The 288,358-nt window shown below is 47.0% G+C and overlaps 4 protein-coding genes and 1 non-coding gene across 8 annotated transcripts; 2 read left to right on the top strand and 3 right to left on the bottom strand.

Moving 5' to 3' along the window:
- Window positions 1–29,793: 29,793 nt before the first annotated feature.
- LOC115311272 (G-protein coupled receptor dmsr-1-like) lies at window positions 29,794–30,916 on the top strand. Its single transcript, XM_029969893.4, has one exon. It carries the CDS (start codon window positions 29,899–29,901, stop codon window positions 30,862–30,864), a length of 966 nt encoding a protein of 321 aa, XP_029825753.1. The 5' UTR covers window positions 29,794–29,898; the 3' UTR covers window positions 30,865–30,916.
- A 34,362-nt stretch (window positions 30,917–65,278) lies between these two features.
- LOC8027040 (putative sodium-coupled neutral amino acid transporter 7) lies at window positions 65,279–101,047 on the bottom strand. Of its 2 annotated transcripts, XM_040208360.2 has the most exons (8): window positions 100,347–101,015; window positions 100,171–100,292; window positions 88,787–88,988; window positions 85,841–85,976; window positions 81,416–81,566; window positions 76,538–76,794; window positions 71,238–71,440; window positions 65,279–66,636 (listed from the first exon to the last, which is right to left on the bottom strand). In XM_040208360.2, exons 1-8 carry the CDS (start codon window positions 100,456–100,458, stop codon window positions 66,449–66,451), a joined length of 1,371 nt encoding a protein of 456 aa, XP_040064294.1. In that variant the 5' UTR covers window positions 100,459–101,015; the 3' UTR covers window positions 65,279–66,448. The 2 variants fall into 2 exon arrangements, with proteins under 2 accessions (XP_040064294.1, XP_040064293.1); XM_040208359.2 differs by having other exon boundaries at window positions 100,171–101,047.
- A 5,642-nt stretch (window positions 101,048–106,689) lies between these two features.
- Window positions 106,690–116,898, bottom strand: LOC8023416 (PSME3-interacting protein). Its single transcript, XM_029972106.3, has 5 exons — window positions 116,448–116,898; window positions 116,269–116,367; window positions 113,485–113,606; window positions 108,381–108,567; window positions 106,690–107,183 (listed from the first exon to the last, which is right to left on the bottom strand). The coding sequence occupies exons 1-5, from the start codon at window positions 116,584–116,586 to the stop codon at window positions 106,936–106,938; spliced, it is 795 nt and encodes a 264-aa protein (XP_029827966.1). The 5' UTR covers window positions 116,587–116,898; the 3' UTR covers window positions 106,690–106,935.
- A 5,335-nt stretch (window positions 116,899–122,233) lies between these two features.
- LOC8034244 (epithelial splicing regulatory protein 2) lies at window positions 122,234–261,079 on the bottom strand. Of its 3 annotated transcripts, none has more exons than XM_029972093.3 (13): window positions 259,890–261,079; window positions 199,374–199,517; window positions 195,292–195,508; window positions 171,281–171,370; window positions 165,363–165,417; window positions 160,588–160,695; window positions 152,033–152,208; window positions 147,855–147,949; window positions 146,359–146,601; window positions 138,181–138,417; window positions 137,228–137,420; window positions 134,497–134,759; window positions 122,234–124,103 (listed from the first exon to the last, which is right to left on the bottom strand). In XM_029972093.3, the coding sequence occupies exons 1-13, from the start codon at window positions 260,016–260,018 to the stop codon at window positions 123,945–123,947; spliced, it is 2,109 nt and encodes a 702-aa protein (XP_029827953.1). In that variant the 5' UTR covers window positions 260,019–261,079; the 3' UTR covers window positions 122,234–123,944. The 3 variants fall into 3 exon arrangements, with proteins under 3 accessions (XP_029827953.1, XP_029827960.1, XP_029827950.1); XM_029972100.3 differs by having other exon boundaries at window positions 134,569–134,759; window positions 160,588–160,698; window positions 259,890–260,943; XM_029972090.4 differs by having other exon boundaries at window positions 160,588–160,698; window positions 259,890–260,935.
- Trnar-ucu lies at window positions 167,860–167,932 on the top strand. Its single transcript has one exon. It is a non-coding gene; the product is annotated as a tRNA-Arg (tRNA).
- Window positions 261,080–288,358: the final 27,279 nt, after the last annotated feature.

Genomic DNA, 288,358 nt, shown 5'->3' with positions numbered 1-288,358 from the left:
GGATTGTCCGAGTTAGATTTAGTTGATCTAACGTTCAGGTGAAAAAAGTTTCAAAAGCATACACATAGTTTTACCTGCGTTCTTACAGATATCTTGTGGCAGGAACAAATCGTTTACTACCATATTTGGCTACTAATCTGTTAGTCAAATCAAATCACCCACGTGCAGCCCCTTCCTAGCAGATCTTGAGGAGATCATGGCCGTGTTCAATCGATATATTATGCACGTTTTCATGCTTTACGGGCTAAAATCTTGCCATTCCGTACCCAAAGGAATTTCCAGCCGAAATTGTGTCTCTTGGCGATAGCTTTGTGAAGCAGTTTCTTCAGGGTCGGTCACTGAAGCTCGTTCGCAAAAACAGGCGTGCTATCGGAAAAGCCCCAAGCCTTCATTCGTTCATCCTTTTTGCTCGGGCGCTTGGAAGCAGTGCTACCGACCTTAGGGATTTTTCCCTACATCTAGGGATTTCAGTCATCGTCTAGGGGCAACTAGGGATTGTTCTTTAATGCGTTTCAGAAGGCTTTAGAGACACGTTCCTTCCCTTTTTCTTCCTCGTGCCGGCAGAGTGCAGCGGGAAAAAAAGGCTTCTTTTGTATATTGTCGGGACCAGAGATAATCTCCAGGGGTAAGAAAAGTGATTTTGGGGGTCGACACAAGGCCGAATTAACAAAGCCTAATTATGTAAAAAGGTTGTAACGAAGCTAATTCAACCTTTAAATGCCGGCACAACGACAGGTATCTATTCTTAGGCTACTCCATAACGATAAACTCAATATTGACGCAAATTAACACATTTTCTGAAGATCTAGGGAAATCGAGGGAATGTCTCGATTAAATGCGGGGAAGAAACAACCGCCGTGGTTGGCAACACTGCTTGCAAGTATACCCTGTCACGCTTCTCCCTACGGATGAACTGCACGATGATGCTTTGTTTGCCGCGTTCTGGAGTGCGGACTCGGTGGGAGATTTCAAACATTATATGTATCGATTGGTTCGCCGATGGCCTCCCCCAGTTTACACAATGTTTCGATAAAATTCTCGTTTTCGGTCACCGGATTGATTTAAAGATTGTAGGCGCGAGAGTGTTGTTCACACACTCCCAGAAAAAAAAAAGTGTTTCTTACACCATTTGTCCCATATAATACTCCCCAAAACTTCAGTTCGACGTACCGAGCACTGAGAGGCTTGGTAGCTGTGTGGTACAAATTATTAAAATAGCTGATGTACGTGTTACTGACAAAAAACAAAAAAAAAATTTCTATGTTTTCTTGGCCTTATGGTAAAAGCTCAGTGTTTTCTTTCTGTGGTCTTTGATACGTACTTTAGCTATTTACTAAGTTATATCGCACCGTTATCGGGGCCCTCATAAACTTTGGGGTCGTCTGTTCGACTATAGATCGCTGTACGTCGAATTGGAGTTTTGGGGTGCATTTTGTGGGACAAAAGGGTGTAAAATGACACCCTTCCTTCAGAGTGCAGTGCACGATGCTCGCTTGGTTTGCTGTAATTTCTGTTTCAAGCGCAAGGCACGCGCCTTGTTCCGAGTTCTTCTGTTGTTTTTTTTCTGTAGTTCCTTGTTGACCCTGATTCCGCTTTCAAAGCTTTTCCTTAATATCCTCGCATAGAGTATTGACGAGGTCCATGCTGGACACTATTTCTCGTAGATCGGAGCGAAGCTCACGTATTTCACTATGGAGGTCTCTCTCTAGCGCTTCTCTCATCAATGTTCATTCAATCTTCATTTCATCCCGTAGCTCAGTGAAACGTTTTCGTGAGGTCTTTTGACATCGTGGTAAATCACACCGTATCGAAAAAAAAAAAAAGAGCGAGTTTAGTCGAAAGGCTCCAGTCCTTTCTCTAAGGATAAGAAAGCAACCTTCAAAACTGAGCACAGCACCCGACGGCACCCAACAGACAAGTCGGGTGCCGTCGGGGTTGCTTCCCCTTCCGCTGGTTTCACTCACTTTCAAGAGACTCTATACACAATGACAGACTTCGCCCCTTTCGTGTCATATAATGCAACCCAAAACTTCACTTCGACGTACAGCGTACTACAGTCGAACATACGGCCACACATTTTACGAGGGGCTTGAGAACGGTGCGATATAACTTATTAAATTGCTAAAGTACGTACCAAAGACCACAGAAAGAAAGCACTGAGGTTTTGCAGTAGGGCCAAGAAAACCGCGATCATTATTATTGCATTGCGTAACGCCACAGCACAGACTTCATTATGAGATCTAAACAGATGTTCCGCCTCATCATTCGCTGAGCTGATTTCGTAGATCAGAATGATTGGCTCTTTGAGTGTTTTGCGGGTATGTGGGCGAGCAGGCATTTCTTAAAGTATACATTCGGGTCCCGAGAGAGTACCCGAGATTATTGCACGGTCCCCTTTTAAGATTGCCACTGAGTCCTGACAACGTCATTCGTTGGCATATCTCGCCGCGTGTGCGCCTTCAGCGCTCTTCTTTGTGCGGCGAGTCGCTCTGGATGATTCTGCTCCCGTGCCAGCGGGGACACCCTGAGAACGGGGAGAGGCTTTTTCACCCAAGTGGCGAATACTCTCGAGGCGATGAGAGCAGCGACAGCGCTGCACCGTCAAGCCTCCCGGAGCGCCGGAACGCCCGAGACGTGGCCGCGACGGAGACGCGCGCGCGATGCAGCGACCGCGAGGTGACTCAGCCGAGCTCCGGGCCCCGATACGGTAAAGCAGGCATTCCCGGAATAGACCATACCACGATAGGGACCACCGTCGGCCTTCTTTGCCGCTAACGTCCGGCATGAACGAACTTCCCACGAATCTTCAAACATCGCCACAGGACGAGCCGGCTGCGAGCTAGAACCCCCACCACTACTGAAGCGTTTCTCCACCGCGACTTCACCCGACTGCCACACCGGGGATCCTCGAAAACCCAACTCGAACTCGTCAGCTCCGAGTAATTTCCTCAAACATTTGCGGCTGACTTTAGAACTGTTCATAGTTTAGTATCTCCATTTTTGTTTTCCCTTTTCATCATCATTTATTATTCCTTGAAGGCCCAGGGGGCATTATACAAGGGAGTGAACGCTTCAAATAAATAAAAAAAAAAAAAACAAAAAAAAAACTATTTATCAACAAAAACGCGCTGCAATCTAGTTATAGGTTAGAAAAAATAAGCTAATGGCGGCTGAAAATTTCTTAGTGTCAGATAAGGGAACAATTACGTCAGGCAGTGCGTTCCAGTCGTCAATGGCCAACGGTAAAGAAGCCATTTGGTGAGTGACGGTCGACGATAAAATCGGACGGAGTTTAGACGAATGGTCGAGACGAGGGGAAAATGCGGTAAGGAGCTGATAGCACACTTTGTCCGAGATCACTGTTGTAATCGAAGATCCGATGAAGAAGAAAAAGACGAGACACCCTGCGGTGGTGAGAAAGTGTGTCAAGGTTCGCCGATTGCCGAAATCCTGATATGCTCGCATAAGGGGAACAGGCCTATTGCTATATTACCCAAGCATCAAGGAGAACGCAGGGAGTGGTGTTCCACGCGCCGCACGTGCAGGCCTCAGCAGTAGTAAACTTTCTAAAGCAAACACATAAAACAAATGGCATTTGCAGGCGCGTTCGTCAACGCTTTATTTTGGTTATTTACTTCGAATCTTTTATACGGGGAAGGCGTTTGCGTGTGGCGCGTGGAACACCAATCCCTGCATGCTCCTTGATGCTTGGGTAATATTGCAATAGGTCTATAGTCGGAATAAGTAAAATGAAGGGCTCTGCTTTGAACGGATTCCAGGTTGCTAGTTAGGTTAGTTTAGGTTAGTTTAGTTTAGTTTAGGTTAGGTTAGTTTAGTTTAGGTTAGTTTAGGTTAGTTTAGTTTAGTTTAGGTTAGGTTAGTTTAGTTTAGGTTAGGTTAGGTTAGGTTAGCTTAGGTTAGGTTAGGTTAGGTTAGGTTAGGTTAGGTTAGGTTAGGCCTGCCATGGTGACCGCATGGAAGAAACGAATGAGTATCGAACCGATATATGTCTCGTCCGAATGACGAACGTCGCCACGAACCAGCAGATCTGGCGACGGCACACTGGTCTCGGAGCTTTGAGCGACGACGCCACAGGTCGAATGCTGGCGTGAGACGCCGGTTGCCCTGGAAACCGAGAAACCCGATCCCTTCTCTCCGCACTAATCGTGTCATGGAAGTCCCGCAATTAGAGAGGCCGCCACGGAGCAAGGCCTCGCCCGCTGTGCCCCGTCGGGCAGGCTGCCCTCCATCGATTGTGCACGCCTGCGACGTGCACAGCTTGCCGCCCCTTGTGCGGGCACCCGGGTTTCACAAACCACGGCCAAGAAAAGCCGATACACTTTAGAGGGACGCGAGGAAAACGACCCGAGAGAGAGGCGGGCAAAGCACAAGCAGTCGTCGTATACCGAAATTCAAATTACCCATATGGTCATTACCGGGTCAAGTCCCTTCAAACTTCTTTTTACGAGGAACTACAACCAATACAAATGACAAAGCACAATGCGCTCGAACGAAATGGCGGCATTCAGTTCGAACCTCTGCTGCGTGTCCCCATTCGCTTTCTATAAAACCTGCACCGTCACGCAGTCGGCGCTCAAAGAATGTCGCTACTTGTAGGAAGATTTTATCTGGGGACTTTAATTGGCGGGTGTTGGCACCACAACTCCGAGACTTAAAGGGATGATGAAGGCGATTCAGTTCAGTTAAACGTTTAAAATATACAGGGTGTTTATTTTTTTTTAATTAGAAGATTTGTTTAAAAAAAGCTGCGAAAGCTACACTTACGCGGTTTATTCATGTGAATTATACGGCCCAAGGGGACATACTATATGGGACTAATCGTAACGATCAGTCGGTTAATTAATTAGAATTTGTTAAATAACTTTTTCATTAGTGAAAATAGACACATGGTTTCAATTAGAAACTTGCTCAGCGTCACCGAAAACCACTAAATAAGTCATTTTCAGGAAGAGTTTGAGCGCTTGAGAAGCGTATAGTAGTGCACTAAAGTTACCACTCGTGGAGCAGGTACAAGGCTAGCGGTTGTGGGAAGGCGCCCGCGCGATTTTTCCGTCTCTTATCTAGCCCCAGCCTTGTACCTGCTCCACGAGTGGTAACTTTAGCGCACTACTGCGCTTCTCACGCGCTCAAAGTCTTTCTGAAAATGACTGATTTAGTAGTTTTCAATAACGCTCAACAAGTTTGTATTTGAAACCACGTCTGCTTTCACTAATTAAAATGTTAATTAACAAATTTTAATAAATAAAAATAAACATTTTGAGTATACGCAAAGTGTTTACGCAAATAAGGGGGAGGAAAGGAAAGAGGAATGGGGGGAAACCGAAGGAAAGGGGTGGTGGAGGAGGGCAAAGTGCTGTGTCATGTTGACGTCTAATCCTTGGAAGTTGAGTTCCATGATATTTCCAGCTCTGGCCTAGAAAATTCTATTTCCCGTCTTCGATAATGTTAGAGAAGCCGATGAGACGGTGTTTTTTGCGTTCTGAACGAGTGTCGTTTTCCGTGTACGTATTTTATGTTTTTATTCTTTCGTTTTTAAGTTTTCGGGTAATGTTGATACCAGATACCCTTCACGTGCGGGAAGGTTTACATCGGACAGACTTCACGTGCCTCAACATTCGCCTGCGGGAACACCGTAGTTCTTTAAAGGCCCGTTCACACATGCAGCGGAGCGCTACAAGCATAGCGCTAACCTCGCGCTAAGCGCGTGCTGACGGCAGCGTTCACCAGCTTTGTATCGCACCGTCCAAACTGTTGCTCATGGCAGACGATAAGTAGCTGATGGCACGTGAGGAGCGCTACATCAGCGCTTCGCTGCATGTGAGAACCGGCCTTAACAGGAACAGCAAGCTCCCACTTGGCGCTACACTGCAGGGACTGCACCTGTACACCGTTACTAGACAAGGCCATTGTGTTGTATAAACACAGGGAGCGAGAAGCTCGAGAGATTGTCGAAGCTCATAGAATAAAAAAGGAGGGGCCAGCCTGCATGAGTCAGGCTTCCTTGAATTCGCTGGACAGTGAGCTCGAAATTTTAGATCGGGCATGACGCATATAGAATTGTGTAACCGATAGCACCCAATTTTGTTAGGCGCATGCGCATTTCCATCGTGATTAGAGAGCCGTGTTGTTGTATGTTTTCTTCGTGGTTTCCTGATGATAAACCTTTCAGTTGTTAGTCAGCGCTTGTCCTGTCCAATTCCGTCCTCTGTCCATGTAAAATTCGCGCTGTTCCCTTATGAACAGTAAAGAAGAAAATGTCTTGACCGCGGATTACAATCGTCAAGTGCCGCATAATGAAACATTTCCTCCAAATGCAGCTCGCTTACTGCTGACATTGTTTCCACGCATTTGTTGTCGCCAAGTATAGCCCGCCCCTATATGTTCGCAATCTTTCCAGTTATATTGAGGACACCAAACAACATCGCCTTTATGCCTGCGAATTTCGATAATACCCATGCTTGCAGCTTGGGTCGCAACAGCGCCTTTTGTTGCTGCTTAAATTAACACACACTATAGGCAACCTGCAATGCTGTTTGGTTTGGCGCCATCTAGCGACTGAAGCAAGAAATATTGGGTACCCCTGGGAGTGGCGGCTGCATTGTTCAAACGTGAGCTATCACTCTGGTGGCGCCGCTGAGCCTAGTGTCCGAAGCAAAAAATACTGGGTATCCCAGGAAGCCATGATCGCGTAAGGTGCCAGTAGAACGAAAGTTACGGCCCTGGCGGGCTAATCGGAACATGACTGCGTATCACCGGAGCGCGCCTAAACTCCGAAGAAGTATCAGGCTTTTCGCTGCGTCATGCTCCAATATGTGTGCGTTGCGCTCGTATACGTCGCGCATTTCGAAGCCTTCGGCACGCAATGTGGGGCTTATCGTTCGCCGTTTGCCAAGTTACAACGAGATAGGGTATAACCGTGCGCTCTCACCCTGCTGGCGCCGCCTGGCCGTTGCCGGCTGCCTACAGCGCTCTTCTTGGAAAAGTACGCTGACCCCTTACACATGAAAAAGGAAGGAACAATTCAAACGAACCGCGCTGACTGACAACTCGTTTTTATATACTTTGTCTTCTTCTACGTCTGGCACTGCCGAATTTCCCGAATCACGCTCACCAATCTCCTAGACGCCTAGAATGTTTGTTTTTTTCTTCTTTTTTTCTTTTTTTGGTCAGGGACAGATATATGTACTGATGCAGTTTGCATAATTCCTGATGATGTGTTCAGCTTCAATAATTTCTCTAATTAATTGATTACTGTGCTCATCTAAAATTGTACAGTATGGCAGGTGAACTTCGCACCCACAATCACGGCAGTGTACACTCAGGTGGCCAGAGTTAGCTCTGGTGCTATTGTTTTTGTGTTCACGGCGCCTATCGTTAAGGCATCGTCCACTCTGCCATATGTACATTTTCCAGCGCGAAAGGGGAAATGAGGACACCACTTCCTCTGCGCACTCGACAAAGCTGTTTTGATGTTTCTTGGTACAGCTTACTGCTAGCCATAACGAAATTGGGCATAGCCCATTCAGCTCAAACGCGGCAAAGACAGGCTGGAGTGAAGCTATGGTGGACTTGTGGAACATCTCGATGTACTTCTTTCATCTTCTGTTTCCTGTAGCGCAGGATGGCGCTGCTATATTTTCAGTTATCTGACTGACAAGGGGGGTCTCGTTTCAAGCAAGGGGGTCTTAAGAAGACCACGACCATAAAGGGCACTGTTATTGCTGGCTCGAAAGCGGATGGTCGTGTTCTTGCCGACCGACTAAGACTACATGGTGGCAGCGGATGATCGTGTTCATGCCGACTGGCTAAGACTATAGGGCGGCAGCGGCTGGTTATTGCTGTTCTACCTGAGAGGACCTTAGAACGAGGCCTACTGGTAGGACGACAACGAACTAATGTCAGCAGAAAACGCAAATAGTCAGGAGGGCGAAGTTTCTATCGCCACGATGACCCCGCTCTTCGCGTGCCTACCACCGGAAGAGTTCGACATCTCCAAGTCAGAGTCAGAAGCCAAAATCTCAGTAGCAGCTAGCACCCAGCTCTCCTCATCAGTGGCCCTCAGAGTAACGGTCGCATCTGGTCTGGCGAGGGACTGTCTTTCTGTAGGTCTATAGTCAGTTCGGTCACGCGGCAAGAGCGGTGACGGTAGTCTACTTCACCTTACGATGGACCGCAATAGACAGCACGAGGTCTCCTGCTAATGTTACTTGAACCGCTCAGTTGGGAAACTGCCATTGAGCCTGCTCTGAAAAAGTGGCGCCGATCCTTATCACCCAGCTAATGGCGATCGCAGCGCTGCCATTTCTCCCGCAGCGGCCACTCTGTGAACTGCACAGCTGTACTCACTGGTTCCGTTACAAAATAATGTGATGGCCTAGTTGGTTGAACATAGTACACGCTCTGTCCCGTCTTCTCTTCCTTTCCTGTGTTCGCCCCCTGTCTCGCTAATCGTGTGTACTCACTGGTTCCGTCGAGTCACGGAAGGGCCGGTGGCGCCATCTCGCAGGGTTATCTTGCAGTAGCCATATAAAGCAACTTTCATGTTTCAACTGGTCGCTAAAGGATGGCGCCGTTATCGCATTTAGCTCGGTCTCGGTGGACGCCAGCGGTCCAGGCAGGGGGGTAAATGTGGGTGAGGATGAGTGGCAAATCCCGTGCGCTGACATCCTGGGTCCCGAGTGAACGATCGCGAAAGAGAGCGACAGAACACGAGAGAAAGAAAGCATCGTTGCCAGCTGAAGGACGACAGTCGCAATGGTAAACGCAAAGACTGAAAACTCTCAGCTATATAAACAGTGATAATTTAACGTTGTAAACTAAATTCTGAGCTATTCTAACGCTTATAAAAAGCAATATAGTCATTACGCTGCATTAACTTCCCTTCTGTCTCCGAAATCTGGTGGTTGTGCGATTTCGTATTCCTCAACCGCGCCCCCCCCCCCCCCCCCCCCCCGCGCCCCACCGGCGGAGCCGGGTATCTGGTTCTGTTTAGCGTTGACTCGAGGCCGTACATGTGCGCGCTATGCAAAAAGAAAGCTCTGAAAGGAACGGAATATCTTTCCACCGGTAAGTTCGTGGATTGTTGAAGTTCATGACACTGCTCTGATGATATATTTGTGAAATCGAAGGCAGTTGGTAACCATGTGGGACCCCGAGGGTCTGCCTGCATACTCCGCCGTTTGCGGCAGCCAGAATGCGTGGGAAAATGGCGGACCTTTTCCTCTAGAGTTAGTATATATGATCTCTATGGGTCCAGGTTTCAAGGGCGAGTTTCCCAGCTGAGTTGTTTAGTAACGTTGCCTCCTGCGCTGAAGCTCTGTGCAGACTGTGGCGCCCTCATTTTCTGTAATAAAGGCTCACCTGATTGAGCCTCGCACTACTTATGGCAGTGATTTCCCTACACACCTCTTAGGGGGTTGTACACCTCCCTTTTTTTTCTGAAGGCATCCCTTAATTCGCAACGACACCTCTATTCTCGAAGCATCCCCTACCCCCCCCCCCCTACCCCCCCCCCCCCCCCCCTAAAAATTTAGACACCTCCCCTAATTTTAATTCCTGGGGAAACCCCTGACTTACGGCACGCTAGTTGGGCTTTTTTCTTTCCGTGTGGTGCTGAAGAACAGAAAAAGACCTTTAAAGGAGCTGTGCAACGATATTCAATTGGGATGTTTTTCTCTCTACACGAGCTTACTGGCACACCTGGGACTCAAGGATACTCACACGCAACGCCATTGGCCAAGAAACTCCTTTGTTGCGGTGTAATTTCAAGGACAAAAGCGATCATTTTCATTCAATCTCTCCTTTGCAAAATTTGATGACGTAACTCGGGGATCGCAGAACACCCAAGTGACGATATTTGAATGCGGTTCATAGATTGGACCCGAGCATTGCGTGGGCACTCGACTTGGGCTCGTGACAATTGCTAGCTCGAGAAGCATTCGGGTTGTGACCCGTGTCCAATCGCTGCAACGACGACAACAGCCGAGCCATAACAATGTCTGGAACTCAGCGCGTGTCCTGCGCTTTGCCAACCCCAGCGCGTGGCTATGATCAACACTGGCGGCATATAATCGGCTCCAGATCACGTGGCCGCTTGTTCTGGCTGCGAGTTGAGGGGGTGAACGCTGCTCGTTTTTCTTTAATTTTTTTCTGGGACTTCTATTGCGTGGGGTGAAAAACGAACGCGTGTTTCATAGGTCATTAACGTTAGGGATCCGTTTTAAGCGGTATTTGCGCAGAGTACAAAAATTGTTGCGTAGCTCCTTTAAGCACCCGAAATCGGCTAGATTCAACGCCGCAAGACAATCGAAAGTGCCAAATTCATGCCCCCCCCCCCCCCCCCCCCCGGACCGCTAGGGTGCGCGTCTCTTATATCTGGGATAGAGTGCCTTCATACACACGCGCATGTAGGCAGAACCGCCCGATTCAACGGAACAGCTACAAAATCATCATCGTCTCCATCACCATCATCATCATCGGTGGTGACGTCAGGACATCTGTGTCGCGACGCTTTCTTCTTTTTTTTTTTTTCTTTCTTTTTTTCATTTCTACTATGGAACGCGTGAAACGGTGTGTCTCGGCTTACGTCCTCAGCGTCCTAGCTTTGACCTGTGCTTTTGACGGCGTTCGAATTTTTTGTTGTTTCTTCGTATTTTTCCTTATGATCTCGCGTTCCACGCACCAGAGCAGGCACGCTTCTGCTAGCGTGACAGTTTGAGGAGCTCCAGTTTGTACTATACCCAAAACAAGTCCTAACAAGCCCCTTTTGCAGCGCCCCCTGGGGAACGCACGAGGCCCATCCAGCGCCTTCTGAGTGTCGCGTGACCCTGGGGCACAGCAACGTGCCGCCGTGCGTGTAGTCCCGCTCTCACGCTGCTGCATTGCCTGGGGGGACTCGTAGCGTCCGCAGCGGTGCATCGCAAGGTGAAACAAAGTATGCAGAGACTAAAGTCTTGGGAAATGAGCTTGCTTCTATCCGTAACCCACTTGAATGTAAAACATACAACACAGAAAACAAGCCTCGGAACAAAGACCAGGTAAAAGGCAAACTTACTCGTAAAAATGCAATAAACAAACGCGTTGGAGCAAAGCGCAAGAGAAGAAGAGAAAAGTCAATATCACTTTGTTTTAAGACTGTGTCTAGAGTGCCGTCCAATAACAACACTCTTCTGGAGTGTTGCGAAGTGCCGTCCTACGGCACTTCGCTCGCGCGTCAAGTGCCGTTCCAAAATGTTAAGCACAAGTCACGCTTATTCTGACGTGTTCCACCAGCAGGTCGCCGGGAATTGGTGTTACCCTAAAGCCCGAGTAAAACAAACGCTGCAGAAGCGAGGAGCAGCACGTTTTGTTATGTAAGTTTGTGCCTGCACTGGGCAGGCGCGCGACCTCTTCAAGTTTGACAAAGTTCCACTTTCTCGAAGGTTGCGATTGTGATTTAAAATAAATCTGAGTTCTTCTCGAGTGACGGTAACAACGTTCTCGAGTAGCGACAACACTTCACGAGTTTCCGTTTTTCAAACCAGTCTCAGCTTTCAATCATCATGTATAACTTAACGAAACACTGTGTTGTTTCAATGCCGAAGCAAACCCACATTTCGCACTTCAAAGGAGTGCGATTGAATGAACGCGGAAGGCAGCAGGGTTGGCCGCCTGTTCGACAACGCTCCTCCAACTATAAGAAAACAATACCTGATCATATTTCGGTGGCGCGCGAGTTAAAGAGTTATCAGAGCTCTGCGAGTTATGAGTCGCCCCCGCTCCCAGATCTCAGTCTGTGCACGCGTGCACTCTTCGTGCAATCGAAAAAAAAAAAAATTTATCTTTTTTGTTTTGGTGAAGAAGGAAGAGCAGCGAAGCTGCAGCTTCTGTTCTTCTTCCGAAAGAAAGGTTGCCGCCATCTATGAGCGACGGCGGCAAACAATTGTCTGGTTGCCGCCGTCGCTCATAGATGGCGGTAGCTGTCCTGAGTTCGATGTCATCACTTTTTTGCTGGTGGACACAATCCTAAAGTAGCTAGCCCTTAACTGCTCCGCTCTAAAAACAACAAAACCAAAAGGATGATGAGGAGCCGTGCATGGCGGTTTCTTTTTTTGCCGCTCCCTTCGTTTCTTTTGCTCGGTGCTTGGCAGGGGGGGGAAGGAGGGAAAGGGAACGCGGCGCAAAGCGGAGGCTGCCATATTAAAACCGCTTACGTTGCCAGCATAGGTTTCGCAGCGGAGAAGTTGCTGCCATATACGGCGGACTGAGTTTTACTTTCTTTTTCGTTTTGGAACGAGAATGTATTGATGTGTTACATAAGTCCTCCTGCATACAGACAACGAAGTTTAATTATATTTGTCTTGTTTACTTGGTTTGAAACCCTAAAAAGGGATTTTTGACGACGTATTGCTTCCATCATTTTGGAGTACGCAAGGCAGTTATCTCGCTGTTCTGGTTTCGGTTACGAAAGCAATGCAAAACGCTCGTAGTTCCCGCCCTCAATACGCGTTGGACACCTTCCACAGTTTGCCACCGGATAACTGGATGAACAAGGATTTACATTTACTTCAGAGGTAACTTTCGCCACTTCCTCACCGTCGAGCAGCCGGATCAGCTGGTGGCAAGCCGCGGCCAAATATTTGGGGGTTTTACGTGCCAAACCAACGACGGGCATCTGGCACGCCCCAGCGGAGGACTGAGATTTATTTCGACCACCTGGGGATCTTTTGACGTGCAACCGAAAGCTCGGTTACCCGGCGCCTCCTCCGCAATAAGCATCCGTCGGATTGCGGGCACCTCGGCCGGGATTCGAACACGCCACATGGGGATCCGTAGGCCGACGCTCTCGCCTCGGAGCCACCGAGGCGGCAGGCAAGCCGCGGATGAAAGGCTTGAGCATCAACAGCCTAGAGCCACCTCAACAGCCCAAGTGCACTCAGTGCCGATGCGGGCGACGCGGGCTTCTGTCAACCCAGGGGCCGACCCAAGGGGGGTCCGCCCCCCCTCCAAACAGTCGACACCCTCCTCCCCCCCCCCCCCCCCCTGCCCTTTTCTCGAAGGCCGATTTGACATGGCCCACGAAATAAAACCAACTACCGGCCTGCCAGGTGGTAGGAGGCTCGGTACTCAAGGACGAGGGTTCGAAATAGGGTAGGTCGCACCCTAGCAGGCACACTTGTACTCTGAACTTGGAGAACCACTCCGTCGCTTCAACCGAGACTAAATCCGCGGCGGCGGTTTCAAAGCACGGCTTAGAACCAAAAGTCGGCGCAGCGGCGCACATTTAGCGGCCGTCGGCGCAGTGTGGTTCTGCGGCGATTAAAACAAAAGGCGCAACCCGAGTCTGTTTATCTTGCTTTAGATTTTCCCTCCCCCCCCCCCCCCAACAAACAAACAAACAAAACAAAAAAAAAAAACGGAGTTCTGGATTTTCCCCTGGGTCAACCGGTAGCCCAGCACAATCCGTGAACGCTCCCGCTCTTCGCCATGACACGGCGTTGCAGAAAGCAGGATAAAATACAACTACATGGACCACCGAATCAAATATGCGCTGTAATCGTAAATATTGGCTTGTGATTGCGCCTTTGTAGATCATCTTATTCGTTTTGCTGGAGAGACGCAAACCGACGGGCATAACAAAATCGTTTGCGTATTCCGCATACCTCGCAAAAGCACTTACCGAGTCACCTTGCGAAAAGCGCGAAACAAGGAGTCCGCACCGCCCTGACTTACCAGTCTTTTACCTGCTTTAGAGCAGTTTGTACCTGCTAGTAGTAATGTCTACTGAAACTGCACCTTGAAACTAGGGGCAATGCCAGAAAGAAAAGAGACAAAGTTGGGAAAGCATGCTCGCTGTCTCCAATTTCTGAACTCTCAAGTGATTGTACCATGATAAATTCCCCAACACCTCTTCCCAAAATAAAGAAAAAACGCTATGTTCACTACGTAAAAAATGTTCTCAGTTCATGCATCCGCTGGCAGGTAGGAAACGTTGCCCTAATTTATTCACATCGCATGACCAGCGCAACAAACTCACACGAGATTTACAAGAAAATATCGGTGGTGACTTAAGTTTCCCAAAAATTCTGTACGACCGGTCGTTTGCAGGACCGAATCATCTACTCGGGCGGTGTGCGTCGCTGTGCAAACGCCAACAACACGAAGCATAAAAACGGGAGGTCTAGGAACACAATCCGGAGTCCATTGTTCAATTAAAGCGACGTAATTTTGTTGAAAATGCCCGCAGCGTTTTACTCACGTTATGCGTCGAGAGTCTTGCACATTTTGAAATGGAACGAAGGAAGATTTACTTTTAAAAGCGCTCGCTGCGTCCTCCCGGACCAGCTGGACCGGATCAGCTGACGACGACGAGACTGAACCCGTTGAATTTCAACCCCACAGTAACCGATTTGCGCTTCGTGCTAGTATGGGCTTCTACCTCCAAGCACCGCACCACACACCACGAACGTTTCAACTCTTTGTCGCCATCGCCGTGTTGCACCAAACCTATCTCTATGCACCAAACAGAACGAGATCGCCGAAGTCAACGGAGCGCTGTCGTGAACCTTGGCTTGCGGTTGCGCACTCGTGTACCCTGTGACTCCCTTCACTTTCAAAGCACACCTGACGATTACGAATGATACTTTCCGTCTTCCGGGACCATCACAGGGGCACTTCTCCGGTCACGTCTTCGCTACATGTGCTCGTAAACCGCGTCAAACGGAGTCAAACCGAAGCTGCCGATGCAATCCCGGCGCCATGTTGAACGTGCGTTGTTGCCAGATTTTCTCCGACAAAACAAAAACAACGAAAGCAAACCGGCTCTAGCTTCCAGCGTACATCGGCGTTGCGGCGTGGCCAGATTTTCTCCGTCAGCTCTAACTTAAAGATGACCTACAGATGCAGCAACACTGGTATCAAGTTTTAACATGGCGGCCCTTACGGAGCGCCGTAAATTCTGAGGAGGGTGCATTGGAAGCAGCGGCACCTTCCCCCCCCTGGTGCTTGGTGTCTTGTTTTGCTCTCGTGTAACGCCAGTGAAGCCCGTCGCCTGCCTGCACGTCCAACCCCCTATCCCCTTCCACCTCTGCTCTTTGCTTTGACGCTTGTTATTTGTATTGCATTTTTTTTGTATATAAAGTTGGTAGGGCTCCACGCGGGTTAGCAATTTCCCGATCATTTTATTTCTTAGCAACTGACTCGCTGACTGGCTCAGGGTTTAGCTAACCGTAAACCTTAAGAAAAAAAACTTCAGCTTTTCCACTTTGCTAAAGAAGGAAAACCAGCGGAGCCGTGCAATGGAAAGTAATGGCCGGCCGCAAGTCGGCAAGCCAGTGTGGAAAGGCTGCCGCCATCAATGAGCGATGGCGGCAACCAGATACGTGGCTTGCCGCCGTCGCTCCTAGATGGTGGTAGGCGTCCAGAGTTCGGTGTTTATTGATTTCTTTGCGCCGGACACGATCCTGGGGAAACTAGACCTTAACAGCTCCGCTGTAAAAAAAGAAAAAAAAAACGGCCATTCCATTCCAGGGTTGTGAAAATGCGGAATGATTCCGGGAATCATTCCAACTCCGGAGTGGCAACTCCGCAACACTGCAAAGTTACAGCCACTCGATTTACGACTGCCAAAATGCGTGTCCCGCTTGGCGCACGTGCATGCATCATTTGTTTCACTAAAAATTGCCTGCTTCGAGAAAGCGTATTGTACGCCGCCTAAACCAGAGCACGGTCCTGCCTAGAGAGAACACACAATGACGCCGTTAGCTCGTACGGCTGGTCCTCTACGACTGTTGGGAAAGGAGGAAATGTGCCTATTGATTTATCGGCGCTCTTTAACTCCGGTTCGCTTCGCGCCTGCTTGGCGTGGTCTTTTGTCGCTGGTCGCTGCTTCGTGGTAAAGTGTGACGAGAGAGGGTTCTCCCGCACGCCTCGGCCGCTCTCATGTTGCGAGGCACGGCTATAGACCAACACGCGACCCTGACGTCACGCATATGCGGTGGCGCTGTCGACGGTACTTCGCATGCAGTACAGACGCTTCGCTTCAATCGAATTCGGTTTCTGCGCACGCGCAAGTTACTACACCTGGTGTGTGAAAAAGCGGACTTGTTTGTAAACAGCGTGTCGTTCATTATGTGGGCGTTTTCTTATTTTGTGAAAGAGAGGCGGCTATACGCCGGTATACGCCTGAAGGCAGACGTTTCGAGTGCGCTCGTCTTGGGCTAATTCTGAAGCCAACAGTAAAATGAAAGCCGGCTGGGAACTGTCGCGATTCGCCTGTATGCTTGTTTTTACAAGTTGCAGTGTTGCCAACTTCCGCGGTCGTTTCTTCCCCAATTTGTATCGTAAAATTTCCTAGATTTCCCTAGATCTTCAAAGAAAGTGTTTATTTGCGTTGATATTGCGTTTATCGTTGTGGAATAGCTTAAGAATAGGTTGCTGTAGTTGGGTGGCCATTTAAAGGTGAAACTTGCTTCGTTAGAACGTTTTTACACAATTAAACTTTGTTACTTTGGCCTTGTGTGGCCCCCGAAGTCGCTGTTGTTACCACTGGAGATTATCTCTGGCCCCGACAATAGACAAAGAAGCCTTTTTCCCACTGCACTCGGCTGGAACGAGGAGGAGAAAGGGAAGGAACGTGTCTCTAAATCCCTCTGAAAACCATTAAACAATAATCCCTAGATTTCACCGAATTTTCTTTTTCCCCTAGACGACAATAGAAATCCCTGGATGTAGGGGGAACCCCCTAGGGTCGGCTGGCACGAGGAGGAAAAAGGGGAGGAGCGTGTCTCTTCAGCCCCCTGAAACCCATTGAAAATCAATCCCTATATTTTAACCAATTTCCTTTTGCCCCTAGACGATGACGGAATTCCCTAGTTCTATGTCACATATATCGACAAGTTTGAGCAGAAACACACATTGTCTCAGCAAGAAGAATACCGAAGGCATATGACACCAGTGCTGCCAACCTAAGGGATTGTTCCCTAAGTCTAGGGATTTCCATCATCCTTTAGGGACAAAGAGCAATTGGTTCAAATCTAGGGATGTTTTTAATGGGTTTCAGAGGGCTTCAGAGACACGTTCCTTCCCTTTTTCCTCGTGCTGGCCGAGTGCAGCCGGAAAAGGGCTTCTTTGTATATTGTCGGGGCCAAAAATGTGATAACAACAGCGATTTTGGGGGGCGACAAAATGCCAAAGTAACAAAGTTTATTATTAAAAATGTATTGACGAAGCAAATTTAACCTTTTAATGGCCACCCAACCACAGGAATCTATTCTTCAGCTACACCATAACGATAATCTCTATATATTGACCCAAATTAACACATTTTTTGAAAAATCAAGGGAAATCTAGGGAATTCTCTAATAGATTCGGGGAAGAAACGACACGGAGGTTGGGAACACTGTCTGACACCGATCACAATATTTTATGTCAGGACCATGTAGTAGAACATTTTACGAGGCACACGATCGGTAGATGGGAACCGACCAGTTTTAATTGGCATTTGCGGTGAAGCAAAAAACAAGAGACGCAATAAGAAAAATAATAGATAATTATACGGTACGCACAAAGTTTTTGCGAAAAAAAGACATATCCACCAGGCAGTTGTTTAAGGGGAAATAATTTGTGGGAACGACGATAAATATAGCGACAGGCCGTTCCGAAATGGTTCTACTCGACAACGAATAGCCGAGCAAACCGTCTTAACATTATAGAGAAGTTCGCAATATTCTATGAAGAAACAAAATACACACCCACGATGGTGCTTGTTGGAATAATAATAATAATATTTCACACCTGAAGGAACGGTGATGGAGACGCTCGCTCCATACTTGCACGAAGTAGTTGCAAATGATTGAAGCAAATAGTGCAAACCGTAAAGAATACTACTTCACAAAACTCACGATGATGCGCACTTGTATCCCCAAAAAAGCGCGCAAAAAAAAAAAAAGCGCCAAAAAATCGCGCCAAAGAAGCACAAGTGAGGAGTCGAAGCGAAACAAAGAAAAATAAAAAACAATTCCTTTCCTTGGCTACGTGAGGGCTGGCGCCGCGGAGCGGCGGAAGACGGCAGCGACCGTGAAGGAGTTGGAAAAGCCGCGCAACGCGAGCGCCAGTGCCGCGACTACGGTGAGGGCGGGAATTACATTTGAGTAAATGAGGTCGGTGAATGAGTGCGAGCGCACGAGTGCAATGAGGGGCGTGAGTTTTTGAGTTCAGTGAGTTCGGTGAGGGGCGCGAGTTCGTGGCTTCAGTGAGTTCATGAGCTCAGGAGTGAGGACTTGAAGGTATAGTGCGGCCGTGATGAGGGTAAGTGAGCTTTTAACTTCTTACTTTGAGCTAGCTGTGAGTGAGTTGAACCAAAAATGCCCACCTCTGCTCAACTCTAACCGCACAGGTAATATCACCACGTGCGAGCTAAAAAATCTATTCTACGCTAAACAAACCGTTGGTGACAGAAAATCACATCACCTTCAAAGGGGTATAAAACATATTCAACGCGCAATATAAGGATGCCAACGGTCCCAGGTTTGCCAATTACCGTTGACACCATGCAAAAACACAGTCTGAGAACATTGTATGATATGTGTTCGATTCTTGTTTGATGGACCACCGCTCATGTTCAAATCAGTCATATTTATGTCTCAAAGATGCTTGGAACGTGGTACGCAGTGGTTCAAAGCCCCGCTTCACAGAACCAAGCACACGTGACGTCACTACATACAGTATACTCTCACTTTGTCGGCAAAATCGCTGAATGTTTGAATTCAAGAAAATTGGTTGAAAGAGTAATCGCCACTCAAATGAAAACAAAAAAACAAGTGAAAGCAGCTTACAGCTTCCTGTAACACCGAATTCGAGCGCAGCTCTTGAGGAGGACGAGGGAAGGGTACTGAGAGGAGGGTATACCCCTCCTTCCTCCTCTTCACCTCGTGATCCTGCGTGCTACTCCTTCTCCCCCTCCTTCTTCTTCACCTCCTCCTCCTCTACTCATTCTTCCTCCTCCTCCCTCTCCTCCTCAAGGGGGTCACGTGACCTCGGCGGGGGGGGGGGGGGGCACGTGACCTTGGAGGGTCACGTGACGTCGGGGGAGGGGTCACGTGACCTCGGAGCGGTGTCACGTGACCACACGGTTACGCCGACGCCGACGCCGCTCAAGCCGGAAACGGGCGCCTAAGAGCTGCGCTCTAAAAAAATTAAAGATGTTTACAGCACCCTGTAACGCCGAATTAGAACGCAGCTCTTGGGGAGCAGAGAAGGGTACTGAAAGGAGGGTATACCCCTCCTCCCTCTTCATCATCCTCCCTGCTACTCCTCCTACCCTCCCCTCCTCCTCCCCTCCCCCTCGCCCTCCTCCCCCTCCCCCGGCGCGTTGCATTATGGGACATTTCTCATAATCCACCGCGTGGTTACGCCGACGGTGACGCCGCTCAAGCCGGAAACAGGCGCCTAACAGCTGCGCTCTAAAAAGTTACAACACTTGACAAAGCTGGACGCAGGTGAGAGCACGGTCACAGTCTGAACACGTAGATTATTCACGGTTAGCATAGAACACGATATTCCTATTCTGTGAAGAATGAATGCACACTCTCTCGATAAAATTAAAAAGAACTAACACTCGAGCATTATTTGTTCAAGCTGCCATCCGTACACGCGTCCGAATATCGTATTAGCAAAGTAAGGTTTTCATTTGCATCCAGATCTTGAACGATGTAGTATCTTGTCGCAATTTCTTGTTGAATACTCTACTGTCCCCTATAGCTTCCGACATTTACTTCGTGTAAATCGCACTTACAGTAGTCGGGATTGTGGACATCGCACGCTTAGTTTCGTTTTCGCCACACGTTTAGTTTCGGTTTCGCCTCCGGCGTCTGGCAACTAGAGTCTGCTGAGGTATGCCGCCGGAGGGCGCGGGGGGCGTCTGAGTAAACAGTTTTGGGTTACACTTTCGAAACCGGAGGGACGCTCCCGCGCTGGGGCCAACTCGCTCATGAATTTGCTATACCTCGTGTAGTCAAGTATAATAAATAGTTTTATGTACCGGACATTTCCACTACATGATAAAGACGTACGCATATAAATAAATATGACCAGTACCATACATCATAAATTATATCTCCTCTTTCCTATAAAACAACTTGAATCTCACTGCAGAATAAGAAAGTCAACTGGATTTAAATAACCATGATTTATATTACCAAACCTCGCTTAAATCCATACCTATTTGACATACAAAAAATAAGGTTCTCAATCTCTATGGTAGATGTTAAAATTGCAATAACTTTTCCTGGCTCCAGAGGTTCACGATATACTCTGTAGATGCTTTCTAAGCACCTATAGGTGGTTTTGCCTGTTTCATGCTTACAAGGAAGCACTCACGCATCATAAATAATGGTTGGCCTCCAAACATGCTTTCAAACTGCTCCGAGAAATATTCCTCGAAAGAAGACGCAGGGTCCAACATCCCCGTGGGTTGTATGATCAGGTAAATATTGGCATGAGAGTTCCGTGTTTGCTTTCTATACGCTCTGCAGCAGCTGTGCTTTTATTACATTTACTTCACTTCGTCATGACCCCAGCAGGACAGGTTCGTGCCATTTTAGATCCTACTGTGTCCTCCTCCCCAGCAATGGTCTTTGCTGAACCTCGTCAAGGAGTGCTTCACTGTCTCGGCATCTGTGGAAGACCAGAGAAGAACAGCAATAGCGGCTGGAATCTGGCGCGTGTGCGAAGCGTCTATACATCCACTCTAAGAAAATAAGTAGTAAAAATGTACGAACGGCGCACTTCCCGATGATGATGATGACGGTGGTTGTCATGATGACGATTTTGTGGTAATTCCCTTTGGTGCCGGCAAGTTCCACGAATCTTCATGCCCTAACCAAGAGGTAATAAAAAATATAGACAATATAAACGAATGCACACTATTTCCCAGCGTCACGTGTCTCGCGCCACCTGTGCTCCAGTCTTGACACCATATACCCTTGACTTGGTGTTTCTCACACACTGGACGCACGAAGCATTGTTTGTCCCGTATTGCTGTTGGAGCTTCTGCGTTGGCCATGTTGCTGTTCCTGCTGGAACATGTGCTTGAATCCAGCCCTGGCGTCTGCCTGAACCCCAGAGCGCCCTCAAGCGTCCTAATAGGGTGGAACCGGAAGTGCTTTTTCACAAATTCACAAAAGAGTACGAGGTGGTCTATTGTCTCATTGCCTTTCCCGCGCTCCCGAAAGACTGTGATGGACGCCACCTTCGGGTCGAATTTTTGTCGATATAGTAACGTCGGCTGTCCCTCCCCCGCTCGCGCTTTGAGCAACAAACAGCCAGGTTCCAGCTTCTGAGAGTTTGACACTACGAAGTACCGTCTGAAGGGTGATTCCACGTCAGTTCATGCAATGATGGTCCGGGTCATAATTTAGATATTTTTGTTAAAAATATATATATGAAAGCCATGTTCTTGAGAGGAACATTCAGCTATTTATGAACGCCGTAACATTTTGTTTTCGCTAAGATATAAAATAGAGAAGCTCGAGGCGTGGAAATTAAGAAGATTTCACGGGTGCTACTTTGCATAGTCTTCGTTTCCTCATCGAAGCTTTCACGTGACCATAACTTTTTAATACATTTTACAAAGTATATACAACACATACACAAAAAAAGAAAAATGTCAAGAAAATATATTCATGCAAACAAAACAAAAATCAAACATGGCATGAAAACGCGTTTTAGAGACATTCACTTTTTTTTTTTGCAAATAAGCCATTTTTTATAATACTTCACAAAGCATATCAGAATGCGACTCTTTAAATATTCTTTACGAATATGTAAAAATTATATGTCCACCATTATTTGCCTTTTTGTTATTAACGCGAAAACGCAGCTGATTTCTAAAAATGTGTCAAGATTGGGCGTCGATATTTAAAAAAACTACATTTTTTATTTTTTTCAAATTCCCCTTCGCACTTTGCAGTGACTTGAACTAACCAGTGATGGCAAAGCATTGAGTAACATATGTCCTCTAAATGGGGAAAGCTACGACACACCTTCACTCGGAGCGAGCCGACGTCTTCGTCATAGAGGCTTTGCCGCACAGCACCAGATATTTTGAGCGTTAGTTTTGGCATGTATTTTATATTTATTAAATATTTTTTTTTTTCAAAAGGGGGAGTACAACTGACGCGAAAAGGGGACTTTGAGCGAGAATACCATTAATTAGCTTGCAGTTTAAAAAAACTAAACGGCCCCACTCTGCAAATTCGCTAACTATGCATACATAAGCTTAAAACACTCAGTTGCGCAAGTGACCATGTATACATCCGGCCTCTTGGCATGTGATGACCTCCACAGATGAGATGCTTGAATTCCTCTGACAGGTTCTACGGTGGTCCACTCTGCTTGCTTCACCGCACGGAACTCTCGAACCCGTTCCGCATGACAGCTGGAACATGCAGACATTTGCTACTTTTTCACGTAACACTTCCGCAAAGTCTTTAGCGGTGACAATCGTTTAGTTGAGCGAAGACCTCAAATTGGTGAGCGTTGCGTGGTGTTTAAAAACACCATCTATGCTCCATCACAAGCGCTTTTTTCGTGTCCAGTGACTGAAAAGATTCATCTTGCCGAAGAGGACGCTTCCGAGGCAGTTCGTGCAGTTGGAAGCGATTGTTGAAATGGGGGCCTCAATGGCTAGAAGAGCGTGAACTGTGTCATGTGTCGTGTCATCGCTGACAACGGCAAAGCTTTGCGTGCCTTGCGTGGACCTAACCACACATGTGAATAGAGGCACTTGAGTTTTTTGCAATGAAAACTCTGCACTTCGGTTGGGAAGATTATACTGTCCAATTTTCCGCAAAATCGAAGTGGAACATCACTGCCTTGGGTGGTAAGGCGGTTCTTGTGTCACGTATCAGGCTTTGTTTAAGATCGCGGATGTAAGGATGCCTCATATACTGACATAGTTTTCGCTCCACGACTCCCATTCCCGCAGGATGGCAGAAGGGTCCATAACGTGGAATCATCCTCAAGTTCGAAATTCCGAGGACACCTAAGCACTTCTTACGAGTTGTGAATGCGAGAGCATGAATGTCGAATTCAGTGCCACTGAGTTCTCCCTCGAGCTCAGCGGTGCGAGTCTTTGAGTCTCCGCCATGTCCGTCGGCGCCGAGGGGAGCACCCGCTACCTTTTGCCCCCGCTCGGGGCCTCCGGCGAGCGCGCGCCACCCTGTTCTTTTTGAGCATTGAACATTGATTCAACATTGATTTTATTTTCACTTTGAACAATGGGGGATGCCAAGGAAAAAAAGCTGTTTGCACAGCTTGACCAGCCCTCGGAACGCCTACAAAGCAGAGAGCGAAGGCAACAAGACCGGGGGGGGGGGGGGGGGGGGGGGGGGGGGGGGCACAGCGCCATGGGGTGGCGTTCCCTGAAACTATGACGCGCGCCAGCCTTACCCGTCCATTCGCTGCTAGAGACTACAGGCTTCGCTCCGTCGGACATCTAGGTGTGCCGTTTGGCGCGGCATCGAGAGCTGATAACGCCGCTCCGGTACATGGGACAGTGAATGCGTTCGCATTCAAACGACTGCCGAAACTGTTGTCATAAAGTTCGATTTCAGCCGATATTTTCTCTTTGTTGTCACTGTATATAGCGTCAGAATTGGCTTTCCCTGGGATGCTTTAACCAAGTAGAGGCCAGTAAAAGAGAGGAACTTTCCTCCCTTCTACTGACGCGCCCCCAAGCGGGCACGAGAAGAAGAGAGGAACGAGACGCTTGTCTCCTTCTCCAGGGAGACTGGAGGAAAGTTCCTCCCTCCCTCCTATCTTCTTCCGGTTTCGTTTTTCGGGCAAGGCGTACACGTTTTTCTTTTTTTTAATAATAAACGCCATTGAGCTGACTGAGCGTCAGCGGTACCGAAGGCTGCCTGTAACTCAGACTCCCAGTTCAAACACGCAGAGCAGCGCCAAGGTTGCATTGACGCTTCTACCGCTATTTTTTTTCCAAACGAGCAAACGAAGCCGTTAAGAACAGCCAAGTTCCAGGGCTGTGCCAACAGTGCTACGTACATACACTAGGCTAAAATGGTCGTCTCTGCTACATTACGTCCGAAGTCGGGGCTCGTTCACACTTGCGGAAAAACTCTCTTGCCGCCGACCGAATTTAATGGGTGGAAGAAAGACCGGGCGCCGTTCTCATTTGTGAATATTCCGTCACCGGCGTCAATTTCACGCGGATTCGCCTGTGGAAGTGGGCCATTCCATGCCAAAGAAAACGCGAAGATATTTTTTTTTATATATATATCTGGGGTAATAGGAAAAACAAGAATTTGGATAAAGAAGCCTTTGATGTCCAAGAAAAGCATTTCATAGTAAAAAAATTTATTCAATTTTTGCTGATTTCGTGCTTTACATTTCTGGAATTTGCATAAAACCCATGTAGTGAAGAAATAAAACATTGTGAAAAGAAAAACGAAACGCTTTTGTACGACACAAATTTAGGTAGTCGCCTAATCTTACACGAAAATACAAACACTGAAGGACGTCATTTTGAATCGAAATATGAGCTCCCAAGAAGAAGAGACTTCACGAGATTTCTTAATTTTTGTTTGGCGAATTCCACTGGGCGTTTTGGAGCGCGCCGGGATCAGTTGACCAGATCCGCACTGGAGCACACGATCGGAACGGGATCGCACCGCCTACGGATCCCCAGCGGAACATGACCACTGCTCCGGGATCGGCGGATGCCTTCCTGTCATTCAACTGCCCGGGAATCCCCTTTCCGCGGCCGCCGCGGTCTTTTCGAAGACGTTTTCGCAATCGCGGCGCTAACATGTGTTCGGCGCACGAGAGCGGCAGGAATGGCTCAGGCGCTTCTAGCAAAGATGGCCAGGATGCCCGTAGCGAGGCCCATAACCTTCTCTTCTCCTTCCTGGAAAACGAACCGGCTGTCGAGCCAAGGGGTAAGCAAGCGGCCATTACGAATTCTTCTGATGTCGAGACAATCTAGGAGCCCACGACGTGCTTCTTCTTCTGAGGCGAGATGGGCGAGATGAGGCGAGATGCCCCACGAGAAAGGAAGTCACGTGTGTGCGCCGAGGGCTGGACCGGCTGGCTTCCGGTTGAATCTCCCGAAATCGTCGGAGCGACTTTTCTCGGATCCAGATCGAGATCTGGAGCGGGAGCTAATCCAAAACGACCAGTGAAACACGTCGGTCTCGATCCCGATTTCCCATTGGAATAGGCTCGCTCCAGAAAAGTCGATCCCGGCGCGCTCCAAAACTACCAATGGAATTCACCATTAGTGAACTTGGAGTTGGGTGTTAGATACAATAATGTTTTTGTTTATTGTCTTAAAACTACTCGTTACACTGCTTGATTTAATTTTTCAAAGCCTCGTTTTGTCGCGTTTTAATTAAAGGACAAAATCTCCTGTTTATGCCGAAACGGACATATTGCAAGCCAGAAAAAAAAAAAAAAAAAAAAAAAGCAATATGGGCAGCGGTGCTCGCAGCTTCCGAAATACTCAAAAGCTCAATCCACTTCACATGTTCAACATACAATTATCAGAAAAATACTTTTTGTTGTTGCTGCTGCAGATAATAATAATAATAATAATAATAATAATAATAATAATAATCTTTTTATTCACACAACGCTTTCGGTATATCAAATGACGGGTCCGTCTAAGCCGACAATGGCTTGTAGGACTTTATTATTAATAATAATAATAATAATAATAATAATAATAATAATAATAATAATAATAATAATAATAATAATAATAATCTTTATTTCCATTTCAAGAAAGTGTGAGCCAAAGGGAAGAAGCTTCATCAAGAAGCTTGAGTTGCCCTCAGCCCCCCATTGGCAGACATTCAGCAAACAGGTTTCGTGCAATAAAAAAAACCCCCCAAAAACAATCATATAGAGGAAATTATACATTATCCAACGAAATAACAGAAACAAGACACACAACGCTGAAATATGTAAAAATATGTTACGCAACTCTTTAGAAGATATTGTAAGCACTGAGAGAGTGCAGGCGAGCTGGTAATTAATCGACATCTTGTAAACCCTGAGATTGTTTCTAGATTTCCTTTTTTTTTTCTCCCATGTTGTTCAGAAGCTTTGGAATTATATGCCGGAGCATTTGCTACCCATAGTTTCACCTGCATGTGGGAACCTTCCACTATTCATAATATATATATATATATATATATATATATATATATATAAGCGAAAACAACCCTGTAACCGACTCTGGCAACCAGTCTTGAAGAAGGCCTGTCTCAGGCCGAAACGTCGACTCACTAAATGCTTTAAAACTCCAACAACGTTTCGAAGTGCGACTTTATTACTTTATAGTCTTCGGCATCCTACGCTATATTTTCGTTGTCTATATATATATATATATATATATATATATATATATATATATATATATATATATATATAAAGAGGAGTCTCTCCGGCCTTGCCTCCACCGCCCGCCCCGTAGTTGATGCATGCCGGAGTTCGCCAGGGAAGCGTCAACGGTGTGAGACGCTGCCGCAAGGTCTTCAACGCTCTCCTAAAAACATGTTTCATTCACTCGATGTGGACGTTATCCTGGCTTCCACGTATCCGTATCCTTTTTTTACCTTATGTACTCATACTGCCGTCTTAATTTTCACTCTACTTGTACCCAGGTATAACTGCCAACGAACGCAGGCCTGCATCGTCTGCTTCCCGTGTTTGGGAATGCATACTATCAACACCTCGTAGACAGCTTTGAAGGCCTGCGCGTTACGTCACATGACGTCACGTCCGGGAGGCCGGCACGGGCGCGCTGATTGGATGCGAGCGCCGCGTCAGTGTTCGCGTCGGGCTTGTTTCCTATCACATAGTCCCACCCTAACGCTGACGCGGCAACTCGCATCCAATCAGCGCCCGAGAGGGACCCACCGGACGTGACGTCATGTGACGTAAACGCGCAGGCCTTAAAAACTGTCTAGGAGGTGTAGATACTTGTGCTTCGGCCTGGTCTGTCGTATGTCCAGATATAAAAACAATTCAGATAAGCTCTTCCAAGATGTGAAATGATAACGCTGACGTCGCTTCACCATTGAACTTCAAAGCAATTGGATAGAACTTATCGAAGTTCGTTGGCGAATCGACCAAGGACGCGCTGCCCAGATAGTGATGACGTCACGGAAGCGACACGTGACTCTTCTAAGCGTCATTGTGGGCAGGGCTTCCGGCAATCTTCTTGCGCGCAATATTAGGGAGTTTTAGGGAACCGTTTTTGCACATACGATACGGTACGATGGACCCTCCGGTACGAACTGCGCATGCGCTAGCACAGAAGACGCCCCTAGGCGCAGTTCGCACATGCGCAGAACTGATCGATGAATATCTACAAAATTATGACGTTTTCGCAAATTCTTTAAGTTGGTCCAGCCTCTGATAGTAATTAGCATCAATAATGCAATTCCTGCATGAGCCACGAAACCATTATTTAAAAAAAAATGTACTTAAAAATTTTGTTAGTAAGCCAACTTACCATGAAGATTATTCCCTAATCTAATGTCCGCTGAGCGGGATATTTAGACGGCGAAGACGGCAACTTCGTAACTCTCACATCTTATCTAACACCCCCCCGTAACTCTAACATCTTATCTAACACACGTATCTAACACATTCAGAATGCGAGACCTGTTCCGCTGGCCTCCGGTGTATGCCCGATTCTAAAATACTGCACGGTACGCGGCTAGCCTCAAGGAAGTGAGGCGTCCACTCCAAAGGGTTGAGCTTTTTCCCACCATTACGCTGTTTTTGGTAGCACTACTTACATACTCAATCAAAATACATTAAATTTCAGGGGGGATCAACATGCAGCGTTATCATTTCGCATCGGTGAAGAGCTATCCGCTCTGTATTCTTTTTATATCTGGACATACGGCATGCGAGGCCGACGCCCAGACTTCAGTGTTGCCAACCTCGGCGGTCGTTTATTCCCTAGGTTTTACCTAATACGTCCTTAGATTTGCAGAAAAAGTGTTAATTCGCGTCAATATTGAGATTATCGTTATGGAAAGCTGAAGGAAAGATTCCTGTAGTTTGGTGGCCATTTAAATATTAAATTTGCTTCTTTAAGCCCTTTCTACATGATTAAAGTTTGTTACTTTGACCTTGCGTGCCCCCCTCCCCCCCTCCAAAAAAAAAAAAAAAAAATCGCCCCCAAATCGCGAAACACATTAAAAACAATCAATAGATTTAAACAAATTTCTCTTTCCAACTAAACGATGACAGAAATCCCTAGATCTAGGGGAAAATCCCTAAGGTTGGCAGCGCTGTCTGTGGGTGCCTTCGCGTCTTCTGCGTTCTCTTTCCGAGCATTATAAGACGATATACGTGGTTTTGTACGCGTCGAAAATTGGAAAATATGCCCGGACCGGAAGTGTGCCGAGGCACCCAATAGATGGTGCCATTGAGTTTGTTGCCAGACCAAAAAGGACAAAGAGCGCTGTGCTGAGGTAAGCTGATATCAATGGTCGGCTGTTCCACAGGATGTCTGCGCAAAATGCTTTTGCTAGGAGCTCCAACATGGCGCCACTGTCTTCACGCACGCCTCCAATTGTGTATGTCGAGGGAAGCGCCCGTCATAGCCGCCTGCGATCTTACGTGCCGCCATCTGTCAGCTGTTGCGCCAATCAGACGCCCTTTATTAGAAGATCTACGTCGTAGATAGGGATTTCAGGTTTTTGACATCCAAAGTTTTGCTCGGGTAAGTTTGTTCAGTGCAATGTTCAAGTTATGCCCTTGATGCACGTTGTTCGGCCATCTCCGTACAAAATCTTTTACTGAATATGTCCACAAAGCGTGTTATGCGGTCCCTTCAAACAGCCATCGACCCGTTTGTTTCGCGCAATGAATTTGGTAGCCCCACTTTTTGAAGTGATTTGGTGGCTTTGGAGTGACAGTTGACGGAGTTTTTAGGGCGTCCAAAAAAAGTGTCTTGGCGAAGTGTGTGTCCGAAGGGAGGTTTTCTGCCCAAAGGCATTGGCCATCTTTTCGGTTTATGATCCGCCGGGCATCGGCCACCTTGGCCGACGTCTATGAGCCGCCGGCAGCCTGTTCGGGAAGCTATCCGTGGACGGCAGTGTTGCCAACCGCCGCGGTCGTTTCTTCCCCAATTTTTGTCAGAAGATTCCCTACATTTCCCTAGATTTTCAGGAAAAGTATTAATTTGTATCAATACTGAGATTATCGTTCTGGAATAGCTTAAGAATAGATTCCGGTAGTTGGGTGGCCATTTAAAGGTTAAATTTGCTTCGCTAATACCTTTTTACATAATTAAAGCTTGTTACTTTGGTCTTGTGAGGCCCCCCGAAATTGCTGTTGTTACCATTGGAGATCATCTCTGGCCCCGACAATCTACAAATAAGCGTTTTTTATCGCTGCACTCGGCCGGCACGAGGAGGAAAAAGGGAAGGAACGTGTCTCTAAAGCCCCCTGAAACACATTAAAAACAATCCCTATATTTGAACAAATTTCCCTTTGCCCCTAAATAATGACGTAAATCCCTAGATCAAGGGAAAAATCACTAAGGTTGGCAGCACTGGTGGACATTGTTCGCTGTGTCCGCGCTTTCTCGCTGCGTGGGAGCTGACGTGGTACTCTTGTCCAGGAGCTGCCGCAGCTGCCGACGCCTCCCAGCCCGCGATGGCCCAGAACAGCTCGGCGGTTCTGCTGCTCGAGGACTACCTCCTCACCCTGAGCGTGGACAACAACAGCTCGCTGCCCAACGGTTCCTCGTCGGGGGCCGACGGACTCGACGACGACGACGTCCCGCTGCCGTATCACGGCGCCGAGCTGGGCCGCTTTCACGAGTGGTACACGGGCAACCTGCACGGGTACCTCAGCATGACCGTGTGCATCTTCGGCATCGTGGCCAACGTGCTCAACATCATTGTCCTGACGCGGCGCAACATGGTCTCCCCGACCAACAGCATCCTCACGGGACTCGCCGTGGCCGACATGCTGGTCATCGCCACGTACCTTCCTTACACCGTGCAGACGCACGTCCTGCCTTCGACCAGGAGGCAGTCGTACGCAGTGGCCGTTTTCATCCTCGTCCACGCCCACGTAAGCGTCGTCTTCCACACGGTGTCCACCTGGCTCACGGTGACCCTTGCCGTCTGGCGCTTCTTGGCCGTCTCCTTCCCAGCGTCCAGCAAGGAGTGGTGCAGTATGACTAGGGCCCGATGGGCCGTTGTCAGCGTGTATCTGACGTGCGCAGTGTGCTGCCTGCCGGTGTACCTGTCCTTCACCGTGCACAGGGCCGGCTCGCTTGAGGATCCTTCGTACAAGGTAGACTTCAGCAACATCACACGTGCCAACGGGGCCTTCCTGCAGAACCTCAACTTCTGGACTTACTCCGTGCTCATGAAGCTCGTGCCGTGCGTGGCCCTGACGGGCCTGAGTCTCGGCCTCCTGCGAGTCTTGTACGAGGCCAAGGCCCGCAAGAGACGTCTTCGAAGAGGGGCCAGTGGCAGCTCAGGGAGCAGCGAAGACGCACGCGACCGGACAACGCGCATGCTTCTGGCCGTCCTGCTCCTCTTTCTCGTCACCGAGTTCCCGTCAGGCATCGCGGCCCTTCTGAGCGGCATTCTGGGAGACGACTTCTTTCTCCACGTCTACATGAACTTTGGCGAGGTGATGGACATCCTCGCGCTCGTCAACAGTGCCGTCAACTTTGTGCTCTACTGCTCGATGAGCAGGCAGTTTCGCAAGGCGTTCGCAGCCCTGTTCACGCCTCGCATTGTGGCAAAGTGGTTCCCGCTGACGACCGAACAGGCAAACAGCACGTACGCCACTACGTGTGTTTAGGAGGACGCCACAAAACTTGAGAACCGATGTGTTGAACCAAAGCGCACCTCTGTGAGTGTTCTGCGCGTGGGACACACCAAGCGCACGCAGTCGGCCCTATATATATAGACCAACACGCGGCCCTGACGTCACGCAGCTGCGGTGGCGCTGTCGGCGGCACTGCGCATGCGCAGATGATTCACTTCAAGGGGATTCGGTTTCTGCGCACGCGCGGTGCCCACACCTGGTGTGGGCAAACGAGGGCTTGTTTGTAAACAGCGTGTCGGTGTATAGCGGCGAGTTCCAACGGTCAAGCACAGACAGCCATCTGTGCGTGCTCATAATGTAAGCCCAACGCGCATAACAAGTCTCTGCCCGGAAAAGTCAGCCGGGGTCAGTGCTGCCAAGCTTAGGGACTTCCCTCTATATCTAGGGATCCTCGTTATCGTCCAGGGACAAAGGGAAATTTTTCCAAATCTAAGGATGGTTTTTAATGGGTTTCAGAGAGCTTTAGCCATACGTTTTGTTTCCATTTTTCCTCCTCGTTCTGGCCGTGTGCAGCGGGAAAAAGGCTTCTTATTGTATATTGTCAGGGCCAGGGATAATCTCCAGTGGTGACAACAGTGATTTTGGGGGGGGGGGGGGGGGGGGGGGGGAGGGGGGGGGGGCACTCAAGGCCAAAGTAACAAAGCTCAATTATGTAAAAAGGTTTGACCGAAGCAAATTTAACCTTTCAATGGCCACCTAACAACAGGAATCTATTCTTAAGCTTGTCCATAACGATAATCTATATATTGACGCAAATAAACATATTTTTTTTAAGATACAGGGAAATCTAGGGAGTTTCCCGACAAAAATTGGGGAAGAAACGATTGCGGAATTTGGCTACACTGGCTGAGGTTCGGTACGCTGCTAATTTTTTCGATCACCCTTCATTCAACATGGCATAAAAGATATTTTGATTCAAAATATAGTCTAGAGGAGATCCACATAGAGGGGAAGGTTCTGGTAACTGCCCAGTGGCAGGTGTCAAGCGCCATCCGTCTCATGATTCATAAAGTTAATTTCCAAGCAACCGCGTGCGGTAATGCACGCGCATGTTTCGCGATGGCCCATCCTTCGATATTCGCGGGAAATGTTTTTTATTGAGCATTTCTCACTGGGAATTGGGGGGCAGAGATTTTCCTGTAGTTCTTATGGTGGCAGAAACTGCAGTATTCAGGCTCATTACTCAAGGAACAAAGTAGTGTCGACATTCCAGTGTGATTGGGTATGCCTTCCGCGGGGTGAATGAAGCATTTTGAATGCTAGCTAGCTACCAGCTGCAGGGCACATTTACTGCTGAATCACTGTCGCTTGTCCAAGATATCGCATGAAACCTCTCGCAGACGCCAGTCGGTTTCTTGAGGATCTGGAGAGAATTCTAAGCGAAATTACACTCTAAAAAAAAAGGGCGTCGCCTTACACCGTTTTGTCCCATATATAATGCACCCCAAAACTTCAGTTCGACGTACAGCGCACTGTAGTCGAACAGACGACCCCAAATTTTACAAGGGGCTTGATAACGGTGCGATATAACTTATTAAATTGCTAAAGTACGTACCAAAGATCACAGAAAGAAAACACTGAGGTTCTTTTTAGTAGGGGCAAGAAAACTCAGCTTAATTTTTTTGTAGTCACTAACACGTACATTAGCTATTTTAATAAGTTGTACCACAAGGCGAGCTAGCCTCTCGTGAAAGTTAGGGACGTCAGATCAACGTCAGTGCGCTGTACGTCGAACTCAAGTTTTGGGGTGTCTTATATGGAACAAAGGGTGTAAGAATGCACCTTTTTTTTTTTCTGGGAGTGTAGCACCCCAAAAAGTTTCGCTTCGAAAGCGGTGGCCTTCATACCGACCAAAATTCGACGCCGTGAGTGTGAATCTTTCGGGAAAGTTTCGTAAGTTCAACAGGCGCCAAGCTAAACACCGAAGCTATGCTTGCTGCACGCATCGTAAGTGGCGTCAAAGAAATGTATTCGGGAATCCGGTTTTTACCACGCATTAATGTGTTAGTTGGGCACAAAAGTGCCTTCGTGGAACTATCAGCAAACCAGCCCTTTGGTTGAAAGTAGCAGTGGCGCAAAGGTTGACAACTCCATGGCCTTCTCTGGAACGTGTTTCGGTAATCGAGGGCGCCTCCCAGTTGCACGAGGTTCCCTCTGCAGCCTTCCTTTCACTACTATTTCAAACGTAGTACAGTCTGCAGCAGTGCTGCCAACCTTAGGGATTTTCCCCTAGATCTAAGGATTTCAGTTATCGTTTAGGGCATAGAGAAGTTTGTTCAAACCTAGGGATTGTTCTTAATGGGTTTCAGAGGGCTTTAGAGACGGGTTTCTTCTTTTTGTCCTCCTCTTGCCGGCCTGGTGCATCGGGAGGGACTTTTTCCTATATTTATGAATTTCTGTCATCGTTTAGGGACAAAGGCAAATTTCTTCAAATCTAGGGATCATTTTTAATGGGTTTCAGAGGGCTTTAGAGACACGTTCCTTTCTTTTTTCCATCAGGTGCTGGCCGAGTGCAGCGGGAAAAAGGCTTCGTTGTATATTGTCGGGGCTAGAGAAAATCTCCAATGATAACAACAGCGATCTTTTTTTTTTTTTTTTTTTTTGGGGGGGGGGGGGGGTTGGGGTCAAAGTTTAATTATGTAAAAGAGTTTAAACTACGCACGTTTTACCTTTAAATGGCCACTAAACTATGGGAATCTTTCTTAAACTACTCCATAAAGATAAACTCAATATTGACGCAAATTAACTTTTCCTGAAAAGCTAGGGAAATATAGGGAATTTTTTAATGAAAATAGGGAAGAAACGATTGCGGAGGTTGGCCACACTGAGACGTTTCACCTTTCTGGCTTGGCTACGTAAAATTACTTCCGCCATCTGCGGATGCTACTACAATAAGTCAGGAATTGAGTCCTTGCGAGCTACATCCAGTAGGGCTCCGTGCTCTTGAATTTCCCCGGAGGACCCCATTCATGGCGTCGATTCATGATCGGTGTCCAAGCGTTGGGGAAGCACCATCGGTCAACACGGGCGGAAAGCAGAATCAAGCGGCAGGGCTTTCACCGGCGATTCCTGAGCTAACCACAAATCGCCGCCTTACGAGGTTTTGCAATGACGTGGGCGTAGCATATTTCTCGAGCTAGAGCCTGTTGGACCCGTCGAGATGACCTCCCCCCAACATGCCTTGCGTTCCCATTATGGCTTCTCTTTTGTCCTCAACTTCGTTGAAAGGAGCTTCTTCTCCCTTAATGGCCCTCAGTATTTCCTGCAAGGAATCTTCGAAACCAGATTTCCGACAGGTGAAAGCGGCTCCTATTAGCGCAAGGTTAAAAAACACACACACACACACACATTTTATGAACGACGGTGATCGTGTGCAAAAGTTACCTACAGGCTACAACACGTGACCGGTTAGCTTCCACGACGATGGACCCGGTTTTATTACGGGGTGTCCCAAGTAGCAGCCAGGCTCTTTAAATCGACCGCAAAATTCGGTTTGTTAACCTATCGCGCTACGATTTTGCGTAGCGTTGCCCACAGATGGTGCCTTTTTTTTTTTTTTTTGTAAAATTTGCAAAGAGCGAATTTACCTGAGGAAGAAGTGAACAGCAAAAAAAGGCTTAACTCCTGTGGAAACCCAGCGAAGCCACCGGTCTTCAATCAATAGAGCGCTGTATTGTTTGAACACCGGTGACTTCGCTAAGCTTCCATAGGAGTTAAGCCTTTTTCTTTTTTACTTTTTCTTCAGGTAAGTTCGCTCTTGGCAAATTTTATAGAAAAAAAAAAAGCACCACCTGTGCAACGCTGCACAAAATCGTAGCGCGATAGGTTAACAAACCGAATTTTGCGGTCGATTTAAAGAACCTGCCCGCTGTTTGGGACAGCCGGTAGTACAGCGTGCTAAGATGGCCGATCGAGATCTTCCACCGGCACCATTCACTGAGCGTGGAAAAAAAAAAAAAAAAGGGAATCGTGATCGAGAAAAGCGTCGTCGGTTCTTCCAAACTTTGAGTCTTTTGTTGAGAAAATGTGTGCGCGCATTTTGATCGTATAGCTCGTGTACTGTTGCTGCAACGGAATGTTCCAAAAGTAGCGCATAGCATACCATCTCCTGGAAAGGAAATGGTGAGCCAATCAAGCCTTCTGATTGGCGGTTATCTTCGGCGAACAGCCGAAAAAGCTGTACGCACAGGAGTCGTGATGTTCGCCGGGCTTTCCCGCAAATAAAGACCTTTTTTTCAAAAAAAGCAGCTGCGCATGCGCGAAAACATACGGCCCGTGTTTGGTTGAAATCAAACGGTGTCCCTTCATATGTGGGCAAGAACCCAGCGACAGCTCCTTGAGCAAGACAGTCCACGCGGCTTCTGTTGTTTAACGTACATCGAGTAACCTTTCGATGGAGTGGAAAGTGGAGAACCTAGCCCAATACAATATATAACAAATAAATACATGCATTATAAGATTTAAAGCAAAAGTAAATGGTCGGCTAGAACGACAGGGACAAAACAGAGACAGTGAGAAACAGAGATATACACACCGCTGACTACCAACTATGACTTTATACTTCTTCGTCACTTTAACCCAAACATTCACACCTAAAGTAATGCCAATAAACCACCCTACACTACTAAATTAAAATAAATTATTAAATTATTAAATTTGGTCATTAACACCTCCCTGACCCAACCCACAAACCTCCGCCCGACACACATCCCTCTTATTCCCTTTCACGGGGCCGTGCCACATTGCAAAAACGGCCTTTTTTCTTGCTGACCGTGATGGAGGGCATGCTCACGCAGCCACCAGCGCTTTCCTCAATGGCCAAGATTTAAAGTTCAAGAGAAACTATTACGACTCTTGTTATTAAGACGTAGGGTTCTTTTGGGGCAAAAAACAAGATGCGACTATCATGGGTGTACCAACCGAGGGAGGGGGGGGGGGGGAAAGGGGGGCGCTTGCCCCCCCCCCCCCCCCCCCCCGTTCTCAAAGTGGGGGGGCAAGGCATGTGATTCCCCCCCCCCCCCCCGGAAACAGCCGCTATCGGGCAGGGCAAACACTGTTTGGCGGCGCCCAAGGGATACCAAGGGCACCGCCTTTCGGCCCTGGGGGGTGTTCGGGGTGTGGTTTGCCCCCCCACTCAAAAACAAGTTGGTACGCCGCTGGCGACTATACACGACGAAATACACTCCTTTTGTTGAAAGATATCATCGGGCTGACACTAAAGCCCCTCGATATGTTTTCGTTTGTCTTTGCAAGTAGCGCCAAATGCGCAAGCGCACGTGGCCCAGGTCTCGAGCGGCCCTTGGAAGCAAATGGCGGCGCAGCACTGAAATGAGCGGCCCTTGGAAGCGAATGGCGGCGGAGCACCCGCTCGTGGCACGTGTCTTGCGCATTTCCACAACAATGGTTGGCGGTACTTGTGAAAACACCTTTATCAAGGGGCTTTAGCTGACACTGCTCTACAAGAGAAAGAAACCAAAATAATAGTTGAGTAATCACGTAGACACATGTAACATCGAGCTGCTATATCTAAAGGCCCGTTCACACTCTTGCAACCGAGTACGACCGCGAGAGACGAGACCTGTTGAAACTTCTCAAAATGTCCTATAGGACGAGGGGACACACTGGCGCTCTGCAGCGCCATCTATGCGGTGACGCTGGAACTGCATTTCACAAGAGCGAAGGTTTTGCGGGATTTCCGAGGTCAAATGTGCGTCATACCTATAAGAAAGGCTCGTTTATAACGTTGACAAAAGTTTTTCGAGCCAAGAAAGAAAGGATAATTCGCGAGAGAAATAGAAAATGTGCCGGGCCGCCAAGTTTACACTGCTACCCAGTATAGATGGCGCCAGTGTGTCCTCTCGTTGTTAGAGGCTTTAAGACACCAAGTTTTAAGAGGTCACGAGAGTGTGAACGGGTCTTAACGCTTGCTATCACTTGTTCGGCAAAGGAGCCAATGTGTTAACATTTACAGCACGTGCGGTGCGCAGATAAGTGTGCACGCTGTTTCATCGCAGGCTTTCGTACCAACAAACCTTCGGGCAGCCCAAGACTCTCCTGAGCGCAAAGAAATATCAATTACACGATCAATATTAATGAAGGGCACCTGGAACTTAGCAGTTTTATGAACGAATGATGAATATAACTAACGGCTGTTTCAAATAGTGGCCAGCTCTTTAAATCGACCGCAAAATACGGTTTCTTAACCTATCGCGCTACAATTTTGTGCAGGTGGTTCCTTCTTTCTAAGAAATTTACAAAGAGCAAACTTACCAAAAAAATTAAAAGGCTTATCTCATATGGAAACGCAGCGAAGCCACCAGTGTTCAAACAATAGGGCGCCCTACTGATTGAAGACCGGTGGCTTCGCTGCAGGGGTTTCCATAGGAGTTAAGCATTTTTCTTTTTTACTTTTTCCTCGGGTAAGTTCGCGCTTTGCAAATTTTATAGAAAAAATGCACCACCTGTGGGCAACGCTGCACAAAATCGTAGCACGGTAGGTTAAGAAACCGAATTTTGCGGTTGATTTAAAGAGCCTGGCTGCTATTTGGGACACCCGGTGGTAGGTATACGGCGGTTGCATCAGCTCGCAAGATGTGCTGATGATTTAAGAGCTCATCGACACCAAGTGTAAGGGGCATCGTGTCAGGAGCCTGAGACGCGGAGGTAAAGCGGCAGCACCGGACAACCGAAGTGCACCTGAAATCGTTCCAGGTATCCTTGAGGGGTGTCATCTGTCACGCACAGCCCTCGTGTAGCTAACCTTCTGAAGAAAGCTTCACGTCCACGAATGCGTGCTACACACCCAACTGAGCTTGGAAACAAACAAGCGCGATGTTATCCCCTCTCCCATAACATCGCCCCGCGTCTCGAGAATACCCAAGCAGCACGGAATTTGGCCAAGCATTGGCCAACGGCCAATGCTCGACCGTTGACCTTTGGCCGGCCGTTGGCCATTGGCCAAAGAGTGGCCATTTATCGACCAATGTTTATTATGGACACTAAAGAGTGGCCATTCATCGGCCAATGCTTGGCCGATGGCAGAAGGCCAGTGGCCAATCGCCAATGGCCAGAGAAAGGCCAGTCATCAGCCAATGGCTGGCCACTGTCTTGCCACTGGCCAAAGGACCATTTCCAGCCATTGGCCCATGATTGGCCAAATCTGTGTTGCTTGGGTATCTAGCTCGGTTCCTCGGTTTGATCCGAGCGGCAGGACATGGATCCACCACCCGGTACCGCCGTCAGCGGCGGTTGCGTAGCGGTGCCCTTTTTCCTCACATGTGTGTCCCTGCCAGTGCTGCCAACCTTAGGAATTTTTCTCTAGATCCAGAGATTTCCGTCGTCATTTAGGGGCAAAGGGAACTTCGTTGAAATCTAGGGATTATTTTTTAATGCGTTTCAGAGGGATTTAGAGACACCTTCCCTCCCTTTTTCCTCGTGCCGGCTGAGTGCAGTAGCAAAAAGGCTTCTATATTGTCGGTGCCAGAGACAATCTCCATTGGTAACAACAGCGATTTTTTTTTTGTGTGTGTGTGTGGGGGGGGGGGGGGGGCACACAAGGCCAAAGTAACAAACTTTAATTATGTAAAAAGGTTGCAATGAAGCAAATTTCACCTTTAAATGGGAATCAAACTGCAGGAATCTATTCTTAAGCTATTCCATAACGATGATTTCAATATTGACGCAAATTAACGCTTTATCTGCCAATCTAGGGAAATCTAGGGAAGTTTTTAATAAAAACTGGGAAAGAAACGACCGCAAAGGTTGGGAACACTGGTCCCTCGTTCACACAGCCCCTTACGTTGCGAAAGCTTGATGTCGGCTTAGGCCTAGTGCTTCAAAGTGAGCAAGCTCTGGCATGCGACGTTCGAGACACCAATGTGACGTAACGTAAAAAGAAAACACTGCTGTCTGATTTACACTGCCAGAGATGTCCAAAAAGAGCTGCTGCGCATGCGTCAAACCCCCCCCCCCCCCCCCCCCCCCCCCCATCGACAATGAAGTGCGTGCGGCCGCTCTTAGGCCTATACATTGGCCGGAAACAAAGTCTGCGCTGGATTATTTCTCGCCAACAAACTGTATCGCCCAAGTCTGCCAGAATTAATTTGACGGGAACTTGATAGTTTTGATTTCGGTTGTACAAGCGTGTGTTCTCGCGACAAAAAGAAGCTTGAACAGCTGCCGTTAAGAGAAGCAAGTTGTGCAGCTCACCACGGCAGCCGAAAGAGCGCTACGGGAGCGCATTTTAACACGGGTACTTCGACATCCTAGACTTCTTCTGACAAGATCAAGGAGATCGAACTATAGGGGGCGCTCTGACCCGTTTGTTTTCCCCACGCTCGGTGTTTACTCAACACAAGGCCTGTGCACATGCCGACAGGCCTTATGGGCATGTCCATGTCATCTTCTACAATAGAGCGCGGGGCACTGTTTAATGTAAAAAATATTAACAATCGCCGAAGCGACGTTAAGTGCCGGATCTATCCACAGAGAATGCGAGCTTGACCCACTTCGGCTTTTGTGCTGAGCTGGGACCGTGCATGCTGCATTGTTCATGGAGGCCGTAGTGGAAACAAAAGAGCCCCTCCTCCCCCTCACCGGAGAACACGAACTCCAGCCGAACGCTGACGCCGCGTTCGGTTATGTCGGCCGAGCGCAGAGTCATTGTATCTGTTGTCCCCATCCGTGTAGTTGTAAAGTTAACCGCTTGGGGCGTCACGGTCTATACTCCTCCCCAATTTTTTTTTTTTTTTTTAGCTGTTCAATCCACCTTTTTAAAAATGATGGTATGAAAACACATCTTCGCGCTTCTGGTATGAAAACACATGTTCGCGCTTCATGGATTCAGGAGCGCGACTCTTTCAAGCGGTTCCAGCGCTCGTGGTGTGCGCGCGCGCGTTCCCCCCGCCTCCACCCCCCCCCCTCCCCCCCCCCCCCCCCAAAAAAAAAAAAAAAAAAAACAATTTCGTTCCGGTGGTTTCGTAAAAAGGTGTATAGGCGATGCGCTACAGTCCGCAAATCTAAAACCCTTCAGTGTGTTTGTCTTGCAAATAGCGCCAAAGGCGCCTCTTCAGGAGACGCATGCCTTGGGCGGCCCTTGGAAGCGAATGGCGGCGGAGCCAACGGTTCTCACATGCAGAGAAGCGCTGGTGTAGCGCTGCTCGCGTGTGGTCAGCTAGTTATCGTCTCCCATGAGCAACAGTTTTGACGGTGCGATACAAAGCTGGTGAACGCTCCCGTCGGCATGCGCTTAGCGCGAGGTCAGGGCTATGCTTGTAACGCTTCGCTGCATGTTTGAACAGGCCTTTAAAGGGAGGCTCAACCAAACATTTCAGTGTCCATAATAAGTATCGCACAATCTTTCCACGAGGAAGCAGCCGCCGGTGTGCGCGAGCGCACGCAACGAAAATGACGTCTAGTCCTCCAGTCACACTTAAGTTGACAGTGAAATATGTGGGCTCCGGGAAAAAAAGGAGAACAGGTTTTTCATCACCACAGTGGGGTCTGGTGAAGACGTTCAGCCTTTCCACTCTGCTGAAGACGGAAGACCAGCGGAGCTGTACAATGGAAAGTAGTGGCCGGCCACAAGTCGGCAAGCCAGAGTGGAAAGGATGCCGCCATCTATGAGCGACGGCGGCAACCAGATACGTGGCATGCCGCCGTCGCTCATAGATGGCGGTAGGTGTCTTCATTTCTTTGCGGGGGGACACGACCCTGGGGAAACTATACTCTGTTTCACCTTATGTTGTACCGCAGATAAGGCTAGAAGCGCGAGCTCATAGCGTTGGGAGCTACTCTTAAAGCACGAGAGCCGCCGAGATGTGCCCTAGAGCAAAGAGCTCGCGCTTGTAGCCTTTCCTGCGGTACATCATAAGGTGAAACAGAGGATAGCCCTTAACAGCTCCGCTGTAAAAAGGTAAGCGATTCATCGGTCGAACAAGCACGTAGCTTTCACTTGTGGAGATGAAAAACACTTTTTTATTCTCCTTTGGCCTGAAGCCAAAGGAGAAATGTCCTTTGGCCTGAAGCCAAAGGACATTTCACTGTCATCTTAAGCGCGAATGGAGGACTATGATGTCAAATTTCGTTGCGTGTGCTCGCGCACACCGGCGTTTGCTGGCTCGTGGAAAGATCGTGCGCCACTTATTATGGACACTAAAACGTTTGGCTTACTATCACTTTAAAGGTTAATTCACACATCTCCGTTAGTTGCGTTGGCATGTAACCGAAACGACCGTAACGGCAAAAGTCACCGGTGCAAGTGTTCACCGTACACAGCAGGGCAAGCGATGCAAGCGGGAGCTTCGCGAAGCAATTCAGGAGTCGCTGTTTTTTACGGTGTTTTGGTCGTTTCGGTTGCATGCGAAAGTAACCGTTGCAAAGGCGTGAACCTGAATCAGCTTTAATGACGTATTCACACGACGGAGATTTTTTCCACAGAAAGAAGCCAAGCGTCATCGCGCTTCGTGGTCAAGTAAGTCACATCACGGATGGTTGCTATTGATGACTCCAGCGAAGCCGACGCCTCGTAGCGGCAACGCCGAAAAGCTCAGGGGAGGAGGTCGTTTCTTCTCTGTCGTCTGCTATCGCTGCTTGGTTACCGTAGGCGGTATAGAAACAAATATCGTTGCCAGTTAGTATTTTTATGCATCCGCCGTTTCAATCCTACGCACTGACAAGATGGAGGTTTCTAGCGTCGAAAAATCACTTTGCTCTCCGATGTAACACGGATTTTACGCTGAGGTGAAAGAAATGTATGGTGGTCCGCGTACTGAACAACGAAAACGACCTCCTTTCGTCCGCCATTTTGTCTCAACAGCGCGCCCCCTATAGTTCGCTGGAGTTCACTACAACAAAATTTCGGCGCTCATTTTCTGGTCTATATGTGTTCAAAGGATCAGCATTATATCGAACATACCAATATCTTGTTAAAACAGTCTCGAAAAGGAATTTTAAAACGAATAAAACGATTAGCAAAGAGCACCTGGTGGATGTCGCTAACGCCTCGCTTGTAACGCCCGTCTAGGAACCTTGACAGCTAGTGACGGAGGTTGTCCCGCCTCCGGCCACGACGAGAGAAGAGGGAAAGGAGGAACTCCCCTCTTCCCGATAATGCCTTTTGTGTGTCGCAGAAGTCGCTATTGCCCCCCCTACAAGATTAGAGAAGATTGTCCCGTCACTCAAAAATCGTACAAAAGCAGCCCCTTCGGTGGCTGGAACGACTAGGCCATCCCCTCGACGTCAGCCTCGCCGTAGCTTTGCTCGTCCTGAGACGACCTACGTCACGATTGCGTTGGATGTCACGTGGTCTCCGCTCGGCCTTCTCCGAGCGCTTGCCAGAGTGGGTCGTTTATAACGAAAAATGCAGCCACCAGGCTCAAAATACAAACGTGCGATTGTCATTTACGGATATTGTGGATTATATTCAACCTATTTTTGAACACGACGGGAATATTTCAAATTTCGTTGAAGTATCCCTTTAAAGGTGTTTACCAGGGGTGTCGCGAGCTATTGTCGAACCGGATTTTTAGGTCGAACTTTCCTTCGAACTTTTAACCAAATTCGACCGGTTCGACATTGTGGACAGTGTGGCCGGGCCTTGATACAAGCCTGTCTAGGTTTGGAGATTTTTTTTATGCAAAGGGTTCTTCTAATTTTATGAAGCGTTGAAATTAAAAGAAACTAATTCTAATCACTGAAGAAGTTAATAACTTATTTTTTCTTACTGTATTAACTAAAATAAGCAGTGAGTGTTGCCCTTAATTCATCCCTTAGCCATCACACCATCCAATTCAAAGCCACTGGCTAGCCTGTCGCGCATGCGCATAGGAGTCGAATCTGAGTCGAACCTTTGACGAACTTTTTACAAGAAGTTCGAAAAAGTCGAACGTGGTCGAACTCGATCACGAAGCGCGTGATTGGCTCCGAGTTCTCGCCGAACGGTGACGTCAGCGCTCGTCATCAACACCAGCTGAGCCGAGTTGACGCTGAACGCTGACGTCACCCTCGTGTTCAATACATGCTCAGAGTATGTGAGAAAGCAATGGCGGACAGTCGTTGGCGCGGACGTTTGAAGAGGATCTATGCGAAGCAAGTTCGTCTGCTTCTTTTGCTGTGGTTATTGTGACGTCAGAACGCCGAGGTCTGATTCGCTCTGATTGAAGGATAGGGGGTAGACTTCAAGGCAAGCTGCCATTGAGGTCTACCCACTATCCTTCAATCAGAGCCAGTCACAGCTCGGCGTTCTGACGCCACCACAAACGCTGCAACAAGAAGCAGACGAACTTTGCGCTCCGTATTCCCTGCGCAGTGGGGAAATTCGCAAGGCCGGTGTTGGTGCTCGCGCTCCCCGAGCGGCGTTCCGCGGTGTCCGAGGGCTCCGAGGCTGTCTCGGGCCCGGATGCCCGGAGGGTAGATCGGTGCTGAGGAAATGAAAGCTGGACTCTCCGGACGACAGGAAGTCCGAGCGCACGGAAAGCAAGTCCGATTCTTGTCGGACACTGTCCGGCTCGAGGGCCCCAATTTCCTCTCCGCAGGGAAGGCTTCCGACGCACGCCGCCGCCTGTGCCGGCCGGGGCATCGGTCGGCGGGGCTGCCCGTTATGAGCCTCGAATCGCCTGGCTCACACCAACAATGCACTCTCAGAAAAAAGGGGTGTATTCTTACACCCTTTGTCCCATATAAGACACCCCAAAACGTCAGTTCGACGTACAGCGCACTCACGTCGATCTGAGGGTGCTAACTTTCACGAGAGGCTTGATAGCCGTGTGGTGCAACTTATTAAAATAGCTAATGTACGTGTTACTGAATAGGAAAAAAATAATAATCGGGATTTTCTTGGCCCTACTGCAAAACCTCAGTGTTTTCTTTCTGTGGTCTTTGATACGTACTTTAGCTGTTTAATAAGTTATATCGCACCCTTATCGAGCCCCTAGTAAAATATGGGGCCGTCTGTTCGACTGTAGTGCGCTGTACGTCGAAATGAAGTTTTGGGGTGCATTATATGGGTCAAAAGGGTGTAAAGTGACACCTTTTTTTTAGAGAGAGCGACTCCCTTGTACATTGCTACTCTTTTCGCTTTAATTCATTTAGCCTAGGTGAAAACGCGTAGAGGCCACGATTTTTGTGAACTCGGGGAGCACAGAATGTGCCGCTCGTGCGTTATGCCAGCGGTATGACTTGCTATAGTCTCAAAAAAAAGGGTGTCAACTTACACGCTTTTGTCCCATATAATGCACCCCAAAACTTCAACTCGACGTGCAGCGCACTATATTCGAACGGACGGCCGTATATTTTACAGGATGCTTGATAACGGTGCGTTATAACTAATGAAATAACTAAAGTATGTCTCAAAGACTACAGAAAAAAAAAAAAAACCTGAGGTTTTGCAGTACAGCGAAGAAAACCCCGATTATTTTTTTGTAGTCAGTAACACGTACATTAGCTATTTTAATAAGTTGTACCAAACGGCAATCAAGCCTCTCGTGAAAGTTGGTACAATTAGATCCACGTCAGTATGCTGTACGTCGAACTGAAGTTTTGGGGTGTCTTATATAGGACAAAGGGTGTAAGATTACACCCTTTTTAGAGTGTATGCTTGGTGAAGGAGATTTCTTTTACGTGGTTTCGGATGCGTCACACCCACGACACGCTCGTGTGCTCACTGTGTTTTTAAAAATACTTGAGACAAGTCTACATTTTCGGGAATGGAGCTTCTGTAATGAGCATGATGATTGAGACGTTTCGATGGGTAGCGATGCGACTGCATTTACCTGTCTCTCAATTTTGCGTTCCTTTTGAAGTGCGTTAATTTTCGTTTCTTTTCTTTTAAAATTAAGAAAGGCGATTATGTCTCGTATCGAAGTTCCAAAACAAGAAAAAGTGCGTCCGTAATTATCTCCTTCCATGGCCAGAGTGACATAGGGTTTAGAGCCACCGATGAAACTACAAAAGCTCACAGTGCCGCAGGAAGAAGAAAATAAAGTAAGTAAGGAATATTTATTTTCAGCAATATTTGTGCTGAGGGCACCAGACAAAAAGCTTCCATGAGGTAGCTTGTACGGGTCCCTGCACTTGGGCATGGTAAAAACAACGACTACTATACACTACACTTTGTCCAAATGAAACAAACGCGTACATCCCTTTTTCTTTTGTTAATCAGTGAAATCATTGTGGTCTATAATAAGCTTGTTAAGTAATGTAGGCAGTCTATGCGCAATAGGTTGCAGTGCATAATTTGTACGAAAATGAGGCATAAAAGGGGTGGGAGGCTGATTCTGACAAGAAACGATATGGAAGAAGCAGTCCTTTACAAAGGACACAAGTAAGATTGTCGACTACCACAATTAACACCAGGCAGCAAAACGTTTCTTCAACCCCTCAGCAAAAATAAATGCATGGTACGCTAGCCAGCCACTGACCCTGACGCCCGTTATCCGTATAACTGTTCGAAATTCTTCTTAGAACAAAAAAGGAAACAGGGCTACTTTACACATCTGTGTGTCAAAAAACGGTCCAGCTTTTAGTACAAAGCAGCCAAGACTGCGAGTTTTTTTTTTTTTTTTTTTATAACTTTTTAACAGCGAAGCTGTTAAGGGTTAGTGTCCCCAGTTTCGTGTCCAGTACCAAAATAAAAAAAAATAAAAAAATGTCGACACAACACTACAGAAAACTCTGGACAGCTACCGCCATCTATGAGCGACGGCGGAAACCAGACAACCAGTCTAGTTGCCGCCGTAGCTCATAGATGGCGGCACATTGTACAGCTCCGCTGGTCTTCCTTCTTCACCAGAGTGGAAAGACTGGAAGTATTTTTGTCTTGGGGCAAGGGGGGGGAGGGTGGCCGCGAGCCACATTCGGCCAGCGACTCGCAAGCTGCGGTTTGGCCACTTGTGTAACAGGAGCCTTAGTGCTGCATTTGTGCGTAAGCAAGAAGAGCGCACCGCTCAGCACTGTGTCAGCGCTCAGCTGTGCGTACATGTGAACCGGCCTTTATCGTGACGCATCGTTGCAGCAATGCATTCCTTTATTAGATGAGATGTTACAGTGTGCGCTACGTATACGTCGTCTTCACGTATTGCAAGTACAACTCTGCTGTGATATATTTTTACAGCGGAGCTGTTAAGGGCTAGTTTCTCCAGTATCGTGTACGCCGGATTAGAAATAATGACACTGAACTCTGGACAGCTACCGCCATCTATGAGCGACGGCGGTAACCATACAACTGGTTGCCGCCGTCTCTCATAGATGGCGGCGACCTTCGGAGAAAGAAGAGCGGGAGCGGAACGAGCGGCGATGTGCGCAGCCGCGCGAATATTCCGCAACCGCCGCGAAGCCCCTATCGCCTCAAGTTCCACTGCGTCGAGCGCTTCAGATTCCCTTGCAAAAGAAGAGCAGATCGCTCGCCTGGAAAGCCACCGTCGAGAGCAGAAGCTCTCGACGGTGACTGATGAGGAAGGGAGAGAAGCTCCGCTGCTCTCCCTTCCTCATCAGAGTGGGAAGGCTGAAAGTGTTTCAATGGGAATGGAAAGGAAGCCTGGTTAATAAAATGTAGTAGCTGTGTTTGAGCATTGTGTTTGCTCTTCTTTGCCTTTGTTTCGGGCTTTCATGAGTTCATTAACAACCAGCTCGCCTGCCTAATAAAGCTGTATTCAAGGAATAGAATATTTCATATTCCCATAAAGGCGTAGTGTGCAGGGAACTCCAGACTCTAAGATGGCCAATATTGGAAATCGACATTTGGAAATGAACTGACGGAAGTCTGAAAAGCCACCGGAGTCTCTGCGGACGATGGTTGCCTTAGTTCGTATACTTCTTCTGTTGTTAGATCAACTTAACCGCAAGGGAAAAATGACCTACTTGCAGCAGGACGGAAGCGAGGTAACGTACCACAACAGCACCAAAAAGTGACTTTCGAAAGGCCGACGGTTGGCCAGTGTCCGAACAGCTTGGTCACTGACAAGTTTTTGGCCACCGGAGAGACATGAACACGGGTGGTAAGAATCTGGTTACAAACTATATGGTCTCAGCTCGGCCGCCGAAAACATAAGCACGGCGGGCAAGTGTCTGGCCAGCAGCGCTAATTTTCAGTATCACCGCCGGAGACATAAACATTGCCGGCTAAGTGTCTGGCAAGCAGTGCTAATTTTCAGCTTGGCCTCCGAAATAACACGGCCGGGATGTGTCTTGCCAGAAGTGGTGATCTCCAGCTTGGCCGCTGGGGCAACAGATAATCTAAACGTTTATCGCGTTGACCAAACTTTTTCTAAGACGACGGGCAGCGAGAGGGGCATCATGCCCGCTGAACACGAAGTGGTCTATTAGACGTCTAAATGCGTCACGAGCAAGAGGTCTTGTATATGTGTTGGCAAGACGTGGTACCCTATAGACATCTTGAGTCATTTTGTAGCCGTCCTGTAGACTTCATGACGCTCCCTCTTCTTTGGGCTACAAGACGTCTCGCAAGGCATCTCCTAGACATCTTATGGACGGCTGCGAGACGTCAAAACGCGAGTAGTCTCTTTGAGATGTCTTCTAGACGTCTACGTCAAGATATCTTGAGACGTCTTGTAAAGATGTCTTATAGACGTCTTGCGTAGTCCAAGACGTTTCTAGCTTAGTCGAGCCGTTTCAAGCCGGCTTGTTCAGTGGGATGCGCAGTGGTGCACAGTCGAGTTGCAGTACGTGCTATCGGGCGACACTGTTAGCGCAAGCAAGTGATCAACGATTTCTGATTATTTTCTTTTAGACTCGAAAGGTTATTGTCTGTACTACCACTGTCGTGCAATATGCTCACTTGGAACATTACCAGAAGTGGTAAACTATGGTACCTGCCGTGACCCAAAGCTCCCCGCAAGGAAGCAGAGGAAATCGTAACGCACGCACAATATACGTACGATGCATTGTGTTCTTTCCGAGTCTATCTTTTACAGCGGAGCTGTTAAGGGCTAGTTCCCCCAGGATCGTGTCCCCTGCAAAGAAATGAAGACATCGAACTCTGGACACCTACCGTCATCTATGAGCGACGGCGGCAAGCCATGTATCTGGTTGCCGCCGTCGCTCATATGTGGTGGCAGTCTTTTCACTCTGGCTTGCCGACTTGCGGCCGGCCATTACTTTCCATTGTACAGCTCCGCTGGTCTTCCTTCTTCACCAGAGTGGAAAGGATGAAAGCTTCTCCAGTGGAGCTGTTAAGGGCTGGTTTCCCCAGGATCATGTCCCCCGCAAAAAAAAAAAAAAATGAAGACACCGAACTCTGGACACCTACCGCCATCTATGAGCGACGGCGGCAAGCCGCGCATCTGGTTGCCGCCGTCGCTCATAGATGGCGGCAGTCTTTCCACTCTGGCTTGCCGACTTGATGCCGGCCATTACTTTCCATTGTACAGCTCTGCTGGTCTTCCTTCACCAGAGTGGAAAGGCTGAAAGTTTTTTTATTGCTTCTTTTTCTTTTTTTTAATATCGGCTTTTCCGAGCTTAAATGCATATCCTTTCGGCAAAAAAAACCGGAAGATTCCGAAAGCGACAAAATAATGTATGTTTTCGAGACGTACTAAGGAACTTCACCCGCTCTAACCTAGGTCATAAACGTTCTGCGGCACCGAACAATCCTCCTCGCGCTTGAAACGCATCAAAAATTGACTGCATGTGTCTAGGAAGACGGAAAACCGGCGCCACATTCCTTGCATTGTTCATTGTTAGTGCGAAAGCATGAACTGTCCCATGAAGCGATGCCGGCGTTGTCTGTAACCGTCTGCAGCAGCGAAAGCGACCCATTGGCCAAAAGCACAGAAACGCAGAATGCATCGTCACGGAAGACGGCGCGGGGCGCTCAAGGTCAAAGCGGACGCGCCTCAGAAAAGTAAACACAAAGAAAAGCAGAGCAACGCAGATGCATCGTCACGGAAGCCGTGGAGCCGGCGGGGTTTGGCCGCGACTGCGCAGTGGGGGAGCGCGACGTCACCGCCGGAGCGCCGTGTGAAGAAGGATGACGTGGCGTCATGCTCGCGGCGCAGCAGTCGCCAGCGAGCCAGGGAGGCCTGCTGCGGGGCGCACCGCCGCACTCTCTGCCAGCGCTGTGGTCGCTTCCGATCCTCCCGGCGCCTAGAATGCTTCCGCATTCACAACTCATAAGAAGTGCTTAAAGGACAACTCCGCTCAATTCCAGGAATTTCGGGGTTTTTGGTGATTATACATTAAGGTATACTAATAAACGGCTCGACGTCGTTTGTTTCTTAAAAAAGGAAATATAATTCTCGTCATCCTTCTTTACTCCTGATCACGAACCGAAACCGAAACTGCGCTTGCGCCTGGCAACATTGGTCCCGCGTCGTCATAGTCTGGGACAACCCACGTGGTACGAACGTCACCGCACGACCACGGAGCAAGCGTCGTCGCGCCGTGTCGTCTGCTCCACGGTCTCTGCTATCCAACGGCGTGTGCGCCACCGCGGCAGCAGAGTGTTTTGACGCAGAAGAAGTCAAGTTGTTTTAAATTTATGTTTTGGAACCATTAGTAGTTGAAGTTAAGTAAACCACTCGTAATATGCCAGGCATCGCAGCACAAAACGTTGCTCCGAGATGCAGCAGGTTCGGTCTTCCCGACGACGAGCGCGGAGCGCTCGCTCAGACGGTCATCAGCGCATGCGCGTTTTGGATCACGTGGACATCGGTATGCACGCTGCTGGCGCCGCCTGTAGGCTGCGCCTCAATAAAGTAAAAAACAAGAAAAAAAGCGGTCCCAGACCATGACGTACGGCGCAGTGTTGGCTGCGCCAACACGCGGTATTGACTGCGCTGTTCTCTGCGCCGCACATCGGCCGCTAGAATTAGCAGATTTCGGAGACTTGAGGCGTCTCAAACTTTGTTTACCAGTTTAACAAACTTTTAGGTTTAATTACGTTGTAAAACTTGACGTGTAGTCTTTCTAGGTGATACTAAAGAGAACTGCGTTGTTTTTTCAGCATCGAAAATGAAGCGGAGTTGCCCTTTAAGTGCACTCTGATTTTTTTTATATTCCGGCGTTTTTTTTTTTTTTTTTTTGCCGTTCGACGGCGTGATAGGGAAATTTGAATTAGGATAAGGTGAGCCTACACTCTAAAAAAAGCACATGCGTCTACTTTCCCGCACAACACTAAGAGAGCCAATCAGCGCAACTTACGGAGGCAGCTCAGCGAACGGCGATGCCGAAACATACGTTTAGACCAAAAAACGCGGTCTGAGTTGTGACATTAAGCAATACAAAACGTCACGCTTGCATTGCCTAATGTCACAACTTAGACTTCGTTTTTTGGTCTAAACATATGTTTCGGCATCGTCCTTCGCTGAGCTGCCCCGGTACGTTGCGCTGATTGGCTCTCCCAGTGTTGTGCGGGAAAGTAGACGCACGGATTTTTTTTTTTTTTTTTTTTCATGGGCGGATATAAGGCTTACCCCACGCCCCGTCAATGTAAACTTTTTTAATAAACAAAATTGACATACACCAGGTGTTTATAGAAATAAACATTTCGTTTTTCGTGACAACAAATATTAAGTCAACGAAATAGACCTGTGAAACTTTATGCCCATGATGTCACCTTTCTGTAACCCCCCGTCCCTGTTCTGCCAGTCAAATGCCAACCGGAATTTTGTCAACGATGATCTAAAGCTCCGAAACCCTCAGAATGTGTGCGATAAAGAATGAACTGAACGAAATACAGCCTCCGATTTCGCTCGCGGTTATTCTATAAGCTCGGGAAAAAGGCGGCCCCTTTGTGCCGCTCCTCCGCGTTTCCGCGGGATTCCAGCGATCCGGCCCCATTGAAACTGCGACGAAAGCTTTGGAGGGCGGTGCAGAGTCGTGCCTTCAGAGTGCTTCCGAGGAATTAGCGCCAGACTGATTAGCAGACCGAGTCGCTCACGCAGCGACATTAATTAGGCTCTGAGGGTCCTCGCTGCTGATGAGCGGCGCCCCTTTGACCCTCCTAATCCTCCCCCCAATTCCCTCTCCCCTTCGCGGCAAGGCATGCAACTGGCCGCGTCGTACCCCCCTATACCTTAATAAAACGCTTTCAACAACGACAACCCTTTGAACCACGGCAATGCCAGGTTCCGGCCTCGCCCCTGTTTCAAACGAACATTTTTAACTCACTTTAAAGAACCCTAAAAATAAAAAAATAAAAGCGTGTTCTTTTTCTTTTAGTTTGGTTGCCCACGCGTTTCAAAAGCTTAATTTAGCGCAAAAAGGGATTTTTTTTTTTTTTTTAACGCAATATTGACAGCGCGAGACGAGATTTAGTCGGCAGTCACCTCCTTTTCCACTTGTTTTTCTCTGTCGGCATTTCGGGAGCGTGGAGAGGTGGATCGGCTTCGCCTTCATCAGTGTTGCCAACATCCGCGGTCGTTTCTTCCCCAAAGTTTATCAGACCTTCCCTAGATTTTCAAAGAATGTTTTAGTTTGCGTTAATATTGAGATTATGGACTAGCTTATGAACTAGCTTATGGACTAGCTTATGAATAGATTCCTCTTGTAGTTGGGTGGCCATTTAAAAGTTAAACATGCTTCGTTAAAACCTTTTTACATTAAAAGCCCATAAAAATGAATCCCTGGATTTGGACAAATTTTCCTTTGCCCCAAAACGATAACGAAAATCTCTAGATCTAGGGATAGAGCCCCAAGGTTGGCAGCACTGTCCTTCACGACCGAAAGGATCGTTCTGGAATGATCCGTGACGTTATGGACTTCGCGCACAAAATTTCAAATAAACCTTAAAAAGTAGCGTAAAATTTATTTTTTGACACGCGTGTCCCAAGCAAACTCTCTGAAAGAAAATTATATTTCTTTTTTCTTTTCAAGAGCTTCGGTTTCTTTTTTTTTTTTTTTTCTATCGACCAAGTCATGTTTACAAACAAACCGATGCGCCCCTAGCGGACGCCACCGGCGCCGCGCATGTGCTGGAGTGTGGGCAAGAAGCTCGCCGTCGCCCATAAACAAACCATTGGCATGCTATGTGGTCGCCGTCGGTGTGAGTCCCGTGCAAAAACCAATGAATCGGTAATTTTCAGAAAGACTTTGAACGCGTGAGAAGCGCAGTAGTGCTCTAAAGTTGTTACTCGTGGAGCAGGCACAAGGCTAGCGGTTGCGGTAAGGCGCCCGCGCAATTTTTAAGTCTCTTATGTAGCCCCAGCCTTGTACCTGCTCCACGAGTAGTAACTTTAGCGCACTACTGCGCTTCTCGCGCGCTCAAAGTCTTCCTGAAAATGACTGATTTAGTGGTTTTCGATGACGCTGCGCAAGTTTCTAATAGGAATCATATGTCGATTTTTATTAATTAAAAAGATAAGTAAGTTTTAACCAATCAGCCGACTGATCGTTACGATTAGCCCCCTATACTATGTCCCCCTGGCCGTATAACGCACATGTACAGACCGTATTAACCTAGCTTTCATGTTGGTTTGTTTAATTCTGTTAAGCTTAAAAAGAACACCTTGTATAATCCTCATAGTAGGCCCGTGCAAATCAGAAAGAATCTTGAGAAGGTTCTTCCCGCGAGGGAGTTGTCCGGGCTTGCGCGATTGCTTTGGGGGGGCACGCAGTCCACGTGGTCCCTCCGGCACCCGCTCGACGCTCCCTCGTGAAGCAGCCCCGGGAACAGGTGTTTGTCCAGGGCCGCGCTATCTCTCTTGGAGGGCGTCGTCGAATGCTTGCGCAAACAGTGGTCGATGACACCCTGTTGTCCTGCACACCGACAGCAGGTGTGATTGAGGCCGCCAACTGCGCGCCCAACCCCGGCGGCGCTCGACGCAGTTTCTTTGGTGCGAAGGCGAAGATGCTGCAACGTGGAGGTAGTTACCCGATCGGTAGGGTGAATACTTTCCCTCGTTTATTTATGTTAAACATCGGAGAATGTTTTTCGGCGTTTATTTATTTTCAAAATACCACGGTGAATTTCGGTGAATGGTCTCGCGCAGACGCTTGAAAACGGCTTTTATTGACGGAGAAAATCCCGAATACCGGGTGTCTCAAATAGCGGCCAGGCTCTTTAAATCGACTGCAAAATTCGGTTTCTTAACCTGCCGCGCTACAATTTTGTGCAGCGTTGCCCACAGGTGGTGCATTTTCTTTCTTTTTTTTTTTGTAAAGTTTGCAAAGAGCGAACTTATTTGAGGAAAAAGTAAAAAACGAAAAAGGCTTAAGTCCTATGAAAATGCAGCGAAACCACCGGAGGGCTCCCTATGGTTTGAAGACCGGTGGCTTTGCTGCAGATCCAAAACCGGTGTTTTCCGGTTTTAACCGATTTTTTTTTTTCCTTTTCGACACCGGCGGATGTTTATCGGTCTTTATCGGTTAAAGCCGGAAAGTATACAGCCTACCTGTCGGTAGGCCGTATACTTTCCGGTGTTTATTTATGTCAAAAATCGGCGGATGTTTTTTCGGCGTTTTTTCGGCGGCCGATTTATTTCCGAAATACCGGTGAATTTCGTGGAATTGTCTCGTGCACACGCTTGAAAACGGCTTTTATTGACGGAGAAAATCGCGAGTACCGGGTGTCTCAAATAGCCAGCCGCATCGGCGTACCAACCGGGGGGGGGGGGGGGGGGCAAGAGGGGCACTGGCCCCCCCCCCCACCCCGATTCTCAGTGTGTGGGGGGGGGGGCAAGGCATGTGTTTTGCCCCCCCCCCCCCCGAAACAGCCGCCACTGGGCAGGGCAAACACTGGCCGGCGGCGCCCAAGGGATACAAAGGGATACCAGACCCCCCCCAAAGACCTTTGGAGGGGGGGTCTGGTTTGCCTCCCCCCCCCCACTAAAAACCAAGTTGGTACGCCACTGGCCAGCAGCCAGGCTCTTTAAATCTACCTCAAAATTCGGTGTCTTAACCTATCGCGCAACGATTTTGTGCAGCATTGCCTACAGATGGTGCATTTTCTTTTTTTTTGTAAAATTTGTAATAAGAGCGAAATTATCCGAGAAAAAAGTAAAAAAAAAAATAAGAAAAAGGCTTAACTCCTATGGAAATGTAGCGAAGCCACCGGTGTTCAAACGATAGGGCTCCCTATGGTTTGAAGACCGGTGGCTTCGCTGCATATCCGAAAACCGGTGTTTTCCGGTTGTAACCGATTTTTTTTTTTTTTTTCGTTTCGACACCGGCGGATGTTCATCGGTCTTTTTCGGTTAAAACTGAAAAGTATACAGCCTACAGGCTATCGGCGAGCCCGGTGTGCGAAGGCGGCGCAGGACCCAAAAGGAGACCGGGGCCTGCAGATATACGTCCCGCAAGGGATGTCTCCGCACGACTTTGAAATCGTGCCATCATTCCAGGCGGCTTTTAGTATACAGGACTTGTTTCTTGGCACAGCAGAACGGGCGAAACGTCGCTACCGTGGAACGCGCAACACACAGTGGCGTAGCCACAAATTGTTTAGTAATGCCGCGATGAGTATACATGGGTTGCACCTGACGTCATTCAGAGAGTGCTCTGATGACCACCAGAGACAAGGGGAAGAAGGAGCTCCCCTCTTTTGTGCCTCCCGGATTTGCACAGGCGTCGCTGTTCTCCTCCCAGAAGATTAGAGAAGATAAACCCGTCACTCAAAATTCTTTACAAAAGCAGCTTCCCTCTCCTCCTCTTCTTACATGGTGGTCAAAAGTATGTGATGTGACGTCAGTGGAACCCATGTATCCTGTTGCCACCACCTTGAGGCAAGGCCAGAGCGCTCAAAGGTGTGACGTCCACAACGTCAGAAGGAGGAGGAGGAAATCCTGAAAGTTGGGCGTCTTCTCTTTTTTTTTTTTTTTTTGGGGGGGGGGGGCTTTTTACGTTTCTACATGCATGTACAGTCGTCTATCTAAACGCAGTAGTACTGTATTAAAAATGTTAGGAAATACAGTTTTAAACTCACTCGCTTGTATAACTTACAATTTTACAGCGGTAGCTATTAGTCACGCAGTGCTGCCACCCTTATGATTTTTTCCCCCGATCTAGGGATTTCCATCATCGTTTAGGGGCAAAGGGAAATTTCTTCAAATCTAGGCATTGCTTTTAATAGGTTTCAGAGGGCTTCAGAGACACGCTCCTTCCCCCTTTCCCCCTCGTGCCGGCCGAATGCAGCGGGAAGAAAGACTTCTTTTGTCTATTGTCGGGGCCAGAGATGATCTCCAGTGGTAACAACAGCGATTTCGGGGGACCATACAAGGCCAAAGTAACAAAGCTTAATCATGTAAAAAAAATGTATTAACGAAGCGAATGTAATCTTTAAATGGCTACCCAACTACAGAAATCTATTCTTAAGCTACTCCATAACGATACTCTCGATATTAATGCAAACTAACACATTTTCTGAAACTCTAGGGAAATCTAGAGAACCTCTCAATAGAATTTGGGGAAGACACGGCCGCGGAGGTTGGCAACACTATGTTAGTGCCTCTTCCAGGTAAAAAAAAAAATGCTCGTGTACGAACGCAAAACACTATTGTTTGAGGAAGGAGCATTGCTCTCCCCCTTCCCGTTGTTTCTCACACACGGCAAATGTCCTCACCCCCCCCCCCCCCCTCCTCCCAGACACTCCTCCGGCAGCCGCAGTTGCGAAATAACCAAATAACCACGTGGTCGAACTCTGCGGACACGCTCCCTCACCTCCCACTACCGCCACCCAGGTTCCATTCTTATGCACTCTCCGCGTCTCCACACAAGAGCTCGCATACGTACTTTTGCTTCTTCCACCGCAGGCGCGGTCATGGGTGCATTCTAAAAAAAGAATGTCACGTTACACCCTTTTGTCCCATATAATACACCCTAAAACTTCAGTTCGACGTACAGAGCACTGCAGTCAAACAGACGACCCCATATTTTACGAGGGGCTTGATAACGGTGCGATATAACTTATTAAACCGCTAAAGTATGTATCAAAGACCACAGAAGGAAAACACTGAGGTTTTGCAGTAGGGCCAAGAAAACCCTGATTATTCTTTTTTTTTTTTTTGTAGTCAGTAACACGTATACATTAGCTATTTTAATAAGTTGTACCGCACGACTATCAAGACTCGTGAAAGTTAGTGCCGTCAGATAGACGCCAGTGCAGTGTACGTCGAACTAAAATTTTGGGGTGTATTATATGGGTTGAAGGGTGTAAGAATACACACTTTTTTTGAGAGTGTGCTCCCGTTCTGAAAAGAGCGTTTTAGCAAAAAATAAAAGCACGTCTATGTGTCCTCCGACACAGGCAACACCTCGCACAATTCATCCACCAAAACACACGAACACACAATAGAACCCATGGCATCGTACAGCACACTGGCTGAAGGCCAATCTCCTTCAAGATGTCTTTCCACAATGCAGCCGCTACCGCTGTCAATCGTAGCACACTTTGTGGGTTCGTTTGCTATTCTTAGAATAAAAATATGAAATATATGCATTTCTAAGGTTCCGATTGTAAGTTTGAATAAAATCTCTAGAAGGAAAAAAAAAAAAAAACTATGGCTAAAACACAAAAACAAAATCGTAAAAAAAAATAACTCCCGTCTTTTTATCTAGGATTTATTGGCTGCTGCTGTGTCAGTGGCACGCACCCAAACTCTAAGAAATGCCTGCGCGTCTACTTACCCGCAAAACACCCAAAGAGCTAACCTCTGCTATCTACGAAATCACCTCAGCGAATGATGGGGCAGAACATCCGTTTAGAGCTAAAAAATGAAGTCTGCGCTGTGGCATTACGCAATGCAAAGTGTCATGCTTGCACTGCGCAACGCCACAGCGCAGACTTCCTTTCGAGGTCTAAACAGATGCTCCGCCTCACCATTCGCTGAGCTGATTTCGTAGATCGCAGAAATTGGCTCTTTGAGTGTTTTGCGGTTAAGCAGCAGCGCAGGAATTTCTTAGAGTGGATGTCTACCGGAGTGCCATTTCTCGGATGATGCCAAGCTAACCTTTCCCAAGCTACCCTTTCCCGGCCAGTATACCTTGATCCTACTTGTTGCCATAGCGAAAAAAAGTTGTCCTTTATTCATTTCATGCCCCGACGATCTTTTCGCGTTTTGCGAGAGACTTAGTACCAACGTTATTAAAAAACCCCGAGTTGAAAAACTTACCCTTCAAACATGTGCCGCTGGCGTTCACCGAGACCGATCTAAATCGATAACAGCGCTACCCTTTAGCGACGAGGTGAATCATGAAAGCTGCTTTACAGAGCTACTGCGAGATGGCCCCGCGAGATTGCGCCACGTGCCCTTGCCCAACTCGACGTGCAGCCGTGCAGTTCCCGGAGTGGACGCTGCGGGAGAAATGGCGGCGTTGCGATCGCCATTAACTCGGTTCTCGAGTACGGATTGGAGCCACTTTTTTAAAGCGAGCTCTATGGCAGTTTCCCTACTGAGTGGTTCTAGTAACGTTGCTTAGTACCTTTATGCACTCTTTTGTTCTGAAGTACGTCCCTTAGTTACCCCGCATCTTATCTGGCGACGACGTGGAAAGGACCCCGAGTCAGACGCGCCCAAATGGAGCGTATCATGAAAGCAGTTAACAGAATCTAAGCTGGCCAGCATGCTTGCCGCTACTCATCTCTTCGGGAAGGACATTACGTTGCTGATACCTATTGTGGTGTCGGCGTACTGCACTGTCATACCACAATACAGTCAAACCCGTTTATAAAGAACAGCAGGAAACACTACGACCAGTTTGATATAGCAAAACCCATTTACAACGAACTGCCACGATGCGTTCGTTGTAAGGCGAGAGCCTTCTCTTTCTTTCTCAACTCTTCACTTCCGCCTTGCAACAACGCGCTGTTAAGTTTTTTGGTTTTTTATTGCATGCGCGCGAAGTTTGTTTTTAGCTTTCTCCCCTTCTGAATCACTTCTCTTCACCCCATTTCGTTGGCAAGCTTTTGGAATTTTCTTTTTTTTCCTCCTTTTCTGGGGAAAGGGACAGGCTAGAACACGATTGTTTGCGCGTTTTTGGAGTCCTTCCCGGGGCGCAAAAGTTCGATATAGCCAATATGTTGTTCGTTATAAAAAAGTGAATACTGTTTACAACTCCTTGTAACGCCGGATTAGAGCGCAGCTCTTGAGGAGGAGGATGGAAGGTTACTGAGGGATAGGTGACTCCCTGAGGTCACGTGACCTCAGAGGGGGTCACGTGACCTGAGGGGGGCCACGTGGCCTAAGGGGAAGTCACGTGGCCTCGGGGGAAGTCACGTGGCCTCGGGGGAAGTCATGTGACTCCACGGTTACGCCGACGCCGCTGAAGCCGGAAACAGGCGCCTAAGAGCTGCGCTCTAAAACTACTTTTTACATGCATTTTCTTTAAACATTCCGCGATTTCAATATCGACAATAATTCGCTGTACGTGGGCTTGTTCTAAACGGGTTTCACTATCTGAATGTTCGTGCGCATGCACGCTTGTGTCTTATCGCGTGTGTTCTGTTTAGATAAACCAGTGCACCGTCCCCTGTTTGTCCACTTCGTTCCTGCTCTTGTAACCTGACGATTGACTCTAATGTGTCAATGAACCAGTATAAGCCCTGCATCCCAGGCTGACGTCTGCCGTATTTCGCACCACGTTAAATGTCAAAGAGTTGATGGAGAGAAGTACTACACTTGAACAAAACAATACATCGGCCAATCCTCTTCCCGGTTAGACTACCCGTTCAACAAACAGCCGTATTTCAGCAAACTTAACGACATCAGTGTTGAATATTAGAAGAAGACGAGAGCCCATAAGAGCACGAGCTCGTGGGCCAGCGCACCCGGGGATTCTGTCGTTCTGGGATAAATGGATGCGAGCGGTACGGAGTGGTTCTAGTCCTTTCCTTACAATCAGGGCGATATTACGACGCCGAAAACAGGCTACGGCATCCAATTTTCTGCTTTTAGAGCACAGCTCTTAGGCGCCCGTTTTCGGCTTGAGCGGTGGCGGCGGCGGCGTAACCGCGTGGTGTTTTATCGGACATTTCCCATGATGCAACGCGCGGGGAGGAGGTGGAGGGGGAGTGGAGGAGGAGGGAGAGGGGGAGAAGGGGAATAGAAGGAAAGAGGGGAAGAGGATCGATGAGGAGGAGGAGAGGAGAGAGGGGGAGGAGGGGAGGAGCTTGAAGGATGAGGGAAGGAGGAGGTGAAGCAGGAGGAGAAGGGGAGGGGGAGTAGCAGGGAGGATAAGGAGGTCAGGAGGAGGGAAGAGGGCATACCCTTCCCTTAGTGCCCTTCCTCTCCTCCTGCTCAAGAGCTGGGCTCTAATTCGGTGTTACAGGACATTGTAAACGTCTTTCATTTTTCTTTTGTATGTCTCACACGCAATCGGTAAGTTGTTCCCAACCTGAAATTAAAGTAATTGACTTCTGCTTACAGCATCTTGACATTGTACTAGATCCTACGAATATTGAGCGTTCACATCGGCTGGGGACGCTTTTCGCAAAACAAAAACAGGACCATTATTGTGAAATTACTTCGCTTCGAAAATAAAAGAGAAACTTTCTAGCCTCTGGTTTGAAGCCAAAAGAAAATGCCCAATGCCGTTCGGCAGGACCTCTCCGAATATGTTCGCTTAACTCGTGCCAAACACTTTCAGTGCGCCGAACCTCAAAAAGTGCCCTTCAAATTCGTTTTAACAAATTGTACATGGCCAAAACGTGTTTCGTTTACAATCCTGCAGCTGTTTCAGTTGCGGAAATGCGGTCTTAACTAGGGGTGTCGCGAACTCTTCTCGAACCAGAGTTTTAGTCAAACTTTCGGGGTTCGACGGGGTCGAACCGATTCGACCAACCTTCAAACTTTTAACCAGATTCGACCGGTTCGACTTTGTGGAAAGTGTGCCCAGACCTTGATACAACCCTGTCTAGGTTTGAAGAATATTATTTTACGCAAAAGGGTTATTTTAATTTTATGACCAGTCGCAAATAAAAGAAACCATTTCTAATCACTGAAGAAGTTAATAACCTAATTTTTTGTACTGTATTAACTGAAATAACCAATAAGTGGTGCCCTTAATTCATCCCTTAGCCATCACCATCCAATCCGAAGCCAATTGGCCAGCCTGGCGAGCATGTGCATAGCAGTCGAACCTCAGTCAAACTTTTGTCGAACTGGTCACAGGAAGTTTCGAAAAAGTTGAACCTGGTCGACCTCGAACCTTGACCGGTTCGCGACATCCCTATGCATAAGTGCTCGACGTGGGCTTAGGAATTGCCTGATAAAAAAAGTAAACATTTTTTGTAAGCATTGTGTCTTCTCAATGTCCCCTCATGGAGACTTTTTTCTATCGTACCAATACCATAAATCGATGACAAAGACCACTATTAAAGTTTCACAACCTGCTTTGCCTTGCTAACAGACGACACAATGGAGTGAGGCTTTGCGGGTTTCTTTACTTCAATAAATATCTGCAATGCTATAGCAGAATATCGATTGGGTTGACACCGTATTAAATCGTCTGGCAAAGAAAAAAAATAAAAAATTTGGGGGGATGTCAGCGTCCCTTTACGAAATTTGAGACCCACGAAATTGACCTTTTGTATTCAAGAAAAAAAAAACACTTAGGGCACCAAATTTGTAGAAACGACAGGTGTTGTGATTTGATTATCTATGAATACAATAGCATTTACCGCTGCACACAGAGGAAGGTTCCCCGCTAAATTTAGCAGGGAACCTGAATTCGTAGGTCCCATGATGTCAGGTCATGCGACATAAATTTTTCCACTAAATTTAGCGGGGAACCTGTATTGGTGCATAGGTCACATGAGGTAAGTTTTCCGTTATATTTAGCGAAGAAACTAAATTGGTGCATATGTCACAACGTAAATTTTCCATTAAATTTAGTGGGGAAACTGAATTGGTGCATAGGTCACATGACGTCAATTTTCCTGCCAAATTTAGGAGCAAACCTGAATTGGTGCATATGTCACTTAACGTACATTAAATTAAGCGGAGAAACTAAATTGGTGCAGAGGTCACGCGACGTAAATTTTCCGCTAAAGTTAACGGGGAAGCAAAATTGGTGCACACGTCACGGGACATAAATTTTCCGCTAAATTTAGCCGGGAAACTGAATTGGTGCATAGGTCATGACGTCAATTTTCCTGCCAAGGAGCCAAACTGAATTGGTGAATATGTCACAACGTAAATTTTCAATTAAATTTAGCGGGGAAACCGAATTGGTGCATAGGTCATATGTCAATTTTCCTGCCAAATTTAGGAGCCAAACTGAATTGGTGCATATGTCACAACGTAAATTTTCCATTAAATTTAGTGGGGAAACTGAATTGGTGCATAGGTCATATGATGTCAATTTTCCTGCCAAATTTAGGAGCCAAACTGAATTGGTGCATATGTCACAACGTAAATATTCCATTAAATTTAGTGTGGAAACTGAATTGGTGCATAGGTCATATTACGTCAATTTTCCTGCCAAATATAGGAGCAAACCTGAATTGGTGTATATGTCACATAACAGAAATTTTTCCATTAAATTTAGCGAGGTCATGACGTCAATTTTTCTGCCAAATGTAGGAGCCGAACTGAAGTGGTGCACATGTCACAACGTAAATTTTCCATTAAATTTAGTGGGGAAACTGAATTGGTGCATAGGTCATGACGTCAAGTTTCCTGCCAAATTTAGGAGCAAAACTGAATTGGTGCATGTCACAACGTAAATTTTCCATTACATTTAGCGGGGAAACCGAATTGGCGCATAGGTCATGATGTCCATTTTCCTGCCAAATTTAGGAGCAAAACTGAATTGGTGCATGTCACATAACAAAAATGTTCCATTAAATTTAGTGGGGAAACTGAATCGGTGCATAGGTCATGACGTCAATTTTCCTGCCAAATTTAGGAGCCAAACTGAATTGGTGCATATGTCACAACGTAAATTTTCCATTAAATTTAGCGGGGAAACCGAATTGGTGCATAGGTCATGATGTCAATTTTCCTGCCAAATTTAGGAGCCAAACTGAATTGGTGCACATGTCACAACCTAAATTTTCCATTAAATTTAGTGTGGAAACTGAATTGGTGCATAGGTCATGACGTCAATTTTCCTGCCAAATTTAGGAGCAAACCTGAATTGGTGCATATGTCACACAACAAAAAATTTTCCATTAAATTTAGTGGGGAAACTGAATTGGTGCATAGGTCATACGACGTCGATTTCCTGCCAAATTCAGGAGCAATACTGAATTGGTGCATAGGTCATATGACGTCATTTTCCTTCCAAATTTTGGAGCGAAACTGAATTGGTGCATATGTCACAACGTAAATTTTCCATTAAATTTAGCGGGGAAACGAATTGGTGCATAGGTCATGATGTCAACTTTCCTGCCAAATTTAGGAGCAAACCTGAATTGGTGCGTATGTCACATAACAAATTGTCCATTTAGTGGGGAAACTGAATTGGTGCATAGGTCATGACGTCAATTTTCCTGCCATATTTAGGAGCCAAACGTAATTGGTGCATATGTCACAGCATGAATTTTCCATTAAATTTAGCGGGGAAACTGAATTGGTGCATAGGTCATGATGTCAACTTTCCTGCCAAATTTAGGAGCAAACCTGAATTGGTGCGTATGTCACATAACATAAATTTTCCATTTAGTGGGGAAACTGAATTGGTGCATAGGTCATGACGTCCATTTTCCTGCCATATTTAGGAGCCAAACGTAATTGGTGCATATGTCACAGCATAAATTTTCCATTAAATTTAGCGGGGAAATTGAATTGGTGCATAGGTCATGATGTCAACTTTCCTGCCAAATTTAGGAGCAAACCTGAATTGGTGCGTGTCACATAACATAAATTTTCCATCTGGTGGGGAAACTGAATTGGTGCATAGGTCATGACGTCAATTTTCCTGCCAAATTTAGGAGCAAAACTTAATCGGTGCATATGTCACATAACGTAAATTTTTTGTTAAATTTAGCGGGGAAACTAATTTTGTGCAGAGGTCACGTGACGTAAATTTTCCACTAAAGTTAAGGAAACTGAATCGGTGCACACGTCACGGGACATAAATTCTCCGCTAAATTTAGCGGGGAAACTGAATTGGTGCATAGGTCATGATGTCAATTTTCCTGCCAAATTTAGGAGCAAACCTGAATTGGTGCATATGTCACACAACAAAAAATTTTCCATTAAATTTAGTGGGGAAACTGAATTGGTGCATAGGTCATATGACGTCGATTTCCTGCCAAATTCAGGAGCAATACTGAATTGGTGCATAGGTCATATGACGTCATTTTCCTTCCAAATTTAGGAGCGAAACTGAATTGGTGCATATGTCACAACGTAAATTTTCCATTAAATTTAGCGGGGAAACAAATTGGTGCATAGGTCATGATGTCAACTTTCCTGCCAAATTTAGGAGCAAACCTGAATTGGTGCGTATGTCACATAACAAATTTTCCATTTAGTGGGGAAACTGAATTGGTGCATAGGTCATGACGTCAATTTTCCTGCCATATTTAGGAGCCAAACGTAATTGGTGCATATGTCACAGCATGAATTTTCCATTAAATTTAGCGGGGAAACTGAATTGGTGCATAGGTCATGATGTCAATTTTCCTGCCAAATTTAGGAGCAAACCTGAATTGGTGCATGTCACATAACAAATTTTCCATTAAATTTAGTGGGGAAACTGGATTGGTGCATAGGTCATAAGACATCAATTTTCCTGCCAAATTTAGGAGCAAAACTGAATTGGTGCATATGTCACAACGTAAATTTTTTGTTAAATTTAGCAGGGAAACTTAAATTGGTGCAGAGGTCATGACATCAATTTTCCTGCCAAATTTAGGAGCAATCCTGAATTGGTGCATATGTCACAACATAAATTTTCCATTAAGTTTAGTGGGGAAATTGAATTGGTGCATAGGTCATATGACGTCAATTTTCCTGCCAAATTTAGGAGCAAACCTGAATTGGTGCATATGTCACGTAACATAAATTTTCCATTAAATTTAGCGGGGAAACTGAATTGGTGCATAGGTCATGACGTCAATTTTCCTGCCAAATTTAGAAGCAAGCCTGAATTGGTGCATATGTCACAAAACAAATTTTCCATTAAATTTAGTGGGGAAACTGAATTGGTGCATAGGTCATGACGTCAATTTTCCTGCCATATTTAGGAGCCAAACGTAATTGGTGCATATGTCACAGCATAAATTTTCCATTAAATTTAGCGGGGAAACTGAATTGGTGCATAGGTCATAATGTCAATTTTCCTGCCAAATTTAGGAGCAAACCTGAATTGGTGCATATGTCACACAACATAAATTTTCCATTAAATTTAGTGGGGAAACTGAATTGGTGCATAGGTCATATGACGTCCATTTTCCTGCCAAATTTAGGAGCAAAACTGAATTGGTGCATATGTCACATAACGTAAATTTTTTGTTAAATTTAGTGGGGAAAATAAATTGATGCAGAGGTCACGCGATGTAAATTTTTCACTAAAGTTAACAAGGAAACTGAATTGGTGCACAGGTCACGTGACATAAATTTTCCGCTAAATTTAGCGAAGAAAAGTATTCGAGGCCAGAATATACATGGCTATAAATATGCCATCGCATTAAAACTACTACCGAAAATAAGGACTAAAACTAGCAGTTGGAATATTCACAAAGAGCAGCTGGATCTCGTTCAGTCCGGCCGTCAGTCCAAGGATTCGAGGCAATGGGGTGTGTCGCCATCTTGGTAACGGTGATGTCGTACCCAAGACAAGTGGTGATGGACCACACCATTTTTGGATTCCTCTCGAACCGCTTCCCGGTGTGATTGGACTTTCTATCCGACGACTCCGGGAAGCGGTTTTCTGGGAGATGAAGCAGGGCCCTTGTGCGACCCGGTAGCCCAGTCCTGGGACATTACTTTCACTCTGGTGCTCATTCCCTCTTCTAATAACGACATCAACATCACTTAAGGCCCGTTCGCACTTGCAACTTCTTAAAACCGAGTGCCTTGGAACCTCTTAAAATCTTGTAGGACCAGAGGACACACTGGCACCATCTATTGGGTAGCAGTGTAAACCTGGCGGTCCGGCATATTTTCTATTTCTCTGGCGCATTATCCTTTCTTTCTTGGCTTGAAAAACTTTTGTCAACGTTATAAACAAGCCTTTCTTATAGGTATTACACACATTCGACCTCGGAAATCCCGCAAAACCTTCGCTCTTGTGAAATGCAGTTCCAGGGTCACCGCATAGATGGCGCCGAGTGCCAGTGTGTTTCCTCGTCCTAAGGAATTTCAAGAGGTTGTCACACTGAAATGCAAACATGTGAACCGGCGTCTTTATGACTGTTTACCACGAGACAGTTTGCTACGGCAGGTGCAAGGTTGGTGGAACGAAAAGTGCAGGATAAAAAACATAAAAACTCTCCGGGTACATCCAAGATGGATACGTTTTCAGGACGAAGAAAAAACAAACCCACAACTTCCCAAAAATGGCAGATTTAATAGTTTTCAACAATGCCCAGCAAGTTTCTGACTGGAGCTACGTCCGATTTTATTAATTAAAAAGGTTCCAACTACAAACGTTATTCAAAAACTTCAGCCTTTCCACTCTGGTGAAGAAGGAAGACCAGTGAAGTTGTACTATGTTTGGAATGAAGTAATGGCCGTCCGCAAGTCGGCAAGCCAGAGTGGAAAGGCTGGAGAGCTACCGCCATCTATGAGCGACGGCGGCAAGCACACAACCAGCAAACAACACTCTGGACAGCTACTGCCATCTATGATCGACGGCGGCAACTAGAGTGTTGTGTAAACATTTGTTTGGTACCGGACACGATCCTGGGGAACCTAGCCCTTAACAGCTCCGCTGTAAAAGCTACGAGCCTCAATGAAATGGCAACTCGATATTAACTAAAACGAACCTCATTTCTGTCCGACATAGTTTTGGCGGGAAAACAATGGCGAGTGTATGTTGAATTCCCCTGCACGCGGTCTCGTTCTTCAATGTATCTCGATGAAGGCTAACACACTGGGCTCTCAACTGTTCCAGATGCTGCACACACTTGTACACTGGGAGCCTTCAGCAAGGCTATGAGCTTCCCTCCATCAGCAAGGCTATGAGTTTCTCTTCATTGTAACGCTGTCTTGGGACGATATCTCGATCAGCTAAAAAAAATGTGCACAAGACATCCTAATCAGGACCAGAGTAGAGACTTTAAAGACACCTCTGAGACGTGCTGGGCTTATCCCTCTATCAGCAAGGCTATGAGCTTCCCTCTATTGTAATGCTGTCTCGGGGCGATATCTGGATCAGCTAAAAAATGTCCACAAGACATCTTGATCAGGTCCATAGTAGAGATTTTAGGGACACCTCGTGAATGTGCTGGGCTGAATCCCTCCATCAGCAAGGCAATGATCTTCTCTTCATTGTAAAACTGTCTTGAGGCGATATCTGGATCAGCTACAAAATGTCCACAAGACATCCTGATCAGGTCCAAAGCAGAGATTTTACAGACACCTCGTGGATGTGCTGGGCTGATCTTCCTCGTCGACGTGCTGGGCTGACCTTGAGATGATCACTGGTCTTGAGATGACCAAAACAAGCTCAGGATGTATTCCACAACTAGACGTCCTTGGGACACGCTGGGATACGACTAGACCAGACGCGTGAGCCGGGGCACCCTGCACAGCTGGAGCTCGGTGGCCGGACCAGTGCCCAGGACAGCCTCCAGGAGGGAGGCGGTCAAGACCTGGCCAAACACAAACGTGCCCAAGGCCACGCACGCCACAGCCATGCCGAGCCTGGTCCACGTCTGGCCGGCCGTCCAGACGAGGCAGAGCCCTGCAACGTGGGGTGAGACTCTGGCACCTCGGCATCCTGGCCACGCTCCACACTCTGCCACGACACTCCACTACCTTGGCAAATCTCGACACATTGCAAACGTTGGCGTTTCCCGTTCGAGTTCCGCTGCGTTCCAACGGAATTCCGTGAAATTCTGCACAAGACGGTTTGATAAACAAATCGAAATACAACGGCGAATTTTAGAGCGCAGCTCTTAGGCGCCCATTTCCGACTCGAGCGGCATCGCCGTGACCGCACGGTGCATTATGGGAAATGTCCCATGATGCAACGCGCGGCATGATGTGACCCTCGTGACGTCACGAGTCCCGCGCGTTGCATTATGGGACATTTCCCATAATGCACAGCATGGGGAGGAGGAGGAGCGGAGGGGGGGAGGAGAAGGGGAGGAGGAGTAGCAGAGAGGATGAGGAGGTGAGGAGGGAGGAGGCACATACCCTCCCCTCAGTATTCTTCCCTCCTTCTCCTCAAGAGCTGCGCTCTAATTAGACCTTACAGGGTGTTGTAAACGTTTTTCATTCTTTCAAATTTCTTTCTTTGACAATGCGCTTTCGGGCTTTGATCCATCAGATCCATGCGGTGCTTGTAAGCTCGTGCAACCCTCGTGCCGTGCTTTCTGAAAGCAAAAAAAGCGGCACATTTTCTGCTCGGGATTCCTGAGTGTTCCGTAAAAGTTCACGGGCTCTTGAATAACCGGCGTGCTGTGCTAACGTGGGCTCAACCCACTTTTGGATTGTGTCAAAAGCCGACAACAACATCGCCATCCGCAATGCAGTGTTACTTTATCAAGTCAACAAAAGGGCCTAATGCCGACACTTCGGACAAAGGCATGCGCATACAAGCACGTGCGGAAATGGCATGCAACGGTGGCCCGCTTGCTCCAAGAGGTTGCAGGCCCGAGAAAAAAATACTTGGCACTTTTTAAAATTAAGGAAACATGTAGGCCGAAAAATGTTGATTTTTTTCGAAGAAAAAGTGATTTTGAGTTTTTTAGTGTTCTATTATCTTTGAACCTTCCTCTTTTGCGTATAAAAAAATCAAGACCGGATATCACCGTGAAATTAGTCAAATATGAGTCTGAAGCCTTTCTCGCAATGGAAAACAGGGCAAATCTGAGCCATTTCCAAGCGCATGATTCTTTGGATCGCGGCATCACCCGCCATCGCGTTTATTTTGGCGCATAGGCCTAGCCGTTTTCACTTTGAAACTGTCGTCTATAGTTTCGTATTCTGGTTGTAAATAATAAGAAATAAATGTTTTCCCCGCTGCAAACGCGCATCGCCACGGCCTTTTAAATCCCCTGATGCGATTGTGGCCCCGCCATTGGCCGAGAGAAACGTGCTGCACGGTGAAGCTTGCTTGCTGTTGTAGCGTCACACTGTTCCTAAAACAAGGACTAACGACTTGTTCTATCATTCTGCTTTCTTTGCGATGGACGTCGACCGAAAATGCGACTTTCGAGCTCGGAAGTTTCGAACGACACACAAGTTCAAAGAAAGACTCCAAAAGGGCTAGCGGAAAGCTTCAAAGAAGAAAAGTTAATCCGCGGCAGCTAACCCTAACTTTGGTCGGGGCGACGCGGCGACTCTGATCGCTCGAGTTTCAACGGCAGCGCTGACGAGTTCGTTAGTGCATCGGAAAAGATCAGGATGTTTGAAAATCGAGAGAGAGCAGCAAATGCGTGTAGAAGTACTGCGATCAGAGAGATCGGCGCGATGAAAACTCTTGTCAGTGGCGCGGCATGCTCGACTTGCGAAAAGTGCAAACTCGCCGTCCAGGAATCGATAAATCGGCCGCTATGTGAAAGGGACTGGAATGTTTTCTGGAGCTGTGCTATGCAGTGAGGGAATTCTAGTTTGGTGGTCCAGCCTCTGACATTTGGAACTATATTACCACCAAGTTTCGTGTGGTTTGAGTGGGAACTTAGGTATGTCACATAAAACTAAACTTTCATTTGAGTTTTTCTCAAATTGGTATTTCTGCCTGTTTTCAGAGTTTGTGCACACAATTTTCACCGTTTTCGGTTACTGTATCGCAACCAAATTTTGCACAGGTGTTCCTGGTGATGTATAGAGTGTGCACATCTCACTAGGTATGCAATTGGCACCACTGGAGTTTTATAAGGATTATAAAACTAATAGTGAAACATAAAAAGTGGTGACTCAATAGTTCAAAATGTTTATTTGTTCGAGGCATAGCTATTTTTTTTTCCAAGTGGATTCGCACACTACTGTTCACAAGGAAGCAATCAGGCTATTTAAGGATGCTCTCTTATATTAAATTTGAGGAAAAAAAGTGAGCACAAAAAATGCATTTTATATGCCTTTATATGGTACAGATATTTCACCGAGGCAGATAGATATCAGAAAACCGATTACATGTACGACAAGAGGAGCTCAATATGTACTAACTGTGCAAATTTCAGCCTCCTAGCTTCAAAATTAAAAAAAATATATAAATATATTCTTGAGGAGCATGGTCCCCTTAAGAGAAGGGGATAATAGAACCTTATCAACCCCTTTACCACACCACACTTTGATTTCATTTATTTATTTGAGGGCTTTACCCTTTTCGCAGCTTGGCAGGTTCATAACTTACGAGTAATTCTATAACTTCCGCATATTTTTGTACTGCAGGGCTGAGGACCGGTCGTAATCAATGTTTTCTGGGTCATTCGGATTATATGACTCACGTGTGATATAGGTGATAAGACAGTCAGGACACGTGATAATAGCGCGATACGAGAGACACGCAAGCGCACCATCCGTGCGGTCCTGCTACTAGTTCGGTATCGATAACGTGATGCAGCGACGAACCCACCTTCGGATACAGCACCATGAATTATTGTTTTTTTCGCGGACCGCTGAAAGTTGTATAATTGGTGCTAATTGTGTCCTGGCCCCGTGGGGCAACCAGGAAGAAGCAGATGCGACACGAACGAGTAGCAGAACCAAAACTCGTCTTTAACTCTACGATACGGGCTATGGGGTTGCCGACAGATTTTTCTCACTTTGCAGGGACCGAAAAAACGTCCGAACAACACAGCAGTCTGAAAAATCGGCAGATTAAAAAACTTGCCCACTGCAGAATGGCGAATGAACGAAGCAAAAAGGTAACAATAATGATAATAATGATGCGCACCTAAAAAAAAAAGCCGTAGCATAGCGTCACCTAGCGGTAAAACTTAGCCGTACTGAAGTAGCACTGCCACACCAAGCCAATCCATGTGCAGCCAACGTAGAATCCAAAATGGCGGCTTTTCAGCGGCGTTTCCCCGCCGATCGCCCGCGACGGTTTTGTCCGGAAAATTGAACTTTCGGACTTCGAGCTGTACGAAACCTCTGTCGTAAATTTGCACCATTTCTATCAAATAGGTAACGGTTCCGAGACCTCCGGGTCCGAATTATTGGCGTCCGAAAAATTGGTCGCCGATCGTACACAGATGTTACACACTGTTGCCGACACAACAGTGTTCCACTGTACCCTGCTTAAAAACTCTGGCACACAGTATATGTGTACATGTTTTAGAAATACTAGAGAAAGTACAGAAATACTAGGTAGAGACAGTACATAGTACAATCCACGGGTCTTATAATCCAAATGACCCGGAAAACGACGATTACAACTTCAGTGTAGAACTTAGAACAAAAAAAAGTGCAACTTCTAAACTCACTCTTAAGCTAATAATCTGCTGGGCTATAAAAATAATAGCCCTCAAATAAATAAAAACAAAACCCAAGTTGTGCCGTAAAGGCGGAGGTAACTATTCATTCATTCATTCCTTTTATTTTATAATATTCTATCAAGTATTGGAAACTCAAGAGAAAGCTAAAGAGCTGGGCATCCTGTTTTTTAAAAGCTTTTTTACATATGTAGCAATAACAAATATTGATTTCAGTAATTCCTACGAAACTGCCGTAAATAAAAATAGAGATTTGAGATGTACTGAAAGATACGTCATTCCAAAAATATACACACTGTATGGAAAGAAAAAAAGAAATCATTACATTCCTTCCTTATTTAACGAACTCCCATAGTCCCTTATGAATATAGAATCCACTACGGTACTAAAAAGAAAACTAAGGAATTGGTGTCAAGCATCTGAGCTGTAGATATCGTAGCCTGACCGTTGGAGATATTTCATACATTTATTTCATGGTTACGTGAGAAGACTAGGCTATAAGCACCTATATTTCATGCCCTAAGGTGTTCCTTTTTGTATTTGGTTGTGTTGCTAATTTTGTGTTCCTTTCATTTTTTTTTTGTGTGCTGCGAAGTGTTTTCTTTTTGTTTTCTTTTCTTTTTTTAACAACATTTATTTTATTTGGTTGCCTGGCCCCAAATACTAGCAGAATGCTGCTTTTGTGGGCCAGCTCTTTATTTTGTATGACTTGATTTGAAAAGAAAAATTGAATTGAATTGAACCGATGGACGGACGAAAAGAAAAAATATCGGTGATTTCATCTCAACCCAAGCACGAATTTTGGGTCGAATTTTTAATTTTTGTAAAAGAAATATGTGTTCTCGGGCGATTTCTATGATAGAAAAAAGTCGCAAACAGCGAGTTTGTCGGCAGTCCTCACCCGGGAAGAGAAAGATGAAGAGCGCCGCCAGGGAGCCGATGGTCCGGATGACCGGGCCGATGCTGGGCACCAGGCAGGCCAGGCCCAGCGTCGTGCAGAACCAGGCGGACGAAATGACCAGTCTGCGCCGCAGCTCGCCACCGGCCCTCGACGGCGGCGCCCCCCCGCCCGGGCGGCTGGAGTAGAGGTCGTCCACGGCCGTCCTGCGAAGAGAGGAAGAAACTTTCAGCTTCCGACCCTGCCTTGGTGGCGAGCGGCCATGTGGCCGGTGCACCCCCATGGCCCAAAAGGGACCACCCTTCTGCCCAAGAATCCGTAGGCTGCATCAAAGGCAGCAACCTACTTTTCCAAAAAAAAGTCTACCCCTTTTCCAGGTCAAGATGTAGGAATGCTGATGTAGAGTGTCATGGCCCGAAAGGGACAACCCTATTGCCCATGAATCGGTAGGCTGCATCAAAGGCAGCAAGTCACAAACCCACTTTTCTAGGGAGCCTACGCCCTTTTCGAGCCAAGATGTAGGAATGCTGATGTAGGAGTGCTGGTGTAAAGTGTCATGGCCCGAAAGGGACAACCCTACTGCCCAAGAATCGATCAGCTGCGTCAAAGGCAGGAAGACGCAAACCCACTTTTCTAGGGAGTCCACTGCCTTTTCGAGGAAAAAGGTAGGAATGCCGATGTAGGAATGCTGATGTAGAGTGTCATGGCCCGAAAGGGATACCCTTCTGCCCAAGAATCGGTACACTGCATCAAAGGCAGCAAGTCGCAAGCCCGCTTTTCTAGCGAGTCTACCGCCTCTTCGAGCCCAGATGTAGGAACGCCGATGTAGACATTTCGGTAGGGATGTGAAGGGAAAGAGAAGTGCCAGAGAAAAGGAGGGGACCGACATTTTGACCAAACGGTCTTCTTCAGGTACACTGAAAGGGGAGATGACAGATCAGAATATATAGGGTGTCCCAGATAGCGGCCAGGCTCTTTAAATTGACCGCAAAATTCAATTTCTTAACCTATCGCATTCCCATTTTGTGCCGTGTTGCCCACAGATGGTGCATTTTGTTTGGCAAACTTGCAAAGAGCTAACTTACCTGAGGAAAAAGTAAAAAAATAAAAAGGCTTAACTCCTATGGTGTAATGCAGCGAAGCCACTGGTTTCAAACAATAGGGAGCCCTAGGGACCACCGGCCTTCTGCAGGAGTTTAGATCTTGATTGGGGTAATAGGGCGCTGTGCCGCGAAACGTTAGAAACGCAACCGCCAGCACAGCGCAGATAGCCGAGCGGGTAACCGCGTTTGATAAAGAAGGTGGTCGTCGTCTTAAGCTCGCGACAGAAATCGATATCGTCGCTGCAAATCCTACGGAGGCGGAGAAATCGCCAGAAGGGAATAGAGTTAATTTGGGATTTAGGATGGAAGGTAGCTATGGCCGTCGGCAGGTTCATAATGCACAGAGGTATGGAACTTGTGACCGTCACTAGTAATTTTTAAGCCTAGGAAGTTGACAGAGGACATCGATATCGGCGAGGTAAACTCGAGGGAGCTGTGGGCGTTACACAGAGTGCATCGGTGAAGAGGTCAACTGCGGGAGGGAGGCCAAAACCAAAAATGTTGTCGATATAACAACCGTAAAATTATGGGGGCGGGTGTAAAAAGGAAGGGAGTTGGTTTCGATTAGGAGCTTTACGGTGGTTGTAATTTTATCGGAGCTTTAAGGCCCGTTCACACTCTTGCGACCGAGAGGGATCAGACCGGTTTTCAAGCCTTTTGCAACTTTTTAGGACCGGATGCGCTGCTGCGGAGCTGGTCCTAAGAGATCGCAAGAGGCTTAAAAACCGGTCTGGTCTCTCTCGGTCGTACTTGGTTGTAAATGAGTGAACGATGCTTTACTGTGGTTGTAATTTTATCTTGGAGAGTGGTGGTGGGGTCGGAGGAAAAGGGTTCGTAAAAATCTGAGACGGAGAGCCGTCGGAGAGCTTCCTCAAAGTGGAGATCACTATGCGAGGCTGGCCCGGTTACAAGGCGAGTGCGGTTTCAAAGGGATTTTAGAGCGGTAACTTCTTGCGGGGTTGCGTTGTGGGACGTAGAGATTAGGTCACTACACGAGTTGGCAAGGATGCTACGGCATGCTTCGAATGAATTGTTGGTTTCGGGGTGTTTGGCCGGAGGCGGGGTCCAGACACCAGTTTTCGGGTTAATGGTGTCAGAAATGGAGCGTTTAAAGTCTGACAGTTGCTGGGTGAAGTGGGCGTGTAAGAGTGAGCGAATTTCGGGCGTCTGAGTAACTAATTTCGTTGATAATTTTGCGTGAGTGAGAATGGAAAGGAGAGTCTTTTAGCGACAGTGGACTTTTGGTGTAATTGGGCACAGTGGTCGCATAGGAAAAAAAAAAAAAGTCTCCCCCCACATGCATATGCGAAAAAAAAAAAAAAAAAAAGTATTCGCATGGATATAGGTGCAATCTAAATTCAAGCACGTTTTTGGGGTTGAATTCTTTTCATTTTGACAACAAACAACGTTTTGGGACCAAGCTTCATGCGAAAACGCACAAACGGCAAGCTTGACGAAAGTTTCGTTTTCAAGTTATTGATTGTTGCGGGGGCCGAGGCGGAAACCCACTTGTCAGGGATGAAATGCTTTACCGCTCCCCATTTTTAGGCTTTTCACACTACCGCACAAGGACCCTTCTCGGACATTCAAAACAGACTTCATTATGCCTAATTTAACTTTTCAATAAAAAAAAAAGTAATTTTTTTTTTTAAAGTTAATTTTTTTCTTTTGATGATTTCTGTCAAAGTTTGGCAAGTTCTTACACGTGGCCTATGTAAGATAGCTTAATGACCTTCATATCACCAGAAAGCTGAAAATTTCCTTTTTTTATTGCATCCAAATTCAATATGATACGTACAAAGTAAAATATTTTATATGTTTGAACAAGTGAATCTCTAGAAAACATAGATTAGAAATAAATTTTTTTCTAAAAACCAGATTTTTAATGTGCTTCATATTTTTATTAGTAGCAAGGTACGCCAGTGATATTTTTTTTGTTTATGTGACAAGAAATTAAGCTCGAATCTTGTGAAAGGCTTTTTTTTTTTTTATGACGAGCTTTGTTGCGGAGTTAAAATAATGTTTACTTTGTATCAGGCGCAATTTCAATTTACAGTATAGACCACTTACAATGTAACCGCTTAATGTGCAGGACCGGGTATAACGCGGCTTTTTAAACCAACGGTTTGCCTCCCATAGAACTCCATGTAATTACATACCGCTTAAAATGCAGGCGCACGAAGGGAAATACCGGTTATAGTGCGGCTTCTGGAACAGCCCGCCGACCGCGCCGAACAACCAGCACAGCGAGCACGCTTCCCTGTGCGACACTAGATAACGGCGCAAGCCGCTAGCGGCACTCGCGGGGCAAGGAAATCGCTCGAAGATTCTTCATCTAACATAAAATAAATTCTTTTACAAAGGTAAGTTGTCTCATGGCATGTATTTTGACCTGAAAACTTGCTGTTTTGATTATAACGCGGTACCGCTTATAGTGCGGATTTTCGCGACTCCCGAGACATACGTTATATGCGGTCTACACTGTACTCGAAAGATTTTGCAAAATGGTAGCTGTAGATGGCTGTTCTAACGGTCGACTGAAGACCCGTATTCGTTCGGGCGACGCTAGTTTTCACGTGTGGGTAGCTGTTCGTGTTCTTTGACGACAAAAAGAGGACGTCCGCGGAGGAACCGGATCCCGGAACGGCGGGATCGCTGCCGCTTTCCCTTTGGCATCTCCCCCGCGTCCATCCTTCGGCATGCGGGCCGCTCGCTGCCGGCTGGGCGGTCTCCGTCGGGTGATGGCAGTGGCCGCCACACACGCACTCCCGTTCCGTTGGTGTTCGGTCACTGAACGGAAGCTCAAATACGCTCGCGAGAGCGGCATTCGTCCATGTTGACAGAGTCGGCGCAACGACCCCGCCACCGCGCTGCTATAACCCACCGCGGTAACCACAGTCTCGATCTCCTAAATACTACAGATACCGACTATTCACACTTGACGTCACTCCTACGTGACCTCCGTTTTCGGAGGCCCAGAAACGAGAATGGAGATTGTTCAGTTTCGGTTTCTTTACTTCTTTCGTCGGCACAGAAATACGCGTCAAATGTCTACAAAAACTTGGGCGGCATGCTATGTTCGCAAGAAGCATTAAAACACCATTTAAAAAAAATTAAATAAAATCGTCTTCATTGTCCTTTTAAGGGTTTGGCACGTACAATCGTGCTCTACACTTTGGATGCCCTGCCTCGACCGATTCTGGAAGCGTCCTTGGCTCAAAAGTCAGAACGACACATTTCGTCTTCAGTCTCTTGAGCGTCGCGACAAAAAGAGATAGTTTTGCAGCAACGACTCCTTTCGTAGGTCTCGATGGCCATCTACAATTTCATCTACGGGGGATTAAAGAAGGTCATCTTCAGATATTACGCCTTTAACGGCGTTCGGAGTGCGGTGGGGCGACACAGTAGCCCTGTACTCGGAAACTGGGTTGAATGCCAGCAGGTCTGAGGTTTGCCGAGAGGTTGCGACTTCATCGAGATTTCCAGATGGCAATTTTAAGCTTTAAAATTCTTTTTGATTACAGATTCGAGAGTCTTAGAAACCAGGAAGGGAGATAGCTTTGCGAACAGTTTTTTGGTTTCAGAATGCATCACGAGAAATCGAGGAAACTTCTCCACAGTGGCAAACGTTTTTTGTGTTCGGACCTTTTTCAGGCCACAATCAGGTTTTGTGTTTAGTGTAGGACCCATGGGAAATGGGAAGACTTTGCCACCTGTAGCGCACCGCCCACCACGGAGTCCAACAAGGGGTTAGGTAACATCTCATAACAGGTCTGACTTGTCTGAGTACTATAGATTACTTTACCATAGCTACCAGGATGCTATAACCAAGTGTAGATCAACAGAAAGTTCTGTCACCACCCAAGGTTAGCCCTTGCCACCACAAAGAAGGTGGCAACCCAGGCGAAAATCAGCCCACTTCCAGCTGGAAATGAGGCAGTCCAGCTGGATTCCAGCTCGTTACAGCTGGTTCCAGTAGGAATCCAGCTGGACTGCCTCATTTCCAGCTGGGACCAGTTCCTTAATCCAGCTGGAAATGGACAGACTTTTGCCTGGGAAGGGCACCAAAGGAGGTGGCAAGAGCACATCATTAAGCATCCACAGCCAAAATGCCATTCAACAAAAACGACAAAGTGCGGCATTTTCGCTTTGAGAGTTTGACTGCAAGGACACGCGCCGAAGAGACAGCTTCCCATGCACCTGCCGCAGAAGAGGAGGATGGGGTAGGTCGCCACCACCTTGGCCGCCATGGCCAAGACCGCCACCAGCACGGCCGGCCGGCCGGCATCGTAGAGCTCCAGCACGTCCCCAGCCACCCCCCGGCCGAAGGTCCGGTAGCCGTACACCCCCGTGAGGGTGTACAGCCCGGCCGCCAGGGACACGGCCACCAGCACCACCCTCGGGAATGTGGACCGCTTCGCCAGGCAGCCGTAGATGGGCACCGAACTCACGTGGCACTGCACGGGTGTCATCACCTTCCGTAAGGGCAGTGTTCCCAACCTCAGCAATCGTTTCTTCCCGAATTTTATCAAGAATTCCCTAGATTTTCAGCAAATGTGTTAATTTGCGTCAATAGGTGTCCTCACCTTCTGTAAGGGCAGTGTTGCCAACCTCCGCAATCGTTTCTTCCCCAAATTTTATCCAAAAATTTCCTAGATTTCCCTAGATTTTCAGAAAAAGTGTTAATTTGCATCAATATTAAGATTATCGTTATGGAGTAGCTTAAGAATAGATTCCTGTGGTTCGGTGGCCATTTAAAGGTTAAATTTGAGTCGTCAAAACCTTTTTCCATAATATAACTGTTACTTTGGCCTTGTGTGGCCCCCCACGGTAAGGGCAGACTATGTGCAGTTACACAAACACAGATCCGCTGAAAACCTGGCAACAGTAAAATGCAACTCGGTTCCTTCCGTGATGCCAAGACTGCCGTTGATTCATTGCAAGCATTTGCCAGCCATTTTCAGTTTGTTTGTAAAAGTTTATCTGAGACAGACTTACAGTAATCGCTTACAAATGCACAGTTTACCGTGTTGCCTACTCCACACCTCGCCATAACCACTGGTTGCACTACACTGCACGATGGTAACCGCACAACTGCGCAGCGTCCATTTGCAATCCATGTCTCCGTCCCGTTCTCGCGCATGCGCAGACATCTGCCGAATTTTTGCCGAATCTTTGCCAAACTTACCTTCAAACGTTTGGCATTTGCCGAATCTGAAGTTCGGCAGATTCGATCCATCACTAATTTCTACATTTCTTCAACTGTTCAAGTGCCGTTTTATAACGAGTTGAGAGAAATATTTGATAGAGTTCATATATCCTACACGCCTTATATGCAAAACAGTCAGAGTAAAGCTGCTTAAATATTGTACTAAACATCTTGTATGCATTATTTATGTCAACAAATTGAAACGCTGTGGCCCAATCGGCGGTAATAAATTTCTTTCTAAATGTATCTAGCGTAGTTCGTGCAATGTTTCAAATAAACATGGGCAAGTAATTAGTACTGCTTTCAGATTAAAAACGTTTGACCCGCGTTTTGCGAAACGTGCGTCCATCCAACAGCCATTTCTGTCGTTATCCTATCAAAATAGAAAGTATGGGACATGATAGACAACTTAAGGAATCGAAAACAAGCCCATTCTAGTGCGAAAAAAATCATGATAGATATTGTAAACATACATAATAAGTTGTATAAACTTGGCCTATTCCTATACTTTAGAAAAGCTTTTGATACCGTGCAATGCAATATTCTACTAGAAAAGCTTACAACTTGCGGAGTTCGAGCAGTCCCATTAAAACTAATCAAACCCCATCTTACAAATTGCTATCGATATGCTTATATCAATCAATCATCTAGTAAAACGAAAATACAAAACGGTGTTCCCCGGGGTTCTATCCTGGGGCCTCTATTGTACCTCATATATATTAATGATAGAATTTTGATGTAATAAAACATTTATATGACATGGTTCTCCGAGGTCCTATCGTAGAAGGCTCACATTCATGAACTCAAAACTTTAATGATATCGAGTTACTGGCAGCTTATATAAAATACAAAACTTAGTGCCTACCTTCGTTAATACTATTTCTTATTTTACTCCCAAATTCTAGTTACATTATCTCGGTCTGGGGAACAACAACCAGCGTCAAACTACAATAAAATAATTATATTAAAAAAGAGAATACTACCTACGTATATGTGAACACTATCGAGGAGATAAAAGAAACTTAAAAACACAGCCACTCTGTAAAATATAATATGCTCAAGGCAGACCAGGTTTACTACTTTAAACTTTTACAATGGATACATAAGAACAAATTGTGGCCGACAAACTTTAACTTTTCAAACAATTAAAATTTTAAACAATACAGATATAGACTATAATACGACATTCCATAGTTTCAAAAGTAAATGCAGAACGCTTCCGGCTGGTGCTGCTATTACATTTTGATTGTCAAGTTTTCTTTTTCTTTTCTGGTTTCTGAAATTATCTTATTCGTGATCTTCGTGGGTATGAATTTAGACCATTCTTTTTTCTTGGTCAAAGTTCTATATACTAGTGACCCATCTGAACGTACAGGTTAGTAATGTGATGTGTGACGATTGTTGTTTTTACTATTTCAGCTGATTGCCTGAGTATAATCTAATCTTAACTCTGCTTTGTTGTTATTGACGATGCATTAAGCTCTGGTTCTAAACTTTTTATTCGTGTTGTTTCAGCAAAAACTGACTTTGCAAAAAAAAAAAGAAAAAAAAGGTTCGGAGGGGGATTTTTATTGTCTTGTGGCATTTTAAAGTAACTACCGAGAAAGCTGAACCCAATGAACAAGTCAGATTTTCAGTTCACCCTTCCAATGAACATTTAAAATGGGACACTGTTCCATCATATCGCTGTAAAGTTCATAAAATCCGTCTGCAAGTCCAATGCAATTTAATAACAGCTTGAAACAATTGCTTACTTAGGCTACTCTTGCCTTGTTGGTTAAAACGTCAGTTATGTTATGCACTGTTACACTCCCATCTTAACTATTGCCTAGTAATTTGGGGAACAACAGTAGCAACTAACCTTGACAAGTTACTAGCCCTACAGAAGAAAGCTATCCGGTGCATAGGTCATCTAGATGGTTATGCCCATACTGCTGCTTCTTTTCTGGAGCATATTCTTTCCATGTCCAAGAACATTATTACTTGAGAGTGGCTCTCGAAAATGATAGGATTTAAAAACATTGAGTCTCTGTTTCTAGAAAATTTACCCACAGAAAACTACTACCGTGAAATCCCGAGATGCCCCTCCCCCGAAAGAAAGCCCACCCCTATTTTTGGCTTGATTTGCTATTTTTTTTTTAAACCCCAAAAAGATAGCCTACTTCTAGTAATAGTAATGTTGGGATCAACGATGGCCTCGGCATTAATGCGGCTAAATCACTATGGCGGGATATAAGCAAACATTGCTAACTGGAAAGTAGAGTTATCATTGCATTTTTGCCCCTTGCCACCATAACAAGCTTGGAAGAGACACAACCTAAAAATAGCAATGTTTTAACATTTTCTTGATTGCACACCAAAAGTTAGCAACTCCATATTTTCAGCCGATTTGCTCTTGATGTTAGGTAGGCTATCTCTCGGGATTTTACGGAACCCATAACATGCGTCACGAAAAATGTGTTCAAGAAAAAACTCACAAATTATGGGTCTCAACTTTTGAGTTGCATAATTCCAAAATGTTTAAGTAGATTCCCAGAAACGGTAGACATTATTACTAACTGTCAATCGCCTCGAAATTTCAGAAACAAAATAAGGCTTTGCATGTTAGGTTCTCAGCAATAATATGCCTCCCATCCTGATCCTTCTCCTTCCTTCCTTTTTCTTCTTGTTTTCCCTTTGTTTTGTATGATTTATAGCACATCTATCATCCACTATGTTCAGATATCTATACGTACATTTATGTTTGACATTAAGCCAATGTTACAAGTGCACCATTAGTTGCATGTGTGTAATTATGTCTATTGTTGCTGTGCTGCTGTAGTGCTGCAACAGGGACTGGAGCCATGTCAGGCGGCTTTAGTCGCCTTTCGCTCCAGCATACCCAAACTTCTGGTCTAAATAAAAAACAAAATGTTGAGGAGCATCGCTGGAGTTGTTGGTTGTCTGCCTCTCTTCCTTTGCACCGTTAATTTGGCACACCGTAAGCGCACCGAGATGCCAGAGAGCTGCCACCGCCTTCGGGTTTTCCGGAAAGGGCCAACAGTTGGCATCAGAAACTAGCAAGGTCATTTAAGGCCAAGCCACTTTACCAGTCACTCCTCCTTCGACTGCGACCAATTTGTTTCCCAGCACTGTCTTTCAACTTAGGCGAAAATCGGTCCACCAGCTGGATCCAGCTGGATTCCAACATCATGCTTCTGATGGACTCCAACAGCTGGACACTTGCGCAGGGTAGAGGTGCTTTGTGCCCCACCTTCCCAGGCAAAAATCAGCCCACTTCCATTTCATTTCATTTCATTTATTATACTCTCAGGGCCCGAAGGCATTACAGAGAGGAGTGGAATTATATTCATCAATATAAGGTGAACAATAAAAACAAAACGCAAAAAAAAAACAAAAAAAACACAAGGTACAGAATCGCTATGGAACATTGTTAAGAACATCAGTTATGGTGGTTTTAAAATTAACAGCGTCAGTAAGTGAGACTACGGATGCGGGAAGGCGGTTCCAGTCGACGGCAGTCAGAGGTAGGAAGGAGGCATAAAAGGTGGAAGTGATGCAGTAGGGGATTCCTACTTTTAGTGGATTTTAGTGGACAACAGAAAATATTCTGATACCACATTCAAGATGTTTATGTACTGAAATTTACTGGGGGATCGGGCTATCTACTCTATTTTGTCTTAAGTTGAAGTCCATAATTGAAAAAAAAAAAACTTTTCAAAAATTGACATAGGACAGATATGCATCTCATATTTTGAGGTAATAATTTTGAGGTAATAACTCGTCCTGAAATATTTACAGCTGGATAATGTAACTGGTCCCAGCTGGAAGTGGGCTGATTTTCACATCAGAAATCGGCGTAAATGTACCTGGTACCCGAAGCAGATGACCGGCACGACGCTCAAGACGGTCTCTGCAGACTCCGGAGAGGCCCTGGTCTGCGCAGGAGGGTGGTGTCCGGTGTAGTAGTCGGCCACCACCAAGCCCACCAGGTACAGGCCTGCAAAGACACCCAAGGCACTGGGCCAAGGGCATTCTGTTCAGAGCAGCCTCCACTTCGGCCGCAGGCCCACCCAGCGGCTCACCTACAGGCTGCTAAAACCAAACCCAGAGCGACAATTGTACGACCAACTCAAAGGGGAGACGTTGACCCGAGTTTTGGTTGCATTCTGTGCCACTCATTGAAGATATTAATTAATGTATGCCACCGCAGGGTTGATAGACTGATTGGGGGTTAATGGCACATTAGCATCTAAGGCTATAATGTGCCAACAGTCTGAACTATTGCAGTAGAGGGTTAGAGAGAAGAAAGAGCTATAGTAGCTGGTGATGTGATAAAACTATGAGCACGCATTTGTATAACTGTAAAAGGTATGGTCATGAGTCGGGGTGGAAAATAAAATCCAAGTCGGTGTATAAGGCCGCTATCGGAGTGAAACTTAGATAAGCAATCATGTGAAATGAGTGGTTCATCACCTAGAAGCAGGGCTAGGTGCGGGGCAGTACCCCACCATAGGGACGCAATTTCCAACGACAAACTGGGTGAATGCACACATTTTTGTCCTGTTATTGTGGACTGTAGGTGCAGAGGGTGACAAAAGAAAATAATTAAGGAAGGGCCTTTCGGGCAGGCTACAGAAATCTAATGAAGGCACATTCTCTTCGCCTCCTCTAGAGAAAAAAAAAAAGAAAGAAACTGCGTGGGTTGCAATTTAATTTGGCTCGCGAGTCCTAAAAATCGAAACTACAGTCTAAGCCCTTTATAACAGACCTTGATTCTGACCAAGTTTTCAATCTGTTGTAAAACGAGTATGTTGTATGCAGATCTGAAGTTGAATCAGTGGTATGTAGAGGAAAACCAACCGAACGAGCGCCTCGGGAAATTTTGGTTGAACTAATCTGGGAAAGGGGGGGGGAGACACCTTTTTGAAGGACAAAGATTTCAAGGAGGCTCTCACAGACGGGACGGAAACATTTGAGACCATGTCACACATCTGGCTCAAATGCTGAGGGTTCGAAAGGCCTCTAACTTAGCGAAACTAGCCTGGGAACTATACAGCCCTAGATGAATGTTGCGTTTGGGGATCCTGCTTGAAGATGCCAGTGCACCCCAGAACAACTTTCCCCAGCAGGACGTCTTGCTGCGGCTGATATGAGACTCCAAACATACACGGCATAGGGCTCGTGTCGTAGTTCCCCCTGAATTTGATGCGTCCACAGCATGCAGAGGACGCAGCAAGCTGGGGACTTTGCCGAAAGCCACGAGGGCGGACAAAACGACGCATCTTTAGTGTTAAGAAGGAACACAAGCCTAAATTTCAAATTTTTTTTTTAATTCATTTTTTAGTTTTTTAGATTTGTTTGAAATTAGTTATACACCCTTACACTAAATCTGACAACCATGCGCCAAATACTTAGGTCGATATAAAATATTTTCAATCCATTGTAAGGCAGTAACAAAGTAAAGGAGTTTAATGTTTGAATGCATTTTTCTGAGTTCCACTTTTAGCTGCAAATTTCCTACGAAGGAATCTTTTTTGTTCAAAGGTAAAAATATTCCGATACCACATTCAAGATGTTTATGTACTGAAATTTACTGGGGGATTGGGCTATCTACTCTATTTTGTTTTAAGTTGAAGTCCATAATTGAAAGAAAAAAAAAAAAACACGTTTTCAAAAATTGACATAGGACAGATATGCATCTCATATTTTGAGGTAAAAACTCGTCCTGAAATATTTACATTTGAGTTATGAAAAACTAGACAGCCCGAAGCCCCACATCCCCCATTTTATATTCGAGCAGTCAAAATGATGCTTAATAACTTCATTTGTATATCATAGATTTCTTAACGAAGAGTGACACATCTCCTTATGCAGGCATGTAAAGTTATCCTAGAGAGCAGAAATTTTGCTCAGTACACCTACATCTGACATTAAATATCCCCTGCAAATTTCGTTCAGATCACTTGAGTAGTTCAGAAGTTCACCCTGTAGCCAGTGTCCCCCCTTAAAGTGGAAGCCATCGGTTACTTGGGTTATACAAAGAGAAACTTGCGCATGGGGTTTCTCTCATAAAGGCCGCCTCCACTGCATTTCTGCCAGGAGGCGCCCAAAGCAGAAGACGTCAAGGCCACTAACTCTGGACGTAGCTTCTCCGTTGGAAAGCAGAAGACGTCAAGGTCAAGGCCACTAACTCAGGGCATAGCTTTTTCGTCGGGAAGCAGAAGACGTCAAGGTCAAGGCCACTGTCGGGAAGCAGAAGACGTCAAGGTCAAGGCCACTAACCCTGCACGCAGCTTCTCCGTCAAGGAGCCGCGGTTCGCTTTCTTGTTTTCCCTATTTCCATCGAAACCTACTTCCCAGCCTGTCGACGCAAGAAAAGCTGCCATGGTCCAAAATTTAAGTACCCTTCACACTACTGCTGCCCACTTATTTCTGACTGGCTGTTTCTTGAATTCGAGAATGCGCAGGGCGCTACGTCAATCGACGGTTGAATACGATGCTTAGTTACTTCTAAAAAACAAAGTTTAGGTTTGGAATCAACAGATTTTGCACCGTCCTCGGAATGTGCAAACCCCATCATTGGGAAGTGCAAACCCATCATTGAGGAATCTGTGAGAATCAGAAAACACCACCATCTTCAGCAGGGTCCCTCGAACAATTGGTCTGAAACTGTGCGCCGCATTAAACTGACAAAATTACTTGTAATCAATATTTTACATATTTCATGACTTCCCGTTTAGTACTTAGACCAATAACTAGAAAGGTAATTAAATTACTGAAACTTTTGTTTTCGAAGACGGGAATACTTAGGGTGACCATAATCCTCAGAGTAGAAAGGGGGACATCAGAGGAGGAAGAGGAGGGGGGAGGAACAAGGAAGAAAAAGCTTTGCTACTCTTCAGTTTAACATAAATATGCACATTTTTGTGGTGGGTTCTTTGTTGAGAAATCAAGTGCCCTTTTAAAACTATGCTGCCAATCAAAGCGTAAATAGCCTTTAAACATGCCTATGCAAGAAATGAGTTGGCAGATGTAACCGCAGAAAGAGCTCAAACTTGTACTCATTATAACATTTTCATATTAGTACAATAATTTTTATAAAATTATGTCTGTGAAGTCCAACGTTCTTTTCGTTTTCTTCCGCTCGCTCAGTACTGATTTTGCCACTATGCAGATTCCCGCAAAAACGGAACATTTGGGACAAAAACGGGACAAAATTAAGGGACAGAAGAAACCTTTAAAATGGGACTGTCCCGGCCAAAACCGGACATCTGGACACCCTGAGTACACATAAATTACTGTTGTCTCTACTGGGGTACTTTCTTTCACCACACATATATGAGGGAGACACAAAGTCTTGAGTGAACAAAAAGAATCACATATAGAGCTCGGAGCTACTCACAATCAATAAACACAATCATGCCACCTAAAAAACCCTTTTAAAGCACGAAAACCCCCCCTTAATCCGGGACCGACCCGTCGAAATTCCAAAATCCCTCGGACGAAAATTCCGAGTACACAAAGGCACCCATTCCTTAAACTTATTTATTTATTTATTAATATTTATTTTGAGTGACCCACCAACAGCTTAACGCCTCCTTAGTGGCACACTTATCAATGAGTAAATTAGTAGTAAAATTTTAAACCGGATAAAAACAAAATATTAGGAAAAAAAGTAATAGTCTCAACACACTTTCGAATTTACGCTCTTCATCAAAAATATCAAGACTAACATTGCCCCAAATCTGTTCTAAACGGTTATATGTCACTTGTAGGTGTGTCATGGGTGCAGCAGCATGGTAAAAATCAGTAGGGGGTAAAACAAAGTATAAAGTCTACAAGACCTACGAGGAATGTGCAAGTAGATTTAACTCAGTAGCTCTGGGGAGTCAATTCTAGCATTTACAATCTTACACAAATACATCAGTCCACAAATTTTTCTCCTGTTGTGCAACGAGTCTACCTAACTTCCAGAGTTCACAAACCCTCTCATAACTATAGAAATAATTTGGTTGAAAATAACGACCAAACAAAACACTAATGAATCTACGTTGAACAGTCTCAATTACACCTGAATTCGTCACTCCAATACAATTCCAGACAATCTTCATCAGACCTTCCAGAGCTTCATCCGCTTTTCAATTTGCTCAGATTATTTGCACAGAGCTCGAGTTTTCCAATTGTTTGTGCAGCTGTGCAAGTTCTGACAAAAGACTTTTCCTGCTTGCATGCACAGGCCCCTGTGGGCGCCAGTGGCCAGGGCCACTGGAAGAAGCACAGGTGTGGCTCACCTGGGGTACTTGAGAAAGTCTATGGTGCCGGAGAAGCAGAGGGGCAGGACCAGCACCACTGCCACCAGAACCGTCACAACGTCCCGCCGCATGTACCAATAGAGGCAGTAGTCCGACCCGTACCACGACGCAAACACTGCAATCAACACCACAAAGAGGAGACCTCAGATCACACCACAGATCACACTCCTCCACGAGCAACTCGAGGATTCTGCGCAAACGGGGGGCGACCATGGCCAGAAATTCGCACATGCTCCACTGCACACGCTAACTCGCTTATATCGAACCCGGTTATTTCGAACTATCCCTTGTATATCGAACTCTTTGTGAACAGACCAGTAGCTGCAATAAAAATGCATGGGAAAATTGCGGTCACATATCGAACGAAAATTGCAGAGTCTCCCGATAGATTAAAGGGGCCCTCCGGAGCGTTCTGCAATGGTCTATTTATGGCGGTAACTCAATCCACAGGCCCTAAGGATCCTAAAAATCATAAAATTACAGTCATGCGCGGCAGATTTTCCTACTAAAATTGCTATCAAAGTCCCCGGCACGCCTCCCTTTCTGAGATGACCCCGGAAAACGGGAGGGGCATCTCTTTACACGTCAGCCAATAGCAAACGAAGGATTCCGGCGTCACTGCGCGTCACCAACGCGGCCGACCACCGACCCGCGGAGGAATCTCTCGAACACGCGCAGATTGTTGTCAAGGGGCCCAGACTTTGCGCTCGGCAGTCGTCGTTCGTCGCACCGCTCCGTCGCGCTGCTACTGCAATACGCAGTCGCATTCCACAGATGACAAGAAAACGTTTGACTTGTTGACGTGGAAGGGTCGCAAAGCTGGCTTCAGAGTCGGAATCCACGGGAAGAAGGAACACGTGTCCCGCAAACGGATGCCTGCGCACGCCCCGGGAAGCAGACGAGCTGACGCGCCGACGCATCGCCCCCTAGCAACAAGCTTGCGGGGAGAAAACATAGTTCGCTGGTTTTGGAGCGATAATTGCGGACTATGTTTTCCACACCACAATCAGTTTACGTTTTTCTCAAACTCCAATTTACAACAAGCTTAAAAAGTGTTGCAATAATAACGTTCGCCTTCACTGCGAGATGCAGCATTTCCATTGGTAAAGTTTTAGCGATGGGCGGGCAATGGGGGATTGCCTTGCAAGAGAAAATAGTCCCGATATTTCTACTGCCATCAGCTTAATAAACGGTTTTGTAACCTAAAACTTTGTATACATATTAACTTGCACCTACTACACAATATTACAACATAAACAGACAATCTCAGAAAGCTCCGGAGCGCCCCTTTAAACTGCCAAGAGCGCAGTTTAGCTCTGCAGGTTGGCTTTCCCCCTTAACGAGTGCATAACCGATGGGGGAAAGCCAGCTTGCAGAGAAAGCTGGCTTTCTTTTTTCTTTTGGGCAACCGTGTTGACCGCCTGGAAGAGAAAAAAATGTCTTTTGCGGCGGGAGCGGGGAGAAGGTGAGCCAATGAGACCTCGAAAAAGGAAGAGGCGGCCACTGAATAGCCGCGTGGATCGTCCCTCGTGACGTGCAGAAACTCCTTCGAGAGTAAACAGCTTTTCTAAATGTCTCTGTTCGTTGTCAGATTCATTAAAACTCTTATATAGAATTACCCGCTATATCGAACTGGATGACTGTTTTTTGTGAGTTTGATATAAATGGTTTTGACTGTACTATAGAAATCCGCTGGTTGTAATGCGACACGTTCTTTGGATATGATTCACATGTCCGTCACGCTGCAGTAAAGCCGGCGACGTACTACAACTATGGCCTTTAGACAGATTCAAAAACTCCTCAGAACTAGGCTTATCCAGACTTGCCACACACAACACTGGGAGATACGTTTACCACCGCAATGCTCCCATCTTCACAACAAAGGAAAGGTCTGCGTGCATACGCAGATGCTTAAAAAAATGTTTGTGTGCCTGCACGATACTGTTAGCATGAACGTGACAATGACACTTTTGAGCACTTTACTTGGAAAGAGCATTGTTGGGTGTTAAAGCTTACCACCGAGGTTAGTGCTCCGAATAAGCACTTTCCAATGCACTAGTAGCTTTGACCACAGACCTACGATTTGGATAAAAAAACATTGAAACCAGACAATCTCTCATTCACGCTAAGATGCAGTGTTGTGCTATGTATGTATGTCGATTTTATCCAACTCATCGGGTTCAGAAAGAGAAGAGAAAACTTTCAGCCTTTCCACTCTGGTGAAAAAGTCGGCAGGCCAGAGTGGAAAAGGCTGGAAAGGTTGCCGCCGTCTATGAGCGATGGCAGCAAGCAGACAACCGGCAAACAACATTCTGGACAGCTACCGCCATCTATGAGCAACGGCGGCAAGCAGACAACCAGCAAACACAACACTCTGAACAGCTACCGCCATCTATGAGCGACGGTGGCAACCAGGCTGTTGTGTCGACATTTGGTACCGGACATGTTCCTGGGGAACCTAGCCCTTAACAACTCCGCTGTAAAAAAAGTATAGAGTGTTACATCGCACAGGAATTAAGGCTACAAGCCGATGTTAGAGGAAAGGGCCCCCCAGGCTCGAACTCTCAGGGGAGGGCACTCCCGAGGTCACAACGGCCAACAGTCAGACACCAGATCCAAAGGAGTTGGTTACTGGGGCGACTGTCTACCATGAAAGATGCTTCTCCTCCCAATTGTTATGTGCGCGTGAAACAATCACGCCATTATGAAAGCCCAAGTGCTGTCCCCTTCCAGCTGGATCATGGAACTGGTCCCTGCTGGAAATGAGGCAGTCCAGTTCCAGCTGGACTGCCTCATTTCCAGCCGGGACCAGTTCCATAATCCAGCTCGAAGTGGATTTTCACCTGGCTCAGCACTGCTGAGTGCTGAGGCACTCGAAACTTCAGGCTCCGAGGAGAGACTCGAGGAAGAGAGAGGGGCACCCACCACGGTCCGAGAAGTCTCCGACAATGACCAGGAAGGCCACGCAGCTGCCGTAGCAGTAGAGCGCCACCAGCAACGAGCAGAGGGCCCCCAGGCGGCCCCCGCAGGCCAGGCTCACCGTCCGCTGGTAGCTCTCGACGCCCCCCGTCCGCTCCGCACAGCCGCCCAGCACCAGGAGTGAACCCACCACAAAGAGAAGCAGCACCTGCACCCCCGCCCCCGGATCACCAGACGGCCAGCCACACACCCACGGTGCTAAGGACTACCGAGAAAGTCACTCCAGCCGAAAACGCCCATTCCGTCGACCCATTCGTTCATTATGTTTTAGTGGCACGTGAGAAGACGTCAGAGAGATTGTGCGCGCCGCAATGGCCATGTTCGAGGCACTTTCGCGGATGTTGGAATTACGAGGCCTACATCTTGTTTTCTTTTTAGTTATTTATTTGTTTGGCGGGTTTTCTTCGCCCAGGGGGCAGAGATAAAGGCGTGAAGCCTGACAAGGTCTCTGCCCCCAAAAGTTCAACAGTGAACAGTGCAATACATTCAGCAGAACATGGCATACTCGGTAAAAATGAAAATAAAAAAAGTGAAAGCCGTTTACAAACCCCTGTAACGCCGAATTGGAGCGCAGCTCTTGAGGAGGAGGAGTGAAGGGTACTGAGGGGAGGGTAGACCCCTCCTCCTTCTCCTCCTCCTCCCCTCAATCTTTAATATGCTCCGGGGGGGGGGGGTGACGTGACCTCGGGGGGGGGGGGGGGGGGGGGGGGTGTCACGTGACTTCAGTGAGGGGGGTCCCGTGACCTCGGGGAGGCGTGACCTGGGGGTCACGTGACCTTGGGTGTCACATGGGGGTCACCTCAAGGTCACGTGACCCCCAAGGTGACCCCCACGTGACCTCAGGGGGTCACGTGACCTTGGCGGTCACGTGACCTGGAGGGGTCACGTGACCTCGGGGGGTCACGTGACCTCAGAGGGGTCACGTGAACTCAGAGGGGTCACGTGGGAACCTTGGAATCACGTGACCTTGAGATGACCTTGGGAGCGGTCACGTGACCTCGGGGGTCACGTGACCTTGGGGAGGAGACCACGTGACCTCGGGGGTCACGTGACCTCAGAGGGGTCACGTGACTTGGGGGTCACGTGACCTTGGGGGTCATGTGACCTTGGGGGTCACGTGACCTTCAAAGGGTCACGTGGGGTCTTGGGGTCACGTGACCTTGAGATGACCTTGGGAGGGGTCACGTGCCCTCGAGGGGTCACGTGATCCCAAGATGACCCCATGTGACCCCCAAGGTCACGTGGTGACCTTCAGGGGGTCACGGGGGTCACGTGACCTTGAGATGACCTTGGGAGGGGTCACGTGACCTTGGGATAACCTTGGTTACGCCAACGGCGACGCCGACGGCGACGCCGCTCAAGCCGGAAACGGGCCCCTAAGAGCTGCGCTCTAAAAAGAAGGCACAATGAAACAGGTCGTTCAACATTGAACAGTGTGAAATGTGAAATGAAATAAAAGGGCGCAATAAAACTAGCAAAATCATGTTACACAACAAGCATGATTCATAGCGTAGAACAAAGTGTAACATTGTATGACACAGAAGTATCGTATCACCAATATACCGTAAAATCCCGAGATAGCCCACCTAAAATCAAGAAAAAATCGGGTGAAAATATGTGATGGGCCAACTTTCAGTGTACAATCAAGAAAAGTTGAAACCATTATATTTTTAGGTCATGCTTCCCTTCCAAGCTTGTTATCGTGGCGAGGGGCAACGAAGTAAAGATGACTGCTCCCCAGTCATCAATGATCGGGTATATCCCGCCGCAGCTAACTAGCCGCATTTACGCGCTGAGGCCATCATGGATCCCAGCACTACTATTACTAGAAGTGGGCCATCTTTCGGTGTTTAAAAAAATATATAAAATCAAGCAAAACGTAGGGGTGGGCCACCTTTCGGGAGTGGGGCATCTCTCGGGATTTTACGGTAAACATACAAAAAAAACGCCTTACACAAAAGGAAAAAAAGGAACAGAGAAGAGGGTTACAGCATAAAATAGGACTGATGGCCGCCATTTAGTTTAGCAATAAAGAATAATTAAATATATGTCAAGAGCCACATTTGTAGTTATGTATAAGTAAATAATAAAAATAACTTAGCCTACATATTACACGACTGAGAAGCTGATACCACTGCCCACGAGAAACCTTTGGCACTGCTTCTTGAAGGCATAAAATGTTTTACTATAATCTAGTCATACCTCTTCTGTTCAGCATCTTGGTTATCTGAAATGACAAAGTTTGGCGGCCATAATTAATTCTTGTTGAAGGCATCCTTCCCTTTGGGTCTCACAGTTGGTAAGGACCTAAACTCGCTTTTGGCGTGGAGTATATTCTGTGTTTGTGAATCCATTGTAAGAGCTTAAAATAGTATACTTGGTCTGCCTTAAGCATATTATATTTGACGAATAATGGTTGAGTTCTTATGTTTCTAATATCTTCTTTATAATTTTCGCACATGCGAAGAATCCTCTTCTCGAAGGTGATAAGCTCGACATAGTTTGAATTGATTGTCGTCCCCCAAAACTAAGATGCCGTAACTGATTTTAGAGTAGAACAAAGAATAATATGTCTGTTTTAGCCACGTGGGCAGCAAGTTTCGTATTTTATATATACTTCACGTAACACGAGATAATTCGCCATTGAGTTTATTCATGTCAGCGTTCCATGAAAGGTCCTCAGTCAACCATACACCGAGAAATTTTTGTTCCGACACTTGCTCAAGCACAGAGTCTTCAAATTTTAAGCTTAGGGGGCTGCAGTCGAGTTAATTTACTGACTTAAAAATAATATACTTAGTTTTGCTTGTATTTAATTTTAAACAATTTGTAACCAACTGGATAGCTTCAATAGGTAGACATTTGCAGTATTTTCTAGGCATTTTTTCGTCACCCCAGGAAAGAATATGTTGGTATCGTCTGCATGCATTATTAGATCGGGGGAACTAAATATGGTCGTTATATCATTAACACATATAAGAAAAAGAAGAGGACCTAAAATTGACCCCTGGGGAACACCATGCTGTATTTTAAGTCGATTTGATGATTCGCCGTTTATTACTTATGTACTGGTAATGATCTGCAAAATATGTTTCAAGTAATTTTAGAGCTACTCCGCGCACACCATAAATTTCAAGCTTTCTAAGTAAAATATTGTGCTGCACAGTATCAAAAGCTTTACTTAAATCTAAGAAGAGACCAAGAGTAAATAATTTGTCCTCAATATTTTTTTTCAACTATTTTATCCTTTATGTTAAGTGCTAGCTCCGCCGATTTTTGCTTTTAAAAGCCGTATTGGGACTGCATTATTATACAGTGGAATCTCGTTAATTCAAACCCTCTTAATTCAAACTTGCGGATAATTCAAACTAACATGCAGGTCCCATCCTATGCATCTCTATGGGAGGACACTCCCGGTAATTCAAACTTTGCTTTATTCAAACAAAATTTCGGTCCCCCTCGAGTTTGAATTAACGAGATTCGACTGTATTATGCTTCTAAAAAAAAACCTGTTAATCTATCAGCAATCGCACGCTCAAATATTCTAGAAAAAACTGGAAGAACTGAAATAGGCCTGTAGTTATTAATGTTGGTCTCACCACCTCCTTATACACTGGAGTAACCCTGGCTATTTTTAGCTCGTCAGGGAAATCACCAGACTGAAGCATCTTACTTTATTCAATATTATTATATTCAATATTATATTATATTCGATAGAACTGGACTAACTATGGTCACAGTGTACTTAATAGGTAGGGTTTTTATTTCATTGACTACAGTAACGACGTCATTTTTTAGGTTTCTGATTATTTTACCAATTTCAAATGGTGTCGCTGGAGTAAGCATAATCGACCCAATTTGGCTTCCTGCATCAATACAGTCGTCGATGTTGGAAGCCCTCCCAGTATAATACCCATGCTAATAAAATGTCAATTCATTTCATCGCCAAATTCCTTCCCTGTGCCCCGACGATGTTTGAGTGTCCCGACATCGATATATTCAGGATAATCAAATGGAAAATTGGTCCATGATCTTCTACGGGACCTCAATGCATACGTAGCACCCCTCTGCCAGCCGAGGACGCCTTGGAGCCCAGCTGCACATGGACAGGACAGACCGCAGACTCCCGGATCGGGTATCATAGCAGTTTTGGGATGTGGCACAAGAGAGCAGGGTGTCGTGACATGGGGAGAAGTAGCAGTTTTAGGATGCGGCAAGAGAGAACAGTCCCCCTTTTACTGGTTGCGATCTCGGGAAGTGAAAGGGGAAGGGCTACGAAACACCCAAGGGCCCCAGGTCCCGGGTGGCCTGGCTACGCCGCTGCCGGGAACACTACCGGACAAGTTAATGAGCACTTGGATTTGTATCAGCTGGGCGAAGACTGCTTGCTGCTTCGCTACATCCCAACAATCGCTGAAAAAGAGAGCAAAGAGTCTCCAATGAGGGTCCCGATTCCTAGAAAACTACGGTGACTATCCATTGGAGATGGTCGTCTGCAATATAATTAGCCCATGGCCGCAAGATGTGGATTCCGCAAGGCGCAAGATGTTGATTCCGCAAGGATCAAGCAGGTGGCACGTTGCAGTAAGGGACATTGTCACGTGGGATTCAATGTCGGGGACTTGGTCTTACAGAGACCCACTGAGCAGTGCAGCTTGAGTCTTATTAAGGATTGCTTTAGAGCGCTCTTGCCAAAAATGCTGTCCCTAGAAGAAGTTAAAAATGCAGGGGCAACGATAGTTCCGGTAAGGCATTTTCTTGCTTGGCAGGGAAAGAGCTGAAGGCATTCTTTGGGCCAAAATAAGAAAACTCAAAACGTACAAGCCAGAAAAAGCCTCCTGGACAAGTGAAATGTGGCGTGTGTGCATTGTTTTCTCTCGACGATTGGCAAGTTGCTGCCAAGTGTCTATGTGGTTTGGAGGACACAGATGTTTCAAACTAAAATCAGTAAGAGGTGTCGCAATTATTGAATATTAGGATACTTTCAGTGTGATGTACTCGCATCTTACCAGATATACGAGGTGCTGTCTAAACGTTCCCAGACTGATTTTGTATCATAAAAAGAGAGGGCGGAACGGTGACGCGTGAGCAGCAGTAGAAGGAAGGGGCCTTCGTGCCTCATTATGCCAAATGGCATCATTCTGTGAATGTTTGAAGCTGGGCTACGCAAACTTTTGTGACCACGTGCAGAAACACAACGGCGATTTCACCACAGACTGCAAACCAGAGCAAGAGCGAATATTGATTGTGCGTCAAACCCCGGAAACAGAAAACAGACCTTTGACGATTCAACATATGTCAAAAATCAGTGAATTGTGCTTCCAGTGATGTTGTGCCATAATTGAAGCGCGAGTGCCACTCAAAACAAACTCACACAAATCACTGCTTTTTGACACAAGCTTTCTAAACAATTTCAAAGGTCTATGTTTAAAATTTGTCGAGCCCGACGCAGAACGGACCATATGCAAAATTGTGTGAACGTTCGGCAACAATCTGCACTGCCATCGACGTTGCGTCGAGCTGGTGGAAGTTGATCATGATGTAGAATACCCGAGACTGTGGTAAAAGTTTCCCAGCTTTTACCACAGTCTCTGGTGTTCTACATTATGATCTATGTTGCATCAAGATCCCTCTGCTGTTTGTCAACGACGCAGTGCTGTCGGTAACAATCGAGGCCTACTGATCACCGTCACCGATCCTCACCCATACCTGCGAGCTAAGGTTTAGAATTGTTTACGTTCTTCTCGCGCACGTACATGCTCATCGCGTCGCCGGTTTCTCGCCGCCACCAACATGGCGGACGTACACTTTGGCTCAAAATTCAGCTTCGATTGCCGGCAAAGGCACGGGCGCCTAGTTATCGAAAGCGCTTTCCCTGCGCGTGTGCTCGTTCGAGCAAAGGATTCTTCGTAACTAGTGCCACTAAATAAGCTACACTTCAGAGTAACGACACTTGGCCATATTGTGTCTTAAAATCATAGTTGTCAGTTATCTGAAGCTTAATCTGAAATCACGGGAAACACTTTTCCGCCTCCCGCCAATGTTTAAACAGTTCGCGGCAGAGCAAAGCAACATTACATGACCTTCCTAACATTGAATCTAATGCAGAGGATGTCGCACTTTTGAATCATGACGATTGGCAGTTGCGTCTGCTCTGCATACGAGCCAAAATGGCGGCGTCCAAAACAATGCCGGGGAACGGAGAGCCGATACTCTAAGCACAGTTCATTTAGTGGCTCTATTCCTAAGTACGCTTTCGCGCCCGGGCCTTTGCCAGCACCGAAGCCGACTGGCGAGACGGAGCGTGTTCTTCGGCACCCCACTAGATGGCGCCGTGCATCCCGCACGTCGTCTATTGACATTCACTTTCGCTTTGGACCGCAGTCTATGGTGAAATCGCTTATGTGCTCGTGCAAGTGGTCAAAAAAGCTTGTGTAGCACAGCTCCGAACATTCCCAGAGCGACGCCCTTTGGCGTAACGACACAAGGTCCCTGCCTTCGACCGCTCTATGCGCATGACAATGCTGCCCTCTCTTTTAGAGCGCAGCTCTTAGGCGCTCATTTATGGCTTTTAACGGGAAATTTTCCCCGTTAAATTGAGCGGGAAAATTTCCCCGCCAAATTTAACATGAAACTTTTCCCGCTAAAATTTAGTGGGAAATTTCCTGCTAAACGGGAGGTGAGCAGGAGAGGGGGGTACAGAGGAGGAGGAGGGGCATACCCTCCTCTCTGTACCCTCCTCCTCCTCAAGAGCTGCGCTCTAATTCGGCACAACAGGGAATTGTAAACGTCTTTCATTTTTTACTCTACAAAATAAGTCTCGAACCTCTTCGATCGCACTATTGTATACGAGTACTTCGCTTCAGTGAGTGACCGCCTCTTTTCTCTTTCACGTTTTTATTGTTCGGTCTAAAAGAAAATAAGTGTTATTAGTCTGTCCTTTATTAATTTTTTTTTTTTTGTTTTGAAAACATGAATCTGTTTGAATTAAATGTTGCATAGCAAGAAAATATGAAAAGTTCTTTCTTTTTTTTTTTTTTTTTGAGCGCATCTTCTGGGCAGAGTGGCGCAGGTTTTCAGAACGACCTCGCGACTGCAATCATTTCTCCGTCCAGCAACGCGAAGCGTCTCTGGAAGGATGATCGCTTATAATATAAATGCGACAGAATGGAGTACCATAAAATGACCGCTAAGGTACCAAGCAGAGGCTTGTCTTTCGTTCATGCCCGATTTTACAATACATGAAGGTATAAACTACAGGTTGACATGTGACTATCCCAAATTTTGCAGGTGCGGTTCGTAGGCGGGTAAAAAGTATACGGATGGAGATACAATAATTTAAGGTGGTAGATTTCAACTTGAGAAATTTCGAGGCGTACAAGAGAGGGAACTCGTGCGAGTTGGCAATTCATTACTAATGAAAAGAACAGTGCTAAAAATTGACAGACTGAAATTTGCTTCTTGTGGAAGTACTGGTGACCTTCTTGAAGGGACTCAAGAGAATCTAGTGCCGTAGCGAATTGAAGAAAATCTAGTGCCGTAAATCATAAATAGTTGATAGCAAAACGTTTGCTAATTAATCTTTTAGGCTAATTGAAAACAAAGAAGCGAAGTGCAAAGTCACTACAGTGTCGTTAAAAATAACAAAAAAGGTGTCTTGCAGTTAGAAAGCCTTCAAGCGGATAGAAGAAAACATGCTGACTCCACCAGCATAGTGGGAGAGTGCAGGCAAAAAAAAATAAATAAAAGCAATGGCACTCCGGTCATTGCAGGGTACATGATTGTCTTTTCAACTAAAAAATGAAGAAAAACATGACCCCGACTTTGTACTTTCTGTGGGGGCCTTACTATGGCACCAAAGATAAGGTAACATACCCTAGTTATTTTTTATTTGTTTATGCAGCCTTTTGAAGATGCGCTAGCGAGATTGCAATTGTTTCTTCTTTTCTTCTATAATATAATCTTTCCGGGTTCGATATGACCAATAGAATCGACCTATGTCCTGCTCGTGTTACCGACCGTCCAATAAAAAATAGACGCCCGTGCCCGATAAAAATGTATCAGGCATGGGCTGGGCCGTGCATGGCCTAGAAATTAAAAATTGTGTTGGGCTCGGGCCGGGCTGTCTCTACTGGGCCGGGTCAGGCCTAGAAATTAAAAATAGTGTTGGGCTCGGGCCGGGCGGTGTTTCTACCGGCCTAGAAATTCCGGCCTGTGCAGTGCTCCAAGATGCATTAATGATAGGTTAAGGGGGCATGATCTGGACGTGGGGTCTTCCGGCCATCTGTCACAGGATCAGGCGTGTGCCACGCTTTACTAACACTACAATTGTGACAGACGAATTAAGGAACCAGAGAGACACAGCTGAGACATCCAGCATGGCAAGAAGCCAGGAGGGCGTGTGTGTGTCGGCTGTCTATCGCTTTGTTTAGCGGGGATAGTGCATATCGCCTTGAAGCAAATATCTTGATAAGATAGGCAGATAGGCAGTGTTCAGCGTTTTTGGTGGTTCGACAGTTTTATGTTTCTTCATACTGAAATTCAGTGGTCCTGTCTCCGACCTATCTTGTGTCAATTCTTTGCGCTTTTCTTTTTTTGTTAGTAATTTTAAGGTGCAGTTCTCTTAGAAAAAAAATGGTCAATGCGCAGGTGAGCTGGTGCGCATTCATCTTAATGTTGAAACCCTGAGAACGGGATGGAAACTTGAAGATACATTAGAAGAAACACAAGAGAGGTGACAGACAAGCGTTTCAAACTTGGCAAGCAAAATTTATTTCATACGACGCTTCCATACCTTTCTCCCATGGTCGTCCCCAACATAAAAAAAAACACACACACACAACACTTTGTTTTTAAGGTGACTCAATTCAAAGTCAGTTTGTTCTGAACACAGAAAGGCATGAATCGAAGCAGCAGGCCCAGGAGGGCCAAATCAATCAATCAATCATTTTTATTTGTGTCTCTATAATAATACAGGCCGACTAAACTGTTTAAAACGACTAAACTGTTTAAACCAACCTAATTAATCCTAGGAAGCTTTGCAATCTCAACTGACATTGTTCTTCTATTCCTTTGTGTATCTGTGTGTCAAAGAACTGTGTCGGTCGGGGTTTAAGCCTTTGTGTGTTTTCAAACAAGTCATCTTAAAAACAAAGTGGTGCTTTTTTTTAATGTATTTTATACGTTGTGGAGTTCCCTCCTAGACCTACGGTTCACGCCTTTGTGTGTTCCGAATTGAGTCATCTTAAAAACAAAGCGGTGAACTTTTTTTGTGTGTGTATGTTCTTTTTACGTTGACGACGACCTTGGTAGAAGGGTGCAGAAGTGTTGTATGAAATAAATTTGGTTAGCAGAGCTTGAGACCAAAACTTATCCAAAAAGTATTCCTTAAAATTCCACAAGGTAAAACTGGCCACCACAGTCGGTGAAAGTTCGAGCCGTGCAGGCGGCGACTCTTCAGATTCGCTTTACGGCGTTAACTAATTGCTTTTTTCAGTAACTTGGGACAACAGACTGGTCTCGGGCAGTAACAAGTTACTAGTAATGCGCTGCCGATAAGAACTTCCAACTCGTTTTACGGCGTTAATGTGACCGAGTCAGCAGGGAACAACAGACCAGCCTTGGGTGCTCCTCCCACCCCTTTCCACTTCAGAGGAGGTGGAGAGGAGGCCACCCCCCTCCAGCGTTCGCTCTACTAAAGTGGAAAGAGGTAGGAGGAGCTTCCACTTCGTTCTTGACCTGTCACAACAGACTATAATTACTAGTAACTCGTTACCGGTAACTAGTTACTTTTTTCAGTAACTCGTAGATGTAACTTGTTACTGCTCAGTGAAAATAACTTGTAACAGGGTCACTATTCTTCTAAAGTAACTGTAGAGAGTAACGTCGTTACAGTTACTTCTCAGATTTGGGACAATAAACCGCTCTTTGGCAGTAACTAGTAGTTACTAGTAATGCGTTACCGGTAATTAGTTACTTGTTTCAGTAACTTGTTACTGCTTAGGTGAAATAACTCGTAACAGGGTTACTATTTTTCGAGAGTAACCGCAAAAAGAGTAACGTCGTTACACTTACTTCTCAGATTATGTGCAAAAATATCGCGAACACGACCGCCAAATCATCTCACAGCTTGTGAGCGAGTTTGAAGTCCCGATACAAAAAAACTGCTAAAAAAACTGTCTAAAAAAAAAATAAAAAAAATAAAAAAATTTTTTTGGATGACCGCAAATGTGTGATACGGTTAGGAAATGGCAAAATAAAAAATCGCAAAAGCCGTTCGAAATTCTGCACGCAGCGGCCGTTTGTACCTCGAACAATGCTTCCTTTGCACCGCTGCTGCGTTCGGTGGATTTGACGAAGAGCGTCGCCTAAACGTTGCTCACGGAGTTTTTGAGAGGAGCTTCGCATTTTGTGAAAGAGTGTGCGCACACAGTAGAAAACGATGAGATGGACGAGTGGATTGGAGTGGCACAAGAAAATGTCTACAAAGCTGATTGCAATTGGGTAGACTTGTATTATTACTGACTCGACATTTGCACGATTTTTATTGCTTCCGTCCTATTTCGCTTCACCAAAGAAACCTGAAATTAGAATTGACCGATTGTAAACTCGCCACAATGACTGGATATACCCGAGATCTAGATGTGTGCCGTTATATTCGCGTACACCTCGTAGTGGTCGCACTTATTTTATAGTTCTTAATGGATCATCAGCACTATCTGCTAGCTTAACATTTTGAAAAAACAAAAGTCGCGTGTTACTTTTGCCAAAGAACTATAAATGCCTTATCATATAGTGGGATTTGCCCAATACTGTCTTAAATTGTGTTATTTATTCATATATTATTATTTATTTTATTTAGTACATACTGCGGACCTTCCAAGCACGATAAGCGGCAAAAAATAAAAAAATAACGCTACACAAAACAATGCTTGCACATCAAACAAAATATACATATATCAAAATCTAGTAAATCACACAGCTATATAACAATAACTTATCAAAATATACAATGACAAAGATAACAGTGAAACTACTTGTTCGAAAGCTATGGGGAAAAAGCCCCCCAATGTGGGTTACTTTAGCGAACTAACGGTAACTGTACGAAGTTAATGTTTAAATTTTGTAACTGTTAATGGGTTTCTTTCTTTGTTTCCTCCTCCTCCTCCCCCTCTCTCTCTCCTCCTCCTCCTCCTCCTCCTCCTCCTCCTCCTCCTCCTCCTCCTCCTCCTCCCCCCCTTCCTGAGCAACTAATTAACTGTAACATTGTTCTAGCAGTAACGTGCCCATGACAGCAAGAGACTCCACGGAGAGCATGTAAGGGAGCTCACCGCTTGCACCGAGAGTGCCACCGCGAGTCCACCCGCACGGTCGAAGGCCTGCGGGAAATTGAGCAAGCCTGCTCCCAGGGCAGCGTTGACAACCAGGAAGACAGCAGCGTACCAGCTCGTCCCTGGAAAGCCATCATCCCACCTGTGGGACCCGACGACAGCAAGCAGCTGCCCACCTGAATTACGCGCCTCCTGAGCGGCCGCCTCTTGGATGTTGTGCGGCACCTCGACTGACTCCGCTGTTACCAGCTTCGCATCGTATTCCGCCACCACCACTGAGGCCGACATCGCAACTACCCAAAGGCACGGCGGCACGGTTATTCAAGTGCGCACCGTGCCCACCTCGTGCAACCGGGGGGTGGTACCGTGGGCCCGTGGGTGGTATTAGGGGCTGCTGGTGCTACCTAGTGGCACAGTGTTGTGGTAATTGGTAACCTCTAGTGATACCGTGATACTATGGTGCCTGGAGCGCGTCTCCGACTGGTGTGTTTACCGCGGCCAAAAAAGTGGTCCCTCGATTTCCGCCTGATGACGTCAGAGAAGTGTCATGCTGTCGCCAGTCGCGACCCTGGCGGCGTCCCAACAGCTAAGGTCTATATGGCAGATGCCTATTCTGCTGCAGGTCGCTTTCACTGTGACAGTTCACGGAAGCTAAAGCAGCGGGAGTTGGGACGCCTAAAGGGACGCCATGAAGACAGCGACACTCGCGTTTGCTCGAGCTTTTCGCCAGCATTTCTACGGCCAACCGCCAGGATCGCGACAGGCAACAGCATGACATTCGCGTCATTTGTTGCCACATCGGGACCACTTTTGATGTATGGGTGGGATAGGACGCTAAACACACCAGTCAAAGACCCGATCCAGGCACCATAGTGATACTGGTGATACCGTGCCCACTCTAGAAATTGAAAAACCTGGCGGTGAGGTTATGCCGTAAACTAAATGTATTTCATACAATTTCGAGAACTCAAAAATATAATCCACGGATACTAATTATATATATTTCTAAATACCAAAAATAGCACAGTACCATTTAGCAGACGAAATTCCTGTTTGCGACCGCTTCTTACAATTGGCGCCTCAATCGGCCAAGGGTTTTTGGTTAGTTTCGGTTTCGGTCTGGCGGTTTGTGGCCACAGCACCGCCACACCGTTTCTCACTCACGTGCTCCGCTCGGTTTGGGTACAATTCCAGGTTATTTAAACTCAGGTTAGGCTCGTTAAGTTGTTTATTTGTATAAATGTTTTCGTTTCTCGTGGATAAGTATGTTTTGTTGCTTCACCAGCCGGCTCTGCATTTTTGTTGTTGTGACGTGAGCCAAAATGAGTTGCTGGGCAATTAAGTTATGTAAGGAAGAGACAACAGGAAGGAAAGGGCGCTGACTCACAACTGAGGTTTTAATAATGATGTAGTGAAAGATAAGGAAGGTGTCAAGTGCGGTAAATATTATTAATTTATAGAAGGTTACAATTAGTAACTTCTTTCTAAGGGCCATATTAACGGAATGACAATGTGCATTTTTTAAGTAACCCAAGTGAATCAGATGTGATCTACAAAGTTGACGGTGACCCAACGGTTATGACGGTTACTGGTTGTCACAGCCAGAAAAAAGAAGAAACACGATGTCGACGGTGATCCCAAGGGGGGTTGGCTTCCACAGAAATGAAAATTGAGAAGAAGGCAAAAAAGAAGAAGAAGAAAACAGAAAAAAAAAACTATTTAGGGACTAAAATTTAAAAAAAAATTGGAGCTCTTTCGTCGTCAGAGCAATCGAAGGCGTACTTATACAGGCTAGGCCCTTATTCGCGATCTTGCGCGCCTTGTACACCTCTCTAGTCTTTTGTTCCTTAAAATGTTTAAGCACCTTAGTCTCAGAAAACCATGGTGTGCACCTGCAATCTCTCACATGCACAGCAAGATGGCCCGCTGGCGTTGAGTTTAGAGAAAGTGCATGTTCCCTGAGTCTCACATTGATGCACCTTCCAGATTGTCCCAGATGACAACGGTATTTCGTATATGATGCCGCTGCGACATTCCACGAACTTCCTTGCATGGTTGATTTTACATAGGTCATGTGTATCCTGCTGCTTGTTGATTTTTGGACATAATCTTTTAAGTTTGTCGGGCGCTGTGAGGAGGATAGGAACCTCAAACTTTGCGGCTACTGTTTTTAGGTTATGGGAGAGACGGTGAAGGTAGGGCATTACCACAGGTCGGATCTTTGTTCGGTTTGGACTTCCTCTTTGACGTTGTTTTAACATGCTCTCCACGATGGTGGAAATAACTGAAGTCGGGTACCCTGAAGCGCGAAGTCTCTGCAGCTGGATGTTGAAGCTCTCTCCTGCTGTGTGGTCGCAAGACTTCCTCAGCGCCGCCCCCAACGTACTGGCAACAATTCCTCTCTTGACGAGCTTGGTGCGTGCGGAGTCAAATTGCAGAAGACTTTTCTTTGTTCGTGGGGCATACATCCAGCATACACTGTCGTCATGGAATGTTATTTTGAGATCTAAGAATTGGAGGGACCTGTACCGCTAAAACCTGAAACCTGTACCGCTAAAGGGTGACGCCAACAGCGTCACCCTTTAGCGATGAGTTGAAACATGTAAGGTCACCGAATTTTCCCAGAGTACTGATCAGGGTGTAAAATAAACAGGTGGGGAAACGGCCCACAGAAGCCTACCGCAGCGCCGTGACCGGATTGTGTACTCGTCTGCTTGCGGGTACCGCCGATTTGCGACAGATGGCGCTGCGGCGAGAAGAAAAAAAAAATCGGAATCGAATTTGCATGAAACTCTATGGGAGAGTGCGCAAAATAAACCGAGACCCCGACAGTCCTCCATTGAAAATCCACGGGAAATTATCTCCGTCAGTTTAGCCGGTCGCCACCGGTCGCCCACCCGGAGTGAGAGTTCGCGGTGCTCCACATAGATGGCGCCACAGAAAAAGAGAAAGCCGAGGGGGACACAGTCCGGTCGCTCATTTGGCTCTCGTTTCCCCACCTGTCTATCTTACACCCTGGTACTGATGCTCCCAGGCACGGTGTAGGGAAGGAGCATACCTTGGCAAACTCACTCATGAACTTGCTCACTCACACTCACGGCGCGATTGTGTTCTTCACATGCACGATTTATCGAAGAGTGGTATATATACATTCCAGTTCCTCCAGCTTGCTTGGTCCTCAGTTCCTGGAGCCGCAAGGGCGACTGTCGCCACGGGATAGCAGGCCTCCCGGGAGCGGGAAGGTCATGCTTGTCGGTACATCACTCGTCGTCAATCTTTATTGTCAACATGCAAGAGTGTAAAGCAAGCTGTATTCGGTTGCAGAAAGACTAAAAAGTAAAAATTTCGCCTTCTCTTCCTACCCGGCGAAAATTTCTAACTAGGACCAGTTGGCACCTCAACTGGTTTCAACTGGGACCAGCTAAGAGGTCAACTGGGACCAGCTGAGGGGTCAACTGGTTTGAACCATTCCCAACTGGGAATGGAGTGAACTGGGACCACTTAGGGAAGTAACTGGTTGGAGCGATTCCCAGTCGGACTTCAAATGCCTTTTCCGGTCCCAGTTCACATGGGGAAACAAAAGAAAACTAAAAATACTTACATTTTTTTATTTATACAAACAAGGAAATATTTAATTACTAAGTGCATTTATGTATTTATAAAAAAAAAAATTATAACTAAATAATTTATTTTAGTTGGAAAATATAATTAGTGACATAAAATGTGCTTACCTAAATGAATATTTAGTACATATATAAAAAAATGTGTTAAAACATTTATTTAAATACTTACAGTATTTTTTTTTCCTCTGGCACCGTTCGAGTTCTCTCCCAGAATGCATCGCACTCTCAGAGTGTTGCACGGAAAACTGGACTCAAACGAACTCGCCAAATGCACCGAGTGCAGAAGACTGATGCTGCCGCCATCTATGTTGTAGAAAAGGTACCGACTTCAAACCGAAACTAGCGCCTTTCTGATCGGAGTGATGCGTGGGAATGCGAATGCAGTCGCTACCAACGTTTATCTACAAACGTTGGTCGCTGCAACCTGTAGTTTATAGTTGCGATGACTTCAAGCAGCTCGGCTGCCGTAGAGATAGTTACAGACGGCGTAAATTTCCGCAACCAGCTGTCTACAAAGCAGCTGGTTCCGATCTTTCAATTCTTATAACCGTTTACACTGAAGAAAACTGATGATGCTGTCCGAGCACAAGCATGATCCGTTTGAGCATGGTATTATGCGTGAACCACTGAAAGGGTGCGGCTTAAAACTAGCCTGTTGGAATATCCAGTAAAACTGGGACTTTGGATTTGGATCGTCATTATAGCTGGATCAGATGATCCACCTATAATGCCTCGGTGAGGGCGTCGAGAACGAGAGCATTCTCGAACAAAATACGACGGGGCAAGTTAGCTGACGTAGGTAAATGTTAAACATGATCATGTTGCCCAATCCTCGGGTAAAGTTACCATCTTTAGCTTTCTCTGATGCTTATTGGGCAGTCAGAGGTTTCTGCTGAGAGAGTTTTGTCGACAAATGTTAAATTTTTCACCCGCACACGGATGGTGATAGATATCTCGGGGGCCGCTTTTACGTTTGTTCTGAGCATTCCTTTACACATTGGTATATTTCAGCGTCTGTGCGGCAACAGAGCGATTTAAAACCTGCAAATAAATCACGGGTTGTCAATTGCTTCCTTCGGGAAATAGCAGACGCTCACAATTCAAGCTCGCGTTTGATTTCGTGGCCCGTGGGACGCGATTTCTATCAGAAAATCTACTTTTTTTTCGTTCGGTTTCGCGACACATCGTAGCAGACGAACCCTCGTCGTCTGCTCCCGCTCCTCGCCTGCCCCGCCGGAGCGAGGCATGACGGGATTGCATTTTGGCGCACTCCCGATTTTCTCGGTGCAGCGAGTGCATGCACGCTTGGGGTGTCAGCGCTGAAACGAACTCGGAGAGTGCAACCACTCGTGGAGTGCCGGCCGAAACGAACCCGTTCCACGCTGCGAGTGGGCACGCGTGGGCACGAGTGCCGTGAAACGAACTCGCTATTAAGTAAAAAATTGAAGTTCTGGGGATATTTATACAGCGTGTAGTTGGTCAGCCATTAAAGTTGCGACGAGTCACACGCTGGTAAATTTATCGTTAGGCAATCGGAGCTAGCCTAGCCGGCCGCAGTGGCTTGCGGGTGCAAATTAGTGGTACGCGCTGTCGAGAGATGGTGCCGCATATGCGGCGCAGGCCAACGGACTCATTATGTAAGATTTGCTCCAGAAGCCAAGTTTGGCACTTTATTTCGCTTGAAATATATGCTCATATAAGTCAGCTTTAACTAATTCTGGCAGAAAAGTATGCTTGCATTACACGTAAAAAATTTGACTGTGTAGAAAGCTGTATTCTTTATTCATCCAGCCTTCAAAGTTGCATCATCGCACAGTTACGAAAATAGTTTTTTCAACCTCCTCTCAAATGTGATTTTTTTCACGAATACTATGAAGTATCTTGCAAAAGTAAAATCTGTCCCGCTGTGTGGACTGGTTTTGCTACCTCGTATAAATATTTAATTGAAAATAAAAAATAGGCATGACACCACCATGACCGTCCTTATCTGAACACACCCTGAAGTCAAGTCGGAATGGAACCGTAATGTAGAGGTTACCGGTTCTTTGGAAAACGGGTCAGCGCAATAAAACGTTTTTCTAACAAAAAGTCAAGGTCACAAAACGAAATTAGGCATATATTTGTTTTGCTGTTTCCGCAGCACAACCTCTGAATGCTTTTTTTCTTTCTTTTTTTTAAAAGCAAATGACACCGTGTTGAACACACTTCTAAATGACTTGGAAGTGCCAACTTTTCTTTTCAAGAATCGATTTGAACCGCTTTGCATTTGGTGAAACCAGTAACCGAATCGTTATTTCAAATTCGTCGCTGCACCGGAACCGAACCTGAACAAAATGCGGAGCTGCTCAACCCAAACCCGAATCGGAACAACGAATGGTTCGACTGTCTGGTTTCGTTCGAGTTCTAAAGGTTGTAATGAAACTGCAATTCTTCATTAATATAAAAAACAAACCTTTTGTTTTTTGGCATATGAGCATCAATACCATTTAATATTAAAAACATCGTACAAAAAATCAGCATGCGAACATTAGATCCAGTTGAACCCACTAAGGTTATTGGAAAGCTTTCATTAACTGCCCCAGCTAATTTAGTTTAATTTAGACTCACCTTGTCTTTGCACGGATCAAACTGACATAAACAGAGCCTTAAGAGCACCCGGAAAGAAAAGCTCGGACGCGGAACAACGCAGTTCTAATCGTAATTATGGCGACACCACGGGCACAAATCGCTCGTCGAGGCATTTTCACTCTATTGAGCGATATTTTGTTCACCCCGCAAGGCCCAACAGCCGTCTTTGGCAGGATAGCTCCGAGCAGTCTTGACGAAACTAAGGGCAGACCAAACTAATTTCACCTGCCAAAACAAAGGCAGGTAAAAAAAAAAAGGACACCAGAACTGCACCTAGGCAAGAACCGCCAAATTCGGAGGAGAGCTTCTCCAACGAACCATACCGGTTGTTTATTTGGACGATACGGATGCCAAAAACACTCGTCTTCTCGACGCTCGAGGATCTTCTAGGCCCCAGAGATGTCGATTTCCCGTCGCGAGGTTTTCAAAGACCCATGCAAACGCTTCTCCACTTTCGCTCATTGTCCGAGGGACGCAATGGAAATGGGAGTGGTGCCTTCCCCTACCGAGGTTCTCAGTTGGGCTTCGGAGAGTGGTCCACCTCGTGCTGGACTCGTCTCCGTCCGATCAGGTCCAGGTCCAAGTCCGTGTCGTCGCTGAACGACGAGTTCTCGGAGTCGCTGCTGTCTGTGTACACGCCCAGCCCCGGCAGGACCCCGAGGCAGCTCAGGGCCGTGGGCGCATGAACGACCGTCTGCTGTGCCGGCGCGTCACCACCGCAGGGATCCCCGAGGGCCTTGCCCCCGTTGCATGGAGCCTGGCCTGCAAAAGGCGGGGAGCAATCGACATCATCTCTGGCACCCACGCCTCTGCTGGAATGCAACCATGTCCGCCGAGGAGTTTGTCTCCCTCTCTCTCTCTCTCCATTATCATCATCATCATCATGTCTCTTTATGGTGCCCATAAACGACCAGACGTCTGCAATGCAGCATTGGTACGTAAAACTTCAGAAAATAATCGTGCACAAATTCCACGTGCCAAAATATACGTCCATGAATTCATATGAAGAACAGAAATCCATTCAATCATCATCATGTCTCTTTATTGTGCCCATAAATGACCACACGTCTGCAATGTGGCACTGGTACATAAAAGCTGAGAAAATAATCAGGCACATATTCCACATGCTGAAATATACATCGATGAATTCATATGAAGAACAGAAATCCATTGGAGCAACTTACATGATGATGATGATGATGTCTTTTTATTGTGCCCAAAAACGACCAGACATCCGTAATGCGGCACTGGTACGTGAAAGTTGAGAGAGTAATCGTGCACAAATTCCACATGCCAAAATGTATGTCCATGAATTCATACGAAGACCAGAAATCCGTTTGAGCAACTTGTATACATTACTAAGAAAAGAATAGCATATTATGCAATTGTCTTTTGAATTCGACGTAGTCACTGAAAATATCTAAGTAGTTTTCATTTCCAAAATTATCGACAGCTATCTGCACTCTAGATAAAGGCGACGACATTAGATTGTTCAGAGTGTAAAAAGTAAAAGCGCTCCTGTTAAAACGAGCCGGAACATTAAAATTAACTTTGCATAAAAGCTTGCAGTCTACATCGCCATGAATTACTCTGTGCAAAAGTACTACATCACGTGTCAGCCTTCTGACGGACAAAACATGAAGCCCCAATTCAGCAAAAAGTTCATAATTATAAAAATGTCTTCTGCCAAAATGTCTATTATGAGCTATGTGTGCCAGACGTCTCTGAACATACTCTATTTGTGCTTCATCATGTGCACTAAGAGGATTCTACACTATTGAACATAATTCCAATCTAGACCTGATAAGGGAACAAAACAGGTGGAGCAAGCAAGCATGCCCCACAAAATGTTGAGTTACACGAGTTATTGTTCCCAGCAATCTAACTGCGGTACAAACGACCTGGCTGACGTGGTACGTGAACGACGGCAAACTATCAAAAGTAAAGAGGAAAACTTACCAGAACCGTTGGTGTGTTGCTTCTTGGAAGGGTCGCTCGATGAGTCGGCACTTTTCCTCTTGACGGCGGCGGAGAGCAGGGCGAGCTGGCTCCTTCTGCCCGTCGAAACTCCCTGTGCCGCGGCAGCCTTCTTCATCTCTAGACGCTTGGCCTCCATGGCTTCCTCGGACAAGCTGGCTACCGCCTTGTGCGCGCCGTCAAGGAATAACCAACCAGGATGGGGGGGAGGGGCACTTGCCCCCCCCCCCCACAACAAGCGTTGTTAAGGAATACCCGCGGCAAGCAGCCCCCCCCCCCCCCCCCCCCAAAAAAAGCGCCGTAAAGGAATACACGCCGCGGCACACACACACATGGACGTACCAACCAGGGGGGGAAAGGGGGCAGTTGTCCCCCCGCAGTTCTCAGACTGGGGAGGGCAAGGCATGTGTTTTGCTCCCTCCCCTGGAACAGCCGCCACTGGGCAGGGCTAACACTGGCCAGCAGCACCCAAGGGATACCAAGGGGGGCACCGCGCCCCAGCCCGGGGAAGGGGTTCTGGTATGCCCCCTCTCCGCCCACTCAAAAACAAGTTAGTACGCCACTGCACACACACACTCACCCCCGAGTGAGTCTGTGGGAGCAAGCCTTGGCCTCGTCCCCCAGCACCGGAATGTCGAACCGGAACCATTATTCTTAGTTGAACCAGAGCTGGTCCCAAATCAATCTTACAACTGAACCGAAAAAAAAAAAAAAATTGATGGTTACCGGTTTGAAATGATTGATAGACGTGCTGCGCTGCGAAGTTCTACAGAACAAACGCGTGACTAAAAATTGAAAATGAAAAGGATGAGTTTACATTAAGATGAGGAGAAACACAACGAACACAAATGGGCGCTGTCATCCTTTTCATTTTCAATTTTTAGTCACGCGTTTAATCTGTAGAACTTCGCAGCGCAGCACGTCTATCAATGTACAACCAACTAGCCCAAACCCAAGTCCAAGGTTTGAAATGATTCGGCGCACTAACACCACAAACTCAATTTTTGAGAATGCAAAAGATCGGCAGCTGCATTTCCAGCTATCGGTCAAATGGTTGCATACACGACCGCAATCTATGGGAAATGGGATTTCATTTCATTTTATCTGCAACTGAAAGTTGAAACTCGCCAGGAATTTTCCAAGGTGGCAGGCGAGCGAGTCGGCTCGCTCGGATGGTGCCTCCACAACTGAGCATGTGCTCAAACGAGCACATGCTCATTGTTTCTGTGCTCTGTCGTTGCATGCACACCCCAGACTCACAAGGTAGAAAGATATCAAAAGCATAATTCAATCAAATTTGTTTTGTTGGTGCCATTTGTTGACTCTAGGGGGAACCACTGCTGTCATTCATAGGTTGCTGCTTTGAATCCAGTTCGACGTACGGAAATTTTACGCTCTCTCATAAGCTCACCGGTGACAGAAAGCGATCACGTGATTGACAATGCCACCAGCAGTTTTCGCAAAGGACTCCCAGGGAGGCCCCCACCAACAGCCGTCGCTGTAAAACTGATGCACGTTCCGTATGTCAAAAATTAGTTGTAAGCAGTATTTTCCAAAAGTCCAAAAATTGTTCCACAGTACCGAGAGCATGGAGGGGTTGTGATATCATGGAAACATGGCTCACAGCCGCATCGGCTACAGTGAATTGCGAGGATGCGACTGTGAGCCATGTTTCCATGATATAAAAATTTCAGCCCGCCACAGAAATAAAACCGTGAGGGAAATTGATGAAGCATTTTTGTATATCTGTGAAAGGAGAGGAAGCATGCATCAGTGCGCCATCCTTTGCTCTGATGAGTGACGAGGCAAACTTTATCATGACTTGTGGCAAGTTTGTTTGATCGCAGATAAGCATGTGCGCGGAACAGTTTTGACTAGGGATGCCACAAACTCTTTTCGAACCGAAGTTTGGATGATTGAATCAAGCGGTTTGAAAGGTTCGAAAGATTTCGAATTTTCAACTTTCCATTTCGAGAAATTCGACAGAAGTCGAATTTTCAAACTTATTAAACTAAGAAGTTTTTCGAAATTTCGAACTTATTACGCTGCAAAATTCAATGATTTTCGAACTTGATAAACTAAAAAATTTGATGATTTCCTAATTTTCTAACTTCTTGCACTAAAAAGTTCGAAGCTTTTCGAACTTTCGAGCTTCCTACGCTAAAAAATTAGATAATTTTCAAACTTATTAATCTAAAGAATTCGAAAATTGTCGAACTTTCGATTCTTAAAAAGTCAAAAGTTAGACAAACTTCGAACCTTTAGGGTAAAAGTTTGAAGTTCGTCGAACTTCGAAAGATCGGCGGGCGGTTTCATTTGGATTCAAGCAATGTGGTACATTCATAATTTTTTTTTCTTCGCAATTTTACTTGCGGTACCATATTCCTTGCGAAAGACAATGCCGTTTAATTCAATCATCTGGCATGCTTGGTTTTAAAGAAATAGATTCCCGAAAAAGCGAGGAAGGGTGACGGGTTTTTGACAATTGTCGTTTGTGCCATATTTGAAGTGCGCTATAGCCGAAGCTATTTGTGGTAGAGATGTTTAACTTTTTAAGAATGATCTATGTATAGCCTAGGTAAGTGTCGACTTAAGATATGATTATTGTTCTTCAAGACGAGTTTCGAAGAAATATCCAAACATGTACCGACGGGCAATTATGCCCTAAAGTTGGTAATTTTTTTTGTCTACATTGTTTGAGGTATCACATTTAAATTAACACCAGAGACAGTACATATCGCTACCACCTGCAGAATACAAAATAATGTATGCACTGTGTTTCTCACGTTGAGGAATAAATTAACTCATGGGGGAAGATTTCTAAAACTGTTCAAGTTCAGCACGTCATAAAAAAGAAATTACCATTTTTTTCTCATTTTACGTTCTTGGGACGTGCTTTTATGGTCTGTACACATTTTGGTAGGAAAAACTTGTTTCATAGTTCGGGACCTCTGAATATGCAGGAATACAACACTTCCGACGGGTTCTTGATAGTTTTTTTTTTTTTTTTTTTCTCCAGCTTTTTATTTTTGCATTTATTGTTTTGTTTATTTATAGATTATATTTTACCAATGGCACAGTTATTTAGGTCGAAAAGATATCGCTTTGAACTTACGAGCCACCGAGCATGTGACGAGTAGTGCCTTCTGACAACGAGTTTCGAACAATGACCATCTAGGCGATCTTTTATGCAGTGAAGGGCGATAGTTGCTATACATATGCATAAATTATTTCAGATTAAGATAAGCTCGACCATGCCCTCTTTCACCATATTGTTCTCTTTAACAGTCCGGAATACCAGGGAGGGGAGGGGGAGATAGTGCAGCCCCCCTTCCTTCCCCTCCTCCTCCTCCTCCTCCTCCTCCTCCTCCTCCTCCTCCTCCTCCTCCTCCTCCTCTCCTCCCCCCGTTTTTCCTCTTCCGACGCCACTGGTATGGTAGGACGCTCCTCGACCTCAAGTTGCGTCAGCGTCTGTGCTTTTTGCTTGGAATTTCTTCCGCCCCAGAAAATAAACCTCCAAAGCAATTACAAACAAAAAAATTGTCAAGGTGCAGGCGAGCTGGTGTATGTTGATCATGATGCAAAATCCCGAGACTGGGAATGAAATTCGCAAGAAATAGTGGAAGAAGAAAGAAAAAAGGGGACAGGACAACGTCTCAAACTCAGCTGAGTTGAGTTTGAGACATTGTCCTGAGCTGAGTTTTCAGCTGAGTTGAGTTTGAGACGTTGTCCTGAGCTGAGTTTGAGACGTGCTGTCCCCTTTTTTCTGTCTTCTTGCACTTTTTCTTCAAATTTCATTCCCAGAGGTGAGTTTGAGGCATTGTCCTGCCCCCTTCTTTCTGTCTTCTTACACTTTTTCTTTCAAACTTCATTCCCAGTCTCAAGATTTTGCATCATGTACAAACTAAACTTACTATGTGCCAGCGTCACTCGGGCGTCGTTCGATCAAATTACTACCAGCGTGCAAGGCGGTAGGGGGGCAGTTTGCCAGATCACTTCAAGGTTTTTCTGAACCTCAACCACCTGCCTGCCCCTGGCCGTTTCGAACTGGATGAGTATCGTTAAACAGTGCGTTTGTAGGATCACTACTTCGTGATGCACGTTAATGACCACCCCGGGCTGGCGGTCACAATTACTGATCTATTGTCACACGTGACTCTGCACTGGCAAATATTCCAGCACATCCGGGACACTCGTCGTCTCATTTAATTGCCTGAGCAACTTCGCGCAGACTAAACATCAGACCCGAACTTTTCTAAACCTGATTTCGTGAAAACCAGTGAGGCGTGAAAACGTTATTTGAAACTGAAACTGTGGCAGAACATGAGAACCGGACTTTGAACTTTGCGCACTTAGACTTCAAAGAAATTGAAAACCTTCAATTTTTTTCTTCTTTTTTTTTTTAATTTAGCCCTAAAAGAGAATCAAAACCTCCAAAATTTTCGAACTTTATGTAGAAAGCAATTCGAAATCTTCGAATTTATCGAACTTTATGTCTTTAAAAATTCAAAACGTTCGAATTTTAGATCCAAAAAAATTGGAAACATTCAAACCTCTCAAATTTAGAATTAGGGAAGTTCGAAATGTTCGAATTTATCGAACCTCAAGTAAACGAATATACGAAATAATCGAACCCAAACTTTTAGAAACCGTGAAAGCTTCGAACTTTTCGAATTCAAAACCCCACGATTTCGGAAAGTTGCGAAGTTTTCAAATTCGAACCTCCGTACGGTCGAAAATATCGAAACCTTTCGAATTCGAACATCAGTTTGGTACGAAAATATTGAAACCTTTCGAATTCTAACCTAGGGCGGTTTGCGGCATCCCTAGTTTTGACGTGTTGTTTGTGCGTTTTTTCGTGTTTTGTGCACAAATAAACTTTCAGTTGCTAGCCAGCGCCACGTCTGTCGTTACCTCTTCTGGTTGCCCTCGTTTATTTTTTAGCTGCTCCCCTTTTATGATGTCAGACCAACTTGCCAAACTTTATGCATTGTTTTAATTTGGGCCCTCTACTTGAAAGAGAAGAGGTGGGCATCATGTTACAAAAAGTCACGCTTGTAAAACTGGGGTGACCCCGAAAGGATATCCTGTACTCCTCGAGTTCCTGCATGTCCTCCTTGAGCCGCTGGGACTCCGCCTTCTGCTTCTGCACGTCCACATACTCGAGGAAGGTGACCTCGTCGTCGTCGAGGCCGCGGATCATGTTTTCTACGAGCAATGGCAAAAACACATTCCACGAATTTCAGTGCCAACTGGTATCTTGCTCCGAGCAACCGAGGCAGTCTAAGCACGTTATAACAGACTTTGATTTTGACCAAGATTATCGTCTGTTGTAAGAGGAGTATGTTGTATGCAGATATGAAGTGGAGTCAATGGTACGGAGAGGAAAACCAACCAAACTTCACAAATCGGTATGTTATATCCAAACGTCTGTTGTAACGACCTCACACTCTATTTGTGGCCTAACCTGCCTAGCATTGCGTCGAGAATGCGACAAACGATGCATCTTCAACTTGAGAGCAAATCTCGAGAGACCCAATGTCCCGCATTACTTCTTGTTTAAATCAGAAAACAAACATGGGTGCCAAGCACGCAGCCAGGATTTTGATTCGGGGGGGGGGGGGCGTCCATGACAAAATGCTGTATGGGGAGGACGGGGGAGAGGAGGCCTCAGCAAAATGGAACATATGGGGGAAGGTTCGCCCCCCCCCCCCCCCCCCCCCAATGACTATTCGAGGGGAAGGGGGAGGGGGGGGGGGGGCGAAACTTCCCCCAAATGCAAGATTGATCAAAATCGCAAGATTGCCCAGTAGAATTTTCGCTGCTCAATATATAATATTGCTTGCCAAGGTGTGAGCATTCACAATAAAGCAATTAACTGTAAGTAGTAAAATGTATGTTTGACTTTATGGTATTCATCCTGGAAGAATATGTTCACAGACACACGTCCTATAGCAAACACTGCAAGCTTTTGTTTGAAAAACAGATTTGTGAAGGCCAGCTTAAAAATCTTCGCAATGTTTTTCACTGCAAAAGCATTCTTATTCTCCGTTGGTGATTAGAGATCCATCTCTGGAACTTGGCATAGGTCTGCAATAAACAAAATCCGGAAAATGTGGACATCTGTGAACCTGAATTTCAACTCCCTGTTCACACTGTGTACTATCTCGCAGAAAATGGAATGGCGTTTTTGTTTCTCGAATAAAAATTCCCCCTCCCCTCCCCCCCCCCCCCCCCCCCCCCCCCCCAAAAAAAAAAGAATTTTAGAGATAATTTTGTTGATGGAGATTTCTTTGTGTGAAAAGAACTTGAGCTTCAGTTGGATGTCTTTCGCTTCGGAAAGCATCCCCGCCACGAGTTTGCCTAGGAATCTTACACTTAGGTAATTACGGTAACGTTAAATATCAACCAGTAAATGCCAAGGTACACGCTGAATCAGGATCAGGAAGATTCTGCAATGGCATCCTTCCACAGAGAAAAAAAATGGTCATCTCCTCATAAAAATAACAAAAAAAAAGCTGCAAAACTTTTGCTTTTTTTATGTAAGAACTACTGTGTGCGAATGGGAATGGTACAAACTGTGATTATGAAGGAAACTTATGCTAGATATACAATGACACCTTTCATTACATTGCTGAGCAACAATTGCCGAGGGATAATACAGTGAATGCGCATAAGGAAGAGCTGTTTAAGGCTGTAGTGCGACACTTTTTAACATTGAAAGAATTTGCAGTTTGTATTTTTTATACGTTTATCTAGGCACAAGAAAAAAAACAAAAAGAAACGTGCCACCTTCCCCCGAAAAACTGCTATCCCGCTGCGCAATTGGAAAGGGAAAAAAAGCACATTATTTGCTGATCTGCCACCGCGTGTGGCGGTTGCAATTGCTCGCGATTGCTTGCCACGACCTTCGGCGACGCTAATCCTTCGGTAGTCAACAACCGCGGAGGAAGTGGCTGGGGTCTCTGAAGAGAGAACCCAAGGGGAAACCAGGAGCGCTATGTTGCGCTTTTTAGACTCCCACGGCGACTATGAAGAAGGATGTGACGTCAACAACGCAGCAAACGCAGATTGGATGTTAATTAGTGAGAGTCGCTGAGGACGAATTTCCGCAGAAAAAACATCCAATCTGCGTTCGCTGCGTTGTTGACATCACATCCTTCTCCCTAGTCGACGTGGGAGTCCAAAAAGCGCAACACAGGGGGGCTATGTTGCACGTTTTGGACTCCCAGGAGACTAGGGAGAAGGAAGTGACATCAACGATACAGCAAACGCTGATTGGATGTTGACAGAAGAAAACAAAATCAACATCCAATCTGCATTTGCTGCGTTGTTGACGTCACTTCCTTCTCCCTAGTCTCCTGGGAGTTTAAAAAGCGCAACATAGCACCCCAGGTCTCCAGGTGGCCCTCCAGAGATGAGACTCAAAGCACAGCGTGAGAGTTGAGGGGCACATGGTTAATTCGGTTTGGTTAATTTTTTAATATAAAAACTAGCACATGGGGGAAATCTTTTTCCTTTTTTTTGTTCTTCGTTGTGTAGGTGACACAAATCAATTACTCAAAGTCCGAAAGCCACTGAATCGCCCCTTAACTTATCTCTATGCTTTCTAATAACAGTGCACAAATTAAATTCAGGTTTGCACCCACATTCATGGCAGTCCATCGACAAATGACCGTCACGCGGACACCTCCTTCCGCGCTAAAATGAGGCGTTCTGCAGTTGGAAGCAATTTAAAATTCAGAAATTAGCAAGAATATCAATAATATCCGGCAGATTTCACACCATTTGGAAATGTGAGTTATTTTTTCTCCAAAGTGGGCGCCGGCAACCAACGAAACGCGTAGCAATTGCACCGGTGCGCACTTACTGAGCTTATGCGCTTCCTCATAGTCGGCCTGCTTCTTGAGTCGCTGCTCTTCGAGTCTTTCGAACAAGGACCTCGGGTCGTACTCTTCCTCGGGGGCCTCTGCAAAAGAAACGCGTTAAGAGGAGTCAGTTGGTGTCGGCGGCGGCACCCGCCGTCCAGTCAGCCAGGGGACACCTTACCCACGGGATCTTCGGCCGTTCGTACTCTGTCCCACTCTTCTTGCCTCTTTTTCCGTTTCTCTTCGAGCTCTGCTTCGGACACGAAGGACTTGAACTTGGGGATGGACTCCTCCTGCGATGTGCTGCCGCCGAAACTCATATCGTCGCAGCTCGCTCGGGCAGGCTTGGCGTTCCAACTGCCGGTGAACCGGACGAGTCTAGTCCGTCATGGGGCTCGATCGAGTGGATCTCGAGATTCCTCGAATCAAAATACGCTACAACAGGACAAATACAGCGCACACAAAAGGCGAGTTGACAGTTTCTTCCTACAAAACTCGCAAAAACTTTACGTTTGATTCTTTCAGACGAGCTAGAGAGCGTAGATCACTGATCATCTATTGTAGTATGGTCAGTATGGTATGGTGCCTGGAGCGCGTCTCCGACTGGTGTGTTTAGCCGTTTGGCGTCCTATGCCGCCCATACATCAAAAGTGGTCCCGAAGTGGCAACAAATGACGTCACAGAAGCCGGAGTGTCATGCTGTTGCATGTCGCGATCCTGGTGGTTGGTCGTAGAAATGCTGGCGAAAACCACAGGCGAGCACGAGTGTCGCTGTCGTCGTGGCGTTCCAGGCGTTCCGACTTCCGGCTGCTTAGCTTCCGTGGACTGCGCATTGGAGAGTGACCTGCAGCAGAACAGGCGTCTGCCACACATACCACAGCTATGAGACGCCGCCAGGTTCGCGACCTGCGACAACATGACACTTTTAGGACGTCATCAGGCGGAAATCGAGGGACCACTTTTTTGGACTCGGTAAACACACCAGTCGGAGACGCGTTCCAGACACCGTAGTCAAACTACAGTGGCTTAAAGGTGGTAGTGTAACGAACGAAACCGTAGAAGCGGCACAGCGTTGGAAGACGGCCGCGGGTGGCGCTGGCGCTTGCAGCACCGCCGTACATCTGAGCGCTATGCAAAAAGAAAGCTTCGAAAGGAACGCGAATATCTTTCCACCGGTAAGTTCGTGGATTGTTGAAGTTCATGAAACTGCTCTGATGATTTAATTACATTCGTGAAATCGAAGGCAGTTGTTAACCATGTGTGGGACCCCGAGGGTCTGCTTGCATGGCCTGCATCAAGGAGGTTAGATGTACTAGGAGGGGGCACGTTGCAATATTGGTGAAGCCTAGTCATAAAAAGTTTAAACGATTTTGTGCCCAGCTTGACCGCAGATCTGTCTGGCGATTGGTGCGCATGACATGTCACGTGTGAGATGGATGGTTGATTGTAGAAGAACTCCTTGCAGGCTTGCGCGCGCTCCGTCCGGTAGGTTTTATCAGATCGAAGGCTAGACTGTGGTGTATTCTAGTACCCCATAGCAAGACGAAGGCTCGCTACGGTCACGTGATCTGGTCACGTTGGCATGGTAAGTGAGGAGAGTAAGGAGAAAAATAGGAAAGAGGCAAGGCGTCAAGGGAGCATGGCTTGTGGAGGCTACGCGGTCGACGTAAGCCCTCTCCTACCCTTCTATCCTCCTTGTGTCGACTACACTGTCGTCTGCTAGTTTCACATTTTTTTTATTCACCTTCAAACACAAATCATGTCGTTGGAAGTTCACTGGAAACAAATAATTGTTTTTGATGTATTTATATTAGTTAAGAAGCGTGTTAGGGTGCCTCTATCTGCCGGCCGATTGAGGCACCCAACGGAGCTGCGGATCGAAGCGCCATCTACATCGTCTTCCAAGGAGTGGCCGTTCCCGAGGCATGGTGAAGGCTACGCGATAACCACACCGTAACCACACTACCCCCTTTAAGCCACTGTAGTCAAACCAAAACAATACCGGCGCCATGTTTAGCCTGCGTTGTTGCCAGATCTTACCGGAAGTCGAGACGGGACGCTGCGTCGTTCAACTGGTTCAACTCAGCAGCGAAGTCAACAAAAAAGAGCAAATCCAAGAGTAGTTCTCCTCCGCGGCGGTCGAAAGAGTGGGAGTTTCAAATGTGAAGATGTTCCAACTCCGACTAAAACAGGTCCTGTGACGTTAATACTGCTAAAAAAAAAAAAAAAAAATATATATATATATATATATATATATATATATATATATATATTTTTTTTTTTTTTTTTTTTTTTTTTTTTTTTTTCCCCGTGGAACATTTGTTTTGTAAGGCCCGCTTCAGACGGGGCAACTTTTCCAGCAATTTTGAGGTTGCTGGCAGGTTGTTCCCTAGCTTTCCCTAGATCGACACGAATTAAAATTATCTGTTGGGCTAGTTGGTTAAACATCTTAATTACAAAAGCGCAAAGGACAAGGACAGGACAAAGAATGAACAGGACAAGCGCTTACTAACAACTGATTGTTTAATGCATAATAAGAGAAAGACGAAAATGAGAGGAGATTTAATAAATTAAGATTCCAATTGTTTTCCAACTTAAAATGATTAAAAATTATTTGAGAAAAATTAGGACTGATAGAAATTAAAATTAAAGAAAAGCATCCAGATTAAGAAAAAAGGTTGAGGTACCCCATCTCTTTCTCAGACAGTGAAATTGATGGTGTGCTAATGCACGTGTCTCCTTTCAGTCCTAATTTTTCTCAAATAATTTTTAATCATTTTAAGTTGGAAAACAATTGGAATCTTAATTTATTAAATCTCCTCTCATTTTCGTCTTTCTCTTATTATGCATTAAACAATCAGTTGTTAGTAAGCGCTTGTCCTGTTCATTCTTTGTCCTGTCCTTGTCCTTTGCGCTTTTGTAATTAAGACGACACGAATTGCTGATAGCATCTTCGATCAACTCGCACCGGAATCGCCCTGAAACCAGGGGGGCTATGTTGCGCTTTTTGCACTCCCAGGAGACTAGGGAGAGGGAAGTGACGTCAACGACACAGCAAGCGCAGATTGGGTGTTGATTTCGTTTTCTTCTGTCAACATCCAATCTGCATTTGCTGTGTCGTTGACGTCACTTCCCTCTTCCAAGTCTCCAGGGGTGCTATGTTGCGCTTTTTGCACTCCCAGGAGACTTGGAAGAGGGAAGTGACGTCAACGACACAGCAAATGCAGATTGGATGTTGACAGAAGAAAACGAAACCAACACCCAATCTGCGTTTGCTGTGTCGTTGACGTCACTTCCCTCTCCCTAGTCTCCTGGGAGTTGAAAAAGCGCAACATAGCCCCCCTGGGAGTGCAAAAAGCGCAACATAGCACCCCAGCACAGTGCACAGCGCTCCTCGGTCGTGCAGCGCGATGTCGGTGCAACATCGAGGACAAACTGCGCCGCGCCGGTGTACATACCTACTAGCAGGTACAAACTGCTCTAAAGCAGGTAAAAGACTGGTAAGTCAGGGCGGTGCGGACTCCGTGTTTCGCGCTTTTCGCAAGGTGACTGGGTAAGTGCTTTTGCGAGGTATGCGGAATACGCAAACGATTTTGTTATGCTCGTCGGTTGCGTCTCTCCAGCAAAACGAATAAGATGATCTACAAAGGCGCAATCACAAGCCAATATTTACGATAACAGTGCATTTGATTCGATGGTCCGTGTAGTTGTATTCTACACTGCTTTCTGCAACTCCGTGTCATGGCGAAGAGCTGGAACGTTCACAGATTGTGCTGGGCTACCGGTTGACCCAGGGGCAAATCCAAAATTCCGTTTTTTTTTTTTGTTTTTTTTTGTTTTTTTTTTGGGGGGGGGGGGGAGGAGAATCTAAAGCAAGATAAACAGGACTCGGGTTGCGCCTTTTGTTTTAACCACCGCAGAACCACACTGCGCCGACGGCCCCTAGATGTGCGCCGCTGCGCCGAGGCGTGCTTTGAAACCGCCGCCGCGGACTTCAGTCTCGGTTGAAGGGACGGAGTGGTTCTCCAAGTTCAGAGTACAAGTGTGCCTGCTAGGGTGCGACCTACCCTATTTCGAACCCTCGTCTTTGAGTACCGAGCCTCCTACCACCTGGCAGGCCGGTAGTTGGTTTTATTTCGGGGGATCCGCCCATGTCAAATCGGCCTTCGAGAAGGGGGCAGGGGGGAGGGGGGGGGGGGGGGGGGGTGAAGGTGTCGATTGTTTGGAGGGGGGGGGCGGCCGTCCTTTTATATTGTCGGGGCCAAAGATAATCTCCAGTGATAGCAACAGTGATTTTGAGGGGCCGCACAAGGCCAAAGTAAGGAAGTTTAATTACGTAAAAAGGTTTTAATGAAGCAAAATTAACCTTTAAATGGCCACCCAACTAGAGGAATCTATTCTTAAGCTAGTCCATGACGATAATCTCAATATTGACGCAAATTAACAGATTTTCTGAAAATATAGGGATGTCTAGGGAACTTTCGGAGAATGTTCAAAACGGGCTTAAAGTTTCCCGTAAGTTGCGGGGGGTCTGTACAGGCTGTGATAAAGGGAGGGAAGGGGGCCTTATTCGATGCACGCAAAACCGACTTGATCAAAGCGTATGCGTAGCCCGGCACGTTTCTTGCGAAACAAAAGCGACCAGCAACGTGGAATGAAATCCATTTCCAGCCCGAAACGCTACAACTTGCAGCTCATGTGGTACCCACTTGCAGCACCGAAAAGTACATTTTGCAGTCCAACGGGTACCACTTGCAGGCCATGTAGTAGTACCACTTGCAAACAGAATGGTACCACTTGGAATGCTAGTAGTACCACTTGGACAGTGTTGCCAACCTCCGCAGTTGTTTCTTCCCCAAAGTTTATCGCAAAATTCCCTAGATTTCCCCCTGATTTTCAGAAAATTTGTTAATTTGCGTGAATATTGAGATTATCGTTCTGGAGTAGAGATTCCTGTAGTTGGGTGGCGATTTAAAGGTTAGATTAGCTTCGTGAAAACCTTTTTTACGTAATTCAACTTTTTTACTCTGGCCCTGTGCGCCCTCCCCCCCCCCCCCCCCCCAAAAAAAAAAAAACAACAAAACAACAAAAAACAAAAAAACTCCCTGTTGTTATCATTGGCCCCGGCAATATACAAAGAAGCCTTTTTCCCGCTGCACTCGGCCGGGACGAGGAGGAAAAAGGGAAGGAACGTGTCTCTAAAGCCCTCTGAAACCCACGAAAGAACAATCCCAAGATTTGAACAAAACTCCCCTTGCCCCTAGACCGTCACGAAAATCCCTAGATCCCGGGGAAAATCCCTAAGGTTGGCAGCACTGCACGTGGAATACCCCTTTATCTATTCTCGGGGCCATACTATTTTCGAAACTTTCGAAGCATTTGCCGCCCCGTGTCGTGTTTACACTGAAAAGGCCAATTTCCTAGAGCTGCTGGATCACCGCTCGTGTAATGCGCTCTGGCTGGAGTGCGGACGTTGCACTCTCAGAAAAAACAAAGTCTAATATTACACCCTTTGTCCCATATAAGACACCCCAAAAAATTTCTTTCGACGTACAGCGCACTGACGTCGATCTGACGGTACTAACTTTCACCAGAGGCTTGATAGCCGTGTGGTACAATTGATTAAAATAGATAATGTACGTGTTACTGACTACAAAAAAAAATAATAACCGGTGTTTTCTTGGCCCTACTGCAAAACATCAGTGTTTTGTTTCTGTGGTTTTTGGTACATACTTTAGCTATTTCATAAGTTATATCGCACCGTTATCAAGCCCCTCGTAAAATTGGGGGCAGTCTGTTCAACTAGAGCGCGCTGTACGTCGAACTAAAGTTTTGGGGTGCATTATATGGGACAAAAACGGTGTAAGGTGACACCCTTTGTTTTTAAGGTGTATCTGAGGGTGCCCCCCCCCCCCCCCCAAGTTCTGACACCCCCGACCTCGACCATGCACATGTGGGGCAGCACGCTTTCCAAGAAATCAGTTTATTTGACACGGCATTCTCTCGTCACAATTTTATTTACGAAGAGCAGAAAAAAAGTTTTTCTCGTGTTGCGATTTTTTTTTTCATTGCTTTCTTTTTTTTTTTTTACGGTTGCACACATACAGACATAGGGATGACACGTACGACACGCTGTTTCTGAAAGGCATAGAGGACGTCGACGAATGCAAACCTGGCGTGAAAACAAAACAAAAACAAATGGTATTTGTTGGTATTGCCTGCTTGCACATTGCTATATGTACACACACTAGCAACACTCGGGAGAAAAAGAAGTGAACTTGTGTGAAGAAGGCGAGAATGTCAATATATACATGGGTCAAGACAGCACCCCCTATAGGTGCGTACATTAATCCAAAGAAGCGTCGGCCAACACGCTTTGAGCGCTTCGTCAGCGATGACGGGGCCGGACGACAAAAGGACCGCCGGCACGCGAGGGGGGCACACGTAGCTCTTGGGCGCTTATAGCAAGCAGCTTCGTGCAACACCCGTGACGAAGAACAGCGGGCCGGAGGCAGACAACAACACAATTGCACTGTTGGGTCAATAAATAACTGGCGCCGCTTCGTCAGAGCAAACGTCGTCTGCGGCGCTTTATCTCGTTTCACCTGTTGCACTGTGTCCGCGGCCATTTTGTCGGGTACGAAAACAAAGGAGAAGGCCGCATGTAAGGCGACGGGCAACACACGCCGAGACCGGAGAGTGCGCGAGTGCACGCCTGGAACCACCTCTGTCTGATCACGTGGTCGGGTCGGTGGGGCTCCTGCCCAACACCATCTAGACAGAAGGCCTCCGCACGCGTCATCCCAGATCGGTCGAGGCGTGAGATTGGCCACGAGTGCTGTGTCACTGTTCGACTGGGGCAATGAGCGCGTCGAAGGTCGGGCCATATGTTGGCGCCATCCGACCCTGATGACGCTTCATAGAGGGAGAAAAGACCGTGCGGAGGCCTTCTGTCTTGGTGGTGTTGTCCTGCCGTGCCGCCACCACATCCTTGAAAGACGACCGAGGCGGATTTGGCGGGAACTTGCGCAAGTAAGGCACGCTTCGTGAGGGCGCCAAGTATCGAGTTGAAATGCCGAGAGTGGCCACACACGCACAAAATGCACAACAAGGCACACACACATCGAGGACACTCGGGATTGGAGAGCAGAGACGACGCTCCTGCGCTCCGCAAAAGAAATGGCCGTTGCAAAGAAACAAAAGAAGGTGCAATTTGGCGCTAATGGAAGACCAGTGTGATTTTGCTGCTTCAACTGGAGCTAGCAGATACAAGGAATATCGGACGTACGCTATGCACGAAACTCGAGGGTCCGCTTTTTCGCGTTCCTGGCGACAGCCATGGTCTCGAGCCTACTTGGAAAACGCAGATTTTGTACGGCACAAATATGTAGAAACGAGCCGTTTTAAAAGCAACATGAGACAAAGGAAAAAAGGCCCGGCTAAAGCTAGCAAGCCAGGAGTTGAAAGACAAAAACAAAATACACAGCTCACAGCAATACTAAGAGGACTGTAAAGAGCCGAACCGGGTCCGAACACAAAACTCTTTGTCCGCCATGGAGGACAGTGCGCGAGGCGTGGCAGTTCAGCGCTGATCATGCGGGGACGCATCATGTCACGGGGGGCCAGCACGGGTCCTGGTCCCCGCGGCCATGGCGCCACCTTGGCGAGGCCGCCCGCTTCAAGCCATGAACAGCTCGATGTAGCGGTTCCCGATGTTCTGGCGGTTCTTCTCCTGGATGGCCCGCTCGGCTTCGGCCCGAGTCGGGAAGGTGACCACGGCCTCGCCGTTGGGGCGGCCGTCCGTATTGCGCTGAATCTGGATGCAGTCCGTCGTCAGCTGAGGGGAAAAGGGGCGTCCGATCAGTGGCGCTGTCGCGGGGGCACCGGCTCCCTGCCCACCCAAGAGACAGCACGCACCCCTGGGGCCCGATTTCGGTTACGGCGACAGCCAGATCTAATTTGCCCCTCGCAAGGGAGCGAAGGTAACCTTTGTAGACGGGTCGTCTGCTAACGCGAGAGAAAAAAAATGCGGTTCGTCTGCTACGAAACGCCATTCGCAGACGGAAATAAAACAAGCAAACCCAGCTTACGTCGTTTGCTAACAGACAGAAAAAAAAAAGTTGATCTTCTGCTACGAAGCGAACGCCACTATATGGTGCCTGTCAGATTTGTGCTCGTTACTTGAAAAATGTTATGGATTGCAATTATAAATTACCGAGCCTCACATGTAATGGGTTACCGTTACAAATTAGTTTCGCTGAGAAGTAACAGATTACTTTACTCGTTACGTTACAAATTACTTGCACGTAACTTTTTCCGTCCACTTATCCAGAAAACAATAGAAACAATTTAGATATTTTTCAGAAAATGTTCCGCAACGCTAGTTTTCATTTCTCATACGCCCCTATTATGGTAATCCATGTAAAAATCAAATATTGTATTTAAGAGAAAAAGTGCAGGTGCACTCCGTTCACCTGTTGAAAAGGCACCGAAAGCTGTAACCACACCCGCCATCCCGCTAGCTTACGGCCTCAGGAAATGATCCCTGGAATTGTGCAGCTAGCGGTGCGCATGCGCAGTAGCAGCGTCTACCTCCGCTACGAGATTCGGAGCTAAAGAAGCGATCTACGAAAGCTCCCTTTTGACTAGAGTGTTTCGCCTGTTAATCTCAAGAAAAGAAAAACTTGGTTCTAACGTTACAATGTAGAGTCAATACAGAATGCAGGTGTCCCAGCTTATCTGGATGTGTTTCCGTAGATTAGAGTTTGTTGTTCTTGCTAATGACAATGTGTGTGTTTTTGGCAAGCGAAGTATGCATTGAAACTCTAGGTTTCCGTTCTCCTTAATGCCCTGAATTTTGAATATCTCATTAAGAGATGGCCATGGAGACGACGGACACTCCATGACCGAAAACTCGACCAGTCAGAGAAAAAGTGGCGGCTACGGGTTATCGAGCGTTTCATCGGTTCTCACTTTCATACCAATATTCGTGGAGGCCGTGGCGAGGGGAGGGCATAGAGAGTGAGAGAAGCGGTGGCCGTCGGTCTCACAAAACAATAGAGGATCACACCACTTTTGCGCTTTCTCTCTCTCTGTTAGCACTCCTTAGATGGCCTAACCCCCCCCCCCCCCCCCCCCCCCCTCTTTATGTTGACAGTTGAGTCTTAAGTGAGGATTGGACTCGACTACCACGACCAGACAAGTAAACCAAAAGAAGTATCGTCCGTACCCTCGAAGACGATGCTCTTAGCATCGAGCAGGGCGCTTTTCAGCCGTGTCTCAAGAGCGCGCTAGGATAAAGTAGCGTACATCAAAGACAAGGAGAATTCGACTCCCTCGCGCGAGGCTACATCGTCTGTTACGCGAGTTGTGAACCCGCGTATTGAGGGGGTGCGGACCCGCGTCTGATGTCTGTACAAAAAATAGTGTTTTCTTTTCAGTCATACAAAAAATCGTGTTTTCTTTTCGGCTATTCTCCCCTTCCTGATGTTTTCTATTCTGTTGAACTTGCTCTCTTTATGCTGCTGAATGTTCTGCTCGTATTGCCCAGTTACTGTATAATGATCATATTTAAAAAAAGTAACGAGTAAATAAAGTAATCCTTTACCAATATTTTGTAACGAAATTACATAACAGATTACATTAAAAAAAAGTAACGTGGCAATTACAAAATTGCTTGTAAAAGCAACGGATTACTTTCCAAGTCTGGGGCCTGTAAGGCGTCTTCTCCGACTGGTGTGTTCATCGCGTCTGAAAAGATCCGAGCACAACGGGGAAGTGAAAGCGGGCTGCAATGGCGATCGTCTGCTATTTCACGTCGGAAGCCATTGACAACCCACACTTGGATGTGCAAGTCTCAAGTTGTTCTGCTGCCGTGCACAAGCTGATATCGACCGGTGGATGAAGGGGAAAGCAGATCGAAGGTTGCGAGACCTCCCTCGCTATTTGTATGTTAATAAAACGTCCTAAGCAAAAAAAAAAAAAAAAAAAAAAAAACATATTGTTTGATTGTCAAGTGGCGAACAGGGGCTCTCACTGCTTGATTCTACGCAAGCTGTGGCGCCAGTGACGTTCAATGAGCAGCCTAGAACGCTTTCACTTTGACCAAAATCGGAGCTGCGGCAGGGGCTCGACAGAGCACCGCCTGACTTAACCAACACTGCACACGCTGCACATAATTCGAATCAAGGGGAACGGCTAAAGAATGGCCGCCTTGGGTTGCGCTGAGTCGGTGTTTCCCCGTCAGAGAGTAGGGGCTTAGCCGCATGATATGTTGGCTCCGAAGAAATATTGTGTAGAACCGACAAAGTCTGCACAACGGTGCTGCTCTATTTCACACCCGCTGGGGGCAAAGCGGGCCTGTTTCTAAACACTGTGTTGGTGTCAACGTTACTAGAACCACTCAGATGGGAAACTGCCATAGAGACTGCTCTGAAAACGTGGCACCGATTCGTACTCGAGAACCGAGCTAATGGCGATCCCAACGCCACCATTTCTCCCGCAGCGGCCACTCGAGGAACTGCACGTGACTTCTATTTTGTCTTTAATCGGCCATTTTGGCGCCGAAACAGATACTGTGGAAGGGGCTTCACGGGTGCCTACCCCGTCTCCCAAGCGGGCGCGGCGCGGATTATCACCGAGGTTAGGGTGCGTCTCGGTCGGGACGCGCTGCCTGAAATCACCGCTGAGGCATGGTTGTATAAAAACAATATTAATTGTACCGCAAAACCTTGCAAACTAAAGATTTTAGAAAACTATACGCGTCCTTCATTTTGTACGAAACTCCAATAAAAGTTTCTGGAAAAAGAGTTTTTTTTCGTTGGTGTTTACGCAAAAACATGCTTTCTAAAAGCTCAAGGTGACCACAGTAAAGGCAAATGGTAAAGAGTGGCGCTGTTGTCGTATTTAGCTCGGACTCGGTGGACGCCAGCGGCCCAGGTTTCGGCGGTGAGTTTCCCAACTGAGGGTTCTGGTAACGTTGACACCAACCAACGTTACTGAAACACTTAGTTTGGAAACTCGCTCTAAAAACCTGGGCCGTTGGCGTCCACCGAGACCGAGCTAAATACGATAACAGCGCCACCCTTTAGCGGTGAGTTGATACATGAAAATTGCTTTATATGGCTACTGCAAAATGGCCCTGCGAGATGGCGCCACCGGCCCTTCCGTAACTCTACGGAACCAGTGAGTGCAGCCGTGCAGTTCGCGGAGTGGCCGCTGCGGGAGAAATGGCGGCGTTGCGATTGCCATTAACTCGGTACTGGGATAAGGATCGGCGCAGTTTTTCAGAGCAGGCTCTATGACAGTTTCCCAACTGAGTGGTTCTAGTAACGTTGGGCTGTACCGAAAACAGACGAGAAATGTGTGGTGAAGGTCAGTTTCTATGTGTTTTCTGCCCACTCGGCTCGTCCGAGAACGTGGCTAGGTGCCGTGGAAAGTGAAAACTAAACATCGTCGGACCACGTTTGCTAGCGCGGGAAAACTTTTTGGGTCGAATTCACGGATACTTGTGGTCGTCGGATGTATTTGTTTTCTTCGAACATAAATGCGGGAAAACCGTCAAGCTGTCCGGACCACCTGCGGGCCACGTTCAGTGCGCCATGCAAAGGGGGAAAAAAAAAATAACATCCTGGTTGGGAAAAGGAAGTTATAAAACGAGTTTACAAAAAAAAAAAAAAAAAAATAGAGCTATATTTACGGCGCGATACGAATTTGTAGTTGGCGCCCGCGGGTGCCGCGGAAAAGTGGTCTCTATTTGTCACGTGACTAGTCCATATTTGTCACGTGGTGCTTGCGCTCTTTCGGAAGCTTCCTATGGCCTCTAAGAGTAACTTATTCATCCTTGTTTGAATTATAACCAAACACTAAGATTAATAAATAGCTTTTAGAGCCCAAAGGAAACTCCTGAAAAAGCGCAAACAGACGTGATAGACCTGTGCAACGGTCAGATGACGGCGACGGCGCCCCGAAGCAGACGAACTTGTGCGGCGACGGCGGTGTGGAGAAACGCGTTGAAGCGGCGTCGCACTACGCTCAGCGTGCGGCGGCGGCGACGCAGCGCGGCGGCGCACAGGCCTACCACGTGACCATTGGCGGCTCCCGCGGCGCCAAATACAAATTCGTTTCGCGCCGTAAATATAGGTCTAATTTTTTTTTTCTTCGTTGTAAATTCGTTTTATATTATTCTTTTTTCATATAGCCTATTTAATTTTTTTTTCCTTTGCATGTGTCCTTTAACGTTCAATCGGCCGTGTGATCGTTAAAACTGTCGTCTGGTTTTTCAAACTTTATCGTCTGCTCATTCCAACGACATAGGCCAGAAGACCAAACGTTGCGATAAAGAGTAAACGCAGGCCTCAAAAGATTTTTACGTTTGACGGTTGCTTGGGGCAAGGAGGATCGTTGTAACTAGTAGACACAAGCAGATGCTGATCATTGTAACCAGTGGCCAGCACCAAATTGTTATGCCTAATTCCATTGGTTCGATTCTGCTTGCGATTTCTAGTATTGACGTCGAGCATCGCGGGTTCCCGTCCACGCTTTTGCAGCCCGAGTGACGTTGGGACTGCAATTAACGAGAAGAATCTCAGCATGTGAATCATGGTTTCGCGTTCTTTCTGCGGTGTTTACGCGGAACGAATCGCCGCGCGTCACATGCGTTGCACGAACTGTTGCGGTGTATCGCGTCTTTGTAAATTTCGCTCAAGCCAGAAAAGTACTGCGTGTCCCTAATAGTGGTCAGGCTCTTTAAATCGACAGCAAAAATCGGTTTCTTGACCTATCGCGTTTCGATTGTGTACAGGGTTGCCCAAAGGTGGTGCAATTTTTCTATACAATTCGCAAAGAGCGAACTTACCCGAGGAAAAAAGTAAAAAAGAAAAAGAAAAGACAATGGCTTAACTCCTATGGAAACGCAGCGAAGCCACCAGTCTTTCAACCAGAGGGCGCCCTATGGTTTGAAATCCGATGGCTTCGCTGCGTTTCCATAGGAGTTGAGCCTTTTTCTTTTTTTGCTTTTAACTCAGGCAAGTTCGATCTTTGCAAATTTTATAGAAAAAAATGCACCACCTGCGGGCAACGATGTACAAAATCGGAACGCGATAGGTTAAGAAACCGATTTTTGAGGTCGATTTAAAGAGCCTAGCCGCTATTTGGGACACGGGGTAGAAGACATCAGTGAGTTTTAGTATTGCGTATACGAGCGAACGCAAGCCCTGTGCGTTTGCGTTAGCGTTCCGTTCTCTACGCTGCGCGTGTGCGGAGCCCAAACTGCGACCTTGGATGGGCGCCTGGCGACTTCCCGCTGGCGCACATCGTGGAGAACGCAACGCTAACGCAAACGCACAGCGCTTGCGTTTTCTCGTATACGCAATAATACAAAACCCACTATTGTTAGGAAACGTATGGGGCGAGCGCTATGCGCTTCGCATTGTTATCAGGAGCGCCTTATCATCAATCATCTGGTTCGGATGCTTGTTTTGTGCTTGTTCTCTATTAAAACGAATGCTGTGCTGTATTTTGTATGCGTGATATATGCACTCTTTGCTTCAATCGCTGAAAATTATCTACGACTCATATACAGCTTTGCTATAAACGAGCACGGAGACTCACACCGACGCCGACATTATTACAGTCCAATGGTTTGTTGAAGCGGTACGCGGCGCCATATACTTGCCCACACCCCATCACGCATGCGCGGCGCCGGTGGCGTGCCGCTAGGGGCGCTTCGGTTTCTTTGTAAACATGAGTTGGTGTGCGTCGCCGAGTGCTTCTCCGAAGGACACGCCTTTCGTAGAGTATATATTTTACAGAAGTATACAGGATATGAGTCGGACTGCACTCTAAAAAAGGGTGTATCTTACACCCTTTGTCCCATATAAGACACCCCATAACTTCAGTTCGATGTACAGCGCACTATAGTCGATCTGACGGTACTTCACGAGAGGATTGATAGCCGTGTGGTACAACTTATTAAAATAGCTAATGCACGTGTTACTGACAACAAAGGAAATAATTGGACTTTTCTTGGCCCCACTGCAAAACCTCAGTGTTTTCCTTCTGGGGTCTTTGATAGGTATTTTAGCTATTTAATAAGTTATATTGTACCGTTCTCAAGCCCCTCGTAAAACTTGGGGCCGTCTGTTTAGCTTTAGTGAGCTGTATACATCGAACTGAAGTTTTGGGGTGCATTATATGGTACAAAAGGGTGTAAGGCGACACCCTTTTTGATTCTAGAGTGTATCATTGTATAAACTGACATGAAAACACTCAACAACAAAACAGTTGTAGTTATCAACTTCTATCTGTCTTTCATTGTACGGTACGCATGGCGATGTAATTATTATAGGAGTGCAGCTAGAATGCACTCACGTAATAATATCGTAAGTGACTTCGGGTGGTTCTCTACAGCGCCACACACTTACCTGAAAGACCTGTCGACAACATCATAGAGTGTACTACGCAAGGTTTCCAAAATGACGGCACGGATATGGATACATTTGAGGGCCACGGCGAGGAGCATGGGAATGTCGGTGCTCTCGAGACCTAAACAGTGACTCTAGCTCAGCCGACTGATCATCGTTATGGTCATTTTAATGTCCGCTAAGTCTTCAACTGGTTCCAAGGGACACTGACAGGTATTTATGCTCGCCAAAGTTTTTTTCTTATGAAAGATATGAAAGCCAAACTAGCCCCCCCCCCCCCCCCCCCCCCCACCAAAAAAAAAAAAAAAAAAAAAAAATTTGCAGCTAGGAATTTTTTTTTTTTTTTCGACCGAAAACCGTTGATCAAGAAATTGGCCGGTTTGAGTCGCGCTCACTCTCTTCTCCGTGGCCACGTGCCGCTTTCTATGGTTTAGACAAAACCACCAAAAATTAATCAAAGCCGTCTAGGTCACGAAGGCAGGCACACATTATTAAAAATAGAAAAGAACTATGATACCAATTTCTTATGGCTTCTAAAAAAGCTGCAAATGCGCTGTTTGGGGAAAAAAAGTAACACAGCCACGGTGACTTTCGCCACCTCTCTCCTCCTCTATATTTCTTCTTCCTCCCCAGTCCAATTTCGGATTCGAGCAGTTTCGTTTTTTTTGTTTTTTGTTTTTTTTACTTTATTAATAATATACGTGACGCTGTGTCAAAATATTGATTGGGTATAGTCTTCTGACACCATAAAAAATCATCTGGCAAAAAATAAAAAAAATTTTTGGGGGGTGTCAGTGTCCCTTTAAGACTGCTTACTTGTAGGAAGGCGACATTATAGTCCCGCGGGAGAAATGTTTTCGACTAATGTTTCTACACTTATCAAAGTTTAGGACGACATATAGGTCGACGTCGAGGACGACGTCCTAGAGATGGACGCTAAGAACGGTGTCTAGGACGACCTTTAGGGCGACGTCGAGGACGACGTCGAGAACGAGGCCTAGAGGACGACGTCGTCCTCGAGCATACGATTGAGCTGCGCGTGCTTGATGACGTATTTTTATTGCCATCTTTCAGGCACAACGACGCCGCTTTTTCGCGATCTGGGACAAGTAAGGCTTTTTCGCCTTAAAATATGACAGCGGCTCAATTAAGCTTGTATGTGACGCTTTGTCTCCTCTCTGGTTTCCAACACGAGCTGCAACCGCCTATTCTCTGATTTGCTTTTGTATCAACAAAAGAGGAAGACTTAGTCAGCACTTTTATGCGTCATTCAAAAGATGCTTGGCCTTCCCAGCAGGATTAAGCAGCCGCAAGTCCATGCTTATTATGCAACATGTTCCCGCTGAATGCGGGAGGGCACCAAGGTTTGTGAGTTGCACAAACGGGATATATTTTTTTATTATTATTATTTCAGTCATAACACTTTGATTTTCGCTGGAAAACCCCTTATGGCAAAGTGAGCGCCATCGAAGCAAGGATTCAGATGTTGACCAGTTACTTGTAGGGGTATCGCGAACATTTGTCGAACCAGATTTTTAGGTCGAACTTTCGGGGTTCGGCTAGTTTGAACCGGCTCGACGAACCTTCGAACTTTTAAACTAAATTCGACCGGTTCGACTTTGCGGACAGTGTGGCCAGACCTTTATATAAGCATGTCTAGGTTTGGAGAATTTTTTTTTTATGCAAAGGGTACTTCTAATTTTATGAACAGTTGCAATTAAAAGAAACTAGTTCTGATCACTGAAGAAGTTATTAACTTATTTTTTTTTTGTACTGTATTAACTGAAATAACCAATCAGTGCTGCCCTTAACTCCTCCCTTAGCCATCACTATCCAATCCGAAGCCAACTGGCCAGTCTGTCGCGCATGCGCATAGCAGTCGAACCTGAGTCGAACCTTTGTCTCACAAGAAATTCAAAAAAGTCGAACCTGGTCGAACTCGAACCTCGACCGGTTCGCGACACCCGTAGTTACTTGGCGCTTTTGAGACACACGCGGAAAATATACTCAGCGTAGTTGGGCGAACATGATCTTTCTTTAAACACCAGTAATTCTTTTATTAATTGGCTAGAAACTGTGAAAACCTGGTGCCCTCCCCCATTCCAACAGGGTGGGGTCAACGACGCCAGGCTATAGCCAGCCCGCCAGAAGCAAAAACCCACAGTGTTAGGGCAGCCATGATTAGTAAGGAAAAACAGAAACGAAACAGGTGGTCGCTAACCAACACCAGCCAAATGCGTTAACCAATGCACGAACATCCATACAGCCAAGGGTTCACCAGGTGGCTTCTCTAGTTGCAACTTGACGCTGGCCGACTCTACCGTGGCTACAACTGGTTTCAGGAATCTTTGTGTAGTGTGCAACGTTTCACCGTAACTTCGGACTATGAAACAGTGCTGCCAACCTCCACGGTCGTTTCTTCCCCGAATTTTATGAGAAAGTTCCCTAGATAGCCCTAGCTTTTCAGATAATGCTAATTTGCGTCAATATATAGATTATCGTTATGGAGTAGCTTAAGAATAGTATCCTGTAGTTGGGTGGCCGTTGAAAGGTTAAATTTGCTTCATTGCATTCTTCTTACATAATTGAAATTTGTTACTTTGGCCTTGTGTGGGCCCCCGAAATCGCTGTTGTTACCACGGGAGATCATCTCTGGCCCCAACAATAGACAAGGAAGCCTTTTTCCCGCTACACTCGGCGGGCACAAGAAGGAAAAAGGGAAAGAACGTGCCTCTAAAACCCATTAAAAGTCAGTCCCTAGATTTGAACGAATTTCCCTTTGCCTTTAAACGATGACAGAAATCCCTAGATCCAGGGAAAAATTCATAAGGTTGGCAGCACTGCTGGCGAATGATGTGATTCCGATGACGTGTTCAGTTCAAGGTGCAAGGCCAAATACTTTACTAGGGGAATACAAGGCACTCCCTCGGAATACATAAAAAAAAGTCGACAACGGGCCTCTGAGGGAAACACACGTGACGGCCGGCAGCGGTACCGTCTTCGCATCCGCAATCCGACGCGTCGCCTGGTCACGTGCTCTGGTAGCGAGAGGAAACGGGTGGGGGAGAGAGGCGTCGCCATATAAACCACTTTACCAGGGGTGTAGGTTTATGGCGCGGCCGTCGTTCTGTCTAATGCAAATGAGGAAAGTGTCCTGTTTTCCCCCAGTAAAGTATTTGGTGCGGCCGCCACGTCGAGCACCAAGCTCAGTGCAACAGCGGCCTTTTGGGCTCGAGTTTGCGTTATTTAGGTCCCAGGATCAGGAAGTCCTACCGTTACATCTCTGCAGGAAAGCAGGCTTACGGTAGGACATTTGGGCAATGCAATCGTCAGTACATAAACCAATTCGGGACGAGAGGGAACGATGAAGCACAAGCCCAAGCAGCACATAGTTGGCCAATCGTTGGCCGATGGCCGGTAATGGTCCTTTGCCCAGTGGCCAGACAGTGATCAGAGATTGGCAGATGACTGGCCTTTCTCTGGCCATTGGTCATTGGCCACTGACCATCAGCCATTGCCCAATCATTGGCCAGCGGCTGGCAATGGTCCTCTGGCCAGTGTCCAGACAGTGGCCAGAAATTGGCCGATGACTGGTCCTTCTCTGGCCATTGGCCAATGGTTACTGGCCATCAGCCATCGGTCAACCATTGGTCGACCAATCTTTGGCCACTGGCCAAAAGACCATCGCCAGCCATTGGCCATTGCTTGGCCAAACTCTGTTCTCCTTGGGGTACGGCTCTGAGAAGCCACCCGGCGACCCTCATCCAGCAACCAGGCAAGAGAAATAAAGAAAGAAAGAGCCCTGACCTCTGGAAAGCCCTGGAAGAAGGTTAGAATGTCCTGGGCCGTCGAGCTATAGGGCAGCCCGCGCAAAATTACCATGGTGGGGCCCGCCGTGTGGGGGTAGTACGTGGTGGGGGACACCGGTGGACTTGGATAGGACCAGTAGAAGATGGGCGGATAGTAGGTGGACACCCGCGGTGCCAGCGTTGTCATCGTGGTCGCCGGGAGCACCGGGGCCGGAGGCTGCACGTACGGGTAGGCCCCGTACGGATGCAGCATGGCGCCTCCTGCAGCGACGCGGGCATGGCAGTTCAAGACACATCCTCCCACTTTTGGCTTCGTGGGAAGAAGCTCTGTCAACTCCAGTATCTCGCTCGGAAAAAACGTGCAGTGCAACCTACTCAGAATTCTGCGTTGCATTTCTTTTACAGCGGAGCTGTTAAAGGGGTACGGTAACAAAAATTGAAATATTCAAACTTTGTTCGGAAATGAGTCAAGCATGACGGATAATAACCGTAAATGATGATCGCACACGTTTGTATTTTGAACCACTTGATATATATTTCGTTCCAAACGGTGCACTCGAGCAAGCGCTCGAAGAGAAGCGAACGGAGAGCGTGATGCGTCATGGGATATCCGACGCAAACGAAAATAGAAAGAAAAGATTTCCCGCGTTCGTGACGTAGCAAGGCTGGCGTGGTTATGAGCTTTGTCCTTGGTGGCGTCAGCGTTGTGGTGGTGTCAATAGCGTTATCACGTTACAACCGAGCCGTTCGAAGTACCCGTGGGGTGACGAGCGTGTGGCTGGCCCAAGCAGCACGTAGCTTCCACAACACTGTCAGCTTAGGGCGCAACTTTTGTTCGAGTTTTGAGCGACGGACTAATGTTCTAAGGGGAGAATGGCTGTTTCCGGTTGCACGAACGAGGGTCCGAGAAAGAGGGGAGTCCCTCCTTTCCGTCTTCTTGGACTGTTTGGTTCAGTGCGCGATTTGTGAGTTGAGGAGGAAAGCTATGAAGGAAAATGTTGAAATGCCAAAGAGCGGCGCTGCTCCGAAAGAATCTTCTACGTCACGACTACGTAGCAAGTTACCCAACGTTGCTAGATTACCTCCCGAATAGGCTCCACATTCATCCACCAGGTGCGCATTGAAAGATTGTTTAATTAGCTTTAAAATTAGTTCGCTTGTGTCTTTCAACGCAAGACTTGTGTTATTAAGGTTATAATGCAACATGCAACCCATTAAAGCGAAAAAATGAACGCTGGAATTTCGTTTCCCTACCCCTTTAAGGGCTAGTTTCCCCAGGATCGTGTCCCCCGCAAAGAAAAGGAAGACACCGAACTCTGGACACCTACCGCCATTTACGAGCGACGGCAGCAAGCCACGTATCTGGTTGCCGCCGTCGCTCATAGATGGCGGCAGCCTTTCCACTCTGGCTTGTCGAGTTGCGGCCGGCCATTACTTTCCATTGTACAGCTCCGTTGGTCTTCCTTCTTCACCAGAGTAGAAAGGCTGAAAGTGATTTTCATTGCCTCTCTGCGTTGGGGACCCGGAGCATTGAATAATTCTCAATTACTTTGACCAGTCACAAAAATATTGAAAATATTCAATTCTAGGTTTAGAGCGCAGCTCTTAGGCGCCCGTTTCCGGCTTGAGCGGCGTCGCCGTCGCCGTCGGCGTAACCGCGCGATGACGATGACGATGAGGATGATCTTATCACGATGACATCATCGTCACTGATGACGTCACTGAGGACGTCATCAGTGACGATGGCGATGACGATGACGCTAAATTCCCCGCTAAATTTAGCGGAAAAAAATTTTCCGCTAAACCTAGCGGAAAAAAATTTTCCGCTAAATTTTCCGGAAAAATTTCCACGCTAAATCTAGCAGCAAAAATTTCTCCACAAAATTTAGCGGAAAAAATTTGCCCGCTAAATTTAGCGGAAAAAATTTCTCTGCTAAATTTAGCGGAAAACATTTTCCCGCTAAATTTAGCGGGTTAATAGGGAGTTTTCGTAGACCGCGCTGCCTCCTCCGCTAAGCGTTCCGCAACGAAGAAGTTGATACTGCGCCTGCGCGCCGATAGCCTTGACTATGGAGTTCCCGCTATCGTAGCGGGTTGCGGAGGGCCTTGCGGGACGGCGAAAACGATCTACGAAAACTCCCTATTGTTTACCACTAGATTTAGCGGGAAAAACTTCCCCGCTAAATCTAGTGGAAAAAAATTCCCCGCTAAAGTTAGGGGAAAAAATTGCGCTGCTGAATTCCCGCCAAACTTACACGCGATGCTCTCACCATAGATGTGCATTTTCTGCGTCTTGCGTTAAGCACATGTCGGTTTACACCCATGCTAGTGGTAAGGGACTTCCCACCTTCGCCCCTCAGCACCCTTCCCTCCTCCTCCTCAAGAGCTGCGCTCTACTTCGGCGTTACAGGGGATTGTAAACGTCTTTTTTTTTTGTTGTTTTTTTCTTTCTTTTAACGTCCGTGCACTGCTCAAACTCTGTTCTGCATACCGAGCGATAATGATTCTCCTGTTCACTGAAACATTTCATTCGATGATTGCGTAATCCTGCCGTGATTACCCCGTTTTTTTTGTTTGTTTTTTTTTTCCTTTTTTTTTTTCGATAGCCGCTCAGGCAACGCAACCGCTTTTTTATCGGACACAACGGGAAACGTAAAACTGCGTTCCCAGGGCCCCAAATTCTCTGTGCCCACCTCGTTCATCGTTTAACAGAGGCAGCAAGGGTTCACCTGGCGACAGGAGGGGCCTCTGGACAGGGATGCCACCGGTTAGCACCAGGTTCATGTCGTCGATGGAGCACTGAAACACCTCAATGTAGCGAGGCTTCTTTCCCATGATGTAGCGATGGTGACGCTGAAGGGCTGCCAAGAAGGCAGAGTCCTCCGAGTCCATCTGGATGAAGGCCTCGCCGGATGGCTGTCCCTGCACACAGGACGACCGGAAGTTGATTGACCTCATCAAGGACAAAGGCGCACTCCGACGCCAGGCAGGAAGTCAAAGGCCTAAAATGATTTTTTTTTGTCATAGACTCTGTAATTTCATAACGGCACCATTAAACTCGCGAGGATGATGAGAAACATCCCTGTAGACTACATCCCTGCATCGACATCTAACGTGAGACGTAGCAACGTCACCGAGGGCGCCAGTCTACAGGGGAGTGTGGCGAACCTCAGCGGTCGTTTCTTCCCCAAAGTTTATCGCAGAATTACCTATATTTCTCTAGATTTTCAGAAAATGTGTTAATTTGCGTCAGTATTGAGATTATCGTTATGGAGTAGAGATTCCTGCAGTTTGGTGGCGATTTAAAGGTTATATTTTCTTCGTGAAAATCTTTTTTACATAATTAAACTTTGACACTCTTGCCTTGTGTGCCCCCCCCCCCCCCAAAAAAAAAACAAAAAACAAAAAAACAAAGAAATCCCGGTTGTTACTACTGGAGATTGTCTCTGGCCCCGACAATATACAAAGAAGCCTTTTTCCCGCTGTACTCGGCCAGCACGAGGAGGAGAAAGGGAAGGAACGTGTCTCTAAAGCCCTCTGAAACCCATTAAAAAACAATCCCTATATTTGAACAAATTTCCATTTGTCCCTATATGACGACATGAATCCCTGGGAAAATATATAAGGTTGGCACTGTTACAGGGAAATGGCAAGGGCTTCAAGTAGCAGCCAAGGGGCCGACCTGTGCGTTATAGACCATGTGCACGCCCTGGTAGACGATGGCCTGCGAGTGCTCGCCGAGGAACTCGAGGATGGTCTCGACCTGGGCCTCGTACGGCAGGCCCCGGAGGCGGATGCAGTCCTTGCGGGACGAGCGCGACGGGAGGATCTGCTGTGGCAACAGGGGCACCTGGGGCAGCGACGCAATCAGGGGCTGCGCAGTCTCGTACGTTCGCGGGTCCATGGTGCGGTTCAGCACCTGAAAGAGGGCGACCCATATGTCAACCAGCGCCTATATGAATCAATGCCACTGAGCATACTGACGTCATCAGAGTGAGATGGAGCGAAGATTGGACACGAGCGCTCGGCTGGGCCTTGTGACCAATCAACGCGTCAAAGGACGGTCCAATTGCCCGAGTTGGCGCCATCCGACTCTGATGACGCTCCACGGAGGCCTTCATTATTCTACATGGTCTTGCCCGTGTTCGCACGTTGACGGCAACACCGTAGTGAAAAACACTTTCAGTCTTTTCACTCTGGTGAAGAAGGAAGACCAGCGAAGCAGTACTATGGTGGGACGACCTCAAGGAGGACTTCTTGGTCGACCTGAAGGACGACGCCTAGAGGACGACGTCTAGGACGACCTCAAGGACGACGTCTAGGACGACCTCGAGGGCGACCTTAGGCACGACGTTATTCGGAGTGGTGTGCCAAATATCTTGCAATACTATCTCGGAAAACTCTTCTCTCGAAAGTGCCAGTGTACCGGCCGCATGGAAGTATGCCAAAGTGATTCAACTGGTGACGAATTACCGCCAAATATCATTACTAGTACCACAGTGAAAGTAATGGGACACATAATATCTGCTCACATTTCTGCTTTTTAGAGCGCAGCTCTTAGGCGCCCGTTTCCGGCTTGAGCGGCGCCGCCGTCGCCGTCGGCGTAACCGCGCGATGACGATGACAATGACGTCATCGTCATTGATGACGTCACTGATGATGTCATCGGCAACGATGACGATGAGGATGATGATGACGTCATCACGATGATGTCATCGTCATTGTCATCGTCACTAATGTCACCAGTGACGGTGACGATGACGCTAAATTTCACGCTAAATTTAGCGGAAAAACTTTCCCCTTTAAATGTAGTGGAAAAAATACCCCCCCTAAATTTAGCGGAAAATATTTTCCCGCTAAATCTAGTGAAAAAAATTCCCCGCTAAAGTTAGGGGAAAAAATTGCCCCGCTAAACTCCCGCCAAATTTAAACGCGATGCTCTCACCAAAGATGTGCATTTTCTGCGACTTCCGTTAAGCACACGTCGATCCACACCCATGTCAGTAGTGGGGGAGGCTTTCCACCTTCTCGCCCTAGTTCCCTTTCCTCCTCCTCCTCCTCAAGAGCTGCGCTCTGATTCGGCGTTAGAAGGGGTTGTAAACGTCTTTAATTTTTTTTCAGAAACAAATAACTTGCTTAATCCAAGGCAAGATGGCTTCCACTGAGCCCTCGCTACTTCTACACAGTTGGTGGAAACTACGCACTATTTTGCGGAAGCCTTAATCGGTGTGGACAAGTGGATGTGGTCCTCCTGGATTTCTGGAAAGCCTACGATAAAGTTTATCTACGGAAGTTACAAATAAAACGTAAATAAATAATTAAATAAAAAAAAGACTCAATCACGAGCTTGATTAGTGGCCACCTATCTATCGTTCTGTCGCCAAGCCGTTGTTATTTATGGTACATTTTACGACTCAGTTTCTGTTGGATGGATGGATGGATGGTAAGGGCTATACCATTCGTAACGGGCGGCAGCTTGCGCCACCTAGCCTAACATTGCGTCATCTTTTCTTTTGTTAATTTGTATAAATTTTGTATCAACACAACCTCCCCCCCCCCCCCCCCCTCCTTTTTAAAGTGTTACCCTTGCTTATTTATTGACTCTGGGGTACCGTTGCTCATATTTATTAACAATATCATAAACTACATTCCAGTCCAGATTCGCCTCATTGCAAACGACTGCATTCTTTATTTAAAAGAAAAAGTTACTATCCTTGATGATTATCATAATCAAAATTCATTGGAAACATCTAATTTGTGGTGCAAGACGTGGCGGATGACACTCAACGTAACAAAGTCTATGTATGATCATTACGCGAAAAAAATATTTCACAATTTTCTCACAAGATACATGGCGTACCCCTGCAAAAAGTAGAATCTTTTAAATACTACTGAGTTATATCATCCAATTTTTTTTTGTGAAACAACCCCATTGATTACATTGTAAATTACGCGTACCAAAATGTAGGCTATATACTTGTAGACATTCTACCATGTCAGTAATACTGATATCCTACAAAACTTACATAAGGCCTGTTCTTGAATACGCTACCGTGGTTTGGGATCCGCATACTGAGGTAAACAAAATTAAACCAGAAAAAAATACAAAGAAAGGCCATTCGATTTATTTACAACTCCTACAGCTGGTCAGAATCTCCTAGCCACACTCTAAAAAAAAAGCCCATGCGCCTACTTTCCCGCACAACAGTCGGAGAGCCAATTAGCGCAACTTACGGAGGCAGCTCAGCGAATGACGACGCCGAAATATATGTTTAGACAAAAAAAAAAAAATAAATAACGAAGTCTGAGTTGTGACATTAAGCAATGCAAGCGTGACGTTTTACCTTACTTAATATCACAACTCAGACTGCGTTTTAATGGTCTAAACATGTTTCGGCGGCGTCATTCGCTGAGTCGCCTGCGTAAGTTGCGCTGATCGGCTCTCCCAGTGTTGTGCGGGAAAGTAGACGCACGGGTTTCTTTTAGAGTGCAGCTTTTAGCAAAAGCTAACCTTGAATGTCTACACTCTGAGAAATACCTGCGCGTCTACTTACCCGCCAAATACCCCAAGAGCCAATCTCTGCGATGTACGAAATCAGCTCAGCGAATGATGAGGCGGAACATCCGTTTAGACCTCAAAATGAAGTCTGCGCTGTGGCATTATACGCAATGCAAGCGTGACGCTTTGCATTGCGTAACGCGTCAGCGCAGACTTTGTATTTAGATCTAAGCGGATGTTCCGCCCCATCATTCGCTGAGGTCATTTCGTAGATCGCAATGATTGGCTCTTTGAGTGTTTTGTGGGTAAGTACACGCGCAGGCATTTCTTAGTGTGTAGAACCAAGAACCAAACCCATTAAAAAACAATTTCCTAGATTTGAAAGAACTTCTTTTTGCCCCTAAACGATGACGGAAATCCCTAGATCTAGGGAAATATCCCTAAGGTTGGCAGCACTGGTGCTTGGGCACCGTATGCGATGACTCCATGCTTCCACCGTGCTTTCTAAGCACACCGTGGAACTTGTCATTCGCAAGTAATGCTAAGTGCCGTCATGGGCACTCGATGGCCACGAACGCTAATCCGAACATTCGTCGACGGATTGAATGTTGACGAGCGCGTGCGTGAGTTGCGCGGTGATTGTATCCCATGCGTGAGCTGCAGGTTCGGCTGACGTGCTTTGGCACCGCGGATGCATCAGAGTGAAGAGGTGGAAATCTTTCGAAGGAGAACGAAAGAATCCGCTATATTTTCAAGTTTTTAGTACCTAAAAGCGGGCTTTTGGCTTTCTAACCTTTTTCTTTTGGAGCCACTAAGCGAGCCACTAAGCGATATGCGATCATTAAAATCTGAGCCAAAAATCATTTATCCCAGAAAAAAAAAAATGGTTTCATGGTCCCTTTACAGATTTACTTTTAGTTATGTGCACCTCAGCTGCCAGACGACTGGATCGACGCGCGGACAGTATACCGCTAAAATACGAAGCACACTAAAAGAATATTAGAAATGTGCTTCGGATATTGAAATCCTGCTCACAATAATCGAACTGTACTTTTTTGTTTCACAAAAGTATAAACTTTCTTTACTTTTTAGCAAGGGGTGCAAGGTGCAGTGATGGAAGTGCCATTTGACCTTTTGGAGCAGGCCTTGTAGCAGGCAAAATGTTGTTTTGGAGCAGGTAGTGGCTCTTTTGGAGCAGGGTCCGGCATATGTTGGCATATTACTTGAAAATGAAATAATGCTGCATTGCTATATAAAGCCCATCTCTATTATTGGAACACAGCGCCTGTCGCCTTTTTAAGACAGGATATATAAAATTCAACAAAGTAAACACACAAAATTTTTTTTAAAATAAAGTTTATCTGCTTGTCAGATAAAAAAAATATAATTAGATATGTCACACTGAGTTCTGATGGTACAGGATATTTAGTTTTATCAGCCTGCACTTCTTTTAAGGTACCTGCAGCAGCATCTAACGACCCTCACTGTTGTGGAATGTTTTAGTTCCGATTAGAGTTGTCTTTCGGGAAGCAGCTTCAAATATTGCGGTATCTGATATTCGCTTCAAAAATTCTGATTCATTTTCGATGTGCTGGCGAAGTCACGATCGAATCACGCCGAGTTAACCCGTTGAGTGCGCTCCTTGGCATGCACCGGCGCGCTGCAGAGAAGTGACACCCGCGGAGCAGACACCGCAGTCGCGCGAGTCGCGCAGTGCTTTGTGCTCCGAAAAGGACGGTGAGGCTTTACCAGCACTACATCCAGAGTTTGGTGCAACACAACTATACTTCGTTTCAGCTTCGATGCGAGCGCAGCCGAAGCTTCAAGAGCGCGCATGGAGCCCGTAACGGTGCCCACACTGCACGAGCCCACGCGCGAGTCGGGAATGCACAGAGCATTGGGCTCGCACTAGCTTTGACTTCGCTGGTAGCTAGCGCACGGGAGCAGGGCGGGCCAACATTAAAAACATCCACAAGCTCGGCCTTTTTTTTTTTTTTTTTAAATAGGCTGTTCAGTGGGATGGTTCTTCGCTTAGCCTCTGCGGCTTTGGTCTCAGATGTTACTAACGCTGTTCCTTTCAATGATGATGATGATAATCCGCCCTCGCAGTTTCAGTTTGCGCAACAGTTGCGGCGCGGAAAATACCGCGGTACCGCCACGCGCACTGATAAGACTTCAATTTTCATTTTTTATTGCTACATCTCATCTCGGCGCAGGCATGGCGCAATTCTTCGGTAAAATGACAATTTGGCGCTACATGTAGCAGGATTGCGTCCTTGTCGCAATTTGGCGCAATTGGCGCAGCGCTCCCATCACTGAAGGTGCCATCTGCCTTCCCCAAAATGCACACATCTAAAAAAAAAGGGTGTCGCCTTCCACTTTTTTGTCCCATATAATGCACCCCAAAACCTCAGCTCGACGTACAACGTACTACAGTCGAACAAACGGCCCCCAATTTAACAAGGGGCTTGATAACGGTGTGATATAAAAAAGACCACAGAAAGAAAACATTGAGGTTTTGTAGTAGAACCAAGAAAAGAAAAAAATATATATATATTGTACAGTCAGTAACACATACATTATCTAGGTTAATAAGTTGTACCACACGGCTATCAAGCCTCTCATGAAGGTTAATACCGTCAGATCGACGTCAGTGGGCTGTACGTCGACCTGAAGTTTTGGGGTGTATTATATGGGACAAAGGGTGTACGTATACACCCTTTTTTTTTTTTAGAGTGATGCAAGCCATAGATCGTAAAGCTCGTCACGAAGGCGCTGAAGACTTCTCGGAATTGCGGACGTCTTTAGGATATACTGCGGACAGAAGCCCGTCGTGCAGGGGTCAGATACGAAAACCAGACAGTAAACCGGGTAAACCAGATCCCCCTCCGTTCGAAGCCTCGTTCCCCTCTGCTCACCTCTTCTCGGTCGCCGAGACGCGACGTCTTGTTCCCAAGGGGGACATCTGAGTGCAAGAGTGCTGCACACGAAGAAATTGACTCGGCCGCGAGCAGAACGTCGTTTGGCAAGAGCGGAGCGCAGGGTTACCGTTATACACAACCAGAAAAAAAGGTATGCAGCCGATGCGATCGGGTGGGCCGGCTGCGACTGCTTCGGCTCGGAGCGTCGGGGCGCACTGGGGGCGCACTGGGCGAGGACGTATACCGGCAGGCATGGACCCCGCGAGGAGAGCGAGGCCCGGCGGCTGGACCACGGTCTCGTTGCCTGGCTTTCCTCGAAAGCGAGCCCGCGAGAAGGCGGCCTCCGACGAAAGAGAGACGGCGCCGCGCAGCAGGCGACTATACGAAAGTGACGCGCGTATACAGACGCCAGCTGCGTCTTTCAAGACAATGGGGTGCGCGCGGTTTGCATGCAGAGGTGCGCCCAGGGGACTTGCGCACCGTGTGTGCAGTCATCCGAAATCTTCGCAAGTGGACGAGCGCTTTCGAACGCCCGCCTGGCCCATTCAAGCCGACGCTTTTGGAGCAGTCTGGGTCAGAGTTCCACTGCCTTGGGAAAGGACCAAGGTCACTCAAGCAGCAAACACCCACGGAGTCCCTTTATACAAAACACTCTGAGCCGTCGTCTTCCAACGGCGATTACAATTCTAGCGGTTGGAGTACCACGTACCGCCTCGCCGCTGCTTTTTGGGCCTGCAATATGCTATATCGTGTGCGAGACTCAGTTTGGTGGCCTGCAGCGATCGGGATTTTTTTTTTCGTCCACGTGGAAACCCGAGACACGTCGTCGCATGACCCAGACGCAAACCTGAGTGATTCCCCGAGAGTTGGCCGGTGTGAGTGCGGCGACCTTGCTGGAAAAAGGGGACGGACCTCCGCGCGCCCCTACGCCCCCGGAGATCTCGAGGAACACTCACTCACGGGTTCGGTGGTGTCGGTCGGCTTGAGCCCCGGCTCTCGCTGTCGACGTGTACAGGAGGGCCGTTCGAAAAGGCGCCGAGGGCGAAGTGGAAAGGGGGCCACGCGAGCCGGCGTGCACGAGCTCCGACGCCAGCCGCTGCTGCGCGTGACTGGCCCATCAAGAGCTTCGTCTCCCGTTGCTTCCACGTAGCTCAGCTGGCGGATTCCGGCCGCTATTCGAGACCGAACGGAGGCGAGGGTCCCGCGAGCCCGTTCGACGGGAGCCCGAGAAGCCCAGACACGCCGATGATGGGCGCTCTGCGCGCGGTTCGGATAGTGTGCCTTCATACACACGCGCGCTTTTGCTTGAGTGGTGACATCTCAGGCCATTTTTCCCCCCAGTCGTTTTTTTATGCATTTTGAAGTGCGCGCAATCCGGTGTCACTCAGCTCGAGCGCGTGGCTTTGACTAATGCATAGACGCCATTTTACCGCCCAAGTCACGCACCGAGTGCGCGAGAGCGTCACGCGCTGGCACATTCATGGCAACAATGGATGTCTTCACCCTGAAACAGACAGACATGTAGGCACCCTAGGTTCGGAGGACGATCCCGCGTGCAAAGTCGAGAATCTCCTGTTCTGGTCGGCGCGCGTGCACGATTGGTTCTCACTTTCTCCTCCTACCCTTCCTTACAATGCCTACTACATTACTCTATTTCAGCTTATGATGTACCGCAGGAAAGGCTACAAGCGCGAGCTCCTGGCTCTGGGACAGATCTCGGCGGCACAAGTTCTCGTGCATCAAGGGCAGCTGCCAACACTATGAGATCGTGCTTCTAGCCTTCGCTGCGGTACAACATCAGGTGAAACGGAGTATACTTCTGCTCTTCCCGCGCGAGAGCGTCGCTTGTCCCTGTACTCTGTTCACAGTTACGCTAAGACTGCAGCCAAGACTACAAGCGCGAACAGGCCAGCTCTCCTGGCTTTCATTCGTGTACTGCTAGCGCGAGTGCTCGCTCCGAGGCCAGCTCACGTGCTTATGGCATTGGCTGCAGTCTCAGTTGGAGAGTGAACGGAGTACAGACATTTTCTGTTTACTCTCGTTCTCAATCACGTGGTTTCCGTATCTGGTATCCGGGACGAAAAAATGATCAAACATTTCCCTCTGGAGTATGCGAGAAAATATAGGTCAGGCAAGACAAGAATGTCTGATAATTACACATTTTTCGTAAACACCTTCCAGCGGCGTGGAGAGACCAAAACGATGTTTTACCACATACCAGAAGTGACGACATTCAAGATGGCTGCGCCCTTGTGGAAAGGGTGTATAGCGAGGTCAAAATACATTGCCGCTGCCTCTCAACTGTGCAAGGGCAGCCATGCACAACCCGAGCACAAGTCGTGGGCTTGCGGCCCCAGCGATCTCTGTGCACCCCGGGGACGTATATAGCCGAGACAGATGTGGACACAAGAGTGGCCCGCGGGATATCAGCGGTGCTCACCTGTTGCACTTCGGCCGTGGTGCTCCGGAAGAGTTCGATGTAGCGGGCGCCGATGAGCTGCCGGTGCTTTTGCAGGGCACGGCCGGCCACCTCCTCAGAGTCAAAGAGGACGAAGGCGTCACCAGTCGCCCTGCCGTCCGGCTTTCGTACGAACAGCACTCCGTCTTCTTCGTCCATCACGGGGCAGCTTGCGTGTGGCTCGGTGCCGGCCTCGCCCGTGCCCGAGGAGGCGAAGAACTCCACCTGAACCAGAAAAAGGCTGCTAGCCCACTGAACACGAAATCGTCTATTAGACGTCAAAAGACCTCTTGGCAAGACGTGATAGCCTAAGAAGTCGTGAGTCATCTTGTAGCCGCCCTGTAGACTTCATAACGTTCGCTCTTGTTTTGGCTACAAGACGTGTTGCAAGGCATATCCTACAGGTCTTAGAGACGGCTACGAGACACCCTAAGACATGTGTCGTCTCTTTGAGATGTCTTTTAGATGTCTACGTCAAGATATCTTGAGACGTCTTGTAAAGATGTGCTATAGACGTCTTGCGTAGCCCAAGACGTCTCTAGTGTAGTCTAGTCGTTTCAAGCCGGCCACGAGACGTCTTGTGCTCAGTGGGTAGCGTGTTGCCATCTCCACCCCGATCGTTTTTCCTCTCAGAGAAGCAAGAAATGCCCCTGCTTGAGGTCCCGCTCAGTAAACACGCCTATCTTCACAACGCAACCAAGGTACACAGCGCGACACCTTTTTTCAATTTTTTTTCTCCTCCCAAGCATCTGTCAGAAAAGCGTAGACGAGTGGCTGTGAGAGCGGCCTCCGCCCGTTCCGCCAAAGGATCACTAAGAACATGGTTTGACGTTTATTTTAACGTTGTTTTTTACTTAGCCTTCTGTATTTACGTCTCGTTTCTTCTTCTATTACACCCTTGTGTAATAATGCCTCGGGGCCTTTAAAGTCTAACACAAATACAAAAGTATGGCAAAATATTTGGTGCTCGTTGCTGCCCTGTACGAGTAAAATGCGAAACCGTGTGCACGCTGCCACGCACCACCGAATTTTGCGGTCGATTTCAAGAGCCTGGCCGCGCGAAAGTAACCTGGCGAACGCTCGCTCTCCGTTTCCCTGTGCAGCCGATCAAGAAGCGCCAAAAGTGCATCTTTTTCCTGTGCGTCATTGGTCTATAGCCAGAAAGAAGACCACTTTTGGTACTGCTTGACTGACTCCGTCCGACTTAACGGAGTCTCTAGAAGAACAAATGAAGGTTGGGCAGCCTCCATGCGTGGAAATTGCTTCTAAAACCTCAATGACCCGGCTCTTGCCAGTTGATCTGCAGAAATTTATGACGTTTGCCCACATGAGATACAAGATTGCCCGGGTACGCGGACACTTTCGCCGCTTTTGCCTGCCGTCATGGAACAGGGAGCAGCCCCGACGAACGGTGACCTGACGGCTTTTTGTGTTCGCGGACGAGGTCGTCGGACAAGGATGGACGCAGCCAGACTCACCACTTGCTTGGCAGTGCAGTCGTAAGGCAGGCCCCGCATCCGCACAATGACCTGGCCACCCCGGGACAGAAACGAGTGGGCCTCGTTGTTGTTGCCTGCGCAGCGAGGGAATTCCTTCGGCACATTTCGTTCACTGGCTGCAGCCATGGCGGCACACACAGATACTTGGCGAGTATCCTTATCCGAGTCATCGGAACCATATACTCAAACTCTTCGGTATCTTTGCTGCCCTTTCAGCTCAACACCTTTCCAAGGAAGACTGCACCCCAGAAACAAGATCAGCCATGGCGGCACACACAGATCCTTATCGGAGTCATCGGAACCATCTACTCAAACTCTTGGTTGTCTTTGCTGCCCTTTCAGCTCAACAGCTTTCCAAGGAAGACAGGAGCAAGAGAACGTTTTCCATATGGACTCACCGTTTTCTCCCTCCCACGCCAACCCTAACTGAGCAGGCTGTGCTTTAGCTAGCTGCAGCCCACAATAGTCCCTATTTCGGACAGACGAAACTCTCGCATTTTTTGCTTAATCTGTGGCTTTCATTACGTATATATACTTTCTTGGGACCATTAAGAGAGCACTATACACTCTCAAAAAAGGGCGTATTCTTACACCCTTTGTCCCATATAATACACTCCAAAACTTCAGTTCGACGTACAGCTCACTGACGTCGATATCGAGTCTAACTTTCACGAGAGGTTTGATAGCCGTGTGGTACAACTTATTAAAATAATTAATGTACGTGTTACTGACGACCAAAAAAAAATCGAGGTTTTCTTGGCCCTACTGAAAAAACCTCAGTGTTTTCTTTCTCTGGTCTTGGATACGTATTTTAGCTATTTAAGAAGTTATATCGCACCGTTATCAAGCCCCTCGTAAAATTGGGGGCCGTCTGTTCAACTACAGTGCCCTGTACGTCGAACTGAAGTTTTGGGGTGCATTATGTGGGACAAAAGGGTGTTCGAGAAAGAGAACAGGCGACAAGGTGACTGAGTAGCCTGCCAAAGACTCCCGTGAATAAAAACACTATAGGCTGACTCGTCATAGTGGCCACAATACCATATTCTTACTTTTGGTGCTTGGAATGAATCCCTGGCGTTAACCTACAAAACACGAATTAGTTCTACTCTCGGGGTACCAGGAGCCCAATTAAAACCCGAGAAAGTGATGACCTGCGTGGTGTTCGGCGTTGGCGCGAAGAATTGGGATCAAGCCATGATGGAACTTAACCGGAGACTGGGGTAGAAACAGAAACTTAAAAGTAGAAGGGACAGAGACAAGTGAAGAACAGAACGTCTCAAACGCAGCTAAAAGATTTATTTAGTCCCACATCCTTATATACTCACAACCACAAGGTCATCTCAACACTCAACATGCCCCTTTCAAAAACACAACACTCAAAAAAAAACAAAAAAACCCAAAGACAACAATGCAATGGGACGCCCTCTCAAGCAATACTACGAACAGGGGCAAACCATCCACTTGTCCGGAAAGAAAAACTTTTCATTTTTCCTTTCCTTCTCTTTTCTCTCTGTGTGTCACTGACACTACACCCACGAAACAACAAGACCCAAAACTTGAGTACAAAGACCAACGATGTCCGCGAACACAAAGAGAACTGGGAAGAATATCAGAGCTGGCCAAATTACTCATATTTTGTAATTAAATTACATTACTAATTACTTTGCTGAAAATTGCTGAAATGTAATTAAATTACATTACAAATTACCACAGCCAGAAAGTAATTAATTACCATTACAAATTACTTTTAAAAGTAATGACATTACTTTCGCATTACTTTTGTATACTTTTAAATGTAAAGGAGCTTTTGATAACTCCCTTTTACAGATAACTTTATTTACATTATTTACACAGTTCATGGCACACAGCTAGAACTCTCTGTTGCATGTTTACCGATGGACAGAGGAACGCACGCGACTGATCCGTTTCCCACCCCACCCCGGACAACTATTTTTGGAGATGACTGAGGACCCTACGCGGATAATCTCTGGGTGGGGGAGAACAATTGTCATTGTTCGCAAAATCGCGTCGAGGACCGTTCCACCAGGGGCCTTAGTTCGACCTACTTCCCCTCCTTCGTTTCCCGAGAATGTCGAGCAGAAAAGCTCCAATGGCAGGCACTTACCAGCCCTATTTTCACAGTGGAAGATAACACAGAGAGGGTACGCAGCATGCATCAGAAAAAGTAAGCGGAAACTTTCAAGAGGGGCCAGAAAACGTTGAATGCAAAACCGCAAAACATAGGTAGTGAATCGCGCTGAACGGGTTTTCACAGTTCAAGAGAGTGGCAGAAAATGTCTAGCTGATGGCGGGCGCGAGAGTCGCACCAGCCGCATTAGCATCAACAACATAGCGGCGGCCGAAGAGCGTTTTTTGGAAAGGTGTAAAAGAAAAAGAAAAAGTAAAATAAAAAGAAAAGCGCTCTTCTGTATTGTGGACACAAAAATATGCCTGGTGCGAAAAAGTAATTACGTAATTTAATTACAATTACCGTCGCTGGAGTAATTCATTACATTACTAAATTACCTGCTACAAAAAGTAATGAATTACATTACTAATTACTGGAACAAGTAATTAAATTACTGTAATTTCATTACAGTAATTACATTACTGCCAGCTCTGAAGAATATCTCCAAACCGGAACAACAACCACAACAGACAGATACAGAAGGACTCACTCTAAAAAGCGCAAAACCACTTCACCCCTAAAAAAAAAAAAAAAAAAAACTTGTTTACAGTTCTAAAAATGCTTTAGCATTGTTTCCCAACTGCAATGAAGCCTGACTTATACAATTACCGATTGATTTATTCCGAATGGTTTCCCTTACGAGTCTCTTACTGTCATTCACTTCTTTATGTATTATTTCCGTCTCTGACCACAAAGCAGTGCAATTGGGATCAAGGGGGCAAATTTCGGTCGCAGCCAGAACGAGCATACGGCCACACGATCCACACGATCCCTGCGATCTTCTTATCGCAGAACGAACGCCTCACAAAAGCGTCAACACATTCTTGTCACGCGCTCACAACGCTCGTACTTGCGGCTGCGTTCACATGGGTTGGGCGTATAAGCAATGCGACCGCAGCGAACCTATACACAAGACCAATCCCATGTGCCCCAGCCCCTCTGTTTCTTCTCTCCCCAAGTCCCGCCTCAAGGCTCGTTCATACACTTGCGACTTCTTAAAGCCTAAGTGCCTTGGAACCTCTTAAAACCTCTTAGGCACAATGGCGGCATCTATTGGGTTGCAGTGGAAGCTCGGCAGTCCTGTATATTGCCTATTTCTCTAGCGCATCATCCTTTCTTTCTTGGCTCACCAAAACTCTCGTCAGCGTTAAAAACGGTCATTTCTCATAGGTAGTGCTTACATTTGACCTCGGAAATCTTGCAAAGCCTTCGCTCTAGTGAAATGCAGTTTCAGAGTCACCGCATAGATGGCGGCAGCGCGCCAGTGTGTTCTCTCGTCGGAAGAAATTTCAAGTGGTTTCAGGGCACCCGGTTGTAAGGAGTCGCAAGTATGTGAATGGGCCTTGCAGCGCTGCCAACCTTAGATAATTTCCCTTAGATCTAGGGATTTCCGTCATCGTTTCGGGGTCAAAGGGAAATTTCTTCAAATCTAGGGATTGGTTTTAATGAGTTTCAGAGGGCTTAGAGACACGTTCCTTCCCTTTTTCCTCCTCGTGCCGGCCGAATGCAGAGGGGAAAAGGCTTCTTTGTATATTGTCGGGGCCAGAGGTAATCTACAGTAGTAACAACAGTGATTTTAGGGGGCCACACTAGGCCAAAGGAACAAAGTTTAATTATGCAAAAAAGTTTTACGAAGCCAATTTAACCTTTAAATGGCCACCCAACTACAGCAATCTATTCTTAAGCTATTCCATAACGATAACCTCAATATTAACGCAAATTAACCCATTTTCTGATAATCTAGGGAAATCTAGAGAATTCTTCGATAAAATTCGGGGAAGAAACTACCGTGGAGGTTGGCAGCACTGGGGCCTTCCCTTCAATGCGGTGGCATCCATGGAACAGCTGATTGCAACCAAGAGGTGACAAGGAGACGTCACTAAGCACATTTATCGTCGCGGGCGGACGTGACGCCACTAAGAACGAGACATTATTTCCTCAAGAAAGACGGGTCCGTTAATGCACCCACCTCCGGCGACATTGACGAAGTCCTCCCCGGTGGCCCGATACACCTCGATGTAGCGCTGTCCGATGTGGTGCTTGTGCCTCTTGAGAGCCATGTCCCTGTGCTCGTGGCTCTCGAAGCGGACCAGGGCCTCGCCGTTCCTCCGACCCTGGGAGCTTAGACACAGCGCCACGCCGCCCCTGCAAGGTCACCGGGGAAGGTTCATGCCGGGGCGCGGACGCCGCACTGTCCGACGCGATGGCCGCCTCAACATGGCCTCCAAGCCCGCAGCTGCTGCCGCGTGGCTCCTCACTCGCTGGTCACCCTTTAGTCCCATAAAACATCCAAACAGTCGAGCGTAACAATTCACTTTTGCCAGTTCACACGAGACGCTGATATCGGTCTCTCGGCAGATGGCGACATGCACTGGCCGCTTGCAGTTTCCCAACTGAGTGTTTTAGTAACATTGGTTTCAGGCCTACCAGGGATGGGCAGTACTTCAGATACAAGTATTTGAAATACGTATTTCAAATACTTTGTGTATTTTGCATTTGTATTTAATTACACATTGGGTAATGTATTTGACGTATGTATTTAAATACTAAAACGCGGGTATTTCAAATAGAATTGTAATTAAATACAATTTTGTGGGCGAAAATACATCCCTCAAATTTATTGTCACTGTCCAGAACAGGAAGAAAACTACGTTCTGCACCGAATGCAGTGTCTCTCAATCAAGCACAAGCGTTTAGTGACTTTGTGATTACGGTGCTAGTCCAGGGCAGGAATAGTGACGAAATCGACGTTCACAGGCAGACTGGCTAAACAAGTGCCTGTGACAACTTGTGATGCTTTCCAGCCTGATTTTCATCCATATTTTTGCCTGGAACATTCTAAATGCGCGGGTCGTCCAGATTTTTGTAACTGGTGCGAGTTGCAACAATAAAAAATTCTCTAGCTAGTGCTGCGCGTCTTGGTCTTCTCGGTTCTTTGTTGGCCTATACCGATATGTAATCGACAAAAGAAGCTGCTTAAAGCTCTGTACTTTTTTCACCTATTACGCCCAAGCTGATTACATTTCTTCTTGTGATTATATTTCTATTACGTTACTAGAGCCTCGCACACTAACTCCCGAGTGTGTAATGCAAAATTAAAATGAGATACCCAGAAACCCGTTGCAGGTGCCCTTAAGTCGCTAACGCAAATTTTGAGGAATGTATTTGCAAAAAATATTTGGAGGAGAACAAATACATTTGGTTGTATTTGTATCTGGTATTTAAATGCTTTTTTTGGAAATGTAATTAGATTTGTAATTAAATACATTTTTGACGAAGTATTTTGTATTTGTATTTCGATACATTATTGCATGTATTTTGCCCATCCCTGAGGCCTACGTACTCTCTATGAGCGAACGTACTTCCCGTTGCGGCGCTGTTCTTACTGACCCGATGTCGTCACGACCTTCCACCGAAGCTTCACAGACATTAATCAGGTGGTTGTTAGTTATAATTTTACTCAGGGTAAAACACGTTTTCTTTCGTTTTCCTACGAGATATTGGTATTGGTTGAAATCCTACTTCAACCCGTTTCATGTTGAAGCAAAGAGATGAGCTCCGAAACTTGGTTTCCGTACGCCTTTAAGACGTTGCTTGAAAGTTGTAGAAAATATGAAGGTACATTGTTTTCAAAAATTGTCGTGCTCCGAATGTAGTGTCCACATCTGTGGAAAAAGGTTGTGACCGGTGAAAGCAATTTCTTTTGTTTTCTTGGTCTATCATCGAGGTTGTCACAAGAGAAATTGCTGCGAGTGATGCGGATCACTTGGACACTAAGGATGGGCTCAAAATTAATTTGCGTTCATGATGAAGCTGGTGTTTTCTGTTTCCAACCAAAAATACATAAAGCTGTTCTTGAAAAAAAAAAAAAAAAAAACACTATGGAAGTTTTTTTTTTTTTTTTTTTTGCCATTTTGTGCCGGAGATATATATATATATTTTTTTTTCGGGTTTAAAAAAAAAGAAAAAGAAAGGGCACGACAGAGAATGAAAAAAGAAAGAAAGAACAAGTCATCAAGATCTTCTCTCTCCTCATCAATATTTATTAAGTATTTTCTAGGTGACTTTTGGAAGAGAGCGATGAATGGACAACCTTGGACTCTGTATAAAAGCGCAAATTATCGCCTTGTCAAAACCACCACCAAAGTGATGAAGCTTGCAGGGATATACCTGCTCATGGGTGTAAAGAGCCTTCAAGATCACGTGTAGTGGTCCCGAGGTACACTCTAAAAAAAAGGTCTATTCTTACACCCTTTGTTCCATATAATACACCCCAAATCTTCAGTTCGACGTACAGGGCACTGACGTCGATCTGACTGTATTAGATTTCGCGAGAGGTTTGATAGCCGCGTGGCACAACTTATTAAAATAGCTAATCTACGTGTTACTGACTAAAAAAAAAATAATAATCGGGGTTTTCTCTGCCCTGCTGCAAAACCTCAGTGTTTTCTTTATGTGGTCTTGGATACGCACTTTCGCTATTTCATAAGTTATATCGCACCGCTATCAAGCCCCTTCTAAAATTTGGGGCCGTCTGTTCGGCTAGAGTGCACTGTACGTCGAAATGAAGTTTAGGGGTGCATTATATGGGACAAAAGGGTGTAAGGTGACACCCTTTTTTTTTTAGAGTGTAGTGGTCCGGAGGTATGAAATCCCCACGCCTGGCCTTTATACAAGAAATTGAGGAAACATTGATCAGAACCAACGTAAGACATGCTAACAGATGCCAGTCTGAATGACAAGTAAATATGACGCAGGCCTGGAAGAATATGCAAAACTCGACAACGGCGTGAAACGAAGAATGAAGAGCTGCGAGAAAAAAAAAAAGTAGAGTAAAATGCATTAAGTGCAATGTCATTCTTTGTCTGGAAGCAAGTAATTGTTTTTTTATAGTAGGGTGGATTGCTGGGCTAGTTGGTTGTTCAACGACATTATTAAAAACAGCGCAAAAGAACGGGACAAAAATAAAAAGAGCACACAGGGCAGACGCTGACTCAACTAAATGTTTATTGGGAATTCCCCACGCGCACAGTGTCTTCCTCATGCACGCGCTCATCTATTCACATCATCTAATCTGAGCACCCCACACAATATGTGATTAAATTAGCAGGTATATTCCTGCAAGCTTCATCACTTCCATGATGGTTTTGACAAAGCGATAATTACGCTTCTTTACAGGGTCCAAGTTTGTCTGTTCAACGCTCCCTTCCAAAAGTCACCTGCGAAATACTTGATTAAAATTGATGAGGAGAGAGAAGATCCTGATTACTGTTACCTAAGTTGTCCACGATTCTGTACACCAATGTCGACATCCGTGCGCACCTCTGTTTGCCAGGAAGGAATCAAACTGCATACAATACTATTTTTGCGTATACTCGGCGAGATGTCTAATGAAATGTATCAGCAAGTTGCCACTTTTGTATTGTCGACAGTGAAGAGGGTAAGTTTTCGTCGTCATTTTTCCTGGTTGACGGCATGTGCGGTGACCCATTTCGAGCCCCCGGCCAGCTTGGGACGTCTCCGAGGCTTCCACCCAGCTGAGCCGGTGCTTTGTGCGGTGCCGTGTAGCAGACACAATGTCAAGAAAAGGGTGTCACCTTACACCCTTTTGTCCCATATAATGCACCCCAACACTTCAGTTCGACGCACAGCGCACTTGAGTTGAACAAACGGCCCCAACATTTACGAGGGGCTCGATAAGGGTGCGATATAACTTATGAAATTGCTAAAGTACGTATCAAAGACCACAGAAAGAAGACACTGAGGTTTTGCAGTAGGGCCAAGAAAACCCTGATTTCTTTTTTTTTTTTTTTTAGTTAGTAACACGTACATTAGCTATTTTATTAAGTTGTACCACACGGCTATCAAGCCTCTCGTGAAAGTTGGTACCGCCAGATCGACGTCAGTGCGCTGTACGTCGAGCTGAAGTTTTGGGGTGTCTTATATGGGGCAAAGGGTGTAAGAATACACCCTTTTTTTCTGAGAGTGCACCCTCGGAGCACTTCGGCCGCTGGTCAGTCGAAGCTCTGGATTAGTTCCCGAGGTGCCATAGCCACGCCTTCGAAATCTTCTTAGGGGCCGCATAACAACTGCTCAGCCATGCGCGCCGATGTTTTAAGCTCAACGAGAATTGGCTCTGTTTGCAGCACTCTGGGTCGAGAACGTCCAAAACTATAGTCAGGGAATAACCACTTGCAATGCCTTTTATAATTGCAGAGGTATGAAATGCTATAGAAACTTTCGAATAGCTGTGCAAAAGCGCCGCCGTAACCGACCTTCACTTTTTCTTTTCTCTTATTCTGTTTACATCATTACCAGACAGGAGAGGTTATTGTCTTTCTAGATGCTACTTTGTCCCTCTCCCCAAAAATGGCTCGTCAACGGCCCTTCAGTGGCTCGGCATTTCGGTAAGCAAGGCCAGCACTGGCCGCTGGAATCTGGCGCGTGTTGCAAAGCGTCTACACTTTAAAAAAGAAAAAGAAACACTTGTTTTGAAATGCAATTTAGAAAATAAATTTAGTTTTAATGTTTGCGCGCAACACTGGCCGTATATACATTAGACACGTTCCTAATATCTGTAAAATGCATATTTCTTCGCACCTCTGCAAAACCCCATATTCAATTGATACAAGATATGTCATAAACGCAGTAAACTCTACATCGACTAATATAATCCGGACAATTTACAGCCTAAAACGCCTAAAAGAATCGCAAGAATGCACATCGGGCCTAGCACATTGGTTTACATTACACGTCGGGACGTGTGCAGCTGCCGAAAAAAAAATCGTGTAAAATTTCTTTATAACGCCGACCTTGTATGGAGCAAATACACCAACAGTCACGTGCAAAAAAGAAAAAAAAAAAAAACTTTTAGCGTGTCCGCCGCGAGACAGCCGATTACGCAACCAGGGGTGTACTTGATAACACTGTAGGCTGACTCCGACACAGGCTTGGCACGGTGAGGTGTGAAAAGCGCGGTCCACGCCAAATGACATCTGATTTGAAGGAGGACTAAATTAGACCGGCCGTCCAGTTGGCGCCTGCATAGCACACACAAGACGCACGAAGTAGAGATGCAAGTCAGTCATTAATTGCGTGCTATCCGACGGAGCTGGGAAGAAGGCTCGTCAAAAGTCATGTGGAAAACTTCCTAGGGCAAGGATTCTTAAGGATCCTTGCCCTAGAAAGTCCGATGATGCCTCCGCACGGACGCCTCCGCACGGACAAATTCAATGCGATCAGTTCACTTAAAAAAGAGAGCACTTTGTACGGCCGACTTTACGAAGTGGATGATCCATCGGACTGTGGATGTAACAGCGCGCTCTCCTCGACGTGGCCGTACACGAGGGACTCACTTGAGTACGCGGTCGTCTCCTCCAGCCCCGGAGTTCCCCGGAGAGCAAAACGCCACGTCGCAGCTCGCCGATAAAAAAAGGGGCTTCGGAAAGCGACCGGATCAGTGGCACGCCGCCTCCTCCGATAGCCGAGTCCAGACGACAATGACGGCCTCCTCCAAGGCAGAGGACATGGCGGTTTCTTCCTCCTCGGCGGCTGCCTACTCTGCGTCTGGCTGAGCGTGGGGCGGCCGTCCTCGCGCTCGGACACCGTCCGCCGAAAAGCGACGACGGCCCGCGCTATCTGCCCGCGGTCCGATTAGACGGCGGCCGGGAACGGGACGCAGATAGGCTCCCGGAGATGGCCGCGCGATAGGCGACCAGCCGATGGCTCGACTCAACGCGCAGTCTGCGCTGGCGAGGGGGGCGCGGTGGCACGACTCCGGCCGCCGGCCGCCCTTCGAGTCTCGGGTTTTGGACCACACGGATCCGCCGAAGAGAACAACAGCAACAGACTTGTTGTTGTTTTGTCAGTTTTTTTGTTTTTTTTTCTCGTGTCCCCGGTTACGATGGAAGTTCTTCACCAGTTCGCCTGTGCTTTTACCCTTTCTTAGCAAAAAAGAAACGAATATCTGCCGAACTCTGGGGAGTCCTAAGACCAAGAGGACTTGGACGATAGTGTTGGCGTCGATCTGCGTGAAGCAGGGAATGGGGTGAAAGTCTCGGTCTCTCTCAATTCGTCGCTCTCAACTGAACCCGCTTGGAAATTAAGATCCTTTTGTTCTCTTCGTCCGCGTCCGGCAACTAGCGGTAGCCACGATAAACGTTCCAGGTGTTTATTGCGCAGCAGTTGGCATTTCTGACCGATCAAATAGTTGACGCGGAGACGCTGGACAAAAAAAAAAAAAAAAAAAACCGCCAAAAAAAAAACGCAACCTTTTTTATCGAGATTTTCACGTGACCAAGTATACACCTTTTCTACGTGGGCGCCGCCATCTTCAATTGTGGAACTTCTGGTATGTGTGAAAACATCTCTTTCTTCTCGCCTCGACAGTAGAACGTGTTAACATTTTAATTGCCACCGTCAGTCGTTCTTGTTATGACCATTCTATACTTTTTTTACTTGTTCGGGGTTGTAATTTCTTGCTTCTTGTTCGGAACGCATACCGGATAGCAGGCACGATGCCCAGGCCCCCGTGGGCCCCCTCCCTGGCTACGTGCCTGCCGGATAGGGGGACAACGTGGCTGGGTGGGAGGCTAAACGAAAATCGTGTATACGCACTTGCTGTATTCTCTAAAACGTGCGACAACAACATTAAAAGTGGAATCGTGCTCTTTGCTGTTTGTGAAACTGTCTTGAACGTGCACTCTCTTGTCGATGAAATAAACGTTTCTGCTGGTTAGCGCAAGCGCAGGAGAGGGAATAGCCGGTGGCATGGTTACGAAAGGCCGATGCATTATACCACACAGTCGCGATATACGGTTGCGATGGCGAGATGAAAGCACCATCTTTGCCTACACGGAGTGTCAAAATAAACGATGTGCTCTGCACGGGCTCTCGGCGCGCGGTGCAGTCAAGCATGTCCCAGGAAAAGCATTAGCCGTTCCCTGGATTCGTTCCTTCTATACTATACTTTATAGCAATTGGCAACGAGGATAGGCACCAGACAGACACACCTTGTGCGACGTATCAGAAACATAAGCACGTATACGACGGCGAGTGCAGTGAAAACCAGGGTCATTTCCAAGGTAATTATTTCTTAATCATCGTTGGCACCTACTCCAGAATTGGTTCAAGTAATTTCCGTTCCCCCTCCATCTTCAGAAGCAACCATCAACTTTTAAATGCAATTTTTGCAACTCACGGAATTCTAGACATCACTGTATCTGACAACGGAACTGCGTTTACAGGTGCGAAATCCCTCGTGATCCTCAGAGGAAATCACATCGGGGGCATCGAGGCGCCATTGTATCATCCTTAATCAAACGGTGCAACTGAGCGTATATTGCACCGGGTAAAAAGAAGCCGAAGAATTTTATATCAAAATTGCAACTCTTCCAGTACCGCACGACCCCAGATGATCTGACAGGTTCAACACAACTGCTTATGGAGAGGGCCCAGCAACCCTCTCTGAAAACACAGTGTCTGCACTTTTAGAGAAATGTTTGGAAACAGCTCAAGCACAAGTTACACCAAGATAAAGAAGCACGTCACCGTGAGACTAGAGTTACTAAATGAGCTGCGCTTAGAGTATCGACACTACGATCCCCAACATTGTTGTTGCGACCTGTGTTCAGTGTCCCAGCGGTGGCCCCAACTTTCGAGCCAAACCCTATCTGGGCCCCATCATTGGCCCGCGTTCCGCCAATGGCCGGCGTTCCAGTGGCCGGCAAGGAAAGAAACCAGAGAGAGTTTTCAGACTTCCAAGAGAAAAATCCACATTCTTGGACGCTATTCGGACCTAACCAAATTCGTATAAATAAGCCAATAGACGGACTGCATCAAAAACTTTTCACAAAGATGTCTTGAGGTAGTTATCGTGCTCAAATTTCACGATTTTCTGGAACACAAATCAAGTAAAAAAAAAAGTGTTGTTCCTATCGCCAGGGAGGAAAGCGGAAACTACGAGTCTGGCTGGAGCATGCTCGGATCACCAGGATCTGTTTTCGGGTGTTCATCTCAAATAAGCTCTCACTTTTTTTTTTTGTGTGTGTGTGTGTGTGTGTGTGTTATTTTTAGGTGCAACTTCAACCAGAAGGTTTGTTAGCGGTTTCCTCATTGTGCATAATGGGAGCGAGTTTCTTGGCTTATTTTTTTCCCTGGAAACCTACACTCATTACACTCATTGAACATGAGTGTCATAAATGCATCACCTAAAAAAAAAAGTTCGTTAAACTTTATTCCCTGGATTATTCATATGAATTTATTTGCGCCCAAATATCGCTCGGGCAGCACCCTGTAGAAAGAATCAGAAAGCAAAGTTAGGGCGCGAAACCTCAGAATGGGTAAAAATACAGAGGTATACAGGAACAACAGCCAAGCGGGATCAGAGGCAAAAGGTGTGCGACAACAGAAGATAGCTGGAGACAGCCACGAAGAACGAGACAATTTCCACGAGAAATCGGGCCGTGGGAGGCCTCTTCTTTGGGGCCCGAGGACAGGTACGAAGTGTGCGAAGTGGCATCTTACTTGACGATGTTGAGTCCGCTGAAGAACTTGGCGATGTCCTGGTCCGAGGACTGCCAGGGAAGGCCTCGGGCTCGGACCACGGTGTTGCTGTCCACCACGTCCGTCTTGCTGCTGCACACAAACAAGACAGGACAAAGGGTGTCCCGTGCACAAGTCGCCCGCTTTTTGAGTCACGCCGGAAGCACTTCTCCAGAGCCGACTGCGGTCAATATGAGCCCTCGCTTGGGATACCTAAACACCCGGGACCATTTGTACGAAAGCGAGTTCACGCGAACCGAGATTGACGAGCATGATACACGCTCGTCAATCTCGGTTTTTCGGAGGTCTCAGCCTACCGGAAGACGCGCGCGTTTCTTGATCGTCGTCGAGGAGGCTTAACACTCCGATTCGTAAAGGCAGGCGAAGGGCAGGAGAACGCCGATAGCGGCATTGCAGAGCGCAAGTTTGTCTGCTTCCGGTACAGGGGTTGCTATGACGTCAGAACGTCAAGCTCTTATTGGATGAATGAACACAAAATAGTGGGTAGACCTGAAGGCATCTAGCATTAAGGTCTACCCACTATTCTCTCAATCAAAGCCAATCAGAGCTTGGCGCCGTTCTGACGTACGTGACCGAAACCCGTACGCAAGAAGTAGGCAACTTGCTTTCCGCACAGTCCCCTGGGGCATAGCCTCCTATATACTGACAAAGCCTGGCAGATTGCCACGAGAAGCGGCCGCCGAAATGGAAAAGGTGCAGTGGCAGAAACGGATGAGAGGAGAGCCACGTGACTGGCGCCCCGCTGCGGCTAGACGCGAGGAGGACCCGAAAGTGTGTTCCGGGTCCTCGCCACTTCAAAAGCTGTGCGCTGGCGCCAATGGTTCCCCGAGAAATGGCTCTTTGCCATTTCTCGAGGAACTGTTGTCCTTTGATCCGGAAGGAAGCGATCGCATTCTTTCCTCTTTTTGGTTGACGTTTTGGCCTTTCGTGCGTATAGGCCTGTCGCTCTCATGTTTTTGAACAGCGCCTCTGGTGAGCAATAGCAGGGATTTTTAGGTCGCGTTTTGACTATGCGTATCGTTGCGTCCTTTCAAACGCTCTATTAGTGCTCCTGAACCATAGGCAGACTCTGAAGGACGCTGACAGACGCTACTGGAAAGTGCGTGATGGAACGTTAAGACGTCTCTTCACGTCAGCACTAGATGCTCGCGTACCGCGTCTCGCAAAGGTAGTGTTGCCAACAACGCGATCGTTTCCTCCCCAAATTTTATCCGATAATTCCCTAGATTTCCAGAAAATGTGTTAATTTGCGTTAATAATGAGATTATCGTCATGGAGTAGAGATTCCTGTAGTTGAGTGGCGATTTAAAGGTTAAATTTTCTTCGTGAAAACCTTTTTACATAATTAAAGTCTGTTACTTTGGCCTCGTGTGGCCCCCCAAAATCGTTGTTGTTACCACTGGAGATTCTCTCTGCAACCGACAATATACAAAGAAGCCTTTTTCCCACTGCACTCGGCCGGCACGGGAGGGAAAAGGGAAGGAACGCGTCTCTAAATCCCTCTGAAACCCATTAGAAATAATCCCTAGATTTAAAAACATTTCCCTTCGTCCTTAAACGATGACGAAAATACCTAGATCTAGGGAACAAATTCCTAAGGTTGGCAGCACTGCGCGAAGGTGCCTCGTTTGGGGTCGCGTTTGGTGGACGCTACAGCGCCCTCTGGCCGAGAAAAACAGGCCTATTGTCCACAACTGCTTGAGTGCCATTTTCCGATCGCTTTCGAAATGCCATCATAGTTTCGGTGCGGTTTGACGGTAAAAGAAAGGCGGCCAAAGGGAAAGTGATCGTCGGCCCAAACGGTGCCTGCGAGAACCTTTCCCCCAGTACACGTGCTACTCTGCGCGTCTGGGCAGCTTTTCAGATGATTGGGAGGGCTCCCTCTGCACGGGGCTCCCTGGGTCCTCAAACAAGAGTCCATTCCATGGTAGAGTGGGGTACAGAGTTGGACCATCCTGTGTTTTTTTCTCTCCAAAATTGGACGGATTTCGGCGTTTTGTGGGAGGGCCTTCGCTGCCTTTTGAGATGACGATGATTTGAAGCAGCCAGAGTACTCCGAAGCTGATCTCGTGGGGGGTCCGATCGGTTGGCAGGCGACCGAGCGATCATCAACGGGAATTACGAGACATTTTGAGGACCACTCTGGGCAGAATGTGCACATTGGCGGATGGAATGCTGCGGCGGTAGTGAATCGAACCTCTCGCCTCGTGACTAATGCCTAGCTTGCCACCGGGTCGCATCTCACTGCCTCAGCTTGCCCCTTCGATCACATCAAGGTCAATTGAGCGGCTAGTTGGTTCAACATCTAGACTCTGAATTAACGAGCGGAAATGACTAAGAAGAGAAGAAGGGGACAGGACAGACCGCTCTATCCAGTCCCCTTCTTCTCTTAGTCATTTGCGCTTGTTCACTCTAAAAGGAGGGTGTATTCTTACATCCTTATGTCCCATATAATGCACCCCAAAACTTCAGTTTGACGTACAGCGCACTGACGTCGATCTGACGGTACTAACTTTCACGAGAGGCTTTATATAGCCGAGTGGTACAACTTATTAAAATAGCTAATGTACGTGTTACTAACTGCAAAAAATAAATAGTTTTTTTTAAGTACTGCAAAACCTCAGTGTTTTCTTTTTGTGGTCTCTGCTATGTACTTTAGCTATTTAATAAGTTATATCGCACCGTTATCAAGCCCCTCATAAAATGTGGGGCCGTCTGTTCGACTATAGTGCACTGTACGGCGAACTAAACTTTGGGGGTGCATTATATGGGGCAAAAGGGTGTAAGGTGATACCCATTTTTTTAGAGTGTTCATTCACACATTTTGATCACGTGTCGCGCTTCCAACTGCTATTCAGGAAGCATTTCTCACGCATGCTAGCAACTGGCTTCTTGAAAAGAAAAAAACGAAAATTTGCAAACCAAAAGCTACGCTCCGCAATGTCACCGCAAAGTTCGTATCCTCTCGGGCGAAACTTGCAGACACTGTTAAAACTTTAGGCGTCATGTTTCACCAACATATCTATCATATTCAAAACCTTACCTACTCTTAAACTCGCGAATATCATACATGTTCTATACAAGCATAGCCATATCCCGCTAACTAGTGTGAAGTCTCTAGTTTGTAACGCACTATTCAATTCTCGTTTATCCTATTGTCACCTATAGTAACTACGACAAGTACCAACCTTAAGAAATTGATTTTGTTGCAGAAGAAAGCAATTAGCGTCGTAGCTAATGCGTTGAATTGAGCACATTCTCAACTACCCTTTCTTTAACGTAAAGTAACGAAAAAATTAAGAACTTCTTATGAGTTGTGAATGCGAAAGCATGTACATCATACTTGCTCTCCGCGTGTTGGCGCGCTGACGGACACGCAGCGCCATGGGGTGGCCGGTCGTTGAAACTGCCACCCCATGGTGCTGCGTGTCCGGCGAATGGGAGCCTCGTCGACGCGCGGCAGCCAAAGGGACCGAAGTGTAAAAGGTGCCGTTGGCGATAGCTTTGCGCGTGGTTTCATAGCTGGGAGCTGGCTTGACTTGGAGAAAGGATTTAAGGTGCCGCTTGGCGCGGTTTCAAAGCTGATGACGTCGGCTCGCTCCATAAGACAGTTAATGTTTTCGCATTAAAAAATATAACAAGTGTAAGCTTGCCACAATTTACGCGACGTCGCTTAAAATTCTCCATCATCCATTACCATGAATTTCTAAACTAAGTGTAAAAAATTATTATATAAGGAGTGCGCAGTGCCGGACCCTTGAGCGCCGCGTCCTCGAACGAATTACAGACTTCAGATTAGTCAGCACACATTTCCAACATTACTGTTTAGAAAAAATAAAGAGGGAGCAAATGTTTTGTATGGATGCGATAAATCAGCGGGCAAAAAGCAAAATACATCCTCCCCTTGCCGATACATGTTTTATCGTTGTTTTTCTGCCTCGTAAGTTTGTATTTTTTCCAGTCTGCCACATGGGAGCTTAAGGCTCTTCGTCAAGCTTCACTTATGCAGCTATCGCCCATTTTTAACACGGGACGAAATGAAATGAGTTGGACGAGCAGGGCAGTACCAACGGTGCCTCGGCAGCGAGCCTGGGTGAGCGGTTGGCAGACACCGGCGCCATCGCGACTAGGGGTGTCGCGAGCTTTTGTCGAACCGGATTTTTAGGTCGGTTTTTCGGGGTTCGACCGGGTCAAACCGGTTCGACGAACCTGCAACCTTTTAACCAGATTCCACCTGTTCGACTTCGTGGACAGTGTGGCCAGACCTTCATACAAGCGTGTTTACGTTCGGAGAATTTGTTTTTTCTGCAAAGGGTTATTTTAATTTTATGAACACTTGCAATTAAAAGAAACTAATTCTAATCACCGAAGAAGTTAATAACTTATTTTTTTGTACTGTATTAACTGAAATAACCAATCAGTGCTGCCCTTAGTTCATCCCTTAGCTATCACCATCCAATCCGAAGCCAAGTGGCCAGCCTGTGGCGCATGCACATAGTAGTCGAACGTGAGTCGAACCTTTGTCGAACTTTTCTCAAGAAGTTCGAAAAAGTCGAACCTGGTTGAATTCGAACCTCCACCGATTCGCGACACCCCTAATCGTGACGCTGACGATGGCGCCGATGATGCTGATGCTGATGACGCTGATGATGCTGATGGGCAGCGCTCTTTGCTCGCGGGGGTGAGAGAGAGAGAGAGGACTCGGTCATTCTTGGGCTCCGAGTTTGTGTACTCACCAGATTCCAGATTCTAGCCTTTGAGATATCTCCTCTGGTTCCATGAATTTGTGTCCTGCAGAGGAAGAGACAACAATTGTTTATTTTATTTAAACAGAACCTGCGGCGCCCAGAGGGAAATACTGCAGGAAAGGAATAAAGGTACACATATGCAAAAGAATATACGACCATTAAAACACTCGTGGATCGAGGAAAAAAACGCATCACATAGTCGTTTAACAAAAACTGAAAAAAACGAGCCATTCGGAAGCACTGAAACAATATTACTAGGTAGCCAATGCGGAAAGCAAGTCGTCTGCTTCCTGTGCAGGGGTCGTGGTGACGTCGGAACGCCTAGCTCTGATTGGCTCTGACTGAAGGATAGTGGGTAGACCTCGAGGGAGCTTGCTTCGAGGTCTACCCACTATCCTCCCATCACAACCAATCAGAGCTCGGCATCTTTCTGACGTCACTGCACCTCCTGCGCAAGAAGCAGACGACTTCTCTCCGCACTCCATTTTTCAACTGTACGTGGACACAACGAATGTTTGAAAGCATCCGTTGTACAGCTGAATGCTCTCATTTCGCGAGCGTGATCCGGCTTCAAATATGGCCGAGGACGATCCGATTTCTTGATGACCTTAGACGGACATTTTGTGGAAATCATCGGGATAACAGAACTAGAGCTGCGCACCGACTTCTTTCACCGCCTCATCGGTGAGCAGGGATGGCCAAGATACATACAAATATGTATGTATCTTGCCATAAAAACATGAAAACAAGATGTATTTTCGCCCACAAAATTGTATTTAATTACAATTGTATCTGAAATACCCACGTTTTAGTATTTAAACACACACGTCAAATACATTACCCAATTTGTAATTAAATACAAATGCAAAATACACAAAGTATTTAAAATACGTATTTCAAATACTTGTATCGGAAATGCTGCCCATCCCTGTCGGTGAGCTTTCGTTGATCCCTAATCGTTCGGGTGCGGATAAAATGGCGAAAGGGCAACTCCGCTTTCGTTTCGAGTAAACACACTCGGTTCTCTACAGCTCACCTAGGAAGTCCTCAGACCCTCGAATTTTATGGAAAAGTTGATTCGAGTGTCCGTGAAAGTAAAGATTTTGTCGAGCTCAGAAAATCTTCTACATTTAGCGGGTGACCGCACGGTGCACTCAACTACAACCCCATTTCGGGGCAAAGCCCACAGATGCGTACTATAGAGCCACTAAATGAGCTGCGCTTAAAGTATCGGCACTCCGTTCCCCCACATTGTTGTGGACGCCGCCATTTTGGTGCTTGTGCAGAGCAGACGCAACTGCCGATCGTCACGGTTCAAAAGTGCGACTTCCTCAGCATTAGATTCGGGTGTTAGGAAGCTCGTGTAATATTGCTTTGCTTTGTCGCGAACTGTTTAAACATTTCTGGAGGGCGGAAAAGCGTTTCCTGTTATTTCAGGTAAAGCTTCAGATAACTGGCAACCATGATTTGAAGCCACAATATAGCCAAGTGTCGTTATTCTGAAGCGTAGCTTATTTAGTGGCACTAGTGCGTACTTGGCTGGACGCAGCATTAGGGAGACGCCACACTCTGCTGTAGAAGTGAGCGGCATCTGTCCCGATGACGTGTTGCCACCAAATTTGGACTGCGATTGTGAACGACACGCAAGTAGCACCTGCTGCGAAGCGAATGATGCTCGGGCTGAATCACGTGACGGTTCGTGCCTCGTGGCGCTTTAGTGAAGCGATCCTTGACAGCCACCGTTGGCAGCCACATGCTATTTGCGACTCCAGCCAACTATACGGGGCGCGCTGGTCAGGCAAAATGGTGGACGAAAGGAGGTCGTTTTCGTCGTTCAGCACACGGACCACTAGAAATTTTTTGCGCTGCAGCGTAAAATTGGTGTTACATATGAAAGCAAAAGCGATTTTTTCGACGGTAGAAACCGTCTTCTAGTCAGTGCGTAGGAATGACAAGGCGGAAGCATTAAATTAATTGTTTCTATGCTGCCTACGAGAATAAAGCAGCGATGGCAGACGACAGAGTCGAAACAGCCCACTCTCTTGAGCTTCTCGGCGTGGCCGCTACGCGGCGTCGATTTCGCTCGAGTCGCCAATAGAAGTTATGAAAACGAGTGAGAACTGCATTGTCCACTTTCAAACTTTGATTAAAAAATAAAACATGATGCTTAAAAAACATCACCGCGATAATGAAGTGGTCCGACATCCCCTTACCGTGGACGGTAGTGGAAACACAACGGACGCCGATGAAAACTTGGAAGTGATTGGCTAAGGCGGCCAGGTACTTCTTGAGTACCGTCAGTTACTCGACTTCCAAGATAATTGAAAAACGGCAAGCTTATATGAGGAAAGTTTTACAGACAAGATTGACATTAGGTCAAAATAAAGTGTAATTCGGAGCTATAACATTAAATTGCAAGCTTCACCCTTGTTGGCGTTAGACTGGTGGCAGCTGATAAAACCCGTTTGCTCTACTGATGTCTAACCCCTGGTTAGCTCAGTTAGTAGAGCGCTCCACTTCTAATGGAGAGGTCCCAGGTTCGATACCCGGACCAGGCGGATTTTTTTTCGCTCGCTCGCCAGTCACCTAGCTGTGTGTGGAGATTTGTGTTTGTCCTTTGTCCCGCCTGTTCCCCTTTTCCAGGGATTATTTTCGTCATTCGGAGCATTGTTTGTCAGGATTATAATACCTGTACATATAAGCACCGCAATATTATATCTGTGGCAACCCCATAAAAAGCTCCACTTTCGTCCGCTTAAGGAAAAATAGACGATTCATGCATTCGTCTCGTAGATGAATTGATTCATTTCACAATATTTATTATGACCAGATATAAATGTACACGTCTCGAATGTTTTCTCTTTTTTATATCGTTTATGATTGCTTCCAAAATGAGACGTGACGTGGCGGTACACGTAGTCCTGCATCGCACTTCTTTTTATATTTCACAACTAGGGCTGGGCGTCGATTAAGAAGTTAAAACCGAATAATCGGTACCTTTTAATCGCATCATTAATTGATTCATCGGTTTGGTTCTTTCCCATGCAGGCTTTAAAAAAAGTCAAAATTATTTTTTTTCGCCTTCTTTGAATATGTAATAAATGGCGCAACGTACGCTTTCAGATTTTCAATCAACCTTGATGTGTTGTTGAGAATAGTCGAAAGACCATCCACACCCAAAAACTATTTATTACTTTAGCCGCAGAGGCAAAGAGGTTGGTTGATATTCTGCGGCAGTGCTGCCAACCTTAGGGATTTTTCCCTAGATCTAGAGATTTCCATTATCGTTTAGGGGCAAAGGGAAGTTGGTTTAAATCTAGGGATTGTTTTTAATGTGTTTCAGAGGGCTTTAGGGACACGTTCCTTCCCTTTCTCCTCCTCGTGCCGGCCGAGTGCAGCGATAAAAAAGGCTTCTTTGTATATTGTCGGGGCCGGAGATAATCTCCAGTGGTAACAACAACGATTTCGGGGGGCCACACAAGGCCAAAGGAACAAAGTTTAATTGTGTAAAACGGCTTTCACGAAACAAATTTAACATTTGAAGGCCACCCAACTACAGGAATCTGTTCTTAATCTAGTCCATGACGATAATCTAAATATCGACGCAAATTAACATTTTTTGAAAATCTAGGGCAATCTAGGGACGTTTCTAATGAGTCGGGAAAGAAACGACCGCGGAGGTTGGCAACACTGTTCTGCGGCAACGGCCAACTCCTTTGATTGTTCACAACAGGTGTAGTACTCTTCCAGGTCTGCCCAATGAAGGGCGGATGGATGAATGGTAATGGAGGGCGGATGAATGAATGGTAACGGGCGGCAGCTTGCGCCACCTAGCGTTAAAAACGTTGAATTTTTACTTTTTTTGTGTTTGTAAAAGTTGAACCAATTAACCGGTTAAAAGAAGTAATCGCGATTAAAGCATTAATCGATCAAGTGCCATGTCATTATTACAACTGTTTTAAAATAAAGTTAATTTTTGCGAAAATTTATAAAAAAAAAAAACGCACGCAGATCCCATTAAAAAAAAAAAAAAACTGAGGAGACAGCAATGGTAAAAGTTAGAGCCGTCAAATCAGCCCGGTGAACGCGTAGTATGAGATGACTGTTTCGTAGTAGGAATTGTACCGAGGCGTTTGTCCCACGGTGGAGAAAAAGAAATGGAGATAATTTAAATCATGATTTAAATCACACCAGTTTTACTATGATGATTTAATTTAAACTGTGCCCGCAAATATCATCCACAAAATATTTTTATTTACCGTTTTTTTCTTTCGTTTGATGCTTTCTATGTGAATTTTTATTGCATTTCAATAAAAAAAATCATCGATTAAAAATATTTATAAAAGTCGGAACACGAATCACAACCGACGCTCTTCCGAGAAAATCGTAGCGAAGCAGATAAAGCTTTCACTGCGGGATTTACATCAATAAAAAAGTTATTAACTAAACTGTACTTTAAAAAGTTCAAATTTACTCTCATTCTCTCTTCGGAATTGTTTTCAGTGACAGAACGAATTCATCAATCAATATGCCATGTTTAAAAATACAGAGAATCAGTTTTTCTACCTACAGTCTTTTGAATCAAATCAATCCGATATTTTTTTTTTTTTTTAAATTTGATCGAAACCGAACAAATTCTATTTATCTTTTTTATTTTTTCCACCCTGGTTTGCAGTTCAATGTTATCGGCACTACTGCCGCTGCAGAGCTTTCCTTCTCTCGTGCCTTGCCTACACTCTAAGAAATGCCTGCGCGTCTACTTACCCGTAAAACACTCAAAGAGCCAATCTCTGCGATCTGCGGAATCAGCTCAGCGAATGATGAGGCGGAACATCCGTTTAAACCTTAAATGAAGTCTGCACTGTGGCATTACGCAATCCAAAGTGTCATGCATGTACAGGCGTAGACTACGGAGGGGCATCGGGGCTCGTGCCCCCCCCCCCCCCCCCCCCCCCCTGTTTTTCGGGCCATGATCCTTACTGAGACGCGCTGTTTACGTGCCATGTAACGAGCATCTAGTAGTGGCATGTAAACAAAATAACGCCCACGTTGCCTTTATTGACAAAATACATGGGAAATGAAATCCCAGCGTGCTTTCGTTAGCTTCACTCTCCAGTTCTGGCGAGAAGGTAACGCGGCATCGATCCCTTTTACGTCCGCTTGGTCTGTTTCCACAGCAGCCTGCCATTTTGCGATGTCCCATCAGAAAAAATAAATAAATGAAACAACCGGAAGTTCATATAGAGGGCGGCTACTCCATCAGGAGCTGTTCCAAAAGTCCGTTTAGTAGCGACTCCGACGGACTTATCCGAACCGGAGTCGTGGAGTCACAACTTAACGCGCCCAATGAAGCGATAGATGATTCAGTCGTCCGCGAAGGGCCGCATGCGTGAGAAAATATCAGTTGGCAAGTCGTTAATAAAAATTAGAAAAAGTAATGAACCAAGAGCACCGCTGTTACAATGATAGCTGAAGAATATATACACACGCTGTAAAATGTACCCCCTAAAATAATCTACTGTAAAATGCCGGTGTAAAAAAAATTGCGCGGAAAAGCCCCCCCTCGAAGAATTTCTCAGCCTGCCCCTCCCCCCCGGAAAAATGGGAAGTCTACGCCGCTGCATGCATGCATTGCATAATGCCAGAGCGCAGAGTTCATTTTGAGGTCTGAACAGATGTTCCGACTTATCATTCGCTAAGCTGATTTCGAAGATCGCAGAGAGTGGCTCTTCGAGTGTTTTGTGGGTAAGTAGAAGCGCAGGCATTTTTTAGAGTGTACCATAGCCAGACACCAAGAGGGCATCTCTATCGATCTTCTCCTAGAAGCTTTCGGTGGTGCACGATGGACGGACTCGCGACACGTTCACTCAAAGAACACATTCGATGTATAGCGGCACAGAACTCACCGTCCAGGTTGAGCCTGAGAATCACCTTGGCCATGTCTTGGACGTGACGAGCGATCACTTCCGCCGAAGCGTCCGGCTCTAAGGACAAGTCTGAAAAGAGGGGTTAAGGAAGACCACGTGCGCAGCAGCAGCGACCACGTGGATAGCGAGCAATCTGTGTCCTGCACTCTTAGAAATAGGAGGTGTATAGGGGTACAACCCTTGTCCCATATGGTAACTCCCCAAAACTACATCTGGACGTTCAATCCACCGACGTCGAGCTGGCGATACCATCGTTTACGGGTGGCTTGATAGCTGTGGGACATAACGTACTAAATAGCTAATGTGAGTATCAAAAACTACTACTACAAACACACACATTGAGGTTTTGCAGCACAGCCAAAAAAACCTTGACTGTCTTACCGTAGCCTTTAATGCGTACTTTAGCTATTTTCATAAGTTGTATCGGTCGACTATCAAGCCACTCGTGAAAGTTGGTATCGCCGCTTCGACGTCTGTGGACAGAGCGTCGAGTTGTTGTTTTGGGGTGTTACATATGGGACAAGGGGTGTACCCCTATACACCCCCTATTTCTTAGGGTGTTGTGGTCCGCTAGTGCAGGCCATGAACTTCTCATCGGGATACACACTGGTGGGGATGAAGCGACAAAGACTCGATAAAAAAAATGGTTGACTTTAGTATGGAAAAGAAAGTCTGGAACTCTCAGTTCTGCACACGCAGAAAATCTTCAGAGAGCGAGTGATCTGTAACAACTTCCGAGTATCTTAGATCCGCTTCTACAGTTCCGCGTAACATATCATACTTAATAATAGCTGTCATGTGTAGATACCTTGTTTTTGATTGAATTGAACTTGATATAAACTTTAATTTGCCACTGCAATGAAGGTGAAGGGGACCGGGAAAAAAAAAACAATAGTACGGCTTGGCAGCGTTCCATAGCCGCCACGAGCAAAGTTTAGCAGCAGTGGCAGAAACAAAACACACAAACGAAAGTAAGACCTGCGCAAGGCCAGGTACAGTACAAGCGCTCTACCAAGCTGTGTTGTACAGCTTGGTAACAAAGATGAAAATACAAAAATGTAAAAAAAAAACGTTCAGCCTTTCCATTTTGGTGAAGAATGAAGAACAGCAAAGCTGTACCATGGTGGGAATGAAGTAATGGCCGTCCGCAAGTCGGCAAGCCAAAGTGCAAAGGCTGGAAAGTTTGCCGCCATCAATGAGCGAAGGCGGCAAGCAGACAACCGGCAAACACAACACTCTGGACAGCTACCGCCATCTATGAGCGACGGCGGCAACCAGAGTGTTGTGTCGACATTCGTTGTAAAAATATACGAAAATGTTTGCAACCTACAGCACAACCAGTCTTGTACAGGTTACTCGAGAATAGTAGTCGATTACGGTTACAATTACTCTCGGTTAAAAAGTATTCATTTAGATTACTTGCTTACTTAAGAGGAAAAGTAATTCAGATTTTCGAGGCAACCAATTTTTTTGCCAGTTTGAAAACGGATGTTTCGTAATGTTTTTTCTTTGATTGGAACCGCAAAACTCTAATCTTCTTAATCAAGCAATTTTGATAAAGCATCTTCTTGTCGGAGACATGGTTTATGATGCCTTGGTAGAAAACTTACACAAGCAAAGTGGATCATTAAAAAGGGAAAAAGAAAGGTTGTTGTGGTGTAACCTTCTTAGGGCGTCTTCATTCCCAAGTTCGGACATTTCTGTAACGCGGATTTCAGCAACGCGCGTTCCTGCCAATTCCTCGTGAAGAGCATCTTTAACACAATTTTTTTTTTCATTGTTTAAGTAGCCCTGAAATCTAAGGTTTCCGGTCGCTCTTATTGCTTGTGTGTACAGGGTGAGTTAACGGTATCGATGGTTGTTTGAGGGGATGGTATAAATCGATTTCTGAACTTTTCGAGCTCAGCTTTTTCGCAGAGATGGTTGAAGAACGTGCATTCAAGGTAAAAACAATTTCACCGAACAAACGTACCCGAATAAAAAGTTGGACATGAAAAACTCTCATTCCCTCTACTCTGGTGAAGAAGGAAGACCAGCGAAGCTGTACTATGGTGGGAATGAAGTAATGGCCGGCCGCAAGCCGGCAAGCCAGAGTGGAAAGGATGGAAAGGTTGCCGCCATCTGTGAGCGACGGTGGCAAGCAGACAACCGGCAAACACAACACTCTGGACAGCTACCGCCATCTATGAGCGACGGCGGAAACCAGAGTGTTGTGTCGACATTCGTTTGGTACCGGACACGATCCTGGGCAACCTAGCCCTTAACGGCTCTCTTGTAAAAAAACTTGTAATCCCTACCCACGGCGGCCTTGTGATAATTTAAGGCGTCTGATTTGTGCAACAGCCGACAGATGGCGGCAGTAGTAGTCCCCGCGTTGACACGTGGGGGTCGGCAGTGAAGGCACCGTGAGTACCGCATTTTTGTTGTTCGTGTTTTATCTTCATTTCTTTTAATTTTCAGATCAAATACTTTTGCACTGACAATTGACGCAGAAAAAGAACGCGTCGGTTCTGGCTCTGAAACGTCGTCTGCTCCTGCCGGCGTCCAGGACCGCCATACAAGGAAGGCACAGGTCTCAGACAGTATATAAGAGTGGTAACTTGGGCGAGTTGGTGATGCATTAGTAGCCAAAAACGGCGCAAAAGAATGATGAAGGACAGTTAGAAGGAGTATATATAGACACGACAAGCGTTTGTCGAGTCTTCTCCTGTTACCTGTCCTTGGTCATTTTTTGCGCTGTTTTTCGTTAGTAATACTCAGACAGTGTCTGCAGGCTTTCGCTTGAGTGATGTGTGACCGCAGCCAAAGAGCACGTCCCCGAAACATCCCGAAGAGACGCCCATATGCCGTGTTATCGGCCGCAACCGCGGCACGGCTCAAACATACCACCTGCGATGTTACGTGCCGCCACCTGTCAGCTGTTTCGCCAATCAGACGCCTTTCGTAAGCACCGCCGTAGGTACGGATTTCACGCATTTGGTTTCGTTCTTTTTACTCCAGTAAATTAGTTGAGTGATCTTTTTTATGACTTTAATGGAGGTTATTCTACCTCATCTGTACAAAATCTTAGCTCGATGAGTTCAGATACCGATTTATGCGGCCCTTTGAAACAGCAATCGATCCCTTTGACTCCCAATGTAGACTCTAAGAAAAAACGGTGTAGTTTTACACCCTTTTGTCACATAGAATGCACCCCAAAACTTCAATTCGACGTACAGAGTACGATAGTCGAACAGGCGATTCCACAATTTACGGGGGGCTTGAGAACGGTGCGATAAAACTTATTAAATAGCTAAAATACGCATCCAAGACCACAGAAAGAAAACCCTGAGGTTTTGCAGTGGGGCCAAGAAAACCCCGATTATTCTTTTTGTAGTCAGTAACACGTACATTAGCTATTTTATTAAGTTGTACCACACGGCTATCAAGCCTCTCGTGAAAGTTAGTACCGTCAGATCGACGTGAGTGCGCTGTACGTCGAACTGAAGTTTTAGGGTGTTTTATATGAGACAAAGGGTGTAAGAATACACCTTTTTTTTTCTGAGGGTGATAGACTGCGTGTTGGTGGAGTTGAGCAACACTCAAAGGGGGCGGGGACTAATATCTCGGGGGAATAGGCGTCAACGTGCACCAAATTCGGGAACATGGAATGGGGCATCAGCTGAGTTTAATCACTCCATCGTCATTCATTCGCGTTCGTGCAGTGGTTGCTAGGGGTGTCGCGAACTTTTGTCGACTCAGATTTTTAGGTCGAATTTTCGGGGTCGACTGGGACGAACCGGTTCGACGAACCTTCGACCTTTTAATCAGATTCGACCGGTTCGACTTTGAGGACAGTGTGGCCAGACCTTGATACAAGCATGTCTAGGTTTGGAGAATTTTTTTATGCAAAGGTTTATTTTAATTTTATGAACAGCTAAAATTAAAATAAACTAATTCTAATCACTGAAGAAGTTAATAACTTAATTTTTGGTACTGTATTAACTGAAATAACCAATCTGTGCTGCCCTTAATTCGTCCCTTAGCAATCACCATCCAATCCGAAGCCAACTGGTCAGCTTGTCGCGCATGCGCATAGCAATCGAACCTGAGTTGAACCTTTGCCGAACTTTTCACAAGAAGTTCGAAAAAGTCAAACCTGGTCGAACTCGAACCTCGACCAGTTCGCGACACGTCTAATTCTCACGCCCGGGATTCTGGTCTCCGGAATTAACGTAGCCATTTGGTGATGATTTCAGAAAGTAATGCAGTTTTTGCCGTCCCCCAAGTCATCGTTTCTTTTAATCTTCTAATCTTTAAAAAAAAAAAAAAATTCAAGATATCCTTTCTTTCGCTGCCCCCTTCCCACGTTTCCTTCTTTCGTTTTTTACTGTGAGGTGTGATTCCGCGAAATATCGCTGTGGCTCTATTGTACTGTTGCTAATTGAAATAAGGTGTTTCCGTGTTCCTCACTTATTGCTTTTCCTGCAAAACTTTGATAGTCGCTAATTTGCCTCAAACTTGGTTCCATTCAATACACATCTTAACTCGTAACCCAACGTAAAAATCATAACTTTTTTTTTTTGAAAGGGGGGGGGGGGGGGGGTATTGAGTTTTTAAATTTGGTATAGGAGCCTGAGAAACTGTACTGGAAGCACAAAAAAAAAAAAGTGGCGTCAGATGTAATATTCGGCAATACGGGGACATTACGACTTGTTCGCGACGGGTTACAAGAGGGTTTGATGGGGCGAAATGAATGCTGGTTAAGCTCAAGTCATAAAAACAAAAGAAAAAAAAAGCACCAAAATTTGTGTGTTTAGTTGCAAGTTATTCAACGTGTGAGGTCACCCCACCGGAGAGCGCGGAAAAAACGTTAATGTTGGTCTTGGCATCATGCTTCATTTGCCATTTTGTTAGGAGCTATTTTGCATTTACATATAAGAAATGGCATGCCGGAATCAGTAAAGAGAAGCACTCGCAATGTTGGAGTCGACTATGCAATGGAGATCCCCTTTTAATCAACTTGGTGTCATTGGAATATTTTATCTGTATGCAGATAGCGCCCATGCTTAAAATATGGGTGAAAAAACATATGCAAACCCATCAATATAAAAGATGACCTAACCTAATCAATGCAAGTACATTCGTATCCAACACGATACAAAACCCGGGCATTTTTTTGAGAGCAAATTAGGGTCATCAAACTACGGCGTATACGTCCTCGACCATTCTTAATCAACGCAGTGCACAACGTGAAGAACTCCACACACTGTCGGCAGAGAGCTGATGGAATTCAATGTAATCGAATCGGGTACATTTGAACGGTTACTGTTTGGTCTGTTTGCTTTCGTTTTGTTTTGCCTCCAAATTACTAGTTTATTTATATATTCCGTTAACGCATTCTTGTAATTTTTTTTAAATTTTTTTTTACTAATATTATTTTAGGATTGCACGAGTACCTCTTGGATAGAGGTATATTCCTATATTACGTACATTTATATATGGTTATATGTTGATGTCTACCTTTTATTTATGATGATTTCTGCTGCTGTATCTCGGGGGGCTTGGGACTTGTGAAGTTGTCCTTAACAGCTTTCTTTCACAATTTCTTCACAGCAATGTATTATTTCTGTTGGAAAATAAAGGATATTAAGACCATTCCGAACATGTGTCTAGTTTTTTCGAATGAGGATGGCTCCCGTTCGGAAAAAAAAAAAAAAAACTTTACGAAAATTCCTAAGAAACGTGGGCACTTACAACGCACCGAAAAGTTGGGACAGAAACAAACATATTTGAAGAAAACCAACGAAACTCGGGGAAAACGAAGGACAACAACACAAAGCCTCAAAGAAATTGTGTTGTTGTGAGTCTCGGAGTTTTGTTTTCAAATATGTTCGACTCTTGCATATGGCGAACCCCCTAGAAAAATACAACGCGCCAAGAGTTGGGACAGAAACAAGCTGGTTATGGTCGAACATATTTGAAGAAAAAAAAACACGAGACTGGGGGAAAACGAAGGACAACAACACATAAGCCTCAAAGACTTTGTGTTGTTGCGAATTATCCTTCGCGTTTCGCCAGACTCGGAGTTTTGTAGTCAAATAGTATCTTCGACACAATTCCATTTGTTTAAGAAGAAACCTAGACAAGGTTTTTTTTTAAACACTTGGAGGGACTTCGAGGGACTGCGTAGCCACGACTTGCCAACAAAATGTCCGGGTTGAAACAGAAGTCGTCTCAGTGAATAATTTACAGTGTTGGCGGTAACGCGTTACAAGTAACGGCGTTACCGGTAACGCGTTACTTTTTTTCGGTGACGTGTAACGCACTCGTTACATTTTCAAAGCAGTAGCGGGTAACGTAGTTACGTTACTTATTTTGAGTAACGGGTAACGTAGTTACGTTACTCGTTGCATATTCCCAGAACTTAAGAAAGGAAATACCCTCAATTTTTCTAGGTATTAAATTGAATTTGAATTTGAATTTTTGAAATTTTTTTCAATTTTTCGAACTAGGTGGCTTGGCCTCAAAGCGCCAAGCCACCTAGTTCGTTTGGAGTGTTTTTTAGTTTTTCTTTGTGTTTTTCTCGTAAGTATTTAGGTGGAACCGTAAAAACAATAAGGCAATTATGTTGAGTTTCTGGATGGGCCTAAGGTTCGTTGAAATATGGCGCTTATGCATACCTGTAACGTCAAAAAGTAAAACGTGTTAAGACATATAAAAAAGTAGCGGAAAAGTAACGTGCGTTACGTTTTAACGGTAAGGGTAACGCGTTCCTTTTATTTTCAGGAAGCGTAGGTCGGTAACACGTTCCTTTTGTTTGCGAGTAAAGTATTTCGTTACTTTTTATCGGTAACGAGCTCTGATAATTGAACGCCCAACGAACTTGACGGGATGAAGGGCAAGGGGCGAGAGTCGTAGCAACACGTTGACGACAAGGTCTAGCGAACAATGAGGCTGCGGCGAGCGGCAGCACGAGTGCGAAAGGACACGTGTCCAGTGCAGCCGTCGCCCGGGAGATGGCGCGAGACGGCTCGGTCTTCGTGGCGATAACCGGTGCCGGCGATTCCGGTTTGAGGCCGCCGTCCAGCCGGCGGCCACCGGAGGCCGACCCTTTCCCGTTCCGGGTGAAGCCATCGAGCGGCCACCGCGCACTCCGATCGAGACGCCGGGATCGGGAGCACTGACCGAGATCGGGCGACCGAGCCGCCGCCGCCGGTATGCCGCCGGAAGCGACGACGGACCGCGCCCGACAGCGCTGCCGGCTTGCACCAAGCGGTCCCGGAGATGTCCAAATAGACCACTAAATAGACCCGTTTCTAAAGTCCGCACTAACGACTGTTTGCCATTGGCATGACGTCATCGTTCGGCGTCAACTCGGCTCTGCTCGTGTTGATAACGAGCGCTGACGTCACCGTTCGGCGAGGGCTCGGAGCCAATCACGCCCTTCGTGAGCAAGCAATGGGGACCGAGCAATGATGCTCGATGGACGACTGTCCACCATTGCTTGCTCACATACTCTGAGCATGTATTGGACGCGAGGGGTGACGTCAGCATTCGGCGTCAATTCGGCTCAGCTCGAGTTGATAACGAGCGTGGACTTCACCGTTCGGCGAGGACTCGGAGCCAATCATGCGCTTGGTGATCAAACAATGGGGACCGAAAAATGTCGCTCGATGGACGACATTCTGCCATTGCTTGCTCACATACTCTGAGCATGTATTGGACACGAGGGGTGTCGTCAGTGTCCTCTGCTCGTCCTCAGCTCGTGTTGATGACGAGCGCTGACGTCACCGTTCGGCGAGGACTCGGAGCCAATCATGCGCTTTGTGATCAAACAATGGGGACCGAACAATGTCGCTCGATGGACGACATTCTGCCATTGCTTGCTCACATACTCTGAGCATGTATTGGACACGAGGGGTGTCGTCAGTGTCCTCTGCTCGTCCTCAGCTCGTGTTGATGACGAGCGCTGACGTCACCGTTCGGCGAGGACTCGGAGCCAATCACGTGCTTCGTGAGCAAGCAATGGGGGACCGATCAATGTTGCTCAATGAACTTTTGAAAAAAAAAAAAAGTATAATAAAGCGGGTCTTCCTACTCCGAAAATTTCTCGGCCTGCAGATTCTGTCGTTCTCGCGCCTTCGGACATGGTACGCCCTTCGGCTGGGACAACTCGGAACGTTGCGCAGGCACGGTCGTGTTTTCGACCGATTCAGCCATCCTGTGCTTGCTTCAAAATGACTTCCTCAACCCAATTTGTCACAAATAGGGGAAAGGTTGGCGCAATTTCTTTTCTTATACGACCAAAGCGTTTGATTGAGTCTGTCAGAAATTAAATTACTCTCACACAAGCTATTCGTATATGGTGTTAAGAGCTATTTGGTTATTACGCACAAACACTGTTCGTGTTATGGACAGTTTCTGTCATAGCTTTATTTCAACGTAATAAGAGCTCGGCGTCATTATGACGTCACCACAACTCCTGAGCAAGAAGGAGACGACTTGCTCCCCGCATAAAGAAAACTAAGGTCGCGAATGCTGAACTTGTTCAGAAAGAAATTTTCTGCGTATTTTACGACAGGCATTTTGAAGAGCGTTTTTATCACATGCCTCTGAATATCTAACTTGTCCAAGAGAAGGGAGATTTGTGAGTGTTTTTTGGTTACGTAAGCTTGAAAATATTGGCTCGGTTTAGCTCCTTTCTAAACTTTTTTTATTTATCAATTTTCGCTCTACCAGTCATTTCATCTATTTTGATATTCGTTCACCACGCAAGATTTCAGCCCGTTCTCGGGCCCAGTCGTTTGATAGCAGTTCCTCCGGATCTCGACATCTGTGCATTTCGCTCTTGACGAACTAATGTATCATTTCTGTGTTTTATATTATTTCGTTTATCAGTCTGTCTGGAATGTGATCATGTACATTTTTGTTTCCTATTTATGGTGTCCTTTTGGAGGTGCACCAATCAAAAGAGAGTTGCATAACGCGACAGATACCTCTTGGCGTGGTGTTGGGACCTATCGCTTCGTCGGGAGAGTTGGAACCAACATTTTTTTTTAGTTGAGCGACACGGTTACCCGGCAGACGCGGTTTGGATGGTGGTCAGCGCAACGAGAGAGATGTTGGCTTCCGTGAGCCCAGACACGAGGGAATGAAGATGTGAAGCGACATGACTACGCGATTCGGTCTTGACGGCGTTCCGAAGCATGAACCTCTTTTCTGTGCGCGCCATTTCCTGCTCTGTCGGCCGTCATTTCGGGTCGGTCGGCTTCGAAACGGTGTCTGCCCAGATCGGTGCCAAGGACGGACTTTCCCTCGCCGTCCGGCGGCAACGAGCGGCAGACAAGAGGTCATCGAACGCTCAGGGAGCCGCCAGGCGAGACCTCCAGGCTCTGCTGTGAGGAACAGGGTCGGAGCAGACTCCGGGCATGGTCCTGACGCAGGTTTTCTTGCCACACCCAGTGAAGCCCTGGTCGTGTCGCCCTCGGAGAACTGCTGAGGGCAACTGCATTCTGCTGAATTCGATGCTTTCCTCGATCAACTTTAAAGGGACCACGAAAGGATTTGGAAATCGAACTTCATCCACCGCACGTCGTAAACGGTGTGAAAAGAAACACAAAATCACAAAAATCGAGATCAAAAAAGAAAGTTTTCGCTGTAGAACTTTTAAAAGAAAACCGGACTCCTTTACACTTTCTTTCCTTCGAAAGCTCTCTGCCTTTTCACTGCAATGAATCCGCGGAACCGCAGCACGTCAGCCAAATCAACTTGGCCTATTGGGTAACTGACCAGCACCGCGATCATAAACAATAAATACCCGGCGAATGTTTCCTAAAAGTTTTGTTAAATAATATTCAGATCCACATTTTGTAGCATAATTAGAGATGCGACGAAAATTGCCGAATTAGATAATGCTAAGAGCCAAGCGCCATCTATCGTGTGGTAAACGAAGCAAGAGAAAGACCCGACTGCGCCTGCGCAGTCAACCCTATGAGCGTCGTCTGCTGAAGGGGTTTGCTTCTGGTCGCGCTTTCTTCGCAGAGCGAGCAGACTTTCGTTTTCTGGCTGCTCGAGTAGTGTTTCCATTGTCCGTGATCGATAACTCGGTCGCTATGCCGAAAGGCTGCAGTGTACCGAAGTGCCCTGATTACAGTTTCTGCAGCGATGAGACGCGCCGATTCAGAAAATATGTCGGTGGCACCAGCGCCATCAGCGCAGTAAAACCTACCGGCACACCGCCAACTCGCGGCCGCTAACGCTCCCATTCTGCTACGGCCGAGAGAACTTCCGGTTCCGATGCCGGCAGATGTCACGACCGTCAAAATTACGACCCAGCTTGTTTTGCGGTGAGTTGGAGAGGAAAAAAAAAAGTCGATATTTCATTAATGTTTTGTGTAGAAGTGAATAAAACCGAAACGAAAACGAGTGTCTGTTCGGCATCCAGAGAACATTGGAAGTAGAATGTAAAAGTTACCTGGGGGGGTGGGGGGGGGGGGGGGGGGGGGGAGGCAAAAGTAAAAAGGTCATTTCATGGTCCCTTTAAGCACCGGCCCATCGCAGGCGGACGGCTGCGAGACCAAGTATGCAGACGAAGTGTCCAGTAAAAAGAAGGTCCTCGGGAACCCGCAGAAGCCTGATGGGCGCGGAAAGGAACGGAGCGCAATGAAGTAGGAATCCAAAATGGACGCGCAGAGCGGTGTCCGATGGGGCCACCTTGGCGCAGTCGCCGTCCGTTCCCTGTCTTCCGTTCCCTATCCGCGGTACGTTGATCCGCTTGGAACGCGCATGCGAGGAAGCGGATCAACTCTGGAGCCCGAGCAGGAAGAACTTTGTCCAAAACAAAAGCGAAAACAGGGCGACAGCAAATCTCTGGATTCGCCCTTTGGACGGATTCACCAGCCGGTACTGGGTATACACCACGGGCAATAAAGACAGGATAGTGACCAGATACGCTTCATTTACATCGGGAAGGGTGAGCGAACTGGGACACAATTAAAAGAAAAAGAAGAGGGGTGATTTAAAATCCACAGGACGGGCGTCCCTGTTGCTGTTATGAGAAAACCTAAAAAATGAAAAGCAAAAAAAAAAAGAGTTTCTATCTTCCCAATAAAGAGTAAGTTCAGCAGCGCGTGACGTAACGCAAGAACGCAAGAGAAAAAAAAAAAACAAAAAAAAAAAACACAAGCACGAGGGGAAGCCAGCAACGAAAAGTTCGGGGACCTCTCTTGCATCATGGCGTCGTCGCACCCAAGGTTGCCAGCGGTGTGTGAAAGTGAAAACAAACCAAAAACAGTAAAAAAAAAAGACAAAAAAAAGACCATTCGGCAGGTTGCAGAAAGCTGTAGCTAGCGATCCGCACCACCGAGCAGAAGCCGAAGCAGGCTCTGTTACTACGAGCGAGAAAAAACAACAACAAAAAAGCGAGAAAAACAAAACAAAAACCCGTCAAATAAAAGCGAAAGAAAGGGGCACTCGGCAAAACTGGTCTCGGCGCAGCGCGAGCACAGCGAGGTTGATGGCGATCGCAATGCGGCTGTATCGTGGGTACGTTGCTCCGACGTCCGTCCGGAAGGAATGTGCGCACACTGAGTGTGTGTGCGCAGATCACGATACAGGGCCGAAAACTGGCAGCGGGAAAATGAAGGACGGAAACCGGAATTATTATTGTGGAAACGCGAGCAACACGAACGTCAGTTCGTGAGTTTTGTCGGTCGGGCGCTTTTTCGGGCAGACATTTTGGGAAGGTGGAATTGAGAGAGAAACGTCCGACCATTATATACGCCGGTTTAGTAAGGCGAGCTGACGGTCATTAAAACGCGTCATCGTGGAGTCTGACGCATTCGAATGGAGACGGAGATCTTCTAGCGACGGGATCAAGAGACCAGTTCACGACGGTCAGGAAATGGAAATCCTGCAGCTATATCTGACGCGGAATTTATTAAAAAAAAAAAGCTAAAGCATTGGCATAAACCTCAATTTGCTGTCATGGAGACTAGGTTTGTGTCCACTGCTACCAATTTCTTTTACATTCCCATTTCAGTGTACCACTTAAGATAATGCTTTTTTGCCTTTGCATTGAATTATCGTTATCGGGTGCTTCGAGTGTCCTTCTAGCAGAATAAGCTCAGAAAGATCACTGAAATTGGGCTGGGAGCTCACCCAAGGTATGCTAACTTTTTTTCTAGCAGTATGCGCGGAGTGTCCTGAAAACTATTCCGAAATAGAGCTGCGAGCATACTAATGGTGTGCTTTTATCATCGGCGAGTATACTCGAGATCGGCCAATTTAACACACAATTATTGCAGGGGTAGTATGCATAATAAGCATAGCAGAAGTATACTAAAATTGAGCTACTTTTCGCTAAGGAAATTTCCAGATAAAAAAAAAGAGATATGCCAGTGTTTGGATGTAGGCACATCAAAAGCAATGCGTGTTATTTGTTTTCATGTTATCAGTAGGACGGCAGACCAGACTGGCGGAGACCTCGCAGGACAGGTGAAGCAAACCCTAGAGAAATACTAGAGCCAACACCATCCATCCATCTCTGCACGGATCTTGGAGGGAGGTGAGAAATAGCAACGTTTACCGCGTGACCGGAACAGGACGCTCAACCAACCAGTCGGATACGGGTTCCTGCAGGCAGCAACAGAGTTCAGCCCGCAACGAGAGATGATGTGACTAGTGTCACGCGTCTTTGACACCATTGGACGATTCCTGGAAAGTCGCTCAAGCATGACGTTTTTTTTATAGCGGAGCTGTTAAGGACTAGGTTCCCCCAGGATCCTGTCCGGTACCAAGCGAATGTCGACACAACACTCTGCTTGCCGCCGTCGCTCATAAACGGCGGTAGCTGTCAGGAGTGTTGTGTTTGCCGGTTGTCTGCTTGCCACCGTTAATTGCTCATAGATGGCCGGCACCCTTTCCAGCCTTTCCACCCTATTGCCGACTTCCGAACGGCCATTACTTCATTCCTACCACAGTACAGCTTCGCTGGTCTTCCTACTTCACCAAAGTGGAAAGGATGAAAGTTTTTTTTTTTTTTTTTTTTTTAAGCACCAAGTTACGTATTTGAAATAACAAACACACGTCCTAGTGATACACCCGAAATTCGCGAAGGGGGACGTCGCCGGTGATCTTAGCTTGCTATGTTGCGTCACGGCGTCGCTCCCTATAACCACAGCCAATCCAGTGCGGCCTCCACTGCTATGCGTCCTAATCGCTAAGCCTCACGAAATATACACCCCGCCGCCATATGTCAGCGCTTGCAGAATAATGTGTTCCTTAGCCAGTTTCCCCAGCCAGTTGGGCTGTGGCGCCACCCCGTGGCGACGTTGCGAACTTTATATGCGTTCGCTCCAAACCAGTCCAAGGTCAACGCATGTGTACCAGGGCACTAATGCTGACGCATTCATACTAAAAGACGTTAATGACACACACCGGTTTGGAACCCTGGCGGCGCCAAAGATTTGGTCTTTCGGCGGTTTCGTATAGACTTTGTTTCGTTCCATCATCTGCGTATTTTGGAAGAACAAATGCGTAATATAGAAGTTTAAGGGTTCAATGTTTTCGAAGGAATCCGAAAAAAAAAATCTGAAACACTCTCGCCTGTAAATTTTCAGCCAATTGGGATTTATCCGAAAAACTAAAAATTTCGCGGTCACGATGACGAAATAAAAATAAAAAAAGCGGTGTTTTACAAAGAAAGTTTCACTGGTACTGAGAGATCTCACTTGAGTTTTCTTTCAAATCTCGAACTATTGCCAAAAGCGGTTTGCTTTTTATCCCGTCAAGCTCCCTTCAGGACAACGGGTCATAGTACCCTTTATTTATTTTGTTTTTGAGTTTCATTGAGTAGGGAATCTAACAGAAACAAACTCCGATGAATCCCGATTTCTTAGCGACAAAATAATCTCTGTAAATCCCCCATCGAATTTGACAAGAAATAAACTCGGAAAACACGGAATCCTATATATATACTTGTTACTCAGGTTAAGATTAGAAATTTGCTGTATCATCATTACGAAGCAACGTGGCTCGAGTTCTACTGATTTGTTTCGAGAAGCTTGCTATGTGACCCCGCGTAACTTTGTTTCCACACACTTGCTGCGTTTCTGGAGTATTTTCGTGCGTGTGCGAGCTCCAAAAGTGCCCAGAGTCTAGGCTAGGGGTGGCCAAATTACGGCTCGCGAGCCGCATGCGGCTGTTCGCGGGTCCAAGTGCGGCTCGCGCCTCCTTGGCCAAGCTGCCTCCCCTCCCCTCCTGTGTCCTCAAAACAAATTGTAAAATTAAAAAAAAAAAAGAAAAGAAAAACGAAAGCCGTTTACAATTCTCTGTAACGCCGAATGAGAGCGCAGCTCTTGAAGAGGAGGAGGGAAGTGTACTGAGGGTCACGTGTTCTCGGGGGGGGGGGGGGGGGGGGGGGTCGGCGTCACCGACGGCGACGCCGACCCCGCTCAAGCCCGAAAGGGGTGCCTAAGAGCTGCGCTCTAAAGCAAAAAGCCCAGTTTTGGCAGCCTTGTATTACATGACGCACATACAGCTGAACTGCTTTTAGAGCGCAGCTCTTAGGCGCCCGTTTCCGGCTTGAGCGGCGTCGGCGTCGCCGTCGCCGTAACCGCGCTGTGCATGTGCACCGCGCGTGACCCTCGTAACGTCACTCGTGACGTCACGAGGGTCCCGCGCGGTGCATTATGCTACATTTCCCATAATGTAACGCGCCGGGAGGAGGAGGACGAGGGGGAGGGGTAGGAGGGAAGAGGGGAGTAGGAGGGATGAGCAGGAGGACGGGAGGGAGGAGGGGGGCTAGCTTCAAAGATGAGGGGAGGTGGTGAAGGAAGAGGGGAGGAGGAGTAGCAGGGAGGAGGGGTATACCCTCCCCTTAGTATACGCTTCCCTCCTCCTCCTCAAGAGCTGCGCTCTGATTCGGCGTTACAGGGTGTTGTAAACGTCTTTCATTTTTTAACACACAGATATGTCCAGTGACCTGTTTTCTTTTTGTTCTAGAAATAATTTCGAATCGTATATGCACAACGGGCGTCAGGGGCTGGCTAGCGAACCGCGCATTAATTCTTGCTTAGCTGTGGAATGCTGTTATACTTGTTTCCTTCAGAAAGACCTGTTTCCTCCTTTTTGAATTTGTGTGGTTCACCCCGTGCCACTCACTGGTCACTGTGGAAGAAGTTGCGAAGGAAGCCCAGGATATGGAGGAGCGCGCTCAACACCGCTTCCACCGTCAGCGGTCAGCTTCGGTGGCTGCTCCGTCTCTAGTGTACGAAAAAACAGCGTCGGAAAAACACACGGACACAGACGAAGTAAAACAGGACAAGCGATCCTCTGTGTCCCCGCGTTTTTTCGGCGCTGTTTTTCGTTTCCAATGAACCCACTGGCCCAAATCACCAGTCTCTTGTGTGTCTGTATTCCTTCGTGGACGCTCGCGGCGTCATCTTGAACACGTGGAACAATGTGGATTTTTGTGTCTATTTTTCATCTAAAGCGTTGCCTCAGTTGCCTTCTCTTGAGTGGAGGTGTCGAATCAAATCCAGGGCCAAATAAAGGAAAGAATGACTTGACTTGCAATAAAAATTGAATTGAATTGAAGCTAACTCGGGTCCAAACACCCGCTCTAAACGTGATGTGACCCCCGATCAGAAGTGGGCTGCCGATGAGAGATGAACCGATAGCGACGGCCCGAACACCGGTGAACATCCCACGGTGACAAACATGTTTGCTCAACTACTTGCTGGTCAACAAAGGCTGTCGCTGAAGTGAAACTATTTCCTTGGTCTTTGAACAACCGATTCGACGCTCTTGAGTCGCGTGTGGCTGCACTTGAAGCGCCACCTTCTCACGTTAATTCTCGAGCATCCGGTAAAAGTATGTCCGCTGAACTTACATCACTTAGTGTATAAGACATGCTTGTTTCAAGGAAGGACGACTTGAAAAACTGCTCTCGCAGAAATAACCTTATCTTGCGTGGTTTTCCCGAAGAAGCTCACGAAGATGCTAAGGCGTTATTATCCAATGTATCGCAGTTTTTCTCGGAGAAACTAAAAATGAATTGCCCGCGTATCGAAAGAGGTCATAGACTTAGTAGACGTCAAATCGATCCTTCTCGTCCCGTAATTATGAAATTACTGGATTTCCGGGCGAAAATTGAGGTCCATAAAAATTGCCTCAAACTTAAACTCGGAAATGCGTATCTGAAGATCTCTCGGCTCACGTACGTTCAGTTCGGAAACAAAATGTGGGGACGCCTAGCATCATCTCGGAGCAAAGGCTCTAGCATCCGCTTCCGTTATGACCGCATATTCATCGATAACGTATGATTGGGATGTTGCAATCATCACGCCCTAGTGAAACACACTGACCACACCTGCTAAGGCTGACGCCGCTTCCGCTAGTACTCGTTGACTCCGACGTAGTTCACAAGACATTGGTGTTTTAAATGTTAATGCGAGAGGCTTAGTAAACAAATTTCCAGAAATTATTTCGCTCATTTCGTCTTACTCGGCTCATGTTGTAGGAGTAAGGGAAACATGGCTGCATGACGTTGTATACGATACACTCTAAAAAAAAAGGGTGTCACCTTACACCCTTTTGTCCCATATAATGCACCCCAAAACTTTACAATTCGACGTACAGAGTACTATAGTCGAATCGGCGGCCCCATATTTTACGAGGGGCTTGATAACGGTGCGATATAACTTATTAAACAGCTAAAGTACGTATCAAAGACCACAGAAAGAAAACATTGAGGTTTTGCAGTAGGGCCAAATGAACCTCGATTATTATTTTTTTTCCGTAGTCAGTAACACGTACATTAACTATTTTAATAAGTTGTACCACACGGCTATGAAGCCTCTCGGGAAGGTTAGTACCGACATATCGACGTCAGGGCGTTGTACGTCGAGCTGAAGCTTTGGGGTGTATTATATAGGACAAAGGGTGTTTGAACAACTTTGTGCTACCAGCGATGTAAATTGCCTGTTTACGTTTTTGAAAACTCGGCTAAAACAGATAGTGATTTGTGCCTCTTAGAACAAAGTAAAATAATTTACCGTTGCCACGGTTAACACGACAAATATTGCATCTCTCGCGTCGCGTGGGTAGACTCATAGGCGTGCCAAACGTAGCGGTGATCCTGTAAAGGCTCAACAATGCAACAGAACTAAAGAGAAACTTGGACTTAAAACTAATTCAGCGAAAGATTATTTTTTTTATTATTTTCGTGTAACACTGCCAAATTTAAAGAGAAGCAACCCACGTAAATTTTGGAAGTAAGTTTTACTCGTCAGTTCTACTGCTAATTCATTTATAATTATCGACGAAGCCAACAGGGGGGAGACCCACTGGTCATTTCCACCACGTTCAATACATACTTCCAATTAGTGTTTACCGTTGATAATTTCGTCATTCCTCCTTGCACTAATAATTAAATTCACCGACTGAGGATTTAGTTGTATGTGATCATAGTGTGCTGAACCTGGTTCTAAAATTAGATTTAAAAAAAAAAAAACCTGGTCTTGACGACACCCCCAACGCACTTCTAGTCCGATATTTCTTTGAACCAGTCGTTACCTTACAAAAAAAAAAAAAAAAAAAAAAAGAAATGTCAGAAATCGCTGTCAACCGTCACATTACCTGCCTCATAGAAACTTGCAAAATTCCTTCCATTTTTTTTTAAATCTGGAAACACTTACTCGTTCTCTAACTACAGACCAATTTTCCTAACATCTCATCTGTGAAAATTATTAGAACATATTATCTGCCAACATATAATGGAATATGTAGAGACTAACAACATACTATGTGATTTACAGCATGGTTTTCGTTGAGGGTACAGTACCATTTCACAACTAACTGAATTCACTCACGAAATCGCTAAATCTATCGACGTTGGTAACCTAGGGGACGAAAAATGTATAGATTTATCCAAGGTCTTCGACACTGTTCCTCATTCTAAACTTTTGCACTAGCTCGATGTCATACTAAACAATCATTCTCTGATTAATTGGATAGCTGGTTTCCATTTTTCATCGCTCACAGAATGTATGTTTTAATTCGTTCGAGTCTTCTATTAACGATGTGTCATCAGGTGTCCCGCAATGCTCAGTTCTTGGTCCACTTCTCTCTTTGCTGTACATTAAAGGATTTGCCGCGTAACATCCTCACAAAAATACGCGTGTCTATGCTGACGACCGCGTTCTGTATAACACGATTAACTCCCCCGATGATTATACTACTCATTACAATTATTTGTCAAGCTTCTGCACGCGCTGTAACACCTGGCAAAGGAGTATAAATTTCTCCAAACCCGTCCTCCATTCCTTTTACGAAAGTTCATCCCCTTCCTTGTTCAGTTATTCATTTACAGGTTCCTACCTGCAAAGACTATTTGAATGCAAGCACCTTGGACTTCACGCACGATATCTCATGGTCTAGACACATTGACTTAAAATGTAGCAAAGCACTAAAAAAAAAATTAAAAAAAAAACTCGGTTACTTGTGGCGTACTTTACGTGTTGCCCCGCGAGATACTAAACTTCTGAGATATAAGACTCCAATCCGCCCTATCATCGAGTTCGGTTCAATCGTTTCGAATCCCTCTAAACAATAAGATAGTAACAAACTGGAGCCAATCCAGAAGAAAGCAGTACGTTTCATGTTTAGCCGACATGACATTGAATTCTCACCCACCTCTAACATTACCACGGTTGGCCTGAGTCCCCTTTCTGTGAAAACACTGTAAGTGCGCAGGCTAGCTGGTGGCAGCTAATCATGTCTTTTAACACCTCAGACTGTAGTGCAGAAAAGAAAAAAAATCTTTTAGTCGAAGGACCAGATGCAGAAGGGAACGTCTCAAACCCAGCTCTTTCTCCACGTTTCGTCATTTTAGATATAGTTTGAATAGCGGAGAACACATCGATCCTGGAGGCTTTGACGCCCACACAAAACTTTGGGAAATTCCTCAGTGTTTGTTCTGTCTTGCTAGAAATGTGTGACGAAGCATCCAGAGAAAGGACACTCGTGCAAGAACAAGCGAAAATTGATATGACCAGAACATTTCATCCAATGTACCTATAGCGGGCGTGGTAAACCCATGTGAAGTGTCTATTTCTAGCAAGAGGGAACAAACACTGAGGGGAATGACCCAAAGTTTTGCGTGAGCGTAAAACCTTCCAGGATCGATGTATTCTCTGCAATTCAAACCATATCTAAAATGACGAATCATGAAGAAAGAGCTCGGTTTGAAACGTTCCCTTCCGTGGCTGTTCCTTCAATAAACGTTTCTTTCCCTGTTCTGCACCACAGTCTCTCGGGTGTTAAACGACGTAGTTCCCCTTTCTATGCTTCGTCGCACCATATCTGTGAAGTTCTTATAAATTAACCTCCTCTGTTTAACCTCTAAACTTTTCCAATGAGATACATACAAAAAGCCACCACGACTTAAATGTTTTCGTTTTTTCGCACGTACCGATATATTAAAATCCAGCTTCGTTACCCGAACAATTGAAATTCGAAACTCATTACCCGGAAATATTCGATCACTATCGTCTGGTGACTTTTGTGTGCCGTTGACAGCGGTTGATGTCGATGTTTATGTTGTCTTATGTCGTGTGCCCTTTTTTTTCCTTTGTACGATCGCACTTTTCTTATAGTCCCCACCCTGGAATAGCCCCAACGGGGCTGCAGTAGACGTCGGGTGTCTCAAAGAGCGGCCAGGCTCTTTAAATCGACCGCGAAATTCGGTTTTTTAGCCTATCGCGCTACAATTTGGTGCAGCGTTGCCCACAGGTGGTGAATTTTTCCTATAAAATTTGCGAAGAGCGAACTTACCTGAGGAAAAAGTAAAAAAAGACAAAGGCTTAACTTACATGGAAATGCAGCGAAGCCACCGGTTTTCAAACATAAGGGCGCCCTATTGTTTCAAGGCCGGTGGCTTCGCTGCGTTTCCATAGGAGTTAAGTCTTTTTCTTTTTTTACTTTTTCCTGAAGTCAGTTCGCTCTTCGCAATTTTTATATAAAAAATGCACAACCTATTGCCACTACTGCACAAAATTGTAGCGCGATTGGTTAAGAAACCGAATTTTACGGTCGATTTAAAGAGCCTGGCTGCAACTTGAGACACTCGGTAAAACAAATCAATTAAATCTATGATCAAGCACGACATGATTTCCTCATCGGGGGGCCGCTTTTCCAGTTCTTCAAATTTTCTCATCACGGATACTGCGAAATGAATAATGAATACCGCCAAGACATTCCAGACGATGTCTGGAATGTCTTGGTGGGTTATAGAATATCCCCGTCTTCTTCGTTATCCACACTCAATAGGCGATATGCGAAATGCACAGCGACACCTAGTGGGGCGCCAAAGAACATGCTACGTGTCACCAGTTGGCTTCGGCGCTGGCAAAAAGGTCAAGACGCGATGCGTATAGTTGGGAAGAATCATTCGCTCGCACAAGCACTCGCGCAGAAAAAGAAAGCGCTTTTGAAAAGCAGGCGCCCGTGACTCTGCCTTTTGCTGACACTCAAAGCCAAATTTTGAGCTCAAGCGTACGTCCGCCATGTTGCTTGCGGCGAAAAACCAGCGAACGGCGGTGCGACAAGCACGTACATGCATGAGAAAGGCGTAAAGCAATACTTATCGTTAGATAGCATGCAGGTGTGGGTGAAGATCGATGACGGTGAGCAGTATGTCTCGATTGTTAGCGACAACGCTATACGAAACTGACAAACAGCAGAGGGATCTCGACGCAGCAAAGATGGCAGCCAGCGCACAGAGCGTTGCCAGACGTTCGAACGATTTCGCATTTGGTCTATGCGGAGAGCACGTTGGTCTGCTTCTTGAGCAGAAGTCGCGTTGACGTCAGAACGCCGAACTCTGCTCCGATTGGAAGGATATAGACCTGAAGGCAGCTAGCATTGAGGTCTACCCACTATCCCTTCATCAGAGCCAATCAGAGCGCGGCGTCTTTGTGACGTCAGTGCAGCCCCTGCGCAAGAGGCAGACGAACTCGCGCTCTGTATTGCGTCTAAGGTTCTACGGATAATGGTCAAGCTTTCATTTGGAGGCAAATGACGAGCTTTTTATGCGCCATTTCTGCGGGCGTGGTGTGACCATGATTAGTTCATGTGAAACAATGAGAAATGCGGAGGGTGAAGTGAAGACTGTAAATGTAATAAAAACGTGTATTAATTACGCCAAGGTCGTATTAATCTCACCCGTTTCGTGGTCACCGCGTTAACTCCACCTATCTGTTTCTTACTGTGATTCGTTTTGCTGTGGCTCGTTAGCACTAAGAATGTTATTTAGTGGGAATTATTTTTCGTTTTATAAAACATCCATTTTTCTTCTCGAGAAATAATCGCCAATCAAAGTTTATGGCTTAAAACTCAAACCTATCTTCCTCGAGACGTCATTATACAGATGCCTGTTACTCGCATTCCATGGCAATAATTGCGCCCCCTAATGATTTCCTCGTCCAATCAAATTTGCTTTCTAGCCTGATCCTAAAATTTCACTTGAGCTCAAAAAAAAACTACACTTCAATTTGTTTTTGTTTTTAGGCACCAAGCCACGTGAATTTACAATTTGTTTGTGTGTGTTTTTCTTTGGGTTTTTTCTCGTGAGTATTTCGGTGAAACCGTAAAAAACAGATAAAAATAAATATGCTCAGTGAACATGTTTCTTGAAATATGGCGCTTATGCATACCTGTACCGTCAAAACAGTCAATCGCGTTAATTACTAATTTAAAAAAAAAGTAACGCAAGAGTAACTTGCGTTATTTTTCATCGGTAACGGTAACGCGTTCCTATTCTTTCGAGGTAACGTAGGTCGGCAACGCTTTTCTGCACGTAACGAGTAACGTAGTTCGTTCCTTTTTCTCGGTGACGCCACTTGAAGAGAGTTTTCGGGAACCGTCTTGTGGGCATGGCCGATACGGTACACGGTGTGCCATCTCCGGTACGCACTGCGCATAGGCGAGTGTTTCGTGCTAGCGCATGCGCAGTTCGTAGCGGAGGGTCCATCGTACCGTATCGGAAGTGCAAGAACCCTACGAGTCTCTAATGTCGGTGCTGTTTCGGGGCGTCTCGGCTGGATTCCCCGTCGCCTGCGAAGTGGGTTCCCGGACGCCGGTTCGGAAAGAGTGGCCATTACCAGCGGCGCGTTCGTGCAGCGTCTGACAACGAACGCCGTCTCTCGTCGCTGCTTGGGGCAGGAACCACTAGCGATCACCTCTTCTTGTTTTGTATCGGTGGGCAGGCAGAGCCGGCTTTGCCGGGCAGCTTTTCTCTGCCCGAGGGACGGGCGGCTTCCTGCTCCCAAGACGGCACGGGTTGCAAGGGGTCCTTGAACCGGCGACGCGCTCGCCGAACGGGTGTCCCCTCGCCCCGCGGGCTTTGTGCTGGCCGACTGGACACTGCGTCAGAGCGCTCACGCAACCGCCGCGGCAACGACCGCGCATTTCCGCCTCGCGCCCCAACGACCCCGGCCGCCTCCTCGGACGGCACGAACGCTGGCTCACAATTTTCATTGCCGTTTCTCGTGTTTTCTAAAAACGCAATTCTGTCAAGAAACACTTTCAGCCTTTCCACTCTGGTGAAGAAGGAAGACCAGCGAAGCTGTACTATGGTGGGAATGAAGTAATGGCCGGCCGCAAGTCGGCAAGCCAGAGTGGAAAGGCTGGAAAGGTTGCCGGCCATCTATGAGCGACGGCGGCAAGCACACAACCGGCGAACACAACACAATTGACAGCTACCGCCATCTATGAGCGACGTCAGCAACCAGAGTGTTGTGTCGACATTTGTTTGGTACCGAACAGGATCCTGGGGGAACCTAGTCCTTAACAGCTCCGCTGTAAAAAGGACTCAAATTTAAAGAGAAATCTGGTGCTTAGGGAATCTCTATAAAGCCCCGTTCACACTCTTGGAACCGAGTACGACCGAGAGAGACGAGACCTGTTGAAACCTCTTAAAATTTCTTAGGACGAAAGAATTCGCTGGCACTCTGGCGCCATCTATGCGGTCACACTGGAACTGCATTTCACAAGAACGAAGGTTTCGCGGTATTTCCGAGGTCAAATGTGCGTAATACCTATAAGAAAGGCTCGTTTATAACGTTGACAAAAGTTTCCGAGCCAAGCAAGAAAGGATAATGCGCCAGAGAAATAGAAAATATGTAGAACCACCAAGTTTACACTGCTGTACAATAGATGGCGCCAGTGTGCACTCTCGTTGTCAGAAGTTTCAAGGAACCCAGTTTTAAGAGGTCGCAAGAGTGTGAACGGGCCTTTACAGTGGTTGTCGACGCTCACTCCTATAACCCTCGTCGAGGCGTCCAAGATAATTCCCTATGATACTCAAGCCGAACCATTGTTTTCAAACCATAATGTTATGAAAGCCTTTTGTCTGTATGACTATCGTTTGTTCTCTTCGTATTTATTCTCATCTGTACAGTTCATTGCTTTTTTATCCGTTCTATCAAATCCAACCAAACGCAAATCCGTCATCAATATCCGTCGCAAAGAGTTCTGGAATGTTCCTCATTTTCGCACCAATTATGAATTATACAATCCCTCGTACATAATCTGCCTAAACAGCTAAACAGATTTATTACAGATGGCGTTGATATTCATTGTGTAACAAAAAATATCACATTATAATTATTGTGTTTAGATACATATTCTTGTTTCCTTTTGCTTTCTTTTGTAAACGACGTCATGTACCTACAAGGGCACCGAACTCTGTCAAATCTCCTCATGGAGGCTTTTTGTCCGGTATCCTCGGCACAATGTGGTGGAATTAAATTCAATTCAAATGAATTCGGTATGATGTGCGACCGCAGTGCCATTGCAAGGAACCTTACGCCGTCCATCCAGCACTGCCCAAGGGCCCCGCTCCCCAAACGGAAGACCCGCAGGCTACAGCGCTGGTTCAAACTCCACATGTGGGAACCAAAGACCTCCAGCCCAGTCCGAAGAGTCCCCGAAACCCCAAAGGATACAGGCCAGCATGTCCTGTAGACTCTCGACGGCCTTGCCGTAGAAGCTCTGAAACTCCTTGCGCAGGTCGAAGAAGTGGTAGAAGGCGTCCGGGAGCAGGATGCCGTGCCGCACGGCCTCGGGGTGCAGGGCCTGGCGCAGCGTGAGCTGTCCGTCCGTCACGAAGTAGAACTGGCCACCGGCCTCGGACTCCAGGCGGGCCCGGGCCCACTGACTGAACTGCAAGGTCGGGGTCCCAGGGGTCGGAAAGAGGAGGCCCCACAGGCGGCAGCACTTTCGCCGCCTGTGGCGCCAGGGGGGGGGTGTCTTTCCGACACGAGTCGGACAGATTGCTCCTACGATAAGGAGTTTTAGCAGGTCATTTCCACACAAACGGTTCGCCCTCGAACGCATCGGCGACGCCACTGTGCATGCGCGCGCCAGTCGTTAGGGGCGTCGGGAGGCTCTTGTTCGTTTCTCCCATTCCGGCCGCTGGGGTCGTCACCGCAACGCAGCCAGCACCGTTCACGACTCGGGTAAAAAAAAAATATGGCGGTCGGTTCGGCGACTGACTTCGCCGACCCAGCCGAGCGTCAGGCTTAGGACAGCGGGAGGCGATTTAGCATTCTGTTAGTCCGCTTCATTTGAGAGGTTGAACCAAATCATTTCGAGGACTGTTCACAATGGTAAGCGATCGTGAATGATGTAAACTGCGCATGCTAGAAAATTTTTGCGATCTGCGGGCAGACTAGCTGCCGCGGCGACCGCGAGCAGACGAAATGATTTGGTGCGACGGCGTATGACGTGAACGATCATTGAAGTTCAAGATGACGGAGACACACCACATACCTTTACGTTCGTTCAGATACTTTTTACTCTATCTAGCTTCACAGTTCTTGAAATTCCGACCGGCAAATGTTACGTCGGCCGTCTTGTTTTACATCAGTCGTGCGCCGGAAGCGCGAGCCGCCACGGATTGACACGTTGCAGAATCTTTCACATGTTCACTTGAAGATGGCGCCACCGGTCAAACACAATCGACATAATCGTTTACACGATTGCGCTAGTTTCACGATTCGCTAAAATATGTCAAATTTCACGTACGGTTTCACGGAACGTGCCAGCTGCACCGTTCGTGATTTCGGAACCGTGTACTCGAAGAACGACTCACTAAAACTTCCTAATGACGGGTCGGAGAGATTGGTAGAAAGAAAGACCAAAGAGGCCAAGAAAGTGCACCCCAAGCAGCACAGGTTTGGCCCCTCATTGGCCAATGGCTGGCAATGGTCATTTGGCCAGTGACCAGGGAGTGGCCAGCCATTGGCTGATGACTGGCCATCCTCTGGCCATTGGCCAATGGCCACTCGCCGTCTGCCATCCGCGAAACATTGGCCGATAAATGGCCACTTTTGGCCATTGGCCAAAAGATCCTCGCCAGTCATTGGTCAATGCTTGGATTGACCAATGATGAAACGCGACGCCAAGACGTCTGCCGGTTTTCTCGTCGAGGCGTGTTTCCCACTTGGAGAGGGATGCCTTCTAGCTGACCCCTCCCCAGAAGTACGGTATAAACGCGTTCGGATGCTCTGGAAAAATGGAGGAAGGTAACACCGAAGCTGCAAGAAGCGTCCCCAAGAGAACCGAGAGATCGGCCAAGCTCAAGCATAGGTCAGATTTCGCCGAGATTGGCCGTCTGCTCGCGTCTATAGCCTTTCGAGGCTCTTCCCAGCCCTACTACAGCACCGGGAAAGGCCTCGACGGTATCAGCATCGTGGCACAGGCGAGGCCCGAGGCAGTTTGTGACGCACTCCGAACGTAGCGCACTTGGAAGGTAACGCACTCGGAACGTAACTCACTCGGAACCGAATTCCTACTCTACGGGATGCTTCCTGCGTGAGAGCCCGTGCAAGCCAAGTGTCGGGCAGAGCCGAGCTCCCGAGCCACGAAATGAGCTGCGCTCAGAGTATATTCGGAACTCCGCTCCCCGACATTGTTGTGGGCGCCGCCATTTTGGCTCGTATGCAGAGCATGCCCAATTGCCCATCGTCATGATTCAAAAAGTGCGACTTCCTCAGCATTAGATTCGGTGTTAGGAGGCTCATGTAACATTGCTTTACTCTGTCGCAAACTGTTTAAATTTGTGGAGGGCGGAAAAGCGTTTACTTTGATTTCAGGTAAAGATTCAGATAACTGGAGACCATGATTTTAAGGCACAATATTGCCAAGTGTCGTTAATTTGAAGCGTAGCTTATTTAGTGACCCTAGCTAGAGCCACCAAATGAGCTGCGCTTAGAATATCGGCACTCCGCTCCCCGACATTGTTGTGGGCGCCGCCATTTTCGCTCGTATGCAGAGAAGACGGAACTGCCGATCGCCATGATTCAAAAGTGCGACTTCCTTGGCATTAGAATCGATGCTATATAGGAAGGCCATGTAATATTGCTTTGCTCTGTCGCGAACTGTCTAAACAATTGTGGAGGGCGGAAAAGCGTTTTCTGTGATTTCAATAAAGCTTCAGACAACAGGCAACCATGATTTTCAGGCACAATAAAGCCAAGTGTCGTTACTCTGAAGCGTAGCTTATGTAGTGGCACTGGTCTACGCTACACACAAGTGGCAGGAGCTCAGATTAGCTCTTCTGTAATAAGCTGCATGTCGCCGCGATGTGGCGTGTACCGCTGGGTCAGGTCAGAGCCGTACATGTAAAGAGTTTGATCATTCATTGGTAAGAATGGGGCCAAACTAAGGGCTCGTCATTGGCGGAAATTGTTTCGATGACCTTGGGCGCGATGATTGGCAACTCTTGTGACCAAACACTAGCCTCACATATTCCCCTAGCGATTGTGAAAGAGCTTAACGAATACCCTCCAGTCATAATTTCTAGGTAAAGCTGTATTCAAGTATTTCATTTCCGCACGCTAGAGTTGAAATTTGCGATTTTTCGTAACTGAAAGGGCAACGCACGTGACGTTGTCGTCACGGCGACATTCAGAACGCACTCAAACTTTATTTTCATAGCACTCGCGGCCGCGGCCAAGACTGGCCAGTAAAACCTGCGGATTCGGCTCTGTGGGAGTTTGGACCCAAACCGCGAGAGCCGCACCCCACATTCGCAGTGTCGTCTCATGTTTCAGGAAATTGTTCTAGTCAATGTTAGCTTTCCTGGCTGAGTAAACGCCACTCAGAACCTTAAAACTCCCCCTTTTCCACCAATCTCTTACAGTCATACATTCATGTGCTTTCAGCCTCATCCAGAAACATAAGATACCTGCGCTCGAATCCTGCAAGGTCATCTCAGCGCATTATTACTTCGCAAGTTCCTCAAGGGGGGAATATGCGGCGCTCGCTGCGCCACCGTTTTCGCCGGTCCACCTTCGCCGGCTCCTCCCATTCAGACGACTCTCTCTATCCATGGCTCTGGGTCCGGTGGGCAAATATTTTTGGAATAAGCCGCCGCAGACTATCGCCACGAAGCAAACAGGAGGAGGGGGGAAGGGGCATCGAAGAGGTTCATACGCACCCCAGGGAACCCCAGTGATACACGCGCGCCCAAAGGTCCCTAGAGCGTGCAATTCGCGTATACCCTAAACAAAAAGCCCGTGCGTCTACTTTCCCGCACAACACTCGGAAAGCCAATCAGCGCACCTTATGGAGGCAGCTCAGGGAATGACGATGCCGAAACATATGTTTAGACGAAAAAAACGCAGTCTGAGTTGTGACATTAAGCAATACAAAGCGTGACGTTTTGCACTGCTCAATGTCACAACTCAGACTGCGTTTTTTTTTTTTTTTGTCTTTGTTTGGTTTAAACATATTTTTCGGCATCGTCATTCGCTGAGCTGCCTCCGTAAGGATCGCTGATTGGCTCTCCGAGTGTTGTGCGGGAAGGTAGACGCACGGTTTTTTTTGGTTTTTTTAGAGCGATAGCGAGCGTCGATGAAACGTTGGCGTCGACGAAACGTGTGTACATGAAAAGTTATCAACGAAACGTAATTCCAGGAAACGAGATTCGACGAAACGATAGATGCCTACGCCTGTCCTGCGTGACAAGCATGAGCGGTGCCATGTGCCACAACGAAGGGATGGACTGGCGAGCGAGACGCACCTGGTCCAGCACTTGCTCCAATGGCAGGGCGTTCTTCAGCTGCTCCTCGGAGATGCCGAACTCGCTGCGACACGCTTCTGACAGCAGGTTTTCGTTGACGTCACACGACCGAGGCTTGACCAGGTTCTGTTGCACCGCCACCACCTGAAACGATGACGTCATGATGAGCATCATCGCCCGAGAGACACGCATTGCATCACATCACCAGGTCTCGAAAACGTGATTTTGTCATACATGATGATTGAAGCCTGAGACTGTGGTTTGAAAAACGGGACAGAACGTTGTTTGTCCCTTTTTCTTCCTTCACAAGTTTCCGTTTTTTTTTTTTTTTTTTCTTCAAACAGTTTTAGGCTTCGATCATCAGGTATAACTTACACCAGCTCGCCTGCACTTTAACCGTTTTTTTGTTTTTTTTTCAGTGATTTTGTCATTCTTGTTCACCGGTTTGGGTGAACGCCGCTCCCAATTGGCGACGTGAGCGATCGAAAGCGTCGCTGTGGTCGGCCCACCACGATTGGCCGAATGCTGACTATGACGTCAGCAAAGGATGTGTCATCGACGGAAATAAGAGGAAGGCTAGAACTTCAATTTTGACGGTGTTGGCAGCGTTGCTTTGAGAGCGCTATGATTTCAGGCTTCCACGATGCCCATTACAAACACCATCGAGCTTGTTGTTGTCAAGGTAATGACGTCACGAAAAGTAGCCAAATGGGGGCGCCACCGAAACATCTCGCCGCCAATAGCCGCCACCGTCCTGCGAGCCGAATGTTCTGCACTCTCAGAAATAGGGTGTATACTATACATAAACACCCTTCATATATGACATCCCAAAAATACATTTCAAAGTTCAGTCCCCTGACGTCGAATTGACGATGCCAACTTTCACGAGCGGCTTGCTATAGCTGTGTGATGTAAGTTATAAAACTTACAAAAATAGTCACCGTACGAAGCAAATACTACAGAAAAAGAAAACGGAGGTTTTGCAGAAGGGCCAACAAAACCTGAAGTGTTTTCATGTAATCTTTAACGCGTACTTTAGCTCTTTTATCATCATCATGTTTCTTTATTAAGTTGAGTATTAAGTTAGTAAGTTGAATCACTCGACTATCGAGCCACTCGGGAAATTCGGTATCATCGGTGCGACGTCAGTGGACTGAAGGTCGAATTGTGTTTATGGGGACAAGGGCACAAGGGGTGTAAGTACTGCACCCCTATTTCTGAAAGCGTTTTCTATATTAAAGACTGAATCTCCTGCGGATCCAACTATTGCATTTTGCTTCCAAAGGCAGTTCAGCGAAGCCGACCGTTCCTACATTATTTATTTATTTATTTTAGATACCCTCAAGCGCCGAAGCATTTTAAAGGGAAGGGGTGAAACAAACAAAAATAAAAAAAAGCAAAAATATGCTGCGAGAAATACAAAACATTGAAAATGTAATGGGAAAACCTGAAAGGGCAACATCTGTTACGAACAAAATCAACAAAAGCAAACGACTCGTGTTGGCTCATCACACGAAAATGTGAACAGAACTCGGCAAAAAAGAAAATAATCGGGTATAGTTGCGATATCTAACAAGTATTTGCTCCACACCTGTAACTCAATTCCTTCTCGGGGTAGTTAGGGGATCGTTTCGTTCCTCTGATGAAGTAGCAATCACATCACCTTGTCAACAAATCAGTTACTGTAACACCTCCCCTTCCCCGTTTCGAGCTTCAGGCCCATACCGCCTAGATAACAAGGCTGTACAGCTGAATGAGATGACGTCATCAGAAAAGGCCGACGCTGGACACAGATTGGAAACGAGTGCTGCGTCAGCGCTCGGCTTCGATTTCCAGGTTTGAGCCGAACGTCCACGCAATCGTCGTGTACTATCTGTGCCCAGCGTTGGCCTTCTCTGGTGACGTCATCTCATTCAGCACTACGGCCTTGTTAACTAGGAGGTGTTGTTCAGGCTCACAAAGTTTAGGACTTGTTAAAAAAAACTTGCCCCGATCATTCTGAATAAATCGGAGGAGCACAGGATGTGTCGTGCGTGCATTGTGCCTGCGTTGTGGGTCATCGATTGTTCTGATAAACCCTAAGAGCGCAAAATGTATTACACATTGCACACTCATGTGTTTACCGTGCTCATCAGATTCATCGAGACAAGGTATATTGATTCACGAGTCAAGAGCGTGTGGGGAGTAATAGGGTAATCCACGGGTATTTTCAAATACTTTACGAGGGAATGCTTTTTTTAAGTCGGATTTACGCGTGGTGCCTGGGATGTAACAAGTGCCACCACGGCAGGCGCGGTAACTTCCACAACGTGTTTTTTTCCCTTGAAATCGTAAGTAGATCGCCCCATATGAATCAAGCATTACCCCGCGAAGATCGAATGGCTTGGCGCCGACAGCTTTTGTGTATACTTGGAACAGCTGGGATCGCACAGCCTTCAGGTTTTCCCATTTGAATTCGCCATCCTGTAAACCCATCGAGACAGCGGAGACGGTCGTCCCTGCTGTCTTGGCGAATCCGGTGTCTCGGTACGTTGGCGACCGCCCTCTCCCTCTTTGCAGCGCGAAAGCGTCAACAGCGCGATGTGCGCTTTCTTGGACGGGGGAGGGGTTTCCAAATGATTCGGGGAGAATTTGGCACTGAAAGCGTCCAATGCAATGAGCCAAGTATTATGTTTTCCCCTATAGTCAAGGGGTCCTTCCGAGGGTTGGTTTAGCCCCACGAGTCCTTAGTGGTTTTGGATTGCAAGGAGAGCCTTGTGACCGCTGCTGAGTAATGATCTGCCCCATGACGTTTGGAGTCACGTGGGGAGCTACGCTTCGTCATTCCGGAACCAGCTGCGCTGTTTCCGCTCGTCATCCCGTATCCAGCTGCGTGTGCAGACCTGCCGACGCAGATCCGGAGCCAGCTGCGCTGTTTCCGCTCGCTAGAACCACCTCTCGTGGCGCCAAGCGTCGGGCTTCGATCCTCACTGAGCGGCTTGGCCAATCTCGCGAATCAGAATCAATTACGCTTAATTATGAGTACGTACGATTTTTTCGTGACGAAGAATCCCTTCTCTTCGGATGCTTTTGCCTTAACCTGTGTGTAAGGCTTTCGCACGAAATCCAGCCGATATTCATCTGATGGCAGAGGGTATAAAAGCGAAACGGGAGCAGCCGAAGGTGACGGAGCGCTTAAACGAATCTCGCTGAGTCGTTGAGAGCAAAGATAAATTTCGGCGGAGTTTGATTGGCTCGACCGGATCGTCGGAAGAACAGCCGATCACGGCCGCTGGGTCAAACACGAGGTCCGCCACCGAGCGCCGCCTTACAATGGCCAATCGGTTTAGACTTTACTGGCCGCGTTGGTACTACACTCTTCAACATGCCTGCGCGTCCACTTACCCGCAAAACACTCCAAGAGCCAATCTCTGCGATCTATGAAATCCGCTCAGCGAATGATGAGGTGGAACATTTCTTTAAACGTAAAAATGAAGTCTGCGTTGTGACATTACGCAATGCAAAGCGTCCTGCTTGCATTGCATAATGCCACATTCGCAGAGCTGATTTCGTAGGTCCCAAAGATTGGCTCTCTGAGTGTTTTGCGGGTGAGAAGAAGCGCAGGCATTTCCTAGGTTGTCTACTAGAATGCGTTTATTAAGTTTGGTATCCACACACATCAGAGGTAACCAACAAGCTCGAACACGTCCCAAAACTTCCTGGACAATTTCTATTGAACGTCTTGAGGTATAACTTTTTTTGCGCCAGCACTCTAAAAAAAGTCTGTGCGTCTACTTTCACGCACAACACTCGGAGAACCAAGCACAACGCAGCAATGCAAAACGTCACGTTTGCATTGCTTAATGTCACAACTCAGTCTGCGTTTTTTGGTCTAAACATATGTTTCGGCATCGTCATTCGCTGAACTGCCTCCGCTAGCTGCGCTGATTGGTTCTCCGAGTGTTGTGCGTGAAAGTAGACGCACAGACTTTTTTTACAGTGAGGTTTACTTGCACGGACAAATATCGAACCATTGGAGATTAGAGCGCGAATATGCAGATTACGATATCGATTTTCATTTGCTAACTGAATATGTAATGCTAAGAATAAGAGATACGTAGAATTTTTAACGGATAGTCCGTCCATTCGCGATCATAGCTTCCTGTATACTGATCATGCCTGACTAAAACACCGGTTCACGGCGAGGTAAATCCTGGTCGTGACGCCACGAACGGAAACCGTCAGAGGGCGCCACAGACACATCTCGGCGCTAATAGACTCCATCATATGAGGGCTATGAAACAATAGGAATTTAAGCACGATGAGTTGAAATAGAATTTTGTTTTCTTCGGGTTTGCTCAGGATCTTTAAAGGTATAATGAACCGAAATATAAATTTCGCAAAATAAGGCCGTAGAAACGTTGAACGGGACGCTACGAACTCCAGAACAATCACTCATACATCGATATCTCAAACGGATGACCCTATCTTTGGAAAAGAAAAGCGCGATCAAGAGAGGAGTATGACGTAATTGTCCTCCTGGAGAATTTGAGAATGAGGGGAAGTGGCCTTGCTTCTCTCCTCCTCACTTCGGTTCACCTGCTCAAGGGGACGAAGCGAAGAGGAGAGAGAATGAGAATCGTGACGTCACATGTCTCGTGGGCCTCGACGTCCGTCTTCAGTTGCGCACTTCTTTTCCAAGTATACGGCCATCCGTATACTTGGTTGTCCGTCCCCCTTTCTATGTATCTTCCTTACGGCCATCCGTTAGAGATATCGCCGTATGATGGATGTTTTTGGGGTTTTGCAGCGTCCCGCCTATCGTTCCAGCCTTGTTTTGTGAGCTCCAAATGTCGGTACAGCTTTTCTTTAAGAAACTGAAACCCTTGCGTCACTCGGCGTCTAGTTGATACTTTTTCTACGGGTAATTAATTAATCAAATAATTCAATAACAAATAAAGAGATACTTTAATTAACACTAAATACAGTAACAGGTACAAGTAACATTAATAAATAAAGTACCAGGTACTTAATGAACTAATTATTTAATAAAGTACCTGTTACTTCTTGAGACAAAGCCCAATTACATTCGCAGTAGCATCATCGACTAATCGAATCGAATATCTTTGACCAGGAGTAATTGTAATGGCAATCGACTATTTTTTTTTCTCGGTAGCGTGCACGTACCTACAAGACTGGATCGTATAGATATATGCTGCTTGAAAGCAAGCTCTTCTGAGTGAACAGTACGTTGCAGTTCTCCTGAAGCCACTTTTACTTTGTGTCAGTAATCGGATTTAGAATGGTGCAGGAGGGTGGTGATAGGCAAACACGACTAAAACAAGGAACAAAGGAAGTCGAAAGAAGAACAAATACGTACAATATCCAACACGGGTGTTGGAGAAAACGGTCTGGGTCAACACGGCCTCCGACGATATGCCATCTTTGAAATGCGAAAGCGTTAACTGTCTTATGAAGCGAGCCGACGTCATCAGCTTTGAAACCACGCCAAACGGCTCTTAAATCCTCCCAGTCAAGCCAGCTCCCATTCGCCGGTTAGCCAAGGCACCTTTTACATCCCTTCGATCTCATTTGCTATTTAATACGTTATATCCAACAGCTATCAAGCCGTTCGTAAAAGTTGGCAACGCCACCTCGACGTCAGTGGACTCAGCGTCGAAATGTAGTTTTCATATGGGACAAGGGGTGTACCCCTGTACACTCCCTAATTCTAAGAGTGTATACAGCTCCGGGAATCACGAGGAAAATCCGGACCGTCGCATCACCTCACTGCTCGATTGACTCTGATCGCTTGTAGCATCCGCATGATACATCTCGGCTATTCAGTGGACCCTTTTTGATGTGTTTATTGATTACACGGACTTTTGCATCTCTCGGCAACTGTGCATGGCCACCGCCATAACATATATTACGTACCTTCCGTTTTTTTTGTTTCCTCTTATGTCATTACTTCACCTCAACATTAACATAGCAGAGCAATTTAGTGCCATTGTCTATTGTACTCTGCCCTCCTTTCCAGCATTGGCATTGGTGAAGATGCTCGTCAACGCCCGTTTCAGTGGCTGGGTATTTCGGCAAGACAAGAGACAGTCAGCAATGGCGGCTGGAATCTGGCGCGTGTATAAGGAGTATTCACTGGGCGCCATATTTGTGGGTGCTGTCTAGAGCGCACGCTCAGAACGAGCCCACACTAATAGGCTGCTAAGACCAGCAATCTTGATGGTGTGGAATGCACGTTGCAAAAGAAACGTGGAGGCTAGCCATCAACACGCGCTCACCAGTCGCGCACACAACTATGGCCGCCAGTGAATACTTCCTATCAAGCGTCTATGTACTCAAGCTTTTATTTCACCTTAAAGGCCGACCGACCAGACTCTAGATTTTGCAAGGCAGAAGATCCTCCTCACCACGGGGGAGAAAGAAACAGGCAACGGTGGACTGGGTAGAAAGAGGGAGAGGAGGAAGCGAGGGAAAAGAGGAAAGCGCTAACTGGTCGTCGGCCTTTAAGTGCAGGCGAAGCCGAAGACACGAGTGCAGTGGTTCTACGGTTGCACTGACGTCACCATTGTGGCGGCCTAGGTATCTTTTGCAGCATAAACTGTGTACTATCGCTTTTTTTTTATTTTGCAAGAGGAAGTAGAATGCACATTGGCATGGTGCAAGGGCGTTACGTGCAAGCCATGTGTAGCGCTAACTCGGTGGAACTTGGCGTCTTGTTGCATTTTGAGCTACGCGACGCCGTATAGAATCAGGAGCCGAGTTGGATGACCTCATTCACGGTTTTCACGGGATCATGATCACGGGATCAAAGAGAGCCAGGGTTCGATTCCCGGGAGTTACGCGTCCTTTTGTTTCTTCTTGCAGTTTAATGTTCTGAAAAATTCGAGAACTCTGTCGCCTGTTCGAGGTGCGAATGTTCTAGTCGCCGAACTTTCCAGGTCTATTGTTCCAGAAGCCAACACGTGTACAGATGGGACTCCGCGGGGCGATCTGCAGTCAATCTCGCCCCAGCGCTCGAACCTGCTGGTACGCCGACTTCGACGCCCGTGACGCTTTGTTCTCATCTTCTGTTTTTCCTTTTTGTTTTGGGCACAAGTTCGCCTGATTAAACGTTTAGTTTCTTCAGTTATTCTTCGCCTCATCATTTGTCATTCGTGACATTTTGGTGGAGGTGCAGGGTATGAAACCCGTGCAGCGTACCCCTACAAGAACCCGTTCAGCAAACCCCCTTTCCCGGCGACCCTCCGTTGAAGACCTGGAGCATCGTGCCAGCCGCCGTCTTCAAGGGCAAGCTCCTGAACTCGGACCATTGCCGGCGAGGACAAGGCGAGCGATAACGACGATGGCTTCATCGACGGCGCAGACCACAGCAGCACCCCCGTCGTTTACGTGCCCGTCACCCCTCGTATGCCGACGTCTTTCCACGGCAAGATGTACGAAGACGTCGAAGATTGGTTGCAGCAATACGAACGGGTGGCGCTGCACTATTAATGTACTCCGGAACAGCGTCTGCAAAACGTCTATTTTTCCCTCGAGGGCACGGCGCGACACTGGCTTGAGAATCGTGAAACTTCGATTACATCATGGGACTAGCTGAAAGGAGAGATCCGAGGGACGTTCGCCAGTCAGCACCGAAGGGAGAGAGCCGAGGACCTCCTTCGGACGAGGACGCAAGGCCCCAACAAAAGCGTCACCAGCTTCGTTCAAGACGTCCTGCGTCTGAGCACGCGTGCCGACCCACCAGCCGCCGACGACAAGAGGCTGCGCGTCCTCATGCGCGGGCTGAGGGACGACATCTTTGGGGGCCTCGTCCGCAACGCTCCGACCACCGTCGAAGCGTTTGTCACGGAGGCAACGAAAATGGAGCGCGCCCTCCAAGCACGCGCCTCCCACTACCAACGACGTCCTGGCGTCGTTGCCTCTACGCTGCTTCACGACGAGATCGGCGCCCGTACCCGGGACATCCGTGAGGTTATCCGTGACGTCGTCGAGGAGGAGTTCCAGAAGTTGCTACCTGCGGCCAGTCCTCCGGTATCCCTCTCCATCGCTGAGGCTGTCCGTTAAGAAATTCACCGGACACTCCAGCCAAATGTTCCCGGCACCATGGTGGCGCAAGAGGAGCTGACACTGAGCTACGCCGTGGCGATCTGCAGTCAATCTCGCCCCAGCGCTCGAACCTGCTGTTACGCCGACTTCGACGTCCGCGACGCTTTGTTCTCATCTTCTGTTTTTTTGTTTTGGGCACAAGTTCGCCTCATTAAATGTTTAGTTTCTTCAGTTATTCTTCGCCTCATCATTTGTTATTCGTGACAATATTCCATGATTTAATGCTGCTTGCAAGTCAAACAAACATGAAGGGGCTTTACTGAGGGCGTATGACTCTTCGGTGTGACCTAAGGCATATATTCTCCTCTTACTCAAAGCCTAGCAGTTCGACGACGGAGCCATAGAGGTCGCAGATTTGGAGCGCGAGGATCTGGTAGCACAGAACATTTCTCGGGGAACCTGGACGTCAGTGCACAGCTTTTGCAGCGGCGAGGACCCGAAATATGGTTTTCAAACCCGACGAGAAAAGAAACGCTAGCGCGAGGAACGCGAGGAGCACGAGCGGACATTCCATCGCTCGGGAGAAGTGTGTTTCGGCGTCTCGCCGCAGCGGGGCGCCCGTCACGTGGCTCTCCTGTCATCCATTGTCCTGCGCTCCACCTTTTCAATTTCGGCGGTCACTTCTAGTGGCGATCTGCCAGGCTTTGTCAGTATACAGGAGGCTATTGTTAAGGCTTTTTCGCACGATGTATCTTTTCAACGCGCCACTGTCACAGCGAAACCGAGATTTCGCGAAATCGGCCTGTTCACACGTGCTGTTTGACGCGCGGAACCTGTGACCTGTTGACTCACGAGAATTTCGCCAAATCTTACCATCTGCACTGGGAATATCAAGCGTTTCGCATCAAAATGATATGAAGCACGCTCAGTGTGAAGAGACAGCCTGCTTTATTAATATCACTCCATAAACTTCGTCAGATTCATTTTACTAGTCCTGCCAAACCCGGGAAAGACCGCGAACGTCAAAGAAACGTTGGATGATCTCGAAGCATTTCGGACATTTTTGCACCTCTAAATGATAAGTTAACCCCAGTCATCATGTTTATATGCGGTGCTTGCACTCGTCGCGACTGTCGCTGAATCTGCATCGCGCCACCAACCTGTACTGCTAACAGATATCGTCCGTAGGCAACCTGAACGCACCGCTTCTCCGCTTGTCGCTCGCAGCCATGTTTGCGTTTTCTCGTTTCGGCTTTGGCTCGGACAGGGAATCGGCCAAATATCAGACTCTTCCAAAAGCTCACTCCGCCTCGAAGGTCAGACGTCATAGCGAAGCCGAGCGGCCATTGTCAGTGTCCGCGTTTCTCCTTTGGGTGATTGACAGGCCTCGGTGAGGTTTCTGCAAAAGATAGCTTTAGAAACGAGGAGCAGGCGCAACCTTTTGCGGAGGCATGCCACGTTTTCGGTCGCGTTCACACCGGTCATCTGTTTCCTGAAACCTAGTTTCGCGACACAAGATTCGCCAACAAGATGCATCGTGTGAATATAGCTTTATAGGGACTCGCGGAGCACAAGGTTACGTGGCACGTTCTATACCGGGTCGGCTGCATAGGTCGTGGCATCGGCCGCGCGGTCACCTTAAAATTGAAAGTGAAAGCTCGTCGCGCGGCAGCGAGACAGAGCACGTTGCCATGGCAACACGACGTCATACATGCGTCGCCTCTCATTGGTCCTAGTTTTTGTGTGGTGCAGCAGATAGAAATCTCCGCAGGGGATCGGTGGCCGAGTGGGCTGGAGCAAACTAGAGCCACTAAATGAGCTGCGCTTAGAGTATCGGCACTCGGTTCCTCAACAGTGTTGTGGGCGTCGCCATTTTGGCTTGTATGCAAAGCAGACGCAACTGCCGATCGTCATGACTCAAAAGTGCGACTTCCTCGGCATTAGATTCGGTGTTAAGAAGGTCATGTAATATTGCTTTGCTCTGTCGCGAACTGTTTAAACATTTATGGAGTGCGGAAAAGCGTTTCCTGTGATTTCAGGTGAAGCTTCAGATAACTGGCAACCATGACTTTAAGACACAATATGGCCAAGTGTCGTTACTCTGAAGTGTAGCTTATTTAGTGGCACTAGCGCACACCAGCTCGGAGCACATGGAGCGAAAGCTCGCGCTGCAGAACCCAGGAATCCTGGGTTTCAATCCCCACCCTCGCCCGTTTCGATCTGGATGAGCATCGTACCGGCGTGCGGTCGTGTATGACTACTGCGTGATGCACGTTAAAGACCCCAGGCTAGCGGTTGCACTGCACTGGCTAAATTGCTCATCTACAGCTGGGAGGATCGTCCCCCGTTGAGGCATACCAAGTTCCAGGCTGTATAAACATACACACAACCCAATTTGTTTTTCGGCAACACGACAACAACTGATTTCGGCGATGTGAAGCTAAGGACTCGTGTCGTGAAAACGGCAACAACAAATGCTCGGGCTTCGGGCGTCTCATTAAACCCATTTAAAATAAATCGAGCGAAAGCGCCCCCCCCTGTCAGATTTATTTGCACAAATACGTAAACACCAAGATATTTAGGCTTTTCCCGTAAGGGTCTTACAATTAAGACAGTTGACACCTTTAGCCCGTACTACCATTCGTTTTGACACTTTAGTCATTTTAAGTATTCTAAATTTCGAAATTGCCTCCAGTGCTCTCAGTGGAAAAGTCCAAGGGTCGTACGACCTTTATTACATCTTCATCATGAACCCAGAATAATCAATACCCTGGTGCTTTCCTGAAACGCAGATTTGTGTAGCGAAATTTGCCCATTGAGTGACGAGCGGGTGAATCCCCCTTAGCAATCAATCAATCAATCAATACTTTAGTTTCTTTCACAAAAAAGATGGAAAAAGACAACGATCCTTCAGAAACGGCTCGCCAAAACAGCACCGCGTGCATTCCACGCTCAGTTGTCCCAGAACCGTTTATACTGAGAGAGTTTGGCCAATGGGCTGAGCTTGCTGCCCGCTAGAACCAGCTGATTTCGCGATAACACAAAAGGGCGTTACTTCTTGCTCTTCTTTATTCCTCAGTAACCGCACAGAGTTCTTACGAGTCAGTGTCCCAAAGTGGCTGACGACTGAAGTCGTCATCCCCCGGTTGTCAGACTCCGCTGCTGTGGTTGCCAGACTGTCACAATCTCCTTACGAAGGCCAAAGTCTCTAAACGGCTCTGAGTTGTCCACGACAGTGAGAGGAGACAACAAAAGATCATGTCAATTTAAACTGCGATTTCAATCGCACCGGTTTTACTAACATGATCTAAATCAGGCTGGAGAAGAGAAATCAAAGTGATTTAAATCCTGATTTAAATCACGTCAGTTTTAGAGTCACGATTTAAATTCCACCAGTTTTACAGTGATGATTCGTATCGAACCTTTCGCTCACAAATAATTTCCGAAATATTTATTTTACTTCTAGTTTGTTTCTTATTTGATGATTTGTTTGTCCATATTTTTGTCTGTCAATAAAATAATCATCGAGGAAGAAACACAGGCTGAACACGCGCAGAAAGCAGTGTTCTCTGCGCAAACGGGAACTCTCTTTCTATCTTCCACTCAGTTACGTGGGCCTTTATTAGGAGCGAATCAGAACACAAAATAAAGAAGCCAAAACTTGACTCAGTAATGCCACGATGAAAATGCAATTAAATGCAAAGGTGCGAGCGAGCCGGACAAAAATGTCCAGCTCGCTTGCACCTTTGCATTTAATTGCCCATTATCATAATAACTTTAAAAAATGCAGCCGTTGGTGGCAGCTGATAAAACCCGTTTGCTCGGCTGATGTCCAACTCCTGGTTAGCTCAGTCGGTTGAGCGCTCCACTGGTAAATGGAGAGGTCCCGGGTTCAACACCAGAACCAGGCGGATTTGTTTTCAGTCGCGCGGTCAAGTCGTCTATAGCTGTGTGTTGGGGATTTGTGTTTGTCCTTTGTCCCTCTTGTTCCCCTTCTCCAGGGATGATTTTCGTGAGTAATGCCAGATTGCGAGAAAATCAAAACGTAAAAAAATGCTATTAATCTTTTTTGCACACTTAAACAAACAAAAAAAAATAGTAGGGCGTGATTGATATCAATAAAAAGTTGTTAATTAAAGTGTACCTTAAATATACCATAGTTATGTCGTCCACAATGTTTTCAACAATCAGATGGATCGGTCGATCCATCTGCCATGTTTAAAAATACATCTAGGGATAGATACTCACATTTTTCTAGTTGCACCGATTTCAATAAATTAGTCTGATTTCAATAAAATAAATCTCCAATAAATTACATCCTATTTAAATCAAATAAATTTGATTTATTTCCTTTTTTTAATCACAATTTTTTTTTTGTTTTTTTTTTACTTGAGCGATTAGTTGCTTGAATTTTATAGTTTTACGAATCACCACTTAGTTTTTTTTTTTTCTTCACTAGTTTCGCAAGGAGGGACTGCCTCATAGGTTCGCTATTCACAAACCCTGCTGGATTGCAAAACCCGACGAAACTTCTTTGCCTTCTTGCGTACCGTTTTTCCTCCAATTTATGCAGATTGGGACGACTAGAAAAACTTGTATTCTTCTTAGTTTCAGCTTAACGCCAGACGCAGCCGATGCTACAAGCGCGAGCTCCGGGCTTTCAGCGCCCCTGCCAAGCACGCGCGCTCGTGCACTGCAAGCACTGCTCAGGGCCACTTGCCCGCGTTCGTACCATCGACTTCGTCTAAACTTAAGCTGAAACAAAGTTCTTTTTTCTTTCTTTGTCACATGGAAGCGCGCTGCAAGGCACAGTGTAAGCTCCGGCAACCAAAGAAAAAAAAAAAAGAACATTTAGTTTTGTTGCGTCTCAAGAACTTGTGGCGGATCTGGTTCTATCAAGAAAACGGGTTTCAAGATGACGACGCCACCAATGACGTCATGATCTGGATAAGCCGCAACTCCGTTAGTATAGTACCAAGGAAAAAGGTTCGTAAAGCAAGAAAACAAAATCCTGTCGCCGGTAGGTAAAAAAAGACAAAGGCTGTTTCTTTTTTTTTATTATTTCTGGCCCCGAATTGGCGCTGTTCTCTTTTTTTCCGCCTTGGTTTGAACCGGCCTGTCGTCTGCTTCCTCGTCGGCGTCGTCTGCTCGAAACCATTTCTCAGACGCCGCGACGCGAAGCTTGTGGCGTGATCGGCCCTTCGGAAAACAAATGGAGCTGGAGCCAACCGGTGGTCCGAGCGAGGCCTGCCAGCCGGAAAACCTCACCGCTTACACTCTAAAAAAATAGGGTGTTACCGCACACCCTTTTGTCCCACACAAAGCACCCCAAAACTTGAGTTCGACGTGCAGCGCACTAGAGTCGAGCAGAGGGCCCCACATTTTACGAGGGGCTTGAGAACGGTGCGATACAACTTATTAAATAGCTAAAATATGTATCAAAGACCACGGAAAGAAAACACTGAGGTTTTGCAGTAGGACCAAGGAAACCCCGATGATTATTCTTTTTTGTAGTCAGTAACACGTATGTACATGAGCTATTTTAATAAGTTGTACCACACGGCTATCAAGCCTCTCGTGAAAGTTAGTACCATCAGATCGACGTCAGTGCGCTGTACGTGTAATTGAAGTTTTGGGGTGTATTATATGGGACATAAGGATGTAAGGTGAGACCTCTTTTTTTTTTTCCGAGTGTAGCTCCGGAGTCCGCTAAGTCCCCGTCGCGGAATATCCAACGAGCCCGAAAGTCTGCAGAACTGAATAGTTGGGGCGCAAATGAACTGGCGAGGGTTTATTATAGACTGCAACCCTGAGGGTAGGGGAGAACGAGGAACGACACGACTCAATTTTTGCAAGCTTGAGACTTGTCTGTGTTGTCCCTCGTTTTTTCCTCGAGGTTTTCTTCTTTTACGCATCACTTTAATCGGAGATAAAGAGACCCCAAATATAGGGGGTCACACACACACGTCTCAAACGTAGTTGCGTTTCAGACATGTGTATGCGGAGCGTAAGTTTGTCTGCTTCTTTTGCGGGGCCCTGTTGTGACGTCAGAACGACATCGAGCTCTGATTGGCTCTGACTGATGAAGGGTCGGTAGACCTCAAGACAGATCGCTTCGAGGTCTACCCACTATTCTTCGATCAGAGTCAAGCAGAGCTCGACGTTGTGACCTCACCACAACCCCTGCAAACGAAGCAGACGAACTTAAGCTCCACATTGGTTCCACTGCGGCTATTCGACTCCGGTTTAAATTGTGCGTAACGGTAAACCGGCTCGCTTGTTTGTTAACTTTGTCTTGGAGCGAAACTGCGAGAAGGTGGAAGATGAGATAGCGGACGCCTCGAAGACCTTCCGTCTCGTTGGACATTCAGACTCGTTAGGAAATTGTTCTCGCCTGAATCATCGAGTGAGGAAAAGGGGTGAAATAAGCAGAACAGGTGCAAAGTGCAATGAATGAGGTGCAATGGTGGAATGAGGTGCAGCGAGGTGCAATGAATGAGCGGTTGGTTTGGAAGGATCGTCGTCATCTGTATGGAGCCGCATTTCAAAGCAGAATAAAAAGGGAAAATATAAAATAAGCATCGCAAGCAAATACAGCTGCCGGAAACTGTCGATGTTCGCATGCTCTGCGTAGAAAATGCTCGGTCTATGTCAGTGATCAAGAACGCGGAACCCTCGGGTTGGTCCCCGGGTGCACGTCACACCGCCGGTGGTGGGCAGCGATGCCAGAATAGAATTAACTCGTCTACAAAAAATTCGCGCGATGATTTCCCTGCAAAACGCAGAGGAAGCCCGGCGAACGGTAGATGAATCCCAGCAAATCAGGGAACTCAAAGGACAATCACGTGCGCGCAGGAAGCGTTGGACATGGTTTATTGTCCCTGCGGCATTTTTTTTTTCCCCATCGAATCGTGCTTCGTCATTCGCTTCTTCCCCGCCATTGGCTGTCTTTGTGTTCTGCAGGAAAGTGGACAACTCGCAGACGTTTGGAGAGATCTTCCTATTTCCCTCGAACACGCTCGGTGGTTTGCTCTTCTACCATTTTTTTTAATACAGCAGCCGATGGCCTTGATGCTCGGACCTTGAGTCTTCTAGATACGTGTCATTTCGAAACTTCACCAAAAGGACTCATAATGAGGTCAGCATGAAATGGGACATCCCACGAGCGGAAAAAGCTAGACCACGCGAAGGCAAAACGGTGAACCAGAATCCTAAAGGACACTCATTTTGTACGCTCTAAAAAAAGAAAACAAACCCCGTGCGTCTACTTCCCCGCACAACACACGTAGAGCCAATCACCGCAACTTACGGAGGCAGCTCAGCGAATGACGATGCCGAAGCATATGCTTAGACCAAAAAGAGCAGTATGAGTTGTGACATTAAGCAGTGCAAAACATCACGCTTGCATTGTTTAATGTCACAACTCAGACTCCGTTTTTTGGTCTAAATATACGTTTCGGCATCGTCATTCGCTGAGCTAGCTGCCCCCGTAAGTTGCAGTGATTGGCTCTCCGAGTGTTGTGCGGGAAAGTAGACGCACGAATTTATTTTTAGAGTGTAAGAAGAACAGTTTCGATAGCATATGCAATTAAACTGCATGATGGAGCTGCATGATCCGACTCTCGTGTGCTCCTCGAACATTTGTTTTTATATATGACTGTAGTACTTCTATACCAGTTGCTACCCTCTCGGTGATATTTACAGAAAAAAAAAAGAACATGAATAAATCTTTCTAGGACCGAAGAAAATCGATGCGTGTGCATGGGAAGACTACTATAGAAGCGATCGCGCTCAAGAGCTGACTAAAACAGGCTTCCGTTATAAAAATCTATGACTTCTATATTTTGTTGAACCAATAATGCCGTACGCCAGGCACGTAGCCACAAATGTTTTCGGGGGAAAAGGCGTGGAGGAGGCGGTCTTCCTTCGCTCCCAGTTTTTAATGCCGCGGACACTGGGGTTCTTTTTTTTTTTTTTCTGTAGGTAAATTTCCTGTGTTGAGAGCTGAAAGATGAGTTGTTCTCTGCCTTGTTTGTATGTTTAATATTTTCTCAGGCTTCTAGTAAGTTTCATTGCACACGTGACTGAGTTAGTTAGATTGTTGGCTGTTTAATGGCGCATCGGCATCTGAGGCTCTAATTCGCAAAGTGCTTGAACTGTTGCAATACGCGGGTTAAAGAGAGGGAAAAGCCATAGCAGAGGGTGATGTGCTGAACTGTGAGCATGTGTGTGTGTGTATAAGTGTAAAATATATGGTCACGAGTTAGGGGTGGAAAATAAATTGCGGATGGTGCACATGGTTGATACCCATCAAGGTATAATAAATGATGATGATGAATTCAATAAGCAATTGGTTCTCTTTAATCAGTGGTTCACCATCTAGTAGAAATACTGAGGTATGCGTTCTTTATACACTTGTAAGAAGTGTTTGTTACTGTGTCGATTGTACGCAGGGCATTCGATGAGGATGCGTCTAATTCTTAGAGGTTTGCTACAGCATTCACGGTCTGAAGCAGCCGTCCTGCTCAAGAGGTGCCCATGTGTGAGACATGGATGGTTAATTACTTGTAAAAGTCACAGTCCTACCCGTTTTTATCTTCAAGTATTAAACTTGTAAAACCTTGAAGCGCGTCATCGTTTATGCTTCTTTCAATGAAGGGACACTGACAACCCCAAAAAATGTTTTTTTAAATTTTTTGCTAGGCGATTTATTATGGTGTCAGAAGACTATGCCCAATCAATATTTTGCTTCAGCGTCACGTATATTTTTAGTAAAGTCGAAATACTCAATTGCTTCAAACCGAAACCAAAACTGGACTGGGGAGGAAGAAGAAATATATAGGAGGAGAAGGTTACCGGAAGCCACGTGACTGTGTAACTTTTTTTTTTTTCATTCAACGTATCTGCAGCTTTTTAGAAGCTACAAAAATGGGTACCATATTTTTTGTCTATTTTTAGTATTAAGTGTGGGCTTTCAATGAACCACAACCTTGATTATCTTTACCGATCGCGTCTAAACCATAGAAAACGGCACATGACCACGGAGAAGAGAGTACACGCGACTCAAACCGGCCAGTTTTCGATCGGAGGTTTTCGGGAGGAAAGAAAACGAATTTCGAGTCGCCAATTGTGTTCTGGGTGGTTGGGCTCTCAAATGTCACGTACAAGTAAAAACGTTAGTGAGCATAAATACCCCACCAGTGTCCCTATAATGGCCAAAGCGTCGGCGTTTCCCTGCTCTCGCCTTGCGTGTTAGTGGCAATAATGGTGGTAGCAACCTTGGGCTTCACCTCTACGTCAGGACCACCAGCCCAGACGTTCTAAGCTCTGACCACCCGCTTTTTTTTTACAGCGGAGCTGCTAAGGGTTAGTTTCCCGAGGACCGTGATGACACCAAACTCTGGACAGCTACCACCATCTATGTACGACGGCGGCAACCAGACAACTGGTTGCCACCGTCGCTCATAGATGGCGGCAACCTTTCTTCGGAAGAAGAAGAGCGGAACGAGCTCGCAATGTGCGCAGCAGCGCGAATGGTTCCGCAACCGCCGCGAAGCCACTATCGCCTCAAGTTCCACTGCGTCGAGCGCTTCAAATTCCCTTGCGGAAGAAGAGCAGATCGCTCGCCTGGAAAGCCACCTCCAAGAGCAGAAGCTAAAGCTCCGCTGCTCTTCCTTCTTCACCAGAGTAAAAGGGCTGAAAGTGTTTTTCTTCTTGTTTTCACCTCACGTTCTTTTTTCTTTCATCAGAAAAGACCGAAAGACGTTCGCGCCTCCCTTCTTTCTTCGGCTGTTGTCAGTCGTGAACAGAGCGTCGAACCGGAACCGTACCGAATTGAAAACCGGAACCGAACCGTGATTTTTAGCCGAACCGGAACTGAACCGAACCAAAACTTTTGCCGCCATCTTGCAAGTGAATCGAAACTGAACCGGAAAATTATAACGGTAACCAATTCAAAACAATTCACGGTAATATTCTTTTTCGTATAAGAAAATGAATATTTCAGTATAAAAAATAGGCAGCTGTATTTCTATGTATTGACCAAATCGTCATACACAGAATTGCAATGTATGAGCCACTGCGGGTTTTTCTGGTACTTTTGTATTGGCACTAGGATGAATCATACGTCACGGGGTCACGTGACGTCTTGGAGTTAAGACATGCTGTCAAGTAATGTCGCGTCAAGTGACTCATTGCGTCAAGCTTTGCCAACCTCATTGCATGACTATAATAAACACCGACGGTAAACTGTAATTAGCGTCAGATCACGTGGCCGCTTCTTCTAATTGCGAGTTAAGAAAGGGAAAGCTGTTTCGTTTCTTTAATTTCTCTGCGTCTGCCGTTTCGGGAGAGAAAAACTAACGGGTCTCTTTCGGCAAATTATCAACGTCAGGAATCAGTTCTTAGCCGGATTTACTGAAAGCACAAAAATTGTAGCACGCCCAGTTTCCATGTACACGTCATTGAGGCACCGAAATATGTTTTCGCTGTTGCTGGACTGCCTCCGAAAGTTGTACCTGAGAATAGTACAATTGAAAGGACTAAGTGTGACTTGGTAATCCAATGAAAAATATTACTACAAGTGTGTACGCGAGGGGTACTTGAAAAGAAAGATCCTAGTGGCAGTGTTGCCAACCTCTGCGGTCGTTTCTTCACCGAATTTTATCGGAAAATTCTCTAGATCTCCCTAGATTTTCAAAAAATTTGTTAATTTGAGACGATTTTTAGATTATCGCTATGGACCAGAGTTGTGCCTATCTCAAATGCTCTACTCAAGATACTGTATTTAAAATACCTTTTGAAGTATCTTGGTATCTTGCAAATACTTTTGATCGAGAGTATTTAATACTCTATCTTAATTACATTTATGAGTATCTTGTACTCATTATCTCAAATACATTTTTCACATTCCGCCATTTTCCGAGTTTTTCTGTATGAGGTGGCGTGGGCGTGGCACGAGCGAACGTGAACATACTTTCGAGCAACTAAATCATGTTGCTAGCTCCGATTAGCTAAGGTGACTTTGATCGAGCTCGTGAAAAGATCGCTTTTTTGCCGATAGTGAGTCATATTTCAGCCCAAAGTTCGTACAATGAAGGTTTTCCCCTCGCCTTGCCAACAGAGCCCTTTGTTTCCTGGAGTTTCCCCTGAAAAATCCTCAAACAAAAGGGGCGGTTTTACGGAAGTAAAAATAGCCCAACTGAGGCGCAACGCAGATCGGGAAACGACCTTCGACAACAATGCAGACTTGAGTGTCAAGAAAATAACAAATAAAAAAATATAAAGTGAACACACAAAAAAGAAATCTTTTGCTTTTTGTATATTTGACTATGCTACGGCAAAGCGTCGAGGTTTTCTTTCGTTTATTTCTTTTTGTCGTCAGTCTGCCACTTATTGCGCTCGCGCACAGTGTCTGTAAGCGAACATTGATAAGCAGAGAACAGGACAGGAACCGAACTATGAGCTGGATGACCTCTTGAAATGCCAACAAAGCGTCGCCAAACGTTCAGTGCCTTACTGAACGAAACCTACTTAAAGAAGGTGCGACCACTGCCGTGGCTATTATGTGGGTTTTCTTTGTTATCCATTCACTCATATACAAATCCCAAGTTCGTTTATAGTGAACTCCCCAAATAGGGAATGCGGACTGTAGTTAAACGATGCGTCTAAGGTGCGCCACCGCAGGACGTGATAATCAACGATGTCACTATTGGCGAGGCGCTCTAAACCGTTTGTTGCCCCCCCACCTCGGTTTTTACCCAACACAAGGCCTGTGCACATTCCCACAGGCCTTGTGGAAATGTTCATGTTATCTCCTTTAATAGAGCGCGAGGCACAGTAGTGCAATGTAAAAATACTAATAATAAACGAAGTGCCGGATCTCTCCCGAAAGCAGTAGTAAGAGGATGCGAGCTTGAGGGCTTCTGTGCTGAGCTGGGCACCGTGCATGCTGCCTTGTTCATGCAGGCCGGAGTGGTAACGAAAGAGCCCCTCCTCCCCCTCACCGGAGAACACGAACCCCAGCCGAACGCTCACTCCGCGTTCGGTTACGTCAGCCGAGTGCTGAGTCACCGTATTCGTTGTCCCTATCCGTGTAGTGCTAAAGTTAACCGCTTGGGGCGCCACGGTCTGAACTCCTCTCCAACAGCTAAAGCGACCTCTTTCTTGTTGTCCTAGAAATGTTTTGCAACATGTATCCGTGATACTAGGCAATGGTAGTCGACCGTTTTTCTCTTCCGCTACGGTATCCGTGAAGAAAACGCCGCAGCTGAGCATGCGCGCCGGCAGCCTTCTCCGCATAGTTCAAGGTCTTGTGGCGGATTACGGCGCACTATCCGGGTGCTTAGCGGGCTGCCGATCTCACCGAGCGTTCCACGCATGCGTGACGCCGCCATAACTGTAGTTCGTAGGAGGCAGACGCCAGTTCACGCGACAGTTCATGCTGCCTCGCGCTCTGCTCGCGCAGACCTCCACCAGGGTTGTCGCGCGTGCAGAAAGACTACAGCTCCCACGATGCATGTCCGCTGCGGTGGCGTACTCAAACTAGCTGTGAGATCGGTCTATTCCCCATTGCTACGCGCGTTGCCGAGCGAGCGCGTGGCCAAATAACAACAAAAAACAAAAACAGCGCGTGGCCGAATGGTTACCGTGCTTGGCTCTCGCGCGGCGGCTCCGGGTTCGATTCCAGGGAGTGGACTCCTCTTTTATTTAATATTTCAACTTGACATTCTCGCGGGTTCGAGAACCTTGTCGTTTGATCGAGTTACGAATGTTCTACGCGCCGAATGTTCTACGCCAAATGTTCCAGGAACCCACGTCGGTACAAAAGGTGTTCCGCGTGGCGATCCGGAGTCAGTCTCGCCGTGGTCTCGCCCCAGCGCTCGATCCTGCTGTTTCGCTGCCATGTACGCCTGCGACGCTAGCCTTTCTCTATTGTTTTGGGCACAAGTTCGTCCCATTAAAGGGGCCCTCCAACAGTATTTGAGCGTCGACTTTTTTTTGTGGTTTCTACACGCTAGTGGTCCCGGAAACCCAGTGGACAACGAAAGAGTTCGAAAATATTAGCGCATCATATTTTAATTTGACAACTCGGAAACACCCCCTCCGATGGTGGCGCCGCGAGGTGCCGAATGCGCGCGCATAACGGCGCTCCCTTTCACTATACGTCACATTCTCTGGGTTTCGTGATTGGCGAGAGCCGTCCCAGGAATTTTGAAGCGGAATAAAGTATATCACACGTTAACCGTCATTATTTCTCTAACAAGTCATTTTTATAGAGCTAATAAAGTTGCAAAGTAAAGTTCAAAAAGGGCGAAAACAACGCCTTCGCCGTGTTAGAGTGCCTTCATACACACGCGCGCTTTTGCTTGAGTGGTGACAACTCAGCCATTTTTCCGCCCCATCGTTTTTTTATGCATTTTGAAGTGCGCGCAATCCGGTGTCACTCAGCTCGAGCGCGTAGCTTCGGCTAATGTGTGGATGCCATTTTACCACCCATGTCACGCACCGATGTGCGAGAGCATCACGCGCTGGCACATTCAGTGCAACAATGGATGTCTTCACCCTGAGACAGACAGACATGTAGGCACCCTACGCCGTGTCGCTCATGCGCGCCTCCCAGCGGCATCCGCGAAGTACCATCGCGAGCAGACGACAAGTGATCCGTGTAGTCAACGCGCATCGTATTTTCACTTGTGTGCCCCCGGTCCCGGTCAACTAAAAGCAGTAAGAGGAGCCAGGGGAACCCTTATTTTCTTTTAATGCTGTGACAGACTTTTCACTGTTCGAGTGAAGTGCGGCGACGGGATCCAGCTTTTGCCCAACGGAACCGCTCACCAGCTTGTAGCTCCTACTCGCCGAGGTGGCTCCGGTGGCGGAGTTGCGGGAGACGAGTCTTCCGCGGCAGTCGAAGCGGACTGAGGCAGAGACGCGTCGCGGCGCATCCATGGAGTGTCCTCGTACGGTGCGACGCCCAGCTCCGCATTCAAAATCCGATAAGCCCGGTAAATTCATCAATGATGGCAACCCAATCCCTAAGCTACGATGGTTGCAGCTAGGCCTAATGGCCGACGAGCCGACCGGGCCGGCGCTTTGCTCCAATCGCCCGGGCCGATGCTTTGCTCCCATTGGCCAACCGCTTTGCTCCAATCGCTAAACTGTTTCATTTTACGTCATGAAGCGCAATGTTTTGCTTATTTAAAGTTGTTTTCTGCAATATTTAGTTTTCTAATAACTCGCAAAATATTGCGAATTTCTGTAATATTTTTTTTCCTCGGTGATCCTGCTTTCATGGAGCTCCGTTTCAGCGTCAACTTCAAACCGGTCAAAAAAGTGTTGGTGGGCCCCTTTAAACGTTTAGTTTCTTCAGTTATTCGCCGCCTCATCATTTGTCAGTCGTGATAATATCCTGCTCCTGATAGTTGTACTGCATAAAATAACTCTACGATACTCTTTGTTCTTTCGTTTTATGTTGTTGCGTGCTAATAAACCATTGTGGTAAACCAGATTTGCGCAGCTGTATAATTGTCGTTGTTACTGACGTCGATACAGATTACGCAACGTGGAAGTATCTTCAAAAGTAATTGAATTACATGTCTAAGTATTTGTCCTCTACTCAAGATACTTTACAGTGAACGTAACTTGAGTAGTATTTTAAATACTTTACGAAGCAGGTATTCAGTAACTTAAATACTTTTATCGAGTATTTTATCCAACACTGGTATGGACTAGTTTAACAATATATTCCTGCAGTTGGCTGGCAATTTTAAGGTTAAATGTGCTTCGTTCAAACCTTTTTAGATAATTAAAGTTTGTTACATTGGCCTTGAGTGCCCCCCCCCCCCCCCCCCCCCCGAAATCTTTGTTGTTATAATCGGCTTGTCGGCGGCCGCTCCGGTGGAGCCTGCCCCGGGCACTGCTGCCAACCTTAGGGATTTTTCTCTAGATCTAGAGGAGTTTCGTCATCGTTTAGGGGCAAGGGGAATTCGTTCAAATCTAAGGACTGACTTTTAATGGGTTTTAAAGGCACGTGCCTTTCCCCATTTCCTCCTCGTGCCCGCCGAGTGCAGCGGGAAAAAGGCTATCTATTGTCTATTGTCGGGGCCAGAGATGATCTCCCGTGGTAACAACGGCGATTTCGGGGGCCCACAAGACCAAAGGAACAAAGTTCAATTCCATAAAAAGGAGTTAACGAAGCCAATTTAACCTTTAAATGGCCATCCAACTACAGGAATCTATTCTTAAGCTACTCCATAAAGATAATCTAAATATTGACGCGAATAAACACATTTTCTGAAATTCTAGGGAACTCTGGGGAATTCTTTGATAAAAGTTGAGGAAGCAACGACCACGGAGGTTGGCAACACTGGGCTGCCGTGAAGAGGGACAAGAACTGCTCGCGTTAATTCGGTCCAGAATACGTTCCTATCGTACTTGTTGACATCTCTCATCAATGGATCCCACGCCTCTGCGTTTTCCCAAAAGCGAAACCGACGCCGATAGCTGATACCCGACGTTCGAAAGAATGAAAGAAAATGGCGGGTGCACCAGCTCGGCCTCACACGGATTACCGCAATCGAAAGGAAGCTGCGCGAAAGCGTCTCCTTATAGTGATGCAGGTACACTACCTATTCATGAACCCATTCTATTCATTGATTTGTCTGGCGTACCATCTGTTTCTGCGAATACTTTAAAAAATCTCTACAAAAAGAGTGGTGGAAAGAAAGAAACGGCCACGGGAAACTTGAAAGATGGCAAAACCGCACTAATTAGCAAAATATGTATCTCAAATATAGTAACCAACCGCTTAATTAGTGAAAGCACGCGTGGTTCAAATCACAAACTTGCTGAGCGTCGTCGAAAACACCTACATCGGTGTATTTGAGCAAGGTTTGGGTGGAGCGTAAGGGTGTGGAAATTATGGGACAATATGAAGTAAGTATAAAGCAAAACATGTATACAATTCTGGTGTGCTGACGTCGACGTCTATATATATATATGTGTTTGTGTATGTGTGTGTTCAGCGAATTCAAAACTTACAGTACAAAGAGAGCTGATCAAGAATTGAGTCCGCTGAAAGCAATGGCCGTGATGGTCTGATCAGTAACACGAAAGCGGTTGCATAAAGATGTTTCCGAAACTTTTCCTGTTCTCTTGTACAGGACTTTGTACTATATGCAGGCCCAGGACAGGATGTCTTGAAACGCGTGAAAAAGGTGATAGAACCACCCGGTGTGAAGTCTTTTTGCAGCGGAGTTGTTAAGGGCTAGTTTGCCCAGGATCGTGTCCGGTACCAAAGAAATGTCGACCCAACAATCTGGGTGCCGCCGTCGCTCATAGATGGCGGCAGCTGTCCAGAGTGTTGTGTTTGCCGGTTGTCTGCTTGCCGCCGTCTCTCACAGATAGCGGCTACCTTTCCAGCCGCGGCAACCAGACAACTGGTTTTTCTTTAAATTCCATACCGGCACCTTACCGGTTCAAACATGGATGGAGGAGGGGGGCCTGTTTGTCCCGTGGGGTGTTCATTGTTTCCTGTGTCAAAAGCCAGAAACTATTGAACAGTTCTCTTTGGAGTGTTGGGGTGGCGTCTTCCTTTGTGGTGTCCCACAGCGCACTTTGAAGAAAGACTTAGCACTTGACTCTCATGGGATTCGATACCCGCCGGTAGAAAACCAGGAAGGGGCCCCATTCCATCTTGTTATGTTGCTGGGCCCGCATAGAATCTGGAGGTCTCGAGTGGCTATGCGCCATACATGGCTAAATTACTTACAAAATGTAACTTAATTACAATTAGAATTATTTTGCTTCAAAAGTAGTTTAACTACTATTACAATTACTACTATGTGAAAAATGATTAATTACAATTCCAAGTCATTTTTAAAAAGTAATTCAATTACTTTGTAATTACTTATTGCTGAGAGGGACCCCAACCTGGGCCATATAACTAAACGAGTTGTATAGAATCGAACGTATTTGTTCATTCTTTGCCCCAATGTTTGAGGAGGCTTAAGCATCGCTGCATAAATGTCACGTATTCTACTTTCCTTTTATGAATTTTGTTAAATTTATGATGGAACTTGACAATTTGGGGCAATAAAGTACTACGTTCTTATATTGTTAATATATTATATAAAATTAGTTCAAATGCTGGAAGACACCAGATCGCTAAAAAAAAATTGAGTTGACAGACTTTTGTTAGCCAGGCAAATGAAAATACGACAACTAGTCATATATGAATGTCTTACAAGTGTTAATATAAAACTAAAATCCACACTCGCAAATGCGACCACATTTTCATACAAACATCATGGTATTCTAAATTATTTACATTGAGTTGAATTATAATGGCTCAGAAATATATAAAAACCGAATCGGGGCTCCCGAATCATTGGTGTCAATATTCACAGGTGCGAGGTCAGTCTCCACAACGCTTATATCCAAAGTAAAACCAACATGAAATGAACTTGAAAACAATACAAAGATTCAAATCTGCGACAGTACTGGACGAGGGACGTAAAAAACTGGCATGATATAAACAAAACTAACTTCATAGACAATTAAAATTCCCAACCTCGGCTGAAAGCTGAAGCTCAATTTTTGTTTTTCCTTCAATGTCTTGGCATGTTTACACTATTGTTTTCTGCTCGCACAGCAGACGGCGCTACACTGCGCCATTGAGGTAGGCTCTCAAGAGGATTGTTTCTCAGCCCGTAGGTGTAAGCAACAAAACAAGAAACGATGCGACGCTATTTATGTTGTGCGTGTGTGTGACTGTGGGTCTTTATGTGATTTTTGCACCTAGAGCTGCTTGTGCGAGCGCTGAGGCTTTGAGGAAGGTTCCGTTGGCGCCGCAAGGTTTTGCAAAAGTAATGGTAAGTGTGCCTGAATTTTTGCAATTACTGGCGCTCAAAAGTAATTAAATTACAATTAGCATTCATTTTAGCCGAAAGTAATTAATTACAAATTACAAATAAACGTAATTAAATTACAGTAATTGAATTACTGTAATTGAGTTACAACCCAAGTATGCTGTGCGCCGTGCAGACCGTGATGTGCGTGAAGCTGGGGAGTATTTCCGTGAAAGTATAATTTCATTTGTTCAAGTTTATAAGGCTCAGAAATGCGCGCCGCCTGCAGGGAGCCACTCAGTACCACCCCACAGTGCCACCTCATAATGCTGGCCGAAGGACGGCTGGCAGTAATAGCATTATCTCTCGTTTTGTATTCTGGGGGTGCTTTTACCTGTTTTGACACGCCCCAAATCCTGCAATAAAGAAGAAAAAAGCCGGTATGGTTTAATTCGTTAAGGCGTCGCACCGGATAGCCGAAGGTTGCGGGTTCGATCCCCGCTCCTGACCCAATTTGTCGCCAGCTCCTTGACCCTTGCCCTTCCCCTAACATTCATGCAATAAATTCAATAATCACTCTATCCCCTCTTCATTTATTATAAATATATATATATACATACATACATATACATACAACACAGGCACTTCACATTATCGTACGTGGTCTCCAAGGGGGAAATAAACGAACATATGCAGATGAATGAACCGTACCTGAGCCAATATATATATCGATACCCCGCACCTCCACCAAGTATGTTGCGTTGTTCCGGGTCCAAGCAAGGAGACGACTGTTTGCGGTTCGGCTTTTTAATTCCAAACTGACCGCCACCGGCGCGAGCCCCTCGCTCGAGTCCGTGGCGCCGAGACAGCCCGTCGTCTTCTTCCTCGTAGCAATATATATATATATATATATATATATATATATATATATATATATATATATATATATATTGACGAAACTTTTGACGAAAACCCGGCCGTGTCCGTCAGTTTGTCAGGGCCGGAGATATGTATATATCACGGGCACTTTTCACCTAAGAGGAAATAATCGAAAATAAGCGAATGAATGAACCGTATTTGATGGAATGAATCAAAATCCTACGAAACTGCCGAAAGTCAGAATATTTGGCGTGCTTGCACACTGAGTGGCCACGGACGTCACCTCTATCTTCAGTTCTACTCGGGCGCCTCGATATTCCAAAATGTTGCACACTTAAGGGTCAATCGTGGTAAAGTGAGTCTCCCCGAGGCCTTGTATGACGGTGCAGTAACGTTGGTTGTCTTTATAAAGACACATATGCGCCACAGATGCATCTGCGCAGCGAACACCCTCTCCGTTGTATGAGATCGTTAGGCGTCAAATAGGATGTTGGCCACCCAGCCGCCTACAGGTCTTCCACGAGCAGCAAGTTCTCACAGCCACAGAAATGCAAAGAATCGAGACCTCGCTCCACCCCCTCGGATACAATGGGAAGACACTCATTGGCAGGTCTCTGCAACAACGAGGGTTACAATATATGTGACGTCAAGCATAATGACTGTTTCTGCCAAAATTAAAAAAAAAAAAACTAAAACTAGGCTGCTTGAGACAAAAAGGTAACTCTTTTCGGGAGCAAGCTGCAAGCCGAGGCGGACGTCAGGGATTACAAAAAAGAAAACATATTAATTAACGAAATAATTTCTAATTAACTTTTAATTAGTGGATATAAACGGATGGTTCCAATTAGAAACTTGCTGAGTGTTATGGAAAAACCCCGAATTTGTTACTTTTAGGACAACTTGACGCCGGCGGAAAGCTCGGGGGCGCGCTCAAGTCTCGTGCAGCGGGCGCAAAATTGCAACCGCGGTTTCGCATCGGCGGCCCAGCTCCTGTTGCATTTCGATTAATGAATTACTCGATTAATGGCTCGGCTAATTGATTCATTTTACGACCCCAACATATTTAGGCCGGCATGTAGGCAGTACTGGCAATCGGTCTGCAACTCTACAATCCACCCGCGGTATCCAACTTCACTAGGTACACTCCGACCTTGAAGACAACGCATCGGCGGTAACCTTTAGCGAGATTGTTAGTGCCGAGCCGGTTACCGGTTACTTCCGGTTTCAGTACCGGTTCCGCTTCGTAGGCGAATTCAAATATCGGCTCCGTTTCGCTTACGGTTCCCTAAAATAGTTCCCTTCGAAAAACGAGTTTTGGCTCCGGTTTAAATCCCTGCGTACGAGCACACAACAGAGGTGGCAATAATGATATCACAGTAATTAAATTACTTTCTGCAGAATCGAGTAATTGAATTCGTCAAACTTTGTGTAGGCATTCTAGTAACGTAATTAATTATTCTATAGCGGTAATTATAGTCAAATTACTGCAGGGAAGAAAAATGAATTAATATAGCCCCCCCCCCCCCCCCCAATTCCCCCCCAAAAAGACACGATGTAGCGAAAAATACAACCACTTTGCACGTTGGAAACGTACAATAATTCAGTTATAGCTGCTGAAGCAAACACTGCAACGCCTGAAAAAAAAAAAAAAAACTGACGCGGGAAGAGGAATTGAGCTTTTTGGACTACCGAGCGCCGTCTGGGGGTTGGTCTTCGAACTACAAATGAAGGGCAGCACAACGTCATAGCAATGGCATCATTGGCATCGTACCGTCGTATTGTTTTCTTTTTATAGCCCATACTCAAAAAAGAATGGTGACAAACTTAGACGTGCTAAGAATATTGGTCGTGCGGCACCCTCGGAAAAGGATCTGGAAAAGGTCAGATGAGAGGGCATGCGGAGAGGCTAGGTTTATTGACCTTTGTCCTTGACACTTCGTTCCGACTGAGGGGGGGACAACCGTCATATACCCCTCAATCTCGTTCCGAATGAGGGGAACAACCGTCACATACTCCTCAATCTCGTTCCGATTGAGGGGGAACAACCGTCACAAACTCTTCAATCTCGTTCCGAATGAGGGGAACAACCGTCACATACTCCTCAATCTCGTGCCTAATGAGGGGGAACAACCGTCACAAACTCTTCAATCTCTTTCCGAATGAGGGGGAACAACCGTCACATAGTCTTCAATCTTGTTCCGAATGAGGGGAACAACCGTAACATACTCCTTAATCTACCGTTCAAAGGGACAGGAACAAAGGAACCAGCCTTTCGAGCAACCCAAACACGGCGAAATTGTCGTCTCAGGGACGCAGAAACACTCTGCCCGTCCTAAACCAGCTGAGGCGGTCAAGACAACAGCCTGCACCTAAAGGGAATCATCTAGACGCGTGAAGAATTCCCGCTCGCACAAAGCCACAAAGTGACTGCCAGGGTTCTCACCTTCCTCGGCGAAGCACACGCTTCTGGACCTCGTTTTGCGGTCTCCAAACAGCGGATTGTGTGGACCAAAGAACGCAAGTAAAATTATTCGTAGTACTAAAGTAGCAATGGCGTCTTTTTCCATAAAGAGATGAAGAGTATTTAAGAGCAGTGTCATTACTTCTTAAAGCGTAGTTTTTACGTTCCTAGTGCGTTAGTTTACGCCCCTACCTTAAGTACACTCGAAGTGGCAAAGTGACGTGTAATGTAATTAAATTACGCGAGTAGGTTGGCCACCCCTGGTGTACAGCGGTCGTCTTCGCCTTCAGCACCCTCCGCTACACCTTGGTGAGCCCAGGCCGCCAAGCGTGGCACGGGGGGGGGGGGGGGGGGGGGGGGGCGGGGGGGGGGGGTTGACGTCCGCTGCCAGCAGCGGCTGCGGTTGTTGGAGGCAGTCGAGAGAAGGCCTGCCACGGCCCGCTTGAGCAGACCAACGGGCCCCCATCGCAGCCCGACCCTTCGAAGATCGCCCGGGGGGGGGGGGGGGGGGGGGGGGGGGGTCTAGAAAACAGGGCTAGAAAACAGAAAGCAGGCAGTAGCTGTCACAGCCCTGTTTTCTAGCCTGAAGAAATCTTGTGAGCATCAGATCTCCCGAAGCTTTGAGTTGCAAATATCCAGACTCGAAGACGCGGGCTACCCGCGACATGTAATTGCCTCCGTGTGCGAAAGAATTTGCCGCACCATCAAGACGACTTGCGGACGCAACGACCCTTCCACACAGCAAAAGAAGAAAAGAAGACCGTGTGTGGTTGTCCCATATATTCATGGGATTACACATAGGTTAAAAAAGATGGCAAATCGGCACGAGGTACAAGTGCTGTGTTCGGCGCCCAATAAGGCCTATTCGTTGTGCCGCAAGGTCAATCAGGGGCAAACCAGCAACAGCAAGGGCTGTGGCACTAATCACAGGACCGTCTATGCCCAGTGCGACAAGGAGGTTATATACCACATACCCCTGACATGCGGCCGCTGTTACGTCGGCCAGACCGGGCGGTGTATAAATGATAGGACTCGGGAACATGCCAACAGTTTGAAGAACTTGACGGCAGCAGGTCACTTAGCCGTATACATTGCCGTGACTGCAAGTACAAGGCGAACCTAGACAAGGTTACCATCATGGAGCACCATCGAAACCGGTTTGCACGTGAGGTTTTAGAAGCTTTAAACATACAAGAGAAAGGGGACATGTGTGTTAGTTCAACATCTGTGACCTTAACCAGAGAAGAGAGGATGTTCTTGCGAGGTGAAGGAACCGCCCACAAGTAGACAGACGAGGAGGATGCCTTAGTTTAAAAATTAGGAAAAAAAGAAAGAAGAGAAGCAAGCTAGGTATGATTGATCCTAGCCTGCCGATGAAGAGGAAGTGTTTCATTAAATACAGTTGGTAGTCCAGCGGTTGAATGCGTCTCTCTCTTCCTCCTTACATTTGTATGCTTGGTTTGTTCAGCTGGTGTCTTCTAAACTGTTGGATCGCCACGTTTGGGAAAGACCATTTGTCCGTTGCTTCGCTGGATCCGCTGCCGTTCATCCTCATTAGGGAATGGCGAGCAGAAAATTCACCTAAGATCGCCCCGCACACATTATTCGAGTGTGATAAAGAAATGTTATTAATGGCAAAGGTGCAGGCACTAGTGCAGGCGAGCTGGAAAGAATAAACAATAACAATCCCCAGAGAAGAGGAAAATGCAGGCCGTTCATTCTTGTTTATGTTAGGCTGGTGGCAGCTGATAATACCCGTTTGCTCCACTGACGTCTAGCTCCTGGTAAGCTCATTTGGTAGAGCGCTCCACTGGAAATGGAGAGGTCTCGGGTTTAATACCCGGAGCAGGCGGATTTTTACGGTTTCGCACCAGTCACTTCGCTGTGTTTGGAGATTTGTGTTTGTCCTTTGTCCCTCTTATTCCCCTTCTCCAGGGACTATTTTCGCCATTCTTGTCCAGCTCGCTTGCAACATTGCAATAATACTGGTATTTGCGTGTTCTTGCTGCCTTTTCTCGCTCAGGTCTCGTGAAATAATAAAGTGTGGGTATTTTAATGTTTTTTTGGGTGTATCCATATGACTAATTGCTTTAATATTATTTCTAGAGTAAGAATAAAAGAACCAATCCAAATTTCGGCAAAATATCGCCACGGGTGATGAGTCTGGAAGATGTTCCAAAAACGTATAAACTAAAAAACGCTGTTCTCACTACGAAAACCCAAAGACGGAATCCGACACACAGCAGAAGTGTGTGTGTGTGTGTTTGTTTTTTAAGGCAACGCGTGACGCATAGGACTTTCTATTACAAGCACCGTTTGACCGTTTGTCTATCTTGATAATGATGTCAGAGTTTTTCATATGCTAAAAGGATGATACCTTTCTGGAAAGACTATTATGGTTAAGTGGCGTATTTTAGTGATCGTGGAGTTTATCGGGGGCCTATACATTGCCGTAATTTGTATAAAGCATGAACCAACTATCCCGCACCGCCACCCTAACGCATTTTGTATAAATAATAATAATGCAATTAAGATATCTTAGTAATACGTAGTTTTTCGAGCTCTAATAGAATTTGATGCTTATGACCTAACTTCAAACGCGCGAACCATTGCAGCATTTTAATTAACAAATTGCAAAATAAAAATAATTTAAAATCATCGAAAACATAATCTAGCTAATCTGAGAAATCAACGTGAAATTACATTCGTTGGAGGTAGAGCACATGTGAAGCTTATCAAAGTCACGGCTGTTGACAATCGGCAAAACTTCCGAAATCGTCGTCAATCCTTCCGGACCAAAAGTCTCGAAATACAAAAATAAATAAAAAAAAACGTTTTTTTTTCGTTTTTTTTCTTTTTTTTTTTTTGTTTTTTTACGCGTTGTCGTTTTGTTAATCTCCGCCTTTCTAGTTCGAAGGAACGCCTCCCTGCTTGCACGTCTGCTCACTGCAGCGCACGTTTGTTGTCGTTGGTAACCGGTGAAAGAGTAGCGAGGTTTTGTATTGCGCAAGTTCACACTGCGCGTGCGCGGAGCGCAAATTTGAGGTCTTGGATTGCATCATGGCGACGGCGGGCGCATGTGCAGTGTGGAGCACGCGACTCTAACGCAAACGCACAGTGTTTGCTTCTATTTCATTCCTTCGATAATATGGGCACGGGTTGAGTATGTTGTATATTCTATCGTGGTAAACGCGTTAAACTTTGCATGCATTGGCTCAACGTTTATAGACGAGAGGGCGCTGCGGTCAAACGCTCAAATGCGTATACACGTTTGCAAGTCCGGTCTCAGGGCGCCGCCATCTTCCTCAGTGGGGTGCGCTCTCGGGAGCGGCCATAATCCGATTACGACGCCTTAGCAAGGCTTCGTAATCGGATTATGACTGGTTCAAGCGCACCCCAGACAGGCAAGATGGCAGCGCCCTGAAGCCGGACTTGCAAGCGTGTATATAACCACGTTCCATACCACACATTCTCTTTCTGACATGGACCGTTGACTTAAGCGGTGGAGATGCGTTCCCACGGCTTCTAGCGGATCCAAGCTGATCCGCCAGAAGAACCAGTGGCTCTGCATTTCACCGACCATAAAGCTGTAATAATGGAAGTCGAAACGCAACCCGGAACTCAGCACTACCTATGAGCAGTATGAAAAAACCACTACCATCAGCACTACCTATGAACAATGAAATCAGTATCATCAGCACCACCAGAGCTTCGCCCCAATCAACATCATTCACCACGTGGAGATGCGGTCATTTGGTTTTTTATGTATTGTCTCCGCTAGGGGAAGAACACGTAAGTCTTTGTTCCCCCAGCCTGGCACTCCCGGCTGCCTGTGTCACAGGCACCTGCCAGTGGGGGACTTTCATGAGGACAGATATTCTTACAAATACGGCAGGAAACAGGACTTCAGCAGGATGACCTCTAAAAATGTAGAGTCCTTCCAAAGTGTTTTCTGAACACGCCTGTGGAGCTAAGTATAGGGGAAAATAAAGAACTCGCCAACCGCGAGAATGAGCGCCCCAGTGCTTTCCTCGCACACTTGTTCTTGAAGTTACCTCTGAAGGCAGCCTTTGGGTAACACACTTGAAGAAGGCGCGGCAAGTGCCCCCTGTACATGATCCCTCCATGTTATTCACTCGCTCTTTTGGCTTTGCCCAATTTCTCCAACTAGAACTCCGAATACGGCGGCGCTTGGGAAAACGATGCGTTCGAGGTATACGCGTTCGAAAACCCCAAGATATGATTTTCAGGAATGTGACTAAGGTTACCTCTTTTAGGTCATTTGTCTTAAATAGATCATGGCGTAACATCCACCAGTGACGTCTTCGACTGGGACTGCAGAGGACAGCACTGCGATTTTGTTTTGGTTGCTTTCGGATAAAGGATTTTGGTGTCAATTTGCAGTCGATGCAAATTACTCAATGCGGAAGTATCTTGGAAACTAATTGAATTACATGAGTATTTGTACTCCAGATAATTTGCTGGAAAAGCAACTCGAGTAGTAGGTAAAGTACTTTTCGTAGCAGGTATGTGGCAAGTTGTCTCGAATACTTTTGTCGAGCATCTTGTTTGACACAGTGCGCATGTGATAGCGGACCGAGTCGCGGGATCGGGTCAGGCAAGATGGCGGTCTCATGTCCGGTGAGGATGCCCACTGCGCCTGCTCCGTCCAGAAGAAAGCCAATGGAGCGTAAACGGCGGCGCGGCTGACGCAACGTGCGAGCAAAGCAACAGCCCGAAGGTAAGGAACGAACCCCAAACACGCCCCCTGTCCGCACGCTTTGACGTATACGGGGTTGACGAATGAGAGCAGTCCTGTTGCGTTCGGCTCAGCTCCCCCTCCCCTGAGCTTCTCCTGGAAGAACCCTTTTGATGCCACCGGTCAGATGTCTGTTGATGTCTAACAGCCCGGCGTTCCCTCGCTTTGGTAAACCACTCGCGCCATGGGTGGAGTCCTTGACAAGAGAGTCGGCCGCTTCGTCCACGCTTCCGTGTCTCCACGGGGCACTTCCGTCCTGGCCTCGAACAACAAAAGGCGAATGGATGCATGATACGGGTGAACGAATAGGCGGCTGCGGCTTCCGCGAGTCCATTGTCACTTCCGCTCTATAGCCTGCCATCTCGCGTCGAGAGGTGGTTCTATTGGAAACCACTGGACTTGTCCCGCTTCAGGCTTTACTCCAGACGATCCAGACAAGATCTCTTAAAATCACGCTCTCCAAAAATGCAAGGGGAAGCGTGTTGGGAAAGTTGAAAGATGGAAATGATACGGAAAAGGTGGAACCAATAGAAAGTGCAAAGCGTGTGCGTTACCCTTTAACATCCCGCCGACGGGATCTCGTGATTTAATGGTCGATTACACCGGTAGAGCCCAATCGGTTTCCAAAATCTGCGATGGAGTTCGACCCGCCTGAGCTCGAAGTTTCCTGAACTAGAACTTGCCTGAGCTCAAACTTAACGAGCTGAATGAAATCTCCGACGGCCAATCAATGCTGTTGTTGTTCACCAGCAGAAGAAATGCCCGACGAGAGCACCGAACCACGGAGTACGTGTCGCAAGTAGAGAGGAATAAATCCGCATTCGTCTACCCGGAATGGCGCGCGGCACGCGGCGACACGCGTAGTCGAGCTCCGGCTGGGAGCCCGGCCTTTTTCCTGCTCGTTCATTGGTTGTCTCGGTCGATCGATAAGCGCGATTGGCTGTTGGCGCGCTGTGCGGGGAAGCTAGCCACGAAGGAACAGCGGCGGCTGCGCAAAGAGGCTGCGTCGTGGACCCAACGGCGATGGCTGGCGTCCCCGGGAGGGAAACTCGGCGTGCGCCGAGCAGCCGGCCAATGGGCGGAGAGCATCGACGCGTCTCCCCCTTCTTGTTTCCCCGACATCGAAGGAGGCCTGCGCGGGCCAGTCAGCAGACGCCATCGAGGGGCCTCCTCCCATGTCGATGCATTGTCTCTCTCCAGCGCAATAAGACCTCCCTTCATCCACCCTGAATGGGACACTACAACGAAATTTCGGCGCTCATATTTGGGTCTATATGTGTTCAAAGGAGCAGTATCACATCGAACATACCAATATCTTGTTAAAAAAAGTCTCGAAGAGGAGCACCTGGTGGATGTCGCTAAGGCCTCGCTTGTAATGCCCGTCTAGGAACCGTGACAGCTAGTGACGGTGAGTGTCTCGCCTCCGGCCACGGCGAGAGAAGAGGGGAACGAGGAACTCCCCTCTTCCTGAGAATGCCTTTTGTGTGTTGCAGAAGTCGCTATTGTCCCCCTACAGGATTACAGAAGATTAACCCGTCACTCAAAATTCGTACAAAAGCAGCCGCTTCGGTCGCTGGAACGACTAGGCCTTCTCTCGACGCCACCCTCGCCGTAGCTTTGCTCGTCCTGAGACCAACCACGTCACGATTGCGTTGGATGTCACGTGGTCTCCGCTGGGCCTTCTCCGCGCGCTTGCCAGAGTGGGCCGTTTATAACGAAAAATACACCCACCAGGCTCAAAATGCAAACGTGACATTGTCATTTACGGATATTGTGGATCATATTCAACCTATTTTCGAACACGCGGGAATATTTCAAATTTTCTTGAAGTATCCCTTTAAAGGGGCACTGAAGTCGATTCTGAGATCGTCCTTTTGTGGTGATAACTCAATCTAGACGCTCTTAGCATCCCAACAAAACCCGAAACCTCCTCGTTTTCGAGTATAAGATAAGGATAAGACTCCTCTTATTAGATAAGGATAAGACTCCTTTTTCGACTATAAGATGGATAAGACTTCTCTTCGCCCGCGGAGAAAAAGAGGAGTCTTATCCGAATGCGTACGTATACAGACTCTCTTATAATAAAATCATTCGGAATCTGCGCGTATTGTAGGGCTTTCATCGGTCCACAGATTGTAGTCCGCGAGAAAAAAAGAGTCCACATGTTTTTCTTTTGCCCTGAGATGAATAGGCGGTTTTATAATATAGGACTTGGTATATCTGGGAACTAACACATTTTAAACAATATAAAATCCAAAACGACCTCTTTTTTTAAAAACAAAAAGGCGCAGTTCGTGGCACTTCCAAGCATGTGTACTTCTTGCAACATGTCTGCAGTCAGTTGGAGAAATGGGACCGTGATACGAGGAAACGATCTGCAGACGGTCTGTCGTATATGACGGGTGGGAATCAGGAAGTTCATTGAGTTCGTTGGAGGTGTCGAAAGGTTCAATGGAGTCTTGTGTGCACAGTTAAGTGCTTAACTAGTCTCTCGTGTCAAAAAAAGAAAAAAAAAGAACGCCCGCATTGGGGACGCAGGTCCTAACGACACCTCAACGATGAACCGATGCGAATATCAACGCTTCAACTTGGAGCACACCCCAGCTCAGTCGTCCAATTCGGCGACGGCTCGCCTGCACGGACCGAGCAGCTCGGAACTTCTCGGCCGGCGGTTGTGTCGCCCCTCTTGCACGTTCCCACACTTGAGTTAGGGAGCGGCTCACAGGCGGCCTCAGAAGCACCGCAGCCGAGCTTCAGGTATACCTCTTTCGGAGCAAAAACAAGATTAACTAAGATTGCCATCACTGCATGGATGGCAATATTCGAGAAGAAAAAAAATCTACTCTAGAAGGAAAACGAACACCCCAAAGACAGACTAAACATCTACAAAAATGAGAAAACAAATTCTACCTTTTTCTTTTTACTTTCCAGCACAACACTCGGAGAGCCAATCACCGCAAATTATGGAGGCAGCTCAGCGAATGACGATGCCGAATGATAAGTTTACACACAAAAAAAAAAAACGCAGTCTGAGTTGTGACCATACCTCGGCAAACCTCACTCATGAGGCACCTCACTCACCCTCATCTTCACAAGTGAGGTGAGGGTGAGTGAGTTTCTCAACCAGGAAAATTCATGAGTGTGAGGGTGAGTGAGGGCCATGAGGGCTGTGAGGACCATGAGTGTGTGAGGGCGGTGAGTGCGTGAGGGGCGTGAGGGGTTTGAGGGCCATGAGTGCGTGAGTGGCGTGAGGGCCATGAGTGCGTGAGAGGTGTGGGGGCGGTGAGTGCGTGAGGGGTGTGAAGGCCATGAATGCGTGAGAGGCGTGAGGGCGGTGAGTGTGTGAGTGGCATGAATGCGTGAGGGGCGTGAGGGGTGTGAGGGCCCTGAGGGAGGTGAGTGCGTGAGGGCTATGAGGGCCAGCCATGAGTGCGTGAGAGGCATGAGGGCGGTGAGTGTGTGAGGTCCCCTTCAGACGGAGCAACTTTCTCAGCAATTTTGGTGTTGAGGTCGGGTTGTTCCCCAGCGTTTTCTAGATCGACACGAATTGCTGAGATCGGGTCCGGCTCGAAACAAGCGAGCAACTCGGAGCAATTCGAAGACGTTTGAAGCGGCAGCATCCAATCAGGGACACGATATTTTCATTGTTTTGCCTCGTGCCGGTGATGACGACAACTAAAGACTTGGTTCCGGTTTGAAGTTGATCGTTTTGTGGAAATAAACCGCTTCAGAAAGATGAGTTAGTATTCTCAACAAGATTTAAATGCATAAAAACACGTTTACGGCGCGTAATTGTGTGTCTAAATAGTGCAATAAAAATAACATTTCATGAGGATGGTGGCTAATTGCAGCAATTGGTTCCTGCGTGTGAACGCGGGCGGCCCGTGTTGCTGGTGTTGTGATGTCAAGTTGCTGGGCGAAATTGCCCCGTCTGAAGTGGGCCTGAGTGGCGTGAGAGCCATGAGTGCGTGAGGGGTATGAGCGCATAAGGGCCGTGAGTGCGTGAGAGCGGTGAGTGAGTGAGGGCCATGAGTGCGTGAGGGGGGTGAGTGCGTGAGTGGCGTGAAGGCCATGACTGCGTGAGGGGCGCGAGGGGTATCAGTGCGTGAGGGCGGTGAATGAGTGAGTGAGGGCCATGAGTGCGTGAGGGGTATGAGTGCGTGAGGACCAGGAGTGCGTGAGGGGATTGAGGGCCGCGCGGTTCAGTGAGGGTGAGTGAAGGGCTGAAGGTGAGTGTGACTGTGATGTGAGGATGAGGTTGAGTGAGAGGATGAAAGTGAGTATAGCTGTGAGGGTGAGTCAGGGCTTTGGTGAGTATGGCTGTGAGGGTGAGGGTGAGTGAGTGCGACCTAAAATACCGACCTTTGGTTGTGACAGTAAGCAATGCAAAACGTCACGCTTGCACACAACTCAGACTGCGTATTTTTTGGTCTAAACATATGTTTCGGCATCGCCATTTGCTGAGCTGCCTCCGTAAGTTACGGTGATTGGCTCTCCGAGTGTTGTGCGGGAAAGTAGACGCACGTTTTTTTGTTTTTTTTAGGGCGTGGTGCAACATTTTTGGGGATGGTATTCTGTTACGCGCGACACTGCATAGTTCTGCATAAAAAAAAAATACAGGAAGAATGAGTGACAGCTCAGCTTAAAACGTAAACAGCTTCCGATGCCGCAGGAAGAGCGAAGGATGTTACGCCATTCACGATGGTGACGGTCGCGTTGAAAAGCGGAGTTAGATCTTTTTCGTTAAATCTCATTCCCAGTCACCTGGTAGGTTAGGCACGTCCGGTATGGGCGACAAAAAAAATAATAAAAAATTTCAACCTGCAAATATTAAAAAAACAAAAAATATGCGGAAGCAGAACGAGAATGGATGGCGCTTATGCTTATATCCTAAATGTATTCCATTGGCATGGCGACGGCAAAACAATGTTTTCGCCCATACTGGAAGGGACGACAATTCATGATGGCGGCGCCCTTGTGACAAAGGTTTATAGACCTTTCCAGCGGCATTCTCGAAAGAATGCCGCTGGAACAGCGCGCGTTTCTGGTTTCGAGAGTGTACGTCAGTGTTGCCCGACTGCGCTGGGCTGAGGACTTTTTCGTAAGTGGGCTGTGGCAGCCTGCGTTGGCACAATTCCGGACGCCGGACGTGGACGCTTAAACTGCCCCGGCAACGACAGAGTACGAAGTGGGGAGTGACGTCACTTGCCCCGCTAACAATGCGAAGCACGTAGCGCTCCCCGCATGCGTTTCGCGGTAAAGATTGCGGGTGCATAAGCTGCCGCGGCAACGACAGCGAACGAAGTCTTTCATGTATAAAAACGTTCTGGTACAGTGAATTTACATTTCTTTCGTCAATCATTTGATATAGACCCTTTTGCTGTTTACAAAGATGGACTGCCGCTTGCGTCCCAAGTGACTTCCGGTCTTTGCAAGACTGTTCCGCTTGCTCATGTCACCAGTGCTAGAAAGCACAAACGCTACACGGACAACAAAGTTGGAGATTTAACGAAGGCCTTCGACTGTACAGTATTATATCTTGGAGGAGGCAAGTTGGTTTACAAGAATACTCGAAACATTTTAACAGATCTCGCACTCCTTCATTCTTTTGGCGTCCACCTGGAGAAATGGTTGTCATCTACATTTCAAGCAGCGGTGTTAAGGTGGCCTTTGTTCATTCCTTTTATAAACTGGAAGTTCTCTTGGACGTCAAAGACTAGAGCACCACTTGGTTGCGTTTGCCATAAAAAGGATCAATTGTGCAGTGGACAATCGTTGTAGGTGATACCACAGCTTCGCTGTCCAATCACCTTCACAGCGTGGATTGGAGCCTTAATTTTTTTCTCTTATGTTCTAAGCAAATAGAATCTCTCGAGATTTTTAAGAAAACGTTGTACGATTTTGGGGAACAAAAACAAACAAATGAAAACAACTATTTTAAGGGGGTCCGTGCGCGACAAAACAAATGCAACTGGAATGTTTGTTTCAATTCATTTTGATTTTTTACGGCAATTTACACTCAGCCATGTCAATCTACAGAGGTTATTTGACCACATTACAGGATAGCCAAGGTGTATGGGTATTACCCGTCCACAACATGGAATTCAACGAGTCTCATCAATGGAACAACATGTATTGTACTACCCCACGGTGCCGCGTTATCCCATCAGATTTGAGAGAGGTCTCAAATAATACTGCATATCTAATATACAGTGTCAACGATAGTCAACTCACGACGATCGGACGGAACCCGGCTTGTTTTGGGGTACGTTTTGAGGACAGATTATTTTTTTGCGCAGCACCAAAGCAAATGAACGAACGTATCGATTCCGTCCCCATAGCCCGGACCCTATCCGCTATTTTTTGCGAAGACTAGGAGTACCGCCGAGAAGGTTTTCGAAGGTGATCTCAACGGAAATGATCCTCGAAGAACGCCGAACGGCCCGCGTCGCGGGCTGCTTATCGTTCGCTCTCTTCGTTCATTCCTGCGAAGGCCGTTTAGGCAACAAGCCCTGGTATTCCCTGCTTCTCCCAATGGGAGATCACACAAAAAGGGTAAGCATCCTGAACAGGCAAATAAAAAGGTCGGCGAACTACGAACGCACAGTGCATGTGGGGAGCCGCGCTGACCGAGTGTCCAGAGCTCAGGCGTGTGGCAGGAAGTTTTGGCTGATAGGGGTCGCTCGAGTCGCAAAATGGCGGCGGCCAGGGAGTCCTCTTTGCAAAGGTCTATAGGTAATATTCCTTTTTTCGAATGCAATGATAAGTTCCTGACGCCATGAGTGGTGAGGATTCGGACGGGGAATGATTGAGAATGAGGGTTTGGCGTGAATGCCTCGAATGTGATAGTTGAGGGATAGCCCGTGCGCCCTAAAACCCAGAGATTTCCAGCTCCCGCGAACACGGATGCAAGAGTCGGTAGAGCAGGGGTCTTAAACACGCGGCCCGAGGGCCGTATCCGGCCCGCGGGCCGCATCCGGCCCGCGACTCCCTTGGACGCAGCCCGCAAGCATTCTGCGACTAAGAGCCCTCGTTCCCATGGCTCGAGCGCCACAAGCGCCATGAATGCACTCTAACAAAAATTGTGTATTCGTACACCCTTTGTCCCATACGATGCACCCCAAAACTTCAGCTCGACGTACAGCGCGCTAGACGTCGATCTGACGGTACCAACTCTCACGTGAGGCTTGATAGCCGTGTGGTAGAACTGATTAAAATAGTTAATGTACGTGTTACCGACTACAAAAAAAAAATAATAATCGGGTTTTTTTTGGCCCTGCTTCAAAACCTCAGTTTTCCTTTCTGTGGTCTTCGATACGTACTTTAGCTAGTCACTAAGTTATATCGCACCGTTATCAAGCCCCTCGTAAAATTCGGGGCCGTCTGTTTGACTATAGTGCTCTGTACATCGAACTGAAGTTTTGGGGTGCATTATATGGGACAAAAGGATGTAAGGTGACACCCTTTTATTTTAAAGTGTGGCGCCGCTCTGGGCAGTAAGGACGTTGAGGACACGCTAGGCTTAGCAAATGAGAATATTCCCGTTCCAATGTCAGCGCGCTGTCAGCAACGCTTCTGCTCCAAGAGGTGCTGCCATTTCGCCGTGCACAAGAAAAAAAAAATACAATTGTGAAACATCAAGTCACATATTTATTTAGAGTGTGATAGATTTATATCTCCGAATCCTTTCCGCTCCAAGAGGAGCTCTGCTCATTTAACGCGTTCATACATCTTGCACTATTCTGTTTTATTTTGGACAGAGTATTACTTGGTCTAAATATTTACTTCTTAGTCCTTTGTTGTGTAAATCAACCGGACTGGTAATTCCACTACTTTACCTCAAGTGCGAGCTCTTTGCTCAAGGAGGAGGCACCTCGTTTGCACCAACTCTCGCTCAGCAGGAGATAAAGCTATGAGCTCGGGCTTCTATAGCTGTTAGACAGTACCTTTTAAATGCGAGATTTTCTTTTATATTGCTGCCATAAAAATCGTCAGGAAATCAAGAACTGCCGCATAAAAATATTTTTTTTCTTTGCCTGTTGAACCATAGTGAATTGTGCGACAAGTCAAGACGTTGTTCTGCTTGCTCACGTTCTATGAAAACTGCCAGTACGTTCGTGTTTGACATCTTGTTCTAACATCAGGTGTAAGCCCAAAGTAGTCGTATAGGCAAATGAAAGCTAAATGTGGCAAAACGGTGAGCTTAGAAGAAACAAAAAACAGAAAGCACGAGGTGCCTTTAATAGAAAATCTCGGGAATGTTGATGGTACAGTCCGCTGCTTCGCAATGGGAAACTGCTGTTTGTTTGATGTTGTTCTTGTCCGAAAATAGCAAAACAATGCTTCACTCTCCTCCGTTCGCCCTCGTCTTTTCGAAGGGGGGGCCTAGCTGGCCCTCACACTCAAATGAGTCTGAGGCCGCTGAGGGATCCTTGAGTGCTTACCGCGGCGGGACTCAGGGAGCGATCCTGGTCTGTTTGAGAGGGAGCACTCAGGTCAAACACATTGCCGTTCTTCTATATACCTTTTCGAGTACTCACGTCTCCAGCCGCCTAATAGGCGCATGGGCGACGAAAAAATAAAACGTTTCAAGCTACCAATTGTAAAAAAATAGAGGGGAGGCAAAACGAGAATGTGTGAAGGTTACGCGTATATCCTAAATGCCTTCTATTGGCGTGGCAACGGAAAAACAATTTTTTCGCCCATGCAGGAAGTGACGAGAATTCAAGATGGCCGCGCCCTTGGGGAAAAGGTATATAGAAGGCCGCCCAAGCAAGCGACGGACGTGCTTCTTGAGGGCTCGGCGACCGTCTTCGTTTGGGAGAGCGATCACGCTTCCAGTTAGCGGAAACTGACCGACGCGCCCGCGGATCGACGGACTGATCCGTGGACGGATTTATCACGTAACGACGTGGATCGTCCGTCTCCCAAGCACATCCACACAGACGACGAGCAAAGGAAAGCGGGAAAGGACTGAATTCCTGTTCCCTAAGTCCCACAGTGGCGCGGAACATCGCACACTGTGGCACCGTTGTGGCGTTGGCATACCGCAAAAAACAATGGTGTGCCCGACGCACAAAGCGAGACAGAACACCGTGATAGGCGCGCCACTATATAGCTCCACTAACCGTGACGTTCAATCCATGTCTCAAGACTCACCCCTGTCCCGTATGCAAATTTCATTGAATGGAATTGCATCCTCTGTACCTTGGACATTTTCACGGACCTCCGAGTTTTTCGCCGGAACTTGGCAAATCTAGTGGAAAGTTGAAACTGTATTACATTTCGTGCGCAGTGTGCAACCGTAGTCATGTGCTTATTTGTACATTGGAAGCTGTGCGTGTGTTGCGTTTCTTTTTTATCTTGTGTGGGCGCCAAATTGAAGGCCCGCGTGGTTGTTTTTTGGGCACACTAAATAAACAATATTATTATTATTATTATTACAACTTGACAGTGACGCAAGTAAATGGTTCCGGTCGAGGAGACTTCGGCTTAGAAACGAACAAGTCCTGGGATCGCCCAGGTGCGTTTGGAGATGCCTTCACGAACTCCGCGCTCCCGCCATCAATGCCGCAAGAAAGGCCTTGCGGGATCAGAGGCTGATCGGACGTGCAAAGAAAGATGCCGCTGCGTGGACGTGCAAAAAAAGATGGCGCTGCGCGAGTTTCGACAGAACCTTCCTGACAGGGACCCGGAGAAGTACGGGAACTTGCGTCGCGACAACCATTTTCTGCAGCTTCTTTATCGCGTGAAATCAAGAATCGCGCGACAAAATGAACCAGCGAACGCACAAGACACAATAATGCGCAATCCTAGTTTTGCTCACGCCTCCCCCCCCCCCCCCCCCCCCCCCCCCCCCCCGGGCCGAAAAAAAGAAACGCTTTACTTTTGCCAGGCTAAAGGCTTTTCAAGTCAATCACCCACCAAAAATACGCAAGTGAAAAGGCGCTCGGCCATTTCAGTCCGCTCGTACCTGGATGAGGCGCGGATCGCTGGAATCGGTGACGTCACGGTCGCGTGTTACATGGTCGGCGGACGAACATCGCGATTCGGTCCGTCCTGTTAATCGGCCGCAAGTAGGGCTCCGTGTTTTCGGTGTTTATTTTTTTTTTCCGCAATGCTTTGTGTGTGTGTGTGTGTGTGTGTGTGTGTGTGTGTGTGTGTGTGTTTGTGTGTGATTTTTTTTTTTTTGGGGGGGGGAGGGGGAGGGGTATTGTTTTTACGGACTCGGGGATTTTTTTGTCTAAATTTGTTATAATTTAACCAAGTTAGACAAGAAACACAGAATCTATGGAAAAAATACCCCCCCCCCCCCCCTTTTCAACAAAAAGAAAACAACCTAATTTTGTTGTTTTAAAAATCGGAAAAACGGGACTTGTAGAGTAATGAATTGACGACGTAGCTTGCGCCAGCACCTTGGCCAGAGCCTTTCGCATTTGCATATCGCAAAAATAATGTCAAAGTAATTTCATTACTTTGGCAAAGTAATTGTAATGTAATGTCATTACATTTAGTCTGCGTTAATTTGTAATGTAAATTACATTTTTTGTAATGTGATTTAATTGCTTGTTGAAAGTAATTTTGCCATCTCTGTTTCGGAGCGTCTTCGAAAGAGGGCGCCAAGATGGACGCCGCTTACACTCTAAAAAAGCTGTGCGTCTACTTTCCCGCAAAACACTCGGAGGGAGGCAGCTCAGCGAATGACGATGCCGAAACATATGTTTAGACCAAAAAAACACAGTATGAGTTGTGACATTAAGTAATACAAAACGTCACGCTTTGTATTGCTTAACGTCACAACTCAGACGGCGTTTTTCTTTTGTTTTTTTTTCTCTCTAAACAGATGTTTCGGTATCGTCATTCGCTGAGCTGCCTCCGTAAGTTTCTCTGATTGGCTCTTCGAGTGTTGTGCGGGGAAAGTAGACGCACGAGCTTTTTTTATTTATTTATTTTTTTTTTTTTGTGTACGGATAACAACGCCTGGATCGACATCGTCATTAGCTGATCTGTCTCGGTCAGTTGCGCTGATTGGCTCTGCGAGTGTTGTGCGGGAAAGTAGACGCACGGGCTTTTTTTATTTTAGGGTGTACGGATGTTAATGGTTGGAAGGATGCGCCAGTAAATTTCTATTTTTCGAGCTCGCGCGCCACCAGCGCGTCTTTCCGATACCCGAATGTGGCCGCAGGAAAGGGACCACCTCATGATCGGACGATAAGCACCGCATGGCGACCACAACGTCACGGGACCATAGAGAGAGGCCACCATTTTGGGCAGGAGCCCGGCGAAGGACGGGGAGAGTGGATTTCTGGGACGCCCAGATGGCGTTGCGCCGGGGGCTCTCGGGGGAAGGTAGATGGAGGCCGGCTTATCGGCGGGGCCTTATCGCCCTGTGTCCACACCGAGCACATGGCGTGTCGCTGATAGCCCCTCCACCAGCGCCTCGAGACACGCTCTCCGAGACCCGGGATTCACCCGCGCTCAGCGAACGGAACCCGCGGCTACGTTTACATGGGCTACGCTTACATGGATGCGACTGCAGCGCATCGGATCCAGTTAGCGAATCGGATCCACTTCAACCACTACGTTTACATGGATTCGGATCGACCAGCAGCGGCACCTCGTGTCGAAGGATCACAACGCAAACCTCGTGACCTTCAGATTGTTTCCGAGGTGTCCGGTTTGCCTAGCGGCAGGCGAAGCAAAGCTCCCGTAATCCCTCGCTCGAGCACTCGATTCGATCCGCTATAGCGTGTACATGGAGAATCTCGATTCGGATTGACCATCTCAAACCACCCCGTCCCAGGGGATCGGATTGGATCAAATCCGATCCGATTCGAGTTGTTTACATGGACCGATTCGATTCGTTAACTGGATCCGATGCGCTGCAGTCGCATCCATGTAAACGTACCCACGAGTCCCGTCCGTGCAAGGGATGCATGGCCACACCGCGCAGCCACTGGTACCGGTAGCTTTGGTTCGGGTACGTGAACGAGTCCTCCCTCGGCCCCGAGTATCCAAAAGTATTCTGTGTAGCCCCTAGGTGCTTGTACTTCTCCACGGAGTATGAAGGCTGCTGTCCGAAGATCCCCCTTCTATACCTCGTGGATAAGTACACAGGTACTTAGGGGAATGGATAAACAAAGGTACGGAATATCTCGGTGAACGAGAAGAGGGATGCAAATGATAAAGGCAACAGATATCTAGAAGTAATGGAGGCCATATCGTGGAACTGTATGAAGTGATAACAGAGATTTGAAAAGGATGCATGGTATATATATAGGGGCGCATTTATGGACCAGGCTTGGGGACTCTCTGCGCAGAGATCTGACGTCACGGACGGATGCGACGTCACGAACGAAGCGTTGCTTAGGTATATTTCTAATATTTACCGTTTGTCATTTCACCGAAAAGTAAACATTTCTTTTGTAAAAAAAAGCTAATGTATATCGTTCCCTTTTTTTTTTTTCATAAAAAAAGTTTTTCTTGGGGCGCCCCCCCCCCCCCCCCCCCCCCTGCCCCTTAGATTCTACACTGGCTTATGGTAGTTCTTTTGGAACTGCAGTCCTGCAAGGGTCCCTGGCCCCTGGGAGCATTATAGATGGCCAAACACCGAATCAGGGTGTGTGAGTAAACTCAAGATGAATATCATAAAAAAAAAAAAAAAGATGATGAAATGGTAGGGTAGGTGGCGCAAGCTGCCACACGTTACAAAGGTATTATAGCCAGGCACGTAGCCAGGATTTTGTTTCGGGGGGGGGGGGGGGCGGCCACGACAAAGTGCTGTATGAGGGGGAGGGGGGAGTGGAGGTCCCAGCAAAATGAAAGATTTCGGAGGGGGGGGGGGGGGCCCCATGGGCTGCCCCCCTGGCTACGTGCCTGGGTATAGCCATTACCATTCATCCATTCATCCATCGATCAAGATATGATTCGAGGGCAGACGGAAAGAAGCTAATTAGGGGTAGTGGCCACGAAAAGTCTCTCTCTGTACGCAGGAGTAGTGTCGAGAGAAAATGAAGAAGGCAACTGAGAAATGAATCTCAATGTTTCCGGACAACATTGGGAAGACTGATCATGAAATAACAGTTAAGAACAGAGCAAAACAAGAGAGAGGAATACTATGTGGGAAGCAGGTATGCGACTAAATCGGCGTTGGAAACGTGCAGGATGTTCAAACGGACGAGAAAGGGTCCATGACAGCTCTACACTCTCAAAAAAAAGGGTGTATCCTTACATCCTTCGTCCCATATAAGACAGCCCATAACTTCAGTTCGACGTACAGCTAACTGGCGTCGATCTGACGGTACTAACTCTCACGAGAGGCTTGATAGCCGTGTGGTACAACTTATTAAAATCGTTAATGTACGTGTTACTGACTACAAAAAAAAAGTAATAATCTGGCTTTTTTTGGCCCTACTGCAAAACCTCAGTGTTCTCTTTCTGTTGTCCTTAATGCGTACTTTAGCTAATTAATAATTTATATCGCACCATTATCAAGCGACTCATAAAATTTGGGGCCGTCTGTTCGACTGCAGTGCGCTGTACGTCGAATTGGAGTTTTGGGGTGCATTATATGGGACAAAAGGGTGTAAAACGACACCCTTTTTTTTAGATTGTTTTATCAAAGGTAGACATGAAAGGGTTTGTCCGAAAACTTTCGAGACATTTTACTAATATCATTGCTTTTAGCCCAGTTGCGTCGTCATCCTGTGTATTGTGACATGTATTTTGTGAACTATATTTCGCGATATATCTATATAGCGACGATGTACACATTTAATCATTTCATGCATAGTAATTAATACCTTAGTTCAAGAGCACAACTTTGATTCAAGTTTTAAGACTGTGACGCGAAGTTGTACCAAACACGGGTATTTTAAGCGACCTTTTCGTGACAACCTTCCGACTCAGGTAATATATATATATATATATATGTGATTGAAGTAAACAAATGCATGCTGAGTCGTATAGGCACATAAAATTTGTATGCAAATACTTTTTTTTATTCATTGTTGCATTAAACTAAATTACATAATTTCTCATTTTTGATACCTAAAAAAAATTTCACAAATTGATAAAAAGCAAAAAAAAAACTATGTAGCTATTTATTTTTCAGCGGAAATAGTGCCTATATCCTCGGGGGAATCAACTTTGGTGCGACACGGCGCGCCATCTAGCCCCAAATATTTGTAACCCTGGGAAGGCCGTTTGGCCAGCCTGCTTGCTCGTGGGCGTTGTTTACGCCCACGACGAAGGAGTTGATTCGTGCGTTTTGGGTCTTTTATTTTTAACATTGCTATGGGATGTCGAAGAAGAGCAAACGCCGAAGCTGCTGTTGCGTACCGGACTGTCCCCGAAAGTTTAGCAGGTGCGAAGCTGCGCAGGTTCCCGTCGAGGCCGTGGAAAATACAATACCGTCGAAGAGGAATCAATTCCGTCTAAAATAAGCATTCCGTTCACATTGCCTGACTTGAGAAAGATTTCTAGATGTGCTATTTGACTCCACATTTGGAATGAATGTGCTCGAAGCCCGGCGCTGTCTTTGGATTTGATGCGATGACTTTTGAGTAAAATATCAGTCCTTTAACATTCTCACTGCTCCCTGCTCCGCGGACACGTCTTGATCGAGCGATGTCTTTTTTTTTTTTTTTTTTAAGAAATGAATTCTGCAATTAGATTTTGCTGCAGCCACGCGATTGGAAATATGAACGCTTACGATTTCTTTGATTTTTAGACGGTATAATGCAACGGATATATGAGCCTGGGTGCCCGGCTTGGGGTCGAGCTTCCGAGTGCGATTTTATATTCGTGTAATATCAAAGCAAAACGGGATTTACGTCATAGTTTATATCTAATTCGTCCCTGACTGTGCACAGTTCTCGATAAACGCTCCCACAAATTTGTCACGGGACAACGAACAAAATAAGGGTTCTACCTTTTATTTGTAGTCACAACAAATCTTCGGCAAGGCTAAAAGTGTAGATGAATACTGTGCAACGTTTATTTATTTTTCCATAAAAAATAAAATCGCAACCAGAATGCTAAGTACTATGGCTGAAAATACAAATAGTTGGCGATCACGGAGCCGACATTTCTTGTTTGCTCTTGCCACCTTCTCCATCATATCTGACTTTCGATTGGTTTCTCTTATAGAACTAGGATAAAAGTGCATTCGCGTTACAACAAAGGAGCTGAGTAGTTTTTTTTCTTTTTTTAAGTTTTCACAGTTGTCTTTGCGGCTTAGCCTATGTCGCATTCTTAGAAGCTCAGTCAGGTACCTAATAATGTCTATTTTCTATTACTTAAAATAGATTGAAGAAGCGTAATGGGATTGCCAAAGGAACCTTATCATGAATTTATGTTAAGCACAACAGGTAAGAAAAGGGTAGTTAGCATAAAGCGAATTAAAATGAACGCGCTCATATGAACACCCTAAACCATCCTATGCTGCTGTATCAGGCACTGGAGCATGCATATATGCTTACAGAAAAGAGCTCGTTTCACATGGACACAACGAGAGTGTCTCACAATTCGTACACTGTTGCCGCGAAGCTGTCGCAAGCACCCTTAAAAATAACGGCTCTAATATTTACTGGACGTTCACCAGAAAGTCTTCCAAGTATACAGACACGAATCCGCGCTGATGAGCTTATCGGAAGTGTCGTCTCGAAACTCTAACCCCTCTTAGTCAGACGTCTCCGAAATGGCGCGCACACGTAAGTAGCCGAGGTTGCCACACACGTAAAGAACACACGGGAGGAATAACTCGGCCGTTTTCACCACCTCGGTTGTTCTAGTATAGTAGGCTTAGTCGACGTAGCCCAATACAAATACAAAAAAAAAAAAAAAACTCTCGGTCTTTTTACTTTGATGAAGAAGGAAGACCAGCGAAGCTGTGCTATGGTGGGAATGAAGTAATGGCCGGCCCTAAGTCGGCAAGTCAGAGTGGAAAGGCTGGAAAGGGTGCCGCCATCTATGAGCGAAGGCGGCAAGCAGACAACCAGCAAACACTGCACTCTGGAGGACAGCTACCACCATCTATGAGCGACGGCGGCAACCAGAGTGTTGTGTCGACATTGGTTGGGTACCGGACACGATCTTGGAGAACCTCGCCTTTAACAGCTCCGCTGTAAAGTAGCCCGCTTCCTCCAAATGACGGAGACGTCTTCAAATCGGCATTCTTTCCTAATGCGGCTTTGGTATACGTATGCAGCAATTTACGCTTAAACTTCACATACAGACCACCAGAAGAGGGAAGTTGATGGTATTTTCTTCCGACTAAACCACAACGGTCCATGTGTCCGAAACCACGGACGATAAAGGCAGCCCTTTCTCCGAGCTTGCTTGCCTCGGTGCCGAATGTCCAAGACTGCCAGAACTATAGAAAGGCCGGGCGGGAGTGGATTTAGCTCAGAAGTCCAAGAAATGTTGTCTCGATCCGGACATTATCACACTGGAGACAGTCGCGGGTAATACACTTTCTGAAGCCCCAAAAAACCATGTGTTTGAAAAAAAAAAATAAGATAAAAATAAGCAATGGGATCCCTTTAAAAAGGGGGGGGGGGGGGGGGGGGGGTTGTGGTTATCTTATAACAAAATGTATACAAATTAAAAAAAAAACGGAAGGGATGACGAAATGTTAGGCTAGGTGTCGCAAGTTGCCGCCCGTCACAAAGAGTATAGCCACTGCCATCCATCCATCCATCCAAGGGTACCGAGGCCAGCCAGACCGAGCGGGTCGAGCGGGCTACGACCCGAGCGGCGCTACGCGCCAGATGATTGGCAGCGCGTCACTTTTTTCTCCGAGCTTGTCAACTTATCCGATCCAGTAACGTTAATTACAACGTTGTCCCTTCTGCAAAAAAAAAAAAAACAAAAACAAAAACAAAAAAAAAAACGACACAATCTGCCTAATAATAATAAAAAAATAAAAAAAAAAACTTATAGCCTTTCCACTTCGGTGAAGAAGGAAGACCGGCGAAGCTGTACTATGGTGGGAATAAAGTAATGACCGGCCGCAAGTTTGCTGGCCATTGCTTCATTCCCACCATTACTTACGTTGAGTCCGTTCACTCCTCGTTCTTAAGTTCCTTGTTTGTTTGTTTGTTTGTTTGTTTGTTTTTTTTGTTCGTTTTTTTCGCGCTGTTTCCAAGTTTGCAGAGTGGAAAGGCTGGAAAGGTTGCGCCATCTATGAGCGACGGCGGAAACCAGACAATCCGGTTGCAGCTGTCGCTCATAGATGGCGGTAGCTGTCCAGAGTTTCGTGTCGTCATTTGTTTGCTGACGGACACGATACTGGGGAAACCAGCCCTTAACAGCTCCGCTGTAAAACAAATTACTTACGCCACGCGAAAAGGTTATCCGTGCGGCATTTATTTGTGTTCTATGCAAAAAAGAAGAGCATATTCAATCGACGAGAACGAGCATCAGCTTGCGACGAGCAACTGCGTACGACACCGTCCAAACTACTTTGAACTTGCACAAAAAAAGGCAATCCTCAGATACCAAAATTGTCTTCAGCGCGACGATTTTGTTGTGCAGAAGAAAGTCAAGCTTATCGCCAAAATGAGGTCAGTTATTCATGCGGGAAGAGTTCACTCAAAGAAAAAGCGTAGGTGAGGGGGAAGGGGGCGCTTTTAGTTCCGCTTTTGTAGAGGAGGGAAGCTCGATGAAGTCTTCACTTTTGTAATTTTGTAGTGTGCGCAAACAAAATAAAAAATACTGCCTTTGTCTGCTAGTTCCCGTTTTTGTTTGTCTCAACGTATCGAGGAAGGCACCTACTAAATCTCCCTAATGCTAGAGCCACACACGCATACGCATTAATATATTTAACCTTCGAGGCATATTGAAAACAGTCGGTAGCGTAGTGCGCGACAGCACAACGTTCGGAGTTGGTAATGACGTAATATCGCGAGGGTACGCCGGCGGCGCTGCCGATTTTGGGCCGTCCCAGTGTTGCCTCATTTGGCCACGGTGGCGCTGATGATCAAGCAACGGTGGCGAGCTCTGGAACCTTGCCCAGCGCCAGATTACTTAAAGAGCAAAATGCCGGGGTGCCCTCGGCCCAAGTTAGTTCGTTAAACTTGGGCTAAGTTAGAATTGTGTCTGAAGTGCAGCTTAGACAGTGTAAAAGTGATCTCATACCGCACTCACAAAAATTGGCTGGATGTTTGGTCATTCTATTAAACGCGTTCAAATGGACCATACTTGGCAAATAAGGCTTTCAAACGAAATAAAATTGTATTGAATTACTTTTAATGTTAAACGAGCCTTTCAACCTTAGGATTGTTACTGTGGTACTCACGGAATTTCGCCACACGCAAACACAGTGTGACGATCGTTGGTGGCACTTCAGTGACTGTCGTGATTGTTGTCGCTGTCTTCTGATTTGACGTTATACAGAGAACGGTTTATGTACCGATAAGTACATTCCAAAGTCCATATGTACCGATAAGTACATTCCAAAGTCCAAGGGGTAAAAACTGCACATGTTGCAGCTTTTTGCCCCAGCTACCTTCTTTCCTGTGAAAGAAAAATAAAATGATTGATTGATTGATTGATTGATTGATTGATTGATTGATCATCGTCCAAAAAACGCCTCGTGCGAAGACGCAATCGATGTTGGTCGTTTCCGGTCCCGATCGTCAGGAGCCTGATCTTGAGGCGGGCGCCAGCGTCTTGGTGTCATTGTGATGGTTAGAGGTTCAATGACACGGGCGTAGAGAAAAAAATCTGCGCCTTGCATAAACAGATTACGTCACATCATTTTTCTTTTTCTGACGCTGCGCGCGCTTCCCATCAGCACCATTCCGGATACAAAGCCTTTGCGCTGAATTTGCTGGGTCACCAAAAGGGGGGAAGCACGCCTTCTTGCCCGCTCCTCCTCATTCCGCACGTTTTTTCTACGTTACCTCCTCTCATTCTTGCCCCTTCCACCCCTCTCCGCTCGCTTTCTCATACACCACCTGCTCCTGCTCCTCCCGTTCCCGCATGTTGGGTCCGTAGCTCAGTCAGCAACGCAGTCTACTTCCACACCACCGATGACCGGCGTTTCCATCCCTTTCACCGGTCGGTGTTTTTGTTTTGTTTTTAAGATTGTTTCGGACCACATTGAATGACCAAGCTCATAATCGATCCGAAAAATCTGCTCATTGACCATGAACCGTTCGCCGGTATCTCTTTTATTATTCGCAGTGATTCGTCGCCTCGTTTTCTGCAGAAAAGTCCACTCAGACACTTTTCTTTTTCTTCTTCAGAATGGAGGCTCTTACGTTTAATTTTAAATATATATTATTCCAGCAATAAAGTGGCCAAAGCGGCCAGAAATTGGCCGTGGGGATAGGGCTATATGTCGACGTCACGCGGTGAGGCTGCTCTCGGCACGGCTCTGGCTTTCCCTCTAGTGTCCGCGCGCGCGCAGTGCCTGGGTTGGGCGAACGCGGGCTAGCGTTTAAAAAAGCCCAAGACGTGAGCGTCTCAAATAATACGACAGGAGGACGTTGACTGCTCATCCGCATTAGCGCCAACAAGAACGCATCGACTCATCCCAAATATGGCTAATGAGAAACTGTGCATTGTCCTCTCTTTTGAAAGACATTCATTGGGGCACTCATGGCACCTGTCACGATCCCACACTGCAGGGGCTCTATACTCTGGACGCTTGAGGAAAAAAGTCGGCGAGGAATCCGGCGATCGTGATTGGCCAGTGCCGCGCTTTTTACCTTGGTGCCGTCCGATCACGGCGCTCGAATTCCTCGCCGACTTTTTGGCCAAGTGTCCAGACTATAGAGTCCCTGGAAAAAAAAGAAAAAGGCCGCCTTGATAGCTCAGTTAAGTATACTGCCTCGCCAAGCGGTTCCGAGGACGTGCATTGCGGCACGAGTCAAAAGACCTCGCTTTCGGCATGCCGTATTGACGTTTGCGGCCAAACTTGCACCCTGACTGCAGTGGTCAGTTCCAAACAACTGCACTCGTATTTCCCATCCTACGTTGATCCACATGCAGCTTTGAAAGGTGACATTTTTTTGGGACATGCCATTCATACCAGCGAAGACAATTACTAATCTTGGAGGAGCTTTTCTCCCGAAGGTTTCACGCGGAAGTGTGTGCCAGCGGCGTCACTACACTCTAAGAAATTCCTGCGCGTCTACTCACCCGCAAGACACTCAAAGAACCAATCACTCCAATCTGGAAAATCAGCTCAGCGAATGATGAGGCGGAACATCTGTAGAGACCTTATAATTAAGCTTGCGCTGTGGCATTAGTTTGCATTGCGTAATGCAACTGCGCAGACTTCATTTTGAGTTCTAAACATATGTTTCCGCATTGTCATTCGCTGAGCCGCCTCCGTACGTTGCGCTGATTGGCTCTCCGAGTGTTGTGCGGGAAAGTAGATGCACGAGTTTTTTTTTAGAGTGATGTAAGGTCAGCGGCACCCGGAGCGGCGGCCCCGTCGCAACCCTCTATCCTTTATTCTTTGTTCATAAAACTCCTGGAGCGCCTCATAAGCCATTATTGCGGGGGGCAAACAATATTGAAAAAAAAAAAAGAATGTTTCGGCATTTGCAGCACACACTGTTGTTGTTGTTGTTTTTTGTTTTTTTTTTTCCAGTGCGTTCCAGTCCTTGACAATTTTGACAAAAAACGAATTTATGCACAGCTCAGTCCTAGTCCTGTACTCAGGTATTTTGTGTCCGTGATTTTTTGGGTGAGAAAAGTATTAGGGCTTTAAAAAGGTAGGATGAGCTAATAATGCCAGTCGTATTACGATACACCCCTTTGGCACGATTTCAGAACCCATCGCTACAAGTGGGGCGTCAAAAGGGCGTGTATAAGGGGTGTAAACGTCAGCACGCTCTTTTTTACATCGATCGATATTCATAAATCGTGTAAAAAGGGTGTTTTTCCTAACCTACACCCTTGTACACCCTTTTTACACAATTATGGGTGTTACAATGTTTAGTGTGCAGGGTCAAGCGCGGAGCCGACCGCCGCGATCCGGCTTCTTCGCGCTTCTGTCCACCATACTTGGCTGCTATTGCAGTGACAATCTTTGAATTATGTTTCCTTTAAAGCCGACTGAAACAAGTTGCAAGGTAACAGAATTATCTTTAGCAAAAAAAGAAGAAAAAAAACTGGCTTGGAATTGCAACTATTGCAATGCTCTTCTTGTAATGCTCTATGCGGACAGGAAAAGAAGTATTCTGTCTCGTTTTCCACCGATGGCTGAGCGTGCAGACACACGCACAGCCGCAGATGAGACGTGCCTGCAAAAAGCGCCTCTTCCAGTCGGGCTGAAGCAATCGGAAGGATTTCGATTTACCGTGCGTATATATGCACTGCTCGCTTGCCCAGTATGAAGTGTAGCCGCCAACCTCTTCACGACCTCCCTCGCCTCTCAAGTTCCCTTCGTGATTGGTGCGCAAACCTCGTTGTGCGCTCAAAAACTGCGCAGTCATCGTGCGCCGAGTACCTTCGGTTTCCGCGAGCTCCGAGGGAACCTGAACACGCGGGTGCCACTCCAAATCCTCACCCATTTCTCTCCGTGTCTGGTTTACACGACACCGAGTTTAACCAGTCAATAGCCCCGATAAAATGGCCCTCGCAACAACCGATCAGTGGCGTTATACGGAAAGGGGCCCGTTGCTCCCGGGCAGGGAACGCTCGACCGCATCCGCAAGGGGCGGCCATGAGTAGTGCTGGCCCCACCATCCACGCTGTAACGTCCGATTATTCACGAGATGCGTGCACGCATCTGTCAGCGTCTGTCATAGCCCCCTCTACACTCACAAAGCCTGGCAGTTCGACGACGGAGCCATAGAGTGTCCGGTCGCAGATTTGGAGCGCGAGGATCGGGTAGCACAGAGCTAATTCTCGGGGAACCTAAATCTTAACGCACAGCTTTTGCAGCGGCGACGACCCGAAACGTGGTTTTCAAACCCGACGAGAAAAGAAGCGGTAGCGCGAGGAACGCGAGGAGAACGAGCGGACATTTTATCGCTCGGGAGAAGAGTGTTTCGGCGTCTCGCCGCAGCGGGGTGCCCGTCACGGGGCTCTCCTCTCATCCGTTGTCTGCGGCTCAACCTTTTCCATTTCGGCGGCCGCTTCTCGTGGCGATCTGCCAGGCTTTGTCACTAGAGAGGAGGTTATGCATCGGTCCATGCGCGATAAACGAGTGCATAAAAAAAGAATAATTGTGCAGCTCGCGGCCTCAGCGTCCCATCAAACATTCAGTTCTGTTATTTGTACTGCTTTCTTTCCTCCGCGAGCAAGTATGTTTCACTTTACGTGATGGCGAAGCCGAAGCTACATGCGAAAGCATGTTTCCCTGGACGATTCTCCCACTGCACGAACGCGCGTACTTGGCAGGGACACTGAAAGCTCGGAGTTCGCTCGCCTCTGCTACGTTGGCTCTTAGAATGGAACGGTGCAGAACTGGGAAAGCGTAATGACGCGTCTTCGAAACGCAATACTATTCTATTTCGCTCACCCGGAGAGCTGCTTAAAACTGGACAAGACCTAATCGACAAGCCTCAAGCACGAGCAGCGTGCATACAGAGGTATCTTTGCCAGGTAGCCTCTCGATACTTGTGAATGGAGCACGAGTGACTTGCCTGCCAAAAGTACGCCCTTCGCGTGCACGGTTTATCGCTCTAGTAGGACTTGAAGAGACTGGATCCTGGCAAAGTAGCGCCGTTGCCTTCCCTACCTGCTAGTCGGACAGAAACAGATACTAATATACAGACGACCAAAACCTCGTAAGGAGATTGGCTAATCTGTCTACGTTTCCATGGAAATCGCCATTAGGTCCCTTAAAATCTCCGAAGCTTCCAGAGGGTTCGTTCTAAGCCAGTCGCGCCAAGATCACCATGAAGCATCATTGCACACTGGGAGCGTTCTTGCCAATATAAGCGTCTTTGGCACATGCAATCAACTTATCAATCATGCCCACCTCAACGGATTTCGTACAATTACATTGTTCCTCTTGCGTATTTTAGAAACAGTAAGCGTATTTTTCAGTGCCTCCAAGCACCGACCCAGCATGTGGTGGCGGTATACGAAGATGTACGCTTGTTTCACCGGTGTGCGGATAGCAGAATCTCGGTTTCCAAGAAACGTCTCCATAAAGCTACCCGTCACCAGCGAATTTAGATCGGTTCACCCAGAACCGATGGCTCGAGGAGAAATTGCTCATTTCACGGGCCAAGATGGCGACGATACGGAAAGCTTGGCGCTACTTTCTTGCAGGATCCAGCGACTTTAGTGGGACTCGGACAGTGATATCACAGGGCAAAAGCTTTCTGATCCAGGCTTGGTGCTTCGCGGCAGTGGAGCCGCGAAGCACAGAGGGACCTTTACGTGCAATTCCTTCGGTGGATTTGGAGCGATCCAAAGGCGCTACACGCGCTTTTGGATCGCTCCACGCGCTTGCAGACCCGAGGAGATATCAACAAGAAAGAGCTCCAAAAGCGCACCAGATCCTACGAGAGTATTCCCCGTTCGTCGTCCTGCACATGCGGACAGCCTCGCTGGGGGTCTGCGCGAGCACGACGCAAGACGAGCATGCACTGCCACCTGCAGCCTCGGGCGTATATATACTAACGTTATGGCGGCGCACGCGTGCGCTGAGCGTGAAATGGATCACGTGCTTGCTCACACGAGCAGGGACATGGCGCGGGAGCCAGGTTTTTCTGTGCGATGTTCTCAAGATTGGCGTATAGTGTGATCAGTGCTGTCAGAGCTGAAGTGTCTGGATCGTGGGAAAGTAGGGACAAGTATGGTTGCCATTTTGGCTCGAGAAGTGAGCAATTTCTCTTCGACCCTTCCATTCTTGGTAAGCCAATCTGAATTCGCTGGTGACGCAGCTTTGTAGATACGTTTCTTGTATCATCGAGGGTTTGCTTGTCGGCACACCGGCGAAACAAGCGCACATCTTCGTGCCACCACCACATGCTGTGTCGGTGCTTAGAGGCATGAAAAATTAATTTTCTTTTCTCGAAATACGCATTAAGTACGATATAATTGTAAGAGAATCTTGGAGGTGGGCATGATCGATAAGTTGATTGGATACACAGTGCCAAAGATGCTTCTATTGGCGAGGAACGCTTTGAGTACGATGATGCTCCATGGTGATCTTGGTGCGACCGGCTTCGAACGATCCTCTCGAAGCTTCAAACACATGAACGGGCCGAAATGGCAATTTCCACTGGCAACAAAGGCCGATTAGCCAATCGCCTTGCCAGGTTTTGGCCGTCCGTAGGGTAGTATATATGTTTGTGTCCGGCTAGCAGAGAAGGAGAGCTCATGAGATGAACTCACAGCGCCCGGGACTATAGAGGACTCCAGAAATTACAACAGCCTTCGGGGCTTCGGGGTAGTTGGCTCGATTAAAAAAATAAGGAGTTGTTATCAAATTAGATTCGAAAAGTTATTAGCAGAAGCATGATGCCAAGGGGGGGGGGGGGGGGGGGCACACGTATTGTTTAGGTTGTGCCGAAGCTCGTACAGAAAAGGCGGTATGAAATAGAACATTTTTGCAAGTCACATGTTGACAGAACATCTGACCCAAAGCACAAGGGCGTAACAACCGACACCGCAGAATGTACGATTCGACTTGCGCCCCATCTGCACAAGCTGCTCGTGAGCCCAGGCGCAATAAAACGTCTGCACTTGTGCGGGAGGTTTTCAGGACTAATCCAACAAAGGTCAAACTTTCCAAAGGGGCTTATCAATACAACCCTTCGTTCACCCTTCAACTGACACTGCAGCCAAAGATCAAGCCCGAGAGCCCGCGCACCCTGGTTCTAGCTCGAGCGCTCGTTATGCAGTAGAACGCTTAAAAGTCCTGCTCCCGTGCTTGCGGTATTGACTACAGTCTTAGTTGCGGGGTGAGTGGGGTAGAAATGACACCATTCGAACGCCCGCCGACGCAAAACAGTCTGGAATGAAACAAAAATTTGCTTTCGCGTAAACGAAACATAAGGGTTAAGTTGCGCCGGAAACAACATCAAGAGCCGATGTTTGGCTAAACATAAGAGCTTCTATACAGGGTTCAAGAAGCAGCTGTATCTCTCAGCGTCTCCTTTTGACCCATTCTCCTTCAGACCTTCTCGTAACCTTTCGCAAAACTAATCCAACGATATTCTTCGCATTTTGGGACATTCGGAAACTGGCGAGGTACGACCGAATATGTTCGAAATGCTCGCGAGAGCCTCGTCTATGCCTGGTGAGATCAGTGAGCGTGAACATGTAGAAATGGAATGCTCCCGACGGGCCTCCGATCTTCCTGTGTCCCACCTCCGCCACATTATGGGGCGCCCTGACTCCGCGATGGCTGCACCACTCTTCCGGGTCTCATCAGAGGAAACGACACCTCGCTCGGGAATACCAAAATGCATGCCCTTCTATCGCAGAATTACCAGGAGCGAGGTTGTTCCGTAGAACCACATCCGTGTGTATTTCGCACACTGCCACGAGGCGGATTTGTTTCTTTCCGTTTTGTTCGTTCGTACTGCTTGGACATACTTTGAAAACTTCTTACGACTGCTTCCTATGTTCGTCAACATTAGGCGATGGAACATGCGAACACTCTTTTTACAGTTCAATACGAAATCTTTCCTGTTGTATATATTTCAGAGACGCTGCCCAGGCTTCGAGGCGGCGTGAGCGGATGATACGACGTTCTCGCTTTGATTGTTTCGTGGAGCAGCGGCTGTGGCGCGCCCCGGCCACATGTGCGGACTCTGCTTGTGCAGCGCACGCGTGCATTGTTGCTCTCCGAGGCAGCTTGTACAACGTGGCGCCACGCAAACACCCTCCAAGTAGCGCGTCAGCAGTGAAATGTCCATGCCTGCCATATATATATGCACGAAGGGTCTAGTGTTGCAAATATACCCTTTTCCTGGACGAAAAGGACCAGGCTCGCCGGGCATTCACCGCGTATGAATATAGTGTCTATATATTATCCCTTCGAGAGTCTGGAACGACCGACCTTATAACAAAGGCAATGGCGAAAAAAAAAAATAATAACACGGGACAAAAACAATAGCATCGGACCATTAAACACGAGGACCGTTTTTTGGTCGACCTGATTCCTCCGCGTGCCAGTGTACTGGTACAGGAAGGGGCAAAGGTTCCCAGAGAGACAAACACAATAAAAGCACTTCCGAAGTGATGTTCCGTAACCACTTAAATGGAACGATTCGGCACAACTAAGCACTCGGAGCGGCCAGCGCATTTGTGCAGCCGGTCGCAACGCGAGGGTGAGGGCCAGCAGTCGGCGGCGTCTTTGCCACGTGCGCAGGCGCCTGATGCCAACCGTCGGGTCCACGGACGACCAGAAGGAGCGCGAGGCCCGCGGCCAACACGAGGCGGCCGTGCGGTGGCACGCTTCGGCAACCAGGGACCGTTATGCAAATGAGTTCCGCCGGTCGGCGAGCCTCCCGACGAGCGTTCTGCGGCCCGCGGGAGAGATCGCTTCATGCGGGACTCTGTAGCGGCCGAGGGCCTTGGAGGGAAGGGCCACGCACCTTGTTGTTGGCGACGTCCACGACCAGCCAGGAGAAGACGACGGTGTCCTGTTCGTCGCTGCCCAGCGCGTCTCCTTGCTGACCAGCCGTGACCAGATGGACGACCACCACGAACCGCGTGGCAGCCATGTTGATGACCAGGCACCACCACGAGCGAAGAAGGAACTCCGAGAGCGATCAGAGCCCCGTGCTCGGAGTCATGCCCAGGACCGCCCCCGATGGAGAGATGCACGCTATTCAGCTCGTCTGCCAGGCGCGACGGGCTTCCATGGGTCGAGAGGAACGGTGCCGCCCGGGGACCGAGAAGCACGAAGACGAGGACGGAGCTACTGGTCACCGATGAATGAGCCGTGCACACGTTCGAAGCTCGACGTCGACGCCAGCATTGTAGATGGGCTCTTGCTTGCACCGGCCGCGGGCGTTTCACCCGCCGAGAGCGTCTCGGACGCGATGCGAGCAACCGAGTAGGCAGTAGGTGATTATAAATTAAGGCTCTTGGATGTTTTCTGTTAGTGAACGCCGCCTAGATTCGTGTCGCTTTTTCCTCTTGGCAGTTTTGGATCACGGCTGCTGCAGCGGCCGGCGCCGAATTGATGTCCCGTGAGAAGCAAAAAGAAGAAGCGTGCGGACAGCCTTACGTGAGCATTAGAATCGACTCTCGAGCGCTTGACGGACGATAGCGAGTTTGGAAGCAGCGGAGAATAGGAGACCCGATTTGGTGTCTCGGGGGAGGTAGGTTCCGAGTCGGAGCGGTGCTTTTTGAGATACGACGGCGGACGAGGAAGTGAGAGGGAACCGAAGTACGAGAGTCGGAAAGAGAAAGAAGCCCCCCTATCGAAAAGCCAAGACGAAAAACACCCGGGCCCCCAAAAAATGCCAACAAACCGCTACCACACCACCACCACCACCACAAAACCAAGGGAGGACACCGGCCGCACCGCTGTTACCGGACCGACTCTGCCGGTTTCCCCGTGGCCGCGGGGCGCTGCGCTGGCGCTGCCGTCGATGCCCGTCCCCCCTCCCCTCTTTGTAGCACAGGTGAACGCGCAGAAGAGCGCCGGCTCGGAGAGCGAGCGGCGGCGAGGTTCAGTCGGGACCCGCCATTGGCGCAGAGCGCTACAGGTGTTCCCCCTTCTTCTCCCCCTCGCAGCTGCTGACGTCGTCGCGGCGGCAGGGGCAACAGGTGGAACGACGACTGCACTCCTCGCGCTGCACTCCTCGCGGCGGGGGGGGAGGGAGCGAATCCAAAATGGCGGAGAGAGAAAAAGCGGAGCAGACGACGCTTTCTTTGCTTCGTCGTCCCTGCCCCCTGCCGCACTTGATTCCGGCAGTCTCTCACCCCCCGGATTTTTATTTCCTCGTGGGGAAAGGGAGGTCCCTCGCTGCAACATTGCGCCCGCTTTGCCTGGCTCGCGGTCTTTTACTTCCTCGCAGGTTCTCGCCTTGCTTCGTCTGCTTCGAGCCGCGTTTCGGACTCCTTCTTCGCCACACCCTCCCTCCACACAACAGGCTCGCCTAGAGCCACTAAATGAGCTGCGCTTAGCGTATTGGCACTCCGTTCTCCGACATTGTTGTGGGCGCCGCCATTTCGGCTTGTATGCAGAGCAGACGACACTGCCCGATCGTCATGATTCAAAAGTGCGTCTTCCTCAGCATTAGATTCGGGTGTTAGGAAGCTCGCGTAATATTGCTTTGCCTTGTCGCGAACTGCTTTTGACTTGACTTGACTTGACTTGACTTGACTTGCTTAAACATTTGTGGAGGGCGGAAAAGCGTTTCCTGTGATTTCAGATGAAGCATCGGATAACTGGCAACCATGATTTTAAGACACAATATAGCCAAGTGTCGGCACTCTGAAGCGTAGCTTATGTAGTGTCACTAGGCTCGCCCAACGAGGCCGGCCCAAAGAAAATCCCCCGTGTCTCCTGGCGTTGGTCAATAAAGCAATGGCGCAAATGGAACTGCCATGGGGATCATCTCAGGAGTGTCCTTGCTGCACACACGCCCGTCCTGCTCGATTTCTCGACGAGTTTCCAGGAAAGCGGGAAGTTGCGCGCTCTGAGTGCCTTCGGAGAATACGTTTTTCTCGTGCATTGTTTGGGAAAACGTTTTCGTCGCAGTCCTCAATGAATCCGTCGTTCTACACTCGAAGAAATGCCTGCTCGTCTACTTCCCCTCAAAACACTCCAAGAGCCAATCTCTGCGATCTAGGAAATCAGCTCAGCGAATGATGAGGCGGAACTTTTGTTTAGACCTCATAATGAAGTCTGCGCTGTGGCATTACGCAATACAAGCATGATGCTTTGGATTGCCTAATGCCACAGTGCAGACTTCATTTTAAGCTCTACACGGACGTTCTGCCTTGTCATTCGTGGAGCTGATTTCCTAGATCGCAATGATTGGCTCTTTGAGTGTTTTGCGGGTAAGTAGACGAGCAGGCATTTTTTTATGTTTTTTTTTTCTTTTTTTTCTTTTTGCGTGTATTTCTAAAAAAAATTGTTTCCATCCCACGAGCATTTTTTTTTTTTTTTCTCTTCGAAACGACATGTAGGAGTAGGGTTAGAGCAGTGGTTCTCAACCTCGGATGTTTTCCGGACATCTTGTGGATCGGCGGAGATGATAGAGGACCCCGTTCGTGGTGAGAGGAAGGGAAATGCACAGGTTTATTATGATAATGATTTAGAAAAAAATGTATATAACTATATAATGTGCGTAGTCACTATATAATCATATAATGTGCGTAAGGACTATATAACTATATAATGTCTACACTCTAAAAGAAGTGAGTGAGTCTACTTTCCCTCACAATTCTTGGAGAGCCAATCAGCGCAACTTACGGAGGCAGCTCAGCGAATGACAATAACGAAACGTATGTTCAGACCAAAAAAACGCAATCTGCGTTGTGAAACTAAGCAATGCAAGCGTGACATTTTGCATTGCTTATTGTCACAAAGCAGTCTGCGTTTTTTGCTCTGAACATATGGTTCGGCATCGCCATTCGCTGAGCTGCCTCCGTAAGTGGCGCTGATTGGCTCTCCGAGCGTTGTGCGGGAAAGTAGACTAACGGGCTTTTCTTTAGAGTATAATGACGTAGACTTGGGCTCATTGACATGCACACGAGAAAACTCACTCGAAAATTGAAACGTTTCTTCTCAATTTGATAAAAAAAAAAAAAAAAGACAACTTTTGTTGCCGGGCTTGATAAGCCACCATGTGCGCTCTGGCCGAGTCCAACCGCGACCGCGTCAACCTCTGGCGCAGCACCATCAGGTCCAGCCCATGACGTCGTCGTCAGTAAGCGGCAAACAGCTCATCGTCACAGATGCGTACTCCTCGGCCTCATCGCGTGCTAACTTGGCGCACGTTCGGTGTCAGGACGTTCGGAGTCATGACGTTTGAGGCTATTGGCAGCACCCAGTGAACCCCGAACGCACTCAGGGACGAGCCCAAGCTCCGAGTGGTCGCGTGGACGACTATCGCCGCCCCGGGAAGCCGGAGGAAACTAGACACGCGCGACAGGACCGCCACACGGCGGAAAGTAGACACGCTCGACGGTACCGCCACCCCGGGAAAGCGGAAGGAAAGGAAACTAGGCACCCACTGAACCCACTGAGTGCGCCTGGCCACTTTCCGAGCGACGCGTCGCACATCCAGCTGGACACGAGGGGAGCGAAATCCACCCGAGGAAAAGAGAAAAAAAGCGACCGACCGGCGAGCACGCCGCGTGGCCGAGTGGACTCGGAAAAGAAAAAAAACCCGTCGGACCGAGGTCTCCCCGAACAAGTTGGGCCCTCTCCCGGGGGGCCCCTCGCCACTCTCTCCAGATTTGAGGCTGCGAGGAGCACAGGTCTCGCGCGGAAGTCGTGCGTGCACGGCGACGCGCGCTGCACCCCCTCCCTCGTGGACCTCCCAGTTGCAACTTTCCGGTCCGACAAACCTCCCAGTTGTCCTCGCCTGTCAAAACGTTCTTCCCTTTGACCATGCCTAACTACACTCTAAAGGACCGTTCACACACGTGCAACTGAGTGCGACCGAGAGAGAAAAGAACGGTTTTTAAGCCTCTTGCGTGGTCTTACGACGAGCTCCGCAGCAGTGCATCCGGTCCTATAAGACGTCGCAAGAGGCTTAAAACCCTGTCTTGTCTCTCTCGGTTGTACTCGGTTGCAAGTGTGTGAACGGGCCTTAAGAAATGCCTTCGCGTCCACTTACCCGCAAAACACTGGAAGAACCCATCTCTGCGATCTAGGAGATCAGCTCAGCGAATGATGAGGGTAATGCCACAGCGCAGACTTCATTTTTAGCTCTAAACAGATGTTCCGCCTTCTCGTTCGCTGAGCTGATTTTCTAGATAGCGGAGATCAGCTCCTCGGGTGTTTTGCGGGTAAGTTGGCGCGCAGGCATTTCTTAGAGTGTATGCACGTCCATTAGGCGCTGCAGAATGACAAATTCTGAGTTTAGCGCCATCTGGTATATGCAAACTTTGCGATGCGATTCATTTGATAACTTGGCCGACATGTGAAGGTACTTGTCCGTTTTACTTCGTAGAAAATCTGCCACGAATAAAATGGAAACACGATGGCAAAAGAAACAGTAAAAAAAAAAACAAAAAAAACGTTAGAGGTATTGTGTGTGGGTCGACGAGCCGCTATAAAATATGGTGAAATTTTACACTTTAAGTCTGCTGGAGACGTTGCAGCTGCGTTTGTTAAAGCTGCTGCACCAAGATAACCTTATTTGATTTGCCTATTTCGTTCGCTAGCTGAGAATAAAAGTTCATCGCTCTAGGTTTTGATTGTTCCGACGATAAAATTGTTTACATGAGAGTATCGATGTGCAAGGGGCAAAAAGCGACAGTGTTCGTCATCCACAGGCGTAAACTGATTTTTGGCAAGTTCAATGTTTGCTCCTTAGCTGTTCTTTTTTTTTCTTTTTCTAGGATGGTCTAGGCGTATAAAAGAAAAAAACAGTCACGGCTTTGTGATACGAAAATAACGTCAAGAATGCACTGGAAAGTAGGGGTGTCACGAACTTTTGTCGAACCGGACTTTTAGGTAGAACATTGGGGTTTCACTGGGTCGAACCTGTCGGCGAACCTTCGACCTTTTAACCAGATTCGACCGGTTCGACTTTGTGGACAGTGTGGTCAGACCTTGATACAAGCATGTCTAGGTTTGGAGAATTTATTTTTTATGCAAAGGGTTATTTTAATCTTATGAACAGTTGCAATTAAAAGAAACCAATTCTAATCACTGAAAAAGTAATAACTTAATTTTTTGTACTGCATTAACTGAAATAACCAGTCAGTGCTGACCTTAATTCATCTCTTAGCCATCACCATCCAATCCGAAACCAACTGGTCAGCCTGGAGCGCATGCGCATAGCAGTTGAACCTGAGTCGAACCTCTGTCGAACTTTTCGCAAGAAGTTCGAAAGTTCGAACCTGGTCGACCTCGAACCTCGACCGGTTCACGACACCCCGACTGGAAAGTGTGCATCTCATCGTTGTGGAGCCCAGGTATATTCTCTCGTGATCGAGCAAGGTTTCCGCTTTTGCAAGTTCGGTATGACGAAATAGTAATCCCTATCAATATGTGTTCGCCTTTCCCAACGGGGCAAGGATGCCCGACGAGTGAGCTATCTTATTCACCTGTTTAAGCATTAAATATTTTGACATGTGTGCGGCGTTCAATTATTATATTTCTAGACGATATCATGTATACGGTTTTCTCTTTATTTGAATACTTTTTGTCATCGACGGAATTTTACGCGATTATTATTCACGCGTGCCATGAGTCGAGCATTGCACACGTCACATTATTTTGTGGCGAAAAATTTTGCCTCCTAGAAATTCGTGCACTAAATGAGCGATGACAGTCTTTATATTTTTGGGAGAAAAACGGGAAAACTCTGCGCTTGCTTGTTCGTGCTAGCAGTGCTGCGCAGGGTACAAGCAATTCAATTGGAAGATCATTTTCGGTCATGAAACCGTGCAATTCAACGTGCAAGTTAACTATATTCAGGCAATTATTAAAAAAAAATACGCAATACATCATTTTCCATACGCGGAGTCCCGTTTTGTTTTATAACTTGATATGCCGTTGAAGAGAAAACCATTCGATGCAGATAATAAGAGGTTTGGTTCTTCAATTCAAAATGAAAGTGTGCTGCCACTGCTGGGATAAAATCGTTCAAGTTGAGAGCAATTCGATTTCAGACGTTGAGTTTGCTGTAGGACTATGTTGGAATGGTCGGTAGTGCTAGGTTCAAACTCAAAATTTATCCCAGAACCGTAGCAGTCGCTTTAACCTAATTAAAGTATTTTACAAAAAAAAAAAAATAAATAAATAAATCTGAAGCACTTGTGTTGGCGATATGCTTAGACAATATATACTCTCCTCTCAATCATAACAACCTCGACACACATTTCGCTAAATTAGCCAAGCATCAAAGGGAATGCCGGGAACGTAGGTATAAACGGTGCAAGTGCTCGCCTTACTCTAAAAAAAAGCCCGTGCGTTTACTTTCCCGCACAACACTTGGAGAGCCAATCAGCTCAACTTACGGGGGCAGTTCAGCGAATGACGATGCCGAAACATATGTTTAGACCAAAAAAACGCAGTCTGAGTTGTGACAATAAGCAATGCAAAACGTCATGCTTGCATTGCTTATGTCTCATTTCGGACACCGACGGCATGCAGCTGCCCGAACTTCGTTCGCGATTTCTTCTCTGTTTTAAACTCCCAAACTTAATTAGAGCCACGGGCTTGGATGGCGACAGTCCCCCGGTCATCGGGACACCATTGCTCGGTCATAGGGTTCACGAATATCGACAGAAAGCGTCGAATACTGTCCGAGGACCCATGTAGCTTGCAAGGAATCCGGCAAGGCGCGAGCGGCTGTTTCCGGCGGCAATGGATTGCGTCCGTAAACCGAAAAGACGTTTCTTCAACGCCATCCTCTCGACTGCGCTCGGAACATTTTGTGAATGGAGCGCACACCGAACGCTGTACCGCCGAGGAACATGGGGTACACTTGCAAGGTGCGTGCGAGTTTTCTCGTGATAATTGCTGTCTCAGCTTGTAACATTTTGGAACTGAATTTATCTTAATATTGATATTTTGCAGTGGCGACATTGCCTGGATTTTATCATCTACAACACTTAGTTGAAGGCTCATTTCCGCCGCCGGGTGTGGCTGGAAATTGTTGAAAAGTTAGCTCTATCAGTTTTCCTGAATCGCGATCTCCTGCGCGATACCAGAGAGCCGGCAAAAGCGCTCCTTGGAGTGCCGCTGGTGGGTTGTGTCCGTTGATTGGGCGCTTTGAAGCGCTGGATAGTCCCTGCAGGGTACGTCTCGTGTGTTGCGATCTGCGTTTTTGAGCCCAGTGTCACGTTTCTTTCTTCGAGTCATGGCATCCGCCAGCGCGGCAACGGGGGAAACAGCGGCAGCGAACGCGCCAGCGATAGAAATATAGGCGGTGAGTACTCAAATTATTGCACCAAATAGAATAATAATTCGTGGCTGCTTTGAGGCTTTCTGCGCTTCGATATAAGGACATCTAGAACGTCTTCGTTGTTCATCCACAAGGAAATATAAGAACACGGACACCCAAGCGAGAAGCACCGCTGCAAAACGATCGGTAGAAGCTCCGGGTGTTAACAAAAGTTAATCGAGGTTCCCGTGTCGTGTATCGCTTGTTGATTACTAAAACCGCCACGTTGACATAGGTCAATAGCAAGCAAAAATTGATAAATGGTTCATCATTTTCAGTTATGCGGAAAGCGATGGAGCTTAAAGACATTTCATCCGCACTCGCCTTGCCGGATTCCATGCAAGCTCCATAGGTCCTTGGACAGTATTCGACGCTTTCTGTCGTTATTCTGCATCCCATAACCAATGGTGTCCCTATGACCGGGGGACTGTCGCCATCGAAGCCCGTGGCTCTAATTAAGTTTGCGAGTTTACAACAGAAAAAGAAAGCGCCAACGAAGTTCGGGCAATGCATACACCCAACACCGATGACGCCTCTCATCCCCGGGACTTTCACTCTTCGTACACAACCAGCAAGGGGGAAAGCGCCGGTAGCCCTTTCCCCTTTTTCTCCTTCGCTCTCAAATTGGCGCTACCAACGATAAAACGCTCTATATACAGTAGGTTCCAAAAAAAAAATGCAAGCCCGAAAAAAAAAAAAAATGACCGCGTCTCCACGTGGTGAATGATGTTGATTGGGGCGAAGCTCTGGTGGTGCTGATGATACTGATTTTATTGTTCATAGATAGTTCTGAGGGTGCTGGTTTTTTTGTTGTTGTTTTTTATTGCTCATAGGTAGTGCTGAGTTCCGAGTTGCGTTTCGACCTCATTATTACAGCTTTATGGTCGGTGAAATGCAGAGCCAGTGGTTGTTCTAACAGATCAGCTTGGATCCGCTAGAAGCCGTGGGAACGCATCTCCACCGCTTAAGTCAACGCTCCATGTCAGAAAGAGAATGTGTGGTATGGAACGTGGTTATATACGCATTTGAGCATTTGACCGCAGCGCCCTCTCGTCTATAAACGTTGAGCCAATGCATGCAATTATATACGCATTTGACCGCAGCGCCCTCTCCTGTATAGACGTTGAGCGGCTACATGCAACGTTTCATCCATGACAGAAACCCCAGCTCTTGAGTTCCTACCACATCTCAGAGCCCCCTACTTGTCCCGCAGTCGTGGCCGAGTGGTTAAGGCGATGGACTAGAAATCCATTGGGGTCTCCCCGCACAGGTTCCAATCCTGTCGACTGCGTGAACATTTTTTTTTCTTTTAATGTGAGCACGGACGCCGGCCGGCCGGCCGGACGGACGGACAAGGCTAGACCCTAAAAAGTTTCGACCCTAAAAAAAAAATATATATATATAAAAACTTTTTGTTTTTGTGCACAGGAACTTAAAACGACGAAACCGCCAGGTTCAAGCTTTATACTCACAGACGGTACCACAGACGCTCGTATCTGCTGGACCTGCTTTCCGGCATGTCAAAAAGGCTTTTGCGTTAAGTGCTGCCATATGGGAGGGGTGGAGTGAACCAGGCGGTTTGTGCCCTTTCCCTCCCTGTGCAAACAGGGAAGGATTCCTTGAATCCTGCACTCATAAACATGGAGTACGATAAATGCCCCACCCGAAGACACCTTTGTAAAGAATTGCACTGCACTCGGTTTATTACTTTATTTATACAAATTATGTTTTACGCCCGAATAGCTCACGGATTGAAAAACCCTTTAGAATGATGCTCTGGGGAAGTCGATGCATCGTGCACACTTCTATTTACGTATTTAGGCAAAATAAGAGATGGCGCCATTATGAACGCTACAGAGCTCTTCATGAGCGCACAGATGTAAAACAATGGACAAAGTGCTCAATTATATATACCTTGAGATTCAGGGTGCAGTTACATGGAAAGTACTCGCGGCAACCACTTGAATTCGAATATCTTTTTATATGTTTTTCTTTATTACAGCTAGTGTCAAGAGAGCTGCAGGCTCATTCAACTAACGAGGGCGCACTCTTGTTTTGTATACTGTGCTGGTGACAGTTGGAGATTTCCGTCGACGTTGCAGACGCCGGGCAAGGCGTGAGCGTAAAAGGCCCTCGTACTGGGCATTTTATAGTGAGATTATGCCCTATATTCTAGTAATTATCGTGCTCGGAACATGCACTCTACAAAATGCCTGCGCGTCGACTTACCCGTAAAACAGTCAAAAAGCCAATCATTGCGGTCTACGAAATCACCTCAGCGATTGATGAGGCGGAACTTCTATTTAGACCTCAAAATGAAGTCTGCGCTGTGGCATTACGCAATGCAAGCATGACGTTTTGCATTGCGTAATGCCACTCACCAGTCAAGCCCGAGACTCAAAGTTGTCGTTCTTCATATTGGGGAGAAACGCTCCAATTTTCGGATGCGGTTTCTCGTGTGTAGGTCGATGAGAGAAGTCTACTTCACACTAGCTAGCCCTTTATTATGTCCATTTATTACATCATTGATATATCTCTAACTTTCTCTTCCGCTCACCCCCAACGGGGTCCTCCATTATTTCCGGCGATCCACAAGGGGTCCGCGAACCATCCATGGTTGAGAACCACTGCCCTAAAAGGCAGTGGTTCTCAATTGTATCTTTCTTTTCTGGTGTACGGAAAACAGGCAGCGCCACTTGGAGCTGAAGCATTGCTGAGAGCGCGCTGAGATTGGGACGCGAATGTTCTCATTTTCTAAGCCTATAGCGTGTCCTCAACGTCCTTATTGTTAAGAGCGGTGCTACACCCTAAAAAAAGGTGTCAAATTACACCTTTTTTCCCCATTTAATGCACCCCAAAACTTCATTTCGACGTACAGCCCACTACAGTCGAACAGACGGCCCCAAATTTAACGAGGGGCTTGATAACGGTATGATATAACTTATTAAATAACTAAAGTACATATCAAAGACCACAGAAAGGAAACACTGAGGTTTTGCCGTAGGGCAAAGAAAACTCGAATTATTTTTTTTTTTTTTGTAGTCAGCAACACGCACATTAACTATTTTAATAAGTTGTATCACACGGCTATCAAGCCTCTCGTGAGAGTTAGTACCGTCTGTTCGACTATAGTGCGATGTACGTCGAACTGAAGTTTTGGGGTGTATTATATGGGACAAGGGGTGTAAGAATACACCCTTTTTTCTGAGAGTGTAGCATCTTGCGATACACTGCCGAGCACCACAAAACATAATTGAAATCGTGAAACCCATTTACTGCGTGTTCAATTAATTTCATTTTAGTATTTATCAAGGTTCATTGTGTTATAATAGAGACTTGAAGCAGCACTACTTGTCTTCATGCGTTTATTTAAAGGGGTGTAAATACAAAAAGAGCATGAACTGGTGACCTGGAAGCGCCCCTGCTCCACTAAGCAAATACCGAGGGCACCCCTCTACGAGGGTGTCAGCCGATCACACGGGGTGTTAAAAGAAGCATGTATGTGACCCCCATGGTGTTAGTCTGCACCACTGGATCGGGGAGTTACGAGAGTCCCAAGGATTCGTAAAGGGTGCTGCATAGCACACATAATATGGGGAGCCATGTCAATTTCAGGGAGTTAGAAAGGGCGTTAACCAACCAACCCCCGTACTCAGGTTAACCCTTAAAAACAGTGTGGAAAAAACGTTTTTTTTTTCTCTTAATCAAGTAAATCATATTTATGCCATTAAAATCACATTTGTTTGACTTGAATCAGGTCTGTTTTATTGTAATTGTTTAATTCGAATCATATTTTTTAATGATATTTCTATTTATTATTCCAAATCACCGTAGGAATAAAATATAAGTTCTTAAGCACTAGATGTATTTTCAAACATGGCAGACTGATTAATGAGTCCATCAGATTACTGAAAGCTAGGCATGTGCGAATCGTGGATTTCGAGTTCGAAGCAAATACGTGATTTTCGCCAAATATTTTCCAATCGTATATCGAACAGTTCGTTCAAGCCTTTAACTACTGCACCACTGTCACGTTCGTCTGCAACGGCACACAAAATCAATGGAAATGAGGAAAAACAAATTCAGCCTTTGCACTCCGGTGAAGAAGGAAGACCAACGAAGCTGTATTATGGTGGGAATGAAGTAATGAGTGTCCGCAAGTCGGCAAGCCAAAGTGGAAAGGCTGGAAATGTTGCCGCCATCTATGAGCGACGGCGGAAAGCAGACAACCGGCAAACACAACACTCTGGACAGCTACCGCCATCTATGAGTGACGCCGACAACCGGAGTGTTGTGTCGACATTTGTTTGGTACCGGACACGATCCTAAGGAACCTAGCTTCGCTGTAAAATTTGTTAAAGACACTTAAGACTGCTTACGTGAAAGAAAGCGAAGGCACTCTTACACGCAGCGCATTCCTACGAGCAGCGCGCCGCCACGTCTTCCCTCCCCCCCCCCCCCCCCCCCCCACTGTGCAAGCGTGGCTCTGCCTCCCGCTCCACGGCTTCCGTGACGATGTGTCTGCGTTGCTGTGGTTTGATTTCTGAAGTGCGTCCGTCTTGACCTTGAGCGGCCCCGACGCCGGCTTCCCTGACCAAGCATCTAACGCAACGCGTCGCAGCCAATGGGAATGTATTGCTTGTTTTCGCCGCTACAGACAACGCCGGTTTCGCTCCATGGGAACAGTTAATGCGTTGGCATGGAAACATGAATGGTAAATAAATACTTATATTGAAAACACACGCAACACAAGAAAACGACTATGATTGTAAGAAGAAGAAAATTAAGTGAAAAGTAAAAAATCCTAACTAAATATCGTCCCGCAAGTCCAGTCCTAAATCCACGTCGTCCCCCCAATCGTCTGCCCGAATCGTTACTCAGAACGCGCACACGCACACGCACACACGCGCACAAACAAACAAAAACACACACACTCGCATACACACACGCACACGCACACACGCACACAGAGAAGCTCTTAGCACAGTACCAAAACCACATTGTTGACTCCGATGTCACTCACGTTGCACAGCAAAACGTCTACACTTCACACTAAGGTATCCCCGCACGCACTGTTCTTCACCATAATGTAATTCTGGCTGTTCGCCCGAAGCACTCTACTCTAGTTATTATATGCAATGCATTTTGCTTCACAATCCTAGCTTCCTACTTTTCGAAAAAAAGAATAGTTTGTAAGTAATGTTTCATGTAAATGCTCGGTTTCAAAGCCAAAAGCCTCGCTTAAAAAGCGACCATGATTGCGCACTCCAGAAAGTTCCGCACCATTTAACCAGTATACTACGAGGTTAACTACGGTGTAATTCTACTTGCCACAAAAGACACGCAAGGAAAGGTAGCCATGTTTCAGATCGATCAAAAATGTCCGCGTGGCTCAATTAAAAAGGCTTCAATTTTCCTTTAGTCTTTTAATCTTCTTCTATGATTCACACTCGCGGTCCAAAAGTTAGAGGAAGAAAGTAAAACTTGACCTTTCACAAACAAAAATGAAACCCGAAAGTTCAAAAAAAAAAAAAAAGCATAAAGACATCCTGAATCATCAAATATGGGAATTATGCAAAGAACCCCCCAGTCTATGTCATTTGATCCTATATGCCAGAGGTGGCCAGGCTGGCCTGGCCTGAGAGCCGCAAACAAAACCACGGAACTTCTAAGAGCCGCGGGGGGGGGGGGGGGGGGGGGGGGAGCAAACTTAACTTTTGTTTAGAGTCTGTACGTATGGGGGCACAAGGCTGTACGACCGTACGTATGGAAGTACAAGGCTGTCAAACTGCAAGCTGCAGTGTGCTTTATTCTGAAATCCTTTCTTCTTTTTTTCCTGGGGAAACGCGGAAAGGAGCGTAGGAGGGGGGGGGGGGGGGGGGGTGTCCCCTTACGAGGGATCCGTGAGCCGCACTTGGACCAGCAAAGAGCCGCATGCGGCTCCCGAGCCGCGGTTTGGCCACCCCTGCTGTATGCCATCCGCAGTAGTTGCTGATCTAACCTCCAAGTCTGGGCCTTTCGGCTGCCCCGTTCACTGTGGTGCACGATCGCACCTCGGGTTCAAACCTAAATTTCGGCATATTTGTCGAACCCCAGAAACAACTGCAAGTTTTCATGTTTGTAGATACGCCAGCTGAACGGAGGAAGAAAAATGCAAAACAGAGAGTACGTGCTCCGCTTTCTTTCTATTTTTTTTTTTCCCCAGCACGGCAATCCTTGACTTCCACGTGGTCTCGTGGACTACCAACCTCCCGTCTCCGACCACGGTGTAAGATAATACCCTTCAGGTGTGGACAGCGCGCTCCTCGCGACGTGCAGATGAAGTTCACTTTTCACTCTCTCTCTTTCTCACTCTCACTATGGTTTCAAGCGGCGCCGGCAAATGACTCGTCGACCCGTGGGCATGGCAAAGACGGCTCGTGCTCCACACGCGCAGAGCTCCAGCGAGGTTGTCGCTCGTGCAGAAAGACCACAGTGTACCGGGGTGTCATGGCAACGAGATGATTTTTTTCGCTCTCGCACAGTTTCGCCGTTTGGCCGCCGGAGACACTGTCAGCCACGGGCACGGTGGCAGACGAATGATGCAGCTTTTCGGATGCCCGTCGAACGAACACTATATATCTGATTCCTCGCGCCGCGCATTCAGCCCCGCCGTGTCCTCACCAAAAGAGTGTATCTTACAGCGTGTCTCCGACCCAAGCAGCGTTCTTTGGGCGTTTGACTCGCACCGAAACTGAAATTGGCACTTCACTCTGTCACCCGCAACTTGATGCTTCTCTCTTCTCTGTGTGTTTTTCTGAGCTCTATTAGCTACAACCACTGGATGTGTCTTGGTTTCAGCGATCCAATGATGCCGAAATTCTCCAGTCATATTCATTAATTACTTTATCTATCTTTTTGTTATCAAAAATTACAACATAATAATCTACCCGTTCCTCGTTTAGGGCACCACCAAACACAATGAGAGATACAAAATAGTAGTCTGCTACTTTTTGTTTAATTACCTCTCAGGCAAAGTTGAGTTCACTGAGTCTAACAACTATCTGATCAATGCACGTGATTCTAATTCGAGTTCCCAAACTCTCTTCCCGTGTGAAATTCCCTATCACGTTTTCTAGTCCTAAGCCCGACAACAGATTAAAGTATTCTGCAACACCATATTGAGATACGTTCATAACATCGATGTTAAGACCTCGAGCTAGAACCAGCTGACTGTTATTGTTAATTCCGTTCAAAAAAAAAAAAAAATTCTAACTCGTCGTAGAATAAAAGTAGACCTGAGCTTGGTGGTCTATAAATAGCGCAAATTACAAATGACGCTGCATGTTAGAAGATTGTAACAGTTAAAACCTCAGCATGACTAAGGTAGGTTGTAACCTGCCCGTAGAGCCAACTAATTTTAATGAACATAAGTATTCCGTCGCCCCTTTGATTTTCTCTGCATAAGGAAAACGCGTAAAAACCACCAAAACAAAACAAGTTACAGGCCGCTATGCCAATGTTTGCTTCTGTTAGTAGTTAAACATCGTAGTCGATCTGCCAAATAAACCAGTAGCTGGTCCGAATGCTTGCCTAAACTTTGTACATTAATGTGCACTATGTTTAAGGCCACTTTAGTTTCAACAGAGTCTGCCGAGATATCCTTCCAGGAGACCTAAACTCGTCAGACACAAAGTTGTAGCCGAAAGTTCGCGGAGCGCGCCGATTGGACGTCGACGAGAAAAACGCCAAGTCATCGTCGTGATTGTCCAATCGGCGCACTCCGTTAACTTCGGCTCCAACTTTGTGTTTGACGAGTTTAGGGCCCCAGTACTCATCCCACTGTGAAAACAATTCGAACGTGGTTGTTAACATTACGAGACTTCCTTGATTTTTGCTTCATTACGAGGTTCTAAGACACATCACCGTCATCTTCAATGCGAATAATGGGCCTGTACCCGTTCTGACGAACAAGTTAAAAAGGCTGTTCTCATGCATGACGACAAAACTATTTCAAGGCCTGCCCCGCCGGTTCCCGTTAGTACAGATTAGAGCACTGCGCAGGTCGGAATAGACCTTATGCAGATTTGCCCGCCATCTGTCGGACGTGGCGCCAACCTTCCTCCCGGCGCCATCTTTGAGGGGCCGGGAGGAAGGATAATTTTTGTAAGGGCGGTTAAGTGCAGAAAGTTGCTTACTATTCGCGAATTCGGGTGGTCGCCTCTCTCTTCTCACCTCTATTCAGCAGAGCGCGCCCTCCTTGCCGCCAGAGCCTACTCGGGATCCTTTTCAGCTAGAGTGCCTTCATACACACGCGCGCTTTTGCTTGAGGGGTGACATCTCAGCCATTTTCACGCCCAATCGTTTTTTTATGCATTTTGAAGTGCGCGCAATACGGTGTTACTCAGCTCGAGCGCGCAGCTTTGGCTAATGCATAGACGCCATTTTGTCGCCCAAGTCACGCACCGAGTGCGCGAGTGTGTCATGCGCTGGCACATTCAGTGCAACAATGGATGTCTTCACCCTGAGACAGACAGACATGTAGGCACCCTATTTTCAGCCCATCACAACTGCTGGCCTCAGACATCTGGACATTGGTAATGCCTAGAAAAAAAAAATTACAGCGTACAGTGGACGATTGAGCAAAATTTACGCTCGCAACGTAATAAAATAATGGTTGTGATGTAAATTGTTTTACGCATCATGATGTAAAAAAAAAAAAAAAAAAACAGCAGCATGCGAATTGATTTTTCCAGAACCGAACGAAAGTCAATGCTTGGAAAAAGTTGTCAACTCACCGCATTTTCAACAGTGAACGCGCTGCGATAGTGGTCATGCGTACGGCAGAGCCGGCAAATATGAAATAGTTAATAAACCGCATTTTTCTCACGGCGAAATATCGTGCAAGCAGGATATAGCACATATCGCCATGCGACACAAATCACAGTGCATTATATTCGGCTCTCCCTTTATTTTACAACACAAACCTTTGAAAGCACTTTTACCGAACCTGAACATTTCTTGAAGCGACCACAAAACACGGTGAAACAGCGGCGAGCTCTGCGAGCTGTTTCTTCGTCGGTTAGGCTTAGTGAAATCACCGCCTGGAGATAAACTACCTCGTGGAAGCACTGGGAATACTTCATATGTCGACTTTTCCTGTTACGGTCACAAACAAATGTCGTCCCGTTCGTCGTAACCCTCGCACCGTCGGATGCAGAAGCACTTTGTAGAACCACATATCAATCGCCGCCTTACGCCGCACACCACCACAGACCACTGCCGGCCATCGTCAACAAAACCACGTGATCCCCGTCCAAGTACCACGTGACGCCTGCGCCGCTCCGCACTCCGACGGCTACCGACGGAGTGCTAGGGAGCGCTCTGAGAGGGAGAGGCGCCCTCGGAATGAACCAGCCGATCAGGCCACAGCACTCTCTTTCAACCACTCGATCTCGCGCACTCTGGAAAGAGCGCTCGAGAGCGCGCAGAAAGAACCACGCGAATTCGCCATATGCCATTCAATCCATCGAGCGCTCGCTCCGCTTGGCGAGCAGCAGTGACACCCTCTAACCTACTTTTCTCAGTCTTAGGTGAAGGAACCACGATTTCTCAGTTGAAATTTTCCTATCGTCTAATCCCGCTAACGACAATAGGGAGTTTTCGTAGACCGCGCTGCCCCCTCCGCTAAGCGTTCCGCAACGAAGAAGTTGCTACTGCGCCTGCGCGCCGATAGCCTTGACTGTGGAGTTCCCGCTATCGTAGCGGGTTGCGGAGGGCCTTGCGGGACGGCGAAAACGATCTACGAAAACTCCCTAATAGAACAGCGTGTGCAGCCGTCTCATGCTGTGGTCCTGTCTCAACATGTCTGTGCACGGAACGCGAAAACTTCTTGTTCTCTCTGAACAGATCCCCTTCCCCTCTTTCACCACGGAGGCTATCAACCTCTCCCTTCCGGTTGGGATAGCCAGGGGGAGAAAATTGACTTGGGAGGGCGGAAGGAATCTATGCTTGTCGTTTTAGACTTAGGCTAGGTGGCGCACGCTCAAATCCAGGAGAAAAGCTCACCGGAGGAAAGCTCACCGTAAAACCGGCGGACGCGGAGAAAAGCTCACCGGCCATTGAGCGTATGCGGAGAAAAGCTCACCATTTTTTTTTAAATTTTTATATGGAGGCTGTTGGATCATGCTATATCAATTTATGAACATTCAAATTCGTCAGCTTTGTAAAAGAGAAAATATTCTTTTTGTAATATTTGTTAAGCTTATTGGGTATATTGCTCCCAAATTAATAATTGCGGGTGAGTGTTTTCTACGGCTTACTCTCTACGCGAGGAAGCCTAACTGAAAACTTTATGCACTTGAAGAACAGGAAAGAGTTTGAAAACTTAGTACTGTCTGCCTAAAACCTAAAAATCAAATCTGTAAATGCCGAAAATCCAAAAGTGCATGCGCAAAAACGCGGTGCCTAAAATTCTCCTTTAAGCTTTTGTTCACCTTTGAAAACAGGATAAAAGCAGTCAGTGGGATATTGAGGCTTTTTTTCTTCCGCGGACATGCACGTTTTCTATACTTCATTTCAGCTTCCGTCTGAGCGCAGCCAGAGCTACGTGTGGCCGGAGCCAATCACACGCCGGCAATAGGTCACGCGATCTCGCCTGCACTTTTGTATCACTCCGCTGCGCCGCCGGTCGGCTGCGCAGGTCGGCCGCGCCGCCCGCGCTAGCCGAGTATTTCGTCTGCTACGGGTGTATCAACGATATCGTCTGCTACAGGTTTATAAAGTGCCCTTTCACGCTCTGAAACTTAGTCACAGGGGATGTCAGTACGTAGGCTGGCCGCTGGCATCTGTGTCCGAGCTTTCCACCTGTTCGGTATAGTTTCGAGTTGTAAGTACACGTTGCAAGGTCCCCGATGACCCGGCCATTGATGTTTCCTTGTATTGTTTGGATATACCAGGGCTCGAGGCGCAGTCCTTTCCACCAGCTTCTCGGCGTTCAATGTGATCGTTAGGTAAAGGGGTGCCCTGATTTGGCCGTGTATCTGAATTGTAGTGGCCCGGACGCTTTGCTTGTTTACAACGCATTCGCGGTACGACGCATCCGGAGTCTTCTGCCGAATTTGAAAGTAGACACTCATCACGACTTCTCGCGCCTGACGCCCAAATCTGCCTATGCGAAAGGGCGTTTTGAAGCGACTCGGTGAGGAAAGCAGCGAAGCACATGATTCGGCGATTACGGGAACGAAATCGCGCAGAAAAACCGAGCGCTGCCGCCGTGTTGCCAGTGGATATACATGTTTTCACTAAACCACATGCATTTACATATATTAATAGAAACATAAACTTCAGAGATCTGATTCCTTTAGTTGCAAATCATTCCCAGCAGTACACATCTGGAACATTGTGCAGTTTTTACGCACAAAACAGTTATTTTAAAAGAAATTACTTCTGTGAACTACTTTGTGGTGCGTGGGAATGCTCTTCTCGAAGTTGCGAACCGTCCCTCGGCCTTTGGCTGCGCTCGGACGGAAGCTGAAACGAAGTATAGCCGTTCGTGCGGGTGTTTCCACTCGTTGCCTTTGTGCGATAGTGGCCTTCTACTGCGAATCACCCGTGACCTTCAGAGCTGCACACTCTCGCCGTTGTTACTCGTGACCTATATAATAAGTAGTTGTGTGTAATGTAGCGAATAGGGGGGGGGGGGGGGGGGGACAGCGAGTTGGTAAACGTTATACATGATGAAAACCGCTTAAATAACGACGACGGAGTGAAGACCACAAACACGACAGGACGAGGCTGTTCTCGCAACTAAAGTTTTGTTAGTGAAATTAACAGAAAGAAAACAGCGTAGCCGACACTGATTACATCAACAAACACCTACTTATCTATTAGGAATTAGAAAATATTTGGAGCGGAAACGGTTCACACACCGCTATTTATATTAGCTCGTAAAGAACAAACCTCTTTATCTTACAGAGCTACCGAAGGCGCACTGTCAGCTGTTAAGAAATTGTTGTCTTTTTTTTACCAGTGTACGATGTTCTTATTTTATACTTGCTGCTTAATTAATATACAGAATGGGTGATTACTAATTTCTGAGGAATTAGTAAATATGCCCAATGAACTTCAAGAATATTACAAAAAAGAGGACATATTTTTAATGAAGTGACGAATGCGAATTGTGTTAAATTGGCACGTTTGACGCAGAATCCGCAGTTAAAAAGTTAAACAATTTAAAAAAGAATCGGTGAGCTTTTCTCCGCATCCGCTCAAAGGCCGGTGAGCTTTTCTCCAGTGAGCTTATCTCCGGTGAGCTTTTCTCCGCCGCCCAGCACGCTCCCTCCCGTTACAAAGGGTATAGGCGTATAGCCAGTAACATCCATCCATCCATCCATTCACATGAGCAGTGCCAGTTCAATGCAAAAGGGAGAACTACTAGATGGGGCTCCTGCGTTCGTTGAAAGAAGCTTGTTGTTCGTGAAATGTGAGTGCCCTTCCAAAGAAGAGGAGAATCGACCAGGAGGGCCGGAAGTTCAACCACGAGTGGACATACAGGTACTTCTTCATTGAGAATGCATCGAAGTGCATCTTCCTTGTGTGTCGCGAGTCCCTCGCCGTGCCTAAAGAGTACAACTAGAAGTGTCGCGAACCGGTCGAGGTTCGAGTTCGACCAGGTTCGACTTTTTCGACCTTCTTCTAAGAAGTTCCACAAAGGTTCGGCTCAGGTTCGACTGCTATGCGCATGCGTGACAGGCTGGCCAGTTGGCTTCGGATTGGATGGTGACGGCTAAGGAATCAATTATGGGCAGCACACAGTACAAAAAAGTAAGTAATTAACTTCTTCAGTGATTATAGAATTAGTTTATTTTAACTGCAACTGTTCATGGAATTAAAATAACCCCTTGCATAAAAAAAAAGTCCAAACCTAGACAGGCTTGTAGCAAGGACTGGCCAGACTGTCCACTAAGTCGAACCGGTTGAGTCTGGTTAAAAGTCGAAGGTTCGTCGAACCGGATTTCGACCCAGTCGAACCTCGAAAGTTCGATCTAAAACTCCGGTTCGACAAAAGTTCACGACACCCCTAAGAACAACGTCCGTCGCCTCTACGAGACCAAACACGCCCGTGACTTCAGCGCCCTTTTCGGATTCTGAGAGGCTAACGAAATCCGATAACTTAAAGCGAAAGTTCATTGGTGAGCAACAAGTCTTCCCAAAAGCAAAAAAAAAGAAAAAAAGAAACACGTCTGAAGCAGCCTACGAAGGCTTCTTTTCGGATATCTCAGCAGATACCTCGTTCAGGTCGTCCAGTTACGGATGGGGACTTCATAAAAGAGTGCCATCTGGTTGCTTCTGAAGAGATGTGCCCGGACAAGAGGTCGGTCTTCCAAAATCTGTGCTTATCAAGAGTGACTGTGCAGCGACGTGTGCACGATAGAGCAGAAGACCTATCAAAACAGCTGGAGGAGAGTTGCGGTCACTCTGTGTGCTATCTTGCTTTGGATGAGGGCAGAGATATCGAGGATACTGTTCAACTGATTCATTTCACCCGTCAATGAGAACATCGAGGTAACTCAGGAACTGGCAGAGCTCTGTTCAATGCACGGACGGAGTACTGGAAAAGAGATAAGCAAAGACGTAGTCCGGAAGCTGAAGCTACCGTGGGAAAAACTCGCAGGTGTCTGCACCGATGGAGCTATGATTAGGAAAAGAAATGGAGCCGTTACTACAAGCCTATAGTGGTCAGGAACTGAAGCAATATCACTGCGGACTGCACCAGGAAGCGCTTTGTGCTGAAGTGACGAAGTTCGAACATGGGATCAGAGTCGTGGTGTCGGTCGTCAACTTTATACAGGCTTGAAGCACAGAAAGTTTCAAGCGTATACCTGAAAGAAATGGAGAACAAGCACATAGACATTTCGCACCACACCGAAGTTCGCTGGCTGAGCCGTGGGAAGGTTCCGAGTCGTTTCGTCGCTCTCTAGGACGACATCATTGCTTTGACGAAAATGATCAAGGGGAACAAGAGCGACAAAGGAGAAACACAAATCTCCATACACAGCTAGGTTGTGTATTGCACTATAATCATTGCTATCTTGGGCGAAGAAGGGAACAAATACCAGAGCTGGAAGATGAGCAGTGGTTAGGGAATTCGGCCTTCCTCGCAGATATTTCAAGGCACCCAAATGCGCTCAACACAGCTCTCCAAGGAAAGGAGAACCTCATGTCGGACAATGGTGAGCACAATATTCGCATTCCAAGGAAATTTGGGCCTGTTCGCATCGCAGCTTCAAACTGGAAATTCAGCACACTTTCCAACCTGTCAGAAACTTTTTTCCCAATGGTAAAAACCAGATGTCGGTGTCCGCGACGTTACGCGCCGCACATTGACAACCTTCTTTCCGAGTTCCAGCATCCAGTTAAGGCACTCCAGATCGACAAACCGACCTGCGAACTGTTCCGCGATCGTTGTTTTGCGTCCCCGGGGAACTCCGATCCGACGATGCAGACCGAGCTCTCCGACCCCCAGTGTTCAGCACAGTGTTGCCAAGCCCCGCGGTCGTTTCTTCCCCGAATTTTATCGAAAATTCCCGAGATTTCCTTAGATTAAAAAAAAAAGTGTTTATTTGCGTCAATATTGAGATTATCGTTATGGAGTAGCTTTAGAATAGATTCCAGTAGTTGAATGGCCATTTAAAGATTATAATTTGTTTCGTTAAAACCTTTTGTTTACATAATTAAACTTTGCTACTCTGGCCTTGTATGGCCCCCCAAAAATCGCTGTTGTTACCACTGGAGATAATCTCTGGCCCCGGCAATATACAAAGACTCGGCCGGCACGAGGAGGAGAAAGGGAAGGAACGTGTCTCTGAAGCCCTCCGAAACCCATTAAAGTTCATTCCCTAGATTTGAACAAATTCCTCTTTGCGCCTATATGACGACATAAATCCCTAGATCTAGGGAAACGTCCCCGAGATTGGCAGCACTGGTTCACCAGCGCTGAAGGCTATGCATCGCGAATCTCAGCTGCTTGTGTTCTACAAAAACCTAGACAAGAAGAAGTACGGAAACCTGGTGGACCACGTCTTGCAATTGGCGTCACTTTTTTCGAGAGCACGTATGTTTGTGATTCTCACTGATGCCTCTGAACAAGAACCGCCTTCGATCCGCCATGACGGCCATGACATTGCGGGGTGTACTAAAGAAGGCAACGAGTGCGATGACACCTGATATCAGAAGCTTGACCCCAGCCAAAATGTGTAACACGTCACTTTAGGTGTGGCCCCGCATAGTCTTTAATATACGTAATTTTGTCCCGCCTACTTTTTTAGTTGTGCACCCCTGCACTATACAGTGCTTGCTTTTTAACTGGCACGTATTATTCCATAGGTAATCGGGGGTCCACCAGTTATTTTCGGAAATGGCGGCGAATATCGTATAGAGTCAAGTGGCTTCAGAATTGATAAAGCATCATTTTCTGATACAAATTTAACAAGATCAATCTTGGGATTGTACTTCGAAGTCGGGAGTTGTACTTTGCTCGGAAAGCACCAGAAAAAGTACTTTAGGTACAGCATGGAGGTATTGTGATGATAATGCAATTAAAGCAAAGGTGCAAGCGAGCTGGGCAAGAATGACGAGAATAATCCCTGGAGGAAAATGGAACCGGGGGGGGGGGGGGGGGGGTGCAATTAATGCAGCTCTGCATTAATTGCATTATGATCATAACCTTAAAATGCAGGCCGTTCACCCTTGTTGGTGTTAGACTGGTGGCAGCTGATAAAACCAGTTTGCTCTACTGACGTCTAGCCCCTGGTTAGCTCAGTTGGTAGAGCGCTCCACTGGAAATGGCGAGGTCCCTGGTTCGATACCAATACCAGGCGGATTATTTCGGTCGCGCACCAGTCACCTAGCTGTGTTTCGAGATTTGTGTTTGTCCTTTGTCCCTCTTCTTCCCCTTCCCCGGGGATTATTCTCGTTGTAGTTAATATAATGTACGCTAGAGGTTCAACTGGCTTTAATGTGCTGCGGCAAAATGAAACAGACAGCAATCAGTCAAACACTGACTTCCGGTAATGCATTTCTATGGGGAAAAAATTTGTGTCCTTTCTTTTGACGTTCGATTATAAGAGCAATTATCCCGAATAATTCGTACCTACTAGGTAGCTGGAAGATTTTTTCACTCCAACAGACGAACTAATTAGTTGGTTACGACGTTCTTCTTTCAACTTAATTGCATTAAAAACTGTGCTAAACGGCTTCGTACATGTATTTATGTGCACTGCCGGACACTGTTAGCGCGAACACGACGTCGGCGCTTTCCAGCATGGGGGACATACGTGCCAGATGATCGTGATGCGCTTCTGTCTTCTTTGTGTCATAAAGAACCAACTGCGGCCATTTTGTTTTAGGACGATGACCAAGGTGATTGTGGAGGTGCAACACTAGCCTAAACAAGAACTTTTCAGCGTTTCCTTGGAAATATGTGCGTCTTTTCCCGGAGAGCAGACTCAGAAGCGCCGCAATCAGAAAAAGGAGGAGAGGTTTCAGCGTCGCACAACGCACCTGTTCTGTGCATGCTCTGAGCGATGCCCCCCAGCTACTCTAAGCGCCCGAAAACTCTGTAATTCCTCAAACCCAGAGATCCTGCACTCTTAAAAATAAAAGGTGTACATGGGTGCACCTCTTGTCCCCAAATGTAACACCCCTAAAACTACATTTGGGCGTTCAGTCCACTGGCGTCGAGTTGTCAATACCAACTTTTATGAGCGGCTTGATGGCTGTTGGGAATAACGTACTAAATAGGGCTAATGTGCCTATCAAAGGCTAAAAGAAAAATAGAAACACTGAGGTTTTGCAGCAGGTCCAAAAAAAAAAAACATTGATAGTCTATCGCTAGACTTTATTGCGTACATTATCTATTTAATAAGTTGTGTCGGTCGACAATCAAGCCGCTCGTGAAAGTTGGTATCCTCGCTTCGACGTCTGTGGACAGAGCGTCGAATTATTGTTTTGGGATGTTACGTATGGGACAAGGGGCGTACCCCTATACACCCCCTCTTTCTTAGAGCGTGGGGGTCGATCTTCGCCAGATCTGAACGAGCATCGTACTACCGGTGTGCGCCGCCGTGAGCGAGTTGTACTTACACCCCTCGCTGCATTTATCAGCGTAAAGAAGCGTCGCCATACCATGGCAGATCGAGCTCACGACGCTGTTTAATATTCGCTGCAGAAAATGACGGCGATGCGTTTTCCGCGTACATTTAAATTGTTCCCGAACTTCGTCGCTCGCTGAACTGACGACTCCCTCCCTGCATGGGGGTAAATGACGCTTGTACGAGGACTCGCAGAACGACGAGCAAATGTCTCGCCATAAGCCTGTTTCTCTCGGCCAGGGGGCGCTGTAGCGTCCACGAGGCTCACGAGACGCGACCGCAATAAGAGACGCCTCCGCGAGACGCGTCCATTTCACGTTGACGTGAAGTGGCGTCCTCTAGCGTCCCATCATGACGCACGGTCCATGGGCGTAAAGATAGCGTCTCTCGGCGTCCTATCCACAGACACGAACAGAGCGCTGGGAAGAAAGAACGCGACGGGACGCGCAATAAAAAACGTGGCCTACAAATATCTTACTTTGCTCGCCAGGGGCGCTGCTCAACACTCGAGTGCTATGAGCCTATAGACCTTTGCAAAAATCACTTTCTGTGCGCTGCCATCTTTGTCTTCTGGGCTGTGGAACGTCTTCTGAGCATGGTCTGCTGTGCGGTATATCACACGCTGCGCATGCGTCCACAGCTCAGTGACTCGGCATTTTTCGCCTGGGTGAGAAGCGATGCAAAGGTCTCTATTGGCTCGCTTTTCTGCGAAGTGGGGTTCTCTGGCGACAACCCCACGAGAAGCACGCTGCTGTGGCCGCAAAAGCCCCTTTGCCCGGCGCGTCAGAGCAGAGCGGCGTTGTGTCCAGGAGGGCCGCAGACGTCTTCTTGCGCGCCGTCCTGGGCCCGCGACTGCAATAGCCCAAACTTGCGCCACCGCTCCCAACGAGCCCCTGATTGGTCAGGGTCGACGTCCTGTGGGGGGACCTTCAACTCGTCCGTTGAACCGGTTGCTCGCAGTGTCCGCCGACCTCTCTCTCCTCCGCGCCACACCGTCGGAAAAGCCGCGTATACAGTCCCTGGTGTGTGGCTCCGCTTAGCGCGTGCACCTGAGGGAGGGCAACGCTCTCCGCTTTTGGGCAGCGTGTGCCCTGACCCGGCGATGAAGCCGCCTCGCAAACGGTCACAACGTCATCTTCCCGGCCTCGCCACCACCGGCGCCTCTGGCCAGATGCGCGTCGAGCTCGTCGTCGACTCGCTCGCAGCGCGCAACATCGGCAAATGGTTGCACGTAACAAACAAAAGGCATCGTGTGAACGAGCCTTCCGGCGACAGTCAACTGGGTGCCTTCATGTGCGCTTTGCTTAGGGTAGAGATATCTGACCATTTTGTCCCACATGTTTATTTTTGCTGTTTGATTCAGAAGCACGTGAAAGAGTGTGTCCCTCCTGCACGCGTTTCTGGCGCTGACTGTGCTATGGCGACATTTTGTTTTCGTCGATTTCTTTGTAATTTACCCATGAGCGCGTGCTTTCGGCGTCAGGTACTACAAAGGGTGGCATCAGTCTAAACAGAAGGACATTGAGGCACCCTACAGTCAACATGCAATCATGTGTCTGCGCGTTCCTGCACGTGTGAATTGGGCGTCTAGACTTCCGGGCACGGTACAAAATTCCCTGGAGTTTCTCGTCGAGGGCAGCCGACAGAAAACACGAGCAAAACCATGTGAACACTAAAATTCCGAACGTGTTAAGGGCACAGACCGACTGATCAAGTCAGAGTGCGCAAGGTTCCCACTGAGTTCCGAGTCAGGGAACACCGTTCCGTGGCAGCGAGTCCTGCATACAAGCGCCGCCGCTTTAGAGAATTGGCCCTGCACGAGCACTTGATGCAGTCGAGACCTCCCCCGAGGCAACTCGCGTTGTGCCCGCAGCCTTCACTGTGTATGGTCCTCGTGCTTAATTGGGTTCTTTTGGAGAAATCGCAAAATAATGGGAGAGTGCTCCAATCTCCGGGGAAATATCTCGAAACCTCAAAAAGGCTGTTTCCGCTATGGCAAACGCTGAAACGTCCAGCGCAGTGTCACAGCGCAGAGTATTTTTGGTGAACATACTCTCTGCCCGCCATTCGCCGAAAGCCTTCCGTAGATTGCAGCAGCGCTTTGATTGCTTTGCCGGTCAGCATACACTTTCTTAAAGTGTGGCTAAGTTGCGCTTCGTGTGTTCCGCGTATTTTCCCCGTGTGAAAATAATGGAGTAGAATTGATCGCATGAACGGGCCTCAATTCGCTAGCGAAATGATGAACCCGCAGAAATGCCCCCCGGCAAAGGTGGTCTCTGCAAGCCGGCGTCCACATTAAGCGGCGGAGCCGTACTACTCATTCTCCGACCCTGCAGCGCTCCTCGCTCACTTTTTCGCAAATGGGATGGCCGCTGCCCTCTCCCAATCCATTGTTGCCAGACCGGATGCCCGTCTGCACTCGAAAACGTAGAGATCGCTCCAAGGCACAAAAGCAACACGGAGGGGCCGAAAAACGTCCAAAAGGAGAGAGTGACCCGGCGTCTGATGGTCAACCGAGGGACGATGGAGAATGCGCCTGGGTCTACGCGACGTCGTCCGCGGCCATCGTTCTGAGCGCCGTCCTCTGGTCATTGTGTGGACTCTGGCGAGTCGGAATGTTGACACATCACGACACGCGGCGCAAGGCTCACAGACGCGAGGAACAATAATTAAACATGAGGAAGATACATAGAAAGGGGGGTTCCTCCCTCCGGAAGTGTCAATGTGTCGTGGCGGTGGCGCGCACACGCTCGTCTAGCACTCGAGTATGACCAGTTGGCCGCCGGCAACGTTACTACAACCACTCAGTTGGGAAGCTGCCATAGAGCCTGCTCTGAAAAAGTGGCGCCGATCCTTATCCCACTGCCGAGCTAATGGCGATCGCAACACCGCCATTTCTCCCGCAGCGGCCACTCCGTGAACTGCATGGCTGCACTTACTGGTTCCGTCGAGTCACGGAAGGGCCGGTGGCGCCATCTCGCGGAGTCGTCATGCAGTAGCCATATAAAGCAACTTTCTAGGGTTGTGCGAATATTCGAAATTTCGAATAGTAGTTCCGAATAATACACTATTCGATATTCGGTTCGAGAAGAACTGCACTATTCGCGTTTTTCGAAGTGTTGGTTGCGGCGGGTTAGCCCCGTTGAGTGCGCTTCTTACCAAGCACCGGTGCGCTGCGGAGAAGCACTACCCGCGGAAGCGAGCTCCGTGGGTGTTGCTTCTCTGCATTACGTCGGTGCTCGGTAAGAAGCGCACTCAACGGGGTAACCCGCCGCGATAAACACCTGAAAAAGTAGGAATATTATAATTGCGTGCTTGGAAGAAAAGCATAAATTCAAAGCGGGCTGGTGCACCCGTGACGATTGTATTTGAAAATAAATGAAAACTTGGTGAATCTTTATATATATATACTTGTAGTAAAGGTTGCAAAATTAAACGGTTATGCAAGAGTACACTATGTTAGGCAGGGATGCCCTTGCAACCTGCGTCCCCCCCCCCCCCCCCCCCCCCCATTATGCGCGATTCATTCCTTTCTAACTAGAGAGTAAAGAAAAAATATTTTATAGAGCAAGATTTGTAAATTCATTTGAATTGGGTATAGTTGGCCATTTTTATAGGATTTATTTTATGTTAAATCCATCGTTTACTTGCCATCCCAGGACACCAGACCTTCTGAGGTCACAGTTCATAAATACGGATAGATTAAACTTAGCTTATAAATGAACAGACAAGAGCGCTTTGTCTACTTCCTCGTCCTTGTGTTTTTTTGTGTGTGTGTTTTTTTTTTGTTGTTTTTTTTTGCGCTTTTATTTATGTGATCATGAACCAACTGGCCCAAATCGCTAC

The sequence above is a fragment of the Ixodes scapularis genome, unplaced genomic scaffold (genome assembly GCF_016920785.2).
Source record: "Ixodes scapularis isolate PalLabHiFi unplaced genomic scaffold, ASM1692078v2 PGA_scaffold9__187_contigs__length_104089568, whole genome shotgun sequence".
In the NCBI taxonomy this organism is placed as follows: Eukaryota; Metazoa; Arthropoda; class Arachnida; order Ixodida; family Ixodidae; genus Ixodes; species Ixodes scapularis.
Note: the sequence above shows the minus strand (reverse complement) of the source record. Positions and strands in the feature narration are given on the sequence as shown.

Coding starts and splice junctions, on each gene's coding strand:
- LOC8027040 (XM_040208359.2), bottom strand. CDS start 100,458: ATGTCGGCCTCAGTGGTGGTGGCGGAATACGATGCGAAGCTGGTAACA. Junction 71,441..76,537: donor ATCCTCCTCTTCTGCGGCAG/GTGCATGGGAAG, acceptor CTCTCTTCGCAG/GACGGCCGTGGACGACCTCT. Junction 66,637..71,237: donor CTTCATCTTTCTCTTCCCGG/GTGAGGACTGCC, acceptor CCCACGTTGCAG/GGCTCTGCCTCGTCTGGACG.
- LOC8034244 (XM_029972090.4), bottom strand. CDS start 260,018: ATGGCTGCCACGCGGTTCGTGGTGGTCGTCCATCTGGTCACGGCTGGT. Junction 134,760..137,227: donor GAGGCCCCTCCTGTCGCCAG/GTGAACCCTTGC, acceptor GCGTCGCTGCAG/GAGGCGCCATGCTGCATCCG. Junction 124,104..134,496: donor TCTTCCAGGGCTTTCCAGAG/GTCAGGGCTCTT, acceptor TTTTCCCCTCAG/CTGACGACGGACTGCATCCA.
- LOC115311272 (XM_029969893.4), top strand. CDS start 29,899: ATGACCGTGTGCATCTTCGGCATCGTGGCCAACGTGCTCAACATCATT.
- LOC8023416 (XM_029972106.3), bottom strand. CDS start 116,586: ATGAGTTTCGGCGGCAGCACATCGCAGGAGGAGTCCATCCCCAAGTTC. Junction 108,568..113,484: donor AGGAACTCGAGGAGTACAGG/ATATCCTTTCGG, acceptor GACGGCGCGCAC/AAGGCGGTAGCCAGCTTGTC. Junction 107,184..108,380: donor GCAACACACCAACGGTTCTG/GTAAGTTTTCCT, acceptor CGCCTTTTGCAG/GCCAGGCTCCATGCAACGGG.